General features: G+C 42.2%; 9 protein-coding genes and 1 long non-coding RNA gene across 26 annotated transcripts in view; 6 read left to right on the top strand and 4 right to left on the bottom strand.

Moving 5' to 3' along the window:
• Positions 1-35084, top strand: part of REV1 (REV1 DNA directed polymerase) — a 59331-nt gene extending 24247 nt beyond the window's left edge. For 2 of the 3 annotated variants that reach the window (XM_048493182.1, XM_048493180.1), the window contains 20 exons: positions 1110-1278; positions 3268-3417; positions 9822-10516; positions 12831-12938; positions 13172-13288; positions 20072-20192; positions 20868-20996; positions 22050-22204; positions 23555-23674; positions 24161-24381; positions 26408-26580; positions 27809-27911; positions 28361-28526; positions 30113-30300; positions 31348-31581; positions 31880-31997; positions 32153-32370; positions 32525-32681; positions 33835-33937; positions 34647-35084. In XM_048493182.1, the coding sequence (XP_048349139.1) occupies positions 1110-1278; positions 3268-3417; positions 9822-10516; positions 12831-12938; positions 13172-13288; positions 20072-20192; positions 20868-20996; positions 22050-22204; positions 23555-23674; positions 24161-24381; positions 26408-26580; positions 27809-27911; positions 28361-28526; positions 30113-30300; positions 31348-31581; positions 31880-31997; positions 32153-32370; positions 32525-32681; positions 33835-33937; positions 34647-34758 (3557 nt within the window). In that variant the 3' untranslated portion in view covers positions 34759-35084. The remainder of the gene's footprint in view (positions 1-1109; positions 1279-3267; positions 3418-9821; positions 10517-12830; positions 12939-13171; positions 13289-20071; positions 20193-20867; positions 20997-22049; positions 22205-23554; positions 23675-24160; positions 24382-26407; positions 26581-27808; positions 27912-28360; positions 28527-30112; positions 30301-31347; positions 31582-31879; positions 31998-32152; positions 32371-32524; positions 32682-33834; positions 33938-34646) is intronic. The other variant, XM_048493181.1, reaches the window with a different exon arrangement.
• A 631-nt stretch (positions 35085-35715) lies between these two features.
• EIF5B (eukaryotic translation initiation factor 5B) lies at positions 35716-74735 on the bottom strand. Its single transcript, XM_048493183.1, has 24 exons — positions 74510-74735; positions 62405-62530; positions 61417-61501; positions 60022-60676; positions 59033-59259; positions 58105-58255; positions 54037-54132; positions 53537-53623; positions 52905-52991; positions 51923-52221; positions 50078-50185; positions 49717-49827; positions 48648-48715; positions 48293-48434; positions 45294-45425; positions 44491-44673; positions 44224-44385; positions 43082-43213; positions 41108-41239; positions 40917-40993; positions 40664-40828; positions 39490-39628; positions 37823-37984; positions 35716-36462 (listed from the first exon to the last, which is right to left on the bottom strand). Exons 1-24 carry the CDS (start codon positions 74542-74544, stop codon positions 36355-36357), a joined length of 3669 nt encoding a protein of 1222 aa, XP_048349140.1. The 5' UTR covers positions 74545-74735; the 3' UTR covers positions 35716-36354.
• Positions 74736-76737: 2002 nt separating this feature from the next.
• Positions 76738-84871, top strand: TXNDC9 (thioredoxin domain containing 9). The gene is made up of 5 exons (XM_048493184.1): positions 76738-76931; positions 77955-78174; positions 81818-81936; positions 82873-83127; positions 83572-84871. The coding sequence occupies exons 2-5, from the start codon at positions 77986-77988 to the stop codon at positions 83687-83689; spliced, it is 681 nt and encodes a 226-aa protein (XP_048349141.1). The 5' UTR covers positions 76738-76931; positions 77955-77985; the 3' UTR covers positions 83690-84871.
• Positions 84872-120032: 35161 nt separating this feature from the next.
• Positions 120033-126453, top strand: LOC125430641 (lysozyme g-like). Its single transcript, XM_048492693.1, has 5 exons — positions 120033-120134; positions 123279-123368; positions 124254-124450; positions 124934-125072; positions 125812-126453. Exons 1-5 carry the CDS (start codon positions 120062-120064, stop codon positions 125943-125945), a joined length of 633 nt encoding a protein of 210 aa, XP_048348650.1. The 5' UTR covers positions 120033-120061; the 3' UTR covers positions 125946-126453.
• A 1916-nt stretch (positions 126454-128369) lies between these two features.
• On the bottom strand, positions 128370-135870 carry MRPL30 (mitochondrial ribosomal protein L30). The gene is made up of 5 exons (XM_048492694.1): positions 135807-135870; positions 134835-134909; positions 133948-134094; positions 128643-128716; positions 128370-128547 (listed from the first exon to the last, which is right to left on the bottom strand). The coding sequence occupies exons 1-5, from the start codon at positions 135858-135860 to the stop codon at positions 128412-128414; spliced, it is 486 nt and encodes a 161-aa protein (XP_048348651.1). The 5' UTR covers positions 135861-135870; the 3' UTR covers positions 128370-128411.
• A 107-nt stretch (positions 135871-135977) lies between these two features.
• On the top strand, positions 135978-146052 carry MITD1 (microtubule interacting and trafficking domain containing 1). Of its 4 annotated transcripts, XR_007244201.1 has the most exons (8): positions 135978-136296; positions 138770-138871; positions 138992-139128; positions 139210-139296; positions 140239-140354; positions 141770-141830; positions 141910-142206; positions 145272-146052. XR_007244201.1 is itself a non-coding variant. In XM_048492689.1 (7 exons), the coding sequence occupies exons 1-7, from the start codon at positions 136176-136178 to the stop codon at positions 142003-142005; spliced, it is 720 nt and encodes a 239-aa protein (XP_048348646.1). In that variant the 5' UTR covers positions 135978-136175; the 3' UTR covers positions 142006-146052. The 4 variants fall into 4 exon arrangements, 3 of the variants coding, with proteins under 3 accessions (XP_048348646.1, XP_048348648.1, XP_048348647.1); XM_048492689.1 differs by having other exon boundaries at positions 141910-146052; XM_048492691.1 differs by lacking the exon at positions 138770-138871 and having other exon boundaries at positions 141910-146052.
• Positions 144153-145629, bottom strand: LIPT1 (lipoyltransferase 1). Its single transcript, XM_048492688.1, has one exon. It carries the CDS (start codon positions 145627-145629, stop codon positions 144511-144513), a length of 1119 nt encoding a protein of 372 aa, XP_048348645.1. The 3' UTR covers positions 144153-144510.
• Positions 146053-152401: 6349 nt separating the features above from the next.
• Positions 152402-157115, bottom strand: LOC125432127. The gene is made up of 3 exons (XR_007244406.1): positions 156783-157115; positions 155936-155988; positions 152402-153694 (listed from the first exon to the last, which is right to left on the bottom strand). It is a non-coding gene; the product is annotated as an uncharacterized LOC125432127 (long non-coding RNA).
• A 2600-nt stretch (positions 157116-159715) lies between these two features.
• On the top strand, positions 159716-208671 carry TSGA10 (testis specific 10). 5 transcript variants are annotated; one of them, XM_048495500.1, is made up of 20 exons: positions 159763-159797; positions 160248-160401; positions 161875-161991; positions 163404-163619; positions 174127-174192; positions 177285-177476; positions 179848-180003; positions 181386-181559; positions 181705-181782; positions 184602-184753; positions 187219-187334; positions 187648-187802; positions 188771-188826; positions 190201-190369; positions 190966-191076; positions 195100-195285; positions 201218-201427; positions 203564-203766; positions 205492-205596; positions 208308-208671. In XM_048495500.1, exons 2-20 carry the CDS (start codon positions 160390-160392, stop codon positions 208444-208446), a joined length of 2613 nt encoding a protein of 870 aa, XP_048351457.1. In that variant the 5' UTR covers positions 159763-159797; positions 160248-160389; the 3' UTR covers positions 208447-208671. The 5 variants fall into 5 exon arrangements, with proteins under 5 accessions (XP_048351454.1, XP_048351457.1, XP_048351455.1 ...); XM_048495498.1 differs by lacking the exon at positions 195100-195285 and having other exon boundaries at positions 190966-191061; XM_048495496.1 differs by lacking the exon at positions 195100-195285.
• A 2732-nt stretch (positions 208672-211403) lies between these two features.
• Positions 211404-284835, top strand: CRACDL (CRACD like). Of its 8 annotated transcripts, XM_048494530.1 has the most exons (12): positions 230226-230491; positions 232172-232225; positions 249806-249882; positions 252816-252984; positions 255537-255672; positions 256417-256578; positions 258048-258116; positions 264706-264933; positions 266566-268120; positions 278869-279062; positions 281162-281300; positions 282373-284835. In XM_048494530.1, the coding sequence occupies exons 3-12, from the start codon at positions 249816-249818 to the stop codon at positions 282513-282515; spliced, it is 2862 nt and encodes a 953-aa protein (XP_048350487.1). In that variant the 5' UTR covers positions 230226-230491; positions 232172-232225; positions 249806-249815; the 3' UTR covers positions 282516-284835. The 8 variants fall into 8 exon arrangements, with proteins under 8 accessions (XP_048350486.1, XP_048350488.1, XP_048350487.1 ...); XM_048494529.1 differs by lacking the exons at positions 230226-230491; positions 232172-232225 and adding an exon at positions 211404-211683; XM_048494531.1 differs by lacking the exon at positions 232172-232225 and having other exon boundaries at positions 230216-230268.
• Positions 284836-287675: the final 2840 nt, after the last annotated feature.

Below are 287675 nucleotides of genomic sequence, written 5' to 3'. Positions count from 1 at the left end.
TCCAAGTGTTTTTTGCTTTGTTCAATTTTATTTTGAAGTAACTACACCAGTATTTTAAGAAGAACTTGGATTATGTGAACAAGTTTCATATATAAGCTTATTTATACAACAGATTCTTGTACAGTGTGGTGTCATGCTTAAAAGTGGTAGACTCTAATGTGGAGAACCGGGTTCTCCTCCATATGAATGTAAGGCCCCTTCTGCACACGCAAAATAATGCGTTTTCAAACCACTTTCACAATTGTTTGCAAGTGGATTTTGCTGTTCCGCGCAGGTTCAAAGAGCACTGAAAGCAGTTTGAAAGTGCATTATTCTGCATGTGCGGAATGAGCCGTAGACTCTAATCTGGAGAACTGGGTTTGATTTTCCACTCCTCCATATGAAGCCTGCTGGGTGACTTTGGGCCAGTCACAGTTCTCTCTGAAGCAATTGTGAACTATTTTGAAACTCCTTATGACACAGAAAAGTGGGTTATAAAAACCAACTTTTCTTCTTCTGTGGTAGTAAGAATATTAGCATTTTCAGTTTTGAGACTGTCCCCATTTCACTAGTTAATCTGTTTCAGTAGATATTTTTAAAATCTTGCATCTTTGGAATGATTTGCATATCACTTACGTTGTGAAAAGTTCTTTGTTGTTTTGATTAATGTAGCAATAAGAGATGGCAATATCACTACCATGGAGCCTGCTTATATGTAAATCAGTATTTTAAAAATTGTATGATATTTTGATACCATAGTGTACCAGAAAGCTAGCTTTATACTGGGATTTTAGACATTAGTTAGCTGATCAACTGTGTCATTTGTTAATGAGCTTCAAGTTAAAGACATATTACTTTAACTTTTTGGAATGAGGTATGTTACGTAACAGCATAAAAGTGATCAAAGACATTGTAAGTATTTATTGTTTATTAAAAATATTCACAGTATACCTTGCTTTTCCTCTTGGTTCAAGGCAGTTTACAATATGAAAGAAATCACTGGCATATTTTAAAAAATTTCTTGTCCTAGTGTTGTCCCACTGATGCAGGGTCTGCTGCTTGGATTTTTAAACACCACTTCTCTCGAGTGTAAATCATGTTACATTGTGTGTATTGTAATTCTATTTCAGATCCTTCAGCTGATGAACTAAGACGGCTAATGATGTTGCATGGGGGGCAATATCATATGTATTATTCTAGATCCAAAACAACGCACATTATTGCAACAAATCTTCCAAATGCCAAAATAAAAGAACTCAAAGGGGAAAAAGTAGTTCGACCAGAATGGATAACAGAAAGGTAAATACTGGAGAATTACTGCCAGGATGATGATGATGATGATGATGATGATGATGATGATGATGATGATGATGATGATGATGATGATGATGATGATGATGTGTAAGATGTTGTAAAATTGAGTACTGAAATCCTCTTTGAAAAAGATCTAAAAATTGTGAAATATTGTTCTATAATATATTTAACTCATTTTAAATTTACTGTTAAATATTGTGAGATCATATTCACATAAACTGTTTAATATCCTGTTGTTATGTGAATAGTGTAAAGCATTGAAGGGTAGTCTGTGAAATGAATAGCAAGATCAGCTTCAATCTGTGAAACTCAAACCATTGAGTAACAGTATAGGTGATTACATTAAATGAATCTTTTAACCTTAGGATACAAAGTACATGGACAGAAATTATCAAAATCTCATTGATAAGCATGTAATTTTGCATATGTTTCTGAGTGTGTAATGGACAGTTTACTTAGTTGTGGAAATTAAAAAAACAATGTTTTATTTAGCTGGAAATATTGTTCAAGTTACAATTTTTTAATAATCTGTATTATTAAATACACAGATTATAAAAAAACTGTAACTTGAATAATGTGACAATTTAAAAATGAAGGAAAATGCTGATTTTGGATTTTTATAAAGCAAATAATTGGCTACCCATGAAAATAGGGTTTCTCTATTGCTGTTATAACTTTCAAGTATTAAACTTTACTGGGTTATTTTCATTCTTAGAATATAACAGTTGTTATATGGAAATGATATTTGGAAATGATATCTGGACAGTTCTAGAAAACAAATGATCTGTGGTTGAGACTTATCCCCATTGTAACAGATCTGATTTCACCACTCCCATAGAAACCTGATCACATAACTGCTAACAAGTTCTTGTTTTTCTAATTGGGTAATGTGATCTTACTGTAGTTCTCTTAATTGCAACACATACTGGCTTTTGATTCTCTGCCAAGCCTCTTGTTAGTGTACAGATTGAAGTTAGATGGGAAGTACATTACAATGAGTCAAGAATTAGTATTGCTCTGATTTGCCAGCATATTTCCCTAGACCATGTATGATTATATTCCTCTTCTGCATAACAGGGACTTGGCAGCTTCTGTCTCAGAAGAATCCCTCAGAGAACATACTGGTGATGCAGAAGGGAGATGTGAAAGTGGTGTTATTTGAATCCATTATCCCAAGATTTAACAACTTAGGTCAAATATCAGATGGGAAGGTTCAGCTAGACTAATTATCTAGGAGATTAAAACTACAATGATTTCTTTTCTTAACAGTTAGGTGAGGATTCAAAGAACTGTTCAATTAATTGTGGGTTCCTAAAGAGGCCCTGGGCTTGTGTTTCTCAAATAGGGCTTTGACCACCACTTTTAAACTCAAACCACTTTCAGCAAGCTTTTAAAGCTCAAGGGGGTTTCAAATGCCAATTAAGGGGGTTTCAAAAGTCAAATGTGGAAAAAGTATTATGCCTAAACCCTTGGGTGTTCCTAAAGAAGCTCTTTGGATCCCTAAGTTAGAATTTTTAATTTTCAATTTATTTACAAATTTTCAATTTATTTACAATATATTAATGATTACTATATATAAAATCAGTTGGAGGTAGAGTGATTAAAAAGTCAAGAAACAAGGAAGCAATTAGATTGAATTAGGAAGCAATAGATTGAATCCTGTAGAAAAGGGAAAGATCATTGCCAATTCTCACCTGCTGCAGCAGCACTTTGCCTCTCCTCATACTGCTCCTGGAGATCCTCTATGGTGTGTGCTTCACGCTGTAGTATGAATGGGGAGAAGGAGAAGACTTAATTCCGTGTGTGGAATTTAGGCAGGATCTGAAGGAGGGGGAGCGGGGTGTCTTTAAGTAAAATAATCAAAGTACTATTAAACATAGACCATTTTCCCATATAATATTGTAAGATCAAAGTATACCTTTAAAATAATGCTTGTGTTGAAACCCTGGATAACCTAAACATTTTTTGTTTCAGCATAAAAGCTGGGCGACTCCTTTCATACATTCCATATCAGCTTTACACAAAGCAGTCATGTATTCAGAAAGGCCTCTGTTTCAGTACTGTATGCAAACCTGAAGATCCTATTCCAGGTCCTAGCGATATCTCTGTAGAGCTCAACAGGGTGTAAGTATCTGATCTTGATTTTTAAATTCAGACTATTGACCAGGTCTAATGATTTTTGATAATTATGTTAACTTTATGTTTAAAAACTTCTTGGGCTGGATTATATTAAGAAAAGAAATTATTTAGTAATTTTTAGTTTGTAGCTTGTATTCTGAAAAAAACATACGTTCAAATTTGTTTAGTAAAGCAGTCTTCCAAGTTGGAATAATACTTTGAATTCCATTTTTTTGTCAGTGTAAGTTGGAGTGTCTTACTATGTTTTGAGTGTGTTACAGTGATGGTATGGTGGTATCCAATACTAATCACCTCTGCGTAGATCTTTTTAAGCCAAAAATGAGTTAGAATTCATTGCTATTCAGCATGCTAGCTACACTATTCCTCTCAAGACTTTGCCCTGTCTTACAGAGGTAAGGTAGGTGGTAACTATAAATAGGACTTTTTCAGTGATGACAAATTACATCCTTACTGTTGAGGAAGGCCTGTAGTCCACACTGTTGTCATTTATGTACCAGTCTCCTATCCCAGCTTTATTTGCTTGCTTATTAGTTCTGTGTCATCATTTGTAGGTGATTGTTCTATGGCCTGAATACTGTTGTTTCATGCCCTCTGTTTTCAACTCCTGCAGTAATGTTTGGTGGTTTTTATGCTCAGCCCCCTTCATGGGGATTTTCTAACAATTTTTGGCCAGTCTTTATGATTTGGTGTGTTAATGCTTTTCTTATTTTTTTATTGAGAGTCACCTTGAGCAGGTCACTGGGTACATTAAATGATCTTTCTTCCTACCTCTTCCCTTTCTTTGCCACTTAGGAGCATTGTGATGCCTTTTTGCTACCTGTGTACATGTTGGCCATTTCCAACATAGCCATATCACTTCACACTATAGCTCTGGCACGACTTTTGCTTGTGGTCTTTTATAATGCTGCATGACTTGTCCTTAATCTGACACATGAGCAGTTCTTCTTGATCACATGCACAGAATTTTATTCCACTGTGATCCATACTGTCAGGGAGGTGAACAGTGTTGCATACTGATTATACGAGTGTTTCTGCACACTTGGAAAACTTCCCTGATGTGTAGAAAAATAAAAAGCAGCAGCCTGATAAGTGAGTATGTTTGCTGCATTCCAAAAGGCATAGTGTATTAAGGTTAATTAACTGTCAAAGAAAAGAGGGGAGAAGATAAAAAGGCCTGCTCACGCTCCATAGAGCTTATATAATCCTGGAGGGTATGAGATGTGAATCCCCTGCCTACCAACTTGCTAGTACAGCAGAAGGGAGAAAATAAACAAGGTCAAATTCAGGACTAGATAAACTGCTTGCTGCTAACCTGACCCCTAACTTCCAATATTTAGTATTATATAACAATTTTGCTGAAGTGTTACAATATTGGGACAAGATGAACAGGAAGTATCTCAACTATTCCCTGAACTCAACAGAATTGAGCATCTAGAGGGGTTCTTTCCAGTATATCTCCCACAATTGCTCATACTCAACCAACTGGTTCCCACAAAAGGCAAAGTTCATTATCAAGTGCCCTACCAACGGTGCTGTCTATAAATGAAGTAGGGATATCTGCATAAACAAGACACTATGTGTGCAAAAATACTAATTTGTATTTTTAAAATAGAAAGACTTCAGAATTGGTGCTCTCCAGAAGGCATGCATTTATTGTAGTTACATTCGCCTTCAGAAAGGGAAATTTCTCAAAGATGAGGGGGATAGTGCGCAGGAAGCTGAAAGGGAAAATCAAGAGAGTCAAAACTGTCCAGGATGCTTGGAGGTTATTTAAAAACACAGTAATAAAAGCTCAGCGGGAATGTGTTCCACAGGTTAGAAAAGGCAGCACCCAGTCCAAAAGAAAGCCACCATGGTTAACAAGAAAGGTTGAGGAAATGATCAGAAAAAAGAAAATGTCTTTTAGAAAATGGAAGTCCAGTTTGACTGATGAAGAATATGAGAGGGAACACAAATGGTGGCAAAAGAGAAGCAAGTTAGCTGTAAGGGAGGCAAAAAAGGATTATGAGGAACGCATGGCTGCGAACATCAAGACCAGCAACAAACAGTTCTTCAAGTACATCAAAAGCAGGAAGCCAGCAAGGGAAGCGGTAGGCCCGTTAGATGACAAAGGAACAAAGGGTGTGCTAAAAGATGGCAGGGAGATTGCAGAGAAGCTGAATGAATTCTTTGCATCTGTCTTCACCCAAGAGGAGGGTGAGGGAACATTCCTGCCCTGAACCAAGCTTCTTAGGGAGGCGAATCCGAGGAACTTGCGAAGATAGTGGTAGACAAGGAAGAAGTTCTGGCAGCCATTGATAAACTAAATGTTACCAAATCCCTTGGCCCAGATTGCATTCACCCAAGAGTTCTTAAAGAGCTCAAGCATGAAATTGCTGATCTTCTCACTTTAATATGCAACTTATCCCTGAAATCAGGCTCCATCCCTGAAGACTGGAAGATGGCCAATGTCACACCAATCTTTAAGAAAGGATCTAGGGGGGACCCGGGAAATTACAGGCCAGTCAGTTTGACATCTGTTCCTGGTAAATTAGTAGAATCTATCATTAAAGATAAAATTATAAAGCATGTAGAAAAGCAAGACCTGCTGAGAAAGAGTCAGCATGGCTTTTGCAGAGGCAAATCCTGTCTTACAAACTTACTAGAGTTCTTTGAGGGTGTAAACAGGCATGTGGACAGGGGTGAACCGTGGACATTGTCTACTTGTATTTCCAAAGGCTTTTGACAAAGTTCCTCACCAGAGACTGTTGAGAAAACTCAGCAATGAAGGAATAAGAGGGGAAGTCCTCCTATGGATTAAAAACTGGTTGAGAAACAGGAAACAAAGAGTGGGTGTAAATGGGAAGTTCTCACAATGGAGAGATGTGGGGAGTGGTGTCCCCCAAGGATCCGTTTTGGGACCAGTGCTCTTTAACCTATTCATAAATGACCGGGAAGTAGGGGTGGGTAGCGTGGTGGCCAAGTTTGCAGATGATACCAAATTATGTAGGGTGGTGAGAACCACAAAGGATTGCAAAGAGCTCCAAGCGGACCTTGATAAATTAGGTGAGTGGGCTCAGAAATGGCAAATGCAGTTCAATGTAGCAAAATGTAAAGTGATGCACATAGGGGCAAAAAATCCAAACTTCACATACACGCTACAGGGGTCAGTGCTATCAGTCACAGACCAGGAAAGGGATTTAGGCGTCTTAGTTGATAGTTCCATGGGAATGTCAACTCAATGCACGACAGCTGTAAAAAGGCAAACTGCATGCTGGGGAGCATTAGGAAAGGAATTGATAATAAAACTGCAAAGATTGTCATGCCCTTATATAAAGCAGTGGTGCGACCGCACTTGGAGTATTGTGTTCAGTTCTGGTCGCCACATCTCAAAAAGGATATTGAAGAGATAGAAAAAGTGCAGAGAAGGGCAACAAGGATGATTGAGGGACGGGAGCACCTTCCCTATGAGGAGAGGCTGCAGCGTTTGGGACTCTTTAGTTTGGAGAGGAGGCGGCTGAGGGGGGATATGATTGAAGTCTACAAAATTATGCATGGGGTAGAAAATGTTGACAGAGAGAAATTTTTCTCTCTTTCTCACAATACTAGACCCAGGGGGCATTCATTGAAAATGCTGGGGGGAAGAATTAGGACTAATAAAAGGAAACACTTCTTCACGCAACGTGTGATTGGTGTTTGGAATATGCTGCCACAGGAGGTGGTGATGGCCACTAACCTGGATAGCTTTAAAAGGGGCTTGGACAGATTTATGGAGGAGAAGTCGATTTATGGCTACCAATCTTGATCCTCCTTGATCTGAGATTGCAAATGCCTTAACAGACCAGGTGATCGGGAGCAACAGCCACAGAAGGCCATTGCGTTCACATCCTACATGGGAGCTCCCAAAGGCACCTGGTGGGCCACTGCGAGTAGCAGAATGCTGGACTAGATGGACTTTGGTCTGATCCAGCTGGCTTGTTCTTATGTTCTTATTGAAGGCAATTAAGCATCGGTTAAGGAGGGACGGATTGCAAAGGAGAATTTATTCAAGCCAGTGGCAGTTCAAAATATCCTGAAAGGGATTTTCACAGTTGACACCATAGTAAAATTATTCTAGAAGGACACACATTTACACCATTTGTAGATGGTTTTTTTGTGTAATGCTTTTCTGCGCTCCATTTTCTTTCAGTGCCCTTTTTTACTTGTTGACATCCACACACCAGTGATTACACAAAATTGTATCACACACACTCATACACATTATTGTTTGATTCAAAAATAGACCCTATGGGAGTCCATGCCTGTGGCCTATTCATGTCTCCTTGTAATATTTAGCAGTAGGGTTCACAAATAATATCTTGGTTAAATAGCTAACTTTTTGCCTTCAGCCCCTTTCCCAAATCCTGTGGCAGGAGTTGGTAGAGAGGTTGGAATTTGCCTCATTTACTCTGTAGCTTGTAAAAGATGAATCTCTCCTATTTTTCACTTCAGTCAGAAGATTAGTCACCATGCAATCTGTTTACATTTCTTTCTCTGGGAGTGACACACTGGGGGTATCTTCCACCTCCCCAATCCAGGGGCAGGGATGTTCCCTTGTTCTTATGTAATCCAGTTCTTCTGATTATTTCTGTGGTAAGCATTATTATATATAACCACCTGGGGAGATTTATTCAGTTGTCCCACCTTGTACCTCATTAAAGTAAATGTATAACTAAACCAGATCTTCCTTTCTCTCTCCTGTATTAGATTTCAGATATTATCATGCTAGAGACTTTTCCTAGTTTAACCATAGAACATTAGAATTTTGTTAAACTCAGCGGACTAGCATGAGGGCAGGGAGGCATTTGGTGAGAAGGAAAGCAGCAATATTATGTACAAACATTAAGATGTTCTTAATAGTACAGCTCAGATGGCATTTGGCTGTTTAACAAGATTTCAGTTTGTTGCAGATTTCTAAATTATTGGAAATAAGACAAGACTTTCTTGTTGTACAGCCTTGACTCAGACTTGCACAGAGGTTCATGTGTAAACTCTGATGCCCAAAATCTAGAAGGAATGGAGTACTCACTCAACTCCCTTTTCCTTTCAGACTTATTCAAACTGTAGGATCACTTCAGAGTTATTGAAGTAAATCCACCTCAGAACTAGAGATGGGTATTCTTCTCACATACTAAGTTTAAATTCTCCTCCTGGCTAGAGATTGGTCCTTCTCTAACACCAGCTCTCTCATGCATCCAGCTCTCACTGTCTTACACAGTTCAGGAGACAAGCTAGCTCTGTTTTTAGAACCTGGCCTGGGACTTCTTCTTTCTGTAGAGGTTTATTTCCCTCTTCGGCTAGATTAAGGTCCTTTTCCCCAAAAAAACTGTCTCCATGCCAATAATACAGACACTAAACATGTCTGAACCCTCTGGCTTCTCAATCAGTTTTTTTCCTGCCTCTTCATGCCCCTAGCTTTGAAGCAATTTTACACAGAATGGAGTTTTCATAACTATTTCTCTTAGGTTCATCCCAGGGAGTATCTTGACTCTTCAATATTCCAAAGATCAGCAGACATTTGAAGTCCCTTTAGAATTGTCTCTTTTTGAGGTGCAAGTTTTGTAGTAGTATTGATTATTTTCTTGCACAGTTCTTGTTATTCATAGAGAATACCGCAAGGCAAGGTAATAAAATTTAGGTATTAAGCATTTACTTTAAAAAATGTAATAGGTTACACTTTTTGGCTTGCTACAAAATAACTGAAAACATTTGATTAAATGATTAGGAGGTAAGTTACTTCTGTGTTTCCCATAGTTGGAATAAATACCAAAAGGACATACTATTCAGGAAATGCTGAACAACAGTTAGATTCCTTATAGCCCATACCCAAAGGTTATTTTCCCACAGCTGAATTCTGTTATTGAAAATTATGATCTTGGGCGAAATGATGGGCTGAGGGGAGAAGTAACAAGCAGAGGAACTGATTTTTCTTCCTGCTTGCCCAATCATGCATATACAGCAGCCACAGAACCAAATTAAATGTGATCCCATCCTGGTGTCTGCCACAAGGCTGCTACTGCCTCTTTAAAGCCATTTAAAAACTCCACAAGACAGTGCAGAGCTCTTCCCCCGCACCCCATCACAGACATTCCTTGTCAAGAGCCAAAATGAATATGTGTGTGGCCATTTCAGTACTAGATAAAACATGGGGACGGGGAACAAGAATGTCTCAGCCCACTCACTGTCTTTAGAATCATGGCAGCATCTTTATGGCAGCCATGAGGACTCCATGACATCTAATGAGGCCCTCAATCCCCACATTATGCCTAATTAGGCTAGACTTGCATTTAAAATCTCAGTCTATTGTTAATGAGTGTAAGTGCCTTTTTCTAATACAGGATTTTATTTTGATAAGTGTTCTTTGCTTTTAGAAATAGTCCAGTAAAAAAATACGGAGCAGAGGATGAAATCAAAGTCAATGGAATGAGAAAATTGAACAAGGAATATGAGACTGATGAAACAAGATTCTTGGAGGAAGTCCTTCCCCAGAGCAAACATAATGGAACTCACCATAGAGACAGCACTGCCATTTTTAATGGACACACTCATAATTCTAACAGTGCCTTAAAGACACAGGATAGCTTGGTGCACTCTGGCCTCAAGGTTTCGAGTAGACTGTCTCCAGGCCCTGTGCAAGAGGAAGAAAGACGAGAGAAAGCTGACTTCAGAGACTGCCCTGTGCAGCATTTGCAACAAAGCAACAAAAATACAGAACTTTTACTGGATGCGCATAGGACTACGAGTAATTCATCACTGTCATCTTTGCACAGTGATATTAAAATAAACGGTGCTCATCATTCTACTGTTCAGGGGCCTTCAAGCACAAAAAGCACTATTTCAGTACCTGTTCCTAATAAGGTGGTTTCTTCATCTCTATCCAAATCTTCTAATAGCAATTTCATTTCTGACTTTTATTCTCATTCAAGACTTCATCATATATCTACCTGGAAGTGTGAATTTACAGAGTTTGTTAACATCTTACAGAGACATAACAGTGGAATCTTCCCAGGAAGAGAAAAGCTTAAAAAGTTGAAAGGGCAGTCTGCAGGTAATATAGCTGATACAGGTAATTGTTTAAGGTTATATGAAAACACATCATTGCATTGAGAAAGGAAGAAGGTTGGAGACATTAATCCAAGCAATATTTTGAGGCATATTTTTAGTGAAGGAACATGGCATGTATACTGTTAGGCTTGTTTGGAGGAAACAGGTTTAATCCTCTGAGGTTCTAGGGGAGATTGGCATAGACAAGCCACCTGAAATGTCCTTCAGGTACCATGTGGATATGGGAGCAGCAAGGGCCTGTTTGAGACCAACTGAGGCCAGGCTTGGAGCCAGCTGTAAACTGCAGCCTGCAGCTTAGAGCTAGATCCAAGCCTGGCCTCAGCTTGAGTTCAGACTGAAACTGGATGCTCTCAATTCATCTAGCTTTGTACTGTTGGCTCTGACCGGAGGTGGAGCTTTGGGCCAGAGCCAACAGTATAAAGCTAGAGGCTCCAGAGCAGCCAGCTTCAGATCAAGGATGGCTGGGGCCAGGCTGAAATGAGCCCCTGCTGCTCCCCCCTCCATGTGGAGACACTTGACCTCCATGTGGAGAGGGGGGTGGAGTGAGCCAGCTGGCCCTGATGGCAATCTCCACGTGGCAATTGCAAAGGGGAGTGAGCCCTGCTCACCATCCTTCAACTATACACCGCCCAGAAGGGGTGGGATGCAGCTGTTGGGGAGAGGCATTTGCCCAGGCATCATAATAGGTAGATATGCCCCTACCTCTAGCTGTTCATTTAAACAATTTAAATTTTTACTTACTGTGTTGCCAGTTTGCATAGAGTATTCATAAACTAATGATGAGCAGCTATGGGCTACAAAGCAACAGCTTAGAAATGTAATGGGTGGAACAGGGTTCCTCTTGTATCACATTGTTGAGCTGTGTTCCAGAGTTATAAGAATCGGAACACATGCCAGTTGGTATATTAAACCATCTTGTTATCTTTCACGGGTTTTTGAATTTAAGTTGAAAATGTCAGGATTGGGGAAGTAAATGGTTCTGAAAAATAGTTGTTGTGGGTAAGAATCCAAAGTTATATCTATGTGAACCAGGGAGGATTTTATTTAAATCACTAGTCACTAAGACTAGATTTAAATCATGGTTTTCTACATAAACAACATTTCTCATCATGTTGTTTCATTTGGGCCCCCAGGCCTTGCATGTCTTCATTGAAGTATTTGCATTTTGCACGCATGCCTGCCTTACCAACAGGTAGATGAACTTCATTAAAATATACTTGTGCAATATTTTGCTCAGATTCAGTTTCATTTTTATTAGAAGCCCCTTTCTCCTCACACTTAGCTCCTTTTGCAGATCTACTCCACTCAAAAGAATCTTCTATTCATTGAACTTCTTGAAATTTTGCACTTCTGTTCAAAAGAACTGTTGAGTTAAGGTCTTTTTCTCTGTGTATTTATTTTATAACAGTTTTGTTGTGAAGAAGAGGCATGTTACCTCTGCAGGCATAAATTTACACATACAAAAATAAGAATTTATGTAGTAATGATAGTTATAGTAGAAACTGCTTTATATTTATGCACAGTTTTTCAGGTTATTTTAAAGGGATGACAGTTTACTATTTGAAGCTGCCAATTTGTTCTTTCATATTTTTCATGATCTCTGGTTAAACTTGAAACTTTGGACAAATTTCTCAAAGTATTTGAGAAAATATGTTATGCTAGATTTGGAAGCTTGCTACACAGTTGTGCCACCTCTTACATGATCCCATCCCGTGCTCCATTTTCATGGTGAGCAGAGTTCCCAGTGCCAACAAAACCTGGAAACCATCCCTGGCACTGCACTAGGGCAATGGCAGTGATGGGCAGTGCATTCGGCCAAGTCCCTCTGCATTCCATCTATGCTTGCAATGTCTTCTTTCAGGTTCTTAACTATCTAGTCTGGCTTTCCTAGTGTTGGCTCAAGGCTGCACTATTTTTTCTGGCTTTTGAAAGGCATGTGATATTGAGATGAAGAGGTTTCCAGTTAAACCCATTCATCTGCTGCACTGCAATCTTGTTTATCCTGACACAGCTAGAACAACATAGAGCCAAGCTGGGAAAGTGATACTGAATAGTTCCTTCTTTGTTCACTTCAGCATTCACATAAAAGCTGATGTTAATTTGCACTTGAAACTGATATAGTTGTAATGAAGAGAAAGTATATGAAATGATGGGCTGTCACCTTTTAAAAAAATTTAAAGATCCATTTGCAGGCTAGAATGTTGAGGCATCTTAAACTACTTGTGAACAGGGAGTAGACTGGTGAATATTATATCAGCAAGGATGCTATTAAAATATTCTGCTTCTTTTAAATTTTCTGTTTGATGTTATGCTAGATAATGCATCCATCTTGAGCTCAACCAAGCATCAGAGCTGTATAATGCATGTGGATATGGACTGCTTCTTTGTGTCAGTGGGTATTCGAGAGAAGCCAGATCTAAAAGGTGAGTAAACTTCACCCTAACCAGTTTCACAGTAATACTGGGAGTATAAATTGGAGGAAAAGAGAACCATGTAGGCTGCTATACGTTCCTTGGACAGAGGGAGAGCAGGATAAAAAGGTTCTAAATTGTTGGACAGACATTGTTGGACAGAATTTATGCTGCAAAGCACTTCGCAATATTAGTTTTCTTAGAAAACTGATGCAAGTTGAATTACATGTAATTTTATTTCACAGGAAAACCAGTGGCTGTTACCAGTAATCGAGGATCAGGAAAAGCATTGTTACGTCCAGGGGCAAACCCACAGCTGGAATGGCAATATTACCATAATAAATTATTGAAAGGCAAAGCAGGTACAAATGTTCTGCAATTTACTGAAATTGGAAAACATATTTTATTTAAAGGCACATGTGATGTTGTAGATTAGTTTTACAATGCTCTGTTTTTTAGTCAGATTAAAGCTAAGAGTGAATATGTCATTTTATTTCCTGATCTCACAATTATCAGATACATTTATTGGATTTGTCTAATAGTAAACTTGGTAGCTTCCTTGTGTATGATGAAAGCAACAAAACGAGGCCATTCTTAGACTTAGCAGGAGCTCTCCATATTTGGGGAACTCCCCAGGTTGCAGAAATTTAATTTACCAAAAATGGGGGCAACTATCAGATTACCTAGTGAGGCTGAAAATGCTCCAAAGGAGGCAGACCATTGAGAGGAATGTCAGCTATAGGGAAAAAAGCCGGATGGAAAGAAAAATCAACCTGCCCAATCCCTTTATATGTTCCTGTAAGGAGATTTCGGGGGGAGGGAGTGTCAAAATCTCCCACAGTTTCTCATGGGACTTGAGTCTGTCATGATATATTATTGCTTCCCTGCTCTCCATTATTAAACAGAGGCCATAGCTTCCTGGCCCCTCAAAATATAGTGTAATTCAAGGTCTTCCTGCATTCAGTAGCCAAGCCTGTGCTTTGGTGGAAACAAATAGTAGGATGCATCTATTGTATTTATGGCCTACTTGTAGCTTTCCTGTATGCATATGACTGGCCAGTGTAAGAAAGCTTTAATACTTTACTTTAATAGATGGACCCTTGGTTTGAGACAGTCCACATTCTCTGGCTTTCTTTAAGTCATGTGGTTTTCATCTTTTTCCTTTTTTGCTATAGGGAACCCCAAGGAACCACTCATCTTTTTACTTTTGTTACATTGTACTGCAATCTGAGTTACTCCAGTCTAAGCCTGTTGATTTTAGTGAGCACACATTGAAGTAACTCTGCATAGGAGTTCACTATTGTTGTTTTCCTGGTTTAAGAAATTTCTCCATGCAAAAGCTGTGTAGTTGCTGTATGACTCTGTCTAAGTCAATGTTTTACATTGTCCTCAAGGTTACTTCAGATTTTTCTGAAGTTTGTTTTGCTAACGTTATGTCATTCAAAGGTTTTTAATTTAAGACATTTTCCAGTTCCTTATTAGATTGAAAGGTATTGATTTTACTATAGCACTAATAGTATCACATGAAAATGAAATAGTTATTCAAATACAAATACAAATACAAAACCTTTAATGGCATATAAAGAGTGGTAAAATACAGATTATGTTAAAACCAATTGACTAAAATTTACACAAAGGTTTCACTCTTGATCCAAGTGCCTTTGTTAAAAACCTGGCAACTGATTCAGTAGTGTGGGGATGATGGTCACTAAGCAGGTGTGAAACTATTTCCTTGTCTGATCTCACTGAAAATTTCTTCAAGATGGCCTCGAGAAAAAGCAACCGATAGACTGCCAAATCTTTGCAATGAAGGAGCACGTGTTCAGTTGTTTCGGGTAGGCCCGCTGCACAGGAACAAGTCCTGTTCTCCTGTGGGAAATAGTTATTCAAATGTATAGCCTATATTACAGAGTGAAATGCTTGTTTGGGATATTTGCACTAATATAGTTATTTGTACAGGCCACTTACGTTACATTTTTGAGCCAATGTTTGCTTCCAAAGCAGATTGCTACAACGGGAATCAGTCATAAAAAATGTAACATAAAATGTTAGGAGTGCACAGATGGCGGACTCTGCTAACCATGAATGCTATTTATATTCATTTTAAAACCTTAATCCACATTTCTCCTTCACAAAGAATCTAAAGTGACATAATAAAAATTAAAACTGCAGATCCAGCCTGCTAAATACTAAATCCATAAAACACAAGTAAAATACAAACCAGTCTCAAAATCATTTCAGATGCACTGAAATAGCCTCTTAATTCCCTCTCCCTTAAAAACCATGAGGGACGATATCATCTTAATAGCCTCCAAAAGTCTACTTCAAAAAATCTTGACTGCTGTAGTAATGACCAGTGTTTGAAGTGTGTACAGATCTCTGTTGGACCTAATAGAATACTCTGCTGAAAAGAACAGAGTTGCTACACAAAACACAAAATCCTAGTTCCAGGTTATTCTCCAAAAAACTGCTTCAAATGTACTGGGGTTGTCTAATGGCAAAGATGTCAGTCCACAGAAGCAACTCATGGTGATGTCCAGTCTCTTCTGCCCTCTCTGCTAATGGGATATTGCACAACAGAATTGTCACAGTTTTATTTATATCCTTTTACAAACCAAAACCAATGTTTCTCTGTATTTTTCTCTGAAACAATAGGTAATTATGAACAGCATCAGTAACTGTGTCAAATTAGGTATATATATTTTTATTGATTGATTGGTATTGGTTGTTGAATAGACTGCATATTGACTGTCTTAAATACAACACACTGTAGAATAAACAGTAACATAACTGTTTCATTCTCTCAGCTCTTTTGAGCCTGCTTTTACTTTTATACCCGCAACTCTGTTGAGCCTATTTTTCGAATTTTTAGAAAATTTAAAATGTGCCAATACAAAACTATTGCCGTGGGGACATTTCCATATTTTTGTTTTTCTGTGAGTGAGGAATCTTCTATTAAAAATAAATATTTGTCCTTAAATTAAGTGGTGGATTTTTCTCCTGTTCCCTCTCCCATACATATTTTGTAAATACATGTTCAATTAAATGATCAAGGAAGAAAATTGTAGGCTTTGGGTTTAGAAGTAGGACAAGAAAACATTCATTGATATTTATTCAGCTGAAATAAATTGTAATGGGTGGCATTAGTCTTAGTAGTATCAGGGACTCTGAAGGGAAATCCAGTTGAAACCAGTACTGGAGAGTTGATATATTTGGTTACTATGAATTGTATTTTGTGGGAAAGAGAATATGTTGTGGTGAAGTAATTTGAAGCAAGCACATGGTCCAGATGAATATGAACAGGGCCAAGCACAGATTCCTGTTACCTTTTAAGCTGGAGCTACTGCTCAGATTTTGTGGGAGGTGGCTGAAGCTTGGTTCTTTTCTTTCCACATCTCTCTATCCTCCTATCACCATAATTTAATACACCTTGAGGCTATTTGGAGATATGGTGTGGAGAAGTAGTGAATTTTAGAGATTCAAAAGAGAAAGTGGGCTTGAGAAAAGGGAGCAAAATGTGAAAGTAGAAAAAGTAGGAGGGTGACTGGGGCAAAGAAAATCAAAGAGGATGAAATTGGGGGAGGGAAATAAGGAAGGAGTGTGGAAGAGGTCAGAAAGTAGCATAGTGGAGAAATAAGCAGGTGTCAGGAAACAGTTCAGTGCCAGACTTATTTAGTCAGATATAAAATGTACATTAGCTGGATATGTGTTAAATGGTTGTGTCTACTGTGCAGCAATATGCAGGAGAGAGGCTAAAAATAATTTCTACTATTAAATGAAAAATTTTCAAAGTATGCTGTGGTCTTTCCTGGCAACCTTTTCTGCTCCTTCTTTACATTTGGATCCCCCTCCATCTTTCTCAGTGGTAGCTGAGACCTTTACAGTGTCTTTTCTTAGTTATAGAATATTGTGATGTCTGTTACGTCAAATGCTCGCCTGATGCAATACGATATAGCTGCTACAGTGTACTAAATCTATGCTATCACTGTGCCCCCTCTCACTGTCTTTACTCTGTTGCCAACCTCGCTGACAAGAAGCATGAATTCTGCATACAAACAACAGAGTATTTTTTGTCGTAACTGTTAAGGGACAGAGAAATGGGGTGTTTCTCAGCATAGCAATTCTTACTCTGATGAGGGCTGAGAACTCCATTCTTGACCACTGTGTCTCTGAAAAAGATTTTTGTTGACACACTTGCAAAGCCTGCTTCTCTTTGTAAACTAGTACAAGGCTCCCACTGTCAAGAGTAAGGGAGAGAGAACTGCAAACTGTGTGTGTTTCACAAACCATAGCAGAGGATGCAAAAACTTCTACATATGAAAACCACATCTACTAAATCATGCCAGTTATATCTTGACAAGCTTCTGTTAGGTAGCTAATCTTTTTCATCTTTTACCCAACCTGGTGCATAATTTTTAGCTTGTATGTTTTCGAATAATCTTGGTCTGTGCTTTTTTTAAAAAAGCTTTTTGACTGGCCATTTGTTTGAACAAGAACACAAAATAGTGACTGACTTCTTGTCTTCTGAAGAGAAGAAAACATTGAAATTGTTGGTCATTCTAGTACTTGAATAAAGAGTGCTTGCATTTTTAAGATTTTGCAAAAAATAAAGTGCTTTTCAGCATGAATATATATGTAGGTGCAAATCTATATTAAACAGCAGCCAACAGTATGTTATAGTAATGATATAGAAACTTCAGAGTGCATAGTTTTGACAGTGAACAGAATCTAACCTGGGTTTATTACGTATTAATAACCAAATTCCAATATGAAAAAACAATTTGTTCAGTATCTCATTTTCCATATTGTTCTTTACTCTTGCTTTCTGTTAGACCTGCTATACAGTTTCATTGGATCTGTGGGGCTCTTAGTTTGTCCAGATATAGACACCAAAAACTTCAATTCCCTTCTGCAAATTGTTCTCTCCTGATGCCTCTTGCAGTTACTGTCTCCTACTGAACAAATATTAGGAGCTGTTAAATTTTGGATCTCTTACAAAATCAGTCTTTAATTTTTATTCATCCACAGTTGTATTGCTTTAATCATTTGCTGTCATTCTCATTCCATATCTCCATTTTGGAGCATTTATTTAAGAACAGGTAATTACAGTTCTACTGAAAGTCTGTTCTCATTTACCAGGATTCTGAAGATTGGAATATTTTTTAGCTTTCCTTTCCCTCAACCCTGGTATCTTCCATTTTTATTCTAAAGAGCAACATTTTTTATCATCACTTTATATACAAATTTATTCTCAGCGATTTCTTTTTCACAGACTTGGGTCCTGGCCTCTGATTTCTCCATCCGTTGCTCCACATTCACCATGCGCCGGTCTATTTTCTCAACTTTTGATGAGAGGGTCTCTACCTTGCAGTCCAATGAGGACAGTGTGTCTTGCATTCTCTGAATTTACATGAAGTGACTGCATCATCTTATGGGGGGATCTGCTATGCTGCACTGTGGAGGAGCCCATCGAACTCATCAAGATGACAACATAAGGGAGAGGAAGAAATGGACTGAAAACATTGTTCTTGTTCATTTTTTATTGGGGCCTTCTTTGCTCTAATGTGTATTCTCAGATGTGTCAGATAACTGCAGTGAGCCCATCAAAAAGATAATTGAAGTGTCAACAGAAACAACAGCTCAAATCCATGTTCTATTTCATATATTTCTGTCTAGTACATTCTTTGTCCTGATCATAGTCTTGTAAAGATAGTATCATAATTCATTTCAAATTATTCTGCAGTGTGGTTGACCAGTCAGCAACACTTAGAGTAAACCATTGCAAAGCACAACTTTGCATGATATAGTTTACTAAGCAGTGAAAAACAGCATCCATGTTGTTACACCTTACTGGTAAATCAAGTATTATAATGCTTGGGACGGTCTCTAGCTGGCACTGTTTTTTGTTTGCACCCAAAATAGCATGAGAATCAACATAGAACAAGAAAATTGGTTTGTCTTCATACTCTCTATTTTATTTATTTAGGGAATTTAAACGCCACCTTTCCTACTACTGTACCATTCATTTTTGCTAATTGCAAGCAAGTAGTTAGGAGTAATTCTCTGTAATATAAATTGGTTTAGGAGTCATTTTATATTATATGAAAGTTATTACAACATTTTGTCTCTTTTTAAATAAACTCTCTGAAATATTTCTGTCTCTAAAAGATAAAAAAATTAGACTTGGATTATAAATTAAAGGAGTTGTACATTGCATATTCAATTGCTATTTTCCATTACTTTTGTACTTTTTGTAATAGCTAACTCAGTAACTTTATTTTCAGATTGGTGTCATAAGTGGGCAAGCTTGACCTATGATGCATTACAGGTTTTTGATTGTACTTTTTACCATCAAGAGAAGAAAAGTTGAAGGAAAATGTTACAATTAAAACAGCTTTGTTCAACAAGTTCAGTATTCATGTGAATATTGGTAGAGAAAATCACACAATTGCTTTGTTATTTTTAGTGGTGCTTGGTTTTCTTTGGTTCCTCCAGGGAATATAAGCTGACCCCTAGGCAAGGTCCAGTAAGTCTGTGGCTCCCAGTCCAACATGGTACAGCTAGCTTGAAATTAAAGCATAATGTTTCCTGGATAGTTTAAGCAGCCAGAGTTGATGGATACTTACGCCAGGCCAGGTTCAGCTTGGAATTTCACAAAAATGCACATGTAAGAAAAAAGTAATTATATTGATCCACCTCAAATAGTAATGATGGGAGACTGAAGAAGGCCATTTGGCTTATAAACTTTTAAAATACATTCAAGATCATTCACACCACATTAGAAATTAGCTTACAGATTGGTTAGAGTATTCTACATTTTTAAAAGGCATGTATGGAAAGTAACATTTAAAGTGTTGTTCAGGTACTGTGTGTCTCGTCCCCATCACCCTAAGTCACAGCTGATTTATGGCGAACCCTGGTGGGGTTTACAAGGCAAGAGACATTCAGAGGTGGTTTACCATTGCCTGACTCTTCATCATGACCCTGGTATTCTTTGGAGGTTGCCCACCTAAAATGATGGTTATACTTCTTTCAGATTCTTAAATAATTAATAAATTAACACTTTTCTCAAAGTAACTGATTAATAACTTAATGAAATCCAGTTTTTAACTGCAAATAGTTAAACTAATTTTTTGTTCATGCAGAAACTAGTAAATTGGACTTATCCACTGAGGATAAACTGGATTCTCCCCAAATGAATGGAAATAAATTGGATATCTCTGTCTCATCAATGGCTGAAATCGCATCTTGCAGCTACGAGGCTAGGTAAGAGGAAACTGTGTAATTTATATATCTCACCTCCTTTCCTTTATGGAAGTTTATCCTACTCCTGTGAGAACAGGTAAGAAAAAGGAGGGAAAATTTTCCCTGTGTCCGCAACTATTCAGGCAGTACATTGCCAGCCATGTGCTCAAGGAGCCATAGGCCAGCATGGTTTGAATCTTTTGTTAGCTTTCTAAAGATCAAGAACCTACTTAGAAATGGTTTCAGATCAACAACATATCTAATTTGCAGGGCCTGTTTGCACTGGCAGTTGAACATGAAGCATTTCAAACTAGAATGGTAATTTTTCAGTAATGGAAGGAACTCAAGAATAACCAAGAGGCAGATTCATCATGCAACTTCATCCTAAAAGGCATCACTTTCTTTACATAAATGTAATTGTGAGCAAACATTGAAGAAAGGATTCATTAATGGCAGTATGTGGGATGAATATACAGACACCACCACCATTAATACTAGCAAGTTCCACGAAAACCTGCTGGTTTCAAGCAGTGAAACTTTTATCTTTATGCTCTAACAGGAGTTGAGCTCAAAATGTCCTTGGTTGTCCCTTGTGGAAGAATTGTCAATGTTTGGGGGCAAATAAAACAAAATTTTATGAATGTCATAATTGATACTTTGGATTTTAAACCAAGGATTTTTTGGTGTTGTTTTCAGACAAGCTGGTATTAAAAACGGAATGTTTTTTGGGCAAGCAAAACGCTTGTGTCCAAATCTTCAAGCAGTACCCTATGATTTTCAGGCATACAAAGAAGTCGCACGGACACTGTATGAAACTCTGGCAAGGTAAAATGAATAATATTGGGGGATCAGCTTGTTTTTAAACTGTCTCATATTTCATTAGAAAACATTAACGTTTAAGCATTGGCGGCACACTAAATTTTCTGCTAATAGAAGGGGTGTGGTAATTACCACCTATTTCCCCTTCCTCCTGAGGGAACCCCCCTCCCCCATTTGCCTTTTATGCTGTTAAGCCCCCTGTTCCCCAGGAGGAGTATTTTGGGAGTATCAGTGTGCTGTTGGGAGTCAGGAAAGTGTGCTGTTCTTCTGACAAAATGCCACACTTGAGTAGAAACTAAATGTGAATCCAGTTCTAGGAACAACCTCCAGATTTGTTTTTATGATAACATTTGTTTTGCTATATGTTTTGTATGTGGAACCTACCAGACAGTGATTCTCTGTTTACATCAATATAATAAATAACAAAAATTGAAATAATAACAAATCTGAAAAGGGGGAATGGGAAAAACTAGATATGATGAGGCAGCTGAATTTTCATTTATATATCTCCCTTGTCCGTATATAAAAATGGCAATCAGGACAGGAGATTGAGCTTTTATACCCAAGGAAAGTTTGGAGGAGAGGAGTGGAACTCTTTCCTCACTCAGCCAGTTCAAGTGCTTTTCTCCCATGGTTCTCTTTGATATCAGAAAGTTCTTTAAGCAAAGGAGCATGGGGAGACTGGCTGGGGCAGACCCAACTCCCTGCCTTCAGGCTCAATTTTTTGATGTGAAAAGTAGACCCAACTAGCCCTGCTTTACATATTAACAAAGCAAATATGTATAAACAAATATGGAACACCAGAATTGTTTTTAATAGTAACTGTGCAATCTGTGTCTTAAGATTTTAGAATGTCTCTCTTATTTGATGTAGTGATGGTAAATGATTGTCAGTAGCATAAATTTTCTTGTGTGTTATATACTTAAATTATGCAAGATTGAAAGTAAAAATAGTCATGGAATCAGTTCCACAGTAGGGAAGCTTTACTTGGTACATGTTTGTTTTTAACAGATGGTGAGCTGTTGCTGCTGTTTCACTTCCTTTACTTTGTGTTGATAGCTATACTCATAACATTGAAGCGGTCAGTTGTGATGAAGCATTAGTAGATATCACTGAAATCCTTGCAGAGACTGGACTGTCCCCTGAAGAAATAGCAAATGCTATTCGTGCTGAAATTAAAAACAAGACCAAATGTGCCGCTTCCATTGGGATAGGTTAGTATATGTTTTACTTACGTTTCAGTAAATGTTAAGTAACTGAATGTGGATTGATCATTTCAATTTATGTCCTTTTTGATGCTTTTCTCTGGGAGCCTAGAAACGTAGGGCTGGAAGGGACTTTAAGAGTCATCTAGTCCAACCCCCTGCACAACACAGGAAATTCACAACTACACCCACCCACCCACTCCAGTGACCCACTGCCCTGTGCCCAGAGAAAGGCAAAAAAACCTCCAGGATCCCTGACCAATCTGGCCTAAAGGAAAATTCCTTCCCGACCCAAACATGTTGATTGGTAACTACAGTGTTGAAAACTGAACACAGTGCTCCAAGTGAGATCTGACCAGAACAGAGTAAAGTGATACCATCACTTCATATGGTCTGGATACTATACTTTGTGTGATGCAGCTCAGAACTACATTTGCCTTGTAGTATATGTCTGGGCAAAACTTATGATACTCTGCTGCATAGGCTAGGACCAGAGGCGTAGCTGGGCCAACTGTACCCAGTGCGCAGTCTATATTTTCTGCCCCCGCGGCGCGCCCCCCCTTTCCCACACTTACCATAGTTCCTTTCCTTTTCCTTTAACTTTTTCAGGCTGAAAAAAAAGACCTATTCATAGTTCAGGCTTAAAAACAGCCTGATGGGAACTATGCTTCCCAGGAGACCTTGTGGACCCCAAGGTCTCCTGGGAACTGTAGTTCCTCGGGCTGTTTTTAGCCTGTACTGTGAACAGGCCTCTTTTTCAGCCTGAAAAAGTTATAGGAAAAGGAAAGGAACTACGGTAAGTGTGGGAACGAGGGGGGGGGGGTGCCATGGGGGGGAGGGGCCTGGGGCAATTTTCTGCCCCCGCAGGCATGCACCTGGTGCACGCCCCCCCATCCCCTTGTAGCTCTGCCACTGGCTAGGATCCCAAATGAAGATTGCCTCAGGTAAGATTGGTTGGTAGCAGTTAATCTTTCCAAAAACCAAAGGTAACTGTACAGCCCTAGTGTCAGAGAAACTCCATTACTATTAAACGCATCTGTTCCAAATGCAGAATTCAGCAGTAGTGTATATATTTACCTACCAGCAGAAAATTGTGTGAAAAACATAAAATCAGATGTGGCTCTGAAAAGTTTTTTTCTGAGTGTCACAGTAACCATTAGCCCTAAAACTAACATTTAACTACAATAGTGGCTTTTCAAAGAAAACGTGTTGTCTATTGCATGACTTTAAGCCTCTAAGAGCTACCTTCTGGGGCTGTTGGGAGAAAGATACATACTCTTCCAGAGTGTTAATGTGTTGCTGTTTAATAGCAATATGGATTTCTTCCATCATATTTCACTATATTTACCATCCCTATAGGTTCGAACATTTTATTGGCTAGAATGGCAACTCGCAGAGCAAAGCCTGATGGACAGTATCACTTAAAGCCAGAAGAAGTGGATGATTTTATTCAAAGTCAGCTAGTAATTCATCTTCCAGGTGAACCTTTGTTAGCATATTATCTTCTTTCATGCAGAACTTATCAGATTTTCTGTACTCCTCTCATATATATTGTTCATAATCACAGTGGGATCAAGTCCATAGATACCATCCAAAACTTGAAGATTGGTGTGTCTTACCCTGATTTTTGAGTACACAACCAAATACATCTCTACCTAAATTAATTCTGTATCTTTAGAACATGGTATGTTAAAAATACAATTATACCATTAGAGCTGTAACTATTAATAATTGCAATATTATGTATAATTCAGTTACCTTAGAGTCCTGTGATATCAACAGTTTTTATAGTCTGTTGCTGAGTGTGAAATATCTAAATTGCTTCATAAAGGCTGACAGCCAGTAATACTTCTGGAAACCATCTGTATAAAAATGCCTATTAGTTTTAAACACTAGCAGAGCTTTCAAGATTAAGGACAATTTTCAGTGGTAGATCTAAAGCCCAACAATTTGTTTTCTTGCTAGGAGTTGGCAGGACCACGGAATCTAAGCTTTCTTTACTGGGTATAAAAACTTGTGGAGACCTTCAGTGCTTCACCATGTCAAAGCTTCAGCAAGAATTTGGTCCCAGAACAGGACAAATGCTGTTCAGATTCTGCCGTGGTTTGGATGATAGACCTGTTCAAAGAGAGAAAGAAAGAAAATCTGTTTCAGCAGAGATCAACTATGGCATAAGATTTACCCAGGTAAAAAAAAGGTGAAAATTAAAATTACAGAATTCGCCCATAGTCGTGAAGTTGTTTTATTTTAATGATACAGTAGGTTCTTATGTTCTTAGGTCACAGGTGTCAAACTTGCGGCCCTCCAGATGTTATGGACTACAGTTCCCATCATCCCCTACCAGCATCATAATGGGAACTGTAGTCCATAACATCTAGAGGGCCGTGAGTTTGTCACCTATGCAGTAGGTGATCCATATTGATATCAGTATTAACACAGAAAGTGTAAAATACGTTGTATGTAGCACTGAAGTCGAGAAAGAAATATACAATACAAGGCAGGTGTTTCTCAATCAGAAAACCAAAACCTCCTTCCAGGGTTACAGATATATGGGGGGGAGGCATGAAAGTCACAGGGGGAATCCCATCTCTCCCTCTCTCCATCTTCCAGCCTGGCTGTAGCTGTAGCCGGGCATGCCTCCCAGGAGCTCCTGGGCTCTGTTGCCACAGTGGAGTTCTGTCCCTTTCTGTCCTGATAGCTCACCCAGACTACTCCAGGCACATGTGCCAAAGCCCCTGCCAGGAGCTTCCTTTTTCCCAGTGGGAACTGCTGCTGGCCAGCTCCCAGGCTGTGCCCCTGCCAACAGCCTGAGATAAGATTTTTTTAATCTTTCAGAATTTTGAACAGACCGGGGGGTGGGGGCGGGGATAGAAACATCTTCTGGGGGTCAGTGTGTCCCCTATCTATGGATTTAGTTATTCACAGGCAGAGGGCACACTTGGGAATGAGATACAAGGATCTTGCATTGAAACTCTCCTCACTACCGTGTTTCCCCGAATATAAGACAGTGTCTTATATTAATTTTTGCTCCCAAAGATGAGCTATGTCTTATTTTCAGGGGATGTCTTATTTTTCTGTGTTCTGTTCGTCGGGCATGCTTCCCAACAAAAACTTTGCTATGTCTTACTTTCGGGGGATGCCTTATATTTCGCACTTCAGCAAAACCTCTACTATGTCTTATATTTCGGGGATGTCTTATATTAGGGGAAACAGGGAATCAGCATTACTGATGCAAAACTCATCTGTACCCAATAAGTAGTGGAGGGGGGGAATTCCTGTTTATTGAAAAGGTGTCAATACTCAAATGTAAGGAAGACATTAAAACATACAGAATTACCTTTTGTATTGAAAATTCCAGATTTTCATTATGTATGCATCTGATACATTTCAAAGTAGGATTGCTAGTTTTTTTAACATGACCCTTGTCCTGTGTCTTGAACAAGTACTTATTTTACAGAAATTACATGGCATTGCTTATCGCAACAGCATTAGAACCTTGACTTATTGATTTCTGCAGATCAAGCTGCGAAAAATACTAGCAAGACAAGTTACTTTCTTCTGATCATTTGGCAACTTTACTCCAGAGCATAAAGCACTGTGTTAAATTAGACCAAAGGCGCTGTTATTCTGTAGCTTTTTAGTTACTTTAATCATGTAATTAAAACCTAGTGTTCATCAATATACTTACAGTAGTTAAAGTTTAAGCTTAATCCCTCCAGTTAAAATCAATTTTAAGCATTCCTACTTTTGTGCAGGCACATATACCCTCCCTCCTGCCCCCCTTCAAGTTCTCTATAGGGTTTTTGTGGTGTCTTAGACAGAACTGAGGAGAGAGGTCATCGGGCCATTGGTCAACTAGCTGTTTCAGAGAAAACACGTACAAGACTAGCAACCGCATGACCACCCTCTAGTGTTGATTCTAGAACATCACTAAAAGCTGGCCTGCATCTGAACAGTCCCAGTGTTTGCCTGCATAGAATGCCTCAACGAGCATCAGTTACAGGCAAGTGCAACCCTGTCTCCAGTTGAGCTGATCAGGAGGAGGTGTCCAAAATGCAGTGAGAATGCTTTTACAGAGGGTTCACATGTGTACATTTGTATATAGTATTTAAAGCATAAATAGTTGTAGAGAGAAATTTAGCCTGTAGGAACTGGTAAGCAGACAAGAAGCTGTTACCTGCTATGCATATACAATCCATCATTTCTTTGTAGCCAAAAGAAGCAGAAGCTTTCCTATTGAGTCTCTCAGAAGAAATCCAACATAGATTGGAAGCTGCTGGTATGAAAGGCAAACGACTAACTCTCAAAATCATGGTCAGAAAAGCTGGAGCCCCTGTAGAACCTGCAAAGTATGGTGGCCATGGAATCTGTGACAACATTGCAAGGTAATAATTTGTGAAATTTTGCCAAACATGTCCTACTGTGCAAAACTAAAGTTACTGCATTCCTGGAGGCTATTAAGAATTAGTTTGCGATATGATTTAATCTATTATGCGTTAAAACTTTTATGGCACTTTTATGTGATAAATGGTTTAATAATTCTGTTTATTAAAATATTAATAATTGGTATTAGATTATTAGCATTAGTTAATTCTTATTTTTAAAAAAATTACTTTGACATATAACAAACATTTAGTAAAATAACTTTTAATTCATGAATATAGATTGTAATCAGACCTTTTCTGCATTACTACAGAACCATTTATTCTAAAGAGCAGCTTTCTCCTGTCCCCTTACATTGTAAGCTCAATCAGCTCTGAAACATCTTGCCATGTAGGATGATCATTTGTACTTAAAATTGGCATTCGTTCCGTTGATAAATGTTCCCTATGGGTTCCATGGTACCCACAATGGTTTCCTGGCTTCAGTTTACTTCTTTCCCAAAGCTTAGCCAATCCTGGCTTTCTTCGACCTGATTGGAGCAGGAGATTTTTCAGGAGGTATCATGTTGTAGGGACTGCTCACTTAGAAAAAGTCAACTCCATAGTAGGAGGTGACTTAGCTTGCAACCTCCCAAAATTTTGATTGTCCCCAGCTTCTCATGGCAGCCATTCTGGGATTGTGCCTGTTTCCTATTCTCAAAATGATTATTAGAAGCCCCTGCCAAAGATAAACCCCATTAGCTTGTTTGCTTGTTTGTCTTTTTCAGGAGAAAATCTTTAGGATAGTTTTAACAGAGAAGAGATTGGATATGGGAATGCTTAACCCTTCCACTGGCCACCATTTTCCACTCCAACTCCAACCTAAAGCCACATTCCCGCTCTCTTCCCCCTCCAGGTTTCCAGATTTGTGCGTGTTCTTACAGATGCATGTCTGGAAGCTGGTGTGGAGGAGGGTTAATGGGTTTGGAGGGGGAAAATAGTAGCATAAAGAAGCAAATGATGTGTGTAGCTTCTTTCCTGAAAATCCTCTTGTACAAAACTGTTTTTTCCTTAAAAAAATATATCTTGTGGGTTTAAGAACATCAGTTTGCTGTCTGATGGTTTTGCTCAAGCTTGTAATGGAACTTTGTTTGCATCTAGTTTGTATGATACCAAGTATTTATTCATCAGTGTTAATACAACTGGATAAAGTTAAGCTCTCCATGTAGTTTTAAATGTATGTTCTTTTCAGGACAGTGATTCTTGACCATGCAACCAACAGTGCCAAAGTGATTGGGAAAGAGATACTAAACATGTTTCACACAATGAAATTGAATATATCTGATATGAGAGGGGTGAGTGTTTAAATCACTGGGACTTTGAATCTTTTTTACAATTTTCTCATTCTGCCTTGTTAAGACACAAAAAAGGAGCTGTCAAGAATATTACAAGCAATGTAATAACGTTATAAATTAATATCAAAATTGCTCACTGGCTTTGTTTAAAACATGGTTTTAAATATTCAAGTGACTGGAGAGGCCCAGCAACTGTCTAGAAATGTCTTTTTAAGTGTGGAATGTTCAGATCTGAAGCCTGCAAAAAGTAGAAAATATAATTTATTTCTGATAACGGTGTTTACATTTTGAGATTATTAAGCTTCCATGATAACCTTTGGTTCTTTTATATTACTGGAGATATACAGTTCTTTTTAGATGTTAGGACAACTTAAATAATTTTCTAATTTATTGACAATGTACAAAAACAAGATTTTGTTTAAATTGCCGCAAACTGTTTTTTTTTAAAGGTTGGCATTCAAGTACATCAGTTAGTTCCAATTCATAAAACAACGTCAACAGTTTCCTCTTGCTTATCAGTACAGTCTGGATTCTTTCCTGGTGGTTCCAGATCCATTGTTGATCTTTTGCAAGTTCCAAAAACTACAAGTAACTCAGAAGAACAACATAAGGAAGGTCAGTAAAGTCAACTACATAATAGCAAATTAAGTACAGCTTATGAAGGTGTGGATTGCATGATGTTGTCATCAAGATTATGTGAGTTCTTACTAGAGTTCTTTGAGGGTGTAAACAGGCATGTGGATAAGGGGGAACCAGTGGACATTGTCTACTTGGATTTCCAAAAGGCTTTTGACAAAGTTCCTCACCAGAGACCATTGAGAAAACTCAGCAATCAAGGAATAAGAGGGGAAGTGCTCCTATGGATTAAAAACTGGTTGAGAAACAGGAAGCAAAGAGTGGGTGTAAATGGGAAATTCTCACAATGGAGAGATGTAGGGAGTGGTGTCCCCCAAGGATCCATTTTGGGACCAGTGCTCTTTAACCTATTCATAAATGACCTGGAAGTAGGGGTGGGTAGCGTGGTGGCCAAGTTTGCAGATGATACCAAATTATGTAGTGTGGTGAGAACCGCAAAGGATTGTGAAGAGCTCCAAGCGGACCTTGATAAATTAGGTGAGTGGGCTAAGAAATGGCAAATGCAGTTCAATGTAGCAAAATGCAAAGTGATGCACATAGGGGCAAAGAATCCAAACTTCACATACACGCTACAGGGGTCAGTGCTATCAGTCACAGACCAGGAAAGGGATTTGGGCGTCTTAGTTGATAGTTCCATGGGAATGTCAACTCAATGCATGGCAGCTGTGAAAAAGGCAAACTATATGTTGGGGATAATTAGGAAAGGAATTGATCATAAAACTGCAAGGATTGTCATGCCCTTATATAAAGCAGTGGTGCAACCGCACTTGGAGTACTGTGTTCAGTTCTGGTCGCCACATCTCAAAAAGGATATTGAAGAGATAGAAAAAGTGCAGAGAAGGGCAATGAGGATGATTGAAGGATTGGAGCACCTTCCTTATGAGGAGAGGCTGCAGCCTTTGGGACTCTTTAGTTTGGAGAGGAGACGTCTGAGGGGGGATATGATTGAAGTCTATAAAATTATGCATGGGGTAGAAAATGTTGACAGAGAGAAATTTTTCTCTCTTTCTCACAACACTAGAACCAGGGGGCATACATTGAAAATGCTGGGGGGAAGAATTAGGACTAATAAAAGGAAACACTTCTTCACGCAACGTGTGATTGGTGTTTAAAATATGCTGCCACAGGAGGTGGTGATGGCCACTCACCTGGATAGCTTTAAAAGGGGCTTGGACAGATTTATGGAGGAGAAGTCGATTTATGGCTACCAATTTTGATCCTCTTTGATCTGAGATTGCAAATGCCTTAACAGTCCAGGTGCTCAGGAGCAACAGCCACAGAAGGCCATTGCTTTCACATCCTACATGTGAGCTCCCAAAGGCACCTGGTGGGCCACTGCGAGTAGCAGAGAGCTGGACTAGATGGACTCTCGTCTGATCCAGCTGGCTTATTCTTATGTTCTATGAAATCAGAAACTTATTCTAAGTACTTGGAATTACAAGACTAACTTCATGCTTTGCAATAGAGAATGTGAAAGCAGAGTGGTTTGGTTGTGTTCATAGTACAAGCCTGTTGATTTTGGAATAATTTTCATTTTTTTATATCATTTGCATTTATAATGATAGCGGCCGCTGTGGATCCTGAAATACCTTCTGCATCAAAATCTTGTACAGCGCTACCACCTCACCCAATATCTCATGTCAATCATGTTACCAGCAGATCTGAGTCTACAGTCAATTGGAATGGTTTCCACACCTCTGTCAAACTAAAGCCAAGACTTAATTTAAGCATTGAGGTTCCATCAGCATCCCAGGTAACAATTTCCATTCTGAGACAAACAATTATCTAAAGGGACAGCTGAACTTTTTCCTTCCTTTTTGAATAATTCTTTTTTATTGGATGATAATCATGAGGTGAGAGTTAACTACCAAGGTTGGGGGTGGGAGCGGACTTCATTTCTCAAATACCTGCTGCTTTTCTTGAGCTTTAAAAATTTCCCAAGTAAAAATATTAGATTGATAGTATTCAGTGCTATTGGAAGGAATGGACTTGAACTGGAATATATTTATGGAAGAATTTAGTGGCTTGGTTTTATAAAACTATTCTGTAGAGGCAGATAGCACATTACAGTTAGGAATTTTTGTTTTCTGTGTAGTTGGTATTTGCCTCAGTTATCTCGCTTTTTAATTAATACTTTAATCATGACAAAAATTGATTGCACTTGTCAGTTTATAATTGTGAAAATCTTTGTGCTGATGAAATTGACATCCATTGTGAGATAACAGTGCAGGGGTCCCCAGCCTTTTTTAACCTGTGGGCACCTTTGGAATTCTAACAGGGGGAGAGAGGCTTAACCACAAAATCACCACCTTAAGATGTGAAGCCAACCACAGAACGCCAGAGGATGAGGTGATTTTTAACTATAATAGTCTTCAGCAGTGTAGACAGAAGCTCTGATTATTAGGATGCACAGCCAATTATTTACTGCTGGGCAAAAGCCGCATCTAGCACTGCCTACTTTTTACAAGCACTTGGTGGGCCACCATCCTGGCAACCCCTGGGATAGTACATCATAAAGCTTACCGTAGAAGATGTGGTTGAATTACCACGACCACCTGGGTGGAGCTAATACCTATAGTTTTGCAAGTAAGGACAGTATGCTAGTGAGATATTTACAACGCAAGCACAAGTAACTTGCACTAAGAAAGCCTCTTTCTTTGTATTTTATGTACTTCGCTGATGAAGATAGGTAATTAAAAGCTTGTTTTTTTGGTTTATTTGGGGCTCGGGGCAGCATATGTACAAAGATGCTAGGTTTTGGGGTTTTCCCCTGATATTCTTAACATTTTTCTATATATAGCTGGATCACTCTGTCCTGGAAGCACTTCCCCCTGATCTTCGAGAACAAGTAGAGCAAATGTATTCTCTTCAACACAGAGAAATTTGCAGTAGTAGTAAAAAAGAACCGGTAAATGGATGCAACACAAGCTTTCCAGCACAGCCCGTTGGAGCTGTTCTCTTACAAATACCAGATGTCCAAGAATCAAGCAATGATGCAGGAATTAATGTAATAGCACTACCAGCATTTTCACAGGTGAACAGTACTGAAATAATTATTGGGGTGTTGTTTTTTGCTTAATTACATACCAGGAAGCCACATAGCAGGAGCCAATAAACCTGTTCAGCATTTATTATAGGATAAGCTTTTAACTTCCTGCTTTAAAGACGCATATAAAGTTACAAGCATCAGAATATCCTTTTGTGCTTTAACTGATGCTATTTGTGAGCACTGAATAGAAATCAATTTGTTATCATTAATGTTCATAATATAAACATCAAAAGTTATTTTGCACCAGCAGCATTAACCACTGATGGATTTTTTTATTGTTCAGGTGGACCCTGAAGTTTTTGCTGCGCTGCCTTCAGAGTTGCAAGAAGAGATCAGACAGGCATATGATCAAAGGCAAAAACACATAGAAATGATTGTCCAACAGTCAGCAAATACTGGTGGTGAGTTTGGAGTTGCACCTTTTTTCAGACAACACATTAACTGATCTTCAGCAGTAATGCTGTCCTCTATAGAAATTTAGTTAAAATGAAGATGATCTCTCTTAGCCACCTAGTGGTAGATAACATATTTATTGTTTTACTTCTTTCCCACTCAGTGTCAAAGAATTCTGTACTCAACTTGAGACCAGTTACAAAAAATAAGAAAAAAAGCAAGAAAAAACTCCAAACCAGCCCAGTAAAAAAGAGCCACAGTCCTTTAAAAAACAAACTGTTTGGGAGCCCCACAAAAAATGTCGCTTTTTCTGTAGGAAGCCCACAGAAATTAATAGACGACTTCCTAAAACAGGAAGGAGCAACCACTGACAAATCTCAGGTAACTTTATATCCAATAAATACAGCCCTCAAATATCAAGCTCATCAACATTTGATTATGGTGTCTGTCATAGGTGTCTGGGGAAGTTGGACTGGTTTCTTAAAGATTGCAGTTGGAAAGATACAAAAGAAAACTCTGTTTTGTTTTTAAACAGGTGGAATTTGTGCAAAGCACTGTGAATACTTCAGGTCCTTCTGTTTCACAACCACAATTACCTTTTGGTACTAAGCCACAGGCCCCTAATCTAGCTGGAGCTGTTGAATTCAATGATGTAAAGGCCTTACTCAAGGAATGGATTACAACTATATCAGGTAATCTTGAAGTTTCACTTCTGTTTTAATGAGAAGTTGCATAGTATAATTAGAGGGGATAAATCATTTGAAAGATTGTGCTACAAGCTTTTTGTTTCTGTGCTGGATACCACCAGACTCCACATTAACAGGAAGTACTCTGATTATATTCCAATAGGTAAGGTTACTAAATGTATGTATATTTGGTACCATAGCCATATTGCCAATACAGTGGAACCTCGGTTTTCTTTGCCTTCTGTTTTCATCAGTTTCGGTTTTCATTGATTTTTTAAGTGAAAAATTTGTCTCGGTTTCCATCGATTGGGTTTTCATCAATTTGCAGTAAGGTGCAGGGGTTTGTGGAGAAAAATCACCCGGACAAAGCTGTTGCAGGCTGTGTCTGCAACTTGTTTAATGACAATGTCTTGCCCCATTTCAGACAAATCTTAAAGAGGCGTCAGAAACAGACCTCTTTGGACAGCTTTCTGGTGCGACATTGGTCCACTGGCTCTGAAGTTGGTCCTAGTATTGTTACTGTTTTCAGCATTAAACACTATGCTTATTCACCAAAAAATGTGTTTTGGGTATGTTTTTTGGAGTGCCTAGAGCGGATTAATTGGATTTACATTGATTCCTATGGAAAAGTCTGCCTCGGTTTTCATCAGTTTCGGTTTTCATCGATTCTTTTCCGACAGATTACCAACGAAAACCAAGGTTCCACTGTACTTCAAAAACCCCATTATGTAAGCTGCCCTTGGACTTTGGTGTAGGGCGGGGTATAAATGCAATAAATAATAATAATAAAGAACAAGACTGTCAAAAGTTGCACAGAAGTGTAACAGGATCCCTAAGGTGCAGTTTGCCCCACTGACCTCTAAGTGAAGATTGTTAATGATGAATATTGGTCTGCCTGTGCTGTAATAATGATAAAAAAATCTTAATGAGAGGGCAGTAGAAGTACAACTGCTGGCAAGGGCAGAAAAGATCTAAAAGTGAACTGTTCTGGAATAAGAAGGTTCAAGACAGGACTGTTCTTTGCTTAAGAATCAACATCCAAGAAATTGTTTCCTCTCCTCCCTCTGACCAGCCAGCTGTAGACATTTTTAATGCTTTGACATCCTCCCCTTTTTGTATTCAGGGCATTAATAATTCTGTTTCAAACTTTTTTACATAGATCCCATGGAGGAAGACATCCTACAAGTTGTGAAGTATTGTACTGATCTGATAGAAGAAAAAGATTTGGAGAAGTTGGATCTGGTTATAAAGTATATGAAAAGGTAGTTTAATTTTAGTTCATTAATTTACAAATGTTGGTTGAAAAAAATCTATGTTGCTAGAAAAAAAATTGTCTTGCAGAAGATTCAAGAGTATCTTCATGCTAGTCTATATTCATCAATATTTCCTTTGTACTACTGTGCACCATCCATACAATTTAATTCCTTTGCACTTTTAAAGTATTTTTTGCATAATACATGTACAGTTCTTGTGTGGGATTCAGACATTTTTCTTCAACAGGGTTGAAGAGTTCACTTGGACCTGTAATGGTACTTCTTTTCTGAACGTTGTTTTAAATTTCTTGCAATGTATATGATAAATCATAGTGGGGCTATTTAATTAGTAGCTTGATTTTTACCTTGTTCCTCACAAAGAGTCCATGAGAGTATATATGCCCTCCCCCTTTGCCCTCACAAACAACTTTAGCTTTTGTTTTGTGTATTTTACATTTTTGTAGCTTGTTCCACAAATACAATTTTATCTTTTATGTAAAAAAATTGATTCTTCAATACCAAGGACAATATTCAACAGTATGCCTGTTTGCTTCTAGTACTGAAATAATATTTTTAAATGGTGCATTTGCAGTAGCTAAAATTAGTAAATAATAACTTTTCAAGGTTGTCATTACCTCCCCAGTATTCTGCTATTGAAAAATTATTTTAATAGTGATGATGATTTGTTCTGAAGAATGGCTTCTTTTCTACTTTGCAGACTAATGCAGCAGTCAGTGGAATCAGTCTGGAATATGGCATTTGACTTCATTCTTGACAATGTTCAGGTGGTTTTGCAACAAACTTATGGAAGCACATTAAAAGTTACCTGAACTGATCTTGTAGGGAAAAAGGTGTGGTGAGAGCCTGGAGTTCTCCGGTAGCTGTGCCATAAGTGCTTGTGAGGTATTTGCAAAGTGCATGACAGTAAAACTAAGTTTTTATAAGTTGAAATTTTTTTTAAGAAGAAAAGTGTTTTGTACATTTCCTTTCGAGAAAGTGCCAAATTTGTCAGTATTGCATGTAAATAATTGTGTTCAAATTCTTTTATTGTAGTATAGAATCTATTTACAAAATGTTTGTTTATAAAAGTTTTACGGATTTTTACAGTGAAGTGTTTACAGTTGTTTAATAAAGAACTGTATGTAATTTGTACAGATTTGATTGTTTCAGTACTCTATGGTCTATGGGAAGATTGATTTGTAGTACAGTCTTGAAACAAACATTAACTCAGTAATTATAATGAAGCTACAGCCTTAAAATTTTTATACTATTTATGTACACTCCCATTTTATAATGGAGTCTCTCTCATGTCTAAACACTTTGAAACTCTAGCAGCACTATCCACTGTTCCACAGAAAAATGATAGTTTGGTCAGTTGAGGTGTAGCAGTTGAGAAAATTGAATGCTTCCACATTAGAATATAGTCTCAAATGAATATGAGAATTACCATTCATATTTCCGCACTACCTTTGTGAAAACCATTATTTGCCTGTGGTACTTTGACACAAGAACATTTATACCAAAATATATTTTTACTTTCAAATGGATGGGGGGAGCAGGACTAGGTAGGTACTACAACACAGGCAGAGCATTCTACCACAAAGGTCCAGCATGTTCTGTGGTGGAGGAATATACACTCTAGTAACATCTTTATGTGAAACAGGAAAGCAAATGTCATATCCCAGTCTGAGCACTTGTATACAGGAAGAAAAGATCAGATCTCACAGCTGTTAGCCAGAATGGTCATATAGTGCCTCCTTTATAGCAAATTACATATAAAAAGAGAATTAATGTTCATTTCTTTTTATTTGTAGCTCAGTGTTTATGATTACAGGTTGAAACTGTACAAGCAATAAAAGGCAGCCGACTATGCCTTACATCATTGTTGCACACAAAGCAAATATGAATATCCGATTACCTAATTCTTCTATCTTAAAAAATTCCTATAGGCATGAAGCAGAAGAATGATGAAAAATCAAGGCAGGGAGAAAAACAGAAGTATGCATAAATAAACATTTCTTACATCAAAGTCCAAGAATCACAAAGTCTGCAGGAGTTTGGTAAATCAAATACTGCAGCACTGTTCTTGCCGGTATAAAAGTGAAAGCTTTGAGTTTTGTAATAAAAACTTTAATTTTTTTATTTATTTGGGGGATGTGAGTTGGAGAGGGCAAACTTTAAAACAGCAGCCAGTATAAAGGGAAGGACAGTGGGGAAGAAGGTGCACAGGCACATTGGAACCACAGGGACATGTAAATTGACCACTGTCAAACCAGTGTAAGTTACTTGGTTTCTCATGGAAAACATTTTATCCACATTTTCCCCAGATGTTAATTAATTCCAACAGCATGTTCATTTTAGGCTGTTGGTGATGTTTATAATAGGAAGTGTGGGTTTATACCAGTCTACCCATTGCTTCACAGAATTCAAATGATCTCAAATACTTTCTTTAGCTCTACAATAAGCTGCCAGTCAGACTTCTGCATTTCATCTCTGAACCAGTCCTTCAGAGCATCGATGGACTGACGACTGATCTGTAGATAGAACACACTCAATTAGAAACATAATATACAGAAGATATACAATCCTTGGACCAATGAGCCATTTCACTGCTTACTCGGCTCTTTCATTTTTGAGCATGTTGTCTCCCAAGTAATCAAAGATGTAAATAACTAGCAGGAATTAAATGGTTCCGAGTTCGGCAAGCCAGTACTACTTAGGGAGTAAACTTTTGACATACTGCCAGAACACAGACCAGTCTTCTCAATGTGTGGGTAGGGACTCAAAAGAGGGTCACAAACCAGCTGTCCCTAATGATGGATCCTGCCCTTTGCATCCTTCGCTTTCTTTCCTCCTCCCCAACTTCTCACATTGTCATCTCCCTCGCCTTGACAACACTGAGGAGAAAAAAACCCACTAGGTGGCCAGTAACTTCACAGTAGCAGATGAAAGAAGGGCAGGAAGGTTGATGGAGATGTTCAGTAGACCATGAGAAAACCAGAAGAGAGAAAGATGTCTGCAGGATCTGTCTTAACGCTGCTCCTACAGAAGCCCAACCTCTTGCTCATCCCCCTGCAGTGCATCTCTGCCTTCTACCTGCTGTGGGAAATGCACTGTACTGGGCCCCTTGCAGCCACCTTATTCACCACGACCTGCCATCACTGCGCATCTGGACCCAGCTGCTTTTGAGCACACCTCCTCAAACCCCAGTTGTGGGCCAGCTGGCAAAGGAGGTGGTGAAGAACTCCCACTTGCTTAAGGTTCATACTGGGGCAGCTGCACCCTTTGTGTGGTATTTGTTAGTTTCTCAGAAACATCTGATCGGGCACTACAGAAAATTAAATGCTGGATAGATGGGTGCCAAGGTCATACTTTGCCTAGGGCACCAAACAATCTTGGACCAGTTCTGGGTGGGTCATTATACAAAATAAATTTGGACTTGTGGGTCACCATACCAAAAAGGCTGGCAACATGTAAAAAAGGTTTTGACATAGACAAAATTACACACTTAATTACAAGAAGGAAATTATAGCAGAAATTTGGATTTTGAAGGGTTTGCTTAGGACACATATTTATCTAAAAAGGAAAAAAACCCATAAGTATCACTGTTTTATTTATAAAGCAAGAAAATTAGGATAGATAGACAGACAGACTTTAATGTCATTGTGCACGCACAACAAAAATACAAACGCTCCGATGCACATTTCCGCAGTCCTCTTCAGTCCTCACACATTCCACAATCCCCTTCCAACCATCCCTACACAGCCACATCAACGCGACATCATGGAGTTCAGCATAGCCACAGCTCTAGAGTAGAAGCTGTCTCTGAGCCTAGTTGTCCTTGTACAAATGAAGTACAAATCACAAACTATAAAATACACAGCAAATACTAACCTTGCTGACAAGTATATCTGTTGCTTCAAAATGTCGTCCAAACATTTTAGGGGCCTCACCAGGAATAGGTTCTATTTTCACACAGACTTCTTGACCTTTTTTTGCTATATCCACTTGTTTGTGATTTATTTCTATACTTGTAACTATTCCAATATCAATGAACTGTAACACAGAGAGAACTCTTTAGAACATACACTTTTTATTAATAACACATCCACTTGCACAATAATGTTGTGAAGACTAGAGAGAAAAATTGAATAGATCTTCCCATTTTATTCTACTGACACACTGCTCTAGAGTAGACCAAGGAATCTTCTGCTAACACAAAATACTCTTATGTTGGCTGAAGGCTCCCTTCCACCAGAGGAATGCACCCACTGGAGCCCCTCGGGGATAGGGCGGTATAAAAATCTAATTAATTAATTAATTAATTAATTAATTAATTGACATGGGAAAATCCAACCCACCATTTAGAATTTTATTAAGTCTTTTAATCCCCTCCCAATGCAAGATTTAACAGATCATCTACGAACATATGTTATACAAGACTGGTTCAATGGAAAAGTACCCTCTCCTAAGCTGTTACATTATTAGGTAATAGCAGAAGGCTGGTGCCACAGGGAAGTGACACACACCAAGTTTCCCAAAGGATTAATGTGGCTCTGAGGAGGGATTGCAGCATAGGCACCTTCTGTGAGAGCCAATGCCTAATACCTAATAGTACAGGAGGGAGTGTTCCATAGCGTAGAAGGCCTTGCATTTAATTCAAAGCTAATATGAGTACACCAAAAGGTGGCAGCAGATTTGTATATTAATCCGCCACAAGCTGGACTGTCTTTGAATGCTCCACAGGGGTCCTAGTGCCTACATAGTTGAGTGGAACACAGGACAGGATCCAAGCATTCTACAGCAAACACGGCCCAGCTTGGGGTAGATGAACAGACGAATCTGCTGTCATCTTTCGGTGAGAAAAGATATAGTTCATGGAAGCAATTTTTTACTTCTTTTCCACCCAAGTAACCATATTCCATATAAAAAGCCCCTACTGAAGGGGGGACCCTTCAGAACACTTTGCCCATATGACATCACAGAGACCACACCAGTCACTATCTTTTGAAGGCAGGGTGAGTTTGCTGCCCCACCCTCTGAAGGGACAATGGACCAAATTGGATGGATCACCCTCAGAGATTAATGGATCCTCCTGGCGTCCAGGTAGCCCTGGAGGCTTTTGAGAGACAAAAATGTCTTCAGATTTTCAGCCATCACCAGCATCATTAAGTTTTGGCAGGCCAAGATCAGGACATTCAGAGTTATTAATCAAGCATTTACAACTCTGTCAAATTTAACACACAAAGCTATAAGGCTGAAATCTACTCAGAAGCAAGGCTAGTATTTAGCTATCATACCACTGAAGGCACAGAAAAGGAAAGGTTAAAAGAGTTGATTACACAGAACAAACCTCTTGTCCCACCTCCTTCACTGCAAGTTTCTCTGCTGCAACACCAAAAATTATATGTAGCTCCGTCTCCCTATTACTTCCCAGGATGAACAAAAAAGCTAAAGTGAACACAGCAAAGATGCTGTTGCTAATATGTAGCACTGCTTTGATAGCTTTGCCAAATAAGAACACCTGGTAACAGAGCTTTAGGAAGTTAAGAAATACTCACGTTTTTACTAGGTACACACATGGGAGTTCCTTGTTTTACCTGACCCGCTTCTACAAGGACTCCCATCACTATGGGATCCCGAGAATTAAATATAAACTGAGGAAGTATTTTCATCTTGCAAGGGAATACTGCTATGTGCCTAAAGGGGAAAAAGGGGGAACATTTAATATGTGATTTGAATGCTAGTTGTAAAACTATCGTCTTAAAAATACCAACATTATTTTAGCTGGATCCAATTCATAACAAACAAAAGAACTTCCTTTGCATAATGCTGTCTGTTAAACCATTCCCAACCAACTGAAAGTTTCTAGAGACAACCACTCGCTATGGCTAGCCAACTCTACAACCATCACTGCCTACAAATTCATTTGTGCTAACTTCTCCCAATGAGCACAGGAACTTTATACACCCAAGCAGGCCTCAGCAAATATTCTGCAAACTGAATTAGAAACTGTACATCAGAGTGTATCAAAATATTGCCTATTCCCAGTCCACTGATTTCAACAAGATGTAATTCCTCCAATCCAGTGCACCCATACACAGAGAGAGAGAGAGTTTGATCTACAATTAGATCAATGTGTTATATTCTTGTAAGACTGTCTTATAAGAATATGACACACTGGTTCCAATCTGTCAGGCCTTCAGCACAATTCACTCTAACAAGATCTCATTTTCCCTATGCCCAACAGAAAATACTCTTGAGAAAGTCCCATATACTTTTCTGTGTCCCATATACAATTCTGATTATAAGGAAGCACTGGACAACTGTGGTAGGAGTCCAATTAACAACAGGCACACACCCAAGTGCTTATATACAACTGCGGTTGTCAAAGGCCAGATTTGTGGATGATACAGTTATTGAGGAGCTTTCAAGCACTAGTGCAGGGGTAGGGAACCTGTGGCTCTCCAGATGTTCAGGAACTACAATTCCCATCAGCCCCTGCCAGCATGGCCAATTGGCCATGCTGATAGGGGCTGATGGGAATTGTAGTTCCTGAACATCTGGAGAGCCGCAGGTTCCCTACCCCTGCACTAGTGGGTTTGAAATAATTCCTTCTCTGGATCTACTAACACCTGATTTTAAAATTATCCTGGAATGGCTTTGTTCATATAGTTTCTTGTGATTTTCGTGTGTTTTAAGGAAAAGACTGAGCTCACTTGGATGCATACTTACTTAAATTCTTCCTGTTTCTGCTTTTTGTAGTCTTGCCTGTATTTTGTAAAGGCATCGAATAAATGATAGATAATTTCTGCACTAAAGATTCGAACTCCTAAACTATCAGCCATCTCTTGGGCATCTCGTTCAACTCTTACATCAAATGCCAAGATTACGGCATACCTAGAAGTTAAAAATAATTATTGTGATGCATGAGAAACACAGACAGAAAATTGCACAAGCCGCAGCATATCTTTAAAAAGTTACTTACTGAGGATCATGCTCCAACATAACTGATGCCTTCATCACATCTTTTTTATGGACAGGTCCTATGTTAATTCCAGCATACTGTCAGGAGAGGGGGGGAGAAACATCCTGTGAATATTTATTTTTAATTGCAGTAAAAATTGATTAGGAATAGAGCAGTTTAGGGCAGGTGATATGGAAAACCGATTGTCTTACTGGCACTTCTGAGGTCTTCAAAAATTCAAGTAATGCTTCCAAGGAGCCCAGAGTAGATGCCTGGACATAAACACCTTTTTCTTCCAACTTTATAGCATTCAGTGTTTGTTTCAATTCATGTATTAATTCATCCTGTGGATATAAAAATGATATATTTTAAGAGATCTCTCAGTATGCCAAGGATTCTTTTGCACCTCTTCAGAGGGCTTCAATAGCTCCCAGCGTACCACACTAAACACTTCACAATCATCTGTACAGGCAATTAGTAAGCTTGTGGTCTAGAGATCTGTGGCCCAGAATGGTAAGCTGCAGTTCTGCAGTGAAAGCTCGGCTCTCAACCTGTTTGATCCCAACAGAAGTTGGTTTCAAGTGGCCAGCTCAAGGATGACTCAGCCTTCTGAGGTCAGTAAAATGAGTACTCAGCTTGCTGGAAGTAAACGTAGACGACTGGGGAAGCCAAAGGCGAAACACCCTGCTGCAAACATAGTCTGCACAGTAACCGTCATAATGTGACATGGGTCAGTAACGACCTTGCACAGGAGTCTACCTTTACCTTTAAGCTTCTAGTAGTTTCCGAAGCAAACCCATTAAAAAAGACTAAATATCACTTCCTCTGGAATGGAGAGAACCACAAGGTGACAAATGAAGTTTGGACACTCAAAAGTTTATACCCCAAAAATCTTTTTGGTCTCCAAGGGTGCAACTGGACTCAAATCTGGATGTTCTGCTGCAGACCAATATAGCTATCCTCTGAATCAAGTCAAACTATGTAACCCACCAAATAACAGAGCTCTTATTTCCCCATAGCAGCCATTTTACAGGTAACAATCACCACTATGATCCAGAGAGAAACAGAAATATCTGATAACTCCAGGCACAAAACTGAATTTGTGTAACTTTTTCCAAATGTTACTGTAAAGGCTAGAGTGATTAAAAGAGGAAGATTTCAAATATATTTTTGCATAAAAGATACTGGTCTGTTTATTTCCACCATCTCAACCAAAACAAATTCATCTAAAATATTTTTCAAAACAGATGGAAATGAACGTGTGAATCTCTTAAATAATCTTACAGTGCGTATTAAAGGTGATGAATGCTTACAGGTGGGCATTCACATACAGAACATTTTCACCTCAACACTGATTTTTAAGTTTAGACTCAAAATACTATGTAATTCTGAAGAATGCACAATCAGGTCTTCAAGGTATGGTTCCGTAACAGAAATCTGTAACCTCCCATGCAACATAACTCCCAGTAGCTTAGCCAGAAGATAAACAGTACGCATATACAGTCAGCATGAGTTTACATTTTTCAGACATTGCTGTGAAAGTTATTTTAGAACTGTCATTACTTCTAAGACGCTTTAAAAGCGGAGGAAGCTAAGAACCACATGATGGATCCAGAGCACTACCAGCAGAGTGAAGCTGGCAGAGCAGGGAATCCTCCACCTCCTCTCTTGATATAGCCCAGAGTTGTCCCCGCCCCTCTCAATTCTGTTTCTGGGGAACAGATGGGGGCCTTGAGAACATGAGGGATATAGTGGAGATCTGAAGCAGGGCACCAGTTAAACATCCCCTCTCCTACCAGTAGAGGAGCACTGCTGGATTGAATTCCAAAAGTGAAATCCTGTGCACACTTACTTGGGAATAAATCCTACCAAATCCAATTGAAGTTACTTTTAGACAAATCTCCAGAATTGCACTGAAAGTTACTGTGTTCTGATTTTAAAAAACTAAACTAAGCCTAAAACTAAAGTTTTTGACCAAGATATAAAAGCTTATTTCCTCAGGCACATGAAAAGAGTGCTGGCCATAAAGTAAGGTGAACAACAGTTATTCCTCCTGAAAAGTTCCTCCACTGTTTACAATGTTGAACTGCTTATTCCTCATTGTTTCAGCACCATGTAATGATTCACATAGAGAATATCTAGCTGCTGATATACTGTCATTCTAATAGGGATTGCATGTGCCATACCTTAAGAACCGGAATTTCATCTTCTTTGTAGGCTACAAGGAGGGGTAAACCAGCCAATGTTTTCTCCAAATCTTTTCCAAGAATTTTTACTCCTTGGGCAGCAATAACTTCTTTATGTTTTTCATACTGGTTCTAAGGTTTCGGGGTGGGGGAGAGAGAACAATAAAATACAATTTTATAAATACAATAAAATACAGTTTAAAACTCAAGCCAGTCCCAAATTATAAAGAGAGATTATTGTTGCCTTCAGCTTAAAGCCTGGTGGAACAACTCTACCTCACAGTCCCTGTAGAATTGGGAGAGATCCCGCAGGGCCCTAGTCTCCACAGGCAGAGCATTTCACCAGGCAGGGGACATGACCAAAAAGCCCCTGCTCCTGGCTAAAGGCAGCTGGACTGATTTTGGGCCAAGGACCACACTGGAACATAGGCTCCTCGGGAAGATATAATGGGAAAGGTGGTTACAGTGGTACGAGAACCAGAGACTTAGGGCTTAACACCAGCACCTTAAATTTGATCTAAAAGCTGGAGCCAGTGCAGCTGGCAGAATACTGGTATAATACGTACACTCCAAGGTGTCCTCATAAGGACTCAGGCAGATGCATTCTGGACCAGCTGGAGTTTCTGAAGCAGCCTCAAGGGCAGTCCTACATACAGCAAGTTACAGTAATCGAGACTGGAAGGAACCACTGAACGGATCACGATGGCAAGGTTGGAGCAGGACAGATGGGAGATAGTCGCTGGACTTGCCATAGATGGCAGAAGGCTGTCTGGACAATGACGGAAACCTGCCTCTCCATAGAAAAGGAGGCATATGTTTCCAGTTGATATGTTTTATTCCATACTCAGAGTTTGAGTTTTTGTTATTTTTGCAAGGCAGGCAGACATCAGTAATGGTAATTTAGGTTCAAGGCTCTTAAAGACAGAGCAAACATCATTTGAAATAAATAAATAATATTATGGGTTCTCACAATCAAATGGACCTATTCTACATGTGGCAATTTAAGTGAAGAAATAATGGATACGCGAGACTGATTTCTAGACTAGAACAGAAGAAGAAAACTCCACCAGAACTCACGCTGAACAAGTTTTGGCATCCTATATTTTAAAAGTTGCATTAAGTTCTACATGCTACTCACATACCTTCACTCGCAACTCTTTCATGGGAGGAGGTAACAGAAGACCTCTTATCTGGGTTACGATGGGACCTTCTACTCCGGGAACTATAATGCAATCTCCTTCTCTCAGGCGTCCGTTAATCAAAATAACGTCTATCGTAGTACCCATACCAGGAAGTGCTTTGACCTAGGTGACCGGAGCCAAACACACACACATACACATATAGAGTTATTTCAATGCCGTTTGTCAGCCAAACAGAATACCAAAGATTTGCTATACATTTCAAATTACCTCCATGACCTGAGCTCTGAGCTCTTCAGAATGTGCCAGTCTCTTACTTAACATGGTTTGTGTCAACTCAACAAGAAGAGCTATTAGACTCCCCATGCCATCTCCAGTGTGGGCAGAGGTAGGTACCAGTGAAACAAATGTGCGGGGATCCTTGTTTTCATGGTATAAGGCAGCATTTAATCCCTAAAACCAGAAATACAGCATAACTGAAAGACAGCAGGAAAACCAGGCACAAAACAGGTACCTAAAATACAAAACTGCCATAAGATCAAAATTCATACAGCTAAACAGATTTCAGAATCAAGTGAGTGGACATTACATGGACATTACAGGGGGCAACATCCCTTCAAAAGAGCTACTTGTAATCATCTCCCTTCCTTCAAATCTCTCTTCAAACCCACCTTTTTTATAAAACCCTTTTTTGAAACCCCCAACTATGAACTAAACATGTACAACTGGTTACGTTCTCATAGCCTTGCATTCTGTTCTTTCCCTATTACCAAACATTCAATTGTGAACTTTCTTGAGCAGGGCACAAAGGGAATTATTTTTCCTGAAAAATATGGCATACGCTGATGGATTTCTTTCTAATCTTATTGACTATGCTAACATCTGATGGCCTAAAGCATTTAGAAACCATGAGCACTTGAGAGAGAGAAAAGCAAAACACTTTACAAGTTAAAGACAAAACAAAACAGTGTATGTTTCATCAGATATTTCAATCCCTTTACGTTTCACACTGAACAAACTCTTTAAAATCTCAGTATGGCCAGTATTTAGCATATTCTGCAAATTTAACCTACCTGCTGTGCAAACTCCACTATGATGGCTTTTGCACGTTCCTCAAATTCATCCTTTGTGTTTTTTTTCTGCTTCTTCAAAGTTGCAGCTACATCTGTATCAGGACTTTTTTTCCAGTCATACAACCTATCAATCTGACAAACACAGAATTAAAACTAAACATCTCCCTATTAATACTACATTATTTAGCTGCAATCCACCTGTAAGCAATAAACCAGAAATTCAAAAATAAACACTTTCATAGATAAATCAATCCTCCCAGTCTAAAGAGTCATGTCAATTTACTTATGCTTTCTCTCACACTCGCATTCACTTATCTCTTGAAATGGAAGATGAGCCATTCATTTCAAATTTAAGAAACAGGATGTTGTGGGCTTTCCAGGTTCTTTGGCCATGGTCTGATAGTTTTTGCTCCTAATGTTTTGTCTGCATCTATGGCTGGCATGATCAGAGGCATGTCATGGTAAGATGTGTTTCTCTCCATGGCACAGAGTTAGGAGCAAAAACTACCAGATCATGGCTACACAGCCCAGAAAACCCACAAGAAAGGATAATGTGAGACATCTCCCTTTGTCAACATAAAAAGAACTGTGACTAGGATGGGAAATCTTATTCACCAACATTTCCATACCTGGAAACAATGCTTACATGTTCTCCCTCCCCCACAAAAAAAGGGGGGAAACTCCCTCCCCTATCTTGTTTTCCAAGTTGACAAAATTTGTACCAGACAATCTTAAATAGATATGTTGCCTCAAGAGGTTGGGGTGCTATGAAATTATACAGACAGAAAGATGAAATCATTTGAGCATACTGCTGCAGGAGCTTCCTGCAATCACCGAAACCAAACAATGAGGCAACCTTAAATGTATATTTAAAATGAGTTGGATTGAAATTAATTATGCTAATTTCAAAGTAAGTACCTGTTAAAATGGAGTGCCAGGCAGCAGTAACTCATTGAAAAAATTAGCATTTAATAGCACTAACGGTGTTTAAGGTCCATGACATAACTTAGACCAATAATCCTCACAACAGCCCAATAAGGTAAGCCAATATTACTTCCACCATATTGGAGGGTGCTCTGAGGTGGAGAAAGAGTTTGCTTGAAGCCACCTTTGAACCACAGACCTCCCACATCACAGTCCATTTTTTAAACTGATCTTTTATATGCAAAACATAGATCTTAGAATTTAGTTTATTTAAAATATTCATAGGCCCGCCTTTCTTCCAAACTTCTCAGGAACCACAGTGGGTAACAACAATATATAAAACAAAGGCCCTTTCCGCACAGTGGAAAGGGCGCCTCTCCACCGGCAGAAATTATGCCGGTGGAGGGGTGGGGACTGTTCGCATGGGAGCATGCGAGCGGCCCCGCAGAAGCCAGCGCAGTAGAGGTGGTTTCACACGGAGCCGCCTCTTCTGCATCTCCCCCCACTCACCTCGTCCTCCAGCGTCGCTCTGGAGGCCGTCAGGGACCTGCTCAGGCTGCCCTCCAACCCCTGGAGGTTGGGGAAAGCGCCGACTTTCGAGTGGTGCGGTTCACACCGCACCGATGGGAAGACGGCGTTTTAGAATAACCTCGCTCAACAAGCGAGGTATTAGTAGCGGCTTGATGCCACTCCCGGGTGGCCAGGACGGCGTTGCTGCGATCCAGCAGCGTCTCCTGTGTGAACAGCTGCCCAGGGACAGTGTTTTTGCCGTCCCGGGGCTGCTGTAAATGGCCCATGCGGAAAGGGCCAAACGTTGAAAACAACTAATATAAACTACATTTATATCAAACCCCAATCTAACATCACTTTGAGGCCCACAAGTAGAATATTTCCCCTTTGCCCAGTCTCTGACTACTTCAAGCTCTTCAAAATACCTTCACTTAACAGTCTCAATAGAAAGCCAGGACAGCAGAAGTCCCCAACCACTATTACCCCAGACCTCTTCCAGGAAGTTGCTCCACAAGCACAGGGCCCAGGCCTAATGTGCCTTTGCCTAATGTGCCTTTGACAAAGATTGTCCTAAACCTGAATGCTGAGGTTTTAGTTTAGAAAAAAACGGTTGGCTCCCTCTTCCTCCGCACCCCCCCCCTCGCTCGAGCAGGGGCCAGCCTGCTCTAGCCTCCAGCAAGTCCTGTGCGCACCGCTCTGTGCCTCTCTAGCACCTCTGCCTCCTCTGCGCTCCCCCACCCCCCCAGGCAGCAGCCACCCAGAGCACAGGCACCAGACACGCCAGCCGAGTACTCCCTGCTCACTGCGGTGTGCACACGTTGTGCTCAGTGGCCCAGGTCAGCCTAGATGTGTGGGTGTGGGTGTGATTTTCCGCCCCCCACATGGTGAACTTTGTGTGTGCGTGCCCACAGAGAGGGCTCCGAGTGCCACCTCTGGCACCCGTGCCATAGGTTCACCATCACTGTCCTAAATAATCGTTGGAAATAACAGAGATGCTGTATGGAACATGAAGGGAGGCAGTCCTTCACATATGTGGGCCCTCGGTCATGAAGGTCATCTGTAATTTAGATATGTATATTGTCTAAATCTAAGAACATTTCTCCAGGAAGATTACCAAGAGCATTTCATCTTTTAAAATACAGGCGGGTATATATGTTATTATCAAAACTCAGTTATAAGAACACAGAATGAATTTAAAAAAACTTGCATTTGCCAAAATCGCGACCCAAAGCTTTTGTGTGTGCTACATTGTAATGAATATTCAACTTCACAAAGGGAAACGACACTAGGCAAAGATATCTTAAAACAGCAGAAAGAATATTGTGTGGTAACATGAATCTTAAAGGAAGATTCACAAAAGTGTGAAGTATGGGGAAAACACTTTCTAAAGTCTACAAAGAAAATTAAAGCAGATATCTTGTGTTGTGCTTGAACATGAATCACATGTGCTTGAACATGAATCACTTAGTAGAAAGAAACCTAAGAACTTGATAGTTCACAAACACAATCTGAACTACCACTGAAAGCCCTTGATAAGCAATAAGACCAGTGAAAGATCATCCTACCTTATTGAGTGCAACTACAAAGGGACATTTTTTAGACTTCAGCAAGTTTATAGACTCAATTGTCTGTGGCTCCAAACCATGCATGATGTCAACTACGAGAATTGCAATGTCACACAGTGAGCTTCCTCGATTTCGAAGATTGCTGTAACACGAACAAAATTTCACTTGACATCTAAGAGTGATGTGTTCAAAGTCTCAAAAGTGTTGCTAATCCCTTCTAAGAAGGCTCTGCCCAGCAGTTTTGCAAGGTTATAACAAGGTTTGCAGCACATTCCCCAAGAAACTTAGATTTATCTACAGGTTTGTTAAAATTAGATGGTATAAAAAGGAGACACCGAATATAACAGACAGTTACCTGAAAGACTCATGCCCTGGAGTATCAATGATCAGCATTCCTGGAATCTTGACACTGTCTCTGTCAAACTAAGATTATAAAATATTAGTGGGCTTGACACTTAGGCAAAACTTTTGGAAGAGTGCACTATGTTCAGCAACAATAATTTATTTTCACCTCTAATTGGTCCTCTGACAAAAGGATTTCGTGCAGAACTTTCATGTAGCAGCATTCAAAACAAACATTTAGAAATGTAATAAAATAAATAAAATAAGTAATAAAATAAACAGTCAAGTGACCAGAGTCCACGCCTGCATTCTTTACCCCTCAATGATATGATGCAGCCTTTCTTCTAGGTCACAGGAGAGCAATGTTTAGCAGTGTTGCAATGATAATGTAGGAGGACTGATTCCCACGTGTATCTGACCACAATGGACTTTTTCAGATGATCAATTCATAAAACATTACAACATGGTATATATACAACAGAGAAGAGCAGATTGGAAGTCTACAGCTAAGGTTACCAATTCCAGGTTAAGAAGTTTCTAGAGATTTGAGGGTGGAGTCAAGAAATGGCAGAATATAATGCCACAGAGTCTACCCTCCAATGTTGCCATTTTCGCCAAGGGAAGAGACCTCTGTAGTTTGGAGAACAGCTGAAATTCCAAGAGACCTCCAGGTTCCATCTGGAGGTTGACAAACCTGTCTACACCCATTCTGAAAAGCCTGGGGATCTGGAAAGTTCTCTCCAATACAGATGGATGCACTTGCTCAATACAATTCCTTCACCTTCCATGAGCATCAGAAAAGCCAATCTTGCATCTCAGCTCTAGAACATCGTGTGCAGAAATATTTGAAGCCAGTGAAAAAATCCAATAGGTACTCAAGCTGCTATTTTAAAACCAGTTCTATTCTCTGTGGAAGGCAACAGATCAAATAGCTACAATCAGTGGATCCTAGTCCAGGTATTCCTATCGGTAAACATGGGTGAGGGAAAAACCCAGACTACTGAATAGCAGAGCTACTTAAAACAGTTTACAGTTCTTTTGGGGAAGCACATATATGATGCTCTGAAAAAGAGATTACTTACACTCTTTACCATCTTCGCTTGTTCATTAATAGCTTCTAGGGGAACATTAGTTGCCCCAATTTGCTGAGTGATTCCGCCTGCTTCACCATCTTGCACATGAGTATGACGGAGCTGTGTGTGGGGGGAGGAGAAAAGAAGAAATGTAAGGGATGGAGAAAGAATAATTAGATGAACCCTTCCAACCAGTAGGTTTGGAATGATCTCTTTTACACCCATCCGTTTTGAACTGCAGAACTTTTAAAAGGTTTCCAATTACTTATTTGCTTTCAATTGAAGCTTAAGCAAGGAGTTTAGCTTGTAAACATTCCATATTAACTGACACTGAAAGCTGGTGATTTTCTAATACATATTCTGTCCTTACCTTATCTAGGATCTTCGTTTTTCCAGTATCTACATGTCCAAGCACACAGATAACAGGCGCTCTTAGCTTCTCAGTATTTACGTTCTTAAGGTTTTCAGCACGACGTTTCTAGGATTAAAAAATAAGCACTTTATAACAAATGGAAACTTATAAAAGGAAAGTCACTCAGTTAAATTCTTTGACTGAAGAACACTGCCTGTAGATTGCTGGAAAGCCATCACCTCTCTCCAAACTGGACTAGATATGCAGCATTACTCCAGTTTACTCTTCCAATCTGAAATCAACCTAACCCATACCACAAATCAGTCAGTAGCTGCCACCACTGAGAGAACTGAGAAACAAAACTCGCAGTAAGAGTTAGGGAGTCTTCACTGAAAAAAAAATTGTGGGGTACTGAATATTTCCAGAAATAACAAAACTTTGGAAGGAAAGACTTTGCAGGTAGCCAAACGATTTCCACTATTTGATCTAATATCTTCTGAGAATCTTCTGAGAATATCTTCTGAGACACACCCATGGGGGGGGGGTTCCTTAATCTTGCAGGATCAGAGCATCTGTCAAAGTAAGTTAGATCAACAAGAGAAATCTGTTCAGTAGTTCAACGAAATTTCCTGATTTATGAGTAAGTAGGGGTCTTGCTTCCTTGACTTTGCTTGATGGGTGAAGAAGATGTTTCCCAATCAAACTAAATGTTGGATTGCATTTAAAAAGCACGTTAATCAGTCCACTAGTATTATTTACAGAGCAGGGTACAGCTGGAAGTAGTTCGTCCTTCAAATCCATAGACAGGAGATTATGGGTTAGTTCATCTAATTCCTGAGCTCATGATTTTGTGTTCCCCTTTGTTCCTAAATCAAAATGAAAGGCCCTGTTAGATCTCAAATCCAGCGCTAGGTCCAGCGGTATCTCCTCTGGCTGCCCCAGTTCCAACTTCAGGAGAGACCCACTCATGTCAATCGCCTCTCCTAAGAGGGTGTGTGTGTGTGATATACAATATGTCAGGGTCTAGCTAGGGGCTCCTAGATAGGATATGCCTTAATTTTCCTTGGACATTGATGGCAAAATTTGAGATGTGTTCTTGGAAGACTGATTAGTTAGATTACAATTTAAAGTGTTTAGACTAGCCACGTGGAGTGATGGGAGATTTCTTCCATACACATGCATAAGTTATAATTCCCAGTATGATGTGATTTTGTAGGGAGATCAGGCTTCAAACTTGGACTGCTGGTGGGGCTGCTCACAGAAGACCTTATAAGCTCCACAGTCTTTGTTTTATTCATAGATGAACTCTTCTTCAGTAGGTAGAGCTTCTCTATAATTATTTCTTGAGCCTGTTCAGAAAGAGTCTGGAAGGATTCTTTCAAGATTGTCCTTCAGGACTTTACTTTCTAATAATAAGTCAAAGTTGGAGCAAGAGTTATTGAGCAGAGCAGTGTGTGCTGAATTGAACGATACCTCCTGCATCTGATTTATATTATTCAAAGTTTCTACAGGTAGCAGGTCAATTTGTTGCGCCTCTCCCTTGAACAGCAGTCTTAAGTGTCTTTGAACAAGTTGCATAGAGTTCCCTCTAGAGTTACAAACAGTTAAACAAACTTTGTCTGGATGAAGCAAAAGCGGGTGCTGCCATATTGTGATTTGTAACAGATCATAAATTGTCGTGACACCTTAAGTTTGTCATAACAATCAGCATAATATTTTTTAATCAGTGAAGAAGCAAAAGTTTTAAATAGGCTTCAAGGGAACATGCAGTTCACCAAGGAGGAACGACCCCCATTTCCAAAATGTATAATAAGGTTCATTCAGACTGAATATATAAATTATCAGAAGTTGATGACCACATACCTCAATTTGCCGCTTGGCTCTGTCATAAGAACGTTCTTCTTTTGTACGGTCGTCATCAGAATCGGACTCAGAATCAGAGCTTACTTCTTTGCATAGTTTTCTCTCTGCCGCTTGTTTCCCAGCAGCCTGAGATTCCATTTCCCTTTCATCTGAAGTCTTCTCATCTTCATCTTCGCTTCCCTCACTTTCCCCATCTTCGTAGTCTTCGCTGTCTTCATCATCGTCATCATCCTCTTCATCTTCCTCGTCCTCATCCTCTTCATTTTGTTCCTTGACTTCAATGTGGACAGTTTTTCTCTCTGTGAACAGGAGATAGAAAAGCTGAATGCGACTAGGTAGGATTCTAATTTTACATAGCTCTGAATAAAGTAAGCATAGGAAACATTGGCCTGGATCCAAACAACTGCACAACTTGCTCAGAACACCTGAACAACCTTCAGACAGTTCTGAAACATGTCCCCAAGTCTTCTTTGAAACTGAAGGAACTTTAAAAGACAGTTTATCATATAGCACGGGAGGGTCTAGTAAGTCCTTACTATGACCATCACACTAAGCAGCCAGTAGTTCCTCTCATTTTTCTTGGCTACGCAGAAGTTCTCTCTAAAGAGGGAGCCCCCCACACAGCCAACAAATAAGCTGTTTTTCTTGTCTACCATCTGTTCGTTTCAGCCACAATCTACCATCTTGTCTACCATCTGTTCGTTTCAGCCACAATCACAACTGCTAGCTGATCATAAGGTCCCATGTGTTTTATACCCTTGATGTGAAACACTAGACACACCTGGGATAGCAGATGTGAAAACTGCCAACACAACAACAGTCTATTTTCCACACAACACCACAGAGCATACAGCTGTTTAAAACAGTGCATGAAGATGAGCACGTTGTTGTATTTACGTGTTGGTTTTCTTTCTTATTTCACACAAAGTTTTTCAGAATTAGGACAAGGAGCAGCAGAAGCACTTTTCAAAATGAAACTCACTCTTTTCCCTTTCTTCATCACTCGCCATAGCTTCCCAGTCATCCAAACCTGCGTCTTCAGGTTCCTCTTCTTCCTTTTCTTCTGAAACTAAGTAATACAGACAGGCTATAAGGACTAAGAAAAAATTGGATCACCCACACGTTTTGTAGTTATACCATTAAGCCTGACTAGCTTGAAGATGGTACCCAAAGCTGGTTTATCTGGCCTCATAATATAAAAGTAAGGAAAAATAAAAAATCTTCAGAAGGCTCAGCTTTCCACAATTCAAATTAAACGTAGCTGGGCCATACTGCAACCAGTGCTCACTCTGTGTTTTCCGCCCTGCGCCCCCAGCCCCTCCCCCCCTCCCACTTACCTGCAGGCTGGAGAATTGGCCTGTTCCCTTCAGGCTGAAAATGGCCTGGTGGGAAACTAAACTTCCCATGAGACCTTGGGGTTCGCAAGGTCTCCTGGGAAGTGTAGTTCCCAGCATGCCATTTTCAGCCTGAAGAGAACAGGCCGCTTCTCCAGCCTGCACTGTTTCACTAAGGTAAGCGGGGGGGGGGGATTTTCCACCCCCCCCCCAGCATGCGCCCTGTGCAATGCCCCCTCCCCGTCCCCTGGTAGCTCCGCCTCTGTGCTTGATTACTGACCTGGTTCTGCTTGAGGAGTAATCTCTTCTTTCACCGGTATAACTGGTTCTATAGCTTCTTCAATAGTGGACGTTGGCTCCATGATTTCTAGAATTGTAAGAGAAAACATTACAACAGATCTGTCTGAAGATTTTTTTTAAAGTGCATTTTAAATTATTGTTTACCCAGATCAAACCTACCTACCACAAGCACAACTATATTCATGATCCTTCAAAATCCAGATTTCTCTGAATACAGCTAGACAGCAGGTTAAAGATTCTCAACGTTTACAGATCACTCACTGTTTATAATAGCTGAGAAGGAACCAGCTACCACTATAGCTTTATGTCCAAGCTTTGAAGTGATTTGGACTTTGTAATTAAGACTGTGCAGTCCATTTTAAAAGAAATCAGAGTTCTCTTCTCCAAATGCTTTTTAAAAAAATCAAGCATTCCAGTCGATAAACTCTGCTACATACAAGAACGGCACTTTTAAAAAACTGCAAAAGTGAGTAAACTCGCCTTCTTTGTTCTCTAGTTGCTGCTGCTTCTTTTTCTTTTTGTCTTCATATATAGGCCTCTTCTTTGGCACAGAATCTTTGGATGGCACCTCAACACCTGCCAAACAGGAACCAAAATATTCAAAGTAATATTGCAGCAATATGACAAGTCTCGTAGCTAGCGAAACTGAATTTGCAAATTAGCAAGGAGCCATAAGGCTCAAACATGAGGCCAAAAATTTCACCTGAACGAGCCCAAAGCACTAATTTGGTAAAGCATAATTTAGCTAATTTCACTGCATTATTTCCAAGACTCTAAAATGTTCATGGTGAGTTAGAATTTTGTCAACAGATGGTAAACAAGACAGCAGATAACATGAGGAGGAGATGCTGGGGGCACTGGTGAACTTTGTGGCACAAGCCAAGCCAGAGTCATTATTTTCAGGAATGGATTCTGAACAACTGAGTCAAATGGACAGACAAAGTTCTAGACCAGGGGTAGGGAACCTGCGGCTCTCCAGATGTTCAGGAACTACAATTCCCATCAGCCCCTACCAGCATGGCCAATTGGCCATGCTGACAGAGGCTGATGGGAATTGTAGTTCCTGAACATCTGGAGAGCCGCAGGTTCCCTACCCCTGTTCTAGACCTACTGGAGAAATTAAAGTCTCCAGGTCTTGATGGCATCATTCAAGAGTTCTTAGGGAACTTAAATGTGAGACTGGTGATCTTTTAACCAGCATATGTAACTTATCAGCAAAATTAGACACTGTACCAGAATACTGGAATGTAGTAAATGTAACACTGATTCTTTAAGAGTTCCACGGGGAACCTGGAAATGATTTCATTTATTTAAAACATTTCTATATCACCTTTCCACCCAAACAGGGTTTCTAAGGCCAGTAAGTTGAATATTTACCCCAGGCAAATTAGCAGAAACTGTAATCAAAGATGTACGGAGGAGCAAAGCCTAGTGATGAAAAACATGCCTAACCAACCTTTTGAAATTCTCCAAGAAAGTGAACAAACATGTACACAATGGTGACCCAGTAGACACTATATAATTGAACTTTCAAAAGGCTTTTGTCCAGGTACATCACCAAAAACTCCTGAGTAATCTCAGAAGTCACGGCATAAGAGGATGTGCCCTCTCATGGACTGAAAAATGACAAGCAGAAGAGAGCGGGAATAAACAGTCAGTTCTCTCAATGGAGGGAAGTAAGTAGTGGAACCTCACAGGGATTGGGATTGGGGCTGATGCTATTTAATCTGTTTATAAATTATCTGAAAATGTGGTTGATCATTAGACAAGTATGCAGATGACCTAAAATTATTCTGGATGGTTAAAAATAAGGCAGACTGTGGAAAGCTGCACCAGGCGCTCCATAGATGTACCTACAAACTAAGTGTAAGATGATGGAGAGTGGAACAAAAAAGCCCAGCTTTAAGTATATGCTAATAGTCTCCGAAAGTTCAGATTGTGAGAGGGGAAAAAAGTATGGGCTAAGAAATGGCAAATGCAGTTCAATGTAGCAAAATGCAAAGTGATGCACATAGGGGCAAAGAATCCAAACTTCACATACACGCTACAGGGGTCAGTGCTATCAGTCACAAACCAGGAAAGGGATTTAGGCGTCTTAGTTAATAGTTCCATGGGAATGTCAACTCAATGCATGGCAACTGTGAAAAAGGCAAACTATATGTTGGGGATAATTAGGAAAGGAGTTGATAAGAAAACTGCAAAGACTGTCACGCCCTTATATAAAGCCGTGGTGCAACCGCACTTGGAGTACTGTGTCCAGTTCTGGTCGCCACATCTCAAAAAGGATATCAAAGAGATAGAAAAAGTGCAGAGAAGGGCAACAAGGATGACTGAGGGACTGGAGCACCTTCCTTATGAGGAGAGGCTGCAGCGTTTGGGACTCTTTAGTTTGGAGAGGAGACGTCTGAAGGGGGATATGATTGAAGTCTATAAAATTATGCATGGGGTCGAAATTTTTCTCTCTTTCTCACAATACTAGAACCAGGGGGCATACATTGAAAATGATGGGGAGAAGAATTAGGACTAATAAAAGGAAACACTTCTTCACGCAACGTGTGATTGGTGTTTAAAATATGCTGCCACAGGAGGTGGTGATGGCCACTAACCTGGATAGCTTTAAAAAGGGCTTGGACAGATTTATGGAGGAGAAGTCGATCTATGGCTACCAATCTTGATCCTCCTTGATCTCATATTACAAATGCCTTAGCAGACCAGGTGCTCAGGAGCAGCAGCAGCAGAAGGCCATTGCTTTCACATCCTGCATGTGAGCTCCCAAAGGCACCTGGTGGGCCACTGCAAGTAGCAGAGAGCTGGACTAGATGGACTCTGGTCTGATCCAGCAGGCTAGTTCTTATGTTCTTAATGGGGTAACAGTGAATACCACAATGAAAATGTTAAGCTGGTGTGCCACAGCAGTGAAAAAGCAAACTATACCAGTATTTAAAAGGAACTGAAAATATAAGAGCCAATTCTTGAATGCCCTTGTACAGATTGATTGGGTGGCCTCATTTCGAAGTAGATTAAAAAGGACATTGCAGAGATGGACAAAGTACAGGAGAAGGCAACCAAGATGATTGAGGGATTGGAGCACCTTTCCTATCAGGAAAGGCTGAAGAGTCTGAAAAGAGACTGTTGGGAGGGAGAACACAATAGAGGTTTATAAAGTTATGCACTGAATAGAGAGTAGAAAAAAAGAACTTTTTCTTCCTCTTCCGAAAATACTAGAATGTGAGGACATCCAGTGAAGGTGATGGGCAGTATATTCAGGACAGATAAAAGGACATATATCTTTACTCAACACGTTATTAAAATATGGAATTTGCTGCAACTGGATACAGTTGTTTCACCAAGGGTCAAGCAAAATCTTTGCAGCCATTTCCTGTCCCTCACAGCAAAGTCCGAAGTTCAAACACCATCAATACCTGGCCAAGACAATTTCCAAAAGCTCAAAACCAAAAATAGCCAAGTATACAAATTGTAGATAAAAGCAGGAGACTATCAAGAGCTACAGCGGGCTGTTGCCTCAGCACTGTCATCTTCCTGACCTCCAGTTTGCTCAACAGAAATCTCTTTTCCCATGAGCTGCTGTTAAGCCTGATAAGACAGCATCAGTGACAGAAACAGTCCAGGGTCTATCTAGAGTGTGGGGTTAGAACCTCGGGGTGGGGGTGGGAGGTTGTGGGGGAAGGAAGGCTTTGGAGTGACAACTGAAATACATGCTATATATTCTAGACAAATCTTTTAAAACTGTAAATGAACAGTTTTAATTTGATTCACGTACAAAATTATTTTATTTGGCATATTTATGGAATTTGGAATTATAGGTGCCTCAGTTTTCTAGAAACAAAATTGTGATGACAAATGCACCTAACCCTGAAGCAGACATCGGCAGACTGCTTCACCCTTTGCCATCTTAGCCCACATATCCCGTATGAGAAACGAAAGCGGAACGTTAAAAAAAAAATCCAAAGTAGTCTTCAGCAAACCTGCCTGACAATGGCCAGGTCTTTCCTATGCTGAATACCCTCCCTACAGATGGGGATGAGTTTACTGTAATTTAGATGCCAATTCTCTGAAAGTCGCTGAGTTGTTTTAATAGTGCCCACTGGGACTCTTACACCTTTTTCAGGTTTTTTTTAGCCATTTATTTTTAATTTCTGTTGACAGATTTACACTGTGACTCATAAAAAAGGACCCCTTCTTCCTGCAACTCCACCCCAAATTTTAAGTGCTACGAAACACTTAATCTGCAGGTTTTAAAAATGGTAAGGCTTAAGATGCATGTGTTTACAGATATTTCAGTACATGCGATACACACATTTCAGCAGCAAGCATATCATGCTCCTATCTTTTGTACACTGCCCATCAAGATTTGGCTTCCTTCAATTCTGCTCCCAAGCCACGACATGCAACATCAAATAAAAGATCACAGAATAGCTTGTGTTCAGCAATGGAGCATTTCAAACACTCGAAAATATTTCATAATGTTTTAGTCTGAATAATAAACACACAAGGCAGTCAGAACATTAGTTGCAAAGCAAACCTTACCCTGAGCTTGCAGTAACTTAAGAGTAGCCTCAGCTCTGGCTCTAGCTTCTCTCTGAGATTTAGTTAAAAGCTTTCCCTCCTTCTTTAAACGTTCTTTTCTCTCTTTCTCTTTTTGCTTCTTTCTCTCCTTCCGTTCTTGCTCCAAGCGTTCCTAAAAAGACCAAGGTAAATCTATTATCCTTTCCACCCCATTGTGTTAGATATTGGCATATAGCAATTACCACTCTAATGCACAGTTAGTTGGTGGTAAACTCAATGCATTGATGCTTCTAGGTGATGACATTTGAGTTTTCCTTTTGGGGTGTAAAGTACCTCTTTCTACTTTTATTACCCTTGAAACCAGGCAACAAAAATAGGACTTTTATTGACTCTGTATCTCCTGCAACAAATTTAAAGATGCCTCAGTTAATACAATGACTTAGAAGTGATTTCTAGTCTGACTAGAGATTTTGAGTCTTGCTGGTTTACACAGATATTCTATGGAGTGTGACTATTTTTTTTGCTCTTGCTTGAAGTAACTTGAAACCTACTGCTTGAATCTACTCTGCATCTAATATGTAGGGGTTTAGCACCATGTCCTGTGGCATTCTCTCTTCCCAATGCTCTTTTTAACAGACTTTTAGTAATGTCCACTCTGAGGAACAGTTCTGGTGAACTCAAAAGCCTGCATACTGGTATGTCACATGTATGCTACATGGCCTGTGTTCTTGATTTGTAGTATTTACAAAAGGGCTAGTGTTAATCACATCCAGGAGTTACTGGTCCCTCCCTCCCCCACCCCCCCACCCCAACTCTCAGGAGAACATTTATTGGCAGCAAGCAAAGGGTAATGATGCTTAGTGATCAACACAACATAATCTGCATTTCAAAGCCAAAAACACTATTTTACTCTTCCCACCCGCCCCGCCCCCATGAAAAGTTGCAGTACCTCCTCTTTGCGCTTGGCTTCTAGCTCCTCAAGTCGCCTGATCCGCTCCTCCTCCTCCCTCTTGGCTCTTTCCTCCTCTTCTTTGAGCTTAGCCAGGGCTTCTTGCATGGCTTTCACTGTGGCTTTGCTGGGACCCTTTTTCTTCTCTTTTTCTTTCTCTTTCTCTTCCTTTTCAGTTTTCTTTTTCTTTTTATCTTTCTTCTTCTTCTCTCCTTCATTATCATCAGCTAAGACAAAAAGTCCCCTTTTTTAAAAAAACAGGAGAACTAAAGACATCGGCCAAATAGCTCTTTAAGGTATCCCAAATGGCCTGGGTATAGGCACTGCAATTTATTCATGTTCTTCCCCATAAAAAAAAAAAAAACTTGATTCCCAAAACAGCTCTGAGGCTGCTGAACATGGCATGAGTTAGGAAAGCAACTGATCCTGTAAGAGAGAGAGAGCTGCTTCCTGAAAAAAAACTTTGCTCAGAAGCAGTCGTGCACTTCATGAGCCTCTGGAGCCGGGCAGGAGTAAATTACAGCCACCTGAATAACTATTATTTGCAACTACAACAGTCAATGAGCCAGCAAAGCAAGGCAGCAGCATGACTGATTACTGGACATCTCTAACTAAATTCAGAAATCCCTCTTCCCAGCACACACCAACATTTTTGTTTTGTTTTAAAGATCACCAACAGGTGGGATCGACCCGATCAGAATGCTGCAGTCAGCTCAAGAGTTACAAGTTTTCACCGTGTTACGTTCTGAAGCCCATCAAAAGCCTAATAGCCTCACAATCTAATTAAAAATTGGACTGCTTCGGAGTTTATTTATAGCACTTGTAGTCTGCCTTTCTCAAGACAACTCAAGGCAGGTGAATTAGGTTGTATAAGAATGAGCTGCTAGGTATCAAACAGATCCTTTTCCAGCCTTGCACGTTTCTAGCTAAACATTTAGCTCCTCCCACAAAAAAATAATTTTTCCACATTTCCCCCCAACTTTACTAACCTTCAGCTGCTACAGAAGCCTCTCCCTTATCGATGGCAGTAGATGCTGGCACAGATTCAGAAACAGCTACTTTTTCAGCTTTCTTTGGAATCTCCTTCTGCTTCCCCTGTTCTTTACCAACCTCCAAATCTTCTTTTTCCTTCTGTTTTCTTATTTTGGCTTTTTCCTCCTCCCGCTTTTTTTTCTCTCGTTCTTTTTTTTCTGCCTTCTTCTGAGCCACAGTTTTTATTTTGAATGACAAGTCCTCCTCTTCATCACCACTGTCAGCCTCAGCGACTGCCTTGGCCTTCTGGTTTTTCCTTTGTCCTTTTTTTGACTCTGAGCCCTCATCCAATTCGTCATCACTCTCCCCGGAGGATGCTCCTTGGACGCGCTCCTTGCTTTTCTTAACACTAACGTCATCTTCTTCGGAAAGCTCCTGTTTCTTATTTGACTTCTGAGCTTTTCCTTTCTTTTTTTTAAGTGTTGTATCAAAGTCGTCATCACTACTGCCAGAAGGAGCTTCCTTTTGGGGTTTGGGGGCTTTCTTAGATTTAATTTCTTTATCTTCCATTTCTTCACTGTCGTCGTCATCCTCCAAGCTGAACTTTTTGTTTTTCCCTTTCCTTTTTTTATCTTGTTTCGAAAGGCTGATTTCTTCGTTTTCATTCTCTATCTGATAAAGCAAACAGGCTTTTTAAACAATTAACTTTATCAATGGAAAATAGAAGTCTCATGCTTGAAAATATTAAAAGCTGTAACATCCCAATTTGTCAGGATATGGACTACAGAATATACGCAAACATGAGAGACGTTCCTTCTTCCAATATAATATATGTAATGTTATTTATCAAATGCTTTTCTCAGACAGCCTAATCACTGTATTGTCAAAGGCTTTCACGGCCGGAATCGCTTGGGTGCTGTGTGGTTTCCGGGCTGTATGGCCGTGTTCTAGCAGCATTCTCTCCTGACGTTTCGCCTGCATCTGTGGCTGGATGGCTGAAGATGCCAGGAGAGGAAATGCCAGAACACGCCATACAGCCCGGAAAAAACACAACACCCAAGCCTAATCACTGTCTGCAGGCAATGTACAAATTATTAAAGGGAGGGGCTACATGTCACACACAACATACAGTGAGACAAATGCAAACAATTTTGCCCCTTTGTGATAGGTTCAGAAAATAGTGGACGGTTCGCTAATTCCTTACTGCAAAAGTTACTTGTACGTTCACAAAGACGTGGCATTCATGAACGTGGGAAGAAGCCTACATATTCACATATTACTTTCACAAGTGAAAGTTTACCTGGACTGTAAAATTTGGGGCAAAATGTATTTTACAAGTCACCTTGGAAAGGGTTTTCAACTATAAAGCAGCACTCTGGATGCAATTTCGCTCAATTATTTTGTTTGCTTACCTTTACTGCAGGTGGTTCTTTTTCAGCTTTCCCTCCTTGTGCCTCTAGAGACAATTCTTCCAACTCCTTCAAGATATCATCTTCACTACAATAAGAATTACATTTTTAATGCTCACTTTCAGATAAAGCAGGGATCTAACTGGCTGAATCTGGCAGCTAGAAACGTGCTGGCTGACCCTCCAGATTCCAGCCCACTTTCTTCTTTTTGTCTGCTTGGCTCAGAGAAATCAAAAGGAAGGAGAGAAACTGGGTCATGTAAAATGCACTTTCTTCTTTTTTTTTTGTGCCCTTCTGTTTGTCTCCTACTCTTTATTCCAAGGTAAGAGATTAGAAAGACTAGAAACACAGGCGGATTCCGCATGGGCCAAAAGCAGTGGTGTGAAAACGGTGTAAACCTTTTTACACTATTTTAAACCCTTTTACACCATTCTCCCACCACTGTTTTTGGCCCATGCAGAATCCGCCACAGAGAAGGAGAGGTGTGTGAGACACAGAAATCTATTATTTGTGCACCCTTGTTTCTCAAGTCCCCAACTTGAGAAAGGGCTTAAGGAGGAGCCGAAGTATTATGCATATTCTTGCATCCCCGCCCCCGCATTCAAAAAAATTTAACAGAACACAGAATGAAGGGACAGTGCTTGTTTGGCCCCACTGGTAACACTACTTGTCAACCAGGCAAGTCTACATTCAGCCCATGTCCAGAATGTGGTGCATACATTTATCTCCAAAGGACAGTGAAGTATCAAGGCAACAGTCTGTTTGGGGCACAGGAGCTGGATGCAAAGCTTACCTTGCCTCGTCCCAGCCCCAAACAATCCTCACTATCACTGACAATTGTACTGTGAGGCCATGAATGAAGCTTTTTTGGTTCATAGAACACACCCTCCAAACCTCTTTGGGTTCATGTTTCTTCATTCAGAAAGGCATGTACACCCAGAAGCCCAACACCAGGCACCTACAGAAGGCAACAAAGGACAAGCATACTTACTCGTATTCTTGTTTTTTCTTTTCCTTTTTCTTTTTGCCTTTGGACTTTGGAGGCTCTTGTTCCTTGGCAGCACCTGCTCCCTCTATTTCTGCAGCAAGAGCGTCAACATCAATGTCATCCTTGGCACTAGAATTAAAAATATCACCATTTAAGGGTCAGCAGCACTGACTAACTGCAGGAAAGGTAACAATGATACAATCATTCTCATTTTAAAAGCTTAACAAACATTTCCTTCCATTATTCCAACTGGGCTAACTTATCACAGATCTATTCCTCTGATAGGTCTGTGTCAGGGGAAGGTGCCACCATCAGAGGAACAAATCACAGAATTCAATCTATAATTAAATTACTTTGTAATTGAATCATATAATTGTAGAGGTGGAAGAGACCGCAAGGGTCATCAAGTCCAACCCCCTGACACGCAGGAATACACAATCAAAGCAACCTTGACAGATGGCCGTCCAGTCTCTGTTTAAAAACCTCCAAAGGATACTCCACCACACTTGGAGGCAGTGAATTCCACTGTCAAACAGCCCTTACCATTAGGTAGTTCTTCCTAATGTTTAGGTGGAATCTATTCCTGCACCTTGAAATCATCACTCCTTGTCCTAGTCTCTGCAGCAGCAGAAATCAAGCTTGCTCCATCTTCAAAATGACATCCCTTCAAATATTTAGACATGGCCATCACGTCACTCCTTAATCTTCTCTCCTCCAAACTAAACATCCCCAGCTTCCTAAGTTTCTCCTCGAAGGCCATGGATTCCATATCTTTAACCAATCTGGTTGACCTTCTCTGGACTCGTTCTAGCTTGTCAATATCCATCCTGAATTGTGGTGCCCAGAACTGGACACAGTATTCCAGGTAAGGCCTGACCAATGCAGAACACAGTGATACTATTACATCTCTTGATCTAGAAGCTATACTCCTGTTGATGCATTTGATGCATTGATGCATTTGATCACATTGGCTTCCTTGGTTACCGCTTCACACTGCTTACTCATGTTCAGTTTGTGGTTTGCTAAGATTTCCAGATCCCTTTCACATGTACTGTTATCAAGCCAGGTGTCATCGATCCTGACACATAAATTTGATTTTATGCTGACAGCAGAACAGACCATTTTGCTTGGCTCTCAGGGCCAGGGATCTACCCAAGTAATCAAGGGGCTGCCTGTTAATAGTTGGGGCCAGCTTAGCGTAGAGAGGCAAGAGACACAGTATGTGTGAGTCAAGTTATTTGGCTTTCCCTATGGCTGGGCCAACACTCAAATTCAAAGTGAACCCATGAAATACCACCAGAACTGTTAGGATTTGGCTCGCCCAAGTGTAAAAGGAACAAATACAACCCCCTCACTTGGTTTATGGACATAGCAACATCTCCACAGGCACTGCCTTTTTTGAGGGGGATGGGGACTTCTGGTAAAAAAAAAGAAAGTTGCCTACCCTGGCTCTAAGCAACAGTGAATTTTTTAAAAATACATGAGATGTCACATGTTTATTTTGAAAGACTGGAACTCATCACCCATCAGCGAGGAGCACCAATAAATATTGGTTTTTTACTATTTTGATTTCACTACATTTTTCAAAAGCTTCTTAAACAAATAAATGTAACTGCAGCTCATCTGTACAGAAAGTGTCTTGTGTAAGAGACAGACTGATAACTTATTCAGAACTGGAGATGCTTGGAACAATGCCTTTACCAACTTTATGTGGTGTGAGTGATTAAAGAGTGGTGGACTCTAGTCTGGAGAACTGGGTTTGACTGCCAACTCCTCCACATGGGCAGCACACTCTTGTCTGGTGAACTGGACTTGTTTCCCCACTCCTCCACAGGAAACCTGCTTTGTGATCTTGGGGTAGTCACAGTTCTCTTGAACTCTCTCAGTCCCACCTACCTCACAATGAAATCTGCTGTGTTGAGAGGGAAGGGAAGGTGCATTTGTGAGAGCCACTTTGAACTCTTAGCGTTTAGGAAAGTGGAGCATAAAAATCAAAGTCAGTGTCTTTGTCTTTTTTTTTAAAACATATGTTCCAGTTTTTTCCATTTTTAAATTCCTCAAGTCTACTATATGAAGAAACAGTGACTTACACCGCGGAATCAAGGGAATGCTAAAACTTCAAAGTGCTAAGGTCCTAAATCCAAGTGGTGTGAGCCTGTATTATTGCTACAACTAAAGTAGTACAAGCCTGAATCACCTCCTGAATAGGGGACTATTGGGAACCCCAGGCTGTAAGTATACGTAAAGAGGAGGAAACATGACCACATATGAAATATTTGTATTTTCAGTTGCATGAAGTTAATGTAAGTGGCAAATTATTAGAACTTTTCTATTACTGTACTATAGCTAAAAGGTATCTTCTTTGGTGTTATAGAATTCACTGAAGTTATTTTCCTCACATGGGAAGACCTGAAAGAGCCAATCAATCAATCAATCAATCAATCAATCAATCAATCAATCAATCAATCAATAGGAAGTGCTGAATTTTGTTTTTTGTTTTGGAGGAACAAGGTTTTTTCAACCACAGCTGACAAATGAAAGGGGGGGGTGCATCTGTGCGCGCGTGCAGAATTCCTTTTCTTAAAGGAAAGAAAAGAGATGTCTCAAGATTCTTTCAAGCATGTAAAGGATTTACACTCAGAGATGTGGAAAGGGTTTCAACTGTATCTAAGAAAAATAGGGAAATTTTAAGGAGCATTAAAACAATCTCCTATGATTTTTCTTCTTTAACTGGCATGGTCTCACTCATTCAAAACAGAACTATGAAAATAGTTGTGTAGGACAATCAGTGATATTAGACAACTCTCAAGTTTATTATAAACATACAATATTTTCAAATGTTTATGGCTTAAATATGAATCATTTGGGCAACAGTTAATATGATATTTTAATATATTAAATCATTAAACAGTTCAGTGTGTTCAACTGTATAAAGTTTAATTTGATATTCAGATATGCTGCTAATCATACTTATTGTGACTATAAGATAATATAGTCCAAATAGTACACTTTATTTTCTTTACTACAGAAATTGCTTTTTACCTTCAACTCCCCCCCCCCCCGCTTCCTCTCTGATGGCAAAATTAAGATACAAGAGCTAAGGTAGAGAAGTTTATAGTTCTTTTACTAGAAAGTACTGAGTGAAATTAGGTCGCAATTCATGAGCCTTAAAGGAAGAGAGCGAGACCTTGCTGAGATATCATCTGAGTGGAGAGAGCCAGTAGCAGAGGCGCCTTGGGATCACGTGATCCGTCTGGCAAACTCTGCCGTGTGCAGCCCCTTGCACCTCCTTTATTGGGGTTTCACTAGGGGGGTGTGTAAAAGGGGTCGACAGGCGGGACAGAGTTGGAGGTCGGGAGATCATCACGTGATGTAGTATGATCTCATCGGGCTGCTAATAATGCAGGAAGGAAGCATCATACGCCTAGGTCTAGATCCCTCATGGGACACCTGGTGACCGGGGCGAGTCAGGCAGTTCATGACCCAAGTGTGGACTCCACGGGGAGCTGGGAGCTTTGGGAGCTGACAGAGCGCCTCCAGAAGGTCAGTAGCTGGCACCCGGCATTCCAGGTTTTATCCTACTGAAGTTCATGCTGGAGTTCATGGGCTCACCCTCTCTACACTGTAGTATATGTGAAATTTGTCTTGGAAATGTAAAAGATTTACATATAATACATCAAACAATATGCTAATTTTATTAAGGATTTTGTGCTATTAAAGTAAAACAAAAATAAGCTTAGAGGTAACTAAGCACTGCAACTACTATAATTTCCCCAAACATCTGTTTTTCTCTCCCCCCAAAGAACCCCACTCTCCACCCACAGCTTCAACATTTCTGGCAATTTTAGATCTCTACTCACAGCGCAGCACAGGCCCCTTCCACACATGCAAAATAATGCGTTTTCAAACCACTTTCACAACTGTTTGCAAGTGGATTTTGCTATTCCGCACAGCTTTAAAGAGCACTGAAAGCAGTCTGAAAGTACATTATTCTGCATGTGCGGAATGAGCCACAGTGAAAGATAGCAAAATGATCCAATTAAGCAACAACATTATTACAATGTATTATATTGCAATAACAGAAATTTAAGGCAATTGTGTTAAAATTCCTCTCTCTGTGTTTGATAAGCAAAGATATTTCAATTGATAAGAAAACTTCAGCTGGAAATGAGCTACAGACAGCCCAGAGGAAATCTGAGGAAAACAACTAGTTTCACAGGAACATCAACACGCAATATTAACTATTTGTCAGAGTTAAACAAGTTAATGATATAACAAAGGACAGCAATCAAAACCTACATTTAAGGACACTGATGAGTACACCATGTAATCTGAAATATTTCAAGGAAAACATACTCATCACCTACCTCAGCCCAGTCAGAGTCTGGAAGAGCTGCTGCGAGCTCTTTTACATACAGTGCCTTGTGCTATTGCAAGCGATTGAGTCAGAAAACTGGGGAAACCCCTTTGTGGGAGGAGCATTCCGCCTAAGGAAGACTTTTCTGCCAGGATGCAGCAAACAGGGAATAGCACAGAGTCTCCTCTTTTGTTACAACAAAAACAATTGATTTTCCCTTCTATTCGATATACTTCTATTTATCAACACACAGAAAAACAGACATATAGAAGCTAGAACAAAAGCCTGTCTTTGACTGCACTGTGTTATCTTTTCCAAAATCTCATAAATTAGAATATCCAGTCCTTTTGCTGATGAAACATGCTGCAACAACGAAGACTCTGGGTTGGTTTGGCCCTAGAACTTCATTGGATATAGTCACACCACTCCTCCTTTCTCCCTACAATTCTATCTTCTATGTGTCCTCTTATCCCTGCTCCTACATACTATCTCTTTCTACACTTCCAGCCCAGGGTAAACCAGGCTGACACCAAATGGGGACTCACAAGGCCACTCTTCTCTTGCAAATGATCACATTAGAACTGCAACCCCTGTTCTGAAAAGTCTGAAACCAAACAAAACTATTTACTCACACCTACTATTTTGCTCAACAGACCTCCAATTTATAAAAGTTGGATTTAGTAGTATATAAAAGCTTTCTGAAATGTTCAGTCACTGTGCATTTTTTTAAAATAAGCATACAGACCTAAAGCCAATCTTTAAATTGCTTAGGATAACAACTAAGCCCAGGCTAGTGCATTTCGGACCTATGTCAGAATAGCATACTGCCAGCTGGTTCAGTAGATATTAGCAGCGTGGTGTAGTAGTTAAGAGCAGGTGGATTCTAATCTAGAGAACTGGGTTTGATTCCCCATTCCTCCACCTGAGTAACAGAGGCTTATCTGGTGAACCAGATGCGTTTCCGCACTCCTACATTCTTGCTGGGTGACCACACCATACCACACCACCCTTCCCTTTTCCCTTCCTTTCTGCAGTGCCGGTGTTGGGCCTCCCCCTAGGCCACAGGTGTCAAACTTGCGCCCTCCAGATGTTATGGACCACAGTTCCCATCACAAGTAGTCCATAACATCTGGAGGGCCAATTTAGGTTTGAACACTGCCATGTTCTAGAAGTCAGTGGTGGCGGACCTTATGGCACTCAGATCAGTATGGACTAGCAGATTCACTTCAGCCTGCCAGCATGTAATAATTGGCCATGCTGGCAGGGAACTGATGGAATTGTAGTCCATGTAACATCGAGTGCCATAAGGATTCGGCCACCACTGGCCTACAGACCAAGCCATGGCACTTCGCCCCTCCATTCTGCAAGAGCATCCTGGAGTGGTAGATATCGAGGCCTCTGTGCAGTGGAAAAGAAATCCAAGAAGGAAAAGATGCATTGAGGAAGTGGGGAAGGGAAAAGAGAGTCTCCTACGCTGCTTTTTAGAAATGCCTGGCGGTTCATCATCTCCTTTAAAGCAGCTCTGAGGAGGGCTAGAGCTGGGAGTGGGAGTGGGCGGGTGGACAGGAGGTACTTGGTGGGATTTTGCAGACCTCCCTCCCCCTCACAGTCTTCCCCACTAATAGTTTTTCAGCCTAAGTCTGTGCAGAGGGACGATTTTTCAAAAGCAAAAATAGCCTAATTCCACAACTGCCACATAACACACGATCGCATTGTCATTTTTTGTTGAGACAGGGTATAGGTAAAAATAAAGAAATCAATATTTCTTATATTAAACATCCTTTAATCAATGAGCAACATATTGACAATCTGCAGGATGTTCTTACTATAAAACATAAAAAATGAAATGTCTTTTGATGTATTGTCTTCATCATTGGTCCCTTTACAGAATGTTAAACATATAACTATTCCTTTATTTAAAACAACCACAAAAAGTAGAATATCAAAAGTGCAAATAAACTGCCAACATTGCACTAACCCACATCCAGCGAGTCATTGAATAAGACCACAGCATAGTCATTCCACTGAATATCAGCAGGTAAATTATCTTGACAAAAACTAATTTGCAATGTCTATGTCAGTCGTGGCGAACCTTTGGCACTCCAGATGTTATGGACTACAATTCCCATCAGCCCCTGCCAACATGGCCAATTGGCCGTGCTGGCAGGGGCTGATGGGAATTGTAGTCCATAACATCTGGAGTGCCAAAGGTTCGCCACCACTGGTCTATGTATTAGTGATGCTAGAAAAGACATACTTCTCTAGATTTACAAAAATATTATGCATTTGTATAAATACTCTAAAATCTTACTCATTGGTTAAAAAAAGTCTATGTAACCCAAATCAAACAGGACATAGCTGTGAAAATTCCATTGTAGAAACAAGTTTGGTCTTCTAGGGCTTACAACAGGAATGTTCTACAAATTACAGATATGTTTATTTATTAAAGGATGTTTAACTTTTGTATTGGTTTCTAAGATTTTTGGTTGTATCTTTATTCCCTGACCTTTTCTGATTTTGCTCAGGTTATTGTTGGCCAAAAACATTCATTCCCGATGGGTTCCAAACATCCTCATTCCCACAAGGTGCTTTTCAACATTGAACTAGCAAGGGAGGGGGAGAGGAATGCTTTTTGCAAATGTTCCATCATGTGTCATAATGCTGCTGTGTCCGCCATTGTACAGAGCATTATTTCCCCTGGGGTCTGAACCCTTGTATTAAAGAGACCTGGGTCATTCAAAAAGGGGGGGGGGGTTCCTGTCACCTGAGCTGTGGAGACATCTTTATATCATTGGAAAGACCCTGACTCCTATGTGTGCATGTGTAAAAAGGAATTATGTTTGCAGGAAGGTATGCAAACAGGGCCAGATTAGCATACCACAAAGTGGGAATTTGCCACAGGCTACTATCACTGCCCACTGCCCACAAAGCAACAGCAAAAAAAAAGCCTTGGCATGTTTCAACAGAGGCATAACATCCAAATCACTAGATATCATAGTGCCACTGTATACCACATTGGTCAAGCCATCCCTGAAATGCTGCTCTAAAGACCTCATTTGGAAAAGGATGGTGACAGAATGGAGCATGAGCACAAGGATAAGGGAGCTGGAGAGGAAGCCCTGTGAAGAAAGCCTGACGGACTTGGGAGTATTTAGTCTGGAGAAGAGGAGGTGGGGGGGGGGCATGATTGCTCTCTTTAAGTATATAAAATGCTGTCACTTAGAGGTACAAATTATGGGCAAAAAGATATCAGCTGGACAAGACAAAAAAAAGTATACCGTATATACTTGCGGATAAGTTGAGTTTTTCAGCACATTTTTTGCGCTGAAAAAGCCCTCCTCGACTTATACATGAGCCACTGGCAGCAGCCGCCACTGGTTGTCCCCTTCACCCACTCAGCCATCTTTTTCTTTCCCCCGCAGGCTCTACAGGCTCCGTTTCAGGGAAGCTGCTGCTCAGGGCAGCCTGTCTTATCTTTCTTTAAAGGGCACTGCTCCAAAGATTGCTTTAGCTTAAGCAATCTTTGGAGCTTTGCCCTTTTAAGAAAGATAGAGAAGGCTGGCCAGAGCAGCAGCTTCCCTGAACGGAGCCTGTGAAAGAAAAAATGGTTGAGTGAGTGAGCAGCGGCGGCATCAGACGGGCAGCGGTGGGCAGGAGCCTGCTGGGGGCCCCACAGGCGTGCACCCAGCATCACAGGTGGCCCCAGCTCTTCCCTGCCCCCGCCTGCTCTGGCGCTTCCTTGCTTGAAAGCAAGGAAACCCCAAAAGCAGGCAAATGCTCTATCTGGCGTTTCCTTGCTTGCAAGCACAGAAACGCCAGAGCATCCAAGGGCTGGGGCTGCTGTGGGGATCTGGGAGGCAGCGGGGGGGGGGGGGTGTGTGTGATCCGGTGGGGAGTGGGCACCCTGGCTCTTCCCTGCCCCTGCCTGCTTTGGAGTTTCCTTGCTTGCAAGCAAGGAAACGCCAGACAGAGCAGTCCTCTGCTTTTTGGGTTTCTTTGCTTGCAAGCAAGGAAACCGCAAAAGCAGGCGAATGCTTTGTCTGGCGTTTCCTTGCAAGCAAGGAAACACCAGAGCAGCCAAGGGCAGGGGCTGCTATGGGGATCAGGAGGCGGCGGCGGGGGGGGGCAATCCAGTGGGGAGCAGGCAACCTGGCTCTTCCCTGCCCCCGCCTGCTTTGGAGTTACCACCCTAGACTTATACACGAGTCAATACGTTTTCGGTGGTAAAATTAGGTGCCTCGACTTATACACGGGTCAACTTATACACGAGTATATACAGTAGTAAGTTCAACAGTGGAATTAGCTGCCTAGAAAGGTGGTGAGCTCCCCCTGCCTGGCAGTCTTCAAGCAGCGGCTAGAGGAACATTTGGTGCGGATGCTTTAGGCTGATCCTGCATTGAGCAGGGGCTTGGACGAGATGGCTTGTATGGCCCCTTCAGACTCTATGGTTCTATAGGTTCTACATCTCCTTTGCAAACTACCTGTATACCCTTCCCTTCCCAACTTACAAACACTCATTTTGTGCTCCTTGCTGCCTGGGCTGCCCAGCACCACCAAGAAACAGCAGGCAGGTGGTGCGAGTGATTTTCTTGATGGTCACAGCAAAGTCACTCCCAGTTGCACGCACCACCCACTGCTACTGAGGAAATGGCAAGCAGGTGGCTGTGAGCAGGGATGGTGGAAGGGGTCATGAGCAACCAAGAGGAGGACACACATGCAGGTGCAGAGTACTTGGTGGGGGCAGATAAGCAGTTGGGGGGCTGATGGTAGGTAAAGAAGGAGTGGACTATAGAACACTCTCTGCCAAACGTTTATCATTCAACCCCCCCCCCCTCTCCAGAGTTCCTAGGAATGTGGCATGTGAGTTTCTACTGCATCCCTACAGCAAAGGATAAAGTCTTCCTTTACTATGTTCTATGTGTCAGTGAAGCAGGAAAATGCACCAGCATCACTAGGAACTGGCTGTTTGTTTTCACAAATGATTGATATAGGGGCTGGTGAGCATTACGACTGTGTTCTGATTGGTGTGTTATGACTGGTGAGCCTTAGTGAGGAATTTTATCACCATGAAGCCCAGTGCATTTGGTTACCCTTTGAGGTACTGTACATTTTGTGTGAGAATGTGTTTTAATTCTGCTGAGAGTACTTAGGATACCAAATACTTTTGCTGGAGGTCAGTAATGTGTTGGCAGGATTATACCAATTCTGGTAGACTCACACAAAATAACTGGTAGTCGTGGACAAGATTCTAAATATATAATCAGGCAGTGTAATTATTGGAATGTGGGTCTAGGCTCTCAAGGTTCAAATCCCCACTCTGCCATGGAAACTTGCTATGTGACCTTGGGTAGACACACAGCTTCCCAGCAAGTCTTTCCAAGGAACTAAACTTCTCTCTTTTTTCTTCTTCATAGTGCAAAAGAAAACATTTAGCTACCGAAAACATACATGCATGTATGCATGTATATACAATCAAGTCCCAACACTGGAAAAAATTAAACCTTTAATTTGTGGAAATTTTCAACCTTTTATAGATCTACAGATTGAGTTGGAAGTGTTAGTACATGACCTCAAGAGAGCTAGTACTAGTAAGAAATGTAAACCACGTTTGTCCCTGGCCTGGCACCAGGTAAACCAGTGATTTGACTCAGTATAAGGAAGATTAGAGACTTGTGGTGGAATGGCATTTCACTCTGGTTGAGCCTGAGTACTCCCAAACGATACATTTCTGATAGGGACTATTTCGGACTGCTGTAGAGCAAGTTTTTCTTAGCACTCTCCTCCCCAGATACAGGGGACCTGTCAAATTGGACAATTGGCCTGGGAGGGTCTGGATTTTAGACCCATTAGTTCTGAAAAAATCCAGATTCAGCAGTGTGAGTGAGCCATTCAGCTCTAGGAAAAAAAACATTCCCCTTATCTTTGTTTTTCTTCTCGTTAGTCTTTCTCTCGTTTTCGTGTTTCTCTTTTCCTTTTTGATCTCTTATTTTTTCATTTTAAAAGTTATAATCATCATCATCATCACGATTACTGTTAACTTTTTTCCTGTAAACTTTTTTGTTGAAAAAATAAAAATTATTTCTGAAAAAAGTATAAAGGTAGATTCATATGTACACTATAAGATAGGAATGATTATTTATAAAAGTTGGCGCTGTCACAATCTCAATATAGAAATCCATTCTTAACTCTAGTACAGATTATTTTATTCTGCTATTCATCTGCTGAACCCTTTCTCTCATAAGGCTGAACCTACGTTGCTTCTAAATATAAGTAATATTATCTTCTCTTTGTTTAGGGTATTGTTTCAACATGTAACATTGAGTATATATATGCAACTGCCTGAATAAAAATCAAAGACTGTATATTTCATAAATGTACAAAAAAGTCCTACTAATGATACACACCATCAGTAAGTTTAGATGTGATTGTTCTGGCAGGATAGAAACAGCATATTATCCATAGGTTACATAAAAAACTAAGTATTTCGCCATGGGTTACATAAGTATTCTGCCATTCTAGTTTGCACCTACCTATTTAGGCATCCAATATTTCTTTCTCCATTTTTAACCTCTTCCCATTTCCTCTCACACAGGTACACATCATGTTACTTTGTTTCAAAGCTCGAAAAACAAAGTTCCAAGGTAACAAAGTTCCCATTATAAACCCTGCCAGAGCACAACTTTGCCAATTTGTCTAAAAACTCAGCATATTTTTAACCGCAGCCAAATTTTTGTACCCCAGTAAACCACTTTAGCCAACACCTATTATAATCCAATCCACAAATTCCAGAGATCATTGGATTTCTCTGCTGCAAAAAACAAAAAGCAACCTCACAGCACCATTCAGCAGATCTATCTGATGAAATGTACGCCAGACGTCAATACACAGCAGATCATGATGGTAACGTATGATTTACACCCCCTTCCAAGTTCACAGTAAACACCACTTCCAAATACTAACATTTCCAAAAGTCAGGCACCTCTCTATTGAACAGCTGGTAATTACAATGAAAAAGATATTTCAGAGCATGACCTTTCCCCAGCCAAGGTATCACATGAGGATAGCATGATATGCCCATCATTCTCCACATGTGCATGAAAAGGCCTTTCCATATGCCCCCTTGGCTCCAAATTTGGGCCACCCTGGGTCTGCGCAGTCTCAGCAGCAGAAGCGGTGCTGCCTGGGATTTGGCAAGATGGTTAAATCATGGCTTCGGTGCTCCCAACTGGAAAAGCAACTCTGGTCGAGAGGGCACTCATTACCAACACGTCCGGGGCGGAAGCTGACAAATACACCCCTCGAAATAATGGTCGGAACTGTCTCTACCGAAATATTTCTTCCTCCCCCAACTAAACAGGGAGAGGGGAGCGCTCAGACTTCGAGAGGGGCGTCACGCCACAGAAGTGGAAGGGAACGACGTTTACCGGGGCTCCTTGTCCCCCGTCCCACCATCACATGGGAGGGGGGGGATTATGGGGAAAAGCCATACGGAGATAGCCCTATGGGGCAGAGCCCCCTCAAAAAGGAAGTGGGGTGAGCAGGGGATAGAAGGGCAGCTGCCCGTCCTGAAGGCTGCCTCTGACAGTCTTCGCCTTAAATGCTCTTTGTTAACGAACCATGGTAGGAAAAGCCAACCTGGGGACGACAGAGAAGCTTGATTCAGCGTAAGGGAGGAGGAGGTCCGGAGCCTGCACCCCCGCCATACAGGGCTCCTGTTCCCCCATGGCCAGCCCCGCCCCCGCTTTGGCTACCTGTCCTCGCTCTTGTTTTTCTGCTTCTTGCCCATGGCTGTTGCTGCTGCTGCTCACAACCGTCTCTCGCCTTGCGCAAGGCCCGGTCAGCCACATCCACGCTCGCCTGGGCACCTACGAGGGCCAACGCGACCCAAGGAGCAGCCGTCACCACCGCGCGCAGGCGCCTTACGACTCTCCCCAGAAGACGGACCCGAAGCACGGTGAGCATAGGATGCGGAAGCGCGATCGAGGGCGGAAATAGGAGGAAGTCGTGCAGAGCGCAAGGCTCTTGGGTTGCTACTGGCCGAGGAGGTCGCCCCCTCTGGTCGGAGGAGCGAAGAGCAGGCTCGCTCTGGGACTAGTCGTCGTTGACTGTCGCAGCGGCATGAGCAAACAGATTATCTACCTATTCTACTGTAAAATTTTGATCAGTGTTTAAAATACGTCTTTATTTTTATTAATAGAAATTACGAAAATGCCTTGAACAAGGTTAAATCATTGGCCGGCTGAGTAAATGGCAAGTAATCGGTGGAAGTGAAAGCGCACCCACCAGGGTGTTTCATTTTGGTGCTCTTTCCCCCAGAGTATCAAACCAAGCCTGCCTTTCCTTCACTCACCCCAGTCATATTCTTCAAATTGGAGCTATCTCGAGGGTAAAACACTGCACACTTGTATTTACTAGCCACACCATAATACGGAAGAATAGTCTTTTTAAAATGCATTCAGGTAAATTTAAAGTCAAATTCAGTTTTCATAAAGACGAACAGATAGTAAAAAGAGAGAGAACCAGTGTGTCAAGATTACAGTATTTGACTGGGATCTGGAAGTCCCAGAATCAAATCCCCAGTCTGCCATGGAAGCTAGATGAGTGACTTTGGCCCAGTCACACACTCTCAATCTAACCTACTCCACAGGGGTTGTTGTTTGTTAGGATAAAATGGATGAGAGGAAAATAATGCAAGTCACTTTAGATGCCCATTGGAGAGAAAGGCAGTATAAAAAGGAGCAAATAAAGTTTGACAGCCCTGGACACTTTTGCAATAAATGAAGTAAATGAAAAACCTATATCTTTAGAGAAAAACAGGTCTTTAAAAACACAACGTGATAATGATGTAGGATTTATCATGACTTCTTATGTTACAAGCACACTCTCTTCTTTAGACCAAAAAGGCATATGTAGTCATTTATAGACGAAAGTCACAACTGTTATTCCCTCCCCTCTCCACCCACATCTTATTCATATTTATTTATTCATGTGGTTGCTTAGGCTGCAGCCTTAAAAGCTTTTCAGGAAATGTGTATAATGTGCCAGCAAATCGCTTTGAATTTATGGCAATCCTAAATACGGTTGCTCACTTTGGATTGAGAAATATTTGGGAGATTTTGGGGTGTGGACCCTGGGGAGGCTGTGGATTGAGGAGGGGAAATACCTGATCTGGATACAATGCCATACAGTTCACCCTCCAAAACAGTCATTTTCTCCAGGAGCACTGATCTGTTTCCTATATATCAGCTATACCTAGATCCTTGCCGCAATAGTTCTTGTCAAAACAAAGAGCGCAGGTCTGTGGCCACTGTAGTTTTTAGGAGAATTTACAAGACAATCATGACAGTGACAGTGGTCATCAGAGAGGCTACAGTCATTCCCCATCTCAGTCATTATTAGACCTGCCAATGAATTCATTTTCCATTCTAAATCCCAATGCAAAGCAAACAGAGTTTTCATCATAGATGTGCCACAGGCTAAGGGGAAAAGCAGCACCAGTTTGTGCCACATGCGGTTTTCAGGCTTCTTCTGCACATGCAGAATAATGCACTTTCAATCCACTTTCATGATCGTTTGCAAGTGGATTTTGCTAATCCACATAGAAAAATCCAACTGCAAACTGCATTGAAAGTGCATTATTCTGCATGTGTGGAAAGGGTCTCAGAGACAGAAAGTGTGTGTGTTGTGTTGTGAGGGTATACCCCAGAAAGGCAAGAGACAGGGTTTTGCCATTGGCTTCCTCTTCAGCCTTTTAATGTTATCTTCTTTTTAAAAAATCCCGATGCTTTGCGCTTCAGATGAATAATTATCCATTCCGCTCCCTGCCCAGCACCACCTGCAGTTACTATGACAACGAACCGTCACCGGGTAGGATGGGATACATGGGGGGAGAGAGAGAGAGAGGCGGAAAAAACTGTTTTCATCACGCATGTGCAGTAGATGCCTCTGACGACTAACTACTGTGTCAATAGTGGAATAAAATCTTGCTACGTCACACCGGCTGAGACGCAGGGGAGAGACCGCGATTGACGGGAGGAGCCCAGTTATCTTGCCAGGCCGGTGCGGGGGGTGAGAGCTGCCTTGGCGAAAGAACCCAGGAGCGGCAGCGACTAAAGGGGAGCTTCTGTTCCTTGCAGGGAGCTCCTTCCGCGCTTCCCTCCGGCTTCCCTCGCGGTGAGTATCCGGCATCAGTAGTGGCGAGGCGCGAAGGAAAGGATCGTCCCCGTTGTGTTGCTCGGCCTGCGAGGCGGGAGATTTGGGAACAGATTGGCTTCTCTGTTCCTCTTGGGTTTGATCCTGGCAAGAATTGACTTGAGTAGAAATGCAGGCTGTGTAAAAGTTCCCTTTTCTTCTCCTGATAGGGACCCGAGGGGTCTTAACTACCTGCACTGATATGGGCGTTGCAGCGTCTCATGTCACCAGTTGTCTGATGGTTGTGTATTTCTCAACGGCTAATGTTGTCATATCTATTTTAGTAGCCTTTCAAGTCCTTTGACTTTAATAAACCTTGAAAGGTGCATTGCTGCTTGAGATGGCACGGTTGATCAACTAATACTTCTTTAATTAGGTGACAAACCTTAGTGGAAACAGACTATTCAGGGTCTGGTCTTCTACGTGAAATTCTGCATACTTACCAGTCTTTCTATGCCCTGTTAATTTTCAGGGGGCTGCAGCATTGCTTTCATTTCCCAGCAGGTTAACATGGAGCAAGAAGTGAGAGTAGAATGTGCTTTGGAATCCTGTGTAATGTCTGTGGTTCGTGCAACAGGCAGTCTATGAATGGATTCCCTAGAAACAAGAAATTTGAACTCGACTTCAGTCATTCTTTTTTGGGATTACAAAAGTAGACTTGATACTTTCCAAGGTCCTGTTTTCCAAAAAGGGATGTCTCATTCAAGCTACTAGAAAATTTAAAAAAGCAGTCTAGACCCAGCTTCTGACAACAGTATTGAGTAACAGAGAACTTGTCCCCAAACTCCGCACCTGGTCAAGTCAGGAGAAAACAGGTACTGCTAATGATTAGTGATGTATCTTTCACAAAAGTTATAATTTATTGTTAGCAAAGGAGGCAGTACTGAGTTACCTTCCATTTCTAAACGCCCCATGGATTAATACAAGACATAAGATTGTGCAGATTCAATTTTAGTGTCGTTATAACATTGCTTGCTTTGACTTTCAGTAAATTTTATTTGTCAGGTTTGTAGCGTTTGGTTTACATAAGGGAAAAATGGCTGCCGATACTTCTGTTGAAATATTTTCAAATGTTCTGGAGACTCAAATACTTCAAACAGCCACAATTGTAGAACAGCAACTTGATGCAGAGCTTGAAAAATTGGACCGGATGGATGAAGATGAATTGGAACTCCTAAAGCAAAGAAGGCTTGAAGCACTGAAGAAAGCCCAGCAACAGAAACAAGTAAATTTTTTGTAACTGTATAATGACTGAAAGGAATATATATCATACATGTAAATTATTCAAAATACATTATCATAGCACTCTTCATAACAGTTTTGTAAATCAAGCCAGTAGAAGTCCATGTTTTAGATGTAATTGAAGCTGACAGAATATAAACTTACCTAAGTGTATTTGTGGGTGAGGTGAGACTTCAAAAAAAGGTTGAAGACTCCGCACTCATACAGCACTCTTGTGCTTTTGGGGCAGGGTTAGAAAGGGAGATCTCACCTCTGCTTTTTTAATAACTGAGTTTCTGCTGCCACAAGAGACATCTGCCTCACCACCTCCCTCCCAATCCTTATTAATCAATAAATCAATAGTTTATCGATTCCTGTTCTGGAAGTAGTGCGACAGACCTGTGGGATTAAAGGCTCATTCCACACATGCAGAATAATGCACTTTCAAACTGCTTTCAGTGCTCTTTGAAGCTGTGTGGAATGGCAAAATCCACTTGCAAACAGTTGTGAAAGTGGTTTGAAAACGCATTATTTTGCGTGTGCGGAAGGGGCCAAATACATGATACTAAAAATCTTTTTCTAAAACAAATAACTTCTTTTACTAAATAAAATGAGTATTTTCTTTTTTTCTTTGTACAGAACATTGGGTGTTTTCAGTCAGGTTTTCTCGTTCTAAAATTCCAGGTTGCCAAAAATTCAATTATATCATGCCTAGGATACTAGGTGAGGTGTAAGTAAGCCAATCCACTCAGAATTCTACTTGTCATTCACACACTCTCTTATACCACAATTCATACAGCCTACTGAAATTCTGTCTTCATGCACTTGTATGAGTCTCACACTCAGGGAACTGTAAACACTCCACTGTATTCCACACAGGAACTCTCGTATATTTTTCTACCGAACAACTTTCTCAGACTTCTTCACACCTTTCTCTCCTCCCCCTTTCCCAGAATCTCCTTCATTGTCTCTCATCAATAGCTTCTCCACTCCACTTTTTTTCTCATCCATTCAGCAGTCTCTCTCTCCACCACCAATCATCACGCACCTTGCCAGTCCCACTTTTCTTTTCCTTTCCTACCTCTAAACACGGAATTATTAACTAATAAACATTTCAGAAGTCAATAAGCATTACAAGTACCATGTTATATATGTTTTTGATTTAGTCCCACTCAGTTCATTTGGCTTAACCCAAAACGCTTTTACTTGGAAAGAGGTCTTTTCAATATATATGTCTTATTACTCTCCATTCTGAACTGAACTCTGAAGAGTGCAGTTAACTCTTGATAGAAGCTACAGTTACCAAACGGAGGCTATCGTATTTTGGTCACATTATGAGAAGACAAGACTCACTGGAAAAGACAGTAAAGTTATGAAAATTTGAAGGCAGTAGCAAAACTGGAAGACCCAATATGTGATGAATTGACTTAATAAAGGAAGCCACAGCCCTCAGTTTGCAAGAGCACAGCTGTTAACTATAGGATGTTTGGGAGACTGTTGCATAAGTTGAAAGCGACTTAACAGTGCTTAATGCATACATATGTATTTCTGAACTCAACATTTATACCTATGTATAGGTTAACTTTAGGTTATAGTCCTGTGCATAGATAACTGTTTGTAAGTTCTGTGGCTCTTAGTGGAACTTTCTTTCCAAGTAAACATGCATACGATCTGGTGGTTGGCTATTATGCTACACCAGATTGTTAAAGTCTGTGAGTTTGCTTTAAGGTGTTTTGAGCTGAAATAATTCTCAGTAAACTACTCTAGAGTTATCTTTTCAGTATTGTCAAAATATTTATGGCCCAATCCCCGGGGGGGAGGGCACTGAAACAGGTTTTGAGAATGGTCTGGACTTATGCCAATGAAGGCACCCACCCTGCCAGCATAAGGGGCACTTAGACGGCAGAGAGAGCAAGCACCACACAGTTTTGTAGCACCCAAACCCGGAAGGGCCTGCCACCTCAAAGCTGCGCCAACCTCCAAAGCCACACCGTGTGGGGTAGGCTGGGGGCATTCCCAGGGTGGAACCAACTTTTGTGGGGTTTGCACTGAGCTTTCAGCCTGGGAACACCCCCTCCTGAGTCATAAATTTACACCACCAGGAAGTGTATTTTTTTTTAATTGAGGTTTTTTTCCAAGCAACTAGGGATGTTTTTTGTTTTGTTTTGTATTTGGGTTTCTAGTGCTTCTTGAAACCCCTTTGGAGGTGGTGTGGAAGCTGTGCTGTTTCTGGACGCCACATGCTCTGGAATTGGGCTGCTTGTTAGAAATCCAATTTATAGGCAAAAATAAGGATTTAGATCTGCAGGAGCTTCTGTGCATTTGCATGGCACCCCAAAATGCTCATGGAAATCCTGTTCATGGACATGTATTGTTGGTGGTAGTATCAAAATTAAGGCTTTGCTTTTAATTATACCGGAAACTGGGATCTGGTTCAGTTAGGGTGCCCTGATTAGTAATACAAGCCTGAAACTTGAACATGAAAGGTATGAAATGTATCCTCAAAGGGGTTAAAATATTTCCATGGTACCCAGACCCCTGAATTGTGGTAAAGATGTAGCCCAAGAAACCTCAATTATTAGAAAAGTCAGCAAACAAAATATCTGTTTTTTTCTGAAAATGGATGGCCCTTTCCGCATGGAGGCGGAAGGGCTTGGGTCGGCATTTCTGACGCCGACCCGACGACGCTGGGACTGCCCGCATGGACTGTCCCAGAAAGAACCGGGAAGACTGCGCCGCTGGGTCAAGCCACCGGGTCGACTTCACTTCCGCTCTCCGGCCCTCCACGCGCATTCGCCTGTGCCTGGGATTCCCCTTGTTCTGTGCGCCTGCTTCCGTGGTCGCAGAGCAGGGCGAACTGGCGTATCTCAGGCTCCGCGACGCCAGCTGGAGGGCCGGAGAGCAGGTGAGTGAAGGTAGGGAGTGGGAGCGCCGGAAATTGCCGCCGTTGTGAAGTGCGCGCCCTACGCACTCTGACCGAAAATGCGCGGGTACTCGGTGGTGGCGGCGTTTAGTACGCAGCGCTAAGCTGGCGAAGCTAAAGCGCGTCGCTGTTCGGTCGAGCGCCCGGGGACGGGCGCGCTTTTACCGGTTCTCCCAGGCGTCGGCCATATCTCGGCCTAAAAGCGGAAACGGGTTGCGATAATGAAATATATCTCGAATAGTCAAGCATTAAATGAGAAAGTTAATGTTTGTTGTGTAGATTGTCTTCCACCCAGTGATCAAGGAAAAAGCATGAAAAAGTTACCTATTTACATATAATGGGAGAAATGCACACAAGCTACTAATGGGAGAAATGCACACAAGCTACTGAAAGCCCATGCTTTCAGAATGTAACCTTCATTTATTAGTTAAAACAATTGAATTTAAATATTTTAATATTGTTACTACTTTGTTAAAATCAGAACGAAAGTTGAATTTAGAAAACCTCAAGTATTTGCAGCTATTTGCTTTGAGCAGTTAATATATACCTTGAATGCTGGAAACTTGTTTTTGATACTATATAACGGAGTTGTGTGATTCCGTACCAAGCTAGGATTGGGAGTGACATGGATAACCTATTTATGAAGCAATTATACACATTTCTAATGTAATATGACATAATAAACTGAAGATTTCATGGTAATGTCTTTATTTCTCACAATCAGGAATGGCTTTCAAAAGGACATGGGGAATATAGGGAAATTCCCAGCGAGAGAGATTTTTTTCAAGAAGTGAAAGAGAGTAAAAATGTAGTCTGCCATTTTTACAGAGATTCAACATTCAGGTATAGTAAATCCTTTCCAGATTTGTAGTGCAAAAAAATTATTAAAATAGATGAAGTACTGAAAAACTTGAATGCAGAAATTCCAACTACCTAGATTTCTAAACCCAATTCTCATGAGTATTTTTTTGTTAATCAATGAATCCAAATATCTGCCCAGCTGGATAAATTAAAAGGGCCCTATTTCTAAGAAAATCTTTCCCTCGTGCTGTGGGAATATCGCATTCATGGGAGGCAAAATGTGCTCTTTTCTCAGTCCCACCGAAAGGTCAATGTGGGGCTTAACAGAAATGTACCATGAATCATTGCACTTTCTTTCAAGGATGAGTATAAGGCATTAAAGCTACATTATTTTCAGTACTATTTAAGCATGCAAGATAATATCATAGCTATGATACAGCACTTTAGCACAGGGACAGCTAGCTGTATAGATTAATACTGAAATACTGTGTGTGTAGCCTAGATGTGGCTGTTGAATGTTTAAGAGGTAACGTTGTTCTTCAGGTCACTTCCTGTATATTTTGTTCATTAGCTTTCTAGACATAAGGATAAATAAAATGATAAAAGTTTATCAAATTTCTTTTTGAATTAAGCCTCTTATCCTAGAAACCAGACACCTGTAGTAACTTTAAATTATTGTAGAATGGCTTCAGCAACCAGCCTGTATGCTGACTGTATGCTGATAAAGTAAAAATACATAGGCTCATTCCGCCCATGCATAATAATGCACTTTCAAACTGCTTTCAGTGCTCTTTGAAGCTGTGTGGAATGGCAAAATCCACCTGCAAACAGTTGTGAAAGTGGTTTGAAAACGCATTATTTTGTGTGTGCGGAAGGAGGCCTTAGATACGTAAGGAATTTGATCTAGAAAGCAAAATTATTTCTTATCAGCTTTCTCCCTTGTGAAACATTTGAATGATCTTTCTTTTGTTTTTTCAGATGCTTAATATTAGACAAGCATTTAACTACATTGGCAAAAAAGCACATTGAGACCAAGTTTATCAAATTAAATGCTGAAAAATCCCCATTTCTGTGCGAGAGACTTCGCATCAAAGTAATTCCCACCCTAGCACTTGTAAAAGATGGGAAAACCCAGGATTATGTGGTAGGCTTCACTGATTTGGGAAACACAGATGATTTTACCACAGAAACCTTAGAATGGAGACTAGGCTGTGCAGACATAATCAACTACAGGTAAGTGGAATACTTTTTAAATGTTTAGGCACTTTACTAGCATTTGTAGAAAGATCTCCTTTTTTTTTCTTTCTAGCAAAATACAATTCTCTTTGGAGAAAAAAGTCTGTTCCTGCCTTTCTTCTTTATAGAACTGCAGTGAGTTGGGGAGGGATGTTTCTGGTTAGGTAATGTTCTCTTGGCAGGCTAAACCTGTAATTCATAAAGACTGCTCTTCCAGGGCTCTCCCTGGTAGTGATGCATTGATGAAAGAGTCAGGTGTGCCCTTTCTGCTGTGTTGATGACTGGGATGCTTCTCAGCCCCAGGCAGCCACACTTCAAGGAAACTCAATTTTGCTCTTCCTATAAACAGTTTTTTAAGACAGCTATTGCTGCTTCTAATATTTTTTTTAAAAAAATAATATATAAACAGTTTTGGGACGTAGTATTTTTTTTCTTTTCCAGTGGCAACTTGATGGACCCCCCTTTCCAGAGCCAAAAGAAGTTTGGAACGAGTTTCACAAAGCTGGATAAGAAAACGATCAGAGGGAAGGCATACGATTCGGATTCAGATTCGGATTAGACAACGTGATAATTAAAAATGTTTGTAAATCATCTTTTTCTTTAAGCTTGATACATTTCTAGGAATGTTTTTATAAAGTTCTTTTTTTCAGGACATTTGCACATAAAGCTCATTTTCTAAACAATTTTATACAACTCATGAGAAGAAATCGTAAATATTTTTTTTTCCTTCTTGGGAGGTCATTTCTAGGCTGAAAAAAAATCTGAGCCCTTTTGAAATAGTTCTTGGCTGGATAATTTTCTGTATTTGTAAGTTAGCAGTCGTTCTTCGAAACGCGTCTTAGTATTTTAAACCACCTGTTACTGATTGACAGAGAACACATCAAGAATGGTTATAAATTATTCCAGAAGCAATGCATTAACAAAATCATTGCTTGTCTCACAGTGCCATGAGCATGGCAGTATGGCAGTGCCTAGCTTTAACTACATTGCACATCATATTATCAGCCTGTCTTGGCTGCTGTTTAATTGAAATGGCTACCAAATGCATACTCTGCATGCTGAAGCTAAGTCAGAAGTTTAATTGCTCATGGCAACAATTAAATTGAAACATAACTTACTTTCAGGATTAATTAATGTAATTCTGTGGTTTGTTGAATGAACTAGATTGGAGAAGATTCAGGGTCTGTGGATAAGAACATAATTTCTTGTTCTGTTCTTCAGCAATAGACATTCCATGAGAATCCCTATTTTTGGAATGTTAAAGGCCCTTTTGAATCTCATAGTGTAACTTGATGAATTTTGCTTCTCTTAGGTGGCCATTAGATCCTGAATAATGAAAGCTTGTCTGCCCCTCAGGAAGCAAAGGATCCTCTGCTAGGATCAAATATGTCTATAAATATATCTGTAAAACAGAAACCCGTCCTTCCAAATGCACTTAGTGACACAAATCCAACCATAATCAAAACAGTCCACTGACAAGAATAAACAAATGTCACATTCAGAGAGCAGGAGAAGAGAAGAGGGATGAAGTTGAGGGGGAATTGGGGTATTACTTTCGGTCAAGCATGGATGGTGGATAGAGCTTCTATATCCTATTGAGGTCTGAGGCTGCCAACTGCCTCAGAAGGTGCAGAGCCAATTTGGTTCCTCACCTTAGCAAGTCAGCAATATCTTTCTCTTAACTAATACTGATTCTTTTTTATGTTCATATAATTCAAAATAAAAATTATTTGAATTCTAATGTCAAAGCGTCTGTCATTAAAAATAACTTTTCCTTCATCTGCTCCATTCCTTAAAACAACAGTTGCCAAACACTGAGAGAGAGCACGCTAGTGTTCTGTAAAGAGAAGTATCTTGCCATTTCAGATGTATTCTTTTATTCATCTTGGAACAGAAAGGCCCCATATCATGTTGATCTGTCTTCACTGATACATTTGAGTTGTAACTATTGAGAACTCTCAACTTGACTAGATGTAATGATAAGAAGTTGCTGGGGGTTTTCTAAGAAATGTTGAATGTGAATTTCTAGTAGTTCTTCACTAGAGTCAGATTCTTACCATTGAGTTCATCTGATGACTGTTGTGTGAGCCCAGGTCTTCGACGCAGCCCTTCTGTAGCTCTATAGGCCAGACAATGAACAGCCTGCAGATTCCTCTGCCAGTCTTCCTCCCAGGCTTCCAAAGAAAACAGTCTTCTCTGTAGAAGTTTTCTTCTCCAAACAAAAAGGAAATAAAAAAAACTCCCAGCTGCAAAACATCTGAAGAATCCAAACAACGTTTTATTCAGACGGTTAAAACAGAAAAAAAGAACACGTCCTTCTGGATAATTGAGAGAGTAAAAATTCTTACACAAGTGCAAGCCTTACTGTGACCTCCTGTCCATAAGGTCCAGCTACTCAGAACTAGGATCAGCAAGCAAAGATAGACTACTGTTTCTTGATCAGTGAGGTTATTTATTCAAGCCAAAAAGCAGAATACATGTGATCGCATGTGTCTGAAGATTTGGGTTCAGAGACACCTGATCAGAGTTTGTATAGACTTTTTATAATTGATTATTGAAGGCGTATCTATGCAGTTTCAACTTACTCTCTCTTCCTCCCGATCCTATGTTATTTGGCAAGCAGTTTCTGAGTATACAGAAGTCAAATAGCGTCATAATACTAATTTTGCCAATAATTTTAGCATAATAAGTTATTGGAAGTGAAACAACAACATGTGCTCATTAAAGCTTTGGAGAGGAAATGGCAAAACCTTGATAAAGCCACTTGGAACATGAGGCCAGCTGCATATCAAATCTTGGAAGATTGTCAGAGTAACTTAAAGATCCTTGGCTTCTCTCCTGAGAAGGCTGGAACCTGAAACTGAGATTAAGGCAACTTCTATATGTACCTGGGGGACCAGGATTGCCAGCGGATCCAGGAAGGCTGTTCAGGCTGCTTTTACCAGCAGATCCAGAGAATTCAAAAAGGGACCCTTAGGACCAGTGAGACTAGCAGCCCCAGAGGGACCTTATGTAGTAGAAGAGCCAAACATATTGTAGCCAAGACTATTTCAGACAGGATGGGAGTTGCTAGCCTTTCCAACATTGTAGCTGCAACATGTAACATTCTTTCCTTTAAGCATGTCAGGATAACCGAGTAAATAATCTTTTTAGCTAAGAATACATGAGCTCCACAACTTTTCAATTTAACTATTTGAGTCCAAGTTATCATTACAATAAACAAACCCAAGGCAATCTGCCCTGTACCTCCCAGCTGGAGTAAAACCAAAACCCTGCCCGCTTTTACTTATCTGCTTTCTAGATGAACCTCCAGGTGTTTTCATTCTGATGGAATGATCGATTTTTTCTTACAGGCAGTGTTTCAACTGATAGAGTTGTTTAAAACTATAATACAGCTCTTACGCACAGTTGGATTCACAGAATGTCGCTTTAAGGCCAGAGGCCCTCCATATATTCATGGTTTGCAATTCCCAATAGCTCTGCCAAGTGGCCATGCTGGCAGGGGCTGATGGGAATCATAATCCATGAGCATCTGGATGGCTATAGGTTGGAGGCCAGATAGATTTAACAAAGGAAGAAGGGATTAATGGTGCCATGTAACAACCTTCTAAACCCAACAACACTGCTTGGAATGTCATTCTAAGGTCATTCTGAGAAATTCTTTACACAGCACCTATTGGCTCATATGGCAAGTATATGTCAATTAAAACTTGTTGTGTTACATATAATTAAACATTTGTATTTAGCAATGGGAGAACTAGATCAGCCAGTGATGATTTTTTTTTGCTTGATGCTCATAAAAGAACATTTTCATTTTACTATTGTCAACATTTGTATATCTGTGTGTGCATTCAAGTGCATCTGAAAGAGCAAAGCCTGGTTACACCTACTGACATGTAGCTAGGAATCTAATGAGGGAAAGGTGCAAACAATACCATGTTCAAAGAGTTAGCACACCATTAATTGAGATCAAGCACAGATCTACGAGAAATTATTTAGAAATAATTGATGGGCACATTCTCAATAATAGATATTCAGTTGTCATGTTTTTCTCCCAACCTTTTCCCAAGTCAATAAGAGTTCCCTATGTGGTTCTCCTGTCTTTCATTTTATCTCCACATCAACCCTTTATGGCAGGCTAGGTTGAGAGACAGAGAAATTGGCCCAAAATCTCTCAGCGGTGTATCTTTGATCGTTTGTGGACTAAATTGGCAGAATTTCCTCAGTTTTCTCTTCCACTAATAGAAATGCTGTTCCAGCAAAGGAACTGCAGGACTGGCTACATGCCAGCCAATTTCATGGCTGAAAGAGGTGTTACCAGACCAACCCATAGTAGACTGGGGGTGGGCTCTGTTTTAAGACAACAGTGTCTCTTCTCAATCATTGGCGTGCCCAGCAGTACAGAGCCAAAATGAGGCACCCATTCTCTGTACTAGCTGGTATACTCACAAAGATAGAAAATGCTTTCTGGACTTGCCCTCGCCCACATCTAGCCTTGCATAGTTGCCTGCCACTTCCTCCCTAAAGGGATTAAAACTAAGATCATTCCTGCCTTGGGAACCTCACTACCCATGTCCAGCCCTGGACTATCTGTCCTACTAAAGACAAAGAATTTGCTGATATGAATGCTCCAAGTGTCCTGCTGGCATTTTGCTAATCTCAAGCATCTTTCTCTGACTAATTTCTCTCTAAAGACCACCCTTATTTTCATTCTCATTGTCTTGCAGCCATGATTGAGTCACTCCCAGGCTTAACCCCTTAACACTAAGCACCAAACAAGTAAGCTTGGTAAGCTTTTCCAAATAAACATGGAGTCATCTAAATTTCATTATTATAAATTTCATTATTATTTGTTAAAAGCATCATGAACCACAATCTCACTTTCCATTTCAGCAAGAGGTGTTGTTGGTAAGAACAAAGTTGGCAGCACATGAAAGGACAACTGAAAGAATAAACACTGCAAGCCATATAACCCATTGTAAATGGAGAGCACCTCAGCTGTTTTGGAATTCTGCAGAGTTGCTTAAGTTGCATTTTCTTCTCTCCCTTTGTTTTCCTCCCAATGATACCAACTTCTAGAATAAAAATAAGGATTCTTGAAAGCCAGATACCCAAGAGGTTCTAAAGTTCTACTCCCATAATAGCAAGCTGGCAGCCCTGAGTCCTGACAACAGAACTGAGGTTGATTTGTTGGACTTGGACTCAGATTGGATCCACACTTTAAAGACTGCTTCCTTGATAGACTTACAGTCAGTGGTGGGATTCAAATAATTTAACAACCGGTTCCAATGGGGGGGGGGGGGATGGCAGCAGCAGTTGGTGGCAAGCCATGGGTCCGTTGGCAGCTTGCCACCAGCTCCTGCCGCCCCCCACCCAACCAGAACCAGCTGCCACCCCCAGCTCAACCCCCTTCTATGTTTGTTGAAATCAATGGGCTTAGAGAAAGCATTGCACTGTTAGGTTCCAATCTCTCTTCAGCATAGATTTAACTGATAACCCTTAACCTAATGTGTACCATAAGCATACTTGATTAGATTTCATACTAGCACAAAATCTTGTATTATCCCCAGACAGGGTGTTAGATTCTACAGCGTTCTTCCAATAATGAGTGAACTTTCCTCTGCGAGAGAAACTTGTCACTGGTGGGTAAATTGTCTAAATGCTGATGTTAGCAAAACACAGTAGTAGGGTTGGATCCCATTTAAAATGTCCACTGATAGAAAGAATTTTCATCAGCAGCGTGGGTCTTCCTCAACTCCCCTTCCCACTGCAGCTCAAAATGCCCCCTAAAATGCTGCTTATGAGTTACATGGGAATAGCATGAAAGGGAAATTGGTGAAAAGCACCCTCTTTACATCAGCAGAAATTTCCTCTGTTCATATGTTTAAAATCATATCCCCACCAATAAACACAGGGTTAGTAGTCCTATTGATTCCTGTTGAATTTAAAACTAATACATACTTACAAACAACAGCACCTGTGTGTCTGTGGGTTGGTGGCTAGGGGTGTGGAGGTGGCTTTAATATTCCATGGTGTGTTAAGATTCAGGTTATTAAAATATTGAATGTTCATATTCTCCTCTCTGTTGTAGCCACTGTTTTGCCACGTGGGTTATACCCAAGTTTACCTATGCTCCTTGATTCCCCCAGAACCCATTGTTGTCAAAATCAAGTAAATAAACAATAGCCCATGATTGCAAATGTCTGCTGTGAAAACTGGTGAACTAATGAATACCCAGCATCATAAACTGTGACAATGGAAGGATTTATATAGGCATCACTGCTTTATTAGATTGTTGTGACTATCATTATCATTGTTAAACTCCTCAATAAATGACATCACACTGTAAGGGACATGAGCATTTCTCAAAGCACAAGGCGTGGCTTGGGTAGTATATAAAGACTAAGGGATTTCTCCTGCAAGATGAACCCAAGGAAAGACAGGTGAGTCTGAACTTTTTGGAGTTTCAGAACAAAGAAAAGTTCTCTCTGTGGTTCATTAATGAAAGAAGCCAACTACTAATGCTGCTGCTGCTTCTCCTTATAGATAGCAAATCATTCAGCTGACATTTGGAAATGTTCACATGCATCCTCTCTCTCCACAGAGACAAGTTGGAAGCTTCTCTGAGTTTGAAGCTTGGGTCCTAAGGTTCAACTTGGTAGCTCAGATAACCATGGGATTCTACCTTGACAGCCTCTTCTGCAGCATGGCCAAATTGGCCATGCTGGCAGGGGCTGATGGGAATCGTAGTCCATGAACATCTGGGGCGCCAGAATTGGACACCCTGACTCTAGCCCAAGGAGCCTTCCTCCAACTTAATTGGCTCTTCCCACAATGGAAGAGGAACTTAAGTTGGAGAAAAGCTATTTCAGTAGGTAAGATATATAGTACCTATATCTATGGCATGGCTGCTTTACCAGTGTACATTTTACTAATGTTTGAACAGATATTTTACGCAGTTTGGTTGTACCTTTTTGTAGGTGGTTTGGTTGTGTGTGATAGGGAACATCATGTGTTTTCAGAATGCCTTTTATTAGTAGCATGGCAACATTGCAGCTAATGGATATCAGCCCTTGTTAAATTTACAATGAAAGGTGTCCTGAATGGTGCGCAGAGGGGAAATTAACCCAGAAGTGAATCATTAAAAAAAAAAAATTGTTCTGTTTTGCACAATCTGGGCTGTGAAATTTTGTAGGTTTTTTGGGGGAAAAACAACCTTTAAATGGCTGGGGCGAGATCAAAATCTAAAATAAAGTTAAATAAAGTTAAATTATATACAGCTGACTCTTTTTTACAAGGATTTTATAAGAGCACAGTATGTTGAAAATTCATGAAAGCTTGGTGGGAACAAGAACATGGATGTCTTGCTATCAACCTCAACATTTCATCCACTGTCCCATGCAGAGCCAATCAGTAGCTGATAGAACTCTCCACCTTCTGTTCCTCAAAACCCCCAGCTGCTATAAGTCTGCTTAGTTAAGTTAGGTTCCTAACTGTTTACAGTATTTTATGTAGTATCTTGCTCAGAGGGGTGAAGGTATTTTTATATAGAAGGACGAATATGTTTTATAATTTATATCCTTTTCTACAGATTGATACTCTTGCATGTATTTTTGTGAAACACAGCTGTTTTAAAGAAAGAACATTTCCAGTGTAACATAAAATACCCGCCGTAGTAAAATTATTATTCATGTTTGAATTGTTTTCAGACTGTTGGGTGTTTCATTTCAGTTCATCAACATGATGTTACTTGCACTGCTAGTGCTGAGCCTTGCTGCTTTTACTGGTGAGTAGCTAAGGTTAGTTATATATCTGATTTTAATACCATTTTCCTATCCATGGTTTCTCCCTCAAAAGAATCCTTGCAACTGTAGTTTTGTTAAATTGTTTAAGATTAGAAATGGCTGGTTTGCCCAGGCTAACATGACCTCATCAGGTCTTGGAAGGTAAGCAGGCTTGTCCCTGATTGGTACTTGTATGGAAGACGACCAAGGAAGCCTAGGGCTGCTATGCAGTGGAAGGGCAGCTATAAGTCACCTGCAACATGATAGCAAAAAAAAGAGTTTATATGTAAACACACATGTGGAAATTGTGGGATGCTGTGAGATTGTTAAGATCTCAGAAGCTAAGCAGGTACATAGATGCGGGTCCACCAAGGAAGATTGCAGAGGAAGGTCATGGCAAATCACCAATGCTTCTTACTTGCCCTCCAAGCACCTTGCTGGGGTCACCATACATTGGTTACAACTTGACTGTACAAACCTACATAAACACATAAACATACAGGATTGCCTGGGAAGGAAAGAAGATTATACTAGTTTTTCCCTATAATGCTGTCAAAGCTGCCCCTATCTTGGTGCAGTAATGTAACGAAGTTTACCTGGGTTTGGTTCCAGTAATTCTCTGAACAATATATGCCATAAAGCAAAAGAAGGCTTAATTGAAGGAATTTTAAAAGGTTAGCTACACTCATAGAAAATTGCTGGTCATATACTGACCTCCTCAATCAATTATTTGGCAATATCCATGGACTTTCCAGATTGAGAGTGAGTTCCCTCCTATACCAGATTCACAGCTGAATTGTGTTAGCTAATTAACAGGTCTAAAAACAATGGCATACCTGGGGGGGACAAAGGGGGCTGACGCCCCAGGCCAGGTCTGTTCCCCCGGGGTGCTCTTGCCTTGCCTCCCCACTTCTTCTTCCAGCGCTCCACCCAGCCCAATCAACAGAGGGGTGGGTGGGAGACTGGTTGGGGGTGGCATGGGCACTGGCAGTCTCACCGCAGACTAGCAGCGTAATGGAGGCAGCAGCAGCTGTAACAGGTGGGATCTCATTGTGAGGGGGCAGAGGAGATAGGCACAGGTGGGCGCAAAGAAGAAGACAGGCCAGAAGAAGGGAACAAGCTGCAGCTGTCGCCATCTGCCAGGCAAGCTGGAGTTCTCGCCTCAAGGGCTACTGACGTTTGGTCTCACTCCTGCAGCTCCGTCCTGGTCCTCAGCTTGCCCTGCCGGTCTCCTCCCTCAACTGCTTGGCTCTGTCGTGCTCTCTGTCTCACTGGGACAGGCACAGGGGCTGGTTCTGCTCCACGACCTTTCACCTAAGAAATGGCAAGGGCCGTCTCTGCTTCCTATGGCCTCTTGCAAATTGAGGGGGAAGCGCCAGGCTCAGAGCCGAGGGGAGGTGGAATTCCTTTTTTGCCAGTATGCCACTGCCTAAATAAGATGTCCTTGATGAGCAGTTATTAGGCTATCACCTGCACAGAGTTAGGGAACAATGAACTGGACAATTCCTTTAAGATGGCTTCTCTCTTGACAGATATCAATTTGCCATTTTTTTAACTCAACAAAGAAAGAATAGCATACATCATTCCAAAATCATGCTTAAAATATCTGCCTTACATTTTAGAATCCTCATCAAGTTATAGATGCTATGGTGATATAATAACTTTTGATACCCCTGTGATTACTTGTGGAAGTGTGGGATATACGACAAATTGTGGTAAGTATGAATAAACATTTGCTTTGCTGTATATTATAATTATAATAAGCTAAATACATCAAATATTTTTGTCAAGTGTCCGTTCTTTTATTTATTTTTTCTGTCATGGCATCCAGATCCTCCACAACCCATTCTTTGTACATCCAAATCTGCCAGGGCCTGCTGTCAAATCCACCAAACTTCACTCCCTGTCATATCAAAACCCATCATGTTCAGCCTCCTAATAGGGTTTCCAACCTCCAGGTAACGACTGGAGATCTCCTGAGATTACAACTGATCTCCAGGTAATAGAGTTCAGAACTAAATGGCTGCTTTGGAGGCTAGCCCCTATGGCATTATACCCTGCTGAAGTCCCTCTCTGCCCCAAACCCCTTCATCCTCAGGTTCCACCCCCAAGATTTCCAGGTATTTCCCAACCTGGAGCTGGCAACTCTAATGTACATGTCCTTGTGAAGGAGATAGCCCTAATATCTGCCTTTACTAGGCCTTTATTGTGCTATTCCATGCTGCTTTGCTACAACCATGGTACATTTGGAACTGTGCCTACAGAATTAAGCTGTATAGACATCTTCCAGATCAATCCATTCATCCCTATCCTCAGAATGGTTCACCTGATAACATTAAATATTTTTCCTGGAGTCTAGGGCTCTTTTTACAAATCCAGTGGGACCCATTTGCAGGTGTTGAGTCTGGGTGAGGGTTGCTATAAAAGCCCTTAGAATCTATATCCAGCAGGGATTAAAAACAATTCAGTGGGCAGTTCTAGGAGCAGGAAATGCATTAAGAAGGGCCTCTTACCCTTCATGTGCCAGCACCAGATTTTTGAAAACATAAAATCATAAAAACATAAAAATCATTTGCTTCGAGAATCACAGGACTAAAAATAACCTGTAAAAAAATAACCTGTACTACCCAGTACAAACTTGATCACCTGCCTATGTTTCCCTCAGAAGAAAACCCCAATTCATAATGCCACTTCCTAGCAGAATTTTGGTTGCCAGCTCTGGACTGGGAAATTTTAGGGGTGGCAATGTTTGGCGAGGGGAGGAAACTTGAGGATATAATGGCATAATCTCCCCTCCCTCCAAAGCAGCCATTTATGATGCCATAAAGCCCCAAAGCAGCCATTTTCTCCAATCAACAGTAATAGTGGAAGATGTCCAAGTGCCACCTGGAGGCTGTCAACAACCCTAACGGCATAATGAGTATGGCACTATCAAAGAGTGATTCAACAAGAGCTATCTCATTATCCTTGCACGTCCTGCAGGTGTTCCTGCTGTGGAAAGCGCTGTTAAAATCAATTTATCCACTCTGAAAAGATACCGTGTCCAGATTGTTCATGTGGCCAGAAAACTATGTGTGGATCCTGCCATACTCGGGGCAATGATTTCCTTGGAGAGTGGGGCTGGAACTCGTTTGCTGAATGGTTGGAACAAGGACAGGACCAGATTCGGCCTGATGCAGGTATAGAGGAATGACTAGGGGAAATGTTTAAAGTTTAATACTGGCAACACAGTTCTTCTGGTCCAGTACAAGTGCTGTTATTCAGCCTTCCCTCTTCTGGCTGGGTATGACTTAGATGGCTAAATCATCATATATTAACACTTTCCATATTGTGCTCTGGTGTTATTTGAAATGAAAATGAAGCTGAGCCTCAAATTTGCCTAGAAAGTTCATTCTCTAACCCAGAATATCTCATCCATAACGCAGAGAAATGAAAATAACACTAGAAATTTTATTCTGCATATGTTTGTCATACTTCTTGGGCCATTCTACACAAGCCACTGAAAATGTTTTGCATATGTTTTTTAAAATGTTTTCAAAACCCCGTTTGTCTGCACTTGCCCCCTCAAAAACATTTCCTGGTTGCCATTTTGTGGTCATTCCTCTTTTTTTACTTCTTACATTTGTAACTACAAAGCTACAAATGCTCATGCTGTGATTCTGTAGGAATATTGTCTGCATAGCTACATAGACACAACACACACACACACACCATTTAAAAAAACCCTGACAGAAATAAAGCATGAGACGGCCGGCGTGAGCTCAGAAAATGGTGCCAGTAAAGAGGTCCGGGGACTACTGAGAAGTGTGGGAAACATTTTAAAGAGATCACACAGCAAGTGAAAATATTTTCAAAATGTTTTCAAAAAAAGAATTGCTAGGGAACAGCATACAAATAAAACGTTTTCAGGCAGGCGATAAAAAGTTTTTGGCTGAAAACCATGTGGAACTCCATGGAGGAAAAGTTTTAATTTCTGCCTCAAAATATTTTATTTGGTTTGTGCAGAAAGGGATATGGGATATGAACACGTCTGGAGACAACATCCTGTTGATTTAAGAATGGCTTAATAGGCTGTTATTTTATTTGCCGGGTGATGTTAATGACCTCCGTGCCTTGGAAAGCTTTGACTGTTCATTTCTACACATTAAGGGGGCAGGACATTTTCCTCCAAGCCAGCTGACAACCTACTTATTTTAGTGCATGCCATGCTCTTAGGGTTGTTAACCTTCAGCTGGGGTCTGGAGATCTCCCAGTATTACAACTGATTTCAATACTAGAGAGATTGGTGCCCCTGGAGAAAATGCTGCTTTGGAAAGTGGGCGCTGAAGCCCTCTCCTCTCCTCTCCCCAAACCCGACCATCCCTAAGTTCCCTCAAATCTCCAGGAATTTCCCGACCCAAAACTGGCAACCCTACATGTTCTGCTGCTGAACAGTTTCTGGGGTTGATCTTAAATCCTGACTAGTAGAAGAAAATGTGGCAATAATACATCTACGAGCAGCCTCATCTAATCCAGCAAAAAAATTTATGCAGGAGATCAGTTCTGTATACCAATGCATGCAATCCCTTCTAGGTTTCTTAGGCTGCAACCACAGAGCAAACATCATACATTTCCCTGTCATTGTAACCCCCACCCCCTCCTGTGTTACTGGAAGTTTTTTTTTAATTAGCAATTGCTATTGCATTATAGTGCATGATCTGCTAGTTCATCAATTGTTGCCATGACCAGTTCCTTTGAATTCCTGGCTTTAATTTTTTTATTAGTCATTTGCTCACTACTGTGAAAATGAAAGACAGTCAGTGATGGGAGAGGAGAGTGGGCATGATGATTGCTGGGTCTAGGGGGGAAGTCAAATAAAATCCAAAGAGAAAGAAAATGTATCAAAAAGGTGGAAAATGGGAACTTTGGGAAGGCAATTCATCTCATTCCAGTCTTGTGGGTAGACCTCTTCTGTCAATTCTTGTTGTTGTTATCAAATCATAGCCAATTTATGTTACCGCTGCTGCTCGGGTAACATTAAGTGATTTCAGCTCAGGCAATGTAGTGAGGCGCAGGAAGCCGGTGTTCTTCAAAAGCAAAGTATTTTATTCGAAAGTGGTTGCTAAAGCTCAGGCAGGGGACTCGCGCCCTCATGGCCAAGTGCAAGAATTTTTATACACGCACCTCAAAAGGGGCAAGGGGGCAGGTAAGGGGCAGGTCCTTTACCTTGCATCAATAAGGAAACATCAACACATAAAAGAAAAGGTACAATTACAACTTTGTGAATGGGACCATGAGATCTCGCTGTCAGGCGTCTTCCCGCAAGACTCTACGATAGTGCAGAAACAGGGAGCGAAGAGTGTCCATTCATAAAACTGAGTGAGGCTGTTAACGCACCCAGGTATCTGGTTATCAGGTTGGCTGCTTCTTTATGTCCTGAGGCTCCCGCGCCTCAGTCCTATAACAAAAGAAAGTTCAAATGGTCCAATGGCAATCTTGGCGCGCTCTTCAATGGCTGGGATATCCAGGGTGCCGTCATCAGATTCAATTTGTAACTCCAAAGGGGTCTTTGTTTACGCTAAAGAGATTTACCGGGTGTTGGCCCAAACTGAATTTCAAGACTAGCTTCCTTGGGTTTTAATATCAGCTGCTACAAGCTATTGCTTTTACTAACGAATACAAATATCTAAAACAACATTTCTAATTTAAACATTAGATGCAATTCTACAGAACTCACAATATATTAAAAGAGCACAAACAAGAATATCCTAAACTAATCTTAATAAACCTTAAACCAACTGGAAAACCCTAGCTTAAGACATAAGCATATACATTGGGCAAACAATAAGTCAAACACTGAGGGGCTTACATTAAATCTTAAAAAGGGATAAAGCAAGAGGAAAACCATGTAAAACATTGGCACAACCACAAGGTTGCAAGGTATGTGGGCTTTTGGGGGGGTATTTTTGATGTTTTTCGGCCTGCAGGGAGGCCATTTTTTAAGCTAGCGGCACCATGATTTCAGGGCATCATCAAAGTCACTGCAAAACAAAGAATCTTAGGCAAATTTATTGGGGTGCCTGTAAGGGGTGTATTTTTAAAGCTAGTGACACCAACATTTCAGGGTATCTAGTAACTATTCTTATGATGCCACCTAAGTTTGGTGAAGTTAGGTTCAGGAGGACCAAAGTTATGGTCCCTCAAATGGGCAGCCCCCATCTCCTGCTAGCTCCCATTGAAAACAATGGGGATGCTGGCATTCCATTTGGGCCTCCATAACTTTGCTTCTCCTAAACCAAACATAACCAAACTCGGGTGGTATCATCAGGGCAGTCTCTTGATAATGCCCTGAAATCATGGTGCCGCTAGCTTTAAAAATGCCCTCCCTGCAGGCCGAAAAACATCAAAAATACCACCCCCCAAAAGCCCAAATACCTTGCATTCGCATTTGTTCATATTTGGGCAGGACATAATCGGAAACTTTTTGTCCAAATTTGCCCAAATTTGCCCAGATTCCAGCTCAATCTGGTATTTGTTTCATCTGAATCTCCAACCCTCAAAAGTGATGCTGTTTCAGGGTGGGGGAGAAACTACCCCCAAACAGCATCACTTTCAATTTTGTTTTAACCGGGGACCCCAGATTCTCCCTTTCAGGTGGATTTAAAAGAAGAATCTGAGCTCCCTAGTTTTTGTCAGAACTTGTGTATAGATGGTCAAAATCTATCTGACAGGTGGACACTCCCTCCTGCTAGTGCCGTGTGCATATTAGAGCTGTGTGCATAACTGGGTAACGTGTGCAAAGTCTGATAAGGCATGGGCATCGGATTGGCACCTGTTTTGTATAATAGTAGACACAGACCACTGAGTAAAAAGAGCTTGGAAACACCTGTGTCTGGCGGAGCACTTTGATAGTTAGCAAATAAACAGAACTGCACGGTGACTTTGTGTCTTTCGGTTCTTGTTTGCATTGCACTCTTCAAGGTGTCCTACTCGCGTGTAAGCCGCTGCTTCGACAGGTTATGGGCCCAGATTTTGCCCTCACACGCGAAAGTAACTGTTTCTTTGTTGCTGTGTGCTAAACAGTTCCCGCCTGCACCATGGCTGCGTTTCTTTTGCTGGCTTTCCTTTCGAGCCGCTGACAGAGCAACAACTATGTGACCTGGTGTTTGAAGATGAAAGCTTATCTTCTGCTTGATGAGGATTTGTGCCAGGCATTCGTGGAAACTCCCTTACCCGCGCAGCCCTCCGCTTTACAGATTAGAGCTGAGGAGCGGGCGAGAGCATCCATCATCTTGGCAGTGGAAAGCTCCCAGCTGCTATATATCAAGGACGCAGCGTCTGCATCGGAATGCTGGAATCTACTTAGAAACGTCTACCAGCGTGAGTCTGTTGGAGTGAAAGTCTTACTAACAAGACAGCTGCATCACCTCAGGCTGCGGAAAGGTGACTCCGTTTCTGAGGCCCATTGAAAGTGATGCTGTTTGGGGGTGGATTCCACTGGAGGCGTTTTGTGAGAGATGATGCTGACATTTGTTTGGTAAATGTTTTGCTGGGGGGTGATTTGTGAGAGATTTACATGCTTAACACCCACTTGCACTAGCTTGGAGTTGTTTCTCAGGCTAACAACCTACCTCATAGGGTTGTTGTGATCAGGAAATTAGGGAAAGAGTTGGTGGGGAGAGAGCCATGTATGTTTTGCTGGGAGTGGGAGGTGTTTTGTGAGCTGGTGCAAAAATCATTGTTTGGTCATGATGGGGGACGGTGGCTGCCCATACGCGGGGGGGGGGGTGGGCAAACTCAGGTTTTGTCCCCGGGCGCCAGTTTGCCTAGGTGCGCCCCTGCCCTCCATATAACACTATAGATAGGGACTGGATCCAAAAGCTCAATTCTGCAAATATTGGAGCCTTTCAACAGTGCGTAGACCCTTGCGGCTGCAGAAGAGGGGTGTTCCTCCTTGAACCAGTGCAAGCCTCTGCCATCATCAGAATGGATTCAGCCCAAGCTAAATGCTTCATCCAGATATCTGCTTATCCCAATGTTGGGGGCTTGATTCAGCTGTTACAAATTAGGAGAGTGTACTTGAATCAATAGGGCCATCTGCATGTATGCCTGCTCTGAACTTAAATCAACTGCTATCTGGGAAAGGCTTTAAATCTGTATCTTTTTTCAGATTGATGGCCGCCGATATCGTGTTGTTGGAGCCTGGGATAGTACAGAGAATATCTTGCAAGGTGGAACCATCTTAAGGACATATGTTATGGCCTTACGGAATATAAGACCTGGCTTAGCATGGCAACAATATTGGAGAGGTACAGTCATATAGTTTACATTGACAAGAAATCAAAACTATGCTGTTAAAATTGGAGCTCCTTTGGGATCCAAAAAACTTGCAGAAACAAAAGCCATTTACGCATGCAGTACTTACCCCGTGACTGTTTGCTTCACAGTGGATTTTTCCTGAGGTTTTTTGTTTACACAAAGATTCTCCCCTTGTGAAGTGTCCCTAGTCAATCCAATCTGCTATTTTGCACACCTGCTGCTTCCTTGTTAATTCTGTGCAACCTCCATTTGAGGAGGTTGCCTGCCATCTTTTCCCCATGTTCTTTGGTATAGTGTTAGTTTGCTAGACCATATCAATTTCTTGTCAATTTCACTTCAGTGTGAAATTTTGTTTAGAAGCCCTTCTGATACTTTTGAAATGGTGACCTGAAGAGTGGGAAGAATTGCTGTGTTGTGGGAGAGGAAAGGTGGGGAGGAGTGAGAAAACCCAAAGGAAGCTAAACGCATGCTGATCTCTTTCACTTGCCCTGAAAAGAAAGAGGAAAAATCACACCTTCAGAAGTTTTGGAAACAATGGGGATTCCCCAATCTGAAGCTGGGGTGACTGCTGAAGAGGAGAAAATATTTGCATAACATAGAATCAAATCCAAAGGAAACCACAAGTGTGTAAATGGTTAAGAATTACTAATTATGGAGTGGAGGAATGATTGTTCCTTCCATTAAGATACTGGGGAAAGTAACCAAAGACAAAACAAAAATAGGTGGCAAGGTACATTGTGCTATATACTTTGACTGTATTTTGTAAACCATGTAAATGTCTGTATAGATTTTAAAATTTAATTTTATTGCAAAATCTTTTTTGGCAATATTTGCATTTTGCAAAATTTAGAGAGTTTGGGGACAAGTGTCATAGAGGTATACAAGAAATGGGGATGTGATTAAAAGAAACATTAGGTTGTATGAGGAACAAGGGATCAGAAGCCAAGGTATGGGACAGAGAGCTGCACCTAGAAGCACAATATCTCCAGCCACTGGAAATTTTGACTTTAATTTCTAAATCTTTAACCCCATTTTTTTCTTCACACCATGATATAGAAGCATCCTTTAAAAGGAGATAGAAAGAGAGGTTATTGTATGAGTCTCCATGGAACCTGAAAATGTAGTTTCAGTATGCAAAAAGTGTTAGCTGCAGTCAATTTCTTTTATACCAGGTGTAATGGAAGTGCATTCCTACCGATTTGACCTAAGATTGTTTTAACTGATGGTAACAGTGATCTTTTGATCATTGTAGTGGACCTCTTGCAGCATTTTGCATATCATAGCTGTAGTAAAGATTCAAGTCATAATCTTCTTTTTTTTAAAGCAAATCCCATCCTATGTAGTGTTCAGAAAAATTGGGAGTGATAATTCAGAAATGTAAATTAGTCCAGGGGAGCAGCAGTGGCGTAGTGGTTAAGAGCATGTGTACTCTAATCTGGAGGAACCGGATTTGATTCCCTGCTCTGCCACTTGAGCTGTGGCTGGCTTATCTGGGGAATTCAGATTAGCCTGTACACTCCAACATTGAGTGACCTTGGGCTAGTCACAGTTCTTCTGGGCTCTCTCAGCCCCATTTACCTTTGCTGTGAGGGGGGGGGGAGGGAAGGGAATTTGTAAGCCCCCTTGAGTCTCCTTTAGGAAAGAAAGGGGGATATAAATCCAATTATTATTCTTCTTCCATTTTTCTGGTAGCTGGAGGACTGAAGTTTTTAGTCACTGCTCTTTGATCAAAGAACATTGCTGTTTTCAAGCAAAGTATGTGCTCTGCCAGTAAGTGCTTGCCATTTACCACCAGAGAATTCTTAAACCTTCGTTTTGTTTTGTTTTTGGCTGTCTACCTATTAATGTTTTTGGCAGTCTACCTATGAATGGTGCATTGTGTTCTGTTTAGTGGGTCACAAACTGTGCAGACTAAATAAAACGTATTTCATTTCAAGTCTACATTAACTGTTCTGTTTTACTTTAGGTGGAATCTGTGCCTACCAAGCAGGCATTCCAAGTATTCTGAGTTATCAAGGAAGGGATTTTTGTGGTACATATGGAAGATATGCTGATGAAGTGATCGTTGCAGCCAAATATTTGAAAACGTCTCGCTTTTTAGATTCGTGTTGTTAAGTTATAGCACTGAATATAAAAAAATGATAAGGAAAGAAACATCATTTGAAGTCGTAATAATCAAGCCATAGTTGTAAATTCAGGATTCAACTGTTCTTCTTGGTAGGATCTGGGAACCTGGAGATATCTATTTGTCCAGAGTCATGTGTTCCCAGTTTTTGTTGACATGTTGACAAACCTAAACTAAAGACTGGGTTGGTTTCAACACAGGAAACTGGAGCATAGAGCCTCTGAAAATAAAATACAGAATTTATTTTACATGTTACATAATAATGATGGCCACTTTGCCTCTCCCCAACACTTTCTCTGAAATGGTAAGCTTTGTAAACTTGAGGCACCTTTGCATTTCTACAAGAGAAGTTCTTGCTTACATTTGTCCTGTTTTCCACCACTATCTCCGGGATGACTTTTCATTACAGCTTAATTTGCTGTTTTGAAAGTAATAGCAAATATGAGTTTTTTTTATGTTGATAATTTCAATCCCTGGATTTTTTTTTACCTTGATAGGTTCTTTCAGTAAGAGACCAACCTCTTACAGGTATCAAATAATACAAGAGCATATTTTAACTACATTCTCATGAGCTAAAACAACCACAGGGTGGCAGTTGCTGTAAAGAAAATGTCCAAATGGAAAAACGTTGGCAAAAGAGGCACCCAGGGCCTTGGCAGATTCCATGGCCACAGTTGAGATTACATGCAAGGTAACATTCCCTAGCTGTTGGCTGTTTGGTGTGTTAGCAACGATGGGTTGTACTAATGGGTACAAAGCTTATCTTACTATTGCATTTTTCAGACACCTGAAAACTTATCGGACAAATTAAAAGTTAAAAATAGCAACTATTTTAGCGTGACAGGATTCTTGTGTTTTTAAAAATTTGTAATGAGTGTGGATGGGCTTCTCAATGTACTAAAAAGTGTAATAAAGAAAAACAGCATGTTTCAAGCATTCTTGATTAATTAAGCAAAAGGTTATTGATGCAGTTTGGTTATTATTGGTTGATTTCACTGATGGTTATTATTATTGGTTGATTTCACAGCTGCCAGTTCTTTAGCTGGTTGTTGGCCTTCATTACAATTCGAGCCTCACCCAGAGGCCTACAACATAATGTATTGTGAAGTATTCATGCGGATCCCAGCAGGGCTGTCTTCTGAATCTGACAGATGTTGATTTTGTCAATTTGAAGATGTTTCAAGTGTTACCCTAGTGCTTTCGAATTGGCACCCAGGATGCTGATTACCACTGGGGCAATCTAAGCTGGTTTGTGCCATAGTTGCTGAATTTTCAAATCATGGTATTTAGTGATCTCAATTATATTATTATGTTTGATATTACAGCTAGAAGAGTTTGGAAGAAGAAGAGTCTGGATTTATATCCCCCTTTCTCTCCTGTAGGAGACTCAAAGGGCTTACAATCTCCTTGCCCTTTCCCCCTCACAACAAACACCCTGTGAGGTAGGTGGGGCTGAGAGGGCTCCGAGAAGCTGTGACTAGCCCAAGGTCACCCAGCTGGCGTCTGTGGGAGTGTACAGGCTAATCTGAATTCCTCAGATAAGCCTCCACAACTCAAGAGGCAGAGCTGGGAATCAAACCCGGTTCCTCCAGATCAGAGTGCACCTGCTCTTAACCACTGCTCTTAGCCACTACGCCACTGCTGCTCCATCTACCAGTTCTCTAGCTGGTTGTTGGTCTTTCATTACGATTCAAGCCTCACCCAGAGGCCTAGGAAGCTGTAATGTATCAGCGTAGTATTTGTGTGGATTCCACCAGGGCAGCCTTCTGAATCTGACAGATGTTGATTTTGTTGATTTGAAGATGTTTCAAGTGCTTCCCTAGCATTTTCAGAATGGTGCCCAGGGTGTCGATTGCCACTGGGTCGACCTCAGCTGGTTTGTGTCATAGTCACTGTAACTTGATTTTCAAATGATGGTATTAGTGACCTTCTCGTGTTCTTTTTCAACGACCTTGCTGTCGCCAGGTATTGCTATGTTGATGATGGTCACTTTCTTGTCCTTGATTACTGTGATATCGGGTATTATGTGCTAGCACTTTGTTTGGATTCAGAAGTCCCATAAGATCTTGACCTTCTCATTTTCCATGACTTTCTCTGGACAATGTTCCTAAGTTGTGCCTCTGTTTGTACTCAGTCTGAGCGATCTTTTTGCAGCAGTTGAGGACATGATCTACACTTTCGTCAACTTCCTTGCACAATCTGCACTTTGTATCATTGAACGATTTTTCGATTCTGGCCTTGATCGAATTTTTTCTAATGGCTTGCTTTTGAGCAGCTAAAATCAGGGATTCGGTTTCCTTTTTCAGAGTTTCAGTAGTTAACCACAGCCAGGTCTTTTCATTGTCTAACTTGTCTTTGATCTTCTCCAGAAATTGGCCGTGCAGTGCTTTGTTGTGCCAGCTTTCAGTTTTCGTTTTAATCACATTTTTTTCTGTACTCCTGCTTGGTTCTCTGGGCCTTCAGTAAATTTCTGTTCTTCACTTTAATCAATGCCTGTTCTTGACTTTCATTCACATAATCAGCCAGCGCATGTTTCTTCTCCTCTACTGTTTGTTTTACGTGCAGTAAGCCTCTGCCATCAGATCTCCGGGGAAGGTATAATCTATCAGTATTACTGTGTGGGTGTAAGGCATGGTGCACTATCATAAACTTCCAAGTTTTTCTATCCAATGTATCCAAATCAGCCTGTGTCCAGTTTATGATTCCCGCAGTGTACCTGATGACAGGTATGGCCCAGGTGTTGATGGCCTTAATGGTATTCCCACCATTTAATTCAGTTTTCAAAAATTTTCCTGACCCTCTGGGTGTATTCTCCGCTGACCACAGTCTTCACTCCCCATGATTGATATTATCCAGCTGCAAAATGCCCATATATTTATAGGCTTCCTTTTGGTTGTACTTGCCATCAGGCATTTCTATGTCATCACTCTCAGTGATCTTGCCCCCCTTTATCATGACAGTGGCAGCATACAGCAGAGTTGTAGCAAGGAGGAACTGCGCCCGGGGCACGTGTGTGCCCTGCACCCCACCACGCCCCCGCCATGCCCTGAAATGCTCCTGCCATGCCCCCACACCAGCGTGCATCTGGTGCAAGATGCCCCCCACCCCTGGGCACTATGCCACTGGCATACAGTACACAGTCCTATCTTCCTCTGTGTCATCCTCACAATAGCCCTGAGAGAATGGAGGCCTAAAATCAGTCAGTGAACTTCATGAATGGAGTAGGGATATGACCCATGTCTATACAATCCTACTCTTGCATTTTAAGTACTTTATCGTACTGATTCCAACTAAATGTGCACCAAATCCTACAAAATTAGTTAATCTGACATTCATATATGAGAAAGCATTCTAGTGGGTGGGCACCTCATATAGTATGAAAGGCAAAAGACCCAAGTAGGGGGGAAATTGTGCATGGCAGGGCGTTGGACTTGATGGCCCTTATGGTCTCTTCCAACTCTATGATTCTATGATATATGGAACTTCCACAGAGGTTATTTGCCCCAGGAGAAATCCTGTTGGGAAGCAGATTTTCATGGGTGGGGTGGGGGTGGGGGTCCCTGGATTTTCTTCCAACTTTCTAAACCTGCTTTGCTGTGAAGTTTTGGGAAGATCACGGCAAAGCCAGGACCACTGCCATGTGGACATAAAAATCTGGATTTTCATGGTCCTGCTAGGGCTGCCAACCTCCAGATGGTGGCTGGAGATCTCTTACTAGTATAACTGATCTTCAGATGACAAAGATCAGTTCACCCAGAGAAAATGGCTGCTTCGGAATGTGGACAGTATGACATTGTATCCACTGAAGTCCCTCCACACCCCAAATGCCACCTTCTTCAGGCTCCACCCCCAAAATCTCCAGGTATTTCACAAACCGGAGCTGGTAACCCAAGCCATTTTTCTTTCACCAGTCTCTACAGTGGCCACTTCCCCACACCATTGGTGAACTTTAATGAAGTTTTTTAAATCAGTAATTTATATATCAATATAATGATGTAACGGAATGTCATTATGCCAATTCACATTTTAAAAAATCTTTTTCAAAAGGCTCTGATGATTCAAGGGAGGAATGGCCTCCTTAGGGACTGGGGCAGGAAACATTTGGGGAAATTTGCCATCAAGAAGCCAATACATTGTGTCAGCAGCAACTGCAACAACAGGGTTTCCACAAGAGAACATTTGCTTTGGTATGTGGACAAGCCCTACATTACACAAGGGCTATTTTGTGTGACTCCCAAAGCAATCCTGAAAAGAATTCTACCCTTCTAAATCCACTGAAGTAAAAGGCCTTAGAAGGGTGTAACTCTGTTTACGATTCTGCTATAATTAACAACAGAGAATCAGCATGCTTAGAATGTGAGTTGATTGGATCTCCGGGAAGATTTTGGCATATAGAAAAGTGGTTATGTGTGTACATTCTCCAGATTAGGGAGGAGAAATAAAAGGGCCTCACCAGTCACAGAAGATTAAAAAAAAATAAGGCCAAGGCTGATGGTGCAAAATAGGTACTGTATATGCATATAAGTCAAATTTTTCAGCACATTTTTGTGCTGAAAAAGCCCCCCTCGACTTATACGCGAGTCAGGTGTATTTTAAAATATATTTTAGGGTTTTTACTTTGTCAGCCGCCAGGGGGCGCATTTTTAGGCTAGCAGCAGCACCAAAATTTCAGGGATTTTTCAAGAGACTCTCCTGATGATACCACCCAAGTTTGGTAAAGTTTGGTTCAGGGGGTCCAAAGTTATGGACCCCCAAAGTGGGTGCCCCCATTGTTTCCATTGGGAGCTAATAGTAGATGGGACTACATTTTGAGGGTCCATAACTTTGGACCCTTTGAACCAAACTTCACCAAACCTGGGTGGTATCATAAGGATAATCTCTTGCTGATACCAGCCAGGTTTGGTGATGTTTGGTTTAGGGGGCTCAAAGTTATGGACCCCCAAAGGTGGTGCCCCATCCCCCATTGTTTCCAATGGAATCTAATAGTAGATGGGGCTACCCCTTTTGAGGGTCCATAACTTTGGACCCCCTGAACCAAACTTCACCAAGCCTCTGGAAGATAGTATCATCAGGAAGAGACTCTCTAAAGAATACTCTGAAAATGTTGGTACCAAGCTAACATAAACATTCCTCCTTTGACCAAAAAAATCCAGTTTTGAAGGATTTTAACTCTTGTGTTTTAGCTTGGTTGCTGGTTGAGCTAAGGTTTTTGTACTTTTAAAGTTATTGTTGAGACCATATTGTTCTTGTTGACCCTCTTTTCCACTTACAGAGCTAGTTTACTGTTTTTCTTTGAAATAAATATTCAAAAACATTTAACCTACTGATGCCTCAATTAATGCAATTAATTGGGGATCTGAACTGGCTTTCCCCAGTCTTGTCCAGCGTACCACACTAACTCCAACGTTACAGTCCATTTTACCATTGCATTATGCTGCATGTCTAGACTCAGCCATAGCCAAACCTAGGTCAAAATGTGATGTACACAGGTTAAATAGTAATTCTTACCCTGTTCCATCTGCTTTTAATGAAAGGGGTTTACACCAAGGTGACTCCACATAATATCAACGCGAATCTAAAGAACTTAATTTTGGTTCGATTACACAGTACAATTGAACGAGTGGGGACCCACAAGGAATTGTGGGGGAGGAAAACAACCATTACCCCTTTTCCCCTTCATAGCTGATTCTACCTCTGACGTGTCTCCTGGGCCCCATCACCAGTTTTTCTGCCTCATCTCTATCACTGACCTCCCAATGGCTGCCTGCTTCTGCATCTCACCAGCTCAAAATTACTACCCTTCCACTTTGCCTCTTTCCACCTACACACCTATCTCCCTTCCTTCTGTCTACTTTGGCTTTCCTAACCCCACTTGCTAGGCTTTCCTTGACCCCTGACCTTTATCCCACTTGCCTGGGCTTCTTTTTTCCCTCTTCCCTTCCTGCCTGCTTGCCTCTCTGCCCCTGGTGGCACAGCATAAAGGGGGGGAGATGTAGGCTGGTGTGGCGGGGGGGGGGCGCAGGGGGAAACAAGCCAGAGTCATCTTCTCACCTGCCTCATGAGGTTATCACTATGTTCCCACACACCTGGAACTGCAGTGTTTGTTGGCTTGTTCTGTGACAACTGCACATTCACAGATATTAATATGAATTCTGAAAATGTTTTTATTACCTTCAAATTAGACCCTTATTTTCAATTTTAAATAATAGAGTTTTCCTAGTTTTGTAGAACTCTGGCTGCTGCCAGCCTAAAAGCCAAACATAACACAGACGTTTACTATGAAGTAAGACTTTTGAGCTTCAGACTTGCTATTAGTCCTTTGTAGATTTAATTAGTGTGCCTACATTCTTCGTGGAAGAGATGGGGCAGTGCAAAGGACTGCAAGGTAGGATTCCAAACATGGGAGTATCTGCTTGAAACAGCGCCAAGAGTAAGCACAATGCCTCACCCCACCCCCAAACTCCACGTGGAGTTAAGGGCCGAGATGTGCCTGTCCCACACTGGGCTCAGCTGGGTCGAGCTTTATACTGCAGGCTTCAAGTCTACAGTGTAAAGCTCGACCCAGCAGGTTGCACTCAGTCGAACTGCGTACTGCATCTGACTGGCTCCAGCTTTATACTACTGGCTCCTCCCCAAGTTCCACCTGACCTTCTCAAGTGGAGCTTGAAAAGCAACCAGCAGTGTGACACTGAAGCCAGTCAGACCTAGTGCTCAGTTTGTGCTGGGCTCAGTCCGGCTACTGGAGGCTCAAAGTCCGGCCCATCCAGGCTGAGCTCAGCCTGAAACTGAGCAGTTGGTCTGACTGGCTCCAGTTTTACACTGTTGACTGAGCCTTCCAACTTCCATCTGACTGAAGGTGGAGCTTGGTGGATAGAGCTGCTGAGTTTGATGCTGGACTCAGCCTGGATTGGTTGAGCTTTAATTTAACTGGAGTCTTGAAGCCTGCAGGTTAAAGCTGACCCTGGCCAAGCCAAGCCCAGCTTCAAATATGTCTGCCCTGCTCCTGAACTCCAGGCGGTGGGTGGGGCAGGACAGGACGAGCCCAGTTGAATGCTGGCCTGGCTCAGTGTTCAACTGCCTGCCTGCTCCTGAACTCCACGTGAAGTTCGGGGGTGAGGCACAGTTGCTTGGGAGGGCATGGACCTTTGAATGCACCCCTCACATGACCCATTCAAGTAGCACCTTGGACTCTAGTCTCTTCCCACTCCACCCTCACCATACCACTGATTCAAAAGTATGTTGAGAAATCTGGGTGTGGGTGAGAGGAAGAGATTACTATAAATCAGTTCCTTAACTAATATAATGGAAAATGCTCAAATTATATCAACCTGCAAATAACTTCCTTCAATGTAGACGTTATTCCCAGGTAAAAGGCACATGCCCTGACCTGGATCACCCAGTCTAACCTGATCTCATCAGATCTTAGAAGCTAAGCAGGGCCTGCCCTGCTTACTATTTCAATGGGGGACTTCCAAAGAAGGCAATGGCAAAACACCTCTGTTGGTCTCTTGCCTTGAGAACCATACTGTGTTTCTGTAGGTCAGCTGTGACTTGATGGCACTTTACATACATACAATAGCAGATAGGTGAATTTATACCTAAAGCTTCAGATAAGGCAATTTAGTCTCTTTCCTGAGTTAATCCCAACTATACTTATCTCTTAAAAAATTAACATCACCTCAGAAGATCTTGCAGTAAGGTAACATTTGCCCCTACAATTACCCCTCCCAACAGGTGGAATATTCAGGATGCCACCTGACTCCCAATCTGTCCTGGGGAGCCACCCCCTACCCCCCCCCCGTGCCAATCTGGGTTGGCAACCCCCACTGTGGGCTTATCAGCTGAGGAAGCCACACACACAGAGTGCCAACAACCTCACCCGGTGCTGATGTGGATTGGTGAGGCAACTGCGGGTTCACCAGCAGAGGCAGCCACCTCCCCACTTCTGACCCCCCCCCCAGGGTTTGCCAGTTGAGGTCACCAATCCCCCAGTGCTTACCACCTCCCCAAGTACCTATCTGAGTTGGCAAGCTTATTGTGTTCTCGGCAGATGAGGCAGCCCCCAAGTGCTGATCTGGGCTGGTGAGACTTCTGAGAGGTCACCAGCAGAGGCAGCCACACCCACAAGTGCTGACCACCTTCCCCAATGCTGTTCTGGACTGACAAGTACCCCACAGCCTTGCTAGTGAGGCAGCTACCCACTCCTTTCAGTGCTGATCTGGGCTGATAAGACTGTTGCAGGGTTGCCAGCTTAGGCAGCCACTCCTCCCTGCATCACCTGTTCTAGTTCCATTCTGGGCTGGTGAGCCCACTGTGGATTCACCAGCCAAGGATAGCCACCCCTCCAGCCAAGGCAGCCCCACTCCCCAATGCTGATCTGGACTGGCCAGGTTGCTGCAAGCTCATCAACTGAGGCAGCCACCCCCTCCTGACCAGTCACATTTTTGAAATATATGGCCCTCATAACAAATGAGTTTGACCCCCAGTTCCCCAGCTCCTTGTCAGCTCCAGATTGGGAAAATTGAGTGGGGGGGGGGGTAAGGTAGGGGCTCCCCTCCTCCTACATCACAGTCACTACAAAAATAGAGGTTATTGTGAATAGAATTCTCATGGGGAACCTGTTGCAAGTCCCCATGGTAACCATGTGGCAAATGTAACAGTTTCAGCCTCAGATCCCAGCTGCCTTTTGCACTGTTTTCATTCTCTTTCCATCTCTTATCTAGTCTTCTTTCCCTTATTGTGCTCTTAGGAGACATCCACACATACCTCTTATGTGTCTAGATTTAAGACATAATTGGGCGTCAAAGATTCTAGGAGTTTGTGACTTGCCAAAGTAGATATTTGATTTTGTCAAAGTATTTTGATATGCCAAGTATTTCACTGGCAGAGGATGGAGGTGGGTGAGTAGCTTCAGGGAATAGGGTTGTCAGATCCAGGGACCTCAGTTCCAAGAATTTTTTAAAAAGGGCTCAAAATCCCAAGACTGTTTCTTCAATAGAAATCCTTTCTAGCTTTTTTAAAAATGAAATTAAAATGCCATTATTGCCAAATCTCCTTTACAGTAAGAAAACAAAGGAAGCAGTGTGTGAAATGAATCACCCAAATCCAGTGGCGTAATGTCCATTGGGCAATGTGAGTAGCTGCCAGCTGCCAGAGTCCATTAACTTTGGCCTCCCTGAACCAAACTTCACCAAACTTGGGGGGTGTCCAGGATGGTCTCCTGAAGATACCCTGAAATGTTGGTGTCACTAGCTTTAAAATGGGGGGAGGGGCATCAAACTCAGGTTTTGCACAGGGCTCCAGTTTTCCTCGTTACGCCCCTGCCCAAATCTACCAGATTGGACAATTTATCAGAGAGGTCACCTGTAACACCTGCTGAGATAATAAAACTAATTGGCCAACTTAAAATGGTGAAAACTACAGACCCCAAAGTATTAATATCAGAAATCTTAAAAGTAGACCCAGATTAATGGGTACCTTTGCTTGCCACACTTTTTACAATGACAAAGAAGACTGGTCTAATGCCAGAGGCTTGGAAAAATGCTAGTGGTACCTTTATATTGGCTTCTTTGTTAATTTTGCTGCACTTCTCTTCAAAGCTGATGGTCATAGTCCTCATTTAGGATCTGTTCATGTGCCCTATTGCTTTATGCTGATGATGTAGTTTTGTTCCTCTCCTCACATGGGTTTGAAAAGCTTACTAAATCATTGTTCTGAGTACTATATGACAAATAGATTGGAACTGAACTATGAGAAATCAAAACTTGTCTTTCAAAAACCTGAAAACCCTATTATTTAATTTCTCTCACCGAAGGTCAGCAATAAATTTGACCAAAACCAATGCCCTGGTCATCACACCTTTCTTTTTTAACAATGGAAATCAATATGTGCCTGCTCCATTAAAAGTTTTTTAATGCTAACTTAGTGTACAATTGTTGTATGGAAGTTTGTAATGGATTGGTGCTGTCAACTATTTCCTTGGAATGAACTCAATCAAAATTCCTGCAGAAAATGTTGGGGATGCCACAATGTGTGCCATATTAGACTCTGTATTTAGAAATTGGTCAGGGTCTATTGGAATCTAAGACATGGCTTACAACTATTAGGTACTAGCTGAGAATACACTATAATCCAGATCCACTTAGTCTCATTTATGAAATGCTGTCAGAATCCAATGCTTCAAATTGGCTTCCTGCTATTTAGGGGAAAAATAGATCCCTTGACCCATCCACCAACTCACTTTTTATTCTTTTGGCATCCAAGGCCTTCTGAAAAATAAAATATAGTGTTTTGAAGAGCAAAGCACAAAAGACTGCAATCAATAAGGCTTGTTCCCCTCTGAGATTCGGGGTTCCAATTAATGCAAGCCATACCGCCGCATATCTTTACCACCTCAAAATTCTGAACCAATGTAGAGCATTTTAATTGGCCAGATTCAATGTTATGCCATCTGAAATTCTCTATGGAAGATATGAAAATATTGCATATTCAGATAGGCATTACCCTTATAAGATGGACTGCACTGAAACTATCCAGCATGCTCTATTTTATTGTCCCTTTCATCTGGAAATTCGATAAAAAGTATTTAAGCCCCGCTTTAGTAAATAGGGCAGGACTTTCTGATTCTGCAAAGTTGTTCCTTCTCTTGAATAATTCCAATCGTGAAATAAGCATGAAAGTAGCAAAGTTTTTCCAAGATGTTTTAAAGCTGCTCCAGAATAAGAATGGGAGGCTGGGAGTTGTTTATCTATTCTATCTGTAATGTGTAATTATGACTTACCCTTAATTTTGTTTATAGTCGGATTATAATTATTTGGTATGTTTTATATGCCAATAAAGGTTTTCAGTCTGTCTCTCTCTCAGTATCTGAATATATGAAGACAACAACAATAACAACTAAGTCTGGAACTGGGACCTATACATGCAACCCTGAGTCTCTGGGTAGCAGTACTTTTAAGTGAAATTTTCTATGGAAGATATGAAAATATAGCATATTCTGATAGGCATTGCCCTTATGGAACAGACTGCAATGAAATTATCCATCATGCTCTATAATAAACATCGGCTATTGCTCTTTTTCTCTAGGGAGGCTGTGTGCTCCCCTTCTCTGGTACTGGAATACACATCATAAATTTTCAGTGGCAAAAAGGACTGTCTCCTTGAAGGAAAGCAATTCTAACCACAACCGATCCCACAAGAATATGCTAATATAGTATAATGCTATATGTGGGCACATGTACATATGATAGTATGACGTGCATAAATGTGTGACTAGGGGAGTGTGTACCTGTTGATTCTCCTGGAACTCTCCACAAATTTTAATATCACCAGCCATGGACAGGATCGCATTCCCATGAAGGAGCAGGTTTGCACCTTGGCAGTACATCTGGATCTTGGCCTGTGGTTAGAGGTCCAGGTCTCCCCATGGCCTGTAGTATCTTTTATCAATTTTGGCTGGTATACCAGCTATGATCATTCCGCAATGCTCTGATCCATGCTCTGATCACATCAGAGGCATAGCCAGTGAAAACGGAGCCCGGAGCAAAATCTGAGTTCCCCACCCCCTGTGTGGGTGCTCCCCACACACAACTAAAGAATGATTTTTTTTTTGCACTAGGTCATCTCAAAGTCACCATCACATTATAGAATATGCCCTAACTCACAAATCAGAACACATCCAGAGGTCCCTATTTTAAACAACATTGAAAGTGATACTGCTTTGGGGAGGGATCCCCTCAAAACAGCATCACTTTCAATGTTGTTTAAAATAGGGAGCCCAGATTCTCCTTTTAAATCCACCTTAAAGGGAGAATTTCAGCTCTCTAGTTTAAACAACATTGAAAGTTATACTGTTTTGGGGTGGGGTGGGATGGGGTGGGGGGATCCACCCTGAAACAGCATCACTTTTAGAGAGCCCAAATTCTAGAGAGCCCAAATTCTCCTTTTAAATCTACCTTAAAGGGAGAATCTGGGCTTCCTAGTTTAAACAGCATTGAAAATGATGCTGTTTCTGGGTGGATTCCCCCTCCCAAACAGCACCACTTTCAATGTTGTTTAGACTAAGGAGCCCAGGTTCTCCTTTTAAATCTACCTTAAAGGGAGAATCCACCCCAAAACAGTATTACTTTCAATGTTGTTTAGACTAGAGAGCCCAGATTCTCCTTTTAAATCCACGTTAAGGGAGAATCTGGGCTCCCTAGTTTAAACAACATTGAAAATGATGCTGTTTCAGGGTGGATTTCCCCCCCCCCACCTCCCAAACAGAATCATTTTCAATGTTGTTTAAACTAGGGAGCCCAGATTCTCCTTTTAAATCCACACCAAAGTGGGTGGATTTAAAGGGAGAATCTGGGGAACATTTGGGGGTGCCTGTCAAGGGAGCAGTGTTTAAGCTAGCAGTACCAAAATTTCAGAGTATCTTCAGGATACCCTCCTAATGATACCACCCAGTTTTGGTGAAGTTTGGTTCAGGGTGTCCAAAGTTATGGACCCTCCAAAGGGTAGCCCCATCTACTATTAGTTCCCACTGGAAACAATGGGGGATGGGGCATCCCTTTTGGGGGCCCATAACTTTGGACCCCCTGAACAAAACTTCACCAAAACTGGGTGGTATCATCAGAATTGTCTCCTAAGAATAACCTGAAAGTTTGGTGCAGCTAGCCTAAATATTGCGCCCCCTGCTGGCTGAAAAGCTCAAAAACACTAAAAATGCAAAAAATTTTACAAACAAACCCAAATTTTTCTGCATCCCCATGTGATCAAATGGTGGGCACCCGGGACATTTGTCCCCACATGTTCCCATGGTAGCTACGCCCCTGGATCACATCCAAGTTAGATTACTGTAGTGTGATCTGAATACAGATGTGCCATAATATTTTTTTACGTAAGATTTTATTCTTCAGGTATGCTTGGTTTTCTGTGGCAGAGGCGTAGCTCCAAGGGGAAGGGGGGCATGATGCACCAGGCATGCACCCCTGCAGGAGTGTGGCGAGGGCATTCTGGGGGTGTGGTGGGGCCTTCCGAGGCAGAATGGGGGCATTCTGGGGTGGGGCTGGGTGAAGGACGCACCAGTGCACTGGGTGCTTTCCTCTCTCACACCGTCCCTGGTCTGTGATGCCATATTGTAATTTTTTTCCTGCTGGATTTTGATTGTTTTACTATGGGTATTATTTTTTGTTTTTATTGTTTTTTGCTTTGAGAATATTTTTAGCTGAAAAAGCAGATAAGAAAGAATCAAGTTGCAGTATTATCTACTTATAAAGAGTTCGAAAGGATAAAAGTGTTACATAATCCATGCATCTGTTTAAAAGTTCTTTTTATTTTTTCCCCAACCACAAGGAAAAAGGAAATAAGCTGTAATATGAAACTGAACAATCCTGCGTTTCCAAGCAATGGGATAGGTTTGTTGATTTTAGGTTATTTGTAACCACAATTATGCTATTAGGGTGTACCTTATAATACACTGCCTGAATCACAGATCTCTTCCTAGCAATGTAAATGTAGCCATTTTCCTTAATGCAGTAGAAAACATTTTCCTGATTAGCGCAAAAAGTTGGCAGGAACAAAGATCAACTTTTTTTTAGTAGGCCAGACCATAATAAGCAGAAAGAAGAAGGGGATGCTCTTTAGGGTACCTGTGTGTATCACCCAGTTTGTAGTGTAGTGGCTAGATTGTTATGAGAATAAAATGGAGGAGGGGAGAACTATGTTGCAAGACACCTTGGCTCCCCACTGAGGAAAAATGCAGAATATGACTATCAAAAATAAATTAAAAAAATTTTTTTAAAGATTTTTTGTGATATGACAGATTATATTTAAGGAATTTATTTGCAGAATATTTCAGATTTTAATGCCTCCAAAGTAAGAGTACAAATTTTTCTTACCTGATTTCCTTATTCAAAGTAATTCCCATCCTTACCATTTTTAATATGAACTTGAAATGGATATCACTTTTTATCTGCTACAATGGCAAACATTACATTTGCTTAAAAGGGAGCCAGCAAGGGATAACTTAAAGCCAGCTTTTTTCAGCTTGGATCCTCTTGTTGAGTGTGATGCCAGCTTGATGGGAAATAAGACTTGAGACCAGCCATTTTGTCCAGCCACTTTACCCCCCCAAACTTTATTCCCAGCTTCCTTCCACCCCAACCCTCCTTTCTAAACGAGTCCCAGGGTCTGGCCTGTCATGTGAAGAGTATCCCCTACACATGAAAAACCAGAACACAAATAAAAGTTTGAGTCTCTATATTCATGACTCCCAATTTAGTGCAATACGTTTCCTAGGGGAGGAAAAATGGAAGGGAGATAGATGCTTACCTATAAAGTAATTTCATTTACCGATCTGTGAGGGATAGCAAGGCAGTGAACCTGAACCACAGAGCAGTAATTTATGTGTAGCAGTCCAATAAAACCATTCACTTTGCACCTTAATTGAAGTTACTTAGTAGTTACTAAGTACTAACTAACTACTAAATTGAGGCTACTTTGGGTCCAAATTGTGTTCCTCCCACATAGTTAGTCCAGAACAAACAAACCACGGAGAAAAGACAGGTGAGGAACTGCCCCAAAAGGGACTACAAGATATAGTGGGATAAATGAGGAAGGGGTGAGAGGTTGGTGTATGTGTGTGTGTGTTGTTTTTCAGAATATAAAGGGAAGGAGCTCCTAGCCAGATGGTGATGCTATGGGAAGGCCAGCTGACAGTAGGGCAGACTAACCTGTGCTATAGAACAGAATAACTAAGATGTGGGAAGAAGGTAGAAAAACATGGAAGGTTTGGTTCAGGAAGGCAGAAGAATGGGAGAAGGAAAAACACTTAACTTTTCTTAGGACAGTCCAGTGATTTTGTGCCAGCATTGCTGGAAAAAAATTCTGGAATGGAACCAGCTATGAAAATGCAGGGCTTGGGGTTCTTTTGCACTGTGATTTCCCTTAATGTAAATAAGCAAGCATTGCTATTGCCTAAATTTGGAACAGAATTAGGATTGATTATGGCATTGAGCCAAGAGTGCAGGATCTACTGGTGGAATCTGGGTTCCATTGTGATGGTTGCAATTTTAGTATCCACTGGTTTGAGGATCAAGATCTGACTGTTGCAGAATAGTTCAAACTTTCTGTTGTAAAGGAGTGCCCGAGAAGAGTATAAGAGTGATGTGATGGCAACTAGGAACTATGTTGGATTACAAATGATTGATTTAGGGTTGGTGGAAGTGTGATTCAAACCAGCCGATACCTATCTAGGATAGGTGGTGGCCTTTCTAGGACTTATGATTGAACTACTGGGGAAATCTGTATTGTGAAGGAGATGCTGAGAGCTTTGGCAATTGTTGTGCAAACCTTGATAATCAGGTCTCCAGCTACAGCACCAGTTCTCCTGCCCTGGACACCCCTGGTTCATTGCTTCTACTCAACAGAGTAGCAGAAGGGAAAGGAAGGATTCAGTGTTGTTCCAATGCTGCAATGTCATTTCTAGCATGAACTAGAAGTGCTGTAGTCATGCCAACATGACACTCAAGGTTTTTCTCTAGAAACCCAAAAGATTGGAGTGCTGTGTAAGTATTGTAGGATCAAAAATGCACCGCACTCAAAGGCAAAAGGGCTATGAATTCAGGTACACTCCAAATAAACACATCAACTATGTATTATAATGCTTATTCTGTGCTTAAGTCAATATTCTTATTGTTTATTATATAATATACTTGAACTCTTATTCATGAGGTCTATAACATAAAGATTCATAACATTCAATACAAAGTATTGCCCATTCAATGATTCCGTGCATTCCTTCCTTCCTTCCTTCCTTCCTTCCTTCCTTCCTTCCTTCCTTCCTTCCTTCCTTCCTTCCTGGGATTTGTATACTGCCCTACCCCCGGCGGGCTATGGGCGGTGTATTTTTTTATTTGAATTGCATAGCTATGCATTTGGACTGCGTATACTTAGAATGAGGCAATACTGTATTGAATGTTAAGACTCTAGGTTTTACTCCATGGTTAAACCACAGAGTTTTTGGCAAATCCTACAGCATCTCACCAAAACAATGTGACCTTTCAGCATTGGTATGTTACCAATCAGATAGGTTCCCCTCCCCCATCCCAGGGCTGGGGCCTTGTAACCCTTGTCACTGCTGATGACAATGAATTTGGGGAACTTTGGAGGGTCAAACAAAAGATCCCAGATTACTGTGTCCCTGGAGGTCTCAACTGGCCAAGTTGCTTCCTCTTGAAAGTAGCTAGAGAAATTCCTGCCTTAAGTGACCATGCCTTGATATCAAAATGGAAATACTTAACCAAACTTCTGACTTTATAGGGCTGAGGCTCTCAAGGTACAAAAGAGATGGGTCTCAGAGAGCTAGGCCAAACATAGCTTTCATTAACTTTGTCACTTCCTTCTCAATGCCTTCCTCTCCCTTCTCAACCCCTTCCCCTTCCTGCAAAGCGAAGATACCTCAGAGGTCTTTATAATATGGCAGAGGCCTCTCAGTGTTCTCTCAGAGCCAGGAACTTAGTGAATGAGAATTGCTCAAGGAGCATCTTCTGAACTGACAAAGACCCAGTGTGACTGTTCCACTGAGACAATTCAGTCAGAAGTGAATCTTTGCATGGTGTTTTGAAGTGTGTTGCTTCCCATTCAATAGGTACTTGTACAAAGTTAGAGGATACTGAGAGGTTAGGATTGTCAAATATGAGGTGGGGTCTGGAGAACTCCTGGAATTACTATTGTCCTCCAAATGACAAGGACCTTTTCCCCTGGAGAAAATGGCTATTTAGAGGTTGGAGTCTGGAATTTTATCCTACTGAGGTCCCTTCCCACCCCAAATCTCATCTTCCCCATGTTCTATCACCTGAATCTCCAGGTGCCTCATTTGGAGCATATCCTTTCTGTATCTTTGCCTGATACCAATTTTGGCCATTTTCAGCTGCCAAGCCAAAGCTTTCTAATTTGCAGTGGTGTAACTGTAGGTAATTGTACTCAGGGGCAAATACTGATTCCACATCCCCTAAAATTGTACCTTTCCCTCCAAGTGCACCCCCCCATTGAGGCAGGCCAGTGGGCAAGTGGGACGAGCGACGGGTAGGCTAGCTGTGAGTGGGATGGGCTAGTGGCCAAATGTGCCCCCCATATAACCCAGACACATGGTGCTTGGGTCTCAAGCTCCCCCATGCCCCCCTAGGTACGCCATTGTTTAGTTGACAAGACATTTAAATTGATCTGTATGATGCATTGCTGCTGCTTTTTTTAATGATCAGTTTTATGCTGGTTGCAGACTAAACTGCTGCTTTTAGTTTGTGTTTTATGATATTTGTTCAGTTTCTACACTTTTAAATATTAGTGCTCCTATAGTTATTAGTATGTTTATTAGAATAATTTTTATGTGTGGCATATATGCCTAAAAATATTCCTTTCCCCACATACACACACCAAAGTTTACTTGATTTTAAATCTCTTCCAGAATCCATTAAACTCTCTGCCATGCTCATGGTGAAGGCCAAATTAGAAATGATGACAAAAAAAAAACATTACTGTAAATGGCAACACTGAGGTTGCAGAGTAGGGTAGTGGTGCAAAACCCTTTCCTTTCTATCTTTTCCACCCCAAAACTGGTGTTGGCCTAAAAAATAGTGAGTCATCTTAAATTTGAATACAAGTTAACAGTTACAGTAAAAAAAAAGTTTTGCTTATAACTTTTCTTTTAGATGGTCATTTTACGTTCAGGGTTATCTTTATTTTGGATAAATATGGTATAAGTTTCCCTCCCATGGACCAATCCATAGCAACTAAGATGTGTGACTTGCATCAGAAATGCATCAACAGGGTCACAGGGTTAATCTCCCAACCTTCATTCACTGACCCCCTCCTATCATCATATCACATTTGGTGCTGAGTGGTTAAAGCAGCAATCTTGTGGTGCTCATAGGTATCTTTCTGCCCAGCAGTATAGTTCCAGTTTCTTCTTCCCCAAAGCAAATAGGCAATCAGGGCTTTTCTCCATCTCACTGGACACAGGGTGCCTCAGAAGAGTTCAGGAGGCATCATCTTTGTGTCTTCAGGATGCCAGCTACTTTTGTCGTAGGATGATGGCAAGGTTTGCCTTGGATCATCATTACTATTTTCTTGACTTCAGTTCCCCTGGCAGCCATTTCATGGTTGACTGTACCTCTCCTATGGCAGCCATGCTGAAGTGTTGTAAAACCCCCAAAAGTTGGGAACCCCCGGGTCAAATGGTGGATTTTTCATATTCACTCATAGGGGAAGCTGGTCATCCTTAATTCCTTTGAAACCCCTTATACACATACCACACATTTATATTTTAATGTCCATAATTAACGCTCTATTACAGTTGACCTTCATATAAACTACATAAATTCATCTGTATCTATACCTATCAAAAGGTATATATTTATTTTTAAAAGGAGTTTGTAAGTAGACAATGCTTCTGAACCACAGCACATGAAAAGGCCATTTCTCATGCTAATAATTTATACTTATTAATGTGGGTTGGCATCAAAGTGATTTGACCCTTTGGTAGTGAGGAAGTTTCTGATTTTGCAACCCCATTAAAATGGAAAATACCTACAAGCTCTGAATTGTGCAACTTTCAAAATTCCCCATCCATCCCATCACTAAGCCAACGGTAGGCAACCAGTGAAGAATCTCGTATAAAAAGGCTTGACTGAGCCTCTTCTTCTACAGTTATAGCACTGAAGAGGACCAGAAACATCCAGCAATGATGAAAGGTGTTTCATTCGCACTTGTGTTTCTTTTCTGCCTTCTTTACAGAACTGAAGGAAATGTTCCAGGTATGTTTTACATTGATCTTTCATATCCAATTAGCCGATGATCTGTCTCCTGTTGGTGAGCATGCAGCAGCAATATACTGATGATTTCAAACTGAATGTGGAATTATTTGCTCCAAGCCAGTGGCGTAATGTCCATTGGGCAATGTGGGCAGCTGCCCAGGGCTCAGGAATTTTGCAGGGCATGCTCCTTCATTTTTATTTTTTGGTGTTTTTGACATTTTGGCCTGCAGGGGGCGCATTTTAGAGATATTGGCACCAAAATTTCAGGGAATCATAAGGGGACTGTCCTGATGACACCCCCCAAGTTTGGTGCAGTTTGGTTCAGGGGGTCCAAAGTTATGGACCCCCAAACGGGTTGCCCCTATCCCCCATTGTTTTCAATGGGAGCTAAGGAGATGGGGCTGCACCTTTGAGGGTCCATAACTTTGTCCCCCCTGAACCAAACTTCACCAAACTTGGGGGGTGTCATCAGGACAGTCCCCTTTGGTGTCACTAGCTTAACAATTGCACCCCTGACAGGCACCCCAGAAATTTGCCCAAGAATCTTATTTCTGCATTGATTTTTTTCCATTGATGTCAATGGAATTTCTGGTGCAGCCTGTGGGGTGCACATTTCTGAAGGCACAGTCACAGAACTTCCAGGGTATCTTCAAAGGGGCAAAGCCTCTATCTTCTATTAGCTCCCATTGGAAACAATGGGGGATGGGGCACCCCTTTTGGGAGTCCATTAACTTTGGCCCCCCTGAACCAAACTTCACCAAATTTGGGAGGTGTCATCAGGACGGTCTCCTGAAGATACCCTGAAATTTTGGTGTCACTAGCTTTAAAAATGCTGTGGGGTTTTTTTTTTTGTAGAACCCAGCAGGCTTCATGTGCTGGAGCAATGATACCCTGAAATTTTGGTGCCAATATCTCTAAAAATACGGCCCTTACAGGCTGAAATGCGAAAAAACACACAAAAAATAAAAACACATCCGAGAATGTTGGATGTTACTGAAGTTCAGATTGCACAGAGTTCGGAGGGGGCGGGCTCGGGCCCTTGGCCCTTGAAGCGCCTCCGACCTGGCTCAGCTCGGCCTGATCCATGGATCAGGCCGAGCCGAACTGCCAAGCCTTGCTGCCTGTACTCCGCCTCTTGTCAGCCCTGCTGTGTCCTCGGATGGAACTTTGTGGGGTGGCAGAACTAACAGTCATGGGGGCACACGCACCTGGTCGACCCACCGACCGCGCTGCTCTCCCCTGGATGCCGCTGCTGCCCGCCACCGCCCCCCGCATCTCATGCCCTTTCGCCGGTAAGGGGGGCGCCTAAGTTCAGCCAGCAGGGAGGGGGGAAGCCACAAGCCACCAGGGGAGGAGGATGGGGAGCTTCGCCTCCTTCTGCTGCCCATGGGGGGACATCAAACTCAGGTTTTGCCCAGGGCTCCAGTTTTCCTCGTTATGCCCCTGCTCCAAGCAACTGGTCAAATGGAATTACAAACCATCCATTTTATTCCTGCCTTTCCTCCAAGGACACCAAGGTGGTCGTCATGGTTCTGTCTTTTTGTTTTATCCTCCCTGCAACTCTATAAGTAGGCTAGGGTTAGAGAGAGTAGATTGGATCCCATAACAACTTTCCACTAATGGATAAGAAAATGATTTTCACTGGTTCCCTCCTCACACAGTTCTCAAGAGGGTCCCTCAAAACAGAATGTGTGTGTGGGAGGGGGGTATCATTTCCAGCTGGAGAGGGTGAGAAAGTCTTGTGCCACTGATAGAAATGTATTCTGTTAACAGAGATTTCTCTCCAGTTTGTCATTCCAACTGGACACTACTTCATCAGTTATAAATCAACCATACACTTACATTACTTGCTCTGTTAGTTCATATTATGTGTAACTTTAGAGCATAGTATTAGGGTAAAATGCAGGAACAATATAAGCTGCTTTGCGTCCCCATTAAGGAGAAAGACAGGATATAAATTAGGTAAATAAATAAATCCAAGTGGGGGATTCACAATCTAATTTCCCCATGTATTTCACCCCTGTACTATTTCCTCTTTCCCCTTCCTGTGGCCCCACTCCCATTTTCCTGCTTCTGTCTTTGTTCTCATCCACCAGCTCCCTTAACTTCAGCTTACCCTCCTCTGGCAGCTGCTCCCCAGAAAATTCTGGCCCAGTTGTTTGGGGGTTGCTGCTCTATTGTGCCTTGTTCCAAGGTCAGCAAATTCTCCTCCATTGGCGGCCAGTCAAGAGTTAAATAAATAAAGGAGAGTGGGGATGAGATCGTTTCCAGGACTTCTCATCCACCTCTGTTCTCCCTCCCCAAGGCTTTTCTGTACAGAAAACAAAGTTGGGAAGTGGTTGTTGTGGGTTTTCCGGGCTGTGTGGCTGTGGTATGGTAGATCTTGTTCTACAGCCACACAGCCCAGAAAACCCACAACCACCAGTTGAGTCCGGCCATGAAAGCCTTCAACAAAGTTGGGAAGATTCAGCAATGTTGTTGTGGTTGCCTAGCACCACACAAACTGGCAACTGACAGCTCAGTGAGCCTACTTTTCTTAAAACCGCAAGGAGCGTTTCTACTATTTGGGATAGCTTTAATCCCTTGGGCTTTTTATACTCTGTTCCACAGAGGGATTATAGTAGGATTGCATATTACACTACCACAGAACAAAGCATGCCAGACCTTCGTTGTTATAGAACGCTCCACCTGGGTCCTAGTGTCTAACTACCCCTGCTCCCCCCACATCTGTTTGAAAGTCGCTCAATGAACTATAAGTGCTCTTGTATCAAAGTATCATGTTCAATAATGCACAAAATAATGGTGTTGACAAAGCCAGCATATCTTATCCCCCTGGAAAAATAAAAAACAGCTTAAACTCTATGATAGAGATCAGTTTATCCTGGTTTGCACCCATTACATGCATTAAAGTTGTCCTAATATTTTATACTAAACATTAACAAATCCCCTTGAAAAATATACTTCTCAACTGTTGGTTGATCTCCTATGTGCTCGTGAAGGCAGTACATGCACCAGATTTGTGCAGATTAGAACACTGAGCCGTGGTTCTCAACAATGGCCAACAATGAATAAAACAAAACACCATGCGTTCTAAAAGTCATATCACCATCTGACTTTACTAATAATTATATTTAACCTTGGAAGGTTGCACTGGTAACTATGGAAAGGTAGCGGAAGTTCAAACCACAGGAGCTGGACCTAGAACTGCAAAAGCAGAAGGCCTGAAATCTGGAGGTAAAATCCCTCACAGTTGGCTTATAGGGTGAATGTTGTCTAGTGGAAGCAGTGCTGCAAACTGTAAAAGAAATATTGATCAAGAGAGTAAACCAACACTTGTTTACATCATTGGATAACAAGACTTGCTTCCTTGTTGGACATTAAGGACCATTCTTCACAGTACATCTATCAATTCTGCCATTACAGCATATGCTATTAATAATCAATACTTACCCTGCCCTTAACCAGGGTGAACTGGCCATTTAGCTTTTGAGGGAAATTTCCTGGTGGGCTACTGCTGGCCAGGTTTTTGGAGCTGCTTGGCTCAGATCATTAGCAACAGTAATTGGTGTCAGCTCATCCATTGCATCCTTACTGCTGTCAGTTTCAAAGAGGAAGCAATGGATGAGCTAATGTCCCTTGTTGGAAGTGTGGGGCTGAGTGGCCCCTGAAGCCCTGGGCAGTTCAGTTTGTCTTGCTCCCACCCATTTTAACTTCCCAATCCACTCCCACCCTTATCTCAGTGAACGTTTATATACCAGAGCTACACATTCCTTGGATTAGGTTGACATAAGTGTGGAGTCAGGTGAGGCTATTTTGCAGTCATAGTAATGCATAGCCCAGCTCTTAGGTGATCGTTTTAACACAGCAATACACCTGCAAAAAAGACTTTGACATGTACAGCAACTGTGGATTTTCCTTTATGCTGTTTGTCCAAGCCCACAGTATGAGTATCGGTTGGCTGGGATGGACTCTCTTACTTTGGGGGCATCAATGTTTTGTGAATATCTAATTTACAGCTTGACTTGCGCTGATGATGTTTCTTGAGCTTCTGCTATTTAAATGTACTTCCTATATACTTGAAACAGATGTTTTAAAATGCTATTTTTCATTTTGCACAAGGAGTTCAAGCTTCAGCCATTATTGCAGAGAAAGACCTAAGGAATATGAACAAATATAAACCAAAGATTTTAGCTGTCAGTAAAAAATCAGGTATTGAGGCAGCTGTGATTGCTGGTATAATCTCTCGAGAAACTCATGCTGGAACTGCCCTGAGGAATGGCTGGGGTGACCGTGGAAATGGATTTGGCTTGATGCAGGTAAAAGCCTCATATCTGATATAAAGATATACATAAGGCACACTATTTACCTGAATAATGGTAGTATACTCTGGAGCAGTGGTTCTCAACCTTCCTAATGCCATGACCCTTTAATACAGTTCCTCATGTTGTGGTGACCCCCAACCCTAACATTTATCCATTTTACAGATGGAGAACACTGATGCAGAGAGTCTTAGGCGACCCCTGTGAAAAGGTTGTTCGACCCCCAAAGGGGTCCCGACACACAGGTTGAGAACCACTGCTCTGGAGTTCCAAGGGCAAATTATCCCAACGAAATTAAAGCTTTGCTTATATGCACTTGCTTACATTCATCGCTTATTGCATGCTCTTTTCTCTTTATAATCTCTTGTCAGGAACTTGTATTTTTCTTCTTACCACTTTATAAAAGGAAAGTATATTGATGGCACTGGATAAAATAATAATCTTTTCAGAGTTAGTAAAATGCTGTAATGTTTCTTCTAGGTTGATAAAAGATACCATAAATTAACAGGCACATGGGATAGCGAAGCTCATATTACCCAGGGTACCCAAATCCTCTGCAGCATGATAAATGGCATTGCTAAAAAATTTCCACGATGGACCAAAGCACAACAGCTCAAAGGTATGAACTACGAATTGAGAATACTTTGTACAAATTCGGACCCTCCATCCCCTGCTGACTTCCCCATTCTACAACCAGCTCCAAGAATTGCCACCTAAAGGTGAGGATCTTCTGCTATTACAACTGATCTCCGGCCAACAAAGATCAGTTTACCCGAAAAAAATAATGGCTGTTTTGGAATGTGTACTCTATGGCATTATATCCCATTGAACTCCCTCCTGTCCGCAAAGCCTATTCTCCTCAAGATTTACCTCCAAAATCTCCAGGTATTTCTCAACCCAATGCTGGCAACTCTACCCCATGGCCATGTCCTAGATTGTCTGGAGGTCCTCCAGTTTGATGGAAGATGCATAGGGCTGTAGCAGGAAATAGAAAATGGAAAGTAGAGTTGCCACATTGGGAAATACCTGGAGAGTTTGGGGGTGAGGCCTGAGGACGGTGGGATTTGCGGAAGGACTTCAATGAGTTATAATGCCGTACAAACTACCTTCCAAAGCGGCCATTTTCTCCAGGTGATCTCTGTCACCTGGGGATCAGATGTAATAGTGGGAGATCTCCAGCAACAAGCCAACCCTAATGGGAAGATTTCATTCCTGTTTAGTGTGTTGAATCCAACATCCAGTGCTAAACACTGCCTTTACATATGGGCCTTCTAGGTCTACACTTTGATGCTTAACATATCTCCTCCACATTAAAGACTGTTTTTAATGTGACTTTGTTCTTCTTACATTAATTTTAGGTGGAGTTTCAGCCTACAATGCTGGGATTCGCAATGTTCAAACCTATGAGGGAATGGACAGAGGCACAACAGGGGACGATTATGCCAATGATGTTACTGCAAGAGCCCAGTTTTACAAGAAACATGGATACTAATAAAAGTTTTAATCTCGTTTGACCACTTTTAAGAAGTAATTTACAACACACTCCTTCAGTAAAATTTCATTAATGGTGTTCTCTATAAAATATAATTTTGCTTGCTTTAATAGATTCATGCTTTTTTGTAAGATTAGGAGCTAATAGCTGAGACAGACCAGGTTGTGAAGGAGAAATCTGGCCTCTGCCTCCAAGTCACTTAGCAATGTTGTCTGTCTTTCTGTGCAATCCTATACAGAATTAATCCAGTTAAAATCACTTGACTGCAATGGGCTTAGTCTGGAGTAACAGTGACAATTCTCACCGTTTTGTAAGGATTGTAGCAATAATATGCAGGACATGTATTTGATAATGTCTCACAACAGTGCTAGATAGGACAGATCTTCCCTAAGCATTGCAAGGATGACCCAGAAGTGCAAAACTTTGAATTGTTGTTATATCATTACTCTATGCAGGGCACTTGACACTCACTATGAATTGGGGGAAGTAAAAATGAATGCATAATAAATATGTTGTCTTTGGTTTTTTGTATGCAAGCTATCAGTCAATCTACAAACTGAATATCCCATACATCCTCTGTAAAATACATAAATTTTCAGAAAATAAAAACAGTAGCTTTACCTGTCTACAGATTGAAACAAAACAAACAGATTCTCAAATGTGATGGACTGACAGGATATTTCAAGTGATTTTGCTTCTATAAGCCCCAGTTCTATTTCTGCTTATATGGCAAAGACCTCTGTCCTCCCACACATTTGTGCATTTCTTTTAAACACATTACACTTCAGTGTTTCAACTTTACACAGCGATGACTCTGAAGTGAGTTTACAAAATGATGCAAAGCCCTTCCTTCTGTTTGCTCTAAACGTCATTTTACTGGTTGAGCTTGAGATCTAAAACTCGGAAACAATTTATTCATATGACAGAATTCTATAACTCCCCCCTGTTTTCATACGGTTGATTTTTTCTGTCATAAAGAAGACAACTAGTTAAAAAATAGATACTCCAACCCTTCATCATAATTTCAATGGCTGTTTTGAAGCATCTTTAACTATGACTCTTGCTTTTATTTTTGGTTCCTTTCCCAATAATTTTTAACTTGACAATTTTTATTTTAATGCTGTGAGTTGATAACTTCAGCTAAGTTTCATGAGACCACAATTTCTTTCCTGAGTCATTACAGATATTTTACAGCATCACCAGCATGTGAATGACTTTGTACAAGAAAAGCAATTATACCTGCTGTTTGATGCTCAAGATTTCATTCAGATAAATCCTTTGATGAAATTTGTGCTGCACTTTTAAAATGGAAAGAATACGAACAATTTTCTTTAAAGCAAACTTCTACATGCATTGAAACAAAATGGACACAACCCAACAGCAGCAACTGTTCATGGAAACTAAGGGCTCTTCAGAAATGGACATGAATTCTTCAATGAGATGGTCATGAAGACAAGTGTCTTTGAAAGGAAGATTGTGTATTCATTTCAAATTTGAACTCTACATTTCCCCTAAAGGCTTCAGGAAAGACAAATGAGGAACCCAAAGGATTCAGTACAATTCATGACAATAAAAATACAAACAGATCTTGAAAGTAAACATATTACTTAATCTACTCTTAAAAGAACCCCTAACCCTCCACCACACACTCCAATTTTCCAACAGCGCCCAAAAGTATAAATGAAAAGCCCTACAAAATAACAGTGACTAGCACCTCTTTAGAAAGGTTCATAATAAAGAAGCACCTCTTATCTGTTCCAGTGGACCATTATATAACATAACCTCTCGAGTTAGAGGAAAGATTCATAAATAGTCATTACAGAATGCAACAGATACATACAGAGAGAGATGGTCATGACTGAGCTTCACCTCCGATATGCTGGCATTGAAGAGTAGTTGGTTGTGCTTAGTTCACAGGATGACATTGAGACTTCAACTTGCCCAAGTGTCTGCATGAAACAGTATGCCCTATATATTTCCTAGAATCGTCTGCAGTGCAAATAGGTTCCTCCACAGACAAGACATTGTAACAAAGAGTTCCCCAAAGATAGAGAGTTTGAGAACTAGTTTTGTGATAGCAGTACTATAGAAACAAGAATTATGCACAAGCCTGGACTTACCAAACATTACACTGCATGGAACAATTTTTTAAAAAAGATTAATTGTCTCTACAGGATATAAACATTAGCTTTCTAAACAGCCAGTGTTGGTAGTGGTTAGAGTGTCACACTAGGATTTAGGAGACTTAAATTTAAGTCTGCCATGGAAGCTTTCTGGACAACTTTAGGCCGATCACCTACCTCACACAGTTGACATGATGATAAAATAGAAGGTAAAACAAATGTATGCTACTTTGTTTTCCCCATTAGGAAGAAAAGGACCGTATAAATGAAATAAATAAAGGTTATTGAACATTAACACAGCTTTCAAGGTAAGATTATATTTATTATACAAATTCACTGCACATTATGAAGAGTCTATGGTTTTGTGTACCACTGGTTGTAGACGACGGCGAATTATTAGTTCTCCTCTGCTGTTAAGATAGACATCAGACATCTCCTCTTCAGTTGGAATTCCTTGAGGTAGTTTTAACGGCATAATTCTACAGATGTTAAGAAACAGACACATATTTTAAGCACATATGCACACTTTCCAAAAGCTATTTTTAAGTAGTGCTAGAAAATAAAATCGACTTACCTTACTAGGTGTTTGATGACTTTCAGTTTTGAATTCACAGAAGGAATGTTTTTGTGCACTACAGTCTCAAATCGCTGTAGATGAATACAGATTTCACAAGATGAGATTCAGTGTCAAATACAGCATATATAAATACAAATGCTAGGCTTAGCTGTTTAGGGTGCTCTTACAAACATAAATAAGATTGGTATAACCAAATAATGCAGTCAATTAAAGCTATCATATTAAATAAACACTGTATTTAATAAAAATGCAGAAAAAGTGATGTGAACATTATTTCTTTTTTGTACCACAGTGCTTATTTCAATAGTGTTTATTATTATATGGGTTAGAATTCAGCAAACATTACAATTAAATCACCATGAACAAGATGCTACTAATGGTATAGACTGAGATTCCTTAACTGATGTACTATAGAGAGAAACTTTATTTAAAATGTTTGAGTCTTGGTACTAGATTTTCCCTCTGCAAAGTCTACTTGGTCTTGCAATACAGTTATGAAGACCTTCCCCACAATTTCCAGCACATTGTTGCACGTGACTAAAGAAAGGAGCTCCCATGCACACATGGAAAAGAAAATGTTCCATTCCACACCCAAACTCATTTTTCTAGCAGAACTTCTAGTTTGGGATAACACATGGAAAATTTAAAACAAAACTTACTCAGCATTTGATGCTGGCCTCTCAATTTTTTGCAACAAAATAGCTCAAAATCCAGCAAATAACTACCCTTCATAGCACACTAGGTAAAATTTCACTGTGGCACACAGCCAATGTAGTCTAGTAGTCTAGTGTCAGACCAGGATCTAGAAGACCCAGATTCCAATTACCACTTTGTCATAGGAACTTATAGGGTGATCTTGGGCCAGCCACACACGTTCAACCTACCTCATAGGGTTGCTCTGAGGGTAAAATGAAGGCAGAGAGAATAATGTAAACCTCTTTGGGTTCCCATTGTGGAAAAGACAAGGTATAAATTAACTGTTCTGTCTGTGAGTTCATTAAACCACAACTAAAGGTCCCAACAAATGCTTTTGGATTGACTAGGCTGGATTTCCCCTGATCTGGATAATCCAGCAGAGATGTTCCTCCCATTGGGCAAAGTGGGCATTTGCCCAGGGCGCCACCATGTGGTGGGCACCAAAAATGCAGTTTTGTTTCTGGGATTTTTTTGTATTTTCAGTGTTTTTTCAGTTTTTGGCCTGCAGGGGATGCGGTTTCTAGGCTAGCAGCACCAAAATTTCAGGGATTTTTCAGGAGACTCTCCTGATGCTACCACCCAGGTTTGGTGAGGTTCGGTTCAGGGAGTCTAAAGTTATGGACTCCCAAAGGGGGTGCCCCATCCCCATTGTTTCCAATGGGAGCTAATAGGAGGTGGGGGCTACACCTTTGAGGGTCCATAACTTTTGACCCCCTGAACAAAACTTCACAAAACCTGGGTGGTACCATCAGGAGAATCTCTTACTGATACCACCCAGGTTTTCTGAAGTTTGGTCCAGGGGGTCCATAGCTATGGACTCCCAAAAGGGGTGCCCCATCCCCCATTGTTTCCAATGGGAGCTAATAGAAGATGGCAGCTAGAAGAAGAAGAAGAGTTGGATTTATATCCCCTTCTCTCCTGCAGGAGACTCAAAGGGGCTGGGACAATCCTCCTTTACCCTTCCCCTCACAACAAACACCCTGTGAGGTAGGTGGGGCTGAGAGAGCTCCGAGAAGCTGTGACTAGCCCAAGGTCACCCAGCTGGCATGTGTGGGAGTGTACAGGCTAATCTGAATTCCCCAGATAAGCCTCCACAGCTCAGGCGGCAGAGCTGGGAATCAAACCCGGTTCCTCCAGATCAGATACACGAGCTCTTAACCTCCTATGCCACTGCTGCTCATAACCTCCTACGCCACTGCTGCAAAGGGGCTACACCTTTGAGGGTCCATAATTTTGGACCTCCTGAACCAAACTTCACAAAACCTGGGTGGTATCATTAGGAGAGTCTCCTAATGTTTGGTGCTGCTAGCTTAACAATTCCACCCCTGACAGCAGGCACCCTCAAATTTCCCCAGATTTTCCTTTTAAATCCTCCCTCTTTGGCAGGGATTTAAAGGGAGAATCTGAGGTCCCCAGTTTTAACATTGAAAGTGATGCTGTTTCAGGGTGGGGGAGAATCCACCCCAAAATAGCATCACTTTCAATGTTGTTTAAACTGGGGACCCCAGATTCTCCCTTTAGGGTGGATTTAAATGGAAAATCTGGGCTCCCTAGCTTAAACACCATTGAAAATGATGCTGTTTGGGGGTGGATTCCAGCATCACTTGTTTAAACGAGGGAGCCCAGATTCTCTTTTTAAATCCACCCTAAAGGGAGACCCTGTGGTCCCCAGTTTAAATAACATTGAAAGTGATGCTGTTTCCCCCAATTGGGGGGACTGGATGCAACCCCATAAAATGTTTTCATAGCAGTAATAAAACATTTTGAAAGCATTTTGAAAATGTTTTCAAAAAAAATTTCTGCTATGGGCATGGCCCATTGCTGTGTTCAGATTTGTGAGTTGGTGCATGTTCTATAATGTGATGGTGACTTTGAAACGACCTGGTGGAAAAAAATCATCGTTTGGTCACGGTGTGGGAGGGTGGTCGCCCATGGGGGGACATCAGGTTTTGCCCAGTTTGCTTAGATACGCCACTGTAATCCAGGGTATCCTCTGAACTATCTCTGAATATTTTGTTCCTTGAAAACCCCATCAGGGTTTGCCAGGAGTCAGATGTGACTTGATGGCAAAAGTAAGACAGCATTTGCCCTGACCTGGTTAGACTAAGCCAAGGGTCAGGAACCTGCGGCTCTCGAGCCACTTGCAGCTCCCCCGCCCTTTCACTGCAGCTCCGCCGGGGCACAACACAGCTGTCCGGGAGCGGGGACTTTCCCCTCCCCGGACCTTGTGGAGGCCCCCGATCAGACCGCGACCGCTCTGGAGAGCAAGAGCGTCGTGGAGGCAGCTGGTGGCAGCTCTCGTCCTTCAGCCATGGTTGGCGGCAGTGGGAGAGTGGCGGGGGCCATTGAGCCCGGCCCCAGCCACCTGGCTGGGACTGGAGGGAGGACAGGGCCAGCAACAGAGCCGGAGGCGTTGGCGCGAATGGGCCTGGCTGGATTGGCCAGGATGATGGGCAGCGAGGGGAGCCATGCCCATGCAGCAGGATGGCAGCCCCAGCTGCAAAGGGCGCCGGCAGGTGCTGGAACTGACGCTTGGAACTGTGCTCTCAAGTTTTGTACACAGTTTCCCTTTCTCTCAGAGCGCGGTCCCAAGCGTCAGTTCCGGTGCCTGCCGCTGCCCTTTGCGGCTGGGGCTGCCATCCTGCTGCGGTGGGTAATGGCAAACCCTGCCGCTTCACTTCCATCAACTCCTGGGGCCAATCCAGCAGCTGAACAGGTCACGTCGCGGTGCCAGCGCCACCGCAAGGGTCTCCCTGTTGCCAGAATAGTCGATGGCCGGCCGCCACTCCCCTGCCACTGCCGACCGTGGCAGAAGGATAAGGGCTGCCACCAGCGGCCTCCACGGCGCTCTCACTCTCCGGAACGCCCGCGGTCGCAGTCTGATTGGCGGTCTCTGCGAGGTCCGGGGATGGGAGAGTCCCCGCTGGCTGGCTAATTACGGCGAGGAGGGAAGCAGGGCAGGGCTGAGGTGGAGAGGCAGGAGCTCTATGGATTCGGCAAGCTATCCTCATTTCAAATGTCAAAAAGTATCTGCGGCTCCAAGTGCCCTCCCCTCCATGGAAAATGGGTCCAAATGGCTCCCTGGGTGCCAAATGTTGCCGACTCCTGGACTAAGCTAAAATGATCTTGTCAGAAAATAAAGAAAATTCAGTTCTAGTCAGAAAAAAAGCTGCATTTTGCACAGCTGGAAACAAGAACCCACATAACAGCTACAATCCAACATCCAACGGAATGCCCCTTGCATGCACTAGAATGTCTTGAAGCCTCAAGTGTTGGTGGGTTGATGGTGCCCATAAAGGGGGCCAACCCCTCCTGCATTTCCTTCCTGCTTAGCCCCGCAATTTACCACAGGTAACAAAAATCTAGCCAAATTATTCAATTAAAAAAACCCTCTGATTGCCTCCCCCACCACACACATACAGACTGGCTTTCATAATTTTGCAAACAGGCTCTCCTTTCTCAGATTCCACGCCCCCACCCCCCAATGACCAGACACACACAGACAAGTTCCCCTAACTTTGCAAACTGGCTTTTTTGGTTCAGCTGCAGCTTTTAACAGAGTTTGTGCCATGTTCTTAGGCAGGAAGTTCTTCAAAGTTCACCACAGGCACCTAATCCTAGTAGGGAGAAGAACACAGTGCGGGGAGGAGGAAAGAATGGCTTCCGCCTGCATTTCCTCCCCTTTTCAAGGCTTGACACGGCCAGTCAGAAGAATACCATGGGGGAGGCAGGGATGTAATGGCTTCCTATTGGACATGCCACAGTTCTCCCTACAGTGGAGGGTACTTGTTTCCTTTGTTCTTGCACTTTTGTGTTCTGTGAATTGGTGAAGAAAGATATTAGGGAACAATAACAAAGAGCAGCAGTGGTGCAGTGGTTAAGAGCAGGTGCATTCTAATCTGGAGAAATCGGGTTTTAATCCCCACTCTGAAGCCTGAGCTGTGGAGGCTTATCTGGGGAATTCAGATTGGCCTGTGCATTCCCACACATGCCAGCTGGGTGACCTTGGGCTAGTCACAGCTTTTCTCAGCCCCACCCACCTCACAAGGTGTTTGTTGTGAGGGGGGAAGGGCAAGGAGATTGTAAGCCCCTTTGAGTCTCCTACAGGAGAGAAAGGGGGGGATATAAATCCAAACTACTACTCCTCTTCTTCTTCCTCTTCTTCCTCCTCTTCCTCTTCTTCTGTGTTGTTAATTTCTTTCATAGCTGATACAGTGGTGTCCTTGGTTTACTGCTCCTTAATTGGTTGGTGTGGGTAGTGTCACTATGGATCATAGTTTAGTTGCCATGCTTTCAATTTCTCAGATACGGATTTTTTCGTCTTTGAGGGCATAGGACACCTCATATCTACTAGCTATGTCCATGTCTGGCTACCAATGCACAGAATCCAGGGCTTTGGATGGGGTTGCCCAACTCTCAATCTATGAACACTTTCTTGGAATCTAATCCAGTCTAAGTTAGTAAGTCGCCACACTTCTAAATAAGTATGTAGGACTAAACTAAATATAATTACATGCATTACTGACAAAGGAAGAAAAAGTTCTGTAATTCCTCGCTCCCCAAAGCAGGGCAAGAAGGGGAAAAAAATCAGTGATGGGTCAGATACCTTTTCCAATCCAAGATATTGTATCATATTCTTTTCCCAGTAAGGACGGCCTTTTCCACTTCTGATCCTAGTGATAAGGTGCAATTTGTGAGGTTGCTGTGGATCACCCCCATATTTTTCGTGATCACCAGGTCGTGGCTGAAATACCTAAAATAAGTTCAAGACAAGAAACTTTAAATATATAGTCATTACTAAGAAACAAAATTTAAGCTTTTAAACAGCCCTTGAAAAGAAAACCTGCATAAAAGGTCATAGGGTAGCTAAAAGAATATCATAATATTTAAGAAAATATATTCATCAAAATTTCTTGCTACAGTCATAGTCTATAACAAATACACCTATCACAACGCTAACAGAGTTCCACATTTCTCAGAATACACAAAACTGCTATCTCTAACAATACAGAATCAACATTTTTTGCCATCAAGTCGCAGCTCTGTAACGTTCTCAACGCAAGAGACATTCAGGGTTGGTTTGCCATTGCCTGACTCTGTACTGAAACCCTAGGCTTCCTTGGTGGTCTCCCATTCAAATACTGACCAGGACTCCTAACCCTGCTTAACTTCTGAGATTTGATGAGATCAGGCTAGCCAGCGTTATCCAAAGCAGGGCACAGAGTAAACTATGTGTTCAAAATTTAGTATTTGTTTATTTTATAATTTGTATTTGGTCTGTGTGCTCCATCTGTTGTTGCTTTAATTATGTTGTGCACCGCCCAGAGCCCTTTGGGGGAGGAGCAGTATATAAAACTAATTATAAATAAATAATAAACAAAAAATAGAATTCATAATTTTACCTGGTAGATGTCAGCAGTACTAAACATTTTCATTTATAATTAAATAAACATCAAAATAAAACCCATACAGGTTTTCCATCACAAAGCTTACCGATTCAGGTATTCGTGACCTTGTAAATTTCTGCCGAATCCAAGTGACTGGCTGCAATTTGTTTTTTGCCAAACTCTAAAAGTGTTGAGGGAAAAAGGGAAAGTTATTTTTTAATTACCAGTAGTAGTAAAACATTCATACTGCACTTTCCTCTTGGTTCAAGGCAGTTACAAAAGTCTTAGCTTAAGCATTCGATCAGCATTTACAGATTTCTATCAGAAATAAATTCTCAATTGTTCAATTCTCAATTGTTCATAAATTCTCAATAAGTTCATTTATAATTTTGAGTGTTTAATGAAGGGAGTGGGGGAATCACAACAATGTTTCTCGGGCAGCAATCCTAACAGCTTATACATTCAAGATTTCATACTGTGATAAATACTTTAATTGAATGTTCTATTTAAAATAGCCTCTTATTCATTAAGTACAGTAAAATAAAGAGGGGAGAAAACTAAAGTAGTGAAGAATTAACCACACAGATTTCTTTACTATGTTTAGGTACTGGGTAGATACTGGAGCCCAGGAGCAACAATCAGTTTATAAAACTATAGGAAAAAGGGCCAAACTCACAATCGCGGTTAGTATTATTTGTCTCTGAATTCAGAGATCTGGAGGCAGGAGTGCAATCCTTAGAAACCTCTGCTGGAGATAAGCCCCACTGAATAGCCCTGAGTAAGATTCCGACTTAGACCCTTTTTAGGGTTACATTCAAGACCAAAGGAATAGACCGCAAACACACCGGAAAACGAATTACTTTCCCGGACTGAGATCTAGTATTAAACAAGGACCCAAGGCTAAGCCATGTCTAACAGTGCAGAGGGATCCCCATCCCGCCCCAAACCAACAAATCAACACGCTCTCTCTGCACAGGCTTGCGTTTCAACCGCAAACGATTTGAAGCACCAGTGTCTGCGCCGGTGCACAACACCACGCTCCCCAGGACATTTTTCGTTCTCTGCGACAGCCTCTCACCTGCCAAATCCCAAAAGGACTTCCCCACGCACCTCGACACAAGCACAACGCCATCTTAACCCCCCCCCCCTTTCAAGCATCTGACCCGACCTCGCCCAATCACGGGCTCCATTTCTTCCTACTTCCGATATAATACGGGAAGAGAAAGTCTAGGAATGCACAGTGTCTATGGTCTGCTCGCTTCTACAGTCGGAAGGAAGGTTTCGCTTTCCACTTTCTAGCACTCGGATGATTGATAAGAGGCGTAGAATCCATTGCTTTGGTTGCAGGTCGCCCGCCGGTGCTTTTGCAATTCGGCTTCTGGGAGCGCCCGATTGTATGGAAGACGCGAAAAAGGTCTCCTAATGCTGGTTTCGATTCCTGGCCATAATGGAGGAGCCGGCGGCGGCGGTGCTCAAACGGGCCGTGGAGTTCGATTCGGCGTCTCGGTTCCAGGAGTCGCTGGTTTGCTACCAGGAAGGGATCGATCTCCTGCTGCGGGTGCTTAAAGGTGAGGCTTCCTCATCCACCCTAACCGGGGCATGATGCGCTTTTAAAATCTTCTCCTTTAAAGTTTGAAGTGTCCCAGCCTCAACCCGTTGGGCGGTAGTCCCAAAGACTCCATAAAAACATCCTTACTGTTGTATCAACAGTATGCTTGTATTTGTGAGTTCAGTGGGGCTTACCTCAGCAAAGCGTTCTTAGGATTGCACTGTAAATCCAGCCTCCAGATCTCAGAATTCAAAGAGAAAGATTTTTAACACATTGTGATTTTGGTCCTTTTACCTTTAATTTTATAAACTGATTTTTGTTACTAGGCTCTAGTAACTATAGTAACAATCTATTAGTAACAATCTATTATTAGTAACAATCTGTCCGGGTGCGGGCGAAGTCCCGGCATTTGGGACGCCCGCCCCCTCCCTCCCCGCACCCAGACTTACCAGCGATCGGGAAAGAGACGCCGGGAAAGAGACGCGTCGCCATGGGGGAGACCTTGCATCCAGCCAGCAGCCAGGAATGTGGAAGTGGGGAAAGAGCAGAGACCTGGCCGCGCCCGAAACACAGCTGAGCCGGCTTGGCTCAGCTCAGAGAGGCGGCAGCTGGGGAGGGGGAGGACCTTGGAGCAAGAAAGATTATTTAAGGAAGGGAGCCCAAGAGCTCAGGAGCTGCCGCTGCAGCGGGCTGTTGAAGGGAGGGAAGAGGGACGGTTTAGTGAGAGAGGAATCTCAGGAAGGGAAGAGGGACTGTCTAATGAGAGAGAAATCTCAGGAAGGGAGGAGGACGAGCGGGCAAGCCAGGGAGCTGGCTTGCCGTGGAGAAGCAGTCAAAGGCTCAGTGAAGCAACTGGCCAGGGCGAGACTGCAGGCCTAACTACAACTGGCTGCTAGTGAAGGAACTACAGCCAGTCCAAGGGAGGGAAGCCACCGGGGACCTGGGTGGTGAGGTTTGGGTACCAAGGCGGGGCAGCCTACATCACGAGGCTCCCTGTGGGCAAAACTGTTTCTTGGCCCTCCGGGCCAACAGGAAGAGAACACCTCTGGGGAAGTCAGCCCCCAGGAAAGGGAGGGAAGGAGCCCACACCTGAAGGCCCGGGGAGGGAAGGGGAAGCGCCACACAATCTATTAGTAACAATCTATTAGTAACAATCTATTATTGTTAGAAGATTTTATTGTGTTTGAGTAGGTAGGGTGGAGTGTAAATCTGAAATAAAGTAAAGTTAAGTGTGAATTGGTACATCTTAGACCTTAGCAAGGTGCTGTTATCATCATCACCATTGATGGACCTGTCCTCCTTGGATACATCTAAATGTTTTTATCCATCCAAGTTAGTGGCCATTATAACTTCTTGTAGCAGAGAGTTCCACAAGTAAATTAAGTTGTGTGGAAAAGTACTCTCCTAGTTTGACTCTGCTGTTAATTTCATATACTCAAGTTATGATACGAAAGTTAAAATTCTTCTAGTTACTGATCGAACAAGCAGTTTGTGCATTGTGTCCTATTTTGCTGGGTTCTGATAAGAACTTTAAATAAGATAAAGAACTTTAAGAAGAGCCCTGTTGGATCAGACCAGTGATCCATCTAATCCAAGTCCTGTCTCACACAGTGGCCAAACAGTTACTTTGCAGGCCAACAACAGGGCACAGAAGGCAAGTCCTTCCCCTGATGTTGCCTCCTGACACTAATATTCAGAGAATTATCGCCTCTGAATGTGGAGGCTCCCTTTAGACACCATGGCTAGTCGCCAGAGGTAGACCTGTCTGATGGATCTGTGTAATCCCCTTTTATCTGCCTGATGGATCTGTGTAATCCCATTTTAAAACTGTCTATGCCATTGCTCTGGCAGTAAATTGCACCAACCTTTCTCAATAACCTTCTAGAAAATAAAGCAAATGCCTGGAGATCCATCTTAGAAGGTCCCCAAAACATGCAGTTTCTATCAAGTTGGATTGTTTTCAACTACAATGGTTTCCAACAAAGCTTTTACGTTGAGACCACTTTTTATAACTACAGTAGAATACTGTAGAAATTATCATGAGACTGCTTTTCCTTTGAACTTTAGTGGAGCTGGTGGTTGCTACTTCAGCATATAGAGACATTTGCACTGTAGACAAGACGATATATAATTGAGCTCTGTGGCACAGAGTGACAACTTGCAGTACCGCAGTCAAAGCTCTGATCACAACCTGAGTTTGATCCCAACTGAAGTCAGTTTTAGGTAGCCGGCTCAAGGTTTACTCAGTGTTCCAGCCTTCTGAGGTAGGTAAAATGAGTACCCAGCTCTCTGGGGGGTAGAGTGTAGACAACTGGGGAAGGCAATGGCAAACACCCTGTTAACATAGTGCATTTAATAAAAGTTGTGATGTGACGTTACTCCATGGGTCAGTAATGACTTGGTGCTTGCACACCTTTACAAGAGTATTTATGTACTCAGGTTGTAAGTTTAAAGGGAGTGACTAATGTAATGGAATTGTCTGCTACTTGCAGCTACAAAGGATGAGACAAAAAAGGCTCATTACCGAGCAAAAATCTCAAGTTACATGAGCAGGGCGGAAGATATCAAGAAGTATATTGAGAAAGAAAAAGAAGGTATGAATCTTAATGTAAGTTTTTAAAATATCATCCTACAAGTCTCCATTTACAGACAGCTTGGAATTGAAGCATGCCTCTTTCAAGATACCATCACCAATGCTGTCTTGTTTTTTTAAGATGGAAAATACCACAAACAAATTAAGATTGAAGAAAACACAAAAGGTTTTAGCTACGAAAAGCTGTTCCAAGAGTATCTTAATGAAACCGTGACAGAAGTTTGGGTTGAGGATCCTTACATTAGGAACATTCACCAGGTAAAGACATTGTTAATTATCACAGCCCAACGTTTTGCTCTTTTCCAAATGGAAAAACTGACCATATTGAATTGCTTACAGTTGTACAACTTCTTAAGATTCTGTGAAATGCTTGTTAAAGGACCATGTAAAGTGAAGACTATTCACCTCCTTACCTCTTATGATGAAGTGAGTATTTACGCTAAAACCTAATTTTCTGTATGTCATAATTATTGTAGTGATTTCAGTATAACTACCATGGGTAGGAGCTTGAATTGATTTTCTCTTATCAGAGGAGTTTTCAGTAGGTATTGTCCTAGATCTGATACAGGCTTGGATCCATTGGAGCACTTCCATGGACGACTTTCCATCTTTCATAGCAGACCTCTTACTCTTCTCTCTCCCCTCTTCGCCAATGCTGTTGTTTGGGGGTCTCCTATCCTCTCTAGGAGCTGCAACATTGGGGCTTACAGCAGGTGGAAGAGGTGAGGAAGCTGCAATCCATGGACAGAAATCCTGTCCCATATGCAGAAATCACTGGTGGCTCCAACTCAAAATGTTTCAGAATTTTAAATGGAAATTTAAATGGTAGCATCTCTCCCTCTGCTTGTTTTGTTCTTTTCCATAACGCTTTCTATGAAAAGAAACAATTTCTAAAATGTCAAGCAGCAAGTGTGCAAGATGGATATATTACTAAATGAACCATTCCCTCGTTGCTAAAAGTGTTATCTATTTGTTCAGGGAAGAGGTAATGGAGCAGGCTTTCAAATAGGCACCTGTATTGGCTGAAAGGGGGTAAAGACATTTCTGGAAGTTTAAAAAGTCCATTTTTTTCCAGTAGTGATGGGAGCAGGGAGAGGGACTTGTGGCAGGCTCATAATTTGTGTAGACTTTTTGCCAGTCTGAGTTAGAGCTTGCAGTTTGGAGTGTGCAGACCAGGAACTTTGAATCTGATAATTTATTCTTGCACTTAAAGAAGATGTCCGCCCTCTGACTCTCACAAAACAATACAACATAAGTTATATGATGCTTTGAAGATTTCAGCTGAAAAAAGTTCAATTAATTTAACAAAATGAAAATCGTATATGAGTCTGTGTATGTGTATACATGGGTATTTAATTATTTTAACAGGGCAATGGAAAGAGGCAGCAGATGAGTGGTCTACAAGAGATAGAGCAGTCTCTGAACAATTATGGCATAACACTGGATGTGTCATACTCTTCTTCAATACATGACCGAGAGATTAGGTTAGTGAAGCATCAGTAAAATAGCAAGTTCCCTGTCTGGCGAATATGGCTTGGATCCTAAGACATTGTTTCCCTCATGTTTCTCTCTCCCAGATGCATTAAGCCTCCTTGGAAAAATTTGGTCTTATGCGTGCAGAAATGCTGCTGGGAAAGGAATGAGCACCCCCATGGAGGAAAGCCTCCTTAGTGTCCAGAGATAAGTGTGAGAGGATCTATGTCATAGGATTCAAACCTTTAGCTGAAGCTTTAACAACTGCAAAGCACCATTTGGCAGTGGTTGTTGCCTGTCCTGGCATGTACATGTTCTATTTCATTACCTGTTCTTGTCTCCAGTAAGACAAGCTGAAGCCATGCTTTTCTACAGCAGCTACAAAGGATTTCGGGAAAGAGGATGGCACTTTCTGTACCTAGAGCTTGCCCCATATGGGATGGATATACTGGAATAGTTCATGCGCCTCCCCTTCTTCATCTTTGATGAAGCAGACATTCCACCAAGAAGCCTCTGTGGCGTGATGTCTCTGGCCCTTCCCATTTCAAGTGAGATGAATTGTTCACCTCAAGACATCAGGCATAAGGGTCCTCCATCCATTGCATACAAGGTGTTAAATATGTGTATTATCGAAGGCTATTGTTGAAAGAACCACACAGCAGCCCATTGTTAAATATGTGGTCGAGGATTTGCAACTCAGTGTCAACCTCAGTAAGTGTATGGATGGGGATATAGACCTGTGTTTTAAGATTCACAAGTTCTATTGTATTGACAGAGAGAACCAAGTCCCCTCATCCCTTGTCTGTTGCAGATACTCACACCACTCAAAAAGCTGATTCTGAATTGGGGAAACAGCACTGTATGATATATCTACAGCGGAACAGCACTTTAGAATATATCTCCAGTGGGAAATCTAGGGAAATTGTGGGATACTCCCGCCCCTCTTGATCAAAAATGCTTTCTGCTTGTACAAGATCACCTTAGCATTCAGCCCATATTGTCTTTCTCCACTAGAACAGACAAGCCACAATGCCTAGAATGACACCCTTAGCTGTTTGATTACTGTGACCACTGTATTATGAATCTTTTTTGTGTGAAATTGATTTTGACATTAAACGATGGTCTTGCAGAGTAAATCACTATTTTCATTTGCCAGATGCGGAAGTGAAGCCAAGACAACACCTTGGCCAGGGCTATCAATTCATGACCCAGGCGGAACTTGAACCTGGGTCTTCCAAATCAAAGCCTAAGCTTCTACCTACCATGTTACACTGGTTCGTTAGCACTGAAATTGCTGCTATTATTGCAGTAATTTTGAATTATTCTAGATCCTGCATGTTCTAAACAGGATATTTATGTAGTAAACTCGGCTTATCGTTTGTATTTTTCGAGAAATAATATACTTTTATTGTGTTTAAAAAAACAGATTCAACAATGGGTGGATGATTAAGATTGGAAGGGGCCTTGATTATTTTAAGAAACCACAGGTGAGGCTTGTTTGCTTTTTTACCTTATAATATATATGAGCAGCTATACTTTATTAACAAAAACTCTTGTTTTCTACAGGGTAGTTTTTGCCTTGGATATTGTGACTTTGATTTGAGACCCTGTCGTGAAACTACTGTGGATGTCTTTCATATGAAACATACAAAGAAAACATGATTTTATATTCTTAACCCAACTATTTTTACTGGGTTTTTTTAAAGCATGAGCTATTTTATCCAACTATGCCTACTGTCCATTTTTCAAAATAAATATTATTTTTATTTTAAATGCAACAGAACGTCTAATCAAAACTGTGCAAATCTACATCAGAATTTTATTTTCTGTAAATTAGCTCCATCTGGAGCTTTTCAGCTTGGGGTAAGTGAAAAAAATCATTGATCTAATTTCCTTATTTGTGGTTCAGCAACATATTTTCTTACTTCGTGAACACTGCATGGAAGAATGCTTCAAGTGTAACATGATTGCTGAGCTTCATGTACACCAAGAACTATGCTCTTTGCTTGAAGGACAATCTCCTCCCTTATTGTCCAGCCCACCAGTTAAGATCTGCCTCACCAGCCCTTGTCTCAGGGCCTTTGCCTGAGGTGAGGTGAGTAGTAGCAATCAGAGACAGGCTTTTTCAGTTGTGGCTCTTCATTTATGGAATAGCCTTCTTGAGGCTCACTTCGCACCTATGTTGCTTTCTTTAGTTTCTTGTTCACCCAGACTTTAGTTAGGAAACTTATTTAAAGGTGGTGTTTTTTAAATTACTTATGTTTGTATGGGGGATGTTTTTTTTAATGCAGGGCTTTCATTAACTTTTCTTAATGTCTTGTTTTTTTTATTCTGTCAGGAACCTTGGGCAGGTTCCTGGAGAGGCAGCAAAATGAGATTCTTTGAAATATCCACTATAGTCATTTGCACTGTTGAAGAGGCAAGCTACTGTTTAACATTTAAACTGGAAAAATACTTGCTTCTTCATCATAGTGGTGGTTTAAAAAACAGAAACCATTTCTGACAGCACTTGCTTTATCACAGACTGCAGTAGAAATTTTGGTGTTTCCAGATTTCCAATTTTGGATCTACTGAGCCAAGGCAAGCTGTTAGAATTTGCCAAAGTTTGAAAAGCCAGCTAAAGAGCTTGGGAACCCTTCAGTGCAAAACTAAGAGCTGCTGAAGAAACAAAATGGCAGTGTACTGAAGGAAGTTGTGAATTAGAACATGCCCATATCATCATTAAGATCTGTGGTTCCTTTGGAAGCAGCGAACAAGATTATGGCACTTGTCCTATTGTTACGGCTTTTAATCTCTAAAAAAGCAACCTTCAATGATGGCCTACATTCTAGAAAACTTCCACAGAAGTAGTTTCTTCTCAACTTAGACCCACAGAAATATGTCTGGGCTTCAAGCCAGCATGCAAAACAATACTAAACTCGCTGCTCAGAGTCCCTCCTTTAGAGCCACCTCAGAATACCCACTTGGTGAAAATACTAGGAGGTACTGAGCAATCAGCCCATTTAGAGAGCCAGTGTGGTATAGTCATTAAGAGCAGAATGCTCTAATCACGAGAACCAGGTTCAATTCCCAACTGCTCCTCCACATGAAGCCTGCTGGGTGACCTTGGGCCAGTCCCAGTTCTCTCGGAACTCTGTCAGTCCATGTGGAGGCAGGAAGTGTCAAACCAGTTCTGAACATGTCTTGCCATGAAGAATCTATAGGGCCTTCATAAGTCAGCTGTGACCTGATGGCACTTTCCACTACATCAGTCTGTTCCGCTGGTATGATACCCTACTGCCAATCTGCCAATAAAAGGCTCTTTGCTGGTAAAGGAGGCTCTTGCAGCAGTAGAATGCTTGGTGCACCAGAGCCAATTGAACGGACTGGTAGAATCCAATTTATTGACAGTATCAAATCTAATTGATTATAGCAGAACCTGAGTTTAACTGGAGACTGTAAGCAAGTGTGTCTGACAAACAGTTTACAGCAGGATATATTTCATCCACATGTTGTATCTTATTAGGAAGTTCATAGTACAATCCCAGGTGGAGTTATACCCTTCTAAACCATTGAGTTTAATGAGCTTAGAAGGTTGTAACTCTACTTAGGAACAGCACTAATCAGGCCTACTTGGGGGGAAAAACCACAGTATTCATCATGGCTTGTGCCTAGGAATATGTTAGGGTTGCAGCCTTACAGTAAAATTTTGTTTAGTTGTTTCAATCTAAGCTTATTGACGACGCAAGTCTGCCTAGGATGGCACTGTTGCCCAAATGAGTGAAAAGCTTGTATGAAAGTTTGTTCTCTTGAATGTCACTGGCTATGAATTTTTAGCATTGTACCTTTTATTATTATTATTTTGTAAGCTGCTACAAGAAGCCCACTGCGTTAATTGGCATGATGTTAAATGATCGAAATGAATAAAACAAAGGGAAATTGCAAACAGAGAACATAATTGTCCCATTATGATGAATGTGAAACCTGAACTCTTTAACACTTGCTTGGAAAACCTTGAACAGCATTAATTAGCTAATTTTAAAAAAGTATTAAATGTATCAAAATCATTTTAAAATTTTTGTTGCATCACCAACGTATTTGTCTTTTTCAGCCAAGTTCTCAAAAACTCCCATTTGAGAAAGCTTGCTCATGGCACAGCAGTGATTCAGAAGTTGCTTATCAAGGCGGTCACATTAGCGTTAGCACCTTTTCACATAACAGATTCCATTTTCTGTATAATCTGTAATCTGTACACGTGCTCAGCAAAGCATTTGCCACGGCCATAGTTTCGCTTGGACAGAACTTGCTGCCAATAAGGCTGTCTTTCAGTTTATCACACATCATCAGTGGCAGCCAGTGCTCAGATACACCGATATTGCATGTTTCAATTTTGCCGTTCTTTATGTCCATATTTATCTTGACATCAAGGCAAGATTGTTCATCTGCTATATTCAGGCATGTACTAATACTGAATTTGGGTGTTTTGCCATAGATCCAGTCCCAGGCTTGCAGTTCCCTCGCTTTATTACTAATGCCAGGGAACTCTCCTTCATTGGCTGGATTTATTACATAGATACGGTTATCAGCATGATAATGTGCAGCGTACTGTTCAGCAATGGCTTCCAGAAGCATCTCACAAGTTAAAGTAGGGTCCTCTTCCTGGAGGTTTTTCACTAAGGCTGGGATGCTGGGTGTGGCATTGCTTTTTATCCCATTGTAGGGGCTTTTCAGTACAGAAGACAAAATGGATTTGTCAGTATTACACAGCAAAGTGCAGTGGTGGTAAGCTGCAGTCCTTCCCAGCTTCGCAGCAGTGCCTGAGATTTTAAAAACCCCATTTAACAAGAGGTCACATCTTGCAGTCGCTTGTACATCTAATTGTGGCCGCAGGGCTTTTAAAGCTGTGACAACCAGTCTTAAATTGTCCATTCTTTCATACTTTTTCCTAGTTGTAAAGAAAGTCAAGTTGATATTGCCTATATCATGGTAAACTGTTCCTCCTCCACTTCTTCTTCTGGCTAGTTTTATTCCCTTCTGTCGCATCATTTTAAGATTACATTCCTGCCAAGGATTCTGGTGTCTGCCAATCACCACAGCAGAAGAATTTCTCCACAGGAAAAGGATGTGTTGGTTCTCCAAGTCCAGGGTATCATGGATCCAGTCTTCAAAAGCCAAATTTTGGTACACATCCTGGGAAAGAGACTGAAAGATCACTCCTCCTTTTGGCACCCATTGGAAACCAGCAGTTGGAATCTTGAGAACATAGTGTAACTGGGAACACTTTTTCAGGGACGACCGGATTATCATGTTTCAGAATGATAAAATTATTAAACATCAATGGAGGAGGCAGATTCAGCACAGTCCACTACTTTGGTACAAATGTATCAATTCAAGTAGCCGTAACAGTGTAGATTTTCTCTTGCTTAGATGGTTTGAAAACAATTCTGTTACATCAGATGATGATAATATTTCTTCTGACAAGCAGATACAATCTAATAATGATGCAGAAATTATATGTTTTACTTGTAGATAACCTGGGGAAGAGAATATAGTATTAATTGGTTATTCCAAAACAATCTGAAATATAAAATGACTGGTTGTGTAATTAGTAGCTATTTTTTTAAAAACCTATGCCTTAGGGGAAAAGGGGTGTATTCATATGTGTAAATGTAACATGGAGAGGGAAAAGAAAACCCTGTATATTAAATTGTACCTCTTGGTGGCAGCAAACCTAAGCAGTTAAAAGTCTAATTTTTGTCAAATAGATCTTATTCCCTGGAAAGTGTTCTTAGGGTTTTAGCCTTAGGTTCACAAAACAAAATGTTACAAGGAAATTATGTTGTATAACTATATACACTCACAAAAACTGCACTTATAAAGTTTCAAAAATCAAGAAAGAGTTTCCATCTTCTAACAGTAATCTCACACTTTTTTCAGCCCAATCCAAAGGGAGGAGGGGTCAAATCGGAATATGAAGCTGGCATGGGACCATGCCACTGCACCTGCCCACCCTGCTACCAGCATAGTGGACAAACTGGGAGGCAGGTGGGCACTGCCCAACATTGAGTGGCTGCCCCCTGAAGAGCTGCACTGGCCTAAACCTGGCTACTGGCACAGCTGGGGGTGGATTAGGAGCTTTCCCAGGGTCGGAGCGGATGTCAGTTGGCTTCCACTGTACCTTCAGGCTGGAATGCCCCTAACACAGTCCTTGGTCAAGGGGAGGTGTGTAACTCTTGTGGGTTTTTTTGCCTTCCAGGCAGTTGGGGGGTTTTCTCCATTTTTTCTGCCTCACTGTGCTGCCTGGCAAGCCCTCTAGACTCGACAGTGCCATGGCAAAGCTTCCCCAGCAGCTGTTAATTTCACTAACTTTGTTAGCGTGGTGTAATGGTTACAATTTGGATTAAAATCTGGAAAACCTAGGTTTGAATTCTCACTCCGCCATGGGAGTTCACTAAGTGACCTTGTGCCAGTATATTTTTCACATGGGGTGTTGTGAGGATAAAAATGGAGGAAAAGAACGATGGGTTCCTATGGGAGAGAGTATAAATAAACTAAATAAGTCACACTGTTTACATTTCAAAAACTTGAGTTCTTCTATTGTCTATGTTCATGTTAGCAGCTGAATGCATGTTTAAAGGCATTGCTCTATCCTGTGAAGGAACAGACCAATGTCAAGCAGTACTACTATTGGGCCTTTTGGAATATTCAGTTTATGTAGAATGTGTTCATTTTTTGCCAGAAAACTTATAAAAACATATAATCACCACATGGGCCTATAATTATCATCTAGTGATCTACATTTCCAACACATGCATTTCTAAATCTTTTTAATGACACTCAGTTTACGTGGAGACACTTTATAGCACCTTGTAATAATTTTATGTCATGTTAACACATGGAGAAAGCCACCTCTGACAAAATGGTAGTGTACCTATTCACTGTTAAAATTGCACACAAGTATTTTCTCCCATTTTTTTAATATACTAACAAAGGGCAGATACTACACTTTTAGTTTTCTGTTTCCCACAGAAAAGGTTTGTTAATTCTCAGTAAAGTTAATAGCATCTGACCCTGTTACACATGTCGTTTTAGCGGTTGAAGAACAAATTTCTCATTATGCTATCTAGCTAGTAGCCTGTTATTAACTTATAAGGTTATTGCAATCAGTTGATGGAACTACACTTTTTAAAACAGCGGACTGTACTTTCTGCTGCCCACCAGTATGTCTAGTACAAGAATGCACTGAGCTACATTAGTTTTCGGGAAGACGGTTCATGTTCTAGAGATAATGAAAGGCATGTAAATGTGCCCCACACGGTGTTCAACGCCAAGTTATGTGCAGAAAAGCGAGCGCCTAAAAACGTAAATCTTCTACGGATGCATGTGTCCTTCCTTCAATATTTCTGGCCAACGCTACCAGTTGGGAGGAAAGAAAATCAGTTGGGAGGAAAGAAAAAAAGACACGTTACCCCACTTGTCTTGGCATTCCCGGTTTCTCAGTTCTCGTGGCGACTGCAAACCGGCTCCTTTGCGGTAACGGTGTGCTGTGCCGGCCCACGGAATAAATCAAGTCGTTCGCAAGGGCAGCGAGTTACAGCGAAGAGACGTGACACGTGGTTTGCAATTATGCTGACGTAGGGTGTTTTCCTTACAACCGTGTATGTACAATGGCAATCGCTTTTTAGTTCCGCTGCAGAGCGTTTCCGCAAGGACAACCTTGAAAGACGACCGTCTGTCTGCTGCCAGTCATTTTGGCTTCTGTCCTGTGGAAGACGAGGGAGGAGGAAGAGAGCGTCCTTGGAGAGTGTTTCTGTTGCCTTGGCAACAACAGCCTCAACAGGCTGGAGATGAGACTGAAAGGCAGAGGTTCGGCTCTGTAACTGTTCTAATTTCCTCCTCAATGAGACAGTCAGGGGTGTAGGTACAGAAATGCCCCCCCCCCCCAAAAAAAACATCCGGGCTTTGCCAAGGGCGGGGGAAGGCAGCAGGATGCCTGTGAAGTTGCTCAAAAAAGACTGAATATAGTATTAGGAATATTTTTATTAATTGGAAAAATGAAAAGTAAACCAAAAAAAGGTTTCCAGGCTGTAGTTGCTTCCCAGCTTGCCCTTCTTAGTTATTAATGAACCCAGGCACAAGTATTGGCACTTTAAAAGCTCTGCAGCCAAAAATAAACAGACATCCTAAATTGCTCTGCTGCCACCCCACACACGGAAGTCTATCTTTCAAGGTAACTTTTCCTTGTCCAACAAATGCCTAGTTAACTGCTCTAAAGTGGGGTGCCCTGAAGAGAAATGCACATTAAATTAGATAGTTGTGCTCTGATGTAACCTTTAGGCCACCCCAAATCACATGCACCCATAAGGGCTGTGCCCTACAAGGGGACATGCACCGTTGCCTGTCCAAATAATGAGTCTAGCACCAAAAACTTCTATTTGTGAAGCCCCCAAAGAAGCCTCTTTTATACTGAATAGATGGCCTGAACAAGTTACTTGAGCATCTGTATGCCCCCAGGACCCAGAATGAACTTTGAGCCAAACTGAAATACACATCACCAGACTGGGGGAATGGTCCCCTCCAAACTGCTCTAAGTCCTTATTCATTGCATTTTCCCAATGTAATCACCGAGGCTTCTCTCCTACTTTATCCTCACAACAGGTAATTTAAGCTGAAATGCAGCATCCCATTTTTTTAAAGTTCCCTCCCCTCTTAAAACTCTACCCTTCATAGGGATTGCTCCCAAAAATCCAAGATTTTTCCAAACTAGAGCTGGCAATACTATTCTCACCAGTTCTCTTTATTTTATTTATTTATTTATAATTACATTTGTATACCGCCCCATCCCCTGAGGGCTCTGGGCGGTGAACAACAAAATAATATTCCAGAAACAATAATAACAATAAATAATCAATATAAATATACATATTTAAAACATGAAACTACAGCATTCCACTTGGCGTCCAGGATTTAAAACTAACAATAAAAACCCCTCCCAGAGAGGGGGGCGGTAGATCTAATTACAGCTCCCAAGATGTTAAAAGGGAAAGAGAACTCACCCTCAACAGCTGGCCCCTCCCAAAAGGCCCGGTGGAACAGCTTTCGGTCTTACAGGCCCCTCACGGAACTCTCCAAGATCCCGCGGGGCCGGACAGCTGGAGGAAGGGAGGTGTTCCACCAGGCAGGGGCCAGGGCGTGAAAGCCCCTGGTCCCGGATTGGAGGCCAGCCCGTGTCATTGAGGGGCTGGGAACCACCAGCAAATTGGCCTCTGCTGAGAGCGCCCAGAGGCCGCGTGTAGGGGACATATGGGGTAAGAAGCGGGTCCCGCGAGAGTGCGAGGGAGTCGGTCCAGGCAGCGCAAGGCCTTAAAGGTTAATCAACACCCATACCTTGTGGATGATTCCGAATTCCACTGGAAGCCAGTGCAGCTTGGCGGAGTACCAAGGCTTCAGAATATGGTCCCGCGGTAAGGCACCTCCTGTAAGTAAGCAGCGCCGCGATGCGCTGGACCAGCGCTTTAACTTCCGAATCAGAGGCTTAAGGGCGAAGGCCAGCGTGAAGCCCCGGTATTACAATAGTCCTAGCCTGGAGGTGACTGTTGCGTGGATCACAGTGGCCAGGTCCGCTTGGGGGGGAGAGGAAGGGCCAGCCGTCGGGCCTGACGGAGGTGGAAAAACGCAACCTGGGTTGTATGGGCCACCTGGGTCTCCACTGAAAGAGACGAATCCAGGTGGACCCCCAGGCTGCGAACGGAGGGGGCCGGTGCCAATGAGGCCCCCTCCCACACTGGCAGCTGAAAATCCCCAACCTCCCCTTCGCGTCTTAGTCAGAGGATCTCCGTCTTCGATGGGTTTAGTTTTAACCTGCTCTGTCGCAACCAACCAGCAACCGCCTCCAAACAATGCTGCAGAGCTGCAGGGGCGGCGGCCGCTCCCCTCTCCATCAACAGAATGAGCTGAGTGTCATCAGCATACTGGTGACAGATCAGCCCAAAGCTCCGTACCAACTGAGCAAGGGGTCGCATATAGATATTAAATAACAGTGGGGATAGGAGCGCACCCTGGGGCACACCGCAATGAAGCGGGCACCTTCGGGAGGCCTGATCCCCACACCACACTTGCTGACTCCGGTCCCGGAGAAACGAGACAATCCACTGAAGGACAGTGCCCCGCACTCCGGAAGCGGCCAGGCGGTGGGTCAAAAGGTCGTGATCGACCACATCAAACGCTGCAGTAAGATCTAATAATACCAGCAGCGCCGATCCGCCTCGGTCAAGCTGCATACGGAGCGTATCTGTGACGGCGACGAGAACGGTCTCCGTCCCATGCCCAGCACGGAGCCGGACTGGAAGGGGTCAAAAGCCAATGTGTCCTCCAGGAAACCCTGAAGCTGCTCCAACACCACTCTCTCAATTACCTTCCCCAGAAACGAAAGATTCGAGACGGGGCGGTAATTGGCCAGATCTCCTGGATCTAATGATGGTCTTTTTAAGAGTGGGCGGACCACTGCCTCCTTCAACCCACCAGGAAAGACTCCTTGCTCAAGGGAGCCATTGATAATATTCAACAGGTGGGGTCGTAGCTCCTCCCGGCAAACTTTAACAAGCCAGGAGGGGCACGGATCCAGAGGACAGGTAGTAGGTCTAACAGCAGCCGGGGCCCTGTCAACAGCGGCTTCAGAGAGCAGGGCAACCCAGGCCAAACAAGGGCCAGAAGACGACAAGGGAGCCTCCAGTTCACTAATTGTAGTCAAAGTAGCAGGAAGGTCCTGGCGGAGCGACGTGACTTTATCTGCGAAAAAGCTCATAAATGCCTCACAGCTAATAGCCAATTGATCATTTGTGGACCCCTGAGGTAGAGAGGTCAAAGACCGAATCATACGGAACAATTGTGCCGGGCGAGAGCTTCGCAGACGCTAGAGAGGAGGAGAAGAAAGCTCTCTTCGCCTCCTTCATCGCCAACTCATAGGCCTTAATAAACGTCCTATAAGACGTTAGCGCCGCTCCGTCACGAGACTTCCTCCACTTCCGCTCTAGACGTCTGAGTTCTCGTTTCATCTGGCGAGCTCTTCGGTATACCAGGGGGCCAGCCGAGAACGTGGACGCAGAGGTCGCCGGGGAGCAACTATTTCGATGGCATCGGCAAGACGGGAATTCCAATCTGCCACCTGCTCATCGAGTGTGCCGGCAGGTTCAGGTTCCCGCAGAGCATTCAGGAAACCAATTGGATCCATAAGTCTCTGCGGGCGGACATAAATCAGTCCATCGCCTAGACAGGGGTGGTGGGGCATGTCCACCCGAACCTTCAGGGCATAATGGTCGGACCATGGCACTCTGTCAATAGAGGATACGGCCATATCAACCCCTGAACCAAAGACCAAATCCAGAGTGTGACCGGCCTCATGAGTGGGGCCAGAGTTCATCAAGGAGAGGCCTAGTGCCGCCATGGATGACACCAGGTCCGCAGCTACTGTACAAGAGGCAGTGTCGACATGGACATTGAAGTCACCCAAGACAACCAGTCTGGGAAACCGCAATGCCCAGTCAGCCACCACCTCTAGCAACTGTGGCAGGCCGCCTCCTGGTGCGCTAGGCGACCGGTACACCAGGAGGACGGCCAACCTCTCCGGGGCCAACCATTCCAGGCCGACACACTCCATGCCAATGGTGATCTCCGGGACAGGGGCAGCCCTAAAGGGGATAGAATCTCGGATGAACAATGCCACACCGCCCCCCCGGCCCTGTGTTCGAGACTGGTGGAGGCACGCGACACAGGCCAGGTCCATCTGTAGCTCTCCGAGAAAGTCCCGGAGTACTGTGGTCTTATTATTGATGGACCTGGGGTGACTCAGACCCTCGGAATTATGAACATCCACTCAACCTTTGTCATAAGTCAAGAGTCCATGGGAGAATATGCAAACACACACATACGTCTGATGAAGATAACTTTTGAAACAGATTTCCAGCTTTTTGGGAGATCATCTTCTAATCATTATCACCTGTTGGAGAAACATCAGCCAACTATTCTGGCCTAACAAAAAGATAGTCAGCCAATCGCCCAAACAAAAGAAGTAACAGCAAGATGCAATATATATGCCTTTATTAAAATTTTAGATATGATCAAAATAAATACCTGTTTTACTTTACACATTTACGTATTATTGGCTTGATATACAAAATTTAGTGCAGCATCTAACTGGTTGCTTCGCAGTGTGACATCTACAGAATTTAATAAAAAATATAGTTCCATCATATTCTATATAGAATTAATGTGTGGATTTCAGACACAATAATGTTTCCTAACCATTGTATCACTTCTGTTATTTAGATGGCAGGTTTACATTTAAAAAAAGCAAAAGAAATTAGGGAGACAAATTAGCAGTTTTATAAACAATGGTCAAGTTATTTCTCACCCTTGTATGATCTGTGTGGGAAGGTTCAGAGAGCATCAGACCAAACTTGAACACAGAGATTTAACACACACATATTCACGAGTAAACAAAATTTGTCTTCTAAAGTTTGTCTTTAGATTCAAAATATGGAATGAAGCATTTCTCTTGTGCTTAGCAGAAAAGATTGACTTTAAAGATCAGCATTATGAAAATAAGTATTAATTATGAAAACAAGTTTGAACTACTATTAGTACAGCGAAACTTATAATTTTTACAGGAGAAAGCAGGAAATTGCTCTCTAGGTTTTACCTCATAAAAACTTTTGGATTAGCATGGTTTCATTCATATTAATTTAAAAATACACCACATACCATTTATTCTACTGAAGCCTGGAACAGATACAACATTGGAAGGGTCTATCTCTTATTTCAAAGAAAGACATGATGCTTAAAGAATATGTACTGAAATGTATGAAAATGTGATTAAAAGTACTCAAAATGGAAAGGATCTTAAAACTGAGAATGTAGTAGACTACTGTATTTGATTTGTTTGACTTTTCTAAAAGCAAAAAATCCTATCATATACTTTGGCAGGATAAGGTTTTTTAAACATCACTGAATGTCAGTCATTTCTAAACCATCATTTTCTTTAACAAAGTTGGGAGAAGCTACAGCATTATTGAAACCAGCCTCTGAGTGATTTTCTGCATTATTTTGCACCCCTTCTGGTATCTTTTTTCCTCTGGTTTGGAAAAAGCCAGTCATAGCTCCTTGCCTGGTTTCCTCAGTGTTTTGAAGTAAGTTGTCATTTACACCAGAAGTTCCCACAAATGCATCTTTCTGTAGTTCTGACACAGGTGTCTTAGCTGTATTGCAATAGTTGCCCATTACTTTGTTACCATGGAAATACTAGAACCTCTGGAGGCTTATCTTGAAATGGAAACTTTGTGTCAGAATGTTCTTCAGTACAACTGCTGTACAAATCCTATCAATAAAAAATAGCCCAAAGAATTGAGTTAACACAGTTGTAAGCTAAAAGGTGCCACAATCGCCACCTCTTGCTAAAAGGTGCCACAATGGCATGAGGACCAGTTGGCATCAGAGCAAGACACTGTTCCCAACAAAATGGATGCCTTCAGAAAGTTTTGGGATTCATCTTGTTTGTCAAGTCTGGGTAGGAAGGCAGTTGGCCGCTGAACTTTCCCCTAGGACTGGACAATGGGCCAAGCTAATCCTCATTTTGCCCCACTAAGGTAATGCAATCAGCATTTGGAAGAGACCATTACTTACTCTATCTTTGCACATCTAAGCAATCAGTCAGTAGTCAAGAGAATAGTCCGGGCATTCTCTTTGGGTTCTGACAACTCAACAAGACTCTTCTATCTTTTTGTTCAAACTGTAGAAAAGTAATCAATGTTTTGTCTCTGGCATTTCTGCTAACTTACCTCATACCACCATTTTGGTGTTTTAAATATTGGACCTTTGGCCATTCATAGTATGTGAGTATTCTAGATTTGTGCATGCACCCCCAGTTGCATGAGGACTCTTTCCTTTGCTCCCGGAAACACTGGTCATTTTCCTTTCCAGTACTGCTTTTCCTGGATGTCCCATCAAGACTTGTAACTATCACCCATCTCTAAACCGTAACCAACTCCTTCCTTTTCTCTTAGTTCTTATATGCTTTGTATGTTATGTTCATTGCTTAAAATATATTTCTTGCTTTACTATTTTATTCTTTAATAAAATTAATTTTAATTTTACAACTGCCTGCTTATCTGAGTATTTTTACCAAGGACTATCCTGGTATACACAAGTTATTGATCCCAGTTACCCCTGGCCTATTCTTTATCTGCAGCTAATATCCCCCAACCAATGTGGCAACTGCCTAGTTAGGGTAACCTAACAAGCAGTGACGTAGGTATAGATTTTTTAGGGGGAGTTCGGGGGTGGAGCCCCACCCCCACCCACCCTGGGGGCGTGACCACACCCAAGCCCCACCCACGACCTCTGTGCTTATAACAGCAGCTCTCCGAGGCCAGGGATGGTACACTCCCCTGCCCCCCCATCCCGCCCCCCCACTGCTGGGCTCCCAGCAGGCAATTCCTTCTGCCCTCCCCTCTAGGCAGAGGCGAAGCTAGGGAAAATGGAGCCCGGCGCAAAATCTGAGTTTTGCGCTCCCCCCCATGGGCAGCCGCTGCGATGCTGGAATCCACCCCCAAACAGCATCACTTTCAATTGTGTTTAAACTAGGGAGCCCAGAATGTCCTTTTAAATCCACTTTAAAGGGAGAATCTGGGGTCCCCAGTTAAAACAACAGTGAAAGTGATGCTGTTTGGGGGTGGATTATCCCCCACCCTGAAACAGCATCACTTACAACGTTTAAACTGGGGAGCTCAGATTCTCCCTTTAAATCCATGCTGAAGGGGGTGGATTTAAAAGGAGAGTCTGGGGGAAATTTGGGGGGTGCCTGCTGTCAGGGGTGCAATTGTTAAGCTAGCACCACCAAACGTTCAGGGTCTCTTCAGGGGACTCTCCTGATGATACCACCCAGGTTTGGTGATGTTTGGTTCAGGGGGTCCAAAGTTATGGACCCTCAAAGGTGCAGTCCCATCTTCTATTAGCTCCCATTGGAAACAATGGGGGATGGGGCACCCCGTTTGGGAGTCCATAACTTTGGACCCCCTGAATGGAGCTAAATTATTGAAAATTCTCTGGTCCTTACTCAATAGCAAATAGTTCAATTTCCATTTATTATCTTTTCCGGCTCATTCAGTCAAGTTTTGAAAGCACTTTAAATCATATGATACTTAAAACACTTTTAAGTGTTATAACAGTTGTGAAACATTTTGAAGCATTTTGTCAAAAAAAATTGTTTCTGCTATGTGGCACGGCTTATTGCTGTGTTCAGATTTGTGAGTTGGGACATGTTCTATAATGTGATTGTGGCTTTGAGATGACCTGGTGCAAAAAATCATTCTTTGGTTGTAGTAGGGGAGAAGGGTGGCCTTTGGTCATGGTGGGGGAGCGCAGCTGCCCATGGGGGGGGGGGGAACTCAGATTTTGCTAGGGCTCCATTTTTCCTACCTATGCCTCTGCTCTCATGGAAAAAAGAGATGCAACTAGGAATGAAGATGACTCAAACCCTGGTACTACACGTATACAGGGGCACAAGGCTGAGGCACTCTGAAATTTTACGGAAAAATGGAAGATGTGAGACAAAACTTACCTTTGTTATGATGCAGCTGTCATTTCTACTCTGTGCTTCTGGCATGCTATAATCTGAATAATATGGATTATTAGAAGTATTTCATTTCATTGGGCAATATTTTACAGGTCTTTGCAGTTATGCAATTGTATAATTTCAAAACTATTCTTACATCACTGTGTCACCTAAATAGTCAGTAGCATATCACATTACATCTAAATGGATTCATTCTTTGCAGAAGTACATACAAATACGTACTATGTAATGTGATTAACAGTGGCTCATTCCGCACATGCAAAATAACGCACTTTCAAGCTGCTTTCACAACTGTTTTTGCCATTCCGCACAGCTTCAAAGAGCCCTGAAAGCAGCTTGAAAGTGCATTATTCTGCGTGTGCGGAATGAGCCAGTGTAATGTAATGTGATTAATAGTGAAAAATGTGTTTTAATTTTTACAGTCATTTTCAGTTTTTGCAGCCCATAGGTTTGCATGTTTTCAGGGAGCAAATACACATTTGGCTAGGCCCGCTGGTCTTTGTACAAAGCACATTTTATTATTATTTGGTACACCTGAAGAAATTATGAACTGTTCTATAGATATAAACTAGTCTTCCGTGATCTGAACATATGTACAGATAGAAATAAAAACTGTTTAGCAGCACTAGTGACACACATGCTTCAGCCTACATAAGAGATGAATAAGTTAAATGGGAGTTAATTTAGGAAACATTTTAAAAGTATAGCAATGTGTTCCTGTTATTAAGATCAAGTCTTGAATCATCTATTTTTAAAATAAATTGCACACTTTTAAAATAAATTGCACTCTCTTTCACCTGACAATAACAAAGAAGAAACAATCATTACTAACCTGTCAGAATTAAGCACAATAAATACAAGATTCCTAACATGATACTTGAGGTATAGCATTTCTCCTTTCCTCATTCTCTACAAAAAAGGTAGTTCTTTACGTGTGCCAAACACATACGTAAAAGCTTTGTGTTGGCTGTTGATAGTTTGCCCAGCAGTATCTCCTAGATACAAATTCCCTATGCTACGGCACACAGGATGTTGAAAGGTTTGAGGTATATTGTTGCCATCTTCCTACAACCAACACCTTGGCAAGAATTTCAGAGAGACTCTTTTGACCAGAAAAGAAAAATAAATGTGAAAAGTTTTTAGGATACCTTCCTGGCTTTGTCATTACAGGTGTTTAACTATCTTGGTAAGACCTTGGTCTCTTGTCATTTGTTGCATTAAATAGTTTAGCAAAACTAGAGAACAGGTTACCTTTACTGCTGTTTAGATACTGTTTTTATGAATTACCTCTATACTTCTCTTGGCTACATTTGAATTTTACAGTAGATAATCTTGTATATAGAAGTCTGCCTAATGATGACTCACTACCTTGAGTGGGCTCTAGTCCACAAATATTTATGTTACAATAAAGGCTTGCTAAATCCTTAAAATATCACTTGATTCCTGTGTAGTTTTGTTTCAACAAACTAATGCCAGCAGTACCAGTTCTCCAGCCAAAACCACACAAACCAGGGCCGGATCTACATTTTATCAAGGGGAGCACAAGTACAAAATGTATATTATCTACATATTTTTGTTATTTAAACGTATATAATCAACTTATATAATTAATAACTCTTTTAAATGACAGAATAAATTATCTTGCCCTTTATGAACTGTTAATGATTACACTTTTATTTTATTTTTACATTATTTTAGGAGAGGGAAAAAAGAACAGTTGGGTTTTATATCCCGGTCTTCTATACCAAAAGGAGTCCCAAAGTGGCTTATAATCACCTTTCCACTTTCCCTGCCCCTGAAAACAGGCACCTTGTGAGGTTGGTAAGCCTGAGGGGGTCTAAGAGAACTGTGACTAGCCCATGGTCACCCTAGCAGGCTTCAAATGGAGGAGTGGAGAGTCTAATCTGATTCACCAGATTAAAGTCTGCTGCTCATGTAGAGGGGCGAGGAATCAAATCTGGTTCTCCAGATTACAGTCAACCGCTTTTAACCACTACACTCACATTGACTCCATCTCTATATTTTTAAATACTCCCTTAACCCCTTGGTACTCATAAAAATCCAGCCCATGGAGGAAGTTTTTCAGCCTGGCCTTTTTCTGGCCATTTTAAAAATGGTACACATAAAATGGCACACATAATTCTGACATGGAAAACTCATTCGTGCTCCTTCACAGCCTGATAAAGTACAGCCGAAGAAAATATTTATCTGGTAGTGACGCTGCTAGCTAGAAGCTAAAATGACTAAATTGGACCTACTGTACTTTAGTCACTGGAAAAGGCAATAATGCTAGGGAACAATGGAGATAGTAGGGAAAGAGGAAGAGCCACCATAAGATGGACTGATTCAATAAAGGAAGTCATGGCCCTCAGTTTGCGTGAGCTGAGCAAGGGTGTTGAAACGAGAGGACATTTTGGCCGTCGTTGAGTCATAAACCAGAAGTGACTTGATGGCATATAACACATGTGAACAGGCTCATCATTCTTGCCCCACCCCTTTCCCAAGGTGTAAAATCATGTTATCTGGGGGAACCCCAATCCTATCAAATGAGGGAGAAGTCTACTTGTGGCCTTTGCCAAAACCAACAATAACACAGCTCCCTGTTTTAAAGGAGGGTTGGCAGAGAAGAGCCCTTTTCCTTCACCCCATTCAACTCCAGGCTTCTCCAGGGCTTGCAGCACCTCAGCAGAGCCCAAGGCAGGAGGGCAGAAAAGAATCATTAACAGTCACCCCCTCCAAAAAAAACCCTCTTCCCTCTCTTTCAGTGTTTATAGCACTCCCTAAGCCCCCCAGAAGTCTTCCATGCCCAAAGCCTATTATGACCACTGTCAATTGTTTGAAAGGGGGGAGGGGGCAGGAAGACAAGGAATTTGAAGGTACGGCAGGTGGAAGAGCAGAGGGGCGGGGGTATGTCTCCCACTGCACAGAACTTTTTAGAACATCTCCATAGGAACCTCTAGATCCCCTCCTTCACTCAGCCACCACTTGTTGGCCGACCAACAGCAGCAGTTTTTGCCTTACTAAAGATGCAACTCCCCTCTGAGCCAGGGGGCCGCCCCCCAGCAACCTAATCAGGACCGCTGGAAAACTAGCCATATCCTCCGTGCAACTCAGCCCCCCATTCTGCCCCCCCCCCGCAGCCTAATTGGAAAATAGGGCTGAAGAAGCAGCCCGTTGAGTCTCCCCCCCCACCCCCGCACGGGACACTTGGCCCCTCTTTCCACCCCCACTCCCCGATCCGGCCCGGATCTAAACAAGTGCGGGGGGACGGGGCCACTATTTGAGACAGCGAACACGACTCGCCTCCAGCCATTTTTCTCTGAAGTGACGCCCGCCCGCATAACAGGGATTCGGGAATCGCGCGCTTCGAACTGCAATTTATTGGCCAGCGGCGCTAACCGAGGGGCGTCGAATCCCAAGCGGCGGTTGAGACGGCCCGAGAGCGCCGGTGAGAGGAAGGGAGGCGGGGTAACAGGAGCAGCAGCGATGCCCAATCCCGGAGGTAACGAAAGCCGGAGGGGAGGGGGGCCGTTGCCAGGAGACCGGGAGCGAGCGAGAAGGGACATTATTGTGGTAAGCCTCTAGGGGGCAGCGCGTCCAATGAAGCAGAGGCTCTCTGAGGGAGGAGAATCCGGATCCCAGCCTCTTGTACTATTTACGGGCGGGAGAGGGTGAAGTGTATTGTACCTGTCCAGGTGGCTTCCTTTCCCCGCCCCTTTTGCCCAGCCGCTTTAGAGTGAAGGAGGAGAGGAGAGGGAGGGGGCAGTTTCATACCTGAGCTGCCACGGTCAGTCCTTCATTCATTGGGGCTTCCCCGGTTGAGAGGGGAAAGGAGGCGAAGTCGCGGGTAAGGCTGAAGAAGCCAGTTGAGAAGGCTGGGAAAGGGGGGGAATCCGTTTTTGGGAGCGGAGAGTATAGTTGTCAACATGATCTCTAGAAGGTACCCTGGGAGCAGGAGGAAAAAAACAGAATTTCACACCCAGGTACAGACTGTCTCTAGAGAAATCGAGCAGCACTAAATTGCTAGGCAAAGTATAGTGGGAGGTTGGGGTGAATTCCCCAGGATGGGAAAACTGGAGGGTTAATTGGTCACTCTCACAGATATAGGTCTGTGTGACAGAAAAATATACCTGCAGTCTTGAATGTTCCTTCTTTTATGGAATTTCCTTCTGTAAAAGCGATGGTCAAGAATCTGAGCGCCACATATTAGGGATTCATCCTTGGCATTTTGTTTGGGAAATAGATGAATTATTCCTAACCCTCCTTCCCTAGTGATTATTCTCTCTCTTTTTTAAAGTTGCAGTTTAGAACTTTGCTTTTCCTGGCCTAGTGTTTGCCTTACAGAGACCAGAGTGCCCAGCAGTTAAATTCTCAAGCAAAACAAATGCCAGCGCCATGGCGACTGACACCTTGCCTTCTAACAAAAAAACTGGCAGAACATGATTGACTTGGTGTGTTGAGAAATACTCTTGTTGACTGCACATAATTAATCCAAATAGTTTTTAGAATTTCATTGCTACTATGCTCATAAGTAGTTACAATTATAATGAGAAAAGAAAGTTTGTTTTATAAAAATCAAGCATTTCCTTCCCTTACTATCATCAAGTTAGCTTAGCATAAAAAAGCAAACTATTGTGTAATCCTATGCAGAGTTATAATGTTGTTATTGACAGCAACCAGACTGCTAGTGGCAAAAAGTTGGTAGGGGAAAAAATCACTACCATCAAAAACTGGGATGACAATAATGGACAAGATCTTGACAGAATTGAAAAATCCCCATTATATTTTAAGGTGATATGTGTGTGTACACACATACAGATACTTTCAGTATGTTCATTTTAAAAATTATGTACGACAATGCAATGTACTGCTTTCAAATAATTGTGTGAAAAGGTTACCCAAAGTCGGGTGCCTTACCAGTAACGTACTGAAACTTGGGTTCTTTATCTAGGACAGGTACTCTCAAACAGGTGAGATTTTAAAATTTTATTAAAAGGAAAAGAAATGAGATCAGTTCTCTCTCAGCTCTAGACAGTTTCAAATATAAAAACAGCAGAAGAACAACCACGAGAAAATCTTTCCATCTAAAATGGTGTCAGGGTTTTTTATAGAATTGACTCATAGACCATTTGACCAGTAATTAACCAATTGGGTGTCAATGGATTTGAATCTGATGAAGGAGGTGACCCCCACCTGAGCATCCTTGGCAATCTGTCCAGTTTAGAATATGACCTTGCAAAAGTCAGTTCCATTATCTAAAGAATAACACCACTTAAACTAAACACACAGTTTACAGCTTTAATGAGGCTAAATGGTTGCATTGTAAATGACCTAGTAAAACCAAATGGTCAGAGGTGTACCTCCAAGGGAGCTGGGGGGTGCGCGATTCACCAGGCGTATGCCCCTATGGGGATGTGGCGAGGGCGTGGTGTGGCGTTCCGGGGCGGGGCGGGGCGGAGGATGCACCAGTGCACCGGGCACTTTTTCCCCTTGCTACGCCTCAGCAAATGGTTGCCTCATAAAAGACCCAATACACAAGATAAATGACCTCTAAGTAAATTTAAAGGAATATATACACTTTCTTCACAAATTGTAATATTTTACTCTCCATCTTTACAATATGCAAATAATCCATGCCTTTGCATCTCCTGTTCCTTTATTTTCGGAACGCTCTGTTGTAGATGTTTTACAATTTCAAGTTCAAAAATAAAAAGTTTAAAATACATAAATCTGTCACTTTTGTATCTGTTTCTGGGTGGGATCCAAGCCATAATCTCTAAGGGTACAATTGGGCACAAGATATCTTCAGTACAATGATTTCTGGCAGTGTAAGTCAGATCTTACATATTTAAGTTAAAAGATACATAGAATATCATGAAACAGGATTGTCCTTCATCCTGCTTTATCTACTATTTTCTCAATAGGTGATGACAAAAGAAGACCTTGTGTTAGCAGATTCATTTCCTGAAAGTGATCAAGTTGCAAAATTTGAAGAAAAGATTAAGAACAAAGACAAAATCATCCAGAAATTGCAGTCAGAGGTTCTGTCATATTTTCTTGATATTTTGGCCTTTGATAACAACTGAAGCTATGTAATAATGGAAATATGACATCACTTGTTTAGTTTAGTAACTCAGCTGTGAAAACCAACCAAATGGTTTGTCTTCTCAATAAAGCTACAGGAACAAAATTATAATACTGTCTAAATCACATTAAAATCATGGTACAGTAGCATTCCCTCAACCGGTGATGACATTTGTCATTATGACTCAATATCCTTGTCTGCTAATGGGTCTTCCCAGTACAAACCCACATAAAATCATACAATGGAGAGTAGTTACAGTATCTAAATGTCTCAGGATTACTTTGCCTTTAGTTTGGATTCAGGCATAGTAGAATAAAAACTGCCTTGTATAGATTGGTGAATCCTTTAGAAATGTATGACAACTAGATTTGTGATTTTCAAAGTAAGATACTTCAAAGCCAAACGATATCATTTGATTACTCAAAAGACAGTTCATTTTCTTGAAGTCTATTAAATAACAGTAGAAACTAAAGTAGGTGGAATATCATTAGAGTACAGTTTTATTTGCTTGTGATTATTCATGGTAGTATTGCTGGAGTGATTTTATTCTCATAGTAGGTTTACACAATGTGAAAGCCATAGATGCTGATTTTTTATTTCATATTTAAAATTTTACAGTATGTTATAATGAAACTGTACTAATATTCAAGACACTAAAGAAAGAACACCTAGTCATGTCTACTCAGAAGCAAGTCCCATGTTAGTTAATGAGACTTACTCCTAGGAAAGTATTCTTAAGATTGTAGACCTAGCAACTGAAGCTGCTGCACATTTAGTATTGATTGTGACCTGCATTATATGCTCTGGCTTCCTAGTGCTAGAATGGATACTGAATTATTTAATATAATTTAATGTACAACTACATACGATAGGTTGTCTCAATTTAATATAAAGCAGAGGATGAAATACAGCACAGGAGAGCTCAGATGTTGTCTCCTTTGTTGTCCTTTGTTGTCTCCTTTCCTGCCAAAGTTGTTTTGCTCCAGCTGCTTATCTCCTGCCTGGGTTGGAAGGTGTTGATTCTTTGCAGGAAAAACAGCTGGAATGACTCAATTTGGGTGGATTTGGAACAGTATGTATTTTGAGCCAGGTAAACACAACTAAAATAAATCAGTGCCTTTTAACAAGTCCAGATTACTGTAAGAGATTCATATTACTTTCACCACTTATGAGCCCTCTTCATTTAGATTATGTCTTGGTATATCGTCTATAAATCTGTCATTAGTTGAGGAATCTGATAACATATACCAGGATGAAACAGCTTTCTTTTACATGTGCTTTGTACATAGTATTAATTTTTTTTGCTGTGAAATATGGGACTATTTTGGGAGGTAAATGAAATTGTTTTGTTATTTTTGGACCAACTAGGTTGAACATCTGCAAGCTATAAACCATGACTTGGAGAAACATGTTATGAAACTGCTTCACAATAAGGTGAAAGTAACAACTCAAGTAGACAACTTAGCCAGTAAGAATGAATATCTATGTAAAGAACTTGCTCATGTTGACAAGGTAGCTGAACAGCTGGAAAAAGAAAAAGAATTCGTACTGGATAGTGCTGACAAGGAACTTGCTGAAGCAGAGGTACTTGAATTACTGCATGAAAATCATATTCATATACATTATTTTCAAAATGTTTTTTGTGGAGCTGGAAAACCTGCCTTTGTCATGATAGTCTATGCAGATTTAAGAGTTGCATATGAGAACCTAAGATAAATCAATCAAATCTTCAATCAATAATTGTAAGATCAGGATCTTTTTTGTGGTCAAATTGTTTGTCTGTTTCCACATATTAACCCTCTGTCAAGAAACAGTACAATTTTTAAAGACTTGTTGGCAACCATAAACTTTTATAGTAGATACAGTCAATTTGTTCCACTAGGACAGTATTTTGAGATGGAAATGATTCCATCTTTGATACACTAGTGATGTTTCGTCTGTGCGGAAGGCTTTCTATTCATTCATGCCTGTAGAGAGGCTAACAGAATGTGAGTGTGAGTTACATGCCATCATGCCACTTCCAACTTATGGCAATCCTATGAATTAATGACCTCCAAAATGTCCTGACATTAATGGCCTTGCTCAGATCTTGCAAACTGAAAGTCATGGCTTTCCTTATTGAGAATTGACTCAATAAGGAAAGCCATGGCTTTCAGTTTGCAAGATCTGAGCAAGGCCATTAATTGGTTCAAGATACCAACTGTTCCTTTGGGCAGAGGCGTAGCTAGGGTAAATGGAGCCCTGTGCAAAATCTGAGTTTTGCGCCCCCCTCCCCCCATGGCAGCTGCCCAGAGGCGTAGCTGGGCTATATTGCATCTGATGTCCGGGCGCGGGCGGAGCGATAGTAGCTGTCCCTGAGCCCGGACTGAAGCCGGTGATCCTGAGGTCGGCTGGGCAGGGGGGTTCCTCGGGACCGGTGCGGAAACACGTCAAAGTTTCGACGCGAGAATGCTTCGAAGATACGAAGCTCCGTAGCTCTGGCCGCGCCCAGAGCGCAGCTGAGCCTGATCGGCTCGGCATGGACACGCTGCAGCTGGGCAGGGGGAGGGTTTTGAGTCTGGGAAGGGGATTTAAGGGAGAGCAAAGGGAAGCTCAGGAGCTGCCGCTGCAGCAGGGTGACGTGGGAGGGGTGTGGAGTGGTGGAAGGGCCAGACAACTCGTAAGGAGGTTGCGTTGGGAGGGTGTGCCAGGGCCACCTCCCGTCAGGCAGCAGTCGCTCATCCAGTGAGGCAACTGGGTGTGGCGCGTCAGCTGTCTAGCCAACTCCGGCCGTTAGTGAGACAACTGCGGCGGGGCGGGGCCTGACACGCAGGGGGTTTAGGGAAGAGACAGTGGAGAAGCCAGAGGGGGCAGCATTCAACACCAGGTGCCCTGTGGGTTAAATTGTTTCTTGGCCCCTCGGGCCAATTGGAAAAGAACATCTCTGGGGAGGACAACCTCCAGGACAGGGAGGGAGGGAAGGTTCCATCGCCCAAGGGCCCTGCGCAGGGAGGGGAAGCGCCACATCTGATGCGTACTCTTTACCCCCCAAAAAACAGCATCACTTTCAGTGGGGACGCCAGATTCTCCCTTTAAGGTGGATTTAAAAGGAGAATCTGGGGTCCCTAGTTTAAACAACATTGAAAGTGATGCTGGAATCCACCCCCAAACAGCATCACTTTCAATGGTGTTTTAACTAGGGAGCCCAGATTATCCTTTTAAATCCACCTTAAAGGGAGAATCTGGGATCCCCAGTTAAAACAACATTGACAGTGATGCTTTGTATATGGATTCTCCCCCACTCTGAAACGGCATCACTTTCAATGTTTAAACAGGGGACCTCAGATTCTCCCTTTAAATCCATGCCAAAGGGGATGGATTTAAAAGGAGAATCTGGGGAAATTTGGGGGAGTTGCCTGTTGTCAGGTGTGCAGTTGTTAAACTAGCAGCACCAAACTTTCAAGGTATCTTTAGGTGACTCTCCTGATGATACCACCTAGGTTTGGTGAAGTTTGGTTCAGGGGGTCCAAAGTTATGGAGCTCAAAGGTGTAGCCCACATCTCCTATTAGCTCCCATTGGAAACAATGGGGGATGGGGCACCCCCTTTGGGAGTCCATAGCTTTGGACCCCCTGAACCAAATCTCACCTTACTTGGTTGATATCATCAGGAGAGTCTCCCGAAAAATCTCTGAAATTTTGGTGCTGCTAGCCTAAAACCTGCGCCCCCTGCTGGCCAAAAATTGAAAGAACACTAAAAATACAAAAAGCCACCATCAAACCAGAATTTTTTGCCCCCCCCCCCCCCCCAGCACGCGCTCTGTGCAACACGCACCTCCCTTTCCCCTGGTAGCTACGCCTCTGCCTTTTGGAGGCTAATTTAAAAGAATTTAGAGCTGGGTGTCATAAACACCCAATCCCAAAGCTTTGGATGACCCCGTTTGAAGGTCTAACATACAAAGAAAACAAGGGTGAAAGGACTGAGCCTTGTGGAACTGTGTTGTATAAGTCACATGCTTTAACTCTATGTCATTAACCATTGCTCTCTGTATTGACCCAGACAAAAAAAGAGAGCAAATGTAAAACAGTTCTTCTCATGTCCATTCTGGTTTCTAGGTGTTTCAACAAAATCAAAATGGTCTTGTGTCAAAAACAGCAGAGATATTCTGTGGGATCCCTTATCTAAATGATAATCCACCAGAGCAACTAATGCAGTCTTTATCCCAAAGGCAGGATGAAAAAGGCCAACAGCAAATAAGTCATCCAGGAAACCTGAAAATGCTCTGTCACCACTCAATCACCTTACTCAAAAAGGACAACTTCGACACACATCTAAAATTGGCAATGACATTTTTTTATTGAGAAAGGGTTTTTTTTTACTACAGCCTCTTTCAGAAGTGTGGGCAATTGGTTGCCTTGTAGTGAAGAGTTGTTAATATTAGCTAGTGGAACCCTTACTTTATCCTAAGAACGGTTAAACCAAATAGGGCAAGAATCCAGGGTGCAAGTGGTTGGCTGCACAGGCCCCAGGATCCCACCAGTGTTGCTTGGAGAGCCAACCCAAAACTATCAGTGTATATTTAACACATATTGATACTTGTATTGTCTGCCCTGCACCAAATGTGGTATCTGAGTTGGACTGAAACAGATATTTTTTCAGCAAAAAAAATCAAAACTATTACTTCTAATGGCCACATTTTCATTGCTGTGAGACTCCAGCAGTGGCAGTGGTAGCAGAGAAGACAACCTTCACATTTGCCCCTGCCACTTCACAAGCCTTTAAATGGGCTGTATACCATGCTTTGTTAGATTCGGAACTGTGCCTGTCTTTCCACCCTCTTTTAGCTCCCTAATTGATCAAAATGTGGAGAGAATTCAAAAAATTAAGAGAGGGTGCCAAACAGCAACTCTGGCATTAGTCCTGACAACCTGACATCCTAAACCCTCAGTAAAGTTGTACAAAATCAAATGCAGCATGCACTGGCGTAATTCCCATTGGGCAAGGTGGGCAGCTGCCCAGGGCATCACCTTGTGGGGGGCATCAAAATGCTGGGTTCGTTTTTGGGTATTTTTAGTGGTTTTACTTTTTGGCCTGCAGGGGGCGCAGTTATTAGGCTAGCGGCACCAAAATTTCAGCATATCATCAGGAGGCTGTCCTTATGCTACCCCCCAAGTTTGGTGAGGTTTGGTTCAGGGAGTCCAAAGTTATGGACTCCCAAAGGGGGTGCCCCTATCCCCCATTGTTTCCAATGGGAGCTAATAGGAGATGGGGGCTACAGTTTTGAGGGTCCATAACTTTGGCCCCCCTGAACCAAACTGCACCAAACTTGGGGGGGTATCATTAGGGCAGTCTCCTGATGATACCCTGAAAGTTTTGAGACTCTGCCTTCAGAAATGTGCCCCCCACAGCCTGCAACCCCCATTGACAGCAACGCAGAAAACTCAATGCAGAACAAAGATTCTTAGGCAAATTTCTAGGATGTTCCTGCAGGGGGTGCATTTTTGGATGTATTGGCACCAAAATTTCAGGGTATCATCTGGAGATGATGGCACCCCCCAAGTTTGGTGCAGTTTGGTTCAGGGGGGCCAAAGTTATGGATCCTCAAAACTGTAGCCCCCATCTCCTATTAGCTCCCATTGGAAACAATGGGGGATGGGGCACCCCCTTTGGGAGTCCATAACTTTGGACTCCTTGAACCAAACCTCACCAAACTTGGGGAGTAGCATAAGGACAGTCTCCTGATGATATGCTGAAATTGTGGTGCTGATATGTCTAAAAGTGCACCCCCTGCAGGCACCAATGTCCTGGTGCAAAAAAAGGTTTTGGTTGTGGTGGAGTGGCCTCCCATGGGGGGGGGGGGCATCCAACTCAGGTTTTGCCCAGGGCTACAGTTTGCCCAGGGCTGTCTTGTTACGCCCCTGCCAGCATGTGACTCCTTTTCATGTGTTTTGCCCAAGCAATGGTAGCTGTAATAGACATGCAGTTGACTCAGCCTGATTCAATGAGACAATCTCAGCATCGATCTTGAAGTTCCTTAGTGCAGTAAGTCTAGGTGTTCTCAACAGTATGCCAGAAATTACCTCAGCCTGGTCAGCCAGGAGACCTCCAGGTTGTTGGGAGAAACAGCACCTGGTGTGTGTGTTTACCCTTTGCACATAGAGCAGGGTGCATGGAGGCTGAAACACAGTGAAGCTTACCCAGTAGAGGCTGCACACAGCGGAGCTTACCTGGACAACACGTGGATGAGCTTGGGAGAGAGAGAGAGCTTAGGCACAAAGGAAAGTCAGAGTCGTTTGTAGTTTCTAATCTATTAAAAAGAGTATTTATTAGTGAACTCCATTCTGGATAGAAAGGGGGAGAGATAGATTCACTAACTATCCTATTCTAGCTGGATGGAGACGGATGCGCAGGAGACACATCCTCTCCCTAGGCATGGTGAAAGGTAAGATGGAGAGTTCTGAGAAGAAGGCGGAAGCAAGGGAGGAAGTGTTAGATTTCGTTTAGAGTCATGGATATGCCCAGTAGTGTGTGTGAATGCAGTTTTTAGAAACTTCTTCAGAGACATAAATGTAAAAGGTAAAACTTACATTTATTCAATCATCTTCAGTTCACAACTTTGTTCCAAGAAAAGGTAGATAGAAAGAACCCTAGTCTAAAGAGATTACTTTCCCTATGACAAGTGGGCACAACTAACGCGCCATCACGTGTGTGGATGTGAGAGGATGCTGCAGTGGGAAAGGCCCCACTGAGCAGGCTGCCATTGACCATGCGCTCGGTTCAAAGGCTAGAGCAGAAGTGAAGCTAGCATGGGGAAGAAAGGAAGTTAGTGGGCGGTCTCCTGGCCCAGACAAGGAGGGCAAACAAGAGAGGCAACATCACAGTTAGAGTGAGATATATAGCACCCCCCAGTGTCCAGGCATGCAGAAGTCGCTTATTCCAACACTCCCTCTCGACACTGCATGCTTTCCAGGTATACAATGTTCAGTTTGTCACGCAGGCTTTGGAACTTGTCTCTTGGCAGTGGTTTGGTCAAGATGTCTGCTGTCATCATATCAGTAGGACAGTAGCGAAGTTTCACAGTTCCTTCTGCCTGTAAGAGTCTTACATATTGATCCTTAATTCCAATGTGTTTAGTAACGCGGCACTGTTCTTATCTGAAAGAGGAAGAGCTATACAACTTTGGTAATCTTCTGGTATTTGTATAGGTAAAGATTCATTAATACCAAAAACTTATAACAACATTAAAAGCCATTGTAATTTTCTACATGCTGCAGAAACTGATATAAATTCTGATTCAGTAGATGAGTGAGCAACAACATTCTTTGTTTACGGCTTGCCCAACTTACAGCACTTCCCCATAGAAAAAACACATAGCCACTGGTAGATCTTAGATCTGTTCTTTCTCCAGCCCAATCTGCATCAGCCGTATCCCAATAGTGTGGGATCTTTAGTTGCTGGCAGTTTCAGTTTAAAGTCTAAAGTACCTCTTAGGTACCTCACCACTCGCTTAACAGCAGTCCAGTCTCTTGTGGTGGGTGTGCTAACCCCTTCTGGACAATATACTAACAGCTGTAGCAATGTCAGGTCTGGTTGTCATTGCTAAGTACAAAAGTTTGCCTATTGCAGTCCTGTAATCATTGTTGTCAGGTAGCAAGTCATCAGGTAGTACTTGTCTGTAGAAATCGCAACTCATTGGGGTAGGCATTGGATTGACACCTTCCAGGTTCAGACTCTGTAGCAGTTCCAATATTTTCTGCTTCTGGCTAAGAAGCTAGCTTCCATCTGGTTCATCGTTCGATTTGGATCCCCAAGTAGAAGCTGGCATCTCCCAGGTGCTTGACTTCTACTTCCCTGTTGAGTTGGGATATAATCTCAGCACAGTCAGTTTCATTTTCATGGCAAATAATCAGGTCATCAACATATGTCAGGATAAATGTCCATCTCCCATTTCTGTGCCTGCTATAAACACAGGGGTCTGCATTGCCTTGTTTGAAGTCCTGACTTAGTAGCATCTTGGCTAGCTTATCTGACCAAGCTTTAGCTTCTTGTTTCAATCCATAAAGTCCTTTCTGAAGTTTACAGACTAAATGTTTATTCTTTTCATCTATGAACCCTGGTGGTTGCTTCCATATATAGCTCCTGTTCAATTTCGCCATGCAAAAATGCGGTTTTAACGTCCAAATGCTCAGTTTTCATGTTTCTAGATGCAGCAATGCTTAAGAGCATTCTAATTGTAGAATATTTTACAACAGGTGCAAAAGTCTGATCATAATCTGTTCCATAGATCTGAGAGAATCTTTTAGCAACAAGTCTGGCCTTTATATCTCTCAATCTGACCTTCCGCATCTTGTTTAGCTTTAAAACCCATTTACAACCGATGTAACGCTCTTACCCCTTAGGTAGTTCTGTGAGAGTCCATGTTTGGTTTTTATGTAGTGCAGCAATTTCTTCTTGTGCTGCCTCTTTCCACTTCTTTGCTTCTGGTTCAGGCATTCGCTGTAACTCAGCCCATGAAGCTGGTTCATGCAGTGACGGCGCCCTTGCAAGGTAGGTAAGTTTCTCGGCTGGAACTCCCTTTGTTAGGCCGCTGATGAGCCCTGAGGGCCAAAGGTCTGTCTGCCTCCCGCAGTAGTCTGTGACTCCTCTGCCTCACCTGTCAGGTCTGGGGATTTCCACCGCTGCTTCTCTTCAGGTTGAGCATTTGCTGGCATCTGCACGGGTGATGTCATCCTGGGACTCTGGGCGATGTAGGGATCAGCTGGTCGCTATCGCCATCTCCCTCTGAATGGTCATCCATCACAGCAGGCTTGCCATCTCTGGAATTCGCTCGTCAAACTGCACAACTCTGCATATAGTAATTTGGTTGGATTTTGGATCAAAAAATCCTGTATCCTTTACTTTCTGGAGAATAGCCCAAAAATATACCTGCTTGCGTAGTAGGATCTAGCGTGGATCTTTTTTCTTTTGGTATGTCAGCATAAGCTTTACATCCAAAGACTCTGATGTGTTCTACATTTGGTTTCCTGCCATGCCATAACTCATATGGAGTTGCTTCTGTGGCTTTGGTTGGCAATCTATTTTGTAGGTAAACTGTAGTCATTGCTGCCTCCCAGTGCTTGGCGGAGAAGGCCTGAATCAATGAGCATGCAATCAATCATGTCCATCATATAACGATTTCTTCTTTCTGAAATTCCATTTTGTTCTGGCGAATGGGCTACAGTAAGTCTATGTTGGATCCCATGTTCCCTCAAGAAATTGTTTATAGATATGGAATTGTATTCACCTCCCATGTCCGTTTGAAAACACTTGGGTTTCCTATTAAACTTATTAGATACCATAGCAACATAGTCTCTTAATTTCTGTTCAGTCTGGAGACTTTTCTTTCAGCAAATAACACACAGTGTATCTCGAAAGTAGTCATCAATGAAAGACAACAGATAGGTGTTCTTACCAGTTGATGCTGGTTTGATTGGTCCACATAGATCAGAGTGAATTAAGTCAAGAGGCTGCTTAGAGCATCTTTGGCTTTGCTTTGGGAATGAAGGCCTAGTTCCCTTTCCTCTTGAACAACAATCACACAATTGGTTATCATTGGGACAGTCTTTTATGGAAATACCTGTTACCAAGTCCTTGCTTTTCAGCTTCAGGATGGCCTCTTTATCACGGTGGGCAAACCTCCTATGCCAGAGCTCCAAAGACTGCTGGGTAGAAGTTGCCTTTGGCTGTGCAGGCTTGTGGTTCCTCACAGTCCAGTTCAAAGACTCCATTTCTTAGGGTACCTGTGGAATATAGCTCACCATCCCGAGATAGTGCGCACACATTATTCTCAAAGTGAACAGCAAAATCCTTTTTCTGATAGTGTAGGGGACGCTGATCAGATTAGCCGCAAAGGTCTGCAAATGTACAGGACATTTTCAGTCACAATCTCAGTCCCATTATCCTCCACTCCGCAATGTAAAGTAACTTTGTCCTTTCCACTCACTAGAATCTGTTTTCCACCGGCTACATACACATTGCATCCTGCACCTCTGTCTAATTCATTGAACAAAAGCAACATCTGAAGCCATGTGCCTAGAAGCACCGCCATCAATAATCCAAGGCTTATATTTTCATTAGTTTGTATCATGTGGGTTGTGCAAAAGTTGAACGGATTTTAGGAGTAAAATCCCTTTGTCTGTGTGAATAAGCAGTGTGAGATGGCTTTGCTGCCAGTCTCAGCATTCTTATTACGCCGACACTCTGGAGGTGACCAGGTTTTATTGCACTTGAAACAAATGGGTGGGCTCCTCCTTTCCCCTGTGGGATTGGATTTTCTGTATCCAAATGATTTAGTTCCCTCACTTCTTGCCTCTGGCTTCTTGGGCAATGTAACTTGAGGCATTCTTCCCTCTGCTCTCAGAGAGATACTCTTGCTGCTTGCTAAATTCAGACCTAGTTAGTCCTAGAAGTTCCTCAAATGTGCAGTCTTTGCCATTTACAGTAGAGACAAAAGCTGAATATTTCTCAGGCAATGAGCTTAAAAGCAGTCCAATTTTCAGTTCTTCCTCCAGAACTGTGCCAGTGGTTGCTAACTTATCAATCAGATTCAGCAATTTCTCTATATGGCAATCAGCATCTCCATTTTCTTGTAATTTGATTGAAAATAGTTGTTTGAATAAACTCACTTTGCTATTTCTGTCTTGCTCCAAAGACCCTTTTAATGCTTCTAGCATGTCTTTTGGCAGAATCTTGTCCTTTAACATACACCAGTTGTGAGTTTGTGAGAGTGCTTATAATTAGATTCATGGCCTTTTCGTCTGCTCTTTGCCACCTCGTCTCTTCATTTCCACTGTTTGGTTTTGGCGTAGTTAAAGCAAAACCTATGCCCTCTTCCTTTATTTGGGATTTAATTCTGTAGAGCCATGAGTTAAAATTCAGGCTTGTAAGCTTCTCAAGAATTGCCTTACGCTGAGCCATTTTAATGCAAAAGGCTTTCTCTGCAATCTCAATTAGTCACACACACAAGAAAGAGGAAGCAAGCCTTCAGGCTATGCAACCTTTTGTTACTCGCTGGCCTGTTAGAGCCAGGTGAGCAAGAAAACACAATAACCAAGGCAATGGCTGCTAAGCCATGCAAGGAAAAAAAATCTGCTCCAACTTTAAAATATCTGGGCTTCAAAAATAACCATCAATCTCTGCTACCATGTTAGATTTCGTTTAGAGTCATGGATATGCCCAGTAGTGTGTGTGAATGCAGTTTTTAGAAACTTCTTCAGAGACATAAATGTAAAAGGTAAAACTTACATTTATTCAATCATCTTCAGTTCACAACTTTGTTCCAAGAAAAGGTAGATAGAAAGAACCCTAGTCTAAAGAGATTACTTTCCCTATGACAAGTGGGCACAACTAACGCGCCATCACGTGTGTGGATGTGAGAGGATGCTGCAGTGGGAAAGGCCCCACTGAGCAGGCTGCCATTGACCATGCGCTCGGTTCAAAGGCTAGAGCAGAAGTGAAGCTAGCATGGGGAAGAAAGGAAGTTAGTGGGCAGTCTCCTGGCCCAGACCAGGAGGGCAAGCAAGAGAGGCAACATCACAGTTAGAGTGAGATATATAGCACCCCCCAGTGTCCAGGCATGCAGAAGTCGCTTATTCCAACAGGAAGTCCCTAAGAGTATCAGTCTACTTCAAAGGACAGGATCAGCATGATCGAGTAAAGGTGACAAATTCCTAGGTTCCTTTCTAGTCACTGGCTATCTAGTAAAAAACCCCTCTACAGGTTGAGGCAGGAAACAGCGTAAAGTCCCTTACTTCCAACACAGGCGAATCGGGGTCCCTCTGTACAAACAGCTCAGGGTTATTAGCTAAAACAACCACACCTGTGAAGGATAAATGTTCTAAGCAGACAGTAGGCAAGTGAATTTACTCCTTCTCCCTTGCAGTATAGGCAGTCAGAACTGTACATACAGTCATCATCACTCCCTATATGGTGCCTCAGAATGTATGTGCATATTGTGATAATGTATACCTGAAGATTAATATCAAAAACTGCTTATTTTGTAAAGCAGACATTTTGTAAGCTTTTTTTATTTCACTTCCTACGAATAATATATTTTCCTTTCCCCCCCATTTTAGTCTCAAATTAAATGCCAGAAAAACACTATACGGAAAATGGAACATACAATCAACATTCTTAGATCTGTGAGAACTTTTTTTATTTTTCCTGTTAAAACTTCATTCAAATTCTGCATTGAAAAATGCATTCAAGACTAGTACAAATGCTAATTATTAAGAAGATATAAGAGTGACAGAAACAGCTATTAAAATTTAGAACAGTGGCCATCTGGTCAGTGGAGTATGTGCGATAAAGCAACATAGTTTATGCCCTTCTGAGTGCAGGTTTTCCTCACACTATACCCTCTGGCATGTGAGTGATCATATTATTGTATCCAAAATGACTACCTGGTTGTGAAAGTCTGTTTCCTGTACAGATTGCTGTATTTGGGTAATTATTTTTGTAGTTAATTTTCAGTAATTTCAGTGGTGCCTTACAGTACACATTCACCTATGAATGTCTACTATGCAAAAATCATCATTTATATTCAATATTCTAACCCAGGGCTTGACAAATCCCAAGAGCTCGGTCACCATGGTGCCAAGAAATTTCATTGCGGCACCTAGCATTTTCAGCAATGGCAGTGTCTCTCATCAGTTCTCAGTAGACATATGAGAAGGGTTGGATCCAGCCAATTTTTCCACTAGTGAAAAAGAGAGGAAAGAGTCCTCTATGACTACCAAAAGGGCTATGCTTGGAATCATAGGTCTTGCATAAACACAGGGGCTACAGTAAAGAGGCGAGTTGGCCAAGATTGAGCAAAAAAAGCTGACTGAATCAAACCTTTTTCATATTTATAATTATTTATAATTTTGCATGAGAGTGCTTAGTTGTATGATATTAAAATATATGTTCATGGAGTTCTTGTCATTGTTTGTTTATAAGTTAACTTCATACCATTCAATGAATTCTTGTCCTACTCAGTTGCCTTCCATACTAGTGGCGTATCTACCTAGGGACAAGGGGTACCCCTAGCCCCGGGTGCCATTCTTCTGGTCATGTGTAGGGGCCCAAAATTGGCCCTCCACGTGACCAGAAAGTCCTGCTGCCTTGTTGTTTTCGTGCGACCATGTCAATGTGTCATCAACATGGATGGGGTCAGGGGCATTTGAAGACCATGAGGCAGCAGGACTTCCTGCTGCCTCATTGTCTCTGAGCACCCCTGACCCCGCCCATGTCGATGACACATGGGCAGGGGCAAGCAAAAACAACGAGGCAGCAGGACTTATTGCTGGCTTGTTGGCTCAGAGCGCCCTCGACCCCACCCATGTCACCATGGACATGGGCAAGATCTAGGGTGCCCAGCACTACCCCCTCCCCCCCTGCTGGCTGGACTCTCAGCCAGCAGCCTGCAGTCCCTTCTGATCTCTCCTCCGGGCAGGCCAGAAGAGAGTGCAGTCCCTGGCCTCGGAGACCTGCTTTTATAAGCACTGAGGCTTGGAGTGGGGCTTGGAGAGCAGGAAGTCCCACCCCTTCCTGCTCCCCAAGCCCCACCCTTGGCCTCAGTGCTTATAAAAGCAGATCTTCGAGGCTGGGGACTACAGTCTCTTCTGGCCTGCCCAGAGGGGAGGTCAGAAGGAACTGCTGGCTGCTAGCTGGGAGCCCAGCTGGCAGGGGGGAGTCGGACACCCTAGACCTTGCCCATGTTCATGTTAACATGGGCGGGGTCGAGGGCGCTTGGAGCCAACAGGCAGCAGGCTCCAGCAGGAAGTCCTGCTGCCTCGTTGTCTTCAAGCGCCCTCACCCCCGTCCATGTGGGCACCTGGCAGCAGTGGGGGGGGTGGCGCCTGGGGGGCGTCTGGAGACAATTTGACTCCAGGCACCAGTTACACTCCCCTATACGCCTCTGTTCCATACTGGCTCCAGTATTCAGTTAAATTGAAATTGCTGTCAATCATTGCTTTCAGTTATTGCTTTTTTCTTTACTTTAGCTATACCCCAGCTTTTCCTCCATTGGTGATGCAAAGCAGTTATATTCTTCTCATTACCTCCATTTTATTCTCACAATAACCCTGTAAGGTGGGTTAGACTGAGTGACTAGCCCAGCATCTCCCAGTGAACTTCCACAGTAGAGTAGGGTTTATGAAAAAATGTGGAGAGATTAGACTAAGATGAGAGATGAACTTTTATGGAAGACAACTAGGGTTACCCTTATATTTATCTATACTTCTGTCATAGCTTTAATAAAGTTATAAGAGAGTGTGAAGACCTTAGGTTTTAGGGTAGCAGTGATTAGAAAATGTCATGAATACAAAACCTTGAAGGATGATGAGTCTAGCTCCTAAATTTTAGTGCTTGCCTCAAAGCAAGAAAAATGTGTCAAGGCCTGTTCTAACCATCTTAAACAAATTAGAGAGACAAAATTTAGTATAGCATTAAAAAGAATCCAGCCTGTCAGTCGTCTTTTTAAAACCTTGCTGCTTTTTAGTGGATTTTCATCAGATGTTACACTAAAGAGAAACATCTTAGTTAACATGAATCTACAAGAAAATTCTAGATGACCCAAACCTTTGGAAACATGCCTCCCCATTTGCAACAATTGTTGGTTTTTTAAAAAAATCAATTTTCACCTAAATTTTGCTAAGGGAGTATTTATACGTCACTGAATATCACTTAACAAGGATAGGGTTTTTCCCTAAAAATTTGGAATTACCTTCAAAATTTCCATAGTTTTGAAATATGTGTATATACATATATAAACACAAAGGGATTTTCATGGAACTTATTTGTTATGCAGAAGTCAGATTTCCTGGAATAAAATGTTGTCACTTGTTTCATAAGACATACTGCTGACTGTCTTCAGATGAAAGATCAGCAGCTGGAGGCTCAGGGTCCAAATGTAGTCCAGTGACAACCACTGCTGTTAATGTAGCCCTCGGTCAGCAGCTGGTTCCTTAGCTCTCCATTCAGAGGCTACCTAAGGATGAGATTTGTGGTACTGATTTCTCTCCATACCATCATAGTTCCCTTAGTAAGTGAGTTGCTGATTGAGATTGAGAAAACTTTTTCACATCTAGTCAGAGGATTTCATTTCTATACTAATAGTGGTTTTATAACAGGTGGAATGCTTGCTTCATAATAAATAAAATATGCAGAATACATAGGTAGAAAAATGCAAACAAATTATATTAGTTGGTTAATTGTATTTGTTATAACTCTTTGCTTTGACCTTTTAAAGGCTGCTTTAGATAGTGAAGAATCAGAGGAGTGCTGTCAATCAAGGCTTGACAAATGTATAAAGACACTGGAAGAAGAGAGAGATTATTATAAAGCTGAAGCTGTGAATTTGAAGAAGATGCTTCGAAATAAATCTTCCAGTCCTAAGCGAAGCCCTTCTCATTCTATGTCAAAAGTTTCCTCCCCTATTCAGGTATATCTTGGAGTAAGTTGTAATACAGAATTTGTAGGTTTATCTTAAGTTGGATTCTCTCACTTGTGTTTCTCTCACATTCCTGCTGTTCCCACCGAGCTAGAGTTCCCAGCACAAATAATCATTTGAGCAAATATTTCAAATGTGAAATTCTAAAACCCCATATGCAAGCGTTTGGCTGCTAGTTGTGGTGCAAAGTAAAATAGACAGATATAAGATTATTCCTTCCTCTAAAAAAGGAACAAAAATAAAGATTATTTAATATAAACAAACTCAGGTAAATCTTAACTTACTGCCACTTTTAAACTGTATATGCCAACAAAATTATTTTCTGGCAGATTTTAACAATGTTGTTACAAATAACTACAGCACCCTGGTGCCACTTACTAAGCCTCTCTCTTAGCTCCAGGGCAAGTTAAGGGGACTTAATGAAATACGATCCTTGTGTGATCCTTAATGTACTGTCCTGTTAAAACTAACCCTTCACCAAACATTCGCATCTTTAAACTCCCAAATATCAAAAACTAATGGCCTCAGACGTTCCTGTAAACTGTTGCCAGGAGCAAGTAGACAGTAGAGGGCAGTCGCCCTCTGACTCTGCATGCCAGATTGCGTTGGGGGGGGGGGGGCGTTAGCTCCTTGAGGTATTCTATCCCAGCAATAGGCTGTTCTGTGAGCTGAGGAAGTTCTGGGTGGGCCAGTTTCCACTCTGGTCTGCCCTGCCCTTCCCCTGCTTAGCTGGTCTGCTGCTGAGGCCTTGCCATCACCTGGCTCCAGCTTTCCCTCCTGCCCATCTGTTGCCTTCTCAGCTGTTACAGGTTGTGTTTCAGCTTACTTTTTTTTGTTTCTCTGCCTTTTTGTCATAGCTTGATCGGCAGTGCATTGGAATGGATCCATAGGAGGGGGAGCCTGTGCCGGCAAGCTCACCTCTCCTATTTTGGGGACTCCCATAAGAGGTCTTGGGGGTGAAGTCATTCAACAGTATGTCCAGCTACAGGCTGTCTGCTGACTCTCACCACCTGGTATACTTTGTTTAAGAGAAAGATGACAGGCGATTTGGGAATTCATTTGCCATTTACTGAACCATCCTTGTTCTAGAATTCTCCCCTTGGGTCCTAGTGCCTACCTAGTTCTGTCCCTAAGGCACTAGAACCCAAGTAGAGCATTCTAGGACAAAAATGGTCCAGGAAATGGCTGATGAATTCCCAAACCTCCTGTCATCTTTATCCTGAACAGGGAATAGCAAGAGACCTATGTGGGATCCCAGGGCTTGCCGTTCCAGTTTCTCCAAAGCAGGCGGGCTAGTGGTCACCCAATGCTGGATCCATCCTCACGCTGTACTAGTTCTCCTGCAGTGATAGTCAGTAAAGCTGTGGCCTGTTTTCCCCACTGTTTTCTGTTTGTGTGGTGGTCCTTCCCCTCACTCTTGATCCTTCCCTTGCCCTTTGATCTGTAATCCATTGTCAATTCTTAATTCCCTACTTCTAGCATTCAGCTGTTGGAGGTTGTAACACTGGCTCCTGTGCTTGCTCTGCTTGATTATTTATATATAAATGTATAATTATGTTTGCTTACAATTGTATAGATTGTAGGCTAGGCTGGGAACAGGCTTGGATCATTCCTGAGGGCAGAGCCAACCTTAGTTGGCTTCCTTTGGGCTTTTGGCCCAGGAATGCTTTTGGTGTTGACCTCTGAATTATGCCACCCGAAAGGTGGCATACCGCAAGTCTGTTTGGCCTAATGGAGAACTTTCAAGCATTCAGGGGTTTTCCGAATTTCATTGCCTCCATACCTCGCCTGGAAGGAGATCAGCAGCATGGCAGCAGCACCATCCCTTGCCACCACAGCCTCTGGATTGGGCTGTATGCCTGGTAACTGTGAGGTACCCCTTTCCAATGGCAGGCATAAATGGCCAGCTTGTTTGTATGGTCCTGTCTGTGGAGCAAATAGGAAAGAGTAACATGGCTTTGATTCTTTCTATCCAGTGATAAGAAATTTTTAGTTTAAGTATGAATGTTCTGTCTGCTCAGTTTTTAGGTGAAGGATGGACTTCTGTGTTGATGGTCACTTCCATCCAGGCCTCCCATCTTTACGATAGCTGTCTAGTTAAACACTCGTTTAGATTCTTTATAAATTACATTCTAAGCAATATTAATTAAAAAGGTGCTTAGCCAGTAATTCTCACAAACTGAGTTTACTGGCTTAATGAAGAACTGAAAAATCATATAATCAAATCTAAATTAATGACTAAATTAATGAGTTAATGACTCTGTGACATTTCAGTATGTTACTGATTCTGTGAAATTGCAATATGTTTTACAAAACTGAAGCATTAGAAAATGAGGTCGCTTTCTCTTCATTAAACATTTAGGGGAGCAGCTCAGATCCAGAATTTCTAAATGTCTTGAGAGAGCGTGAAGAACTGAAGTGTATGCTGGAAAAATATGAACGTCATATGGCGGAAATTCAGGGAAACGTCAAGGTCCTAACAAAAGAAAGAGACAAAATAATCTTTCTTTATGATCAGGTAATTTTTGTAGGAGTATAAAATATTTTTGTGAGAACAATTTGCTTATTTTATATCATTTTATCATTTTTCTGAGCATCATATGATAGTGATCAGAATGCCTTCGTTAGGTTTTGTTCTCAGAAGGTCTGATTAAGTAGGTGACATTTGGATATATGTGGTCCTTATAGAGGCGTATGTGGAGGAAATGGTGCCTGGAGACAACCCCTTCTCCGGGTGCCCCACGCTCCCCATGTGCTTAGGGTTGGGGCTTGGCGTGGCCCCACCCTGAGTCCTGCCCACCCGGGTTCCCTGCAGCCCAGCTTCTGCCCTCCCCAGAGCCTGGGGAGAGCAAGAGCCGGCCTCCAGGGACATGCTTTTAAAAGCATGGAGGCTGGGGGTGGGGTTTGGGGGCAGGGGCATGGCCCCTAACTCCCCATCCTCCCATGGATGGGGCTCAGGGTAGGGCCCCGCCCCTGGCCTCCGTGCTTTTAAAAGCACACCCCTGGAGGCCAGCTCCTGCTCTCCCTAGGTTCTGGGGAGGGCGGAACACAGGCTGCAGGGAGCCCGGGGAGGTGGGGCTTGGGGGGCGGAGTGCCACTCCCCATATCCCTAGAGGCCAGTTCCTGCTTTTCCCCATGGCCTGGGGAGAGCAGAAGCCTGCCTGCAGCATGGCTGGGAGAGGGGTGGGGCACCGTGGCAGGCGAGCACATGCCATTTCATCTTGTGGGGGGCATCAGGTGCCCCCCCCACATGACTGAAAGGCATGTGCCTGGAGACATGGGTGCCTAAATTCTGGAGTTCCCTTGCTCTGGAGACGCAACAAGCTCTCTCGCTGCATAGTTTTATACAGCTTGACTAAACGTTTTTGTTTTGTCTTTTGTCATCCATTTATACAGATTGTGTTTCTTACATTTTTTAACTTTCAGGGCTGGAGGTGTTATGATTTGGGAATTTTAATATTTTTCTCTTACTATGTTTTATTTTATCTACTTAATATATATTTCAGAAATGTATATGCATCCTCTCTAGAGAAACTACTCGAGGGCACTTCAACATGAAAAAAAATTAAAACAAGATGTCTTTATTCTTATTAGCATTCCTGAGATCCAAACCACTTGGAGGGAGGAATAGGAGGGCATGACAGGCTCGTTTTAGGAAAGCCCCAATATAGAGCTTACTTGTAACCACACACTCAGATTTCAGCCCCATGGGTATATTAAAACACTTCACGTTGCTAGTTTTACATCTTATTCTTTCTTTTTATTTGCATAAATCATACTGCATGTAGTATTTGATTCATAAATATCAGATGACACAATAAACCCACCACCATTTTGGTGTTGCAGCACTTTGTTCTCAGAGATAAATATCTGTACCTAAAGAGAAATTTTTAATAACAGGCACAGGAAGAAATAAGTCGACTGAGAAAAGAAGCTATCAAACCCCCCAGAACTTCTAAATCTTCAATGTCTGTTCAAGCGGTTTTAAGGCGTGTGGAGACAGAAAGAGATGCAGCTATTTCTGATTTCCGAAGGATGTCCACAGAACGTGATAGCTTGAGAGAGAGGTTAAAGGTTTGAACTTTTATCTAATTTCATGTGTACAACATCTGTAGAATTTAATACAATAGCTAAGGCTGTTATGTGGTGTCTAATCTGATAAATATTTTGTTAACAAGAGAAATGTGTTTCATGTATTTATGTGTTCATTTATATGCAGATTGCTCAGGACACTGCATTTAATGAGAAAGCTCATCTGGAACAGAGAATTGAAGAACTGGAATCAAATGTTCGAAGTGTAAGGAAAAATTACTCTTTAAAATGTAATTATTATTAATATATAATTATATTAAATATATTAATATTGCAAAGATGCACTTTTGTGTGAATATATTAATAACATTATTCTAGGAATATACAAGTAAATCTGTGTTTTATTGCTTCCTGCTGTTTATGTTTTCATGACCTGTAAAGAGCTTTAAGCAAAATCTGACATTTAAGGGCCATTTCCCGAAATAGTGCTGTTAAAATTAAGATCCTACTGGAACCTCGTATAGAAAGGATAAAGGAAATTGAGTTGTCCATTTTTGAAGGTTCTAATAGAATCGTATTTGAGAAATATTTGTTTCTCAGATTTGTTTCTGCTCAAATACAGCATCTGTGCTTTTTGAAAAATCCTTTATTGTATATGCAATTATTCCATGAACACCTCATAGTGTCTTCTTTTAAAACACCAGTGGTTATTGATAACACTGTTGTTTAGCATGTTACCAAGAGCCCATAAACTAAAACAAAGGTGATAATGGAATAAGTAATCAAACTAAAAATATAAGTTAAATTGTTTCTTTGAAGAAAGGATTAATGTGAGAGATTATTAATCTACTTTTCCAACAGGTGCTCTTGAGGGAAGCTTTATAACATTTATAAAGTCAAACTATATTAAAAAAAGTAGACCTTTGGCAAAAGAACCCCACCCTACCCCAAACGCTTTATCTCCTTTGGTAGAGTGTATGAGTTCATAAGACAAAGTAAATGGCTTATGTGGTCCTAAGGAAAATAGGGTGGGATTCCAATGTTTCTTCAAACAAAGTAAGATTTTATTTATAACTGATAGGTAACTTCAAGGTTTCAAGCAAAATATTTGCAAAATAAAACAAAACTGAGGCAACAAACACTTTGAGGACTTTGCTCAACATAAATTCACTCTGACACTTTCTGACCGCTTCTTTGTCACAGTTCTCTTATACTCTCTGTCTTTATTTTGTCTAACAGTTTATTGAGGCTCTGATTTTCTCTGTATACCCTCTGACACACTAATTCTCTCAACACTGGGTCTTTTCACTAAGAAGTACTAACACATTTTGCTGTGCTCACACAGATCTTTAACTCTCACTGAGTAGAGTTTTGACACTCCCAGTCCTTTCACTCTAAGATCCTGTCACCTTCTGTTCTCTCTGTGTGACTACTACTGCCAGTTCAGCACAGTCCTTCCACATTCACACTCTATAACAGTGATAGCGAACCTTTTAGAGACTGAGTGCCAGGGGTGGAGCAAGGGGAACTGCACCTGGGGCACGTGTGCGCCCTGTGCCCCTTCCATGCCCCCGCCATGCCCTGGAATGCCCCCGGAATGTTCCGAAACACCCCTGCCCTGCCCCAAAACACCCTTGCCACACCCCCGCAGGGGCGCACACCCAGTACGTTGCGCACCCCTTGTCCCCTTGGCGCTATGCCACTGCCGAGTGCCCAAACTGGAGTGGCAGCTCACATGCCCACAAAGAGGGCTCTGAGTGCCACCTCTGGCACCCGTGCCAGAGGTCTGCCACCACTGCTCTATAATCAACCAATTGTATTGCTCTCTCATCCCTTTCCCACAACCCTTTCTCTCTCTCACTCATTTTAAAGTCAGACACATACACACACATTAAATACATTGCAGAAACCAGTGAAATTTGCTTCAAGCACAGTGGTGAAGTTTAAGTGAAAATTAACTGATATAGGTAACAAGATTACTAATATCAATTCATTTTCACTTAACTTCTTCCTGAGTAGACTTCATCACCTTACTTATCTGTTTGTAATTGCTAATCCTGTTCTAGTCATTGACACAGAGAATTTATACTCAAAGGACTCAGGAAGGAATTCATACCTATGTCTCTGTCTCATCCTCTTTCCCCACTGTAATTTTCCCTAAATGTAGAGTTCTCAGTTTAATTCCATTCCACACATCTGAGAAAGTGAGTTGTGACTCACAAACCTTCCACCTATCTGAGGTAATGAGCTCTGACTTGCATAAGATCGTATTGAAATAAATGTTAGTTTTTAAGGGGCCGTTAAACTTTTTTGTTTTATTTTTAAGAATTTGGTAATTTACTGTTTGTTTGACATTGTACATTATTAATATGTAATTATGCAGATTGATAGCACCTAGTTGCTAGGTTGGCAGCCTGTTCCAAAGTGGGGAGAGGAAGTGTTTAAACTATGACTATTGTGGCTCAAATCAAGTTCCATAGCCAGAGCAGCAGTGACAGGAGGGCTTTGAGAACTAAGGAACGTCAAGAGACATCTGCTCCCCCCATATCTTTCTGGCTGTAGCTGCTGCTTCAAAAGGAGGACTTGGGTTCAGCAACATATCGGAAGCAGCCTTGATCCCTCAGCAACAGTAAATATTGTTTGTGAAGGATATGCTTCCAAGGTGTATATGTATATCCCATACTTGGAAGCAGCAGACTGCCTCTAGTTTTTTGCTTGAAGGTAGACTGAGGTTGCTGAATATTTTGCTTTTTTATTTTTAATTTGTTGTATTTTTGAGGGTTCTATAAACCACCTTGAAGGCTTTTTATAGTAGAAAGGTAGGGTAAACATGCTGTGGTTATTAAAAATACATCTCTAAACAGTTTTTCTGTGTCTTAGAAACCAGTTTTTGTTTCAGACAAGTAACAGAAAAAGTTTTCCAGTTTTCTGGAAATATATTCCATTTGCAGAAGGTAGATACTTTCTTTTCACCTAAAATATGAAGAGTTAATACACAGAATTTGAAATAGTGGAAGAAATGTTATATGGTACTTAAAAGAGTTCTACAGTTCTTAATTTTTCCTTGTCACTTTCATGCTTTAGCTGGACATTGAACGGTTAGAACAAATATCAAAAATGTCTTTGATGAAGGAGACTATAGAGTCCATAGAAATGGAAATGAAAATATTGGCGAGAAGGGCAGTGGATTCAGAAACTGAGCTAAACAGACAACAATCAACCTGTGCTAATCTGAGGTAAAGAAAATATGTTCAATCAACAGCTATTAAAATTTAATTTTGGGAGATAAGATGCACACTTTTCTCCAGCTCTTCTAAAATAAAGAGGATTTGGCACTGCATATCCATATACCGTTAGCATTGAAAGTCCACAATATACCATTGCTAAGCAGTTTTTCGCTTAGGATTCTATGGTTGCTGAGGCAGAGGAGGTGCTGAATTATGTCATTCTGTACTGACTTGTTTTTGAAGTATGAACTGCTTTGTACCTCACAAGCAATCTCTATTGTGAGCTTTACCTAACAAGACTAGGAAGGCTCCTTCACTCTTGGCTTTCTGCAGACTAGGCAAAACTGGGCGTTTTCGCACACACTGTTTGTTGCAGATCCAGCATGTGAGTTCGTTGCTGTTTCCCTCATTTGTTTGCACACACTTAAGCCGAAATGTGTCCCGACCCCCCTTCTGTGCCACATTCCAGCCGTTGTTCGACATTTTTCCTGTCGCTCGATACTTCTGCAACTTTCTTGGAAAAACCGGTTTCCCCCCACAATCTGGTGGCTAGGTGCGAAACAAATCTGGAGTAAGCGACAGTCAGGGGTGACGCCCACAGTGTGACGCGATTTGATCCAGCCAATGGGAACGTGATTGGGCTTGCCGGTTGCGCGCGCACATCCCATTGTTCCGCTTGAGTCTCACTCGACTCCCTCCCCTCCTCGCGTTCGGTTGTGTGCACCTGATAGCTCAAGCTACCAAGTCCCCGTGGCACCGTTGCTTTGATACATTTGCAGCACGGTGACTCATTCGGTCGTTTCGCCTCCGTTAACACGGTAGCTCAACAGCCCGTCCACAGAAACGGGATGGGAAGCAATTTGGAAGCCCGCCCCCGGACGGCCCCATGATGGCACGACAGCCAATCAGAGCGGTCGTTTGCGCCGCATTCCTGGGCGATGCAGAAACCCGGGAGTTGCGAAGCAGGCAGAAGATGCGTGACTACCTGGCCATGTGTGAATGCCATCGAGCGACGAAACTGCATCAAAAAGGTCAGGAATCAATGCAGTTTGCTTTTATTCTAGAATAAAAAGTGTGCGAAACCCCCACTGACTTTTATTCAGTAGGGCTTTTTTCACAGTTAATATGGCTGTGCTATTATAAAATGGTTCATTGATAAAGGGATGGGGACTGTGAACTATACTGTTATGTTCAGTCTGTTGGTGTTGGGTATATATAGTTAGTTTATTAAGGTTTACCCTTACAAGCAGCCATGTACAATTTACAAATACAGTACAGAATCAGTTAACTAAATAATAAATAGGTTTTGTAAATTAATAAAATGAACAAACTATTCATACAAGAAATCAGCTTCTGGGGTTCTCTGATTTTTAATTTTGAATACCTCTACCAAAGATTTTACCACCTCTAGTGTGATCCCGAAGTTCTTGCTTTCTAGCTGATAGTAAATGCAAGGCTGTTGTGAACATCCTCTCAGATTTGTCTATAGCGGGAGAATCCTTTGCTGGCACTCATCATGGTAAAACTTGCAAGATTAAAAAAAATATGCTGCAGGGTTTCACTCTCCTGGGAATTACAGGGACACAGTCTAAGAGAGTATGGAGCACGTGTAAACCTATCATTTTACCTTGCTTTTGTAAACAATCTACAATAATTAAAAACTGCCCGGGTCTTCAAATTATGTGCACAGCAAAAAGGAGCCACGTAGTTTATATGACAAAAGGCTGGAGAGCAAACAGCGTGGGAGTGGGATCAAAGATCAGCTGAAGTAATTTTCCATAGTCTCTGCTCTATTGATTTGAGTACAGAATCAAAACCCAAAAAGACAAGAAAGATGGCAAAAGAGAGAGCCTAAATTACATTTGAAGTATTTAAACAGGCACACAGTGATGTTCATAAACTATATTCTGAGTGGCCTCTTTGCAACAATATATTACATCTCATCTTCTTTTACAGAGTTCATCAGTTTGCACTTAGTTTATATTAGTTGCTCATAACGTATGTCAGGAGGTAAAGGCAGCTCCATCTCTGAATTCCTGGAGGGCTGGCCAGTTGCCCAGCTGGGTGGCTGCATTCTGCAAATGCCAGTAATCTTTCGCACAACTCTGCTGGGTATCACCAGTACAGATACTGCCTGGCTGTTTGTCAGGGATAAGATGACCTCACCGATTGCAGGGTTAAAGCAAAGAAGGATATAGATAGATTTGATACTTTATTTCATCCAGCCTAAATTTTCTGCTAACAGAAGGTACAGAACAGTGACCCTTCTCCTTTCTTCCACAGCCAATGTATCTCCCCCAGATACTGTTGCTGGGGTACAGTGAACCATTAGGAACAGCTTGAGGGACAGACTGCAGGTCCAACCCAATATTACCAACTATAAGCCAGTTCCCATCTGTACCTTTTCCCCATTTTAATGCTATCAAAAAGTCTGTAAGCAGAGATCATTTTATATTGCCCTTGTTACTCTTTAGTGTACTGAATGAAAAAACAGAGCGGAGTCTTTCAGAGGCTCAACAACAACTTGCAAAGAAGAAATATGAATTACAACTCACTCAAGAGAAAGTTATGTGTCTGGATGAAAAAATTGGTGAGTTATAATGTCATTTTTGGGGCAACTTAATTGAGTATAACCTGAACATAGAGGATGACAGTGCACCTCTGTATTTCATTCCCCTTTCAGGAGCCTCTCCATTTTTCCTACTTACTCCAACCCAAACCACAAAACTAGATTTTAAAATCCCCCAATTTAAAAACAGCAGTCTTGTTTTGCAAAGAAGAATCCCTGAATCAGAAAGTAGATGAAACTGGTCACACATACAAAACTTATGTTTAATCATAACTTATTTGTTAAAATTAATTTTAAATGGGCTAAGAATTTATAGTATATTTTATGTTTCCAGAAAACCTTTCTAAACAAAATGGTGTTCAACAAGAAGAAATTTGTACACTTAATGAAACAGTAGCAGAACTGGATACGGAAAAGGAATCTTTTCGGGATCTTTTGGATGAACGAACAGAGAAAATTATTGCCCTTGAGGAAAGCTTAGACATTAAAGTAGGTTTTGATATGTACATTCTTGTGTAGTTTTAATATTCTGTAGAACATATTTGTGCGCATTACTCTGGAAAGACACACAAAATGCAAAAAAAAAGAGGTGGACACTCAAAATTCAGTTCTTGAAAACAAACAAGCATATTGAAATAGAACAGTGGTTCTCAACCTGGGGGTCGGGACCCCTTTGGGGGTCAACGACCCTTTCACAGGGGTTGCCTAAGACTTTCTGCATCAGTGTTCTCCATCTATAAAACGGATAAATGTTAGGGCTGGGGGGTCACCACAACATGAGGAACTGTATTAAAGGGTTGCGGCATTAGGAAGGTTGAGAACCACTGGAATAGAAGCTACAGTTCCTATTTCCTTGAAAAGTATGGAAGTTGGCAACCCTAATTGTGCTAGTTCTGAAAGAACTCAATTTTAATGGTTTTTACAGTTGGAATATAATGTATGCAAATTGAGGCCCTGTCTTGTATGACCCACACTAGTTTGATCTTACAAATACCAGTCTGTTTTAAAGGTTTTGTTAGACCCCAGAACAAAGAACTTTAGTACCATACAACCTTTTAAAATCATAATAGCATGCTTTGCAAAGTTTTAAGCCAGGTACAGGCAGGAGCCCCATGGCACAGAATGGTAAGCTGCAGTCAAAGCTCTGCTCATGACCTGAGTTCGAACCCAGAAGAAGTCAAGTTCAGGTAGCCGGCTCAAGGTGGACTCAGCATTCCATCCTTCCAAAGTCAGTAAAATGAGTACTCAGTTTGCAGGGGATAAAGGCAATGGCAAATTAACCCATAAACATAATCTGCCTAGTAAACATCATGATACGACAACACCCCATGGGTCAGTATTGACCCAGTGCTACCTTTACCTTTTACCTACAGGAATAAACTATTTCAGATTATATTCAATTTCTTTTTACTAACAGACAAGAAAAAAACATTTGAATGTACCTATTTATTTTCAAGGAAAATACCATTTTTGATCTGAAGAGCATACTTTCTGATATGGAACATTCATCAAAGTAAGAAAGTTTAGTTTATTCATTTGAAGTACCTTTTTATCAAACCTAAACAGAATTAATGTTTCTACGTTTATCTGCCTCGCATTCCTGGCCTATGAGGCTTCACCCACCTCCTGGCGTTCTGGATGATTTGGGGCCAGTCTCCCCACTGATGTAGTGAGGGGGGCACAAGAGGACGAGAGCCCCGCATGCCACTTCCCAGGGGAGTTCATTGCTGTGCATCCCCTCACAACTGGGGCCAGCTGAGGCCAGTAGCAGATGGCCATTCTGTACTCCACATGGAGATAAGGGGGCAGCCTGGATAATGCCAGGCTCAAACAGGCCCTTCCTGCTCTGATCCCCACGTGAAGATTAGGTGTGGTTGACCTCACACTTGACCTCCACATGGAGATGGGGTGGAGTAAGCCCAGCTGGCCCAATTCCCAACTTCCACATGGAGGTGGGGGTGAGCCCTGCTTGCCAGTGCTCAGCTGCACTCTCCAATGGGGCATGGCGCAGCTATGCCCCTGAATCTCCTTGCTGGCCTCAGAATAAAACATAAAAGGGGTTCAGACACCTCAGTCCTTTCTCTCTCAAGCCCATCTTTGCCCACTCCCACTCTCTGACCCTGTAAGATCCACCCACTTTTTCTCCCCCTCCTTGACTTGGAAGCCTCCCTTATACAGCACTTTTAGCCCTACCCCTGGACCTTGGCCCCAATCAGGGTTTGGTCCTGCCTTTTTCTGGAAGTGATAAAAGCAGGGTGGGCATCCACTCTCAGGGTTCTATGTCTTTTACTCTCCTTGGACTTTAAAGATATCAAGAACAGCTTCCCTCCTTCATCTTCTAACCCTGGTCCTTCCCAGCTGTTGGCCTCCATCTCTACAAGCTGCCACTGGGCCACCCAGATCCCCAGCCTCCTTTCTAACATTGACGGGGGCTCTAACATTGACGGGGGCTTTCTAACATTGGCTGGGGTCTGTCACTGAGTGCTCTAGTAAGCTGGCCACTGCTCCTGGATTCCCTGCTGCCTTCCTCTCTGGGTAAGGGTCCTCAGGACTCTGGGATGTTTGTGGCTTGCTTAGTGGGAGGAGGACTAAGTCAAGGAAGGGAGCCAGCCCTGGATACAACCTACTTTAAGTTTCACTATTTTGCTTTTGTGATTATCAGCAGAGTTGAGTAACAGCCCTGGGATCTATTAAATGAAGCTGACTCTTTTTTCCTGTTTTATAAATGTGCGATCTGTGTTCATAGTTGCTAATTTGATTGTTACTATGTTCTTATTTTGATATGCCTAACACCAATGGCTTCTCTTGCTTTGGATTAATAATTTTTCCATAATGGCATATTATGTGTGAGGTTTTGTGGTTGTTGTTTTTTGTTGTTGCTGTGCAGGCATTCAGCTGAAGCACTCCACATATGTGAACAGGATATTACCAGACTACGCAATATGTTGGAAGATGCTAACTCTGAGCTCACTCAGACTCGCAGATGTAGAGAATCATTAGCTCAGGAGAATGAGCGGTTACAGGAACAAATTTATGATAATAAGCAAGATAATCAGGTATATATCCATAAATAACCATATTGAAATATTTCAAACACATTTTCCAGTGCTTTGGGGATTATTTGTAATAGAAAACTAGGTGATAAAACTTCTAAATAAATAACAAACACTGTATACACTTTGAAACAGAAGAATAAAAAGTTAATTCCCAAATTCTCCTTTCTTACTTTTTCAGTTTTGCCATTCTTTATATGTGGAACATTCCTCCCTTCCAAGCAATCTCACTTCCATTCATTTAAATTCTTCAGAAGCCATTTCTTCTACAAATGATTGTATGAATCATTGAGCTTACCCTATTGCTTCAAGTGTCATCCTGTCTTTCTACTTTTGGTTTGTCTTTCCTAGATCTTTTCTTCATTGTATTTCTTCATTTACCAAATTGCTGTGATTCTATGGATATAACTTCTTTGATATTGGTAATGCCCAAACTTCAAACCACATATTTAACGTTAGTATTCCACTTTTTAAATATGATAATGCAACTTTAATCTTTAAGGCTGCGATATCAAGTGCTAGCTACTGCTAAAATATAGTAAAGCATGAATATAATATCAACTGTGTAGACAAAATAATTTTCCACTTTCCATTGACAGATTCTGCAACAAAAACTTGTTGATTCTCAAACTGAACTTGATGATATGAAGTCGAAATTTGACCGTTTACATACGGACTTCGCAAGACTGAAGAACGTACTTAATTCTAACGTAAATATATGTATTGAAAAGCTGCAACTATAAAAAGCCCCTTCCCAAAGCTCCCTAAAACAGTAGCCGGTTTGAAGGAGTCTTTCCCTGTTGCATGATGTCCCAAACTCTGCTATTTCCCCTATTATGAGCCAATGATGGCTTCTTAGCTCAGAATATGTCCATCCAAGTCATTTCCTCCCTCAGGCTTTAACTGAAAGTAAACATGGCTAAGGGGGAGCAGGAAGAGTCTTAGGGGTGGTGTATACATAAGCATAAGCATTTTATTGTCATTGTGCACGCACAACGAAATTTACAGCAGCATTCCTCGATGCACACAATTTCAGACTCATACCCCGTCCTCACTTTCCCCTTCCTCCACCCATCCCTACACAGCCCCAAACACATCAGCATGAAGCCATGGAGTTCAGCATAGCCACAGCTCTAGAGTAGAAGCTGTCTCTAAGCCTCTTTGTCCTAGTTTTTATAGACCTGTATCGTCTGCCAGATGATAACAGTTCAAAAAGAGAGTGTGCTGGATGAGATGGGTCTCTCAGAATATTTTGGGCTTTCTTTAGGCTTCGGGAATTATAGAGTTCTTCCAAGGAGGGGAGAGGGCAGCCGATAATCCTCTGTGCAGTACCCTTTGGAGCGCCTTCCTATCTGCCACTGTGCAACTGGAGAACCATACACAGATGCAGTAGGTTAAGACACTCTCTATAGCACAGCGGTAAAAGGACACCAGGAGTTTTCCATTCAGTTGTTGTTTCCTTAGAAGTCTCAGATAGTACAGTCTTTGCTGGGCCTTCTTAATCACCGCGGCAGTCTGAATCACAAGGGCAGCCCAGGTCAAAGTCCCTCTTTAATCATAACACCCAGAAATTTAAAACTAGCCACCCGCTCTACTTGATTTCCATTTATAGTCAAGGGCTGAATTTGTAAGCTATTCCTTCTATAGTCCACTATAAGCTCCTTTGTCTTGTTAGTATTAAGAACCAGGTTATTTTCCCTGCACCATGAGAGCAATCGGTCCACCTCACTTCGATAGGCAGACTCATCCCCTCCAGAGATGAGCCCCACCACTGTTGTGTCATCGGCAAATTTGATAATGGTGTTACTATGATAGACAGGGGTACAATACAGGGGGAGAATTGGCAAACATGAGCACTTCTTCCGTCTGATCACTGATTCTCCTGTATATGTGTCCCGCTCAAACCCCTCCTTATCTGAGCAAACAAGAATGAAAATATGTATTATCTGAGCAAACAAGAATGAAAATATACTAAGATAACATGTAATTCTACCATAATAGAATGTTACGTATTTTGTTTCCGGTTTTTACCGAGTACATTATTTATTAAAAATATATATATATCCTGCCTTTCTTCATGGCTCAAGACAGCTTATAATAATATGGAAATTTGTAGAGTGTAGTGCTTGCTTTGGAAGGGGAAGGGAGATAACTAGCTCCAGATCTATCTTGATGGTATTTAGTTAGGGACAGTTTTTCAAAATTGCTATTGTAGATGGATGCCTAAACTAACAAATAAGATATAGTTCTAACAAATAGTGGTTTTAAAATTCCATACTGCTTTCCGCCCATGGAGGAAGTGAGCAAAGTATTTTGGTTCTTTATGTGTAAAGTAAGTGCAATATAAATATATGCACTTTGAAAATTCTCAATATTTTTGAAATGAAAAGTTCAGGAGATGTGGGAACGCATGTTTGGGGGGGAGGGAAGTACAAGAAAATATCGAAGAACACAAGAAGAGCTCTACTGGATCAGACCAGTGATCCATCTAGTCCATCATTCTGTCTTATACAGTGGCAAACCAGTTCCTGTGGATGTCTAACAAAGGTCATAGTGGCCAAGGCCTTTCTCTGATGTTGCCTTCCGGCACTGGTGTTCAGAGGTTTACTGCCTGTAAAAGGGCTACCTTCGCCTGGACATAGGTTGGACTCTGTCACCGCTCCTGCGACTCTCCTGCCTCTGAGACAGTCAAAGTCGCTCTCTCCTCAATGGCAATCCTCCTCTCCAACCCACTGTCTCTGCTTTCCGTCTGTGGCTAAAGGGGAACCCCAGAAGGACCCTCAAAGGAGGCATTCACCTGTAAAACACCATCAATGCTCCTCTTTGGTATCAGAGCAACCTGCCTCCCCCCATGAAGGAGATAATGATGAACAGACCACATAGTCCATCCTAGTTGTTGGAAGATATATTCACTTGTCTTCTTCTAATGATGATGTTATGGAGGTGATGGGTCCTTCACTGCTGCCACAGCAATCCTTAACATGCCCCCTTTTCAGCAGCCAGTGATGGGAACTTGGTCAATACCTTTCCATGAGCCATGATGATGCAATGGCCTTCACGGGAGCAGCTACAAAACATGTTCAAGCAGCGCAGGAGAAAAAACCTCTGCCAGAGACCTGGAGGGGTGACAGGAGTCACTCCAGCCTGCCATCCCAGTGGTCAACTCTGTCTGCTCTGCCCTAGGCACACATTTTCTTGGACACTGATGGTTGTGCCAACTCTGATGGAGTGTCTGAGAGGAAGTCACTCACTGTTTTGGATGACTCACATGGAAGATGCTCACCAGCCAGTTGAGTCTTTGGAGGATCACCAAAAGTACATGGATCAGCTGATCCGGATAGCTAAAGCCCTTAAAATTGTGTATATCTGCTCAACTCTGAAGTTGGCAGATCTGGTAATGGACATCATCAGCATTGAGGACTCGTTCCAAGTAAAGTTACCATTAGAGCATAATGAACATTGCCACCAAGATCTGGTCATAGCTGGTATCAAGACTGTCTTCTACCAGGAGGATAGAGAACATATAAAAGATTGTGCAGACTCAAGCAGAGTAGTTCGGCTACTACTGTTCTCCAAACTTCTTGGTGGTTAAAGCCATCCTGGCTAACAGCAAGTCAGGGACAATGTTCGTGCCCCAAGATAAGGAAGGGCATAAGAAGCAATTTCAATCCAAAGCTTCAGCTATCCATTTGAAAGCTTCTAGCGATTATATATTTGCATCATTAGTAATATTATTTGTGCATCACATTTTTATTATCTGTAGTGGTTCACTTCTTCTGTTTCTTATGGATCTTTACAAAAATTAATAGATGCACTCTAAACTATGATGGAATGTGCTCAGACACAGCATAGACTCTACTAGTTTAGTTTATTATACATTCATTATTTAAAAAATTTATTAATATTTACATATAAGTATAACACAACCATGTACTCCATACCATGGATGTTTATTATACATTCATTGACCAGACATATGAAGTTATTACATTTAAAATCTCAAAAGTTTTGAATCTATATGTAGATTGTCCATAATGCGTTCAGTATAAAATAAAAAATCTAAAAGAAAGATAATTAAATTTTATAAAATATCATATGTCCATTTGACATTTGTTTGGATACCTTTGTACATACATGCACAACATTTCACAATTTGCATAGAGATCTGGGGCAGTTTTATCAGACAAGAGCTTCTGACATGTTGAATTAAATCTGTGGATGAATGAGCTTGAGCTGAGTGACTTCATAGAATGGGCAGTGAAATATGGCATGTTCCAGTGTTTCCACTTGCCTTAAACTGGCATGGACGCAACCTCTCTGATCTAGGGATCTTTCTATACCTACTCTCCTGTATTGCTGTTGGTAATTTTTAAATTTCATTTCATTAAATTTCTATACCGCTAAAGTAAACTATAGTTGTTAATATCTAGGAATGAGAAATAAGCAGCCGGCACGAAGATATACCATATGGACTCTACTACATTTAGATTGAAATTAATATAGTTGCCCATGACCACATTCATATGTTTACTTCCCAGAAATAGTATATAGAGTAGAGTAATATGTTTATGTTCACTCTCATCAATGTGTGTATAGCATAATATGTGATGTGTATGTTTCCTGTTATCTTCCATTCAGAAAAGGTATGGAAGGGTTGCAGAAATTAGGTCATTGTGCATATGTTTGCAAGCATGCCTGCCCTACATCACTTGTTATACTGTACACTTTTTTAGGAGAAAGATAATCAAGAATTGTTGGAGTACTACCGTAGGGCTAATGAAAGGATAAAAAAATGGGAATCAAAGTTCCATCAAATAGAAGCACATTGTAACTCTGCCCGACTAGAACGTCTCAGTGTAGAATCTGAGAGCCACAGGCTGAAAGAACAAACTGAGTCACTTGAAACAGAGATTGGACAAGTGAGTTTGAAAAGCCTCATCATTCAATTTTTCTTACAATTGATTTCTTTTATTTGGTAGTTGGGCAACTGCCTTTGTCTTTTATTTATCTTTGAGAGGTTTTTCCCCTTTGTCCTTCACTTCCAATGAGATTAGTTTGAATGTTCTTCTGACGCCTGTATCAGTGGTTCATTCAGTGCTTTTTGAAAGGATGTTCGTGGGAAATGAATATACCTCCTGATGATGATTGGTTGTTGTTGGCAAGTGTCATAAAACAGTAGATGGAAGAAAGCTACAAATCTGAAGAATAAAGTTCCTTTAAATCAGAGTTGATAATCTGTTTTTCTCAAAGCAACAATATTTAATATAACACAGGCATAATGGATATGTGTGTATATTTATATCTAAAATCTGATTTTTGAGTAAAGACTTGTTCATCTTTGGTCTTCTGAGCAGTTCCACTTTGGGACTGTGTGTTTAAATCAGCCATTGGAGGACTTCCCAGCATTTTCTGGGACGTTAGAAACACTCCAGGGAGTTCCTCCCCTTTGAAGCATGCTAGTGGCCATTTTCTTAATCAAACAGTCACATGCTCCGAGGGGAGGCACCTTTTCCCCTCAGTTCGTTCTTTGCCACCACGGTGAGAGGTCAGACTTCCAGGTTCTGTTTCTTCGTTCTTCAGTGAGTCTCTTTCTCTTCCTTGGCCTTTCTCATCAATATTATGTTGCAGAAGGCACTTAAAAAAATGTACCAAGGGCAGCATAAAGATAGCAAGGTCTGATGAACATTTCCTGTATCTTTTGTGTTTAGGCAAGGGTCACATTATGACATTGTGTAACTTTTGCCTTCTGTTTACCCTGAAAGCTCACTTGTCTTGTGCTGAATCTTTGAAGGCTAGTTTATGGAAGAAAGTGTTACCTTGCTTTAAGATCCCAGCAGCAAACCATCTGCCCTGGTGGAGTGCTCCCTGGACTTACTGGCCAAATCTCCAGCAAGGATTGACCAGTCATCAGTCACGCCCTTGGTTGCCCCAGTCCTGTTGGTTCCAAAAACAGATGTGACCCACTGTCACTCTCGATCACCAGACTGGTTTCCAACGTAATGCTCTTCCAAATTGCCTCCTGCAGAAGTGAAGGAAAAACACTGGGAGAAGCATCAGTCGGTTCCAAAATCAACTCTTATAAAACCCATCGCACAGGCCCTGACAGGTCCACCATCCATCCATCAATCAATCAATCAATCAATCAATCAAATTGAGCAGAAGTGAGCAGAAGAACTTAAGCAGGACCAAAAATGGTCATCTTGACTAGTATGGACAGGTTGTCCCTATTTGTTGACAAGTGCTGAATTATCACCTCCAATCCTTGGGTTTTGTCCATAGTTCAATACAGCTACAGATTAGAATTTCTGAAAGGATCAAGCAGTAGAAAACTCGTTCCTTAGGTAGGCCTGGAATTAAAAATCCTTCTAGAGAGGGGGTGGTACAGAGGTTACCTGATGATAACTGTAGTTTGGGGTTAATTCATACTTTTCTCTTGTTCCCTAAAAGAATGGCAGTTTTACACTTTTTTTTGATACCTTAATTTATTTTTCTAGGCTAAAAAGTTCAGAATGCTGTCCTTTCTGCCTTTTTTACAGTTCTTGAAGATAAATAGGTTTATTGTTGTAGACTTTTGGGATTCTTATTGTCATGTGGCTATACACCCAGATTATGTTTTAAGCACAGTGGTGCAGCACTGCAGGTAGCACAATAGGTACACTTTTGTATTGGCCTGTTCTCCAAGGGTATTCACCAAATGTGTGGCAGTGTCGGTTGCTTATCTGAGATCCCTGGGTTGTTGCATATATCCAGTGGTGGGATTCAAATAATTTAACAACTGGTTCTGGTGGTGGGATTCAAATAATTTAACTGGTTGTTTACAAGCACCATTTTAACAACTGCCGAAGTTGTTAAAATGCTGAATCTCACCACCCTATTTGGATGATTGGCTCATTGCTTCATCACATTTCTCCCAGAATTCTCTCAGCCCCGCCTACTTCACAAGGTGCCTGTTGTAGGGGGAAGGGACAGTGATTGTAACCTTCTTCGAGATACCTTATGGTAGAGAAAAGCAGGCTATAAAAGCCAACAACAAAAAATTGTCAAATGAGTTGTTACAGACACACATTAGCCTTATTCTAGAAATCTATGAGAGTTTAGGAATGGAATTAAAGAAATCATCATGAATAAAGGTTTTGGTGAAGCATCTAATAAGACTTAAATTTCAGTCCATTCTGATTTTTTCATATTGCATGGGTGAAAGGCTTCCACTGCTATCACTTTGTATGTGTTTAAAAATATGCCCTTTACCAAATGGACTTTTGAGAAAATATGACTCTTCTGCCTGCTCACAGAATACTAAATTTTCTATTCTGAGATACATCATATGATAGCTAACTTGGTATTCAGATGATAACAATCTCTTTATATGTGTCCCCTTTGGACTTAGGTCACCACCGCTATTGATGCTTCCTTCCTTGGAAAGCCGAGAGGTTCATTGTGGTTCCCATTCTATCCACTGATTGCAATAACTAACAAAGACAGGCTTGAAGCCAGTTGTGACTGATCTTCAGAATGTTTAATAGTTCCACAAGAATAGTTCCATGAATTAATTGTAGTCTAAACTTCATTCTCTGAATATTATACCATCAGAAGAGCCCTGCAGGATCAGACCATTTGTCTTTCCCAGGGGTCTGCAACCTGTGGCTCTCCAGATGTTCATGGACTACAATTCCCATCAGCCCCTGCCAGCATGGCCAATTGGGATTTGTAGTCCATTAACATCTAGAGAGCTTCAGGTTGCAGACCCCTGGTCTATCCTGTCCAGCATCCTGTCTCTTGGGCAGAAAGACCAAGGTTTCCTCCAATCTTTCTTCCAAGCATGGACATTCAAAGGTTTTCTGCCTTTGACATTGGAAGTTCCCTTTAGTTACCATAGTTAGTAGATACCAATAGATCTATCTTCCATTAATTTGGCCCATCCACTTTGCTTATGACTGTTACTACATCTTCACTCAGTGAATCCACATACTCAGTGAATCCACTCATCTTCACTCAGTGAATTCCACATATTAACGACTTGTTGAGTTTTCTCTCATGTGATAAATTCCTTTTGAATCTTAAGTACCCTCTTAAGTGTAAATGATGCTGAGTAAATGATGCTAAGTTCTCCCTCTGAGCCAAAGGACATCATCTACCTGATTCCCCATTCAGTCAGGGAGGCAGGAACAGACTTCCTATTCCCTATGGGACTCACCCATTTTTCCAATTCTTTTCCTGCCTCAGGGGAAAGTGGTCGTAACTCAGTGCCTGTGATTGTTCTATTTTATTTATTATTCTACTCCTTCATCTTCTGTTTTTACCTGCCTCCCCACCCTTCACCCTCCCCACTTTCTGATGTGTACAGTGATCAACAAGGGAAAGAGCTTATGCTTGCTCACAACCTGTCAACAAGCTTGCATGGCTTCCCATGAGGGAGTCCGAGCAGACATTCAGGACCACATGGCTGATGGTTCCCTCTCAGAGGACCTGGAGGCACCTTTAGTGCCTGGAGCTGCTTTAAATACTGCCTGGGCGAGCACGACCCTAGAATGGCCTCAGTATCAGCTTTATTGGAGCAGGTGGTGGTGACAAAGACCTACGTGAACAAGTGGGCTCCAGGTCATCTTTTTGTTCATAAGGGTCAACAAATGTGTAAGCTGACTAGCTCAGTCAGCCACAGATTCAAGAAAAGGAATGGAGCCTTAAAAAGGCAGTCTTCCAACTAATCTCCAGACACATGAAACTCTAATAGTGGATCTGTTTGCTGTGAAGGTTCTTCAGTTGATTTTACCAACAGACACTCTGACATCCAGTTGGCCTCCTGGTCTACTGTATGTATTTCCTCCAGTTCCAATAATCCCCAAGATGCTGAGAAAGATCCAAGAGCAGCAACTGGAGGTGATTGTGATAGCTCCCTTCTGTCCTCAGAGGCCTTAGTACTCAACTCTGCAGCAGATGTCCATGCAAGCTCTGTTCAAACTCCAAATTCACAAGGGCTTACTTCAACAGGGGCCAGTTTGTCACCAAGAACCAGACAGGTGACAACTGACCATCTGGAGATTGAGCGGATTCTATTCTCCAAGCTAGGAAGCAGCAAGGAGGTCACTCACACCATCTTAGCATTCAGAAAGCAGTACACAAATAAATCTATAATTTATCATGGAAGGTATTTGTTACGTGGAGTAGGAAAAAAGGAGTGGATCCTCTTCATCCAGAGATTAATGACATTCTTGAATTTCTGCAGGATGGCATAGAAGTAGGTCTTTGAACTGCTTCCCTCAGAAAGCAGGTGGATTTTATTACCACAGTGGTGCCAGAGATAGGTGGCTGGGTGACATCAAGACACCCTCATAGCTGCAGATTCCTCAAAGGGACATCTTACAAGCCCCCAACTACATAGGTTTCTGACTTGGGAATTAAATGCAGTACTAACAGAGTTGACAGGCATTCTTTTGATCCAATCACTGAAATTCACTGAAAACCCTGAGTATGAAAACCATCCTCCTAGTCACAGTGATGTCAGCAGTTGGCAATTTGGATTCCTGTTGGTAGACCCAACATTTTGTGTCTTTCACAAGGACAAATTAGTTCTGCAAACTGACCCTGCATGTTGTCCAAAGATCAACACCAAATTTCACAGACAACAGGAAATCTACTTGCTTTCTTTTTGCTCTAATCTGAAATATCCCAAGGAAGAGACCTGACATTGCTTGGATGTTAGAACTGTCAAAACATACATTATTAGAAGTCAACAACTGAGAAACACTGACTCCATGTTTATTTCCCTAGCTCTTCCAAATGCAGGTGCAAAGATCTTGTCCTCTATTCGCAGGTGTTTAAGAGATTGTATTGCAGTAGCATATCAGTCTCAGAAATTGATGTCCCCTACAGAGATCATGGCACACTCCATCTGAAACACTGCAACCCATCCTGCACTAGCTGAGAATGCTTTTGTGAAGAAGATTTGTTGAGCAGCAACATGGTCCTCCGTGACAACCTTCATTCACCAGGAGGAGGATCCTTCTTCTTTTTGAACTGGTTTCCTGCATGTGCAGGGTCAGTTTTGTAACTATCTCTTCCAAAGGTCACGATTTTGAGTGTCTTCTGGGGTAAGGTTCTTTGCCCGCAGTCTTCATTGATTGTGAGCAACATCATGATGATGACCCATCATGGTGGTACTGCTCTGAAAGGTTCCAGAAGATGTCCTCCAGCATAGAGGGAGGATGACCATTGAATACTTACTGTGAATGATCCTTCTCCTCTGAGCATAGGAGAACATCTTGCCCTCCCAAGTCGTTGTTCCAGTAGAGTAGCTGTATCTGGCATCTTTACTACTTTTTTTCAATCTATTAGTCTGATTTCTTTTAACGTTAAACACTGTTGGTTCATATATTGGCCTTGACTAGTGTTGTTAGTGTTTGTATTGTTAACACCAGTTAATAAGGGTCAACAAAAACATCCAAAACACAGAATTTGAAGTTTTATCACTTTTATATAAAGCTGGATGGTTTCTCAATGTACCAAGGACTGACGAGAAAAAAAATATGTTAGCAATTTCTTACTATCATAGAACCCTAACGTTCACATCATCTCCAGTTTACCTAATCATTATTCTTTAAAATTCAGTGAAATTCATGTGGATTTTTACAGGATTATGCTCAATAGATACATTTGGTTATTTTAGGACATGCTTACAGACTTTTAAAAATAATTTACTAAATGATTGTTTAAATGTTCTGCAATAGAAAAAAAAGTCCAACACATTTTCAGAAACATTACTTTCCATTTAGTATAAATGATGTTTCTTTCCTAAATATATTCTGTGTATTTATGCGTAGTATTAATTGTCTGTATCAACAAATGTTTTGGCAGCATTTAGCAACAGAAAAAGCCCACAAGTCACAGATTTCTACTTTAGGCAAATCTCTTGTGAAAATTGAGGAGGAGCTTCACAAAGTCCAGCTGGAGAAAGTTGCATTACTTTCAGATTTGGCATCTACACGGGAACTGTGCATTAAATTAGACACAAACAAAGAGTTATTAACTCGCCAACTAACCACTTCAACACAGGAAATAGAGCGTGTAAGTATATAATCTAGGCATTGGGAAGATTAAAAATTAACTTTAACAAACCTTAAATTCGTTGATGTAGTAATATTTTCTGTATTCAGGAAATTTGTATAAAATTGTAGAACAGTAGCAAGGAGGTATGAGTAGCGTGTGAATATGAGAAATAATATGCATATGCATATGTTGAAACAGAATGAAGAATAAGTCCATGTTCAAGTGAGCATGGTTCAGATTAAGTATTCTTTAGTCCCTTTGAACTTAGCAAGAGAGAGTCTTATGTGATAGCTTTTAGAAATACTTAATGGTTGCTCTGATCTACCCAAGGGGGAACCAATGATAACATATTTTAAAACAATTTGAATAGCTAGGGTATTTAACATGAATACAATACATGGCAGAGCATTCAGTGGGACATTAAAGCATGACTGTTAACTTCTGTACCTCTAATGGTACTTTCTAACTATTTCAGAGTCCACTTTGGTGGGGAGGGTACGTTATGATGTGCATCTGGCCTACAACAGTTTCTGATCTAGTAAATACTTGTCCAGAGCTGCACAAAATAGTAATTTGTTAACAAATCTGAACTGTATTACTCAATTAAGAATAAGATTTATAGCCAGTTTATTATAGTGAAAAAAACTACAAATGTTTTGTGGAAGCATGAAGCACACTTAATACATGATTAGAGTAGAAAGAATTTCTGGTATGAGTCAGGATACTCTATGCAGAATAAGACTTTTTCATTGAACACACAGAACATCACCTTGCACTGGCAACCAGAACAGGCAGCCTGTACACTCACAGAGTTTTGCTTGTGTAGTAGAGTTCTAAAAAGTTCGTAGTCATGATTTAGCTGTATCATGTCCTCTGCATTTATTTATTGTGCTAAATTTTGTGCAGTTATTAACTACTAGCGTGGCCCAGCCACGCGTTGCTGTGACTTATTGTGGTGAAATGGAAAAGGAACAGTAGCAGCAAATCAATGGCAGAGGCCAGCAGTACGTGCTCATGCAAACACGCAGCCTGATACTGTGCGATGTCATTGATGTGTATGCCCGCATTCCTAGGGGGGGGGATGGAAAGGCACCCCTCCCACACATCTAGGCTGGCTGGTCATGATCCTTTACCTGGGAGTAAGTTTGGTTGGTGGCAATGGGTGCCGCTTCTGAGGAAACCCTCTGAGGGGCTTAACGCAGCTTATTCAAAGTATGTCAAGCAGTTGCTGTACCAAGCTTATTCCTGAGTAATGCATGCCTGGTTTCTCTTAACTGTAACCGCAGTATTCAGGGAATCTAGGGTGCCTGGCCCCTCCCTCCCGTCCCCTGCATGTCATTCTCACTCTATTCCCTCCCTCACTTCTCTTCCCTTGCATGCCACCCCTCCCCCCCCTTCCCTTCCCCTCCCCTAGGGGGGGGGGGGCATATCAAGATGCTGCGCCCCCCGCCCCCCCTCCCTTGTAATACACCCCTCACCAGCCCTCTCTCTCTCACTTCTCTTCCCTTGCATGCCTCCCACTCTGTCCCTTTCCTCTCCCTCCCTCTTCTCTCTTGCATGCCACCCTCCCCCTCTCCCTCCCTTCCCTCTCCCTCGTGTGTATGTGTGTGTATGTGCTTCACTTCCACTCGAGTTACTGCCTATGTAATTGCTTCACTGCTCATATCTGGCCGCCTGAGTGAACATTCTAAGCAGCATGAACATTCTAAGGGTGACAGTTACACACAGGCAGCTGCATGTCCTTCACCAGGGAGCGCCAGGAAAAAGGCGTTTTACCTGGGCCAGATGTGAAATTTCAGGTATGTGAACATCTAAAAACACTCTCGCCTGGCTGACTATAATGGCTGGGAATTTTCAGAGGAATTGGTCCAGCAGTTACTGAGGTATACTGTCATCAACAAAAACACTGTTAGTTTTTATATATATAGATTGTGAATGTTCTAAACAGAACGGGAACCACAGTTCTTGGCCTCCAGACAAGGGAAAAGGGGTATTTTGACACCTGGAGAAATGACATGGACAGGAAGAAGGATGATAATGTTAAGTCTGCAATATTGAATTTAATTTATCACTTTCTAATATAATGTATATTAGATAAATCTCACTGTACCCACATTAGAGATAGTGTAGACTGTTTTATCTTTTGGCTTTTAGCTTCAGGGTCAATGGGTGTCATCTTGCTCAGAAAAAGATCTCCTTAGAAAACAACTCAATAATGAAAGAATTTCAATTAAAAACCTGGAAACATTGTTAGCATCCAACCGAGAAAAGGAATTTCAGTCTCAGATGATAAACCAGGAAAAAGAATCTGAGATTCAGCTTTATAAAGAGCAGCTTTCTCTGGCTGAAGACAAAATGTGAGTAAACAACCAGAAGAAACAACAATGGATAAACTGACCTGCAATTCATTTGTTTTTTTGTTGGTGTGCCTTTGTAATATTAGCAAATTGGAGGGGGGGTGTCTATAGAGATGGGGGAAAGTACTATTATGGCTGGCAGCCAACTACTTGAGAAAGTTTGGCTTAGACATACACAGAAATGATACAAGAACTGTCTACAGATTGATGGGATTTGAAGATGCATTTACAGTAGTGATGGGCATTAAAACCTCTGCTATAGGCAGGCAACTGAGAAGGCTTAAGGGATAGTGTCCTCAGTGTTTCAGTAGACTGCATTAGAATGGAGAGATGCATCCTGTTCAAAATTGCCCTCAGGTCAACTTCAAGATACGCTGGTGTGGGAATGGAACATGAAGTAGCAAAAGCAAGTCACACAGCTGCTCCAAAACTCTTGGGAGTCCGCAGACACAAAGATGAAGGGGAATTTGTGTCTGATTTGTCCATGTTAGCCTTAGAGCTAAGCATTAACAGGAGGCTCACTATGGCTGCAGTGAGCTGAGACATGCAGGGTCTAAACTGGTGGAGGCACAGATGAAGGTGGTACCAAAGTCAAACGTCTGTTGGTATTTACCTATGAAAGGGTTTTATTATCTGAGCATAGTAGGACATCAGGGTGCTTCCCACTGTCCTATCAGGAGGCAGGATCACATTTCTGTTTCCTGTTGCCAGCAGACTGCTCTCCTCAGTTCTGGAGACTCTGAAACACAGTTCCTAAAAAAACTTATATCATTCCAATTCAAACTTGTAAACAAGAACAAATCTTCATATGTACTTGGCATAGTGCCTGGAAGGGCCCGGGAAACAAAAGAAGATTAAGGGGAGAATAATGCAAGAGTACAAAATACATTAAAGAACATCAAAGAATATTAGTCCAACTACTAAACCTGTGCTCAGGATAACTGAATATGAAATAATGATACCACGGGAGTGCAGATGTCCTACTATGCTCAGAGAAGAAGGACCTATCACCAACTGTCATTCTCTCTCTGAACCATCGAACATTTGGGACCTCCCCTAGCAGTGTCCCTCAGAGTGGGTGGGCGTATTGTTTTCTAGCTGGAGAATATGTTGCAGGATTTTCCTGCCATAGGAAGCACCTGCTAAATAATATTTGTCAATCTTATAGTATCTAACAAATGTGGACATGGAGGACCAGGTTGCTGCCCTACAAATCTCCACCACAGAGGTATTCTTAAGAAACACGGTTGTAGTGGAGGCACAATGTACTCTGAACATGGATTCAGTCCTCAAAATGTATGTCTTATGTGCCCTACAAATATCTAAGGTGTGCCAATGTACTTCCTTCGGATGTTTTGGATTTAGACAAAACAATGGAAGATACATTTCCTTCTGTCTGTGAAATGGTGTGTCTACTTTTGGATGGAAGGTAGGATCTGTCCTAAGGTCTCTATTTGTATGCAGCAAACACGTTCAAAATTATTTTGAAAATTAAGCATTGAATGTGTTCCAAAATTTGGGGGCAGTCTTCTGTGTTCTGAATTTTTCCTACCACTTCTTATGTCAAATATACTGGGGCTGATCTTAATTAGCTAATCTTACTGTTTATTTATTTATTTATTCAAATTATATACCGCCCTCCCCCTAGGGGCTCAGTTTATTTTACTATATTTAAATAGTTACAACATTCTGTCAAGTCCAACAGTGATTTTATGTATTCCATAGTGCTTCCCATCGTCGAGAATTTTCACAACTCAGAAATACAGTAACTCAGCTAGAATCTGAATTAGATATCACCAAACGACAGCTGAGCACAGAACGCTTTGAAAGGCAAGTTGTGTTCATTATCCATTTTTTAAAACAGTACTTCTAATTAAATAACATACAATTATATCTGTCTACAATCTGTCTCCTTGAGCAAGGAGTTTGTCCGGGTGGGTTGAAGGAGGCAGTGGTCCGCCCACTCTTAAAAAGACCGTCGTTAGATCCTAGTGATCCGGCCAATTACCGCCCCGTTTCGAATCTTTCGTTTCTGGGGAAGGTAATTGAGAGAGTGGTGTTGGAGCAGCTTCAGGGTTTTCTGGAGGACGCATCGGCCTTTGATCCCTTCCAGTCCGGCTTCTGTGCTGGGCATGGGACGGAGACTGTTCTCGTCGCCGTCACAGATACGCTCCGTATGCAGCTTGACCGAGGCGGATCGGCGCTGCTGGTGTTGTTAGATCTCACCGCAGCGTTTGATGTGGTTGACCACGATCTTTTGACCCACCGCCTGGCCGTCTCCGGGATGCGGGGTACTGTCCTTCAATGGATTGCCTCGTTTCTCCGGGACCGGAGTCAGCAAGTGTGGTGTGGGGACCGAGCTTCCCGGAGGTGCCCGCTTCATTGCGGCGTGCCTCAGGGAGCGCTATTGTCCCCGCTGCTATTTAACATCTATATGCGACCCCTTGCTCAGCTGGTACGGAGCTTTGGGCTGGAGTGCCATCAGTATGCTGATGATACCCAGCTCATTCTGTCGATGGAGGGGGGAGCAGGCACCGCCCCTGCAGCTCTACAGCATTGTCTGGAGGCGGTTGCTGGTTGGTTGACGCAGAGCAGGTTAAAACTGAATCCAGCAAAGACGGAAATCCTTTGGCTAGGTCGCAGGGGGGGGGCGGAGGGTTTCCAGCCGCCGGTGTGGGAGGGGGTCTCATTGGCACCGGCCCCCTCAGTTCGCAGCCTGGGGGTCCACCTGGATTCGTCTCTCTCTATGGAGACCCAGGTGGCCCATGTAACCCGGGTTGCGTTTTTCCATCTTCGCCAGGCCCGGCGGCTGGCCCCCTTCCTCTCCCAGGCGGATCTGGCCACAGTGATTCATGCAATGGTCACCTCCAGATTAGACTATTGCAACTCGCTCTACGCGGGCCTACCCTTGAGGCTGATCCGGAAATTGAAACTGGTCCAGCATGCGGCGGCTCGACTGCTCACGGGTGGTGCCTTTAGAGATCACATCACGCCCGTGTTGCACCGCCTGCACTGGCTCCCAGTTGAATTCCGAATCGTCTTCAAGGTATTGGTGTTAACCTTTAAGGCCTTACGCGGTCTGGGACCCTCGTACCTCAGGGACCGTCTGGCCCCATATGTCCCGCGTCGGTCTCTGCGTTCGGCAGAGGCCAATCTACTGGAGATCCCCGCCCCCTCTATGATGCGGCTGGCCTCCACCAGGGCCAGGGCTTTTACGGCCCTGGCCCCTGCCTGGTGGAATGCTCTTCCTCCAGCTGTCCGGGCCCTGCGGGACCTACAAGAGTTCCGCAGGGCCTGTAAGACTGAGTTATTCCGCCGGGCTTTTGGGGAGGCCGGCTGCTGATAGGTGCCCATTAACAACTAAGATCCGCTGTTCCCCTCTCAGGGGAGTTGGGGAGCTAGTGGCTGAACGCCATCTGTTTTTTAACTGATTATAAATTAAGAGCGCTGCTTTTAACTGACATGAATTTTTAGTATTCTATTTTGTTATCCGCTTGTTTATATTGTGATGTAAACCGCCCTGAGCCCTTTGGGGGAGGGCGGTATAAAAGTGGAACAAATAAATAAAATAAATAAATACAAAGATGTTTGATAATACAGCTAGAGCAATTATTCTACAGTGGAATCAAGGTAGCATATAATGGAACTAAGTGGAGAAGATCAATCTATTTGCAGTTCTATATCGATGCTGGGACTGCCTTTGACCAATGTCAAGAAATTTCATCTGGCTCAAAGCATAGTAGCAAGAGTTTTAACTGGAACTTGCTTTAGGAACCAAATAAAATCAGTCCTACTGTTTGGTCCTACTGTTTTAGCAGCCTATTGGTTTCTGAACCCAGAGTTCTGGTTTTGACTTTTAAAACCCTAGGACCAGGGTACCTGAATGGCTGTCTATGCCTGCCTGTGCTTTGGAATCTATTTCTGGTGTTCTGCCTTCATATATCTGTAGCTAAAGTAAGGAGAGCATATATGTAGGACAGAGCTTTTTCATCTAATGAGACTGTGGAATTCCCTGGCATGGAGAGTTTCATCATACTTTCTCAACAATGGCTTTCAGAAGACTGGTCAAAACACTATTGTTTCTGAAGTCTTAATGTTTTTTGCCTTGACTTGTAGTTGGTTGTATTTTGGGGGTTGCTACTGGACTCAAATCTAGTTGATCTATTGCAGACCAACACAGTCTCTGAAACAAAGTTCAAGAGAATTTTGTACATTGGGAGTCAACAGTATGGTATTGCCAAACTAGACAGCAACACTGTCATTTGTTGCTATTCTTTGAATGACATAATGAATCAATGGGCTTTAACATTGGCCATGACTACCATCCATGTTCCTAAGCTTTTTCCAAAACAAAATGTGTGGAAAATCGGGTCTCATTCTCAAATTTCTCATGAGTCTGAATCCCAAATGAAGTCCATATCCCACGTAATATTTCCTCCCCATCTGTCTTTAATGAGACTGCCTATGACTAAAGAAAGTCTTTAGAATGTTAACTGTTTATTATGAGTTATCTTAAACAAATTGTGGTTTTGTTATTTTAGGGAGCGTGCAGTCCAAGAACTTCGCCGCCACAGTCTTACAGCTTCATATCATTTAACTTCTACGATAAGGCCACCTTCACCTGAACGTTCCTGCCACCGTTCACCTGACAGAACACTAGACCAATCTTTGGAAGAGTGAGAATGTCATGTTGCTCCATCATGAAAAAATGTGAGCTCCGGGCAAGAGGAAACATTGTATTCCTTATTTTGTTTGTTGTAAAAACCTGCTAACATAAAATCATATAAAGAAAAGGACATTTTGATACAGCCTAATGAAGGCCCTATCAGAGGTCGTACAAGTCTAAACAATTTAAGGCAATATTCCTTCTTGTCAATAAAAATATAGCTGTTTCTCACCCAGTAACTTCTGGCTTTTGTTTTGACAATGGCAAACCTCTTAAACTATTATCTATAGTTATATGGAGTTATGTCTACTGGCTGAAACAAACAATTTTGTCTAACTTGGTCATGACACTGATTATGTTTGCAATGGGTATATCAGTGGAGATATTTAGAAGGGATAACTGTACATGGGGAGTAGTCCTAAATAGATTTACATGCCAACTTTCTGCCAAATTAGGCTTCTCAAGGCAGGAAAAAATAAAAGACTAAAAAACAACTTTTAAAAACAGTACAGACCAATGAAATGGGTACTTAAAACATACTAGGATTGGTCACCCACACAAAGTAGATGCTTTCGTATTCTCCTAATTATAATTTCCAAATCAGAGACTGCAAAGAATAATTCACATTTTTCACTTTACACTTCCAGATCTCACTTAAAAGAAATAGATGCAAACTTCTGTAATTAGATATATATTTTTGTTGCACCAAGCAAACATGATATATTTTCCCTAGAAAATAAGGAACAACTGTGAATTAATTCATCCTGTTTTGCCTGCCTTTCAGAGATTTATTTAAAGTATTTATAAATCTACCTGTCTCCTGACAACTCAGAATCCATGGAGGGCAAAGCTGCATTAAACAATGATAAACTTTTAATTTTTTATATATAATAATGTAACTAACTAACAAGATACCCGCAAATATTAAGAATGTGGAGCTTTAGCCATAAAGGTAAGCAATAGATGGGTGTATAGCTGAGTACCACCAACTATTAGTTCATTTTCTCTTTTCTTTCCCCTTGGACCATTGTTCTTCCACTCATCCATTGGAACCCTTATTTCTTTCTGCTGCCTTATCCACCATACATTTATCACAAGTTTCTGCTTCCTTCCTGCCTTTTTTCAGCCCTGTTAGCAAGATGCCCACGGAATGGAGACAGCCTGGCATGTCCTCATACAGGCATTCTGGCACATAAGCTGAGTGTTTTTAATTGCCCCAAACCCTACAGTATCCTTCCTCGCCATGACTCAATTATTCTTCCAGACCATAACTGTTGTTGCTTACTGTTCACCTCAGTATTCGCTCAGTCAAAACTTTTTGAGGCAGTTTCTACGAATAACCGTTAATACCATATAAAACCAAGCATACTATACATTAAATCTATCAGCACCATCCTTTTATATACTAGAAAAGCCAGTATCCCAAAGCTGAATAAAAAGTTTCCTTTTAGCACCTAGGGAATGAGTTTTTTGGAGATGAGGTATCAACATGGAGAACACTGTGTCCCTAACAGGTCTGTGTTGCATCTTTGGGGACAGGCACACAAAGGAGGACCTTGGCCAAAGATATTAACTAGTGAGCAGCAGGCTGAAATGAGAGCAAGGAGCCAGTTAAGTGTTCACTAAAATTCTGGTTTTCTGCAGAGTTCTAAGGGGAAAACCCCTGGAATAAATTGGTAGAGATCAAGTGGCCTGTCCTCTCCCAGTGCAAGGTCTGTCCCTTGCTACTTCTCCAACCTAAAAGGGGACAGACGGACCCCTCTAATTTAGGTAACAGAAATGGTGGATCATGTGGGCCCTGTTCTCTGGAATAACATGGATGCATGGAATTCCATGGTACAAACATGGGAACTTCCCCAAAGAAAGTGCAGTGTGTGTGAGTTGTGCGCAAATGCATTTTTTGTGTGTTTGGTGTCTAGAGGCGACTATGTTTGTGGGTGGTTTTCTTTCACCTCTGGGAGCATACCCTTCAGCCACAAACGCATGGTCAGTGGAGAGCAAGGAGCAATGTTCGGAAGCTTTGGCCCCTTCCGCACATGCAAAATAATGCATTTTCAAACCACTTTCACAACTGTTTGCAAGTGGATTTTGCCATTCCGCACAGCTTCAAAGAGCACTGAAAGCAGTTTGAAAGTGCATTATTCTGCATGTGCGGAATGAGCCTTTGTTAGAAAAGGTGTTTTACAGAAATATTTATTGTGGCATCCGCTTTAAGGCATTTGTTGGTCCTTGGTTAGGAAAATTAAAAACTGACATGTTTGATGCCGTGAAAGTGTGGGAAAGACTTTGCTGGGATTTCCAGTGCTTCGAATTGAAAACGAGAATCCAAACTCAACTCAGGAAAGGCCCTTATTCTACTCTAGCATTTAGTATTCTATTCTACAGTAGAATTTAGGATTGTCGCAATTAGTATTCTAGAATGTAGTATTCTATTTGGAAAGAGTTGCTGCTCTATGAGGCTTTCTTTCGCCGTATGAATGAAAAGCTACCAACATCAGCCTTCTTTTCCTCCAAGAAACTCGGGGCCTGACTCCCGCCTGACTCTTTTACCCTCTTTTACCCTCACAACGACCCCGTGAAGGAGGCTAGGCTAGGCGAAGAAACAGAGGCTTGCCCAAGGTGACCCGGCCAGCCCGGCGAAGAAGTGAGCGCCGCCGCCGGTCTTCCCGGTCCAAATCCACCAACCGAGCCGGCGTCACCCCACCTGGCTAGCTAATCTGCTTTGTGGGCACTAGAAACGGACTCCCGCTTTCGCGTTGCTCTGGAGCGCCATTGCGGGCGGGCGGGCGGGCGGGGGGGGGAGCGCCGGTACAGCCGGGGTCCTTTCCCGCCTGCCCGGGAGTCGCGGCTAAGCCGCTGCCAAATGACCCGCTCCTCATTCCTCTTCGTGGCAGCGCCGGAGGCATTTCGCTCCTCCTCCGACTCATCCTGTTCCTCCAACTCCTCCTCCTCCTTCTCGGCGTCGTCTCGCCTCAAGGTGTTTGCGTTTCTCTTCCCGCCGCCGGCAGCTTCAGCCGCCCCCCCCACCCCACCCCGCCGCGCTAGGGAAGCAGCCCCCGCTGGGCTTGCGAGCGACAGGGAGAGCGCAGGCGGCCCTTGAGCGCTTCGGCGTGCTGGAGCTGCGCTGGGGCGCGCGCGCGGGTGCGCAAGGAGGCTTCGAAAGTGCGCCCCGGGCTGCTTGACGCCGCGCACCTGGCGGCTCTCGGCAGGAGGGGAAACAGCTTGGCCGGATGTTGTGCGGGGTTCCCAAGGTGAGCAGGCCAGGGCGGCCAGCTGACGCTTTCCAGCGCTTCGCTTGCCTCTTCTTGCCTCTAATCTCTGGCTTTGCCTCCGTTTCCTTCACTTGCACTACGCGGGGGACCTGTTGATTGGGAACTGACCCCCACACTGGTAAATCAGCCCCGTCAAGGAACCAGAGCTCAGGCGGGTTGCTTAAGTAGTGGACTCAAAGTCCATCTAAATGGCCTTTTCCTGTCGGAAGAGTGTTGATAAGTGATACATGACTGTTGGTTTCTTCTCTTAAAAAAAGACTTTTATTGTTGAAACTGCGATCTCTGTTAATCGTTGTGTAAATGAAACCAAGCGCTACGAATCCAACATCGGGGGTGGTTATTTTCTTCCCTCTGTGGTTTAGTTAAACTTTAAACACTACCGTCTCTCTTCCATACGGATAATAAATAAGGGTTGCCAGTTTCAGGATCTGAAATTCCTGGAGGCTTGGGATGGAAAGGAATCTGCGGAGGATGGAGTTTGGGGAGAGGAGGGATTTCAGCTGAGGTATAAAGCTATAAAGTCCACCTTCTGAAGCTGCCATTTTCTCCAGGGAAACAGATCACTGTTATCTGGAGATCAGTTGGAATTCCAGGATATCCCCAGGCCCCACTTGGAAGCTGGCAAGCCTAATTATTAGTTCCCACAGCAGGATATATGGGAATGAAAATTTAGTCTTTTACCACATGTTTTGCATGTTAATTGGATGGGATGTTTACAGTATAGTCAGGGCCTGGGTAATTAATCTACATTAAGTAGTTAAACATTCATTGGGGTGTGGCGGTTATGAAGGGCTAACCCCCCTCAAAAGGGGAAGCTAGTCACTTATCAAATGGAACTGGATCACACTTCTTTGTAAGGAAAAAGGCACAGAATCATACCTTTATTTCCAGATCCCATCTTTTATTGAGTGTCTTTTACTGCTACAGTTATAAAAGTGAAGTAAAAGTTTCAAGGAAAATTTGTGTGTGTTTTTTTGGTCAAACGTCATCCTTAGTTTCCCCTTGCTGTATTGACTTTATGTTACCTGTTTAACATGTATATCTACTTGGAAGTATGGTTCATTGATTTCAATGTCATTTGCTTCTACATAAGTATATTTGCAATTTATTCCTGTGCATAGTTACTCAGAAGCAAGATCCACTGTGATCAGTGAGATTTACTCACAAGTAAGCATGTATAAGGTTGCAGCCTGAAGTATAAGTTTTTAATATCTTGGCAAGGTATACATCAACCTAATATATTAAAATAATAGATGTAGACATACAAGTTTATATCATTATAGACAATGTTTATTCATCTATAACATTAAAACATATGCATCTAAATCTTAATTATTTTAGTGTTAACACCAGTTATTTGTTCATTTATTTGAAATAATATCCTTTCTTTCCAATAAAATATCAAATGCAGATAATAACCATAAGACAAAAAACCAATAAACCTGAATTATTCCCACAATACATTAAGTAGGACTAGAACCATTAAAAGTCATATTGAAAGCAGCACCAGAGCTACAAAAATACATCACCAAAATACAATAAAATATAGCAATATTTTGAATACATCTATTTACAATGTAATATTTGATAATAATATTAATTGCAAAAAATCTTTTCAGTTGAATCCTGAGTAAAGAATGAAGCACTATGTGAAAGCTAATTGGAATTAATATATCTTTGCTTGGTGCCCAAATGACAAGTGAATGACACCAGATGAACCTTACAGTGCCAGTACGTAGGAGACTTTCCCATCTGTATTAAGTTTGCATCTAAAGAAAAGCCTGTGATGAAGATCATAAGGAGCGGGTAGGACTGTAAGGGAACAGGTGGTCCTTCATGATTTAACCAGCATCTTGGACTATGCCCAGAAACCTACTAGATGCCAGTGAGTACAGATGTGATATGTGTTGTACCTATCACAGCATTTTGGATCCACTGAAGTTTCTGAGAAGTCTTCAAAGCAGCCACATGTATAGTGTGTTACAGTAATATATGTCATCTTGAAGTGACCAGAACATGAATAACTGGTGGGTTCATTTCTTTTTGAGAAAGGGTGAATCTGGTGCCAACCAAAGCTGACAAGAGGCACTGCGAGACACGAATGCCACTTGAGAAACCTTGATTTAGCTTCTACATATTAATGAAGATAATAATACAGTCCATTACAATCTCCAGACATCCACTGCCTCATCTGATTGAGCCAGAAGGACTAACAGCTAAATTACATTTATATCCTGCTGGTATAGGAATGCCCCGATCTGGATAGCCCAAGCTAGCCTGATCTCATCAAATCTTGTAAGTTAAGCAGGGTTGGCTCTGGTCAGTACTCAGAGGGGAAACCACTGAGGATGTCCACAGCATAGACGCAGGCCATGACAAACCACCTCTGAAGATCTCTTGTCACCACTGGTCAGCTGTGACTTGATGGTTTTAAAAAGTACACGAATACTGTGGGTTGAATCCAGTGATCCATTGGCACAAGAGTATTAGAGCTTTCCCCTCCATTTCCTGCATAAGTCATTTTTGACCCCAGGAAAGTGGACTCCCAGAGTAGAATAATAGCCACATGGATTATTGTTCTGTGATGAGGATACAGTGTATGTGCAAAATGTATAATGTGGTCTTTAGAGTTTTTGAATATGAATGCCGAAGATATCTCTGTAATGTATAATGCTAAGTATAGTCTATTCTATGTATAATTGATCAACTGGTTGTGGTGGGTTTTCTGGGCTGTGTGGTCTGTTGGATCTTGTTCCTAACGTTTCGCCTGCATCTGTGGCTGGCATCTTCAGAGGTGTATCACAGAGGGAAGTTGAATCCAACCAGTTGAATCCGGCTGTGAAAGCCTTTGACAATATAACTGATCAGTTGCTGTGATACAGTATGATCGATCAAGGTCACATCTTCATCATGTCCATTAAACTATGTTTGATGTATACGATACTAGTTCTTTTAAAAGTTATGTTATTGTATGAGTTGTTCAGCTTCTTAAAACATTTCTGAATACATCTAAATATAATACATTTTAAAGGCACACATGAATATCCAAGATACATCTTATAGCATAGGATGTATCTCATACCTTGAACTATGATTCATTAACCATTTATGCAGTGGCGTACCGCACATGGGGACGGGGGGGTCAAATGACCCTTGGCAGAATGGCAGGAGGGCACATGCAAAATCGCCCCTGTCATGGACTGGCCACAAAGGAGGCACGAGGCAAACTGTAGGGAATACTCACAGCTTTACTGAAACAAAATAATCAAAGGAGCTCACTGCTCTGTTGGTACAGCAAAGGTCACACAAGCTCAGTTCCTAAAAACCAGTTCAGCAAAGTTCATAGGTCAGGTGTAACACAAGGTTCAGCAAAGTCCACAAAGTCATGTTCAACACAAGGTTCAGCAAAGTCCATAAAGTCAGGTTTACCACAAGATTCAGAGAAGGGCAGCCAGCAATGTGAGCTGTTGTCCTCTGCAAAAGCATGAAGCAGCAACCTCATTCCCATGTATTCAATGAGCATCTCAGGGAGTTGCAGAGTCTGTTGAGCATCACATCTTGCTTAGTGAGCCAAGTCTGTGAGCACTCACATTTTGCAAGCAGTCAGTGATTCTAGCTGATCACCGGCGCTCTGTTAGGTCTCGCCACAGCCGTTGCTGGCGCTGCTCTAGCGGAGGTGGAGAACTAGGAGGACTGCAAGCTGGGGGGGGCTGGAGGTGAGCTCTGGGCCTGTTCTGGGGGTGCTGGCTGAGATGGCTCTGGAGGTGAGCCCTGGGCCTGTTTTGGGGGTGCTGGCTGATTTGGCTGATCTGGCCCTAGGTCTGTAAGGCCATCAGAGGCCGGTGTGGCCGCAGCTGGATCCTCATCCTCCAATGAGGTACTGTGGCTAGGTGTTGCTGAGTCAAAAGACCGGCATGACAGGTTATCATCCTCATTGTCAGACTTAGCGGGGGAACAGCCCCTGACAGTCCCACCCCATCTGAAGAGCTTGGTCAAGGCAGGGAAGGCACCTAAAGAAAGAGCCGGCCTGCTGCCGCGGTGGTCATTTGAGCCACCTCTTCCCCCAGGCTCTCAGGCAGTTCGAATGGGCACTGCGGCAGTAGGCTGGCTCCTGGGCCACCCGCTGTGGCCCTCTGCCCCCCCTCCCTAGCTGACTCCTGATGTCTGACTCCTGCCATCCCCAGGGCCTGGGGAGGGCAAAAGCCAGCCTGCAGGGAGGTGGGGGGCAGAGCTTGGTGGCCCTGCCCATGAATCCCCCCCAGTCTCCATGCAGGCTGGCTTCTGTCCTCCCTAGGCCTTAGGGATAGCAAGAACCGGCATACAGAGAGGCAGGGGGCGGGGCTCGGCAGCAGGTGACCCTGCCCCTGTGCCAGAGGTGTAGCTAGGGAAAATGGATCCCAGGACAAAATCTGAGTTTTGCACACACACACCCCCACCCCATATGGACGGCCACCCTCCCCCACCACGACCAAACAACATTTTTTGCACCAGGTCATCTCAAAGTCACCATCACATTATAGAACAAGCTCCAACACACAAATCTAAACACACCCAAGGCTTCTTAACAACATTGAAAGTGATCCTATTTTTTGAAGGGGCGGAATCCACCCTGAAACAGCATCACTATTAATGTTGTTTAAACTAGTGAGCCCAGATTCTACTTCTAAATCCACCTTAAAGGGAGATTCTGGGCTCCCTAGTTTGAACAACACTGAAAGTGATGCTATTTTTGAAGGGGGGGGGATCCACCCTGAAACAGCATCACTATTCATTTTGTTTAAACTAGAGAGCCCAGATTCTCCTTTTAAATCCATCTTAAAGGGAGACTCTGGGCTCCCTAGTTTAAACAACGTTGAACATGATGCTGTTTCAAGGTAGATTCCCTACTAACACCCCCCCCCCCCCAAACAGCATCATTTTCAATGTTGGTTGTTGTGGGTTTTCTGGGTTGTGTGGCCATGGTCTGGTATACACTGTGTCCAGACTTCTCTTATAACAGACTTCTCTCTGTGATACACCTCTGAAGATGCCAGCCACAAATACAGGTGAAACGTTAGGAACAAGATCTACCAGACCACAGCCACACAGCCTGTAAAACCCACAACAACCAGTTGAATCTGATTGTGAAGGCCTTCAACAATACTTTCAATTTTTTTTTTAATCTAGGGAGCCCAGATTCTCCCTTTAAATCCACTCCAAAGGCGGTGGATTTAAAGAGAACCTGGGAAAAATTTGAGGGTGCATGTGAGGGGAGCAATGTTTAAGCTAACAGTACCAAAATTTTAGGCTATCTTTAGGAGACTCTCCGGATGAAACCACCCAGGTTTATTGAAGTTTGGTTCAGTGGGTCCAAAGTTATGGACCCTCAAAAGGGTAGCCCCATCTACCATTAGCTGAACCAAACTTCACCAAACTTCACCAAACTTGGCTGGTATCATCAGGAGTGTCACCTGAAAATAGCTGGAAATTTTGGTGCCGCTAGCCTAAAAGCTGTACCTCCTGCTGGCCATCAAAATTAAAACACTAAAAATACCCCCCAAAAATAGAAATGAGCCCAAATTTTTCTGCGCCCCCAATGGCGGTCGCCCGGGACATTTGTTTCCGGATGTCCCCATTGTCTCTTCGCCTCTGCCCTGTGCCCTGACCCCCCGCCCCCCAGCCTCCCTGTTGGCTTTGCTCTCCCCAGGCCCTGGAGACGGCAGGAGCCAGCCTGCTATGAGTCGGGGGAATGGGACTTGGCGGCATGCGGTCCAGGAGCCAGCCTGCCGCTGCAGTGCCTGTCCAGGCCGCCCGTACCCCCAAGACCCGCCCCTGAGTGCAGAGGTGGGGAGGGCACCCAGAGAAGGTGTTGTCCCCTTCTGCAGGCACCATTTCCCCCCAATAAGCCTCTGCATTTATGACTTTGAACAGGAATTACAAAATAATGGTAGTTTAAACTATTGGAAATCTTTTTCTTATCACTTCCAAAACTGTATGCTTTGAAAGAAAACAGATTATGCAAATTTGTTGCTCTTTACAAGTCTTTGCTATACTCATTGGGCAGCAGATCGTTTGGGGTTTGACTTTCCAAGAGTACTGATCCACTGGATTTGATGTGAACTCTCAGTAAGCGGTCTCTCCTCCCAGCTTCAAAGGGCAAAGATTAGATTAGGAAGGAAAAAAGTTTGACATTTTTATATGTGCTTACTTTTCCGGCTTTGCAATCCTTGGAAGAAAGAATACATTATATCTTTGTAGCCTTATCACAAGAAGTGTTTGGATTTATACCCTCTCCCCTCTCTCCTGTAAAGAGACTCAAAGGGGCTTACAAACTCCTTTCTTTTCCTTTCCCCACAACAGGCATCTTGTGAGGTAGGCTGGGCTGAGAGAGTTCTGAAAGAATTATGACCAGCCCAAGATCACCCTGCAGGAGTGTGGAAGCAAAACTGGTTCACCAGATAAAACTCTATTGCTCAAGTGGAAGAGTGGGGAATCAAACCCAGTTATCCAAAGCAGAGTTCACCTGCTCCTAACCATCATACCATGCTGGCTGGGATTTTGCATTCTTACATTGTTTGAACATTAATTTAGTTGGTACATTTAAGACAAGATACTACAAAAAATGCTATTCTCAAATGAAGACTTTAGAAAATGTCTTAAGTCTAAGACACATAAGCTAGCTGTAATTTATTCTTTCCTTTTAATATCTCTTAAATTTGAGACTGTTGTCTGATTTTGGAGACTTTTCCTGGTCCTGCTGTGTGATTCACAGAGAATTGCTTAGTATTTATTATATAGGACCAAAGCAATTATAACCTCATTAAATTACAAGAATGGGTGATAGGGGCCTGCAAAACTGGTGGAGGGGAATCCCATTTTTCCCCACCCATTGCAACTCCAGCCCTGCCTCCCCTCCAGCCCTGCTCTCTTGCTTGACATTTTTTTTATTGCATCATTTGCATTTTACAGTTTATAGTAATTTCCTTCTTCATACATTTTCAAACAATACTTTCCCCCCCTTTCTCCCTCCCCCATTACTTCTTCTTCATAGTTTTGTCACACAAACAGCAGTAAGTTCATTCTCTGTAGCCTCCTCTCCCATATTTCTTCATTGACTCAAGCTTCTTTCATCCAGTCTACATATATTATCCATATCTTCAAAATTTCATTCTGTTTATCTTGCCACGTCTTATTTTTGGTTAATATATCGAAAATATCAAGTGTCACTTGTTCCCAGATATATTCTAACCATTTCTGAAGTGTCCATTTTTTCTTTTCTTTCCAGCCCAAGGCTATTGTTGCATGGGGTGCTTTAATCATTATTTTATACATATAACTATATTGTTTATCCACCCTTCTGTCTTCCATTACACCCATGAACATTAAGTCATTATTTAAATCAATATTTATCTTCACCAGTTTCTCAATATATAACAATACAAATTGTCCAAATTTTTTTTACTTCTGCACATTCTATCCACATATGGCTATAATATGCCTCTTGATCTCCACAGTGCCAGCATTTAGAACTAAGTCCTTTTATCATATATGCTTGTTGTTTTGGTGTTCTATACCATTTTAATATCACTTTTCTTTCTAACTCCATATATTTCTCAATCTTTATATTTTTCCAACTGTCTATTAATTTTTCAGTATTACCAATGTCTAGAAATCCTTCCTTCTCCCATTTTTGTTTCAAAGTTCTTATCATGAATTCCTTATCATCTTCTCTTGCTTGACATTGTGCCGGGCAAGTGTGGCCAAGCCTCCTCCTTCTTTCCACTAACCTACCTGAAAATCTGGAGCAGCCTCAGGTGTCCTGGCATCTGCCATCAACACAGCTGGGCCTGGCTGTCTGTCGCAGCAGCTGAAGACCATTGTATGTGCATGTGTGGACAACATTCTTTTAAAAATCAGGGGACTTTAAACCCCCAGATTTTAAAATTTTCAGATTTTTCTACAGATCCAGGGGTCCCCTGAGTCTGTAGAAAAACCTGTTGAGATAAGTGTACCCCCTATCTGTAGATTTAAGTATCTATAGGCAGAGGACAAAATTGGATATATTAGGTATACAGATGTTTCTTGAATGCAACTATCTCCTTGGATTGGTCTTGGAATCTAGAAGGAAGTGAAAAGAGATGGATCAGCTCCTATTTTTATGCTACTTTGTATGTTCTCTCTGAGAAATTCAGCAGGTGAACTTTTGGAAATGTAACACTTTAAGAAGGGCTTGTACATTTGTCCTAGCGTGGCTTGTGTGCATGGTCTACCTCTCTGGGTCGAGTACGAGATGAATCATTCACTTGTTTTTTGAAGTTAAAAAACGGGGGAGTATCAGAGTGGTAATATTAAGTGAAATAATTCAAGTTTTAAATTCAAAGGGTGTTCCTTTGCCAAATAGGGGAATACTGGGATTCTGTCATTTTTTCTTAGGTGGCCTAAAAAAAATTAGCAATAACAGTTAAGAGGACCATATTATAAGAAACATTCCTTGGAAATACCACTTGTTCCTACCAATGTGTTTTTGAAATCTATGGGCGATTTCCAACTGGCAATTAATCCTGGGATCCAAAACTATGGACTCCCAAAGGGGGCACCCTCATCCCCCATTGTTTCCAGTGGGAGCTAATGGGAGATGGGGGCTACCCATTTGAGGGTCCATAACTTTGGCCCCCATCAACCAAACTTCACCAAACCTGGTTGGTATCATCAGGAGGTTCTCCTAAAGATACTCTGAAATGTTGGTGCTGCTAGCTTAACAATTACACTCCTGACAGCAGGCACCCCCCCCCCCCCAAAGGGTGAGGTGGGCCTAGACATCTTCACTAGAAACATGCTGCAGTGAGGATGTTGGAACCTGGATGAAAAGGTACAGATTCTTTTGAAACTTGGTTGTATCTAGATTAATTTTCAGTGGGAATACAGCCTATAACTACTCCCCTTCATCCTCACCCCTAAATTATAATTTAAGAGGCACAAGTTAAAAAAATGTACTTAAGAAATTCTCATGCTAGTTGTCACAGCAAGCTTTTCTAAATAAAGAAGAGAATTATACTGCTTCCTGTACCAAGCAGGCAATATTTTTTTAATTTGAGACTTTATAACTTGCTTTTCATCTTTAAAAGATCTGAACGTGAGATGGGAACAACATAATCTAGTAGCAAGTTTAAAAAGAAATAAAACAAATGTACAGGCAATGACTAATAATTACAGGCAATGACTAATAATAAATATAAAAAACATGAATAAACAAACCTGTCTTCTTTTTGTGTGGGCATATAGTTTCATAGTCCAGTAAAGCAAGATCAGTAGCTGCTATATGACATATTACTGTATAGACAAGAAAAACTGTGGTCTAAGCTCCTGTCCTGCTCTCACTGTCCTGGATGACAGTATATATGAGCAAATTTTAAAGCCATGGAGATGTGCTTCACTGGCCCAATGGAGTTCGGCAGGGGTGGGTGGGGGGGGTTATATGTTGCTTACTTGACAGATAGCTGCATCCTAAAGCCCCAATGTTGGGAGCTTACTGTCACCAGTGTGGTAGTGGTGCCTCTCCTAGTAAGTATGCTACATAGAGGGAATATTTATGAAAGAAAAATCTCGTGCCAAAGTACAGAGAGCATGCTGATTATACTAGATTCCATAGCAACCCTGCTGATATCCACCAACCACTATATGATATGGCATCAACACCGCCAAAAGTGGCACACAAAAAATGCTTCCAACCAGCATGGGATGATGGGGTCACAGCACCCTGATATCAGGTACTCACTGCCCTTATGTGGAGTACAGAATTTAGGAGAGGAAACACAACTCTGCCAGGTGTGGGAACATTTCTTACCTACAACCTACCCATTGTTTCCCGAGATAACAAGACTGGTGTCTTGTAATTTTGCTCCCAAAGATGCGCTATGTCTTATTTTCAGGGGATGTCTTATTTTTCTGTGTTCTGTTCGTCGGGCATGCTTCCAAAGAAAAACTTTGCTATGTCTTACTTTCGGGGGATGCCTTATATTTCACACTTCAGCAAAACCTCTACTATGTCTTATTTTTAGGGGATGTCTTATATTCGGGGAAACAGGGTAGTGCCTTTTTGCCAGGAATTCTCATAGGGAAAAAGATGTGACCACTCCAGTCACAACATTTTTATACTTCTGTAGCTCACTCAAGTGATGTACCAATGTTATGTACTGTAATCATTTGCGTCTCTGTCATTAGGTAGTTGCCTGTGGAGTGGTACTTGTAGCAGGTTTCGGTTGCCAAGCAGTGTCTGGGAAGAAAGACAGGAACCCAACAGGTTGCATTCATGTTCCATCTAAATGACATTAAACTGGAATGCGTACTGACCAGCTTGCCACTGGGCTCATGCACTGTTCTGGCAAGTAACAAAATGAAGGAATCATTCATTTACCGTGATGAAGGAATCATTCATTTACTGTGAATTAAAGGGGTTAGGTTTAAGCAGAGTTAGTCCCTGCCATCCCCGAAACAGGATTCTAAAGTATGCTTAAAATCCTGAAAACTGTGGTTAAACAGTGCACCTGTACTGGGTGCTTTAGATGCCCTTAATACTCAATTCATACTTCAGATTACGAATGCATGTTTGAGGGTAGCTGGGACAGTGCATGAGACAGGGAACTAGGTTGCATGAACCAATTATAACTCTGAAATAGTCCAGGAAGAGTTTGTTCCACCCAGATGAATATGTCTAAGTTTTCTCATTGTTGTTTTAATCACATAAACCTATTACATTCTTATGATGGGGTCATAGAAGTTCACTACAGAAGCCAGATTGATGTCACAGTTAGACCTAACAGAATTGCCCATTGAGTCTCTACAACGATGTCCCTTCAAGTGATTTTTTATTCAGGGATTAAAATTGTTCTACGCTTGTCTGATTTGTTTAAAATGTATGTGTTATCCTAAATGGGAGACATTTCAGAAGGAGCTCAGAATTGCATAGCTGTCTTTCATAGTTATGTTAAAGAATAAGACTTACATACATGAATAAATTATGTACATACTATTGGAGGCCTTTAGATGACAAAACTGGATTTTTCTTGTACTGTCTCAAGGAGGGTTTTTTTTTAACAATACCCAGTAAAAACAGTAGGTCAGCTTCTTTACCTTGACAATGAATCAGGAGGCTATTTTAATTGTTTTTTTATGTAAGAAATACACCAGTTTCTCAGCTAGATCTATTCAGCATTACATTCCTTAAGGGAAAAGAGTTTTAAATCTTCTTGAGAATAAATTATAACTTTTGTAACTAGAAGTCTATAAGTAGAAATAGCAATAGTCATGTTGGTCTGTACCTCCTCAGATTGCGGGTCAAAGATCACACTGTTCAATGCTCCCCATGCGAAATAGTTTTTATGGGTTCATGATGGAATTTTGGCATAGACCTATGCACTAAACATTCAAAATAGGACTCTTGTTTTGTTTGTTTGTTTGTTTGTTTGTTTGTTTGTTTGTTTGACTTGCTATCTCGCTCTTTCCCTGGACTCAGGATGGGTTTTTTATGTTGTCTGTATACTTATGTCCTGCTTTGCTGATCCTTGTTGTCTAAAGCTGTTTATATCAAGAAGTCAAGCCCTGCCCTCGTGCTTAAAATCTGCAATGTGCGGGTTATTAATAACACTGTAAATGGCCACACATTTTTTGTGATGTGGGTTGGTTACAGTTCTTCTTAAGTATCCCTCAGCCCACTATGTTAGCTACTCTACTAGAATATTTCAGAAGGTTCAGGAGAGCAAACATCTCCCAAGGTCAGCAAAAGTGTGTGATTGATAGAAGATATGCAATGTGGTTCGAAGGGATGAACTTCTGACATGTTCTCTGCAGCTTATGGGGTGTTTGGATACGCTTCTGAAGTTATCATTATGCTGAATTAAAAATTCTGTATAGCACACTTGAGTGCTGTTAGAAAATCCTGCAATGAAATGAGATAGGCTGAAATTAAAGCAATCCAAATGAATCTGCCAATGAACTTTTGGTGGCTTCCACTAATGGAAACATAATTTTGCATTTCCTTTTTTAGCCACTGAATTGTTGTATTTGCTAGTTTATTGTGCTGTTTGAGTGAAACAACATTATATACCTGTAAGCCAGCCGTTAGTATGAAATTCAGAATACAACTTAGATATTTTTCAGAGCAGTGGGTGTGTTAGTTACTGGAAGAGTTGAAGCAAGAAGATCCTAGAACTCCATTCAACAGTAAAGGAATTTATTTGACCTAATGCATGAATTGCTATGGGTGTATACCAAAAACTAAATTGGATTGTTTTAGTGCCTATTAAGTTTTTTAAAAATTTTCATTTCACTGAGTGATTGATTTAGTCCTTTGTGTGACCAACATAATATACCAGTCAGCCATGATAATGAGGAAATGACCTGGGTCATTGATACAATCACTCCCAAGCACTCTCTCAGGTGTTAGATTCCAGATAGCTCCTTGGTGTGCTGAGGGGCAGTGGGCGATGAAAGAGGAGATGGCTAGAGCAGCAGTGGAGGGAGACTTTGAACAAATCCAAAGTCAAGGACTGAAGCTCATTTTAAAGCATACTTCATGGAAGCCATGGTGGCAGCAAAGAAACAATCCTTTCCCACTATCCTCATATCTGCCCAGTATAGAATGGAACTATTTTGGGTGGCCTGTTGGGATTTATGCTTCAGGAGGAGGTGGACTACTTGGATGCTTGCTATGCATTTGTCTCAATAATTTGCAGATAAAATCTATCACATCCACATAGACTTGGATTCTACATTAGCACTAACAGGGTCAGATGGTGCCAGGGTGCCAACTTGTCTAGCTGTTTGGGATACTTTTTGGTTTATTCAGTCAAAAGATGTGAACAGGTTCATTGGAAGTTTCAGGCCTCCACCAGCTAGTATGACCCTTGCCCTTCCTGGCTATTTAAATCTGGCGGGGGGACTGGGCAGCTAGTTGACTGGGTCTGAGAGGTAGTTAATGCCTCCTTGAGAGAGGGGGTGGTCACCCCAGCCTTAAATCAGGCAGTGGTTCATCTGCTACTAAAGAAGTCTACTCAGAATCCAGGAGATTTCAGTAACTATCACCTCATCTTAAATGATTCATTCTTGAGCAAGTTGATTGAACATTTGGTAGCTGGAAAACTTCAGGCATTTTTGGATGAAGCAGATTGTCTGAATCTTTTCCAGTCTGGTTTCAGGCCTGGTTATGGGGTTAAAACTGCCTTGGTTGACCTGTGCTGGGAGATGGACAGAGGAATGCCACTCTGTTGATTCTACTGGACCTCTCAGTAGCCTTCAGTGCCATCAATCACAGGCGTTTTCCCCACGGCCAATATATCCTGCATTAAGGAAGTGAACCATCCTGGTTTGGCCATGACTTCCACATGGCTTCTGAGTCTCACTCGGACCTGCCCTGTGGGATTTGCATTATCCCGCAGCTTTCAAAAAATTATAACATTGGCGGTTCTTTTGAAAAAGCCCGCACCGATCTGCTCCCATGCAAATACTGCAAGAGACAGGCCAGTTTATTTTTCCAGCTTCGCTGCCTGCTCTTCCCGCCCCTTAGCTTCAGCCAATCAGAACATCGGAAAAACGGAATCTACGTAAACATACGCAAACTACGTAAACTACGTAAATGACGTAAACGTAAACGTTCATGTGGAAAATGAAAATAAACTGGGGGCTCGTGCATAATTCACTGCAGTTCTTCCTCCCAGCCTGAACGCGCTGATGGGCAGCCATGCGAAGGGAGAAACTGGGATAAAAACACCCTAGGATATATGATCCTAGGTCAGGGGTAGGGAACCTGCGGCTCTCCAGATGCTCAGGAACTACAATTCCCATCAGCCCCTACTAGCATGGCCAATTGGCCATGCTGACAGAGGCTGATAGGAATTGTAGTTCCTGAACATCTGGAGAGCCGCAGGTTCCCTACCCCTGTCCTAGGTCTATCCCAGGAAATTTTGTCCATGGGGAAAACCCCACAGTACTGTTCTAGACCCACCTTTCTGGGCTGGGACTGCGAGTCAATGTTTATAGTGATTCCAATTCTGCTTGGAGGGTAGGTTTCAGAAGGTGGTACTGGGGGACTACTACTCAGCTCCTTGGCTTTTGGAGTTCCCTATGGCAGTGATGGCGAACCTATGGCACGGGTGCCAGAGGTGGCACTCAGAGCCCTCTCTGTGGGCACGCACAGAGTTCATCATGTGGGGAGGAAATGGCCCCCCCCACATCTAGGTTGGCTTGGGCTACTGGGCTCGATTATTAGCATTCAACCTAACACCTAGTTTTGGGGAAGCAGTATAGGTAACCCTGTTAAGTGCTGTTAAACCCCACTGATTTTCATGCGAAGTACTAAAGTGTGATCCTTTACCTGGGAGTAAGCTCGGTTGCTGGCAATGTGGCTTGCTTCTGAGTAAACCCTCCTAGGGTTGTGATTCGAAGAGTTGCATGGTTGCTTCAAAGCAAAGCCAACAACTACCACCAAGCTTACTCCCGAGTAACGAACACCTTGGAGTCAACCATTTTTTCTTAACTGAAACCTCAGTATTGAGATTAAATTGCCGTGTTGGCACTTTGCGATAAATAAGTGGGTTTTGGGTTGCAGTTTGGGCACTTGGTCTCAAAAAGGTTCGCCATCACTGCCCTATGGTCTTTAAGATCTACATGAAACCACTGGGTGAAGTCATCTGGATATTTGGGGTGGGTCATCACCAATATGTTAATGACACTCAAATCTCAAGCTTTTGGCTGATTCCATAGAGGGAAAAACCCTGAAGTGCCTGGAGGCAGTTTTGGAGTGGGTGCAGGCTGGTTAACTGAAGCTTAAAACCAGCAATTCAGAAGTGCTACTGTGAGTGTAGGTCTGAACTCAAACTTAAAGTGCCACACACCCTGGATAGGGTGGCACTGGGTTTGATGGAACAAGTCCACAGTTTAGGGGTGGTTTTGGGCCCAGACCTACTGCTGGATGGCAGGTGGCAGCTGTGGCCAGGAGTGCCTTTTACCTGCTTCAACTAGTTAGCCAGCTGTGATCTTTCCTGGGCAAAAAAGATCTGGCTACTGTAGTGCATGCCCTGGTTTCAACTTAGGTTACCAACTCTGGATTGGGACATTCCTGGAGATGTGGGAAGAAGAGACTGGGGAGGGGAGGGTTTGGGAAGTGGAGGGATCTCATTAGGGTATCATGCCATATAGCCCATCCTCCAAAACAGCCATTTTCTCCAGGGGAACTGATGTCTGTATTGAGGAGATCATTTGAAATTCTAGATCTCTGGGCCCTATCTGGAGGTTGGCAACATGTGTAGGGATGAGGAAGGTTGGAAGCATACACAGGGATAGTTGTGAGCCATGTTCGAAAACTCTTGTTGGTGCAGAATGATAAAGTCAGAACATTGATTTGAGTGGGACATAGTCTTGGCCCATATACACTAGGTCCCAATCTGTTTCCAGGCCCAATTCAAAGTGATGGTGTTATGTATGATTTGAGACCAACATACTTGCCTGTTCTTGGATGAATCTGCCTAACTACTGTGATCTTCTATTGTGGCCACCCTGGTCTTCTGCAATTAAGTGGGTGGCAACCCACAAGGGGGCCTTTTCCGTCGTGGCATCAAAACTCTGAACTCTCTCCCCAGAGTGAGTGATCTATCTATCCCCTGCTGTTGCCATCTTCCACCAGCACGCAAAACCATTTTTGTTTTGTCTGGTGTTCTCCATGCCATATGTTTTAATTGTTTTTATTATGTGTTTTTGTTTGGTTTTAATGATTTTACAGTATGTTTTTATTATTATGCATATTTTTAATCTGTTAGCCACCTCATTAGCCTTGATGGGGGAATAAAGGCAGGGTATATATTTTGTACATAAATAATCCTAGGCAGAGTTGAACCCTTTTAGCCACTTGACTTAATAGTTCCATTGAATATGTAAAATGGCATTGTTTAGGAGCACATTTTTATATACAAAAAAGTGTTATAGTTTATTATACTATTTGCCATATATGTTATCTTGTTTTTAATGTGCTGATTTCTAATTCTGTAATCCAGTCATGGTTTATACTTTTCATTGTATTGTTTTAATATTTTGTGAGTCAGTAAGAAGAACTATGTAAATAAAATGAGTAAATAAATAAAATATTCTGTGTCTCAATTCATATTTTGTACAGGATTTAGAACATGTAAAAAGTGGTATCATTGTAAATTAAAAGGCTCTCCTGAGATGGAGCATCATATTAGCATATGGAAAATTAGAAATTACATTTCTTCCAATATCAAATTCATTTTAAAGTTAAATCTAGGGCTTTTTGTTTGTCAAATTCTATGAAGGAGTATAGCTGTCATACTTGTTCTCATAACATTTATTAATCTAGTTATAAATCAATCCCTAGTACTGTCTCATTGTTTTAATGAATAATTCATTAATCTGCACTTTTTGTGTTGGTGAAATTTTGCTTTGCTTGTAAACATTATTCAGCATGAAAAAACTGGATTTTACCTTATTCTTTGAGGTATTCTATGATTATTTTCTGTTACAGTTGAAGATCTGCTGTGTTGAAGCACTTAAATGATGGAATCTTTTAATTAGTCTGCTTGACTTTGGCAGGTTTTCAGTTCTATTCTTGTGGTAATTGAGAGGCGATTCTTTCTTCTAAGAGAATAACAGGCTAGAGCAAAAATGGCAGTGTTGCTTGGTTACATTTCATCGCTTGGGAATCAGCACTTAACATGGCTTATTTGGGATCCAAACTGCAAGGTGGTTTCTCAATAATTTATTAGTGTGATATGCTCAGATGTGACTGGGTAAATCTGTTTAATTAATATTCAGCTAATGGAACACAAATGCATGAGGTTTTTTTTATCTTTTAAAAATCACATTGATCTATTCAGTTTTTTAAAGAAAGCATCTTCAGTAGTGTGTGTGGAAGGGTCAGATTCTGGACCATTAGTTTTTATTGAAGTTCTTCTGTGGAAATTAAAGGCTACATTGTACTATATTGCATCATCAACACAAATTCCATAGGGGTAGCATATTAAGCGCTTCAGCTGAAATAACACAATCTTATGGCACCACAAGGACATTTATAGTGGCATAAGCTGTTGTGAGAAAGAGTGTTGACACACCTTCTCAATATAACAAACTAGGTTATGGCTAAGGAGACTGGGAAACATCCTTCCCCGGTTCCCAGTTGCTTCTGGGTGTAGCAGCAGGAGACATTTTGGCCAAAATAATTACATCATGGCACTGCCATGAAACAACTTCTGATCACACTATCAGAAGTGATATCATGGCATCAAGCAATGCCCAACTCCCCCAACAGAAGTTTCCAAGGGTTGCCTGTCCTGAGATGGCAACCCTACATGTGGCTCATACAATTTTATTCTGTGGTAATTGTGTTGGTCTTTAAGGTGTCATAAGACTGTTATATACTTTTAATACCTACTAGAAGGAGCCAACATGGTATAGTGGTTGAGAGTAGTAGACTCTAATCTGGAGAACCTGGTTTGATACCTTACTACTCCACATGAAGCCTGCTGGTTACCTTGGGCCAGTCACATTTCTTTCAGAATTCTCTCAGCCCACGCAGAGGCAGACAATGGAAAACCATCGCTGAACATGTCTTACCTAGAACTATTTAGCCTTTGCATCACACCAAGGAATGTTGAGGGTATTTTTTTAATCCGTAAGTACGTTCCATGGATTTTGATGGAGCTTTCTTTCAGACTGATTAAATATATGGTTTAGGCCTTTCCATTTCCAAATGCACAAACTTGTTCAGTAAAAATCCATGTGCAAGTTAAGCTATTGAAGTCAAGGAGCTCTCTAGGCCAATTTTGCACTGATCCCTAGTAGCCAGTTCAGAAGGAAGAGAGGGACAGTGACAGGGAGTAGTACCTGTGGAATTAGGATTTGCTAACTGGTCAATTTGGGCAATAGGAGTTGGGATATTTGACTGTTATACAGGGCAGCTCTCCAATAAATAGTTTTGACCAGGCATAAGGGCCAGAGTGGCTGACTGGAGTTTGGGAAATTCCTGAAGATTTGAGGCTGAAACCTGTGGAGGGGGGACCTTAGCAGGGTGCCATATAGTCCATCCTCCAAAGTAGCCATTTTCTCCGACTGATCTCTGTCATCTGAAGATCAGTTGAAATTCTGGGAGATCTCCAGGCTCCACCTGGAATTGCGTAACCATAATAAGGTGCTGGGTACCTTTCAGTGGCAGTAAAGTAATAAATCATGGTTAAAAGTATGCAAACATTTTGTCCTAGAATATGATGATTTTTGTGGGGATCTTTTTTCCTGCCGTTTTTCAAAAGGAGATTAAAACTCACTAAATTTCATCACACTGTGAAAAGGAAATTTAAAAAAAAGATTTCCGTGTGTAAGTTTATATTCTTATTTCTGAGGAGCTGGGAAGACCTTAAGCTTTCTGGGCATCAACAAACTACTAAGAATTCAGGTCAGGAACTCCCTTCTTGTTTCCTAGCAACTCAAGGATAGTGGTGCTTTCTCCTTTGACTGAAATCATTCAGAGGAGGATAGGGTGATCCTTTGCAGGGCCTAAGGCAACGTTGAGCATACATGTGGAAGGTACATAGTAGAGTATCATTATGCCTGAATGTTTATGAAAAGAGGACTGTGCCTCTTCGTCAGATGGAATCAACATTACTTTTGAATCCTTTCATATTAACTTGAAAGCACCAGCATTCTGCTTTCATTACAGCTTAGACGTTTTGCAAGGTGAAGGATTTCTTTTGAAACCTATGTAGCCCTTTGTGTCTTATTGAATCTGGCAAAATCAAAATGTATACAGGTAAGCAGCTAGAAAGCAATTGTTCGTAGTTGAAATAAAGGTAAACTTCCTAGTGTGTTAATGGGCTTGGTTACCTAAGCAAACAGCACAGAGCTGTGCAAGTGTTGCTCCGTTGTACTCTGTTGGCTGATCTTCTTTTGCTTGTTGTTTCTGTTTATATGGTACAGAAAACAACCTTTACACTTTTCTGGATAATTTGATGAAGAATTAATTTAAAGAAAATCCCTTAAGGGCATGAGAATAATGGGTCAGAAGATAGTACAAAAACATATTCAACAGTTTGTCAAGCAGTCAGTAACAGTGATTTGCGTGAGTTGCTGATCTTTTTAAAACACTGGGAATTTTTGCTTTTCAACTTCATCTTGCTAGATGGCTAGATCTTTATGATTTGTGGCAAATATTTACCTTGTGTGATGTAAGCTATTTTAACATTATTATGTTTTCTCCTTTTAATTTATTAATGAATACCAAACAATCACATAGTACATACCAGAATCTTTGTTAATTGTTGATTCTTACAATGAGATCTTATTTATACAATGAACTAAAGAAGATATCTGATTGTATTTTAAGCTTTGCAAGATTTATTTGCATGCTGAAATTAATGTGATAGGCTATCAGTAAGAGTGAGTGAAGTAGCCTTTCTGCATGGGAGGAGATTTTGTTGAAGGTGTGATGTGTTTGCTTTCGTGGCTATTAACAGATGCACATCAATATCAAGGAGGTAAAAGTTTCACATTTCAGAGAAGAGACATTAATCCTTAGATAGCGTGTAGTTAGGCAGACAATAAGGATAAATTAGCCTTAACCAATGCAACCTGTGTTTTTTTATTATCCAACTCTAGGATGAATTCTAGGTATCTATCATCTTGGGTTGCAGAGTTCTCCCTAACACTTATCAGTGCCTCTTTGGTTAGCAGTGTTTAACATTGATTTTATACTTCTGTAACTGTCCTTGTAGTTTCCCCCACAGAATCCTGTGAGAGATTTTTTTAAAAAAAATAATGGATAGCTTCACAGAACTACAGTATGGGGGGAGAATTATTATTAAATCATTGTATTTTGATACACCTTTTCTGTGCTTTCTCTTGGGGATTTTTGTTCTTATTCATGGATCTGGATTAATTTGGCGGAAGATACTATGGAGCTTAAAAGATTGTAGTTCTGTTAGAAGTGAAAATAAGAGGGAATGAAACAAAATAATTGTACAAAGATGTCAGAAAAACAAAGGAAATGTGAATTATTGCGGATATTTCTAGAAGATAGTTGGGATAATTGGGCAAGGAAATTACATATGTAGTGTTTTTGGTGATTGTGTGCCTTCAGATCCTACCATTCTGTGTTAATGCCAGGAGTTCTGGAAGGAAACGGTTTTGTTCTTTTTAATATGTAAGTACTATTTCCTGAACTATGTGATCTTAGAGAATTGCTAGTCTGTCTTGAGAAATGACCATTGTGAGCCAAAAGTGTTCCCCTTCCCCAAGAATGCTATCTACTACCTATGTCTAGTTGATACATCTCTGTATGGCGTACTGTTCTTACCTATCCTCCTTCTAAAAGGTGTTTGCTGTAGTAAGAAATTCTGCCTCATATCAATCTAATTGTTCAGTCTCTCTTAATGGATAATTGCAGCAGAACTTCTTGTCCTCAGAGAAGATTTCCCATTGTCTTGGTCCCCAGGTCAGTGTTTCCTACAAAGACACCAGAAGGTTAGATGGGCTGTTCTCAATAAAGGTAATTCTAACTTTTACACATTCTGAAAGCAAGCCTTCCCATGTATAAGAATGAAGAGTGCCTCAAATTTTAATTTAGAAAAAGAGACTAGCTCAACTCCTAAAATTTTGGGAAACACTATATTAAATTAATGTATTAATTTTCAGGCAACATGTTCCTAGATTGGCCAGATATACCACTGCCATGTACATCTAGCCATGCATGACAGAGAAGCAAGGAATGTGTAGAATTTAGCCTTTAAGACACTTATTTTACTCATAACCTTTGGAGGTGAAATGGTTAAAAAATCTGACCTCAATTTTGGGTTGCTTACAAACAACAACTGCTTGTTAATAAAGATCAGGTTGCATCTGCCTGTGACGGTGATGGCTGAAGGCAGTGTTCTGTCTAAAAGGGTGTGTGCCAGAAGTGGAAAACCTGATAGTTCTGAATTTAGGCAGAGGGGAAAGGCAACTAGAATTCAAAGCTTTCTGGGCCAGGTTGCGAAGGCTTTGTTTGGCAGTGAAGTTGCCTTACAGTGAGTCAGGCCAATTACAGTATTTTTAATGGCAGCAGTTCTTCAGGGTCTCAAATTGAGGTCTTTCACATTTCCTGTCTGCAGATCTTTTTTACAAACTATAGATGCCAGGTGTCCAAATTATAGACCCATGATACCAGGCATTGGATCTGGAATCTTCTGCGTGTAAAGCAGATGTTATACTACTTAGTCACAGCCTCACACCAGTCTTCTTTCTGGGACATTGAATGCTACTGCTATTTCCAGGAGGTGAGAAGTCTCTCTGTGCAACTCTTGGTTTTCATTTGCTTAATCTATACCTTTGTAAATAAACAGTTCCTTTGAAAGTTCTGCAGGTCCTGTAAAACAGAGATGTTTCACTAGGCTTTCCCTTCTTCTAAAGTTTTCCCATGTTCAGATAGCTCTCAGTAAGAGACTGTGAAGAGGTAGGGAAGATATTCATCATGGGATTATGTTGCTTATTCGCCATCTGTGGGTTTTAAGATTAAATATTAATGCTGGTTTTATGTATTTATAATACACTTCATGTTCTTAAATATGTATGTATGGCCTTGGTCAGGAAGGGTGGGATATAAATTTAATAAAATAAAGATAAAATAAATAGCGTTTTGTTAGACAAGAAAGTATAAATCCTTAGCACTTGCTCCTTGCAACTGAACTTTCCTTCCCCAAGAAGCTTTGCTCGATAACTTTGTGGGAAAGTAATATTGGATTTAGTCCAACAAATTTTAGATGTACCTTAATCTCACTGACATTAACATGCGTTGCAGTCCCAGTCATTTCTATAGGACTTGGGTGTGCCTGACTTTCTCTGAATTGTAGCTATTGTTTGTTTTCTTAAATACAGGGTGGATCGCAAGAAACAATTTGTTTAAATAGTGCTTTATCTCTCACTCACTCTCTTTGTCCTTCAGATTCATTTTGCAAACATAATGAATTAAACCCTTGATTTCTTTACAATAATTATAGTGTTCGTTAAAGAGGGGAGAGTGAATTCAAGGAACACCTGTTGATTACAGAGTAGTACTTCAGTTCAGAAAGGGTAAGAACAATACAAAATTTAGCTTCAGAAAAAGAAGCACAAAATCTTTCTCCCCAAGTGATGAGATTTCTTACTCGATTTAGAAGACTTTATGGAGAGTTATAGATTGGATGGGTGTGAATGTTTTGGCTAAAACTTCTGTATTTGTCTTCAAATAATGTAACTGGTTTCACTATCCATTTGAGAATGCAGAATGTAGAAAGTGGTCTAGAATTTAGTCTGCCAAATTGGACTTTAGGGAAAAGAAGCCCAAATCCATTCTGGGGGTTGAAAGGAGTCTAGTTTAGAGTTTATACAACATAGAGTTTATACAGCAAAGAAATCCTCTGTATTTAGCTTAAAGCTAACCCAATTCAGCTTTGTGTTGTGTCCTCGGAAAGTTTGTGAAATAAGAGGTAGTGGAATGTGTTTACCACATTGTTAAAGCAACTTAACTTTGTTGCCTGGGAAGATTTCAGCAGGCTGAGATTGTTCTAGCTGTGATTACTATACTTCCTGTATAGTAATTCTATGTTGGAAGTTACTGGCTTTTGTGACTAGCGGCTGACTCTGATCAGTGTTTTAAGTCCTAAAGAACTCTGGGGAAAGGTCTTGGTCTCTTTCTGTCTATATGGGTGGGTTCCAGCTTTTCCAGCTGCTGCTCAGTCTTGCACACCTTTCTTGTTCCTTTTGGGTTAGACATGTGGCTAGAATAGCTGAGGAGAAGGATCAGATTTAGGGCCTTTCCCCACTTCTCCTGCTTCCATACGTTGCTGCAGCTGCTCTGAGCCTTGGCGGCATCCCATGGCAGCAGCGTCTAAAGCGTCCCAGCATGACTCCGCTCTCTGTGCGGGGTCATCCAAAGGCACCGTTTTTGCCAGCGCCAGGGGTGCCGCCCGCTGAGTTGAGCGCTAAGAGCCTGCAGCATCAAGCGGCTGGCGCTATGCTGTCCGCCCCTGACGTGGGGAGTGCAGTGGGACCCCGCGCTACTTGCGGAGAGTAATGCTGGGCTTAAGGTAAGTGGGGAAAGGGCCTTAGACAAAAAAAATGCTTTCTTTTACTACTCATCATTATCATCATCATCATCATCATCATCATCATCATCATTACTACTCATCATCATCATCAAATCCATCATGCTAAGTAGCATATTGGGCATCTCTCCAGCATTTCCTATCTTGGGCGAGTGTTTCAGCCTCTTCCCATACATCTTTTACTACTAGAGAGTACTTAATGTGAAGCAACTTGACATTTTGACTTTTCAGATTCTTGTTATTATATACTAAACTGATGGATTCCTCTCCACCAAGTCACATCATCTGGTCTAATAATTTGGCTTTTTTCCCTCAACTGGTTTTGTTGGTAAAATTAAGTTATTTCTCTCCATGGCACATTATTTATGCTGCAGGGATTCTTGTTCAGTACAGTGGGCTGTATTTAAACATTATCTTTCTCCTGGATGGTGTAGGCCATCTTGTTTGGGTTGTTCTCTACCGTCAATCAAGGAGGCAGGAAATATACTTTGGTCACTTCCTGTAGGTGGGTCGTAGCCGTCTTGCCCCAGTATCTTCCTGCCTCATCAGGGAGTGCAGCAAGTTCAACAGGCTGTTTGCTTATTGATAGGCTTCGTGTCCTTTGGATCCCAAAAACTCCTTTCTGTGTCTGTGAGAGTTTGTAGTCTTTTTTCCTTGTAACTCTGTGTCTGTGGTCCCTACCCTCCTTGTGTTTCCCTCTTCCCGCCAAAAAAGCCTTCCCTTCAGCGGCTATGGCGTCTGCGCCATTTTCTCCTCACAAGGAGGGATTCTGCCGCTCAGCAACGGAGAACACGGAGGGCAGTGACCAGGTCTGCCAGTCAAGCCTCCTGCTCTCCCCCGTGCAGCCGTGTGGCTGAGAAGGAAGTGCGCACCGGCCGGTCCAAGGGCAGCCGTGGGGCTATCCAGCGGGCCTCTTCACCATTGCCCTCTCGGCGCGCAGGTTGGCGCGCACGCTCGACCAGCCCCTGTACAGGGTGCCAGGCAGCGTCTGGGCGTGAGAGCTGTGGCTGCAGTCACGAAGAGGGGAGGCACCGAGAGGACTGTGGGTCATCTTCCCACCTTGATCCCGTTTCCACTGCCGGTGTTCCAACTCTGCAGCCGATGGACGCCTCGGCGGCAGAGGCCTCCAATCCAGCTGGACTCTCCAGGCAAGAGGGAGAGAGGAAGGGGACGGAAAGCAACATGCAGATGCCATTCCCTCAGAGTGGAGCGTCTTCTCCCATCACCGGCTGGAAGCCTTAATGAGTTCCTCCATCAGGGAGGAGGTCTCTAAGCAGCTGCAGCCATCCCCTGCCCTCCCTCCTTACAGACAAAGGCCTCGCTCTAGATCCAGATCCCCCATTCCCTGTAGGAGGGATAGGGACTGGCTGGCTCCTGTGTATAGCTCAGAGGGCAGTGACATACCCCCTCACAACACAAGAAGGGATTGGTAATCTGTTTCTACTGTTCAGGAAGGACATTTCAGATATCAGTGTTGCAGGTTTCAGAAACCTCATGCTCATTCCCCAACCAAAAAGGTCCAACCTGTCAAATGGGCTGATTCTGACCCAAAGCCAGTTGCTAAAACGCAGGAGGCCCAAACTGTCTGTGCAGCTAATGTATTATAGGTCTCGACGGCTCAGGAAGGAATCAGTAAGATGTATGGAGCCCGTGACAGGGGCTGAGGTAACTCTGATAAACCCCCAGTTTATACAGAAGATCAGAGTGTGACTAGGCCGAAAAATTAAGGTCAGAGGGATCAGTAGCCCAGCCCTGAGGCGAAATTGGCTGAAGCCCCAATAACATACAAGGACTTCCATGGAAATTGGATGAGGGAGTCTATGGAGGTATTTAGATACCCATTTCTATTGGGAATTCTATAGCTTCACAAGCTAAATCTATGAATGAAATCTCTGGAAATTAGGAAGGCTTCAGTTAACACTAGGCCCAAATATCCGACAGTGCAGTGGAGACCAAACAGGGACACCTAGAGGAGAATGCAGAAGTGAACTGAGTATCATTCTGCCAGTCTGTAATGCTGAAGGCAGCCGTAGCTTCCAGAGAAGTGATACAGAGTGGCTATGAGGAGAAGGTGCGCTGCTAGTCATCCCCAGAAAGTATTAAATGCAGCTGTCAGAGTTAACGCACAAAACCACAATGTCAGCCCACTTAGGCATTAACAAAACTTGAGTGAGGCAGCAAGCTATAATTTATTGGCCTAACAACGAGGAAGGACATCTGTGAATTCTGCAATCCTGTCCTACATGACAGCTGGTGGGCAAGCCAAAGTATAAAGGCAGAACTCCTTTGCATTCTGCGGGTGGAGGCATTTCCAGGACCCTACAGATCCAGCCTATAACTGCCCTGGCTACTGAGTAGGATGGGACAAGAGCTCTCATATCTGAGGCCAGCTATTCATGGGCCCTTCTGTGGGACACCTTTGAACGCTTATCTGGGGTGTCCTTGATGTTCTCCTCACTGTCCCTTGAGACCGGTCCCCCCCGGTTGGAGGGCTTCCACGGGACATCTACTAGGAGCATTTGTAACATCCTATGGGGTTCCATTTGAAGCGCCTCAGTGAGGGGGAGATTGATCTGGCCTCCGATCACTTTTCAGAGCCAGAAGACCAGGATTCTGAGGTGGTTGAGGACCCAAATTTCTCCGGTGCAGCGAAAGCCATTAAGGGTTGCCCTAGGGGTCTTTCCTCGGTTTTCCCATTGGAGGAGAAGATCTCCTGTTTTTTCCCTTTGCCTGAGGCAAGTTCAACAGACAATGGGATGTAACTGCGGTAAACAAAAGTTTTCCCCCAGTTTTTTTCCCCTGAAGCTGTACCTGGCTCCTGACCACCTTAGCAGTCTTATCAAGACCCACTGGTCGAAGGGCCAGTGGCTGCATTTCACTCGGGTGGTCTGGTCTGGAGGGACAGAGGGGGAAAACTTAGGGATCCCCTAGATAGAAAGGCAGACTACAGCCTTAGCAGGGTCCATGAGGGCACCGCTATGGCTCCTAGGATCCTCGCCCCCTCTGCGACAGCGGCTAGATCTACTATCATTTGGCAAAAGCGCCTTCTAGCAATCATTCCTCCTGAGGACCAGGGCCTCAGAGAGGGTACCGAAAGGGTACTTATGGCTGTCCCTTCTTAGTGGATGCCACCCTAGATGCCTTTTTGACCACTTCATGTATAATGGCAGCATCCTTGGTGGTGCGTCGCCTACTTTGGTTTAAGCCATGGCAGGCGGAACCCATTCTAAGACAGTGGTTCCAGTTTTGATTCTCAGGGGGATGCCCTCTTTGGTTCGGAGTTTGATAGGATCCTGGTTGAAAACAAAGATAACAAGAGAGCCATGCCCGGATCTGTCAGGTCAGACAAACCCAGGTTTACACCTAAGCCGGCCTTTAGGGCCTCTCCCTCATCCTCTCCCCCCTACCGGGAGGGAAGTACAGCAGGCTGGCAGACGCAACGCATACTCGGACTAGAGCTTCTGTGGCTTAGTTGGGTAAATACAGCCTTAGTATTTAGTCTAAAAGCTTGCCGGTTCCAGATCTGTCAGGGATGAGTAATTTTAAGTGGTGGGATTTTATTGGCCAACCACAAGTCCAATAAATTGCTTTCAGCCTGACTCTGGTGCCAGCAACAAAGCGTGGCTATGTAGGCATTCCGATGAGCAGAAGTCTCCTGTCTTTTGTGTCACCAGTGGATGGAAACCCCGTAACACTTGTAGTGGGTCCGAACCAGACTTTCTTCAGTTTACTCCCGTTAGAGTTCTGTTTGTTGCCACAAGACAGGTTCCTCCCTTCACCGAGCAGCTTCACCCCGGAAAAACGGGACAGGCTTAAGTGGGCAATCTCTCTTCTTACCTTAGTCAGGGCCATAGAGTCCGTGCTGTTGGACCAAGTGGGAAGGGGGGTATACTCCCACTTCTCCACAGCCCCCAGAAAAACGGGGATGTCCCCAGTGAAATCACAATTCTGGTGCACTAAACATTTTAACTGGAGTTTGACAAGTTATTTATTTCAAATATTTAGATGCCATACTCTTAAAAATACATTCAGACTTTGTCTGGAATCTTTCACAAAGGGGGGGCAAGAGAGAATGGGTTATCTTTGGCAGCCATTCATTTATAGAATAAAGAACTGATTTTAGAAGTAATAATCATTAATTCTCAATTCTAAAAGGAATGTTAGTTCTCCTTGAGTCAGTTAGTTAACTAACTAGCATTACAGCATGAGACAAGTTTCAGTCTAACTCCACCTGGTGTTGTAGGGTGGTTCCATAAAGGCTGGGCTTAAGACCAACTTGTGAGTAATCTAGGATGACATCTAGTGACAGAGTCTCTGGTGTGATTAGCTTCCCCCTGCACCAGCGAACAAACGCTTTCCAGGAAGATCTGTGAATCCTGGTGGTGGACGGACAACATGAGGCTAGCAACGTCTCAGTCACGTTGTTTGAATAGCTCTTCTTTCTCCTACTTTTCTGTTCCTTGTTCTGTTCAAGAACCATGCAGTCAAACTGAACCAGATGTCACAGGTGACCCTGGGATAACCAACTGGAACCGTCAAAAGGATTAAGAGCTGTGTCTCTGATAATCCTTGAATCACTAAAACCATGGGGAAGGCCAGTAGGGCGCCATCAAGATGACTCTCGCTCTCTGTCGTCATGGCTCTGTGATCCCAGTGGAAGTATTTGACAAGTCGTCATCGTGGGGATCCCAGTGGTGACTTGTCGGTATCCCATCATATCCCAGTGGGATGCCAGACAAGCAAGCCTAAAATCCACCTCATCTTTATTAACAAAAATAAATATTTTTAAGTTCGAACCACCCAACGACAAGGAGATGGTTCTGCCTAACTTTTGCTCCAACCCTACCCATCCCAGGGAACGTTTATGGCACCACCTGGATGTGCGTTGGTCCCTGAGGGCCTTTCTCATACGCAAGGAAAATTAATTAATTAATCAATTAAATAAATAAATAAATTTGTAGGCCACCTCATCCCCGAAGGGCTCAAAAATATCAGAGAATGTGAGTCCCTGTTTATTAACATGGTTCCCCCTAGGGTAGGTGAGGCCATGTCCTCTGTGGCCGTTAGTTCCAGCATTAGGGCATGCGTCATTGAGGCGCACAAGGCCAGCTGTCTACCGGTTCCCAGTGGCATCACAGCACAATCTACCCAGACTTTGGTCAAGCACATGTCCCTAGAATAGATATTTAGGGTGGCCACTTGGGCCTCTCCCTTCTCCCTTTGTGAGGCACTGTAGGTTGACCTCTCTGGATGCCATTCAGGCCTCCTTTGGAAGGAGAATCCTGGAGCACATTATCGGAGATTAACAGAACCCACCCTACAGGTCACTGCTTGGGGAGTACCCAAACAAGATGGCCTACACCATCCAGGAGAACGGCCCATTGGATACTCACCGTGAAGGGGTTTTCTCCTGGGTGGTTGTAGGCCATCTTGGCCCTCCCTGTTCTCGTTCTTCTCCGGTAATGTGTTTCATACCTAAAATTGCAAGGTTAACATTCCAAGATAGAGTTTCAGAGCCTGTGAGAATTCCTTTAAGCTTTGGTCCCTTTCAGAGTTGTTAGATTAGGTTTGTTTTTTCAGCATGTTATTGTGTGTTTCGTTGTGGTTCCATTGTTCTTGTCTCATTGTGGTGAGTCTGATCCTCAGCTAGTCAGATACTGGGGCAAGACAGCTATGACCCACCTACAGGAAGTGACCAAAGTATATTTCCTGCCTCCTTGATTGACAGTAGAGAACAACCCAAACAAGATGGCCTACAACCACCCAGGAGAAGACCCCTTCACGGTGAGTATCCAATGGGTCGTTTTCTCTTGTGATCTAACTCATGCAAGTATTTGCAATTCTCGCTTGAAGGTCAGAGAATGTTTTTGCTGATGGATTTTGTCCCTTGTATACTGTAGGAAGGAGACACAGCTTCAGTTTGGTATCCCAATCACTAAGCGTCCTTCCATCACAGAGGTGCCAGAACTGAGGCTGTTGGAAAAGTCCCTCTTGGCAAGAAATTCAGATATATTGTAAAGTTACTGGCATCATGGCTATCAGTGAAATGTAAAGTGAAAAATCTTTATGAGATCTCATCTCAGCCATAATGACATTCTTGGTCAAACCAGAGTTCTCTTAGTCTTAGTATCCGGTTTGAAACATTGACTGTGCAACAATTTTATGCTCTTTACAGGATTGCCATAATGATTACTAAGTGGATGAATGGAAACACACAATATGCCATGTAACTGATTTGCATTTGAACATATTTTGTAATCTTCTGGTTTTTTCCAGGCTTTGATCCAGTTATATGATAGCATGTTATTGCTGTTATACTGAGCCCTTTAAATCTATAAATTACCACGCACAAACAAATAAAAACCTTTACGCAGATGTAAAATATAACATTTATGTAGGGAGGGATTGGTTTTCATTCTTCATGATCTTTAGTCACCTTGATGACTAAGTACCTCCTATAATAGGTTTGCACAATTAGTAACTCTGAGGAACTGTTGACTTTTTATATTGTCAATCAATGCCTTCATTCATAATAAACATGACAAATCTCTGTATGATCTGGTTGGTAAGGATGTCAGACTTGGCTTCATCAAAACAAGGCTGGATATAGACTTTGCAACTTTGTGAGCAGTTGGTACCCCCCCCCCCAATACTTTTATTTAAATATCCCAATATATAACTATCTTTTTTGAAGATTTGAGGAGGGAATAAACATTGAAAAGCATGCCAAGTTCATCACACTAAATAAAATTATACTGTGTTTGTGTGGTGAACTAGGTGTAGCAACCAGCTCACAGCTGAGGAAAATGACTTCACATTGCCATGGGCCTGACTTCCCTCAAGGACGGCTAAAATTTCCCTAGCCCCCCTTGATGCCTGTAATACAGATGACTGCCACCAGCAGGACTCTGTTTTTTTCCCAGAAGGGGACTTGCACACTTCTCGATAAACAAGGCTGCCCAGTATTCCCTTTTTCTGAGAATACCACCACCACACTGCATAGGGAAGAAAAACACCACTCTCGGTTTTATATCTGCATACCCAAGATTTTGGCTGAAAGTTAAAGGACTACTCTCCACACCAATATGATAAAATAGGTATTTTTTATTCAGACAGACATTTAATTTGGAAACTTGTATTAACGCAGCAAGCAGAACCAATATAATAATAAGCCTTTATTTGGCATAACAATAATCATAACACAATAAAAAACCTGAGATAAAAGATATACAAATACAAAGGTTTAAGATAAAAGGTATACAAATACAAAGGTTTAAGATAAAATATAAATTATTGATTGTGCATCACCTCCAGTAAAAATTGTGCAACCAATTCACAAGTTTCATTGTCAGAATTGTCCAGAAGAAAAGGAAGTCTACTTGATTCTTCCATTTCACTAGGTATCCTAGAAAGAATGTTGGAATATTTTGATCTGATATTAGCAGATTTAGGGCAGCAAAGCAGTTGATGTGCCAATGTTTCAATTTGTTGTTCACCACAAGAGCATACCCTTTCGCTCATTTCCAAGTTGTTAAATCTACCACGCAATAAAGCTGAGGGGAAAACATTGAAGCGAGCAAGTGTGAGGGCTCTTCTCTGCATTGGATTAGTCAAAAAATACAAATAGGGAGCCATCCTGTTTTGATATAGGGGTATTGAAAGATGTAAGGGTGAACAAGTTTTCATAGCAGCCCTAAATAAATTAATCCATTCGCTTTCCAACAATTTTTGTTTTAACAAGTTGTAGGATTCTGAACTAGATAACGGGAAAAGCGAGTCGAGAGATATACCAAGTGATTCAATCTTTCTTGGTCAAACCAGAGTTCTCTTAGTCTTAGTATCCGGTTTGAAACATTGACTGTGCAACAATCAGAGAGAACCATGGATTAGCCTGAGTATCAGACAAAAGTAGGTGAATCAGCGAGTGCTCATCATGCGAGAAATGCAGGCGAAGCCAAAATTTAAAAGCTCTCAACCAAGCCCTATAAACTAATGAATTTTGGCCCAGTTCTAAATAGAGGGCCGTGATAATGGCCAATAATTTGGTACACCCATAATTTTAATGGAAAAATTTGGATTGGACAGTATTCAAGGAGTCACAACCGCTTTGAGCCAGATAGGTACTCCATAAAGTAACTGGGCGCTCTCTATCTTAGAGTTAAAGATTTTTAATGCTGTTGGGACAAGGGAGTGGCCCTTTCCATAAAAGAAGCGTGCAATGGCAGAATAACTGATGGTAAAACCTTCCGCAATAGCAGCTTTTTTTGTGGGGTAACCAGGAGAGGTTATAAGAAAATGTAATTCCAAGATATTTGTATTGGTTAACCTGCTCCACTGGCACTTTATTAATCGCCCAGTTATGTTTTTTGTATTGTTTGGCAAAGATCAAAATCTTGGTCTTTTGATAATTGATGACTAGTCCGTTATCTGTACCACAGTACTGCCCACATCTATTCAGGCAGTCGAAGCTAGAAGTCCAACTTTGGCTGAGCGAGATAGAAGGATGGTAATCATCAGCAATATAGAAGTATTGGAATATGCCTTGAGCCTAATTTAGGGGCATGGTTATTAATTTCCAATAAGGCTGATGGAAAGGTCACTCAAGAAAATATAAATTGAAAAGGGTTGGTGCTAACACACAGCCTTGCCTCACACCTTTAAAGGTAGAAATAGAATCAGTCATGAGACCTTCCGCGTGAGCACTTAACTCTGCAGTTTGTGTTGGTATAAAGTTGCCTGGGAGGATTAGAAAAGAAGTTTATTGTCTATTCGCCTTTGTATAGCCAATTTTATTCCAAAGAGCGTTCTCTTAGAGATCTTTGTGTCAAAAGCTGCCTTCAAATCAATGAAGGCAGCATAAAGTTTGCTTCTATTGGACTTTTAGAGTATTTATTAACCAAATGCGTAGAAGCATAGCATGGTCTAACGTGGATTTCCCCCTCGTGCAGAAGCCTATTTGCTCTGGGCCAATGATGTTCTTGGATGAATCGTCCAGGCCTGTAGTTTTGGATAGAAGTGTCTTAGCATATATTTTCCCAATGACTGATGTCAAACTAATTGGGCGGAAGTTGGCAGGATCCCGATGGAGTCACCTTTATAAATAGGTACAATGACTGCAGATAGCCCAAGGCTTAGGAATGAGGCCTGAGTCATTGATTTGGGTGAATAGATTGGCCAAAAGGGGTGCCCACCACTCTATATGCGGCTTCAGTATCTCTGGGAAATTATATCTGGGCCAGAGGCTTTCAATGGGTTTCAATTCAGTTATTAGATCCATGATTTCCCTGAGTTGTAACAGAAGGCCATTTGGAATCATCTAATGATGGGAGATGGATGATAAATGTTACTGGTCTCTTCCTTTTGGAACAGCTTCGCAAAATGATCTATCCAAACCTCAGGGAGGAGAATGGAAGAAAGCAGCCTCATTTTATTGGAGTCAAGTCTGTTTGTCAAGGCCCAAAACTGTCTTAAGTCATTGGAGATTTTACGTGCTTGATATAAGCGATCCCACTGGGATTCTGCGCATACTGAACCTGTTTCTCTTTCATTAAAGAATGAAGAGTAGTTTTATATTGAACTAGCTGATTAAGCGACACAGGATTTCTAAATCTCTTTGAATTGTTGGTAAGATGCACTCCATTAGTTTTGTTTTAATTCATGGCACCTCTTTGTCAAACCAGGGGCACCTCTGAAGTGGCACTGTATGGAGGTTTCTGCTTAACAGGACTTTACAAGATAGTCTGTGATATACTTGATTAATGTTTCAAAATTGCCAATTGCCACACAAAGGCTTTAACCTGCCTTATAAAAAAGCACTTAGAGAGATTACCTAGATGCTGAGAATTAATTAGCTCATTGGTATTGGTAAGAGGCCAAATGGGATGTCCAGAAAAGCGTGAGTAAATACTCTTTAGATGTATCCTATAGGAACGTCCAACCCCTCTTCCTGATGGAGAACAAGGTTAAGTGAGAGGTGATCTCCTAGTAGAAGGTCTCCTATCTTAAAAGACTGGACTGAAGTTCTTAATTTTGGTGACATAAAAACAATAATCTATAACACTGTTCCCCAAGCTGTACTTAACAAATGTGTGAAATTATTAGAACAGTCATAGCATTTTAGACCATTGAGCCATAACATGTTATGTTTTGATAGCTTTAATTCGATCAGATTCCTAGCAGTGTAATTGGTCTGGGTATCCTCAGAATGACGCTCTGATGGAAGTAAGAGTGAATAGACATAATCGTTATCATCATAACCTTCACGTTCCAAATATGAGGTTAGATTATTACCCACTCTCGCATTGAAATCCCCCCAATATAGTAATTTCAGTTGAAGGATATTTTAGTTCCTAGCTCCTCAACAAAGCGAGGATAAATTTTGCCACGCGGTCATCCACGAACGTGCTATTATCTCGCACTCAGGGCGGATATCATCATTATTAATCGAATATCAGTGATGATTTGCCCCAATTAATCAGCAATGCTTGAATTAAGTGGGAGGGGTTGATAGAATTTTGCTGGCAGAGAGACAGAAATTAAAATGCAGAGACCACCAGAAGGACGGCGGAGCCCATTGCATTTTAATTGCTGGGGAGCATGAAGGCCCTGTAGCCCTCAAAATCTATGGGATGATATATAAGTTTCCTGTAAGAGAATTAGATCTGCTTTTCTCTCAGATATTTGAGAAAGTTTGGGTTCCTCGTGATTTATTCCTCCACCTCGAGATATTCCAAGACAGAACCGGAAGATCAAATTACTTTTGGCGTCAGGGTGGAAGAATCTAGGGAGGAAATTGCTGGTAGAGAATGCCATGCAGCCATTGAAGGATGTTCTCTTATGAGAGGCTGCATGCACAGCTGGAGGAATGCCACCAGCAGACTCTTGGAGGAGGGACCAAGTATTCTGGGCACCGTCTAGGTGAGGCCTTCCCCAGCCGCTGGTTGCTCAGAGTTCCCTTGGTCTCCCTGCTTCTCACAGGCTCTGCTTCCGCTTGTTTCCGCTTGTGTCATAGCCGCCCATTTCAGTCAATGCATAATGTATGATAGTATTGTGGGAACTAGCAGTCTAGAGCTTCAGTAGAGTCGGCCTTAGCAGCAAGAGCACTCTGTTTGGCAGATAGAGGACCATTGGCTAATACATTACTAGAATCTTCTTGTTGGTGCATTATCAAATCCTTATCCATATTGGTCAAAGAAGGTTGTAATAAATGACTCTATTCTATTAGGGCATATGTTATTGCTACTTCTCCCACCTGAGGTAATTCTACAACTGCCTCAGGTGCTTCTTTGCCCAATAGTTGTTTCCAGTTATAAACCAAACTTCCTGTAAGTCCTTGTTTGTGCTTGTAGTTGATATTTGCCTCTGGTGCTTGGATTGTGATGGATCGTGCCAATTGATTTCAATTAGTTCTTGTGCCCATTGCATTTGCCCCTGTTTACGTTGACCATCCTTGTAGGATGGTAGGGTTTCAACTGGTTTTGGATCGACTTCCCATCTCAGAAGGTATATTGGTGCTGGAAGCAGCAGTGGGCTCTATGCACTTATCCAAAGTCGCAACTCCCATAATTCGAGGAGTCTTGCTTGGATTTTCTTCTTGTATGTTGGGTGTTTGCTTTTCCTGTATTAGTGGGTAGATCATTGTACATGTATGTTCTTCTGTTTCTTTTAGAGGTGAGGAATTGAGAATCAGAGACAATTGTGCTACCAATTGTCTCCAATCATTAATTAAATCTTGGGTTGGAAGACTGAGCTTTGCTACCACGATTCTGGGCTCAGTTCCAATAAGATTGTTGGACAGTTGTATTTTTAAACATTCTCACCACATGGCATATCATATTTTTTCTGGTAGATAGTCCTTAATTTTAAAAAGTCTGTTAGGAGCTCATAGTTTGCATGGAAAGTAAGGGCAAGTCCTCTGTAGTAACCCATTTTGGGAAGCCGCCCCAAATCTTAAAAGATATAAATCTGTTGGTTTGCAGTGCAATAAGGAGCAAAGTGATTGTCTAATCTGGAGGTAGGTGTCCCAACGACATGTATTCAGACTGGACTCTCTAATATACACAAAGTTATTTGCTCCCTTTGCAAAACGAGTAGGGATTGGAAATTCAGTTTAGTGCAGAGATTTGGTTTCTGAGATTTAAAATGAGAACTGAATTGTTCTCCCACTAGCAGAAGTTGATTACTAAATTGCTCCATTGTTTGACTGAGCCTATTCAGTGACTCTAGTTTAGTTCCGGCTATTGTTAAAATTGTCCAAAAAGAAGTTCCAAGGTTTTGGAAATAAGCATGACTTTGGCAAGAAGCAAAAATCAGTCAATGGGGCGTGCTGTTTAATTACGCTAGACCAGCCTCGAGGGAGACAGGGGAGTGCATGATTCATTCAAGGCAGCATCTTCAAGTATGTTGTTGAAGTTCCTCTAAAATAGCAAACCTATTTTCCAGGTCAACATCTGTTAGCAGTTCCTCAACTGTGGATCTATCTTGAAAGTAGTTAGCTATTTTACTTTGTTTTTGTTTTTTCTGCCCAGATAAATTGGGGGAGGACCGCCGACGCTTCCTGTTTCCCCATATTTCTCAAACAGAACAATATTTACACAAGGAGAAGTAAAAAATCACATAAACAGCAAAAACTCCTCGTACTTAACTACAGCTGGAGTAATTTACTAACTAAAAACTGCTCAGCAGCGTCGAGATGCAAGCTCATTCCAACTTGGAGGAATTCCAAACATTCAGAGCAACTTCTATTCAAGCTTGATGGAATTATTATAAGACGGCAGAAGGTTAAAAATATGATAAAAGTTAATAAATATTTGGTAAAAGTTAATAAATATTTGGTAAAAGTTAATAAATATTTGATAAAAGACTTGCGGAGAAGGTAAAAGCGTGCTTCCCTCACGCCTGCCGGAACCGGAATGTGTCAGAACCAATATAAATGTAACCAAAACACAAGGGAAACCAAAACAGCATGTTATTAACTAACCCTACTGTATGAAAACCCTGATCTTTTCCCAATCTGCCAGTCTCCTCTTAGCCAGAGCAACGGCCAGCAACTGACAATGGTCTTAACTAGTTGAAACCAGCCTCCCTCTGACTGGTGGAGACCTGTCAGTGTGAGGATTACAAGCGTCACCTTCTTCCATTATCAAACCGGTTGTTGTGTCTACCTTCATACTAGCAGCCTGCTCATCAAAATCAATGGAGGAAAGGATTTGGAGTGTTGTAAATCCATCACAGGTTGAAATATTGATGGTCCTTGCTTAGGAAGGCCGTTTCCGCACAAAGGCGGAAACGGCCGGGTCGGCGTTTCCGACGCTGACCCGACGACGCTGGGACCGTCCGCATGGACGGTCCTGGGAACAGCCGGGCAGCCGGCGCCACAGAGCGCCGGCGCCCGGCCAACCCAGCATGTCCCCGGGCCTCCGGCGCGTCGCCGAGGCCTGGGGACACGCCCCCTTGGCCCTGCGTGCCTGCTCCAGCAGCAGGGTAAAAGGGCGTGTCCCCGGCCTGGCTCCCCACCGGAGGCCCGGGGACAAGGTAAGTGCCGGGTGGGGGAGGTCCCGTGCAGGGTTGCTGCCGCTCACCGGGTAGCGGCTTCACGGGCGGCTGCTTCCCCAAAAAAGAGCTCTGGGAAGCGCTCAGGAAACGCCGGCTTCAGGTCAAGCGGGGCGGTGCGAGGCGTGGCGCTGCTGCGCTTGCAGCTGCGCCCCCCGTGCACAAAGGGGCGGCCTGGAGACGGCCACCTGCCTCCAGGTCAGCCATTTAATGCCCGTGCGGAAACGGCCTAAGTTGGGCCTAAGCCATTTGCACTATCAAAATCAGCACCTTGAATTGTTCCAGAAGTTGAGGAAGTGAGTATATACATTAGAGCACTGATACAATGTGCCTTCCTCATCAGCCCCCATTGGGCTTCTGAACGTTGCATTCAGTGTTCAGAAACTTCTCAGCATTATTAAAGGTTCTGCCACACAATCTTATTGCAGTAGTCTGGCTTGAAAGTGATAAAGGTAAGAAAATGGCTTCCAGACACAGATTCAGGATCAGTCAACACCTATGGAACTGTGTGGAAACCAGAAGTTGAACCCTGTTTATGATGAGGGTCACAGCCTCTGCTAGATCATGGAGTCCAAATATTATTACTTTCATGTTTGCCAGTGCTGTCATCATTTGCCTTCCTCCATTCAGTCCTGTACCTTGGGTAAACAAAAAGGCCAAGCCTTATTTTGTATAAAATTATGTTGAACAGGGAGGCAGCCAGGGATAGCCTGTGTATCACACCATAGGGAAAATTCCAAGCAAATGAAAAGCAGATATTGATTGCTGCCTTCCAGGGTCTGGCTGTCATGGAGGATTCATGGGATCATCACTCAAGGGGATTTGTATATGTGACCAACACTTCACAGTCAATAATATCAATAATTGTGATGGTTGCATTTGCCCCTGTCAGTCTATAGCTTGAGATCTTTAGTCACAATCACATACATGCTCAGAGATGCATAAACCAATTTTTATTTTTCACTTCTTCAGAATTGCCACAATTCTTGTGAGTTTCCCTACTTTATTTACTGTAGCAAATGTTTTTTGAAAATTATCTTAAATTTCACCTAGCTGAAGAAAGCAAACTTACTTTTTTGGTATTACACTTCAACCCAGAGCTGAGCATTCTTCAGCTGACAAAGATCAATGGTCTTAGAAGAGCGTAACTCTTCTAGAATTGCATTGTAAATCCATTGAAATCAGTGGATGTAGAAGGTTGTAACTTTGCTTAGGATTGCAAAGTTAGGCCTGTTGCATGGGATTGTGGCCACTGGTTTGAGTGGCAACAGACCTGGTTGTTGATGATTAAATCAGTTTGCTTTCTGAAACTGCATGCGCTGCAAAAGGCACGATGGTTTAGAGTGCTTCAGGTTTTCTGAACCTTAAAGTTGGTATAATAGGAAAAATATGTCTTTATAAAACATTGATGATAATAATTGTAACTTAAACAGTTAAATGTTCATTTTTCATATTAGTGTCTGCCACATGAGCTGTGCAAGGATAATGGATACCAGACTACAGGAGGCGGAAGGATTTGGTGAGGAAAGTTCAGGTAAAATACTTTTTTAGTGTTATATTTGAGAGAACTTAAGTATTAATGGAAATTGTTAAATTGTAGCTTCTTATTCTAGGGCACTCACCTACTTTAGGAAATATTAACCAATTAATCATAGAAACAAGAATAGATTATTTGGTAAATTAATTCATCAAATTTTCAATACATTTATATATGATTAAACTTTTTTTCTGAGAAACGTACACACTCAGATGCAGTGGTGGAGCGGCAAAGGGACAGGGGGTACATTGTGCACCGGGCACACACCTGGGGGGGAAATCGCCCCCAGCCCCTCCCTCTTTTCCTTGTGCCCCCCGTGCCCCTGGCCCCTTCCCACATTTACCTTAGTTCCTTTTCTTTTTCTAGTACTTTTTCAGGCTGAAAAAAGCAGCCTATTTACAGTTTAGGCTAAAAACAGCCTGAGGAACTACAGTTCCCAGGAGACCTTGGGGCTCAAAAGGTCTCCTGGGAAGTATAATTCCTCAGGCAGTTTTTAGCCTGAACTGTGAAGAGGCTGCTTTTTTCAGCCTGAAAAAGTACTAGAAAAAGAAAAGGAACTAAGGTAAGTGTAAAAAGGGGGCGGGGGGCTGCAGGGGGGGGGGCGCGGAAAAAACACACTGCACACCGGGTGGTTTGGCCCAGCTACGCCTCTGTTCAGTTTATGTTACATCATTTTAGAGGACATGTTTCATCCTGTGTGAAAGGGGAGGAATGCCTGCTTCCTGTGATTTTGAGAAGTAGTTTTGTAAAAATCAGCTTTAAGAACATTGGTACCTGTTCAGTTGGGTACCCTTTTAATCGATTTCACCAATTAATTGAATCATAGCTATATATCTTATTCTGTACATGCTTTCCTATGTTTGTTTCGCCTTAAGCTGAAACAAACAAGGCAAGTTCAGTTGCTTATACTAACAACAGTTTATTATGATGAAAATTCAGAATTTCAGATGTCCTATAAGGAGATTTACTAATTAGCTGATTAATGAATGACCCTTATATGTGGGACTTCAGACCAGAATTATATGTATGGGTGGTTTAAATGTGTGTGTCAACTTGACCATTCTAAAACTGGGTTAATTTCCTGTGGTTCTTGGTTTTCCAGCCTTTTTCTCCATCTGCAATAGTGACAATTTTTTTGAAAACAAAAGTCATTATTAACTGGGTTTTAATCTCGCTTCTTCAAAGATGCACAGACTTGGTGAAATGGAGATGGATTCTAACCTCTGCATAGGGTCAAATTCCTCAGTTCTATTCTTTCCCTATTAAACTTGCATTCATAATTCAATTCCAATCAATAACAGGGATATACTCTCTTCCTTCCACTCAGGACTCTGCCTTCAATATTGTATTTCCTATCCATTTAATTTTAATCAGAAAAAGTATGTGTCAGAAGTGGAAACTTTCTAGCCTCCCTTTCATAATGGCTTGTCATTCCTAGTTCCTTCCCATCCCTTTGCCTCTACCGTGTCCTCTAATTCATGCCCTTTCAGCTTTCTCACTTTCTGTGGCCTCACTCATAGGGTCAAGTTGAGATTTAAGGCTTTTGCTCAGTCAAGGAGCTCATTTTGTGGCTTGGATCAAGTTGATCTGCCTACCTGTTCTAAACCTTCAGCTTTCCCACATATCCTATGGCTCTACTTTTGTGAGAGGTAGTTCACTTAATTACAGAAGTTGCACTGTTTGTCGTCATTATTGGACCTGAGCAGGTAAAATGTTCATGAACATTTTGTGTGCAATCACAGTAGCCCAGCTGAAGACTTGTGAGAACTGTAACACATTAATCTGTATTGTTCAGATTGTTGGGTTCCCAATTACAGAAACGAAAGACAAGCTGGCTGTTTAAGGAAAAAGAAGAGGATATCGTCAAACTTATTTGATAACACTTTTTGTCTTATTTAATATTCAAAATTCAAGCATGTACTATGTTAGTTTATTTAATTATCAACTCACCTTCAAAAGCAATTAGAATCTTGTTCATTTGCTTAAAGAAAAAACGTGTTATCATCAGTAGTAGTAGGTTTGCTTGAGGCCTGTAATTATCCTTTATTATTGCTTGACTTTTGTGTTAATATTTGAAGCAAAACATGGTAACATAATTACCACTCAGATTATCAAGAGTTTATTTTCCAGCGGAGTGAGCTATTTGTGTGTAAATTAACCTTGTGATTTGGTAACAAATCTACCATTATATTTTATTTTAACATTTAGAAGTTTAATGCCAAATTACCAGACTGCAATTTAATTTGTCCTCTGCACTTAAAATGTAATATATACTTCATATTTCTATTATTCTACCACTAACAACCCGTGCTGTTACTCCAGTCTAAGCTCTCTAATTTTAATGGGTTTAATCTGTAGTAACTTTGCATAGTACTGTAGTATAAGAGTCCCATCCAAACGGTGGGGGTGAAAGGCCTTGAGGGAGCAGCAGAGCCTTGTAACAGTGTGTTTGCCCTCCCTCGGATGCCAGTGGAGGGCCATTCCCGGGTGCAGAGCCAACATTAGTCGACTCTCTCCTGGCATTTCGGGCCAGGATTGTGGCGTTCCAGCCTTTGGACTTGGGGCTTTCTGGCTTGGGTGGTGGTGGTGGTTTGGAGCTTTTTTTTGCTGCCCGCACCTCCAGAAAGCCTTTTTGAAGATGGCAGGGTGGCGCCGCATTGGCACCATGTTCTGCCACCTCTGGCTTTGGATGGGGCTGCCCACTTGAATATATAATTAAATAAGCTTATTTTAAGCAGGGTCTACACTCTCACAATCCATTTGCTCAGATAATGGTGTCATGTTGCAATCAATGTAGAGATAGATGTGTGAGTTCAAGAAAACATGGGCAGAAGAAAGGGGGATACTACGCCCTCGCTACATACACCTACCTTATAAAAAGCATTGCTCTGAAATAATCTTTACTCTTTCCTTATTATTTATTTGCTTAGGAAAGAAAAAGTCTAAGTTTAAGTCTATCAAAAAATTCTTTGGGAAAAGGAAAAGGAAAGAGACATTACCATCTTCCGGAAGTGGTAGTTTGAAACTATATCAGTCGGCAAATGATGTCACAGCGCCTGAATCCATGCACATGGGCTATGATTCAGAAGATGAGCCTGAGTAAGTCGCTGAACGCTCTGTCTTGTTTACTGGAATATTGGGGTGGACAAAATATCAGAGGCTCTCTAGGCCCATAGGGTTATGCTTCTCCAATGATTTGTTTTCACATGATGTTTGGACTGGGTCTGGGTAGTCTAAGATGGCCCAAAGGGAATCTTGATCTGTCAGCTTTCAGAAACCCCTGTTCTTTGTAAAACATAGAACTTGCTTTTCTCAACGCCAGTTGTCATCTGTGGATCAAATGCTCAGTAGTCTATCTTGGTTCTTATCTGTACAGGTGTTTACTTCTGTTCCAAATCAAGAAAAGATTGCAATTAAATTTAATTGTTTCAGCTTGGCCAGGGTCAAGTGTGTCATGGTAAAGAACAGCATAGGATGCAGTGGAGGAAGCTGCATCTCAAAGGGGAAATCAACAGAAATTTTGGAGTTTCTTTAGAAAAAAAGGTTTTAATTTTTCCACTTGTGAACATTGGTTGCATGCAGTATATTTTGTTATTTACCATGCAGTAGAACTGCAGTGGAACTGCGAGGCTCAAGTCCAGTAGCACCTTAGAGACCGGTTTTTGGGATATAAGTTCAGCCTTTACTCTCAAAAACCTATACCCTTCAAAATCTTGTTGGTCTCTAAGGTGCTACTGGATTCAAGTCTAGCAGTTCTTTCTAGGCAAATTCTCTTCTTTTCAAAGGAAGCTCAAACTGTATTTTAATGATGCCATTCACATTTAGCCAGATCCTATCAACTACAAACAGAAGGTGTGCATAGAAAGGAATTCTTCCCTCTGGCTCAATCCCTTCCCAGTCCAACTCTGAGGACCAGTTTGGGATGCAGTGCAATGGGCTAGGGCAAGAATGAAAAATCAATATTAAATTCTCCCCTATTGTTGCCCAAGCTTTTGCTGTATTTCCAAAGAAGCTCTCCTCAAGAGAGGAGGGGCATTTTCTGCTGTTGAGCTACAGTCCCATTCATTCCATTCACCTCTGATCTCAAGGGTACTTAATTTTAAGGAGCAGTTTTGGGGGGAATACAAGGCTGAAGGGAGATAGATCCATTCCTTGAATTTCTCTTCACACCTCATAAGATCCAACCTGCTGAACTGTCCCATGATTTTTTTCTTCTACCACAGATCCTTTAGGTGGGGGAAAATCTGATTTTTAACAATACCATTGTAGACATTCTTGCTAGCATAATGTCATTGGTCCCATTCATATTTGTGTTCCCTTGGATTCGTTACTGTACATCTCTATCTGTCGAAAACTATTGTATGCCATTATGGCATAAAATTGAGTCTACCGCTTAAATTATCTTGGATATTTCCAGGCAGGATTGAAATACCACTATTTGTAGTTCTGCCCTATGAACTTCATTTAGGAACAGGGTATTTCTCACATTGGTGAAGTGCTTGACAAATTTCACTATCCAGATTGCCACTGTGCCTAGAAATTTTACTGTGGTGCCTAGTATTTTCAGCAATGATTATATTATGTAGTGTTTTTCAGCAGTTCTCAGTGGATGTTTGAAGGGTTGGACCCAGCTAGCTTTTCCATTAGTGAAAAGGAAAAGGAAAGCATACCCCATGACCACCAAAAGAACCAACCTTAGGATCATGGACAAAGGCCACGTAGGCTTTTGGGGAATTGGCTGAGATGGAACAAAAAAGCTGGCAGGATCAAATCCGAAACTTATTTATCCTTTCACATCAGAAGGCTTTGTTGTATGACATAGAAATAAATGGGCATGAAGTTCTTGTTCTTGTTTGTTTATAAGTTAACTTTACACCTTTTATTAAATTCATTTCTTAATTAGTTGCCTTTTCTACTGGCTCCAGTATTCAGTTAAATTGAAATTGCTTTTAATTATTGAGCAATTATTGAACACAATGGAACTATGAGAAAAATGTGGAGAGCTTAGGCTAGGGTTAGAGGTTAGCTGTTTGTTTTGACAGAGTTACCCCATACGTATTTTTATACTACAAAGCTACTATCATATTTTTTTAACAAAGTTAAAAGAAATTGAGTTTTGGATTAGGTTTTTGGGTAGCAAAGAATAAGTGTGGAACCTTTTCAGAGCTTTTGGCTTCAGCCAGAAGACTTGGCTGCGTGGTAGACCTGGGAATTTTTGTTTCTATCAAGATGCTGTATAAAGCGGCTTTAGATCAGGTGTATATCCCAGAATCCTTTGTAATACTGAAAAGTATGCTGAGTTGCAAGTCTCCATTTGCCCAAGTTTTATGGATGACTGATGTAGCTAAACCCAGACTTCCTCTCCAGCATTCCCTGTGGTGGCATAAAAGATTCTTTGGTTAATCTTTTGGATTGTCCACTGTGTTCACATCTCTTATCCATTCAGTGTTAACTGGTGAGTGTTCTCCCTAAAATTATGGAGACCCAGGCGACTGTGTAGAGTGTCTATGAAATGTATTTGTCCTTTAGTTTTCTCATTTCTTTATTCTCCTATTTTCAAGTTAAGTTTCAAAATTGTAAAAAAATCTAAATATTCAGTAAGAAGGTTAAGAATGAAACACCTGCAATCTTAGCTTTCTGTATTCTTCTAGGATACACAACAGTATTATGGGAAACAGAGCCCTGTCCCATGACAGCATTTTCATTCCCGAGACTGCACAAGAGTCTGCAAGGCCAGTTCGAGTGTTTTCTCAAGAAAATGTTTCTGGTCGAATTAGAGCTTTGCAGGTAATCTAAAATATATATACAATTCATTTTTCTGCAAAGTTTTAACTTGGACAAAGTAGTTTCTTTTTCCTCTCTTGAGAGTAATATGCAAATGGAAATAAGGTAGAGCACATTAAACAGTCATCAGAAAATAGACTATAGAATATAATTAGTAAAAAAAAATTCCTTTTAGGTTAATGTTATGAAGTATTTGGTCACAAAAACAAGAATTGGAAAGGTTCTTTTGTTCGTTTAAATTAATCTCACTGAGCACCCCTGTACGTATAGTGGGAGAATTCTCCCCAAATTAGTGAGTCATTAAGGGGATTGGATGAACACCGTGCTAGTGTAATGAACTCTAGTTGGGGATTATGCTGTATGGCTGGATGATGTGCTTTTCAGGTGCATATCTGATGAGTCACTCTTCACGATGAAAGCATAAGAAAAATGATTAGATCTGGTCTAATTGGTTCTAGAGTCAGAAGAAATTAATTTAGATTGTTATCCTTCCAAGGTTAAAGAGGGCATATTCAGATCTGATCCTGATTAGTTAATTTCATAATGTTCAACTCTTGTCTGCCATATCTGAGGGGAATGTTGCTACTAAGGTTAAGAAGAATTGCTAAAAACAGCATTTGTTGATACACATAACATTTTTATCATGTATGCATGCACTCATGGGAAGAAACAAATACTGTATGTATGATCCAGTTGTTGGGTGAAAGAAGAGATGCATAAAAATGTGCTTGACATGTTTTGTTGCAGTTGAGATTGCAACAGAATTGGAAATTTGGCCGCACTTCTCCTTTTGGAACTCCTTCAAAAAAAATGGATGATGCTGGGATGAGTTCAGAGGATGATGGGCTACCCAGAAGTCCACCAGAAATGTCTTTGCTACAAGAAGGTCTGAATTCCAAAACAGTAAAGGTAGGACAAATTGCAGTGCTAAGAACTTAAGCATGCCAGTCAATAATGTTATTGTAAGAACAGAACAAAAGGAGGGAGGGGGTTAATGTATTCCATTGTGTTTAGTAGTTTAAACTAACTTCTCCCACTGAGCAGAGGATGTCTTGTGGGTGTTTCTCACCATCTAATTGGGGAGGCAGCAAATGCACTCTTTTCTCTTTTCTGGTTGTTATGAGACCATCCATCTTTCCTTAGTTCTTTTCCTTTAAATGGAAGTTTAATTGCTATTAAAATTAAAAAAAAATAATTTCCAGGGGGCGCTAAGTAATATTTTTTCTGGAAAGGGGGCGGTAGGCCAAATAAGTTTGGGAACCACTGCTCTAGGAGATCCCTCAAGATGTCCTTTGCTCAATGGGAGAATGACCATTGGATACTTACTGTGAATGGTTCTTCTCCTCTGAGCTAAGGAGGACATCTTACTCCTCCTAAAGGCCATCGTGACTATCTTAAGACAACTTTCTTTACTTCTGCTTAGTCTCCTTTCATTATTGTTCTTGTTATTGCAAGTTGGATTAGTTGTCATTGTTCTTGATTAGTTTAAGACTGCTTTAGGGAGTTCCTAAACTGAGGAAAAATGGGTGGTATCATCACAACTTGGAAGGAGAAAAAAGTGCATTTCCTGCCTCCCCAATGGTGAAAAACACCCACAAGATATCCTCCTTAGGTCAAAGGAGAAGGACCATTCACGGTAAGTATCCAACGATCACTTTCCATTTTATAGAAACATCCAGTCAAACAAAAGACAGAGATGAATGTCACAGAAGTGGTTAACCAAGAGTTTTGTCCATGCGCCAGAATTTGTGGGTGGCAATTTCTGCATACCCAGTGTGCCTCATCTCATTCTGTTCCTGGCAGTTCTCTGGTCTTCAGGAGTCTGGAAAGGGCTGCAGCAGGAAGGGGGAGGTAGGGCGAACATGTTCTGTGATCAAAGCTCTGCTTCTGGTTTGCTGGGTGTGAGTCAGTAGGTAGGATCCTTCTCTGTTCAAGGCAGGCTATTTAGAAAAGTATACATAAAATAAGGATTCTAAAACACACCTTTGTAGAATATCTTTGGTGTAGACTTACTGGTTATAGCAAATTATTCTGGAATATATTTAGCTATTTGTTTATTTGGACTGGGACACTGTATCTGTGTCAGAAAAGTAGCAGAGCACTTGCAAGAATGACTGATCTTAACCTGTTGATACATTTCAGCAACTTAAGAAACATACAATAATGTAACATTGTTTTACATCAGTATTTTTACATGGAACCTTCTCCCTTCTTGACATTTTTAGAATCCCTACTAATTCTTAAAGCTTTGTAGAGATTCCCACTTGTACCTTACATTTTCTGTATCCTGGTATACTTTGAATAGCATATAACATCTTTGTGTAACTCATTCCACTTTGTCATCTGTCGCTGAATCTTTTCCTCATTCCACCCCACAGTTTTCTGACTCTCACAAGCACCTTAGCTCTTTGAGTTTAACTGGAACAGGCAGTGAAGAAGAAGAACAGGTAACTTTAATCATATATATTATATGTATTTTAAGGGAAAGAAAATTAACACGTAAGGGCACTGATCCCAATCAACCGTGAGGCTTCTATACCTCTATAGAGTTGTACACAAGGAGGGGATTGAACTGCTATCTTCTGTGAGACGTTAACAAAAAGCTCCTTGCCTAAGGGCTGACATGACTGCATGGTTAATATTGGAAGAGTTCATTTATTTATCATACTTTGGCCTCTGATGCCATCAGACAGAGGCAAAATTTAGACGACTAAATTATACCCCTGTAACACAGGGGAATCTTGGGTTCTTGCACATCCTCTCCCAGTTTTCCTTGGCAAGAATTTGCATATGATCAGGCCCAACATTTGTCATATAAATTCTCAAGAGACATGTATCAACCATACTTTTCCACACCATCTGACCACGTGCAGATTTATGCTCTCTTTGAGGGTGCCTTTTGAAGCTTCAGTTGGTATAAAATGTGAGTCTGCATAACTCCTTGGTTGTGACAAACCTTCCTCCTTATTTACTTGCAGACTCTATTCAGAATGTGAGCTACTTCCATTTAAAGCCCTAAACAATATGGGACCAGCTTTCCCCTCCTCCCTCTGCCTGCTACCTTTTTATTTTTTATGTATTAGATCTGGCACTGTAGTTGTTTTGCTGAATTTTACCCATTTTGATCATTATATATAAATTAGGAGGGTTTCAATGTTAATTTGTGTTTTGTTGCTAACAGTTATGAGAGAGTGGCAGTTATTTTTGGTTTCTCTTTTGTTGAATGTCTGTTTTTTAATTCTTGGAAGATGTCACGAGAACCATTTAGGTCAGTTTATATATATTACAAATAAACAGTCCACCATTGGGGAATAGTCCCCTTATTCCTTTCTGACTGCCTAGCTGTTGTTCCCTCTAGCCAATCTGACCCAAGGTCCTTTGGTGATGATGACAATTGGTCTTAAGAGCCCCTGCTCTGAATTTAGTCAGCTCTCAGCCAGCCCAGCATGAGCTAAGATAATTTCTGAAATAACATGCCCCCCAATCTTTGAGTAAAATGAATAGGTGCCTTTCTTTGATCAGCAGAAGACTGAAGTACTCAGTCTGAAGAGTACTTTTAGTAGCTCCTGAAAGATCGCATTTAGATATTCTCATCTGAAAAAGAACTAAAGACAGTCAGCATGTGGGAGATGGAGAGGCCGAGTGCAGCAATGTCAAAAGCATTGTGGATAACAGAACTACTCAGCTCTTTTATTACTTCCTAAGTGACCATTTACTTGATGTACTGAGTGTACTTTTAAATCCGGGGGGTATAGGCAGTGATAATGTCTACTGTTTTTGGCATCACTTTTTCTTTGAAAGTGCTGGTCCAGTGAGCAGAGCACAAGCTGTAAAGCTCCTATTCCTTGGACTTGAAAACCTGCTTTGGCCATGGACAAGTAAACGGACTGTTTTCCTCAGATTCTGAGTGTGGGAAGTTTTAGACGGTAGTCATGTTGGTCTGCAGTAGATCAGTTAGATCTGAGTCCAGTAGCACCTCAGAGGCCAACAAGATTTTCAGGCTGCAAGTTTTCTAGAGTCAAAGAAAGCTCCCTAGGTCAATGGGGGTAATTAGTGATGAGTTGAGCTTCAGCGAGATACGACTATAGGGAATTTTATAAGTGCAATCTTAACTATTGGATGACTGTGGAAATAGGTAATGACTTACGTGTGTTAAACAGGTCACTGAACAAACTCCATCCATAGATAGGATTATGTGTTCCTTCAGATTGCCTTAGGCCGTTTCCGCACGGCCCATTTATGACTGCCTGGGGGCGCCAAAAAAGGCGCCCCCAGGCCGCTGTTCGCACAGGCAGCAGCAGCGGCGACCTGACTCTTCTTCCCTCCCCCCAGGGCGGCGTCAAGCCGCCCTAAACAACAACCCTTTAAAGGGTTGTTGTTGGGGAGGGAGCGTCTTCCCTGCGGCGCGGTGCGAACCCCCCCCCCCCACCCCCCCCCCCCCCCACCCCCCCCCCCCCCCCCCCCCCCCCCCCCCCACCCCCCCCCCCCCCCCCCCCCCACCACACCCACCCACACCCCCCCCCCCCCCCACCCCCCCCCCCCCCCCCCCCCCCCCCCCCCCACCCCCCCCCCCCCCCCCCCCCCCCCCCCCCCCCCCCCCCCCCCCCCCCCCCCCTAACCCCCCCCCCAACCCCCCCCCCCCCCATTAACCCCCCCCCCCCCCCCCCCCCCCCCCCCCCACCCCCCCCCCCCCCCACCCCCCCCCCCCCCCACCCCCCCCCCCCCCCACCCCCCCCCCCCCCCACCCCCCCCCCCCCCCACCCCCCCCCCCCCCCACCCCCCCCCCCCCCCACCCCCCCCCCCCCCCACCCCCCCCCCCCCCCACCCCCCCCCCCCCCCACCCCCCCCCCCCCCCACCCCCCCCCCCCCCCACCCCCCCCCCCCCCCACCCCCCCCCCCCCCCACCCCCCCCCCCCCCCACCCCCCCCCCCCCCCACCCCCCCCCCCCCCCACCCCCCCCCCCCCCCACCCCCCCCCCCCCCCACCCCCCCCCCCCCCCACCCCCCCCCCCCCCCACCCCCCCCCCCCCCCACCCCCCCCCCCCCCCACCCCCCCCCCCCCCCACCCCCCCCCCCCCCCACCCCCCCCCCCCCCCACCCCCCCCCCCCCCCACCCCCCCCCCCCCCCACCCCCCCCCCCCCCCACCCCCCCCCCCCCCCACCCCCCCCCCCCCCCACCCCCCCCCCCCCCCACCCCCCCCCCCCCCCACCCCCCCCCCCCCCCACCCCCCCCCCCCCCCACCCCCCCCCCCCCCCACCCCCCCCCCCCCCCACCCCCCCCCCCCCCCACCCCCCCCCCCCCCCACCCCCCCCCCCCCCCACCCCCCCCCCCCCCCACCCCCCCCCCCCCCCACCCCCCCCCCCCCCCACCCCCCCCCCCCCCCACCCCCCCCCCCCCCCACCCCCCCCCCCCCCCACCCCCCCCCCCCCCCACCCCCCCCCCCCCCCACCCCCCCCCCCCCCCACCCCCCCCCCCCCCCACCCCCCCCCCCCCCCACCCCCCCCCCCCCCCACCCCCCCCCCCCCCCACCCCCCCCCCCCCCCACCCCCCCCCCCCCCCACCCCCCCCCCCCCCCACCCCCCCCCCCCCCCACCCCCCCCCCCCCCCACCCCCCCCCCCCCCCACCCCCCCCCCCCCCCACCCCCCCCCCCCCCCACCCCCCCCCCCCCCCACCCCCCCCCCCCCCCACCCCCCCCCCCCCCCACCCCCCCCCCCCCCCACCCCCCCCCCCCCCCACCCCCCCCCCCCCCCACCCCCCCCCCCCCCCACCCCCCCCCCCCCCCACCCCCCCCCCCCCCCACCCCCCCCCCCCCCCACCCCCCCCCCCCCCCACCCCCCCCCCCCCCCACCCCCCCCCCCCCCCACCCCCCCCCCCCCCCACCCCCCCCCCCCCCCACCCCCCCCCCCCCCCACCCCCCCCCCCCCCCACCCCCCCCCCCCCCCACCCCCCCCCCCCCCCACCCCCCCCCCCCCCCACCCCCCCCCCCCCCCACCCCCCCCCCCCCCCACCCCCCCCCCCCCCCACCCCCCCCCCCCCCCACCCCCCCCCCCCCCCACCCCCCCCCCCCCCCACCCCCCCCCCCCCCCACCCCCCCCCCCCCCCACCCCCCCCCCCCCCCACCCCCCCCCCCCCCCACCCCCCCCCCCCCCCACCCCCCCCCCCCCCCACCCCCCCCCCCCCCCACCCCCCCCCCCCCCCACCCCCCCCCCCCCCCACCCCCCCCCCCCCCCACCCCCCCCCCCCCCCACCCCCCCCCCCCCCCACCCCCCCCCCCCCCCACCCCCCCCCCCCCCCACCCCCCCCCCCCCCCACCCCCCCCCCCCCCCACCCCCCCCCCCCCCCACCCCCCCCCCCCCCCACCCCCCCCCCCCCCCACCCCCCCCCCCCCCCACCCCCCCCCCCCCCCACCCCCCCCCCCCCCCACCCCCCCCCCCCCCCACCCCCCCCCCCCCCCACCCCCCCCCCCCCCCACCCCCCCCCCCCCCCACCCCCCCCCCCCCCCACCCCCCCCCCCCCCCACCCCCCCCCCCCCCCACCCCCCCCCCCCCCCACCCCCCCCCCCCCCCACCCCCCCCCCCCCCCACCCCCCCCCCCCCCCACCCCCCCCCCCCCCCACCCCCCCCCCCCCCCACCCCCCCCCCCCCCCACCCCCCCCCCCCCCCACCCCCCCCCCCCCCCACCCCCCCCCCCCCCCACCCCCCCCCCCCCCCACCCCCCCCCCCCCCCACCCCCCCCCCCCCCCACCCCCCCCCCCCCCCACCCCCCCCCCCCCCCACCCCCCCCCCCCCCCACCCCCCCCCCCCCCCACCCCCCCCCCCCCCCACCCCCCCCCCCCCCCACCCCCCCCCCCCCCCACCCCCCCCCCCCCCCACCCCCCCCCCCCCCCACCCCCCCCCCCCCCCACCCCCCCCCCCCCCCACCCCCCCCCCCCCCCACCCCCCCCCCCCCCCACCCCCCCCCCCCCCCACCCCCCCCCCCCCCCACCCCCCCCCCCCCCCACCCCCCCCCCCCCCCACCCCCCCCCCCCCCCACCCCCCCCCCCCCCCACCCCCCCCCCCCCCCACCCCCCCCCCCCCCCACCCCCCCCCCCCCCCACCCCCCCCCCCCCCCACCCCCCCCCCCCCCCACCCCCCCCCCCCCCCACCCCCCCCCCCCCCCACCCCCCCCCCCCCCCACCCCCCCCCCCCCCCACCCCCCCCCCCCCCCACCCCCCCCCCCCCCCACCCCCCCCCCCCCCCACCCCCCCCCCCCCCCCCCCTCCCACCCCCCCACACCCCCCCTTTCCCCCCACCCTCCCCCCCCCCCATCCCCCCCTCCCCCCACCCCTCAACCCCTTGCCCCCCCCTTCCCCCCCCCCCCCCCCCCCTCCCCCCCCCCCCCCCCCCCCCCCCCCCCTTTCCCCCCCCTCCCCCCCCCCCCCCCCCCCCCCCCCCCCCCCCCCCCACCCCCCCCCCCATCATCTCAATTGTAAAGCCGTGGGGGCGGTAGGAGGCCGTGCGGAAACGGCCTTAGACTTACTATGGTGCTTTACAATTGAGATGGTTTCGATATTCACTCAAGAGTTTGTATGATGGCATACTGAATGCTGCACATAGGTACATTTGAACCAACCCTATAGGACAGATCTGTTCTACTGAGTCCTCCACAAATGCACTGGTGGGACTGCTTAGTCTCTGGAGACCTGTCCTGACGGTTAATCGTGACTGCTACCTCCAAATATCTCAGTACCATGCAAGTAGCAGCAGAGGATTATATGTAAATGTATATTATATTTGTAAGCCGATAGTGGCATTGTCTAGTGGTATGTCTTTGTTCTGGTTTATTCTTGTGGAACTTGTGAATTTGAATTTTTATTGTACAAGATTTTGAGTTTCTTGTGGGGAAAAATAGAGTTAACTGTATTTTAAATAAAATGTGACAAGAATATGTCTACATGAAATCCTTTTGGGTTTGTGAACAGGTCTCTTCTAAGTAACATTTTAAAATATTTATTCTTCAAATGTATTTTTAAATTGCATTTTACATGTGAAGGGGGGCTAAGAAAAATTCAAACACAATTATCCTTTCTTCTAAATTGAGGAGCAAACCAGAAAATTAACAGTGCAATCCTGAGATAAGATATTCCAGCCTAAATCCATTCATTTAAATGGGCTTAGACTGGAGTAATTCTCCTCAGGATTGTACTTTAAACCTCTGTTGCAGAAAGTTACAAAATTTAGAAGTACTCAAAACATATGTTTGTTGATGTAACATTCCAACACTTGTAGGCACTGTTAAAGGACAAATTTGGTTAAACTATTCCAGTTCTACCATGTTATCCTAATGAGAGTTATGCCCTTCTGAGTCCTCTGACATCAAAGGAATTAGAAGAGTTTAACAGGGTGGCATTGTTAGACTTAGTTGCAGATAAGAACAAGCTACACTCCAAACTACTGTTAATATACTTGCCATCACTCTGATTTGCAAGACCTTGAATTCCCAAATCCTTCAGTCCCCATAATTTGTCACTGGCTTTCTAGAGTCTAAATGTCTGTCATCATTTCTGAGTGAAAGGTGTATGGGGGAGGGGAGAGAGGGGCAAGGCAGTTTGTTATAATTTACTAAATGGATATCCTGCCATGTAGTCTCAGCAGTGCAGACAACTTTGTGTTTTACTGCCCATGCATTCTTGTACTACACATTTCTGAATATTGCCATTTGTATTATAAGAAAATGAAAATTTCAAAAGGTTTATTTGCAAATAATATCTTCAGCCAATTATGCAAAGAATAGGAAGTCACTGCATGTGTTGGCTTCCTTATTTGACTACCATGGGGCCAGAGAAGCCCACATAAAGGTCAGATGCATGTGAATTTAACAGCAGATAGTTTTCTACAGAAGAAGAATTAATGTCTGAGTGAGGAAAAACTATATGTGTGAGGGAAGCTGTTATAGCTGCTGGTTCTGTTGCTGATCAATTTGAAAACTTCTGTCAAAAACTGTGACAGTTCTATGTGACATTTTATTCCCCTGTGGTTTTTTGTTTTTTTGTCTAGGTCACAACCAGACCTTGGAGACCCGGTTCTGCAGAAAGCCAGTTATTCCCCAGGAAGTCGAGTGTTAAAATCATAGCTGTATCAACCTCTGATGTCAGCCTCTCACCTCCTGCAGACTTTGATACTCCTCCTGAGTTCACCACTGTCTTGGATAATTCAGCGGCTAAGCACAAGCTTTTAGTGAAGCCACGGAACCAGAGATCCAGCAAAATGAGAAGACCACATTCAGTAATGAAACAAAAAATTCCAAAACATAATGCTCATTACATTCTCTACTCTTATTTATTTATTCTGAAATGTTATTGCTTCGTTATGTTGTTAATGAGAGCTGCATGAGCATTTTTTTCTTGGGAGCTAAATATACTGAAAAGTAGAATGCTTTCAGACAAATAACATGGCCATTTATTGGTGGTACTTGATGCTGTTTTAAATTGTTTTAATTCATTTCTTTCTGGTTTTGTTTTCTACTTTTATTGACCTTTTTTAGGCGGGATATAAATAATTTTTAGGTGGAAAGGTGAAATATGAATAAAATAGCTGCCACAAAAATTGGACTTTGATATAATGCAAATATTTGACTTTGTTTGAATGTTCAGTCGGTTTGAAGAATAGATTGCAATGATATAGGCAGTTAGATATAATATTACAGTGAGATGCTTAATAAACAGATTGCTGTAAAATAATCCAGTGGAGTTTGCCCTACAGTCATATTTACACAAGTTTTCTGAAGCTATATTATAAATACCTCAGAAATAAATTCATGATTTATGAGCTTTCAGAAAGCATTGCTACAACCTGAAACAGAAAAAGAGATGTCAAACATAAAAGATTTCAGGTTGTTACATTTTGTGAGGTAATAGGCTGAAATGACTGATCTGCCCCCTTAAGCCAAGAAAGATATGAAGGAGAATAAGAAATTTGAAATGTTGGCTTATAATTTCCTCCCCATTATGTTCCTCTGGCTCACCATCTCTGTTCAGGATTTTAAGTAATCACAGGATTTTAAGTAATCACATTTTAAGTAACCACATTCCAGAACAGAAATCACATTCAGTTGTGGTCGCCACATCTCAAAAAGGATATTGAAGAGATAGAAAAAGTGCAGAGAAGGGCAATGTGGATGATTGAGGGACTGGAGCACCTTCCTTATGAGGAGAGGCTGCAGTGTTTGGGACTCTTTAGTTTGAAGAGGAGACATCTGAGGGGGTATATGATTGAAGTCTATAAAATTATGCATGGGGTAGAAAATGTTGACAGAGAGAAATTTTTCTCACAATACTAGAACCAGGGGGCATTCATTGAAAATGCTGGGGGGAAGAGTTAGGACTAATAAAAGGAAACACTTCTTCACGCAACGTGTAATTGGTGTTTGGAATATGCTGCCACAGGAGGTGGTGATGGTCACTAACCTGGATAGCTTTAAAAGGGGCTTGGACAGATTTATGGAGGAGAAGTCGATTTATGGCTACCAATCTTGATCCTCTTTGATCTGAGATTGCAAATGCCTTAACAGTCCAGGTGCTCGGGAGCAACTTGGCCATGAGAAGGCCATTGCTTTCACATCCTGCATGTGAGCTCCCAAAGGCACCTGGTGGGCCACTGCGAGTAGCAGAGAGCTGGACTATGTTCTTATGTTCCTTTTTTTCTAATTCATATTAATCTGTGTGTGTGTGTGCGCGCGCGCGCGCCATCAAGTCTACATTGATGTTTTACATCTTTTGAAAACTGCTAGGTCAGGGATTGTCTTCCTTTTCTGGGTGGAGGGTAAACATCTTGTAATTCTACTACCTTAGCTGGGAGCAAATTCAAGTAAGCAATGTTTTGAAGCACAGATTTTAAAAGTATTTTTATTTCTTGCAGAAGAGCTTGTCAGGGTCTCTAAATGACTTGAGCTCTACCCCTGAGGAAGATGAATGTGAAAGGAAGGAGGCAGAGGCAGAGGCTGAGGTGACCCATGAAGGTGTCAGTTCCAGCTGTCAGATCTTGATAGAAAGCACAACTTCCTCAAATAATGCAGAGTACTTTCAGCAACTTGAAATGTCAAAGGGCCTGCAGCCTAGCTTGAGTCACCAAGATGAAAAGTCTCACTCCACTTCTCAGTTGTATGTATCGTTTTCTGAAAATAATTCTGAGGACTGCCAAACAGTGCTAGGATTATTACACACTGTACCATCATTGCCCTCTTCTGAACAGAAGGAGAATATAACCACCTTCCATCTTACTCCAGAACTGGAAACACAAAAAGAGAAAGAGTGCTATAAAACACAAAAGACAGGCTCTGGGAATTTAAGTAGCATTTTAAACCAGGAAAATAAACACATTTCTGATGTGCCTTCCAAGAGCAGCTTGCTGTCTGATAAGAATGTCTCAACCAAAAAAGATATCCTCCCTGCATTAGATGAAACAAGAAAAGATATAGAGAAGGATGTTCCAGAATTTGTTGAAGACATTCCTAGTAAATTATTTTCTTCAGTAACTGATACTGAGAATTCTCAATCACCATGCACAGCTCTTTCATCTCGGAAAGTCACACCTTCTTCCTGGACTCTGGACAAAATGAAACCTACACAAGAGTTCCCAGTATCAGAAAGCAACCCTCCTGCAGCACGTGGTATGTTGATTTTGGGTGGAAAAACTGAGAAAGAGGCCAGTGAGCTGAGTGCCTTGAAAAAATTTTCTGTGTCATCATCTCGAGAGAGGCTAAGGACTGGCAGCTTAAACTTGAAAGAAAATTCAGAATGTGAAAATCCAGTAAATATACAGGCATTGTTGACCAAAATTAAAAACTCCTCACGAAATGAGAAGCTGAATGAGGCAAGCACTTCGCAAGAGAATAAAAGCTGCACTAGCAAGCAGATGTCTCCTCCACAGTCTGAAATGGAAAGCACAGGTGGGGAATTAGGTAGGCAAGTGCCTGAATCACTACCCCAGGCCATCAATCCAGCATCAACGCTGAGTAATTCTGGTAGTGACCTGCCACAGCAGTCAAGTGCTAGCCACTCAGGCTGCGAAGATAAAAATCCATTTCAAGTCAAACTGAGATCGACTTCATTATCGCTGAGGTACAGAGACAGTCCCTCACAGGAATCAAAGGAGACTAAAAGACATAGTGCAGAATTTAACATAGAGAAACAAAGGCTGCCTTCACTTTTATTGAAAGGTGAGAAAGGAGAAGTGAGAAAAATAACAGACATAAATACCGATGAAGCTTTAAACGAAACCTGCAAAACTAAAACAAAGTCCCCTGCACAGTCCAGCATGAAACCTCCATTGCCAAGGAAACCTGCTTTACAACACATTATTACTGGCACCAACACAAACTTAGAAAAGCAGGAAAAGATGATCAAATGCCCAGAATCAAAAAATGAAGAGGAGAAAGGTTTGGAGAAGAAATCTGGTCCTTCTGAAGTGCCTGGTAAGACTTCTGATTTAAAAATAAATAAATAAATGACTTTTGAAGCATACTATACATTGTGTGGGGGAGAGGAGAATACAACTCATTAGGATTCTATAAAGCTCAGTAGCTATTGTCTTTTTTAGTATTATCAACTATGCTCACTTTTTTCAATGTCCCAATAAAAATCAGAATCCAAATAACCAAGGCAGAAATGGCACACATGGTATCAAGCTTTTGAAGCTCCTGCCTCTGTATGACTGTAGCCCTTTATGCCCCCCGCCACTCTGCAAAGCTGGAAAGTTTGTGAACTGGTGTACATGCAGAAGCATTTAGTTGGAATTCTGGGATCATTTAAATCTCAGAGTCTTTGAATCAAGGGAATTTAATTTACATTTTATTATTTAATTCCCCCTGAAATATTTTGATGGTCCTTTGGACATTGCTCACAAGAGCTAAGGTCAATGTTATATGTGCATGTGAAGACGGTAATATCTGGAAGGTTTCTTCTGCTTTCAAGGCTGTGAGTTCTGGCCCCAATTTTAAAAAAAATTTAAATGTTAACCTTCTGTCAGTTCTCCTTTCTAGACATCTTTCCATGTTATAATTGTTTTTGTGTATAGGAATGCTCTTCCAAATTACTTCTGTGAGAACATGGAACATCTGATATGTTCCCCTTCTTGGGGGTAGCTTGTGATACTGTTGTTTATATATTGCCATTAGCATATATACCTTACAATATGAGAGGGGAGGGAGTTCCATGTCTCTGTGCATGTAATCTAAAGCTTGACAAGAGGGGAAAGAATTGAGAGATAAAGGGTATAGAAGAGGGAAAAATAGCAACGGATGATTCTATGAATATACCTGTATGTATGTACACATAATTAATTTTTTTAATTTGCCACTCTAAAGCTGAAGGTAGGGAGTTGCCATCAGTGTTATTTTATTGTATTTAAAGGCAACTGGCAGCCACCTCAAATGGACTGTCCTCAAAAATTGGGTTGCATTTCTCTTTCAGGTGGTTAACGAGGCCAGAAGGGAGAAAGAACAACAGGGTCAGTTGGGAAAGGAGGCAAATCTGGGTTTGTCTCTGCCTAACGTGTGAAATGTCCATGAAAAACAGTTGTTGTTCATAAATGCTGTATATTTATAAATAATCGGCATGCAACAATAAAATATAAGTTTGTTCAGCATTATTAGTGTGCAGGTGGGTCCTGAGGAATACAATAAATCAAGAAATATATCATGAAGAACTAGGTTACAGCTCCAGTCATCCTCAAAAGGAAGTTGTCAGATCTAGTGAACTGTTCCAGGGAAGATAGCAACTTGATGGCTAAAACTTCTCAAGTACATAGTTGTTACTTTCTCCTTCTTGAAGCCCCCCCCCCCCCCAATCAATCATGATTCTGACATGAAACCACTACCTTTATCAAACCTTTTCTCAAACCTCTGTTGACTGGGAGGAAGAAGAGGATTGAAAAGTATGCTGCCCTAAATCAAAATTCTACAGAAATGACAGGGCAATAGTGCATACCCTCAATAATACAGGGAGCCTAGGAATGTTTTATTTTAGAAATTTTATTTATTTAATTATTTATAATCATTTTTATATACTGCCCCTCCCCCAAAGGGCACTGGGCGGTGAACAACACAATAATAGCAATTCAACAATTCACATTAAAACCCCAGTTAAAACAGCAGATTAAACAAATTTATCGGCATCCAGCATAAAACTTCATAAAATTTCATAGGCCCACCCTGGAAAGAACAAACCCAGAGAGTTGGGCCCTGTAAAAGTTAAGGGTCCAGAGTGTAAAGGGGGGAAGAGGAGGGCATACATCAGCGGCCGGCCTCTCCAAACGCCCGGTGGAACAATTCAGTCTTACAGGCCCTGCAGAATTCTCCAAGATCCCGCAGGGCCCGGATAGCTGGTGGTAAAGTGTTCCACCAGGCAGGGGCCAGGGCTGTAAAGGCCCTGGCCCAGGTAGAGGCCAGCCGCATCATTGAGGGGCTAAGGATAACCAGCAAGTTGGCCTCTGCCGAACGCAGAGGCCGCACAGGGATATATGGGGTAAGACGTTCCTGAAGGTACCAAGGTCCCAGGCCGCGTAAGGCCTTAAAGGTAAGTACACACACCTTATAAATGATTCGGAACTCAACTGGGAGCCAATGCAAGCGACGTAACACAGGATGAATGTGTTCTCTGAAGGCACCACCTGTGAGCACACGCGCCGCCGCATGTTGGACCAGTTTCAACTTCCGGATCAAACGTAAGGGAAGGCCCGCATAGATTGAGTTACAGTAGTCTAACCTAGATGTGACCGTTGCATGGATCACCGTGGCGAGGTCCGCCTGGGAGAGGAAGGGGGCCAACCGCCGAGCCTGTCGAAGATGAAAAAACGCAACCCGCGTCAATTCCCTTAAATTAGTGTTCAGCATCCTGGGACAGCTAATTTAAAAGGCTGTTAATATTGGCTTTGCACCATTTTAACATTATACTATTTATAAATTGGCACAAAATAGGTGAGGGTTAATTTTTTACTAGATGCCTTTCTTTTGGTAGAGGAGTGTACAAAGGGGTTGTGTTAGATTTGAACCAGCAGTGCTAGCCACCACACATTGCTGTTAATGATACTTGAGATTATGGCTTGGTTTAAGAACAAGGCTCGAAAGTAAAGCCTTAGATGTGTATATCGGATCCAACCGTGTCTCCCAGGAAGAATAGTCCCAGCTGTGGTATTCAAGCAGCCTTCTCTTTGTGGTGCTCCCTCTTACGATTGCCCATCTGTTACCAATCAGGTTGTGGGCCTGTTCTGTGGTAGGTCCAGTCTTTGGAAATAATGTATCTGAGTGAGTTGTACTGCCCCAAATGAAAACAATATTTATGTTGATGTGAAAAATCACAATCAATTGAAAAAACACTTGCCTCTTCTTTTCTTCTAAGATTTGGATTTTCAAATGATTTGAAAGTGTAACTGTCTTTCTGCTAGATTCAGGGCATACAGTGACCATTTAGAATCCGTAACAGAGCTTAGGGGTGGCGTCAAATCACAGTTGGCTTATGGCAACCTTAGAGGACTTTCAAGGCAAGAAACTTTGGAGGTGGTTTGCCATGGCCTATCTCCGCATGGGCTGAGAGAGTTTTGAGAGAACTGTGACTGGCCCAAGGTCACCCAGCAGGCTTCATGTGAAAGTGTGGAGAATCAAACCCAGTCCCCATATTAGAGTTGCCTTCTCTTAGCCATTACACCACACTGGCTCTTTTCAATCAGATACAACATTTGCATTTTCACTCTTTTTCTTTTACTGCATGTTTGCCTTATAAATCAGTCATGTATATGCTTACTGTGAAGTAAGAATGAATTACTTGTGGTTCTTTACTTACCGGACTAGAAGAGTAACTGGAATATGTTTATGGAAAAGTTCAGTAAGTGATAATGAATATTCTTTGTGCTTTATGTCAGCTGTTCTGCATCAACATTGTGTAATGCCTTGTTAACTAATAACAAAATGTACTTAAAATAGTAAAGCATGAATCTATGTTAATACATTTGGCCACTGTAACACCAATTTTACAGGAAACCGACCTTAAATTTAGAAATAATTGTAGTGGCAACAAGAAAGTGATTTATACCAAGAAGTACTCACTGAGCATCAGTTATAACAATTCCTTCAATACGTGAGGCAGATATGATTGTGCCTACATAGTAGAACCAAGGTCGATTCCCCACTGGAAATTAAATATAGTTTAAACCAAGTTTAAAAATAAACTACACCTTTTCATCAGAGTTTCACCCTCCCCATTGCAGATTTATTCTGCGAAGACATGTAGGGCTACATCAGGTTCTGGAAATGCAGAACTCCCCACAACAAATTGATCTCCATTTTTTGTCTCTCCTGAATGGCTGGCATGCCATGTTTGGGCAAGTCCCTTTTTTCCCTGCAAAAAAAGTGATCACGTCATGACACGATCACGTCATGATGTTAGAATGGCAACACGTTTGCAAGGCTAAACGTTTAAGCTTTTAGGTGAATAAACGAGCGAATGGCTAATAGTTTAAACAGCTGCTCGATCTCCTATGGCAGTGGTGGCGAACCTTTGGCATTCCAGATGTTATGGACTACAATTCCCACCAGTCCCTGCCAGCATGGCCAATTGGCCATGCTGGCAGGGGCTGATGGGAATTGTAGTCCATAACATCTGGAGTGCCAACGGTTCGCCACCATGATCCTATGGAAACCAGCTCACATGTTCTTGTCTCCTCACGCTTGCGCTCTCTGATCCCAAAGGCAAAAACGAAACCAGGAAATCTTGCGCGTGAATTGCTAAGTGCCCAGTGACCACTGATTGGTCGTCAGCATTTACGTCACGCTCCACTGTGGGAAATTAAGTGAAGATTAGTCCTCCATTCCTCCCCTCAAGACTGGGAAGAACCATGGTAAAAGAAAAAGTTTTACTTCCAAGCAGGTACAGCGAAAACGCAGAATAAGGGGGGCGGGGATGAGCACCAGAAATGGGAAGAAACCCCCTTTGTCACTCGAGGAGTGGGGAGGCATGCCTGAAACCTTGTTTTTTCATGTAAGTACCACGTGATTGTCAGTGGGGAAGTGACCCAAGTGTCCATAAAACTGAGGTGACTTGTTCTCAATTGTATGTTTATCCTAATTGCAAGTCCACCGACTGATCTGACCTGCCTTTGTGTACTCAGATCAATTTTCTCTTGCCTATTATCTGACATCATTTTAACAGAAGATGCCAGTGATTCAACTTGGGATCTTCTACATGCTGTGACATCCACAGTTCATTCATTTTTCAGCTATCCACCTACACTCAGCAATGCTCCATCGATCCATGCCATTTCACTGAGACACTGTTCTGTGTCAATCACAGGGGGGAATGTTTAGTATTTTATTAATACAAATATTTGCTTTTTATTTGCTACTGCATTGGTTCATAAAGTGAGACAGAGAATTCATTCAGCTTTCCAGGCATTTGCAAATGTGGTTGCTCTTTGAGGTTTAAAAAATGTGATCTTGTATAGTAGCTCTCTGTTTTTATTTTCCATTTGAAGTTTTGCACAGTACCAGCTGGCAGCCATCCTCTAACCCAGAGTTACCTGAATTTCAGTGGTTTGTTGGCTATGTAAATAATGTGATGAACACTGTCTTTGAATAAAATCGAGTCTTCAAGATTTTTAAGAATCATATTATTGTATTTTACAAATAAAATTTCCATTGATGGAACTGTAGATGCAAAAAAGGCTATTGACTTGCAACTATGGTAACCTGTGATGTTGTAAATGAATAAGCGGTAACTTTTGCTCCTCATAATTCAGCAGGGTCTTATGTTTTAAATGTGTGGGCTAAATTATCGCAGTGTTGGCTGGGCCTTCATTTACAGAGCTTTCACCGAGTCCTCATAATGAGTGTAATTATAAGTTGTTCATTCATAGTAAGTTCAGTGTGTGCTGCTTCAACACACACTGTATATATATTCAGTATATATTTGAATCCAGTATTAATTCCTCTATTTATATGCTCCTGGAAATTATGCAGTGTATGATTTCGTACATGCAATTGAACCCTCTTTTTCCCAGGAGCACCGTGAATCTCTTATTTATAAGATTTTAAGAGGTTCTTTGAATTAAAGAGAGAGTAACCTCTGTACAGGGTGACAGTCAAACAAAACCTTTTCTATATGCAGAGAGACCTGGTAATCACGTTGGACAAAATGAGGTGGTGGATTCCTGAGGTGCTAGAATATATTGTACTGCTTCGGAGTACAAGTAGGGAATCACAATTTTGAATGCTTCTTTGCATTAAACACAATACGTTGCTACAAACAAAAGTGAACACAGCAAAAAAAAACCCCTTTCTTCCTGCTGTGCTAGTTGTTTTGTGTTCATTCATAGATTGCTTTTCTCACTTAGATTCCAGGCAGATTGTAAAATATTAAAAGGAGTTCAATCAGAGCTTCCAGTATAAAGACTAGGATTACAGAACATGAAAACAGTACAACAAAAACTGTCAGAGACACGTAATACCATAATGATCAAAAGTAGGAGACAGCATAGTAAAAAGGGAGGTAGTACAATAAACATTGCAATAGACTGCAATACTAACCCTTATAGAAATGACCAGTCGAGCTGCTCTATTCTCCCTGTGAGATGGAAGACATCTTATGGGTGATAGCTCTAGAAGGGTTCCTTCTGAGGGGTAGGGGGAGTTCATGTCTGACTAAGGCAGCCCAGAAGAGAAGGCACATGAGCCAAAGCAGAGACCAGCCATATTCTTCTGAAAGTAAGGCTGAGTTCAGAGAGGAGGATGAGGACAATGAAGAAGTCCAAGTCCCTGAGCAATTCTGAGGTCAGTAAAATGAGTACCCAGCTTGCTGGGGGTAATGTGTAGATGACTGGGGAAGGTAATGGCAAACCACACCATAAACATAGTCTGCCTAGTAAACATTGTGAAGTGACATCACCCCTTGGGTCAGTAATGACCCAGTCCTTGCACAGGGTGACTGTCTTTATCTTACCTTTTAGCTAAGCATGCTGCCCCATGCAAAAGCATTTAGATTTTCTTTTGCTGTACTACCACAAAACTCTATTCATCTGAAGGAAAAAGCATGTCCCTGGAGGCTGGTTTGGCTGGAAGCTGGGCTGCAGGGAGCCCAGGGGGCATGGGGCACCCAGAGAAGGAGTTGTCCCCAGGCGCCATTTCCCCCCATATGCTTCTGGAGGGAGCGGTGGCAGCCGGCGGGCCCACGGCTTGCCACCAGCTGCTGCCTCCCCTCAACCGGTCCAGAACCGGTTGTTAAATTATTTAAATCCCACCACTGGGGCAAGGGTTCAGCTAATTCTCCCTACTTGAAGCAACCACTTGTGTCCCATGGAATATTGCTCCAGAGAGCAATCTCCAGAGAGCTACATCACCAGCTTTTCATGGAGGGTGTAGAGAACTGCTAAGGGAAGAAGGAGGTTAAAAAATTGCTTCCATGATTTTGCTCTCTTCATGGATCCAACCCATTTTTTTAAGAATTCAAATGTGGTACTTAGAAACACCAATATAGCTTCAAAAGACATTTTCACTTATTGCAAAAATGTTTGCTGTTCAAAATGTGCTTTGAGTGATCTGGTAAAGCTTTGCTTGTTTATTTGGATGAGATATGCAGAATTGTAGAACCACAAGAGGAAAAAGAGTCTTCCTAGCAGCTTTTCCCTGTGTTCTAACCTTCTCTCCCCTTGTCATCTGTCCTCTTGATACCTGAAGCATAAAATACAACAACTTCTCCCCCACAAGTTGGCATCACAATAATAGTTTTCTGCCTTTTAATGGCATCCCTAATCTTCTGGTGGAAAAGCCAGTCCTGATCACATGTATACAGACTCTGCTGTTAATCCCAAAATAAATTAATAGCATTTAGTTGTGGTTACAAACAGAAATAACAATCAGTCCGTATAAAACGACTTGGTATTTCACCCTGGCTTACAAATTCCTCAGAGCTTTGCCTTGCCAGAGTGAGTCACAAATGCTCACCAGACTGTAACATGACTGAAAAACCAAAATCATTCAAGGTGACCTAGCATCAGGGGACTAAATTGAAAGGAATAGGTTATAAGCAATTATTCTGAGAATGGCCACTGTGCCTTCATTCCTTCTCTGAAGTCAAAGTTTTGAGCAGTTAGGACTGGAAGGCATGTGGTGATAGCAGTTCTTTGTGCTTTAAACAGAAAATGAGACTGAGAGATTGACTGTAAAGAACAAAAAAGAATGAGTGTGTGGTGAGAAGTTCCATTGCAGGTGATTTATTTTGGAACAATTCTAAAGAGCTGCTATCATCACATGTCGTTTGGACATCACAAAATGCGCAAATCCATACTCTTCTTATTTAGTAGATCTGCATCAGATCATTGTAGTACTCACACACAGCTCCATGTAGCTGATGGACTACTGTGGAGCCACAAACCAATGATGCAGTCTGCACAGCTAGCAACTCATGGGGGTGGGGAGGGCGTGGGAAGGGCATTATTGTTTGGGCTGACCAGGCCAAAAGGTTATATAATCTAGTATTATAGTATTCTATTCATCATCTAATTTATGATTCTGCTTTACAGTGTGGTATAGTGGTTAAGAGTAGCAGACTCTAATCTGGAGAACTGGGTTTGATTCCCCACTCTTCCACATGAGGTGCAGACTCTAATCTGGTGAACCAGGTTTGTCTTCCCCACTCCTCCACTTACAGCCTGCTTGGGTGACGTTGGGCTAGTCACAGTTCTCTCAGAACTCTCTCAGCCTCACCTACTTCACAAGGTTTGTGCTGTGAGGAGAGGAAGGGAAGGCGATTGGAAGCTGCTTTGAGGCTCTTTACAGCAGAAAAAAGTGGGGTATAAAAACCAGCTCTTCTTCTTATGTTGTTTAAACAATGATGCCTGTCAATGGAATGTGATGGTTTTGGGTTGTGAGTAGGTGTTTTGTTTTTTAAGAAAGAGCATCAGGCGAAAATGAGGACATGGTCTCATTTGTACAGAAACTGCTTGTTTGGCAGCATAGTTGTTATGGTATTTAAACAAAAGTATTCAGCTACATATCTCTTTTTAAAAGTGATATTATTGCACCTGTACTTTTGTTTACTGAAAGCATAACAGAAACTTAAATAACAATAGCCAGATCAAAGATAATTAACAAATGAAGCAAGAACAGTATAAAAGACAGATTATTTGTTATCATTTTTTGTTGAAAAATTACCAAGCTGCCTCCTCGCTGAGAATGTGCAGATGAAAAGTGAGATCTGAGATGTGCTGGAGGAAGATGTGAGGCACCTGCATGTACTTGTGGGTAGTTTTGAATAGAATGTTTAAATGTGGTGACAGTTCTTTAGACTGCTTTGCTTCCTCCACACACCTGCCATAATCCATCTGGCTCAATCACTAGTCGCTAGAACAGTGCTCAAACTATTGGTGAACTGGGGGGAGGCAGCTTCTCTACCTTTTGTGTCTGTCTCTCCCCCTACCCTGCTTTCCTCAGAAAGCTGCAAATGGGTTCATTGCCATAGTTCCATTCAAGGATGGGAATCCTTGGGGTTATGGGTTCATTAAGGGTTCTTGTCTTTCCTCACATAATGCTGGAAATAATGTACAAAATGGGTTTACAATTTTGTGACGCTGTACGCATTTAATTTGTTTCTGTCATGCCTGTTCTTCATAAAGCTGAGTTACGAAATCCTTCAGTGTATCTTTGCATTCTAAAAATTTCATTTCTAGTCATTAAGTTTATACCTTCCTTCTACCAGTCACACTATGTATATGAATGACTTGGTAGAATTATGTGGCAGAATAGGCTGAACCACTTCATACTGCAATTACTGTATGTTGTTGTTGTTAATTGTACCTAAAGGTCCTTTTCTCCTTTCGGGCTCAGAGAGAGATTCTGACCAAGTCCTTCAAGATGCTGTGCTAATTTTCCTGTTACAGAGAATTAATATTGTAATCTGGAAAAAAAAATGTCCTGTACCTGAGGTGGATACAGTTCATTCTGCTAACTCATTACTGTGGCCCTCATTGCTACCTTGTTCTGCTTTAGATCTAAACTAATGCCTATTATTAGAAAGTGTTTATTGCAAGTTTCACTCATTATAACTGTACAATTGGATATGAAACCTCAGGGTGTAAAGATGCAAAAAAGATTTACAAATGAAAAGCTACCTTACTCTAATGAGTCAAAATGCCCAGAGGAAGTGAAATCCAGAGCTGAGAAGGAGAAAGGGTTTTTTATTCTCTATTTTTTTGAACCAGAGAAGTGGAAACATAGAATGAAGGTCAGTTCACTGAATCCTGTTTCATTTTTAATTTTGGGCTCAATATGGTCACAGTGCTGAACCTTTCTAAGAATTAGATAGCATACCAAATATTCCTTTGCACTAGTGCCTTCCATATTTCCTAGCAGAAGATTTTGGATTTATACCCTGTATTTTCTCTTCTGTAAGGAGTCTCAAAATGGCTTACAAACTCCATCCCTTCCTCTCCCCACAACAGACACTTTGTGAGGGAGGTGGGGCTGAGAGAGGTCTGAGAGAACTGTGACCAGCCCAAGGTCATCTAGCAGGTTTCATGTGTAGGAATGGGGGAAACAATCCACCAGATAAGAGTCTGCCACTTTTGTGGAAGAGTGGGGAAACAAACCTGGCTCTCCAGAGTAGAGTTTGCCACCTGTAACCACAACACCACGATGGCTCTGTCCTCCTTATCTTGGAATGAAAATACACAGTCAATGTTTGAGCTTGCCACAAGGACCAGGGTCATGTTACCACTCCTACTGCTAATACTACTACAAATTTGTTTGTTGTTAGCTGTCTTGAGCCTTGATAGACAGGAGGAGGTTGGGATACAAGTATAAACAATGAATAAATAAGTAATACAGCAGTTCAGTGTGACATCACTAGGTCCCATATCATGACCTCGTTAGACCCTCTCCAGTAACATCACCAGGCATTGCCCAAGGATATGTGTCTTAGAGCCCCCCAGAAGTGGGCAGTATACTAAATTTAAATAATAATAATAATAATAATAATAATAATAATAATAATAATAATAATAAATAAGGGTAATAGGGTTTTGGGAGTCCTAGTTTCCTTCATGGTACTCATGGCATCTTATCACAAAAGTCTGACTGCTGGCCTGCTCTCCATTGCACTGTGCATCTCTGATTAATGCTTCCAAAATGGAACAACTTTTTTTGTTTTAAATAACTTCCCTCTCAAATTGTTTCCACAGAGAAAAATGTGCCTTCTCCAGTGAGTGCTGTGGATATTTCAAAAGGAATGGAAAGCCAGACAGCACCAGCCTGGGTCACTATAGCAAAGCAAAAACAGACAGTCCTGGAACAGGAGCTTAGCAGGGAAGAAAAAACAGTGGCTTATTCTAAGACGGATGCAGAAAAGCAAAAGAAAGAGATAGAGAGAATGGAGGTGATCACACTTCATCTTTGTTTGCTTTCTAATGTTGCTGTGGCTTTGCTACTCCCACTGTCGTGATTGATGCTCTGAGATCTTTTATGATTGCATATTATCACTTTTCAGATGCTGTAAATTTAGTCTCAGAATGGGAGGAAGGTTAGCCTGTGTGATAGTTACTGACTGAAAGTCACCAAGTAGGATTCTGAAGCATAGCAAAATAGGATTTTGAACCATAGAATCATAGGTGGATTCCGCATGGACCAAAAACAGCAGTGTGAAAACAGTGTAAACCTTTTTACGCTGTTTTAAACCATTTTACACTGTTTTCACACCACTGTTTTTGGCCCATGCAGAATCTGCCATAGAGTTGGAAGAGACCACAAGGGCCATCAAGTCCAACCCCCTGCAATGCAGGAACTCACAATCAAAGCATTCCTGACATATACTGATCCAGCCTTTGATCAAAAACCTCCAAAGAAGGAGACTCCACCACTCTCCGAGGCAGTGAGTTCCACTGTCGAACGTCCCTGACAGTCAGGAAGTTCTTCCTAATGTTTAGGTGGAATCTCTTTTCCTTCACCTTGAATCACTTGGGTCTGTTACACTGTAGCTCCACTACTCTACACTGGCTCTCATCGTAAACTGAAAACACTTTGATGGGTTGCACTAAGGCTGTGTATAGACTACTTACCTTTTGCTAAGATTACCGGTAAATTATTCTGGCTGAAAGGGATATAGATGTCTTACTTACCACTTACAGATCCATTTCTGAATAACCCAACTTTTTTCATTAACTCAGATTTCGCGCTATAATTGTTGCAAAACTTACTGTCTTGTTCATTGACAGTTGCGGGCGCCTGTGGAATCTTACACTGTATACAAAGGCATTATATATTCTTGATCACACATAGTTGATTTCAGTACAGGCTAGGGCAGGTCAGTTAAGTGGTGTCCTGTGAAAAAGTTACCTGGTGAATAGAAACCTTTAAGTTTCATAACATAAACCATGGATTCCTATGGGAACACCATTTGCTGTTATTTTGTCTTCTAAGTGGTGTTCTGTTAAAAAGTTACCTGATGGATTGAAACCTGCAAGATTCACAGTACATACCGTAGATCCTTGTGGGAGCACCATTTATTGTTTCTTTGACCTATATAACTCATATTGGGCTGTAAATAAGTTTGTATGAATTGTGAGTAGTTCTTTGTATGTGTGGGTTATTTCCGTTACCTCTGAAGAAGATCCAGTTAGATTGAAACACATCAGGTCTTTTTAGGTCTTTTATGTGTTAAATTCTGAAATACGGTGCATTTGATTATTAAAATCAAGACTTTGTGGTTATTTCTAATATATTTTATGATATTGTGGTGTTGTATGTGTTCTAAAGTATGAATGTATATTTTGCTGATATTTTTATATACAGTGTTTTATTGGTTAGAATATAGCACAGTGCAATAATATATTTTTTTCATATATATTAAGGGAAAGTTTTTAGACTTCTCAACCTTTTTGGTTCCTAGCTTGTTTCCCAGGTTGTATTGGGTTTCCCCCTACCCTTATTTTTTTGGGGGGGGTTGCATAAAAACCTTTCCCACCCCTGTTTCCACTCAAACTAGCAGCTTCTTGAAGCTGTTTTGTGGTTTTAAACCCTTTGGGACAAAGATGCACACAACTGTGTGCTAGTTTAGAAAAGACTGGAGGTATTACTGTAATGCCATAGTTTCTTATGTCCATTATATACCTTTTACTGTTATGCTTTCTTTGTGTTTGTCTTCATTACAAAAAACAAACAAAAGCAATAATCACTACATAACTTCTAATGGCAATTACAACCAATTTCCCGGCACTTGTAGCTGCACAGTTCAAAATCTTGAATACGGATTTACCTCCTAATAGCCCACAGGACATTAAAATATTATGGAGTATTCACAGCTCAAATGACATAAATAGGGCAGGCAAGTGTCATATGACAGGATTTTTCCACTTATGAGAAGAAGAGTCATATTTGCTTCTGAATATCTTGTGTTATTTTAAATCCTTGCTGTGGATTGTACATGCTTAGTTATTTTATATAGCCCTTTCCTGCTTTCTCTTCCCCACCCCTTTTTAGGAAGCTGTCAAGCAACAGACAGAGACCACCCAGAGCACTTTGCCATCCACAGTTCCTTCTGAAGAAGAGACGAAAGAGACAATGTCTAATGCACAAGAGCTGTTGCCAAGAGCTGGCTTGCTGTCACATCATAATCCTGGTATGAAATCAAATATTCATGATACAGATATGAATGCCAGGATGGTCCCTAAGAACTGACTTCCAGTATTAGTTGGTGTCCTCCCCCCCCCCCATCTCTTTCCAGCTGCACACCTGTATCCCAGAAAGGCAAGACGGTCCCTAGGAACTGACTTCCATTATTAGGCGGTGTCCTTCCCTCCCCAATCTCTGTCCAGCTTCACCTCTGTATCCCAGAAAGGCAACTCTTGAGAGTAAGAAGCCCATGCAGAATGGATGAGGCATGAGGGCAGTAGCTGTGGGTGGAATGGGTGGAAATGGGAAACACTGTGTTCTGTGCCATTGGATCCAAACCAGCATTCTCAGTTTGTATTATGTGTTCATAATGTAAGGGATTTCTGACCTTCATTCTGAAGAATACTGTTCTTTGTGGCCATGTTTTCCCCATTTCTTGCATATCCTTGATGTGAGGGCCACGTTGTACCTTTACATTTATAAAGTGAAGTCCTGAAAACATGAAGTGTGAATGGGCTGAGCAAGTCTGTAAGAGCAGGAGGGAGTTAGGATTGGCTTCTGTTCCTTTCTGAGTGCCTGTTAGATAGCAATGCCCGACAGCAACTATTCTACCCTGTTTGGGTTTAAGTCGTTTTTGTAATTATTTGACATTTCCTTATATAATACATAGCCCCACACATAATTGAATTATATATATATATTAATACATGAATATGCAAAAAATGGTTTCTCTTGTTCGAGGCAGGGGTGACGTGCTGGCAGAGTCAATTTTGACAGGCTGAATTTTTGACAGGCCGGGCCCAAAAGGTTTGTAATCACTGGCCTAGGCACTCAATAAATGAGTCCTTCTCAAGAGTGGTTTTGATTAAATTAGCACTTGTGTACTACAGAATTGCCTTTGTAGCAGATACAAAGATATTATTCATAGGACAGTTACCACAGGCAGATTCTGAAAGTTTTACTGCAGTTCCCTAATGGCACTTCAGTGTGGTGGCAGAACAGTTAAGATGATAAAAGGAAATTATGTTTATCTGCTGGGCACTCAGCTGCTAAAGTGGAAATATTTTTTTTCCTCACAGTTCCATATTCAATGCCGTTGGAAAAAGAAGATGTGAAGCTGTTTAAGAATGTCACTCATTCTTCCTCAGATCAGCCGTCATGGATGGAACTCGCCAAAAAGAAATCTCAAGCATGGAGTGACATGCCCCAGATGATAAAATAGGGCAAGAATTTTATACTGGTAGTAGAATAATTTAACGCACAGTTTTAATTAAATTGATAAAAACCAGTCAATCACAATAAAATCTACAGAGCATCAAAGAGGCTTTAAAACAAGTCTGTGGAGGACGAATTGTTAACAGTGTGTTTATATGCATAACTCACTAGAGAGATATTGTGAAGGCCTGTTTATCTCTTGACGATACCTGAGAAAAATGTTCTTCTGCAGGAGGTATTGCTTACTTTCTGCATGCCTTTTTCCCTGCAGTGTGATTTGTCGCAAACATGCCTGGAATATTTACTAACATTTGTTAACCATTGTTTTACTAGTTAACGAATTATTCTCCGTATAAATGTTTTTTGACTACACAGATCTTACAAGCAACTTCAGACCCAAACATTAACTTATAAAAGCTCTCCATATAGTTTAATAAGAACTCAATAATAATTTCTCTCTGGAGAAACATTAAAAATAAACTGACCTCAAAATAGCAGACACTGAAAGAAGAAAGATGGGTAGTACTATGTATTGTACCAAGTAAGTCCCCCTGCCTACTTTATTCATGAGGCCTATTGAGACACTGCTTCAGAAGTCAGTTTCATGTTCTTCTACCTCCCAAAGAATAATTTTTAAAAAAATCAACATACGTAAAACACAAGATGTCCATTGGGAGATCCTGCATTTGTCCAAGTTCCAAGCAGGTGCTAGATCACAGGGGCAAGAAGGTCCTGTGTTTAATAACTGAGGTCTCTGTTGCAGTTGTCACTTCCTACATGAACTGTGGAAGAGGAAGTATCTGAGGGAACTCTGTTCGTTTTGTGCAAGATAAGTAGCAACTGAGCAGTGTTGATGAAGAGTTCATCTATATCCATGCCCAAGAACTGGGCTGCAAATTAGTTTCTCTTTGAGCCCTGTGTTCCTAAGTGCTGGATTCATACCCTGAATTTGGATTTTGGCAATGTCTGTGGTACTGCGATACAGCCTTCTAGAGTTTGCATGCTTTAACTTTTGCACATTAAAAAGCCCTTCTCTGTGCTCACCCACATCACAGCACAAACTAAAGATAACATTTGCTAATACCTGCTTCCTGAACCCTGCCACTGGAGCGGTCAAAACCTATGAAGGAATGCACTTTCACTAGACTCACAGTGTTGTCCTAAATAGAGTTACACCCTTCTAAATCCATTGAAGTCAGTGGGATGTAACTGTTTAGGTTTGCTACGTCAGTGTCTGCATTATTGTTTTTTAAGCAAACAACAGACTATTATGGGGACAAGGAAGGCAGCATTTAAATGTTTTTTGTATTTAGTTTTAAGATGAGACTGCTAGATAAACAGAAAATTTCACTTTGCCTACTTTTCAAAGGATCAAGTTTATAAAAATAACTTCAGTGATTTAAAGTTGTTTTAGGGAGCAGGTTTGATTTAGTCCCCCTATGTTACAGATAATCTGCAGGGAAATGACATTGTACAGTATAAAGCAAGCCAATTTTCCAGCTGTAGTTCCATAGGAACCTTGCAGTACTAGTTATTAAAAGAGTAGATTCTATGTGGGAGAATCTATGTGTGTGTATGTCTGTGTGCATTATACATACACATACTTGTGTTTCAATTTCTTTTACTATTTTTGAAGGTGTGACATTATGTGATGTTGTGCAGTTTTGCAGAGAGGCAGTCAATCAGTGGCAGGGTCCACACTTTGTGTGTGTAGGACCTCGCAGGGTCAATTCGAGCAGCGTCCTCCCTTTCATCCGCTGGCAGCATCTTTCTCCACCAGCCAAAGCTTGTGTTGATTAATTGCGTATTCATACCGCAAAGCCTTCTAGAATGGACTTCCGTGCCTTTAAATCCTCAAATTCAGGATGTGGTGGTTATAACCGGTGGGGCTGGAAGCCAGAGTGGAATGAAGCTTAATTCTAAAATGATGTGACCCTTTGGATAAATGGTTTTGTGCATTGAACATATCTGATTTCAGTACTGAGTACCTATACAGAGAGGCAGACTTAATGATTTTCAGCAACACACCTGTATTATACGCCACTGAATAACTAGAACAATGAACAATATAGGTACAATATTATCTGACATTTCATTGTATCAAGCAAGTCTTTTAATTTAACAAACCAGGTCTGCAGTACAAATGTGTGGTTTGGACAAGTAAAAATACTTTACATTTTACATTTATAAGGACTTCTAAGACATTTTAATTGTCTTGTATTTGAATTGTACTTTTCATGTCTAAAAGCAACGTGTTGCTCTATTTTATTGTTCCCAAAGAACTGTAAATAATTCACTTCTGTAATGTACTTTATTTGGTTTACAGAAAAAATAACTGTCTGCTATACAACTCGACTAGGTACACAACCGGGTTAGTTAAACTGCAACAAAACGAATTAATATGAAGAAGAGGGATTTTATTTTTCCCTTATGTCTAGTAAAAGTGATGGTGTATGTATTAATCCTTCTGCAAATAGTTTAAGATGCAAGACCAGTTTTGGACAAGCAACATTTCTGATCGGATTTTAAATAACTCATGCTATGTACATTTTAAATATATATTTTAGAAAGATTTTAGACATTTTGTAGATTTCCATCTTTTCCAATTTTGCTTAATATAATGTAATGTACCTCTCCCTAACTGGCATTTCTGTAACATGCTGAAATATTTCAAAGAATGTTACTTGGAAGTAAATCTTGTTCAGTGGGATTTACTTCCTAGCAAACGTGTTTAGGACTGCAACCTAAGTTTTTAGTCGCCACTAAATTATTTTTAATGCTGTATAGAGAATTGTAATAAACTCAGAGAGTTCAGAATATCTTTTTTGGACATTACTTATTATATGATGTTGTGTTAACAGACATTAGGCCTCATCCACAGATGTTAAATATGCTTAAATTCTAGTGAAACCAATTAGTATTTTTACATCAGGCTAAAAGCTTTCTCCCCTTACTCCTGCCTGCCTAGTGCATGTAGAATCTACAGTAGACAGTACATCCAGTTTCATACTAGCACTCTGCCTTGCATCAACTTACAGATGCATACAAGTGGAGGATGACTCAATATAGAAGTGGTATTGATTGGCCTGCTTTCTCTAGGGATGGTGGGTTTGCCTGGCCTAGGAAGGACTACTTTATTGGGCATGCTTACAGTTTAGGGATATTCTGTGACCCAAGTTTGCTCCTGGATGCTCAGGTGACTTTAGGAGAACAGAGACCAGACCACTGTTATCACTGCTTGATGATCGCACAGATCAACTGTTGCAGCATAGTGTAAGTAATGTAGGCTCCAGAAAATGAAGCTAGTGTAGAATCTGATGAGATAAAGTGTATATTGTTAAGGGGTCTCATGACTGTGCACTGGATGTAATTTTGTTTCTAAAACAGACAGTGACATTTAGAGTCCTGTACGATCTGGAATAGGGCTGCCTTCTCTTTTAAAAACCTGCTTGATCTCATATAATTCTGGAGTTCTTTTGTCCATTTACCTTTACCAGCTAGAGTGTGGCCATAAACAACGGGGCCTTCTCATCAACTGTGGAATTGTCTCCTGAGGATTTATTCATATCTCCAGATTTCTAAATGTTATATACATATGTGGTTGAAAACCAGTGGGTTATTTGATAAGTGAAAAAAAGGACAGTAGCCCCTCTTTTCTTTTTCCAGACAGGACATTGTTAGAAACCTTTAATATTAGATAAAATATTGACAATGTTATACACAGATAGCCCACAACACACTTATTGTTATAATAGTCTGATGATTTTTTTATTTGTAATGTTTAAAACTCAGTGGCTTCTCTTTAGAGGATAGCACTGCAATGGAGAGCAAAGGGATTTCAGTATATCCTCACTTTAATCACACTGGAATTGGGGCGGGAGGAGGACTGTCAGTATCAGGCAGGTATGTATGTTTATGTTTGCAATCAACCCAGGCCTTACTAGACACTTACTAGACATTTGAGCATGGTCTTTTGCAGATGGGAAAACAAGGTTTGCTAACCTTTTTGCTTCTCTCAAAGCAACCAACAAGTATGAAAATTAAATTAAATCTATCAAATAAAATATATAGTCTGCTCTTTTGCATATTCAATCAAAAGTAACTCTGTTATGTTCCATAGAACTTACAAACAACTATGGCCCAAAGGTTTAAACTTGGATATATGTGGATGTTTGCATCCAGTGTTTCTTTTGCTCCCTGACTGGAACAAATTTAGTGAGATTCTACAGTATGAACTTTTTCTTGCTTTCAGAGTTATAAATGCTCTTTGAATACTTTAAATAAATATTTCATTTTATACCATTCTCTAATTCATAAGTTAAAAAATTATGTGTTTTCTGAGACCCCTTGCATAGCCTTCCTTACTGCAGTACCTTTCAGTGCCTTTTTCTCTTAAATTTTCCAGTTCCTTGTGTACATTGGCTCAATTCCCAGCACACCTACCTGTGAGTTACTGAAAAGAGCTTAAGTGGAGGTCATCCAGGAAAATGTTAGTCTATTTCCTCTTCTTAGCAACAACAATTCAAAGAAGTAGTGATTCAGTAAGGGGTCTATGGAAAATTTATTCGTAGCAAAGCAAATATGGAAAGTAGGCATCTTCATTTAGATTTGCACTTTCTATATTCTTCATTATAGGTTTTATTATGGGAAAATGGAATTCCATATTAGTTAAGTTTATTTTGTCTTTATATTAGTCATTTGTTTTTATGTAGATAATTTGTCATGTATTAATGCACTGCATGTTAAGAATTCTAATGACAGATGTCCTGCTAGGTTGCTGAAACCATCTCTAATGATAGCCTTTAACTGGAGAATTGTATGCATTAACAGTCTGAGAAATCAACTGAATTCTGTGTTTATCTACAATCTTATTAGTTATGCACACTCTGTATTTCAATGCAAGCAAACTTCAGTAAGTGTGTTGACAGACAAATGGGAGCTGAGAGAATGAAGGAGCGATATTCTCTCTCAACATTCTTAGATTTATTAAAACATCATATTGTAAGAAAAACTCTTGACTTGGATGGATGCTCTTTCTTGCAAAACAGGCCTCTTCCTACTAGCTCCAGTTGCCTTTGGGCAGTGAGTATGTGAGTGTGTGTTCTGAGATATAAGGCTGTCAAAAGTTAAGAGGTAAGTTATTGACAAACTTTCCTGTAAATAGTGG

Source organism: Sphaerodactylus townsendi, linkage group LG04 (genome assembly GCF_021028975.2).
Source record: "Sphaerodactylus townsendi isolate TG3544 linkage group LG04, MPM_Stown_v2.3, whole genome shotgun sequence".
NCBI lineage: Eukaryota > Metazoa > Chordata > Lepidosauria > Squamata > Sphaerodactylidae > Sphaerodactylus > Sphaerodactylus townsendi.
This window is presented reverse-complemented; position numbering and strand designations above follow the sequence as displayed.

Excerpts from the sequence above, each read along its gene's own strand:
- LOC125430641 (XM_048492693.1), top strand. The coding sequence starts at position 120,062 with ATGATGAAAGGTGTTTCATTCGCACTTGTGTTTCTTTTCTGCCTTCTT. Across the intron at positions 120,135-123,278 it reads AACTGAAGGAAATGTTCCAG|GTTGCACTGGTAACTATGGA; the intron begins GTATGTTTTACA and ends TAACCTTGGAAG. Across the intron at positions 125,073-125,811 it reads CAAAGCACAACAGCTCAAAG|GTGGAGTTTCAGCCTACAAT; the intron begins GTATGAACTACG and ends CATTAATTTTAG.
- TXNDC9 (XM_048493184.1), top strand. The coding sequence starts at position 77,986 with ATGGCTGCCGATACTTCTGTTGAAATATTTTCAAATGTTCTGGAGACT. Across the intron at positions 81,937-82,872 it reads TACAGAGATTCAACATTCAG|ATGCTTAATATTAGACAAGC; the intron begins GTATAGTAAATC and ends TTGTTTTTTCAG. Across the intron at positions 83,128-83,571 it reads GCAGACATAATCAACTACAG|TGGCAACTTGATGGACCCCC; the intron begins GTAAGTGGAATA and ends TTTCTTTTCCAG.
- EIF5B (XM_048493183.1), bottom strand. The coding sequence starts at position 74,544 with ATGGGCAAGAAGCAGAAAAACAAGAGCGAGGACAG. Across the intron at positions 53,624-54,036 it reads GCAACTAGAGAACAAAGAAG|AAATCATGGAGCCAACGTCC; the intron begins GCGAGTTTACTC and ends TTACAATTCTAG. Across the intron at positions 45,426-48,292 it reads TTGTAGTTGCACTCAATAAG|ATTGATAGGTTGTATGACTG; the intron begins GTAGGATGATCT and ends TGTGTTTGTCAG.
- CRACDL (XM_048494529.1), top strand. The coding sequence starts at position 249,816 with ATGAGCTGTGCAAGGATAATGGATACCAGACTACAGGAGGCGGAAGGA. Across the intron at positions 255,673-256,416 it reads GTCGAATTAGAGCTTTGCAG|TTGAGATTGCAACAGAATTG; the intron begins GTAATCTAAAAT and ends GTTTTGTTGCAG. Across the intron at positions 258,117-264,705 it reads GCAGTGAAGAAGAAGAACAG|GTCACAACCAGACCTTGGAG; the intron begins GTAACTTTAATC and ends TTTTTTGTCTAG.
- LIPT1 (XM_048492688.1), bottom strand. The coding sequence starts at position 145,629 with ATGATAATCCGGTCGTCCCTGAAAAAGTGTTCCCAGTTACACTATGTT.
- TSGA10 (XM_048495500.1), top strand. Across the intron at positions 181,783-184,601 it reads TGGAATCAAATGTTCGAAGT|CTGGACATTGAACGGTTAGA; the intron begins GTAAGGAAAAAT and ends TTCATGCTTTAG. Across the intron at positions 205,597-208,307 it reads AGCACAGAACGCTTTGAAAG|GGAGCGTGCAGTCCAAGAAC; the intron begins GCAAGTTGTGTT and ends TTGTTATTTTAG.
- MITD1 (XM_048492689.1), top strand. The coding sequence starts at position 136,176 with ATGGAGGAGCCGGCGGCGGCGGTGCTCAAACGGGCCGTGGAGTTCGAT. Across the intron at positions 139,129-139,209 it reads ACATTAGGAACATTCACCAG|TTGTACAACTTCTTAAGATT; the intron begins GTAAAGACATTG and ends AATTGCTTACAG. Across the intron at positions 141,831-141,909 it reads ATTATTTTAAGAAACCACAG|GGTAGTTTTTGCCTTGGATA; the intron begins GTGAGGCTTGTT and ends TGTTTTCTACAG.
- MRPL30 (XM_048492694.1), bottom strand. The coding sequence starts at position 135,860 with ATGGCGTTGTGCTTGTGTCGAGGTGCGTGGGGAAGTCCTTTTGGGATT. Across the intron at positions 134,095-134,834 it reads GGTCACGAATACCTGAATCG|GTATTTCAGCCACGACCTGG; the intron begins GTAAGCTTTGTG and ends AACTTATTTTAG. Across the intron at positions 128,717-133,947 it reads AATATCTTGGATTGGAAAAG|CGATTTGAGACTGTAGTGCA; the intron begins GTATCTGACCCA and ends ATTCATCTACAG.